At 42.0% G+C, this 280412-nt stretch overlaps 13 protein-coding genes and 2 long non-coding RNA genes across 22 annotated transcripts in view; 10 read left to right on the top strand and 5 right to left on the bottom strand.

Moving 5' to 3' along the window:
- Positions 1-5013: 5013 nt before the first annotated feature.
- axin2 (axin 2 (conductin, axil)) lies at positions 5014-20935 on the top strand. 2 transcript variants are annotated; one of them, XM_038700106.1, is made up of 11 exons: positions 5014-5487; positions 6862-7788; positions 9608-9736; positions 11821-11923; positions 13761-13901; positions 13997-14520; positions 14610-14786; positions 14931-15146; positions 15338-15469; positions 16213-16380; positions 19261-19387. In XM_038700106.1, the coding sequence occupies exons 2-11, from the start codon at positions 6980-6982 to the stop codon at positions 19385-19387; spliced, it is 2526 nt and encodes an 841-aa protein (XP_038556034.1). In that variant the 5' UTR covers positions 5014-5487; positions 6862-6979. The 2 variants fall into 2 exon arrangements, with proteins under 2 accessions (XP_038556034.1, XP_038556026.1); XM_038700098.1 differs by lacking the exon at positions 5014-5487 and having other exon boundaries at positions 6980-7788; positions 19261-20935.
- A 37304-nt stretch (positions 20936-58239) lies between these two features.
- Positions 58240-89341, top strand: tex2 (testis expressed 2). 3 transcript variants are annotated; one of them, XM_038700048.1, is made up of 14 exons: positions 58240-59017; positions 59926-60011; positions 73190-74972; positions 76621-76821; positions 78006-78369; positions 79820-80109; positions 81499-81642; positions 81836-81935; positions 84577-84697; positions 85082-85087; positions 85311-85433; positions 85723-85932; positions 86627-86747; positions 87521-89341. In XM_038700048.1, the coding sequence occupies exons 3-14, from the start codon at positions 73215-73217 to the stop codon at positions 87668-87670; spliced, it is 3588 nt and encodes a 1195-aa protein (XP_038555976.1). In that variant the 5' UTR covers positions 58240-59017; positions 59926-60011; positions 73190-73214; the 3' UTR covers positions 87671-89341. The 3 variants fall into 3 exon arrangements, with proteins under 3 accessions (XP_038555976.1, XP_038555982.1, XP_038555991.1); XM_038700054.1 differs by lacking the exons at positions 58240-59017; positions 59926-60011 and adding an exon at positions 63833-63901; XM_038700063.1 differs by lacking the exons at positions 58240-59017; positions 59926-60011; positions 85082-85087 and having other exon boundaries at positions 73215-74972; positions 87521-87670.
- A 380-nt stretch (positions 89342-89721) lies between these two features.
- Positions 89722-90792, bottom strand: LOC119889179. The gene is made up of 4 exons (XR_005442023.1): positions 90561-90792; positions 90375-90490; positions 90127-90179; positions 89722-89982 (listed from the first exon to the last, which is right to left on the bottom strand). It is a non-coding gene; the product is annotated as an uncharacterized LOC119889179 (long non-coding RNA).
- Positions 90793-90902: 110 nt separating this feature from the next.
- On the top strand, positions 90903-118167 carry ern1 (endoplasmic reticulum to nucleus signaling 1). Its single transcript, XM_038700078.1, is given in 23 exon segments — positions 90903-91161; positions 97203-97323; positions 99013-99046; positions 99222-99294; positions 99522-99594; positions 100236-100358; positions 102336-102437; positions 102527-102693; positions 102695-102789; positions 103386-103464; positions 105533-105692; positions 110548-110663; positions 110804-110998; positions 111175-111439; positions 111540-111630; positions 111735-111924; positions 113705-113804; positions 113943-114142; positions 114439-114586; positions 114818-114945; positions 115407-115530; positions 116599-116666; positions 116748-118167. Coding segments are annotated over 23 exon segments (3309 nt in total). The 5' UTR covers positions 90903-91083; the 3' UTR covers positions 117327-118167.
- Positions 118168-119982: 1815 nt separating this feature from the next.
- Positions 119983-133605, top strand: samd9l (sterile alpha motif domain containing 9 like). The gene is made up of 3 exons (XM_038700014.1): positions 119983-120118; positions 124527-124591; positions 127248-133605. The coding sequence occupies exons 2-3, from the start codon at positions 124588-124590 to the stop codon at positions 131879-131881; spliced, it is 4638 nt and encodes a 1545-aa protein (XP_038555942.1). The 5' UTR covers positions 119983-120118; positions 124527-124587; the 3' UTR covers positions 131882-133605.
- A 5450-nt stretch (positions 133606-139055) lies between these two features.
- LOC119889157 lies at positions 139056-139726 on the bottom strand. The gene is made up of 2 exons (XR_005442018.1): positions 139328-139726; positions 139056-139114 (listed from the first exon to the last, which is right to left on the bottom strand). It is a non-coding gene; the product is annotated as an uncharacterized LOC119889157 (long non-coding RNA).
- Positions 139727-139734: 8 nt separating this feature from the next.
- gaa (alpha glucosidase) lies at positions 139735-148282 on the top strand. Its single transcript, XM_038700026.1, is given in 20 exon segments — positions 139735-140996; positions 140998-141120; positions 141741-141892; positions 142439-142604; positions 143026-143122; positions 143259-143378; positions 143576-143694; positions 143905-144036; positions 144173-144283; positions 144367-144480; positions 144657-144741; positions 144954-145071; positions 145483-145616; positions 145802-145953; positions 146110-146258; positions 146372-146513; positions 146672-146770; positions 147391-147555; positions 147696-147848; positions 148071-148282. Coding segments are annotated over 20 exon segments (2826 nt in total). The 5' UTR covers positions 139735-140567; the 3' UTR covers positions 148137-148282.
- Positions 148283-149333: 1051 nt separating this feature from the next.
- On the top strand, positions 149334-174304 carry tbc1d16 (TBC1 domain family, member 16). 2 transcript variants are annotated; one of them, XM_038699993.1, is made up of 13 exons: positions 149334-149531; positions 154009-154221; positions 154952-155114; positions 156741-157049; positions 164291-164485; positions 164680-164827; positions 164917-165081; positions 165676-165824; positions 167966-168100; positions 169056-169242; positions 169469-169648; positions 171010-171156; positions 171818-174304. In XM_038699993.1, the coding sequence occupies exons 2-13, from the start codon at positions 154041-154043 to the stop codon at positions 172115-172117; spliced, it is 2259 nt and encodes a 752-aa protein (XP_038555921.1). In that variant the 5' UTR covers positions 149334-149531; positions 154009-154040; the 3' UTR covers positions 172118-174304. The 2 variants fall into 2 exon arrangements, with proteins under 2 accessions (XP_038555921.1, XP_038555929.1); XM_038700001.1 differs by having other exon boundaries at positions 149334-149636.
- Positions 174305-204317: 30013 nt separating this feature from the next.
- Positions 204318-211978, top strand: cbx4 (chromobox homolog 4 (Pc class homolog, Drosophila)). Its single transcript, XM_038699695.1, has 5 exons — positions 204318-204633; positions 204737-204780; positions 205423-205488; positions 207570-207636; positions 208994-211978. The coding sequence occupies exons 1-5, from the start codon at positions 204370-204372 to the stop codon at positions 210395-210397; spliced, it is 1845 nt and encodes a 614-aa protein (XP_038555623.1). The 5' UTR covers positions 204318-204369; the 3' UTR covers positions 210398-211978.
- A 5510-nt stretch (positions 211979-217488) lies between these two features.
- On the top strand, positions 217489-220855 carry cbx8a (chromobox homolog 8a (Pc class homolog, Drosophila)). The gene is made up of 5 exons (XM_038699861.1): positions 217489-217709; positions 217828-217871; positions 218253-218318; positions 218757-218823; positions 219290-220855. Exons 1-5 carry the CDS (start codon positions 217641-217643, stop codon positions 220127-220129), a joined length of 1086 nt encoding a protein of 361 aa, XP_038555789.1. The 5' UTR covers positions 217489-217640; the 3' UTR covers positions 220130-220855.
- A 1817-nt stretch (positions 220856-222672) lies between these two features.
- On the top strand, positions 222673-227174 carry LOC119889031 (meteorin-like protein). The gene is made up of 4 exons (XM_038699881.1): positions 222673-223091; positions 223636-224042; positions 225239-225298; positions 225948-227174. Exons 1-4 carry the CDS (start codon positions 223006-223008, stop codon positions 226280-226282), a joined length of 888 nt encoding a protein of 295 aa, XP_038555809.1. The 5' UTR covers positions 222673-223005; the 3' UTR covers positions 226283-227174.
- Positions 227175-229212: 2038 nt separating this feature from the next.
- aqp8b (aquaporin 8b) lies at positions 229213-231239 on the bottom strand. Its single transcript, XM_038699916.1, has 5 exons — positions 230777-231239; positions 230362-230488; positions 230043-230257; positions 229683-229817; positions 229213-229551 (listed from the first exon to the last, which is right to left on the bottom strand). Exons 1-5 carry the CDS (start codon positions 231034-231036, stop codon positions 229509-229511), a joined length of 780 nt encoding a protein of 259 aa, XP_038555844.1. The 5' UTR covers positions 231037-231239; the 3' UTR covers positions 229213-229508.
- A 1615-nt stretch (positions 231240-232854) lies between these two features.
- arhgap17b (Rho GTPase activating protein 17b) lies at positions 232855-255627 on the top strand. Of its 4 annotated transcripts, none has more exons than XM_038699650.1 (21): positions 232855-233211; positions 237279-237318; positions 242659-242763; positions 243265-243341; positions 243593-243704; positions 244011-244087; positions 244298-244400; positions 244826-244894; positions 245025-245106; positions 246580-246707; positions 247242-247353; positions 247437-247518; positions 247679-247759; positions 248218-248331; positions 248418-248509; positions 249430-249568; positions 250391-250690; positions 251331-251446; positions 251528-251941; positions 253623-253673; positions 254220-254359. In XM_038699650.1, exons 1-20 carry the CDS (start codon positions 233159-233161, stop codon positions 253628-253630), a joined length of 2304 nt encoding a protein of 767 aa, XP_038555578.1. In that variant the 5' UTR covers positions 232855-233158; the 3' UTR covers positions 253631-253673; positions 254220-254359. The 4 variants fall into 4 exon arrangements, with proteins under 4 accessions (XP_038555578.1, XP_038555583.1, XP_038555570.1 ...); XM_038699655.1 differs by having other exon boundaries at positions 253623-253667; positions 254220-254355; XM_038699642.1 differs by lacking the exon at positions 253623-253673 and having other exon boundaries at positions 254220-255627.
- On the bottom strand, positions 255506-263880 carry slc5a11 (solute carrier family 5 member 11). The gene is made up of 16 exons (XM_038699682.1): positions 263575-263880; positions 262456-262605; positions 261598-261669; positions 261398-261502; positions 261219-261278; positions 261025-261129; positions 260734-260839; positions 260534-260614; positions 260241-260446; positions 259432-259567; positions 259199-259306; positions 258954-259104; positions 258295-258463; positions 257057-257272; positions 256327-256501; positions 255506-256217 (listed from the first exon to the last, which is right to left on the bottom strand). Exons 2-16 carry the CDS (start codon positions 262594-262596, stop codon positions 255991-255993), a joined length of 2058 nt encoding a protein of 685 aa, XP_038555610.1. The 5' UTR covers positions 262597-262605; positions 263575-263880; the 3' UTR covers positions 255506-255990.
- A 341-nt stretch (positions 263881-264221) lies between these two features.
- Positions 264222-280412, bottom strand: part of grid2ipa (glutamate receptor, ionotropic, delta 2 (Grid2) interacting protein, a) — a 27562-nt gene continuing 11371 nt past the window's right edge. The window contains exons 5-23 of the mRNA XM_038699572.1: positions 278870-279145; positions 277656-277741; positions 277379-277448; positions 276582-276878; positions 276176-276327; positions 275778-275939; positions 275139-275245; positions 274875-275022; positions 273410-273741; positions 270045-272450; positions 269832-269919; positions 269285-269374; positions 268531-268727; positions 268228-268383; positions 267880-267966; positions 267652-267781; positions 267364-267482; positions 267066-267230; positions 264222-265702 (exon numbers count right to left, since the gene is read on the bottom strand). Coding sequence (XP_038555500.1) covers positions 265622-265702; positions 267066-267230; positions 267364-267482; positions 267652-267781; positions 267880-267966; positions 268228-268383; positions 268531-268727; positions 269285-269374; positions 269832-269919; positions 270045-272450; positions 273410-273741; positions 274875-275022; positions 275139-275245; positions 275778-275939; positions 276176-276327; positions 276582-276878; positions 277379-277448; positions 277656-277741; positions 278870-279145 — 5149 coding nt within the window. The 3' untranslated portion in view covers positions 264222-265621. The remainder of the gene's footprint in view (positions 265703-267065; positions 267231-267363; positions 267483-267651; positions 267782-267879; positions 267967-268227; positions 268384-268530; positions 268728-269284; positions 269375-269831; positions 269920-270044; positions 272451-273409; positions 273742-274874; positions 275023-275138; positions 275246-275777; positions 275940-276175; positions 276328-276581; positions 276879-277378; positions 277449-277655; positions 277742-278869; positions 279146-280412) is intronic.

The following is a 280412-nucleotide window of genomic DNA, read 5'->3' as shown; positions in this document are numbered from 1 at the left end:
GGATATGCAGCTGTGTGATTTGAGAGCAAGTGGGTTAGAAGTTATACAGCCTTAGTGAAGAAGGCACAGCAGGTTGTTGTTTGTGGCATGAGTTTGCCGTCTGGGCTGATAGTGTGGGCTGAGCAGAGGGACAGAAGACCATGCACTCAAGACAGTGTGGGAGGTTTGTCTGTATCGCTTGCCCTATGTCTCAGTCTGGTATCTCTGTCTTGCTCTTTCCATTTATGTCTCTCTGCCTCTTTTATTATTATACACAAATTCTTGCACCAGAAGCAGTAATGGGTAAGTAGACTGTGGCCAGATACAGATGCACTGTGGTGCAGATAAAGTTAGAAATGCATCTTCTTTTTCTCTCCTTTTGATCTCCCATTCATTAACTTACACTAAGCTATTCTTTTCGTATTTCACATTTTATCCGCACTCAACTTTTCAGATTCTTTTTTTTAATTTTATCGCACACAAAATTATGGTTTAAATGCTGTTTGAAAGCCTTCTCCACACCTATGCATTTGTGGTGGAGAACACTAAATCCCCTTTGTTTAATCCATCTGCCAGTGGTGGAGAACACTAAAACAGTCATCTTAAGATATTTAGTCCCAACCTTAAAAGCCCTCCGGTTTGATCACAGAATGTAGATTCCTCCTGAGTTCATGAAACTCCCCAATTCCCAGAAATATTACTGAGCAATAGTAGCTACTGCCCGGAAAAGCTGACTTACATTGTGTGTCATGTAATTTCAAGGACCTGATTGTCACATTATCTATTTTGGAGAATCTTTATCAGCTGGCATACACAAACACAAAATGGCGTGAAGCTGACGGCTCAAATTGCATCAGTGTTTAATCCCAAGCATCTGACATGTAAATGGCAGTTTCATATTTGTCTATATTTGTTTGGACATGGCGCATGTTAGGATGTGATGTTGAAAATCTTCTTGTCAAACAAGACGTTGTGTGAGCTGTCTGCCCTCATCAGAGTATATATCTGTTGCCATGATACTCGCCCTGTTGAAGCGTCACACCCCTCCAATGGAGGAACAGGAAGCGGTAGGAAAGAGATAAAAATCTGGCATCTGTTGAATGGACGAGCAAGTTAATCACCTTGCCAGTGTGGGGGGAAACCGTGGGCTCCGAGTCGAGAAAGAGGAACATGTGGTTAAATTGTTGGATTAAGGATGAGTGAGGGAGCCCAGGGTTCAGGTTAAGACTGATTCGGAAGACGGATTGCTGTCCTGTCAAGCATGGCAGAACAGTGGCGTCCGGCCTGTGAAGTGTCTGCATGGTGCTTCAGTGCGAGCGGCAGAGGAAATGAAAGTCATTACTGTCAGTGTGGAGTGAGCTTCATGGCCCAAACGGGATTAGACAGTGCATCCGACATTGTTTCTATACATTGGTAGACTTAAAAGTCAAGCGCAAAATGGGATTAAAACAAGGGGAAAAAACTCAATAAATAACCTTCAACAGCCCCCCTTCTCTTTTTGCCTCTCTTTTCTTTCCTCTCTGCCTTCCTTCACTACCAATTCCCTATCTATTTCATGTCTCATTCTTTCTTCATAGTCTTTTTTTTTCTCCTTTCACCTGTCTCGCTCCCTATTCCACTCTCTCTAACACATCTCTCTTTCCCTTCTTCCATCTTTCACACACTCATCCCCATCATCAAAATGCACAGGTAGGCGCCGACTCCCACTCGCACTTTGCATTCTCTATTTTGAACAAAAAAACAAAAAAAAACAACACATCCTTCTGGGGCCAATTGGCGCTTGAAATCCAACTTCATTCCCCTCAAACTGAACCCTTTCAAAAACAAACCCTCCCACCACTCGCACTCTTTTTTTCCCTCCTTTTCCTCCTCTTTCAAAACAGCCCCATAACAAACTGGTGAATTGTTGCCCTTCCTTAACTTTTAAGGGTATTATGCACCATGTCCAACTTCAAAGCCTGTCTTAACTCCACACTTTAATTGTATCTTCCCCAGCTCGCTGCGTGCCATTTGATTCTGCTGACAACAGCACTTCTCCCTCCATTCTCCTCCATCCTTCTCCTCCCGTCCTCTTCTGCCACTCTTTGGACATCGCTTATGTTGTGTTTTGACCCCCTGCAACCCCACCACCACCACAGCAGCTCCTCTCATCAGCTCCTTGCTGCCTTCAGAGGCCATTGTCCCCCTGTTGTCACCTACTTTAAAGAGGTAGCCTCTATTTCCTCTCTCGGCAGTCGGTTGTTGCCCGGGGTGTGTACACACCAAACAAACTTGAAACAGTAACCCCCTGTCCTACATTGGCTGTCTCCTGCTCTCTTTATCTGCTCTCTCCCTCTCTCTGTGTGTCTGTGTGAGCTGACTTCCTCCTCATGGCCCTGGTTGATAATTGCCATAAGCTTCCCTCTTGGTTTCATTTTCCATTGTCCTCCCCCAAATTCTTGGCTCTGGCTTGAGATAAAGGGATGAGTACTTCAAAGGGGTCTACAAAGAGTTTAACCCCAAGCCGAAAGGAACAGCACACAATACTGTAATTGAGAGCAGTTACTGATCACAGAGCTGCAGCACAGAGACGACAGCACCGGTAGACGCACACACACTCTTGAGTGTTTATGACTCCAACTGAGGTGGTCAGTAGCAGTTACGACAGGCCAAGGCTGCTCAGGAGACCATATAACACAGTAGTAAAAACCTCCCTACTCCTCTTAAAGTTGATAGACAGGAGGGTGTTGTTCATCAAATATGACTTTAGATACCATAGAGAACTCAGCTGCTTTGTTTATTTTGTGGAAATGCAAGAAAAGAAGCAGTCAACAATTAAAGAATTGATTGGGTCCACAAGTGATTTCTGCCATTCCATGTCTATTTATAGGCCTCTTTGTAGTCGGGCTGAATTTGACCTGTCCCTGTAATAATATCTTCCCAAACAGAGAGACAGTTACACCCCATAACCTCTCCCCCTGGCACCCTCTTTCAAGGGTCTTTTTATAGGGCCAGGAGCCAAGGACACCCCTGGTCTCAGGCCAGTCACAGACCTGGGGTCAGCTCCTGAGGGGCAGCACGGAAGACCCGACCTCTGGGGACCTCCCATGAACCGTATAGGGGGGGTTGACAAGGCAGGACACGAGGGGTCCAACTGGCCCCTAATACTGGCAGGGGGTCCACACCATCGCCATGGTGATGGTGTGGACCCTGGTGTGTTTACTGTCAGAGGTCAGTCTCAGCCCTCTAAAGTTAACAAAGGCTGACATTGTTGGGGTAGCACTCTGTATATTATCCAGATGACCTGTACACCTACAGAAAGAGCTTGACTGTGTATATAAGCTTTTTTGAGATGAGAAATTGTGTTTGTTCAGACTAGTTTAACTCTGATGTCATGTGTCACATCTGGCATGGTTCCAGATGTCAGATATACTGTACATCAGTGGTTCCCAACCTTTTTTATGTCAGATCTACCGACACACTGTTTAACCTCTAATCTATTTCAACCATTTATCCATCACTTTTAGCTAACTGTTTGAACTTCTCTGCTTGCTTGCAATCGAGTGTTCTGCTGTTACAGTTAACTCAGTAAGTGGATACTTTTTTAATTCAGATTTTAATTTAAATTTTTTACGTCATAGTTGGGCTATGACACAAGCCCTCCACATTAACCCCAAGCAACAGAAGTATCCCCTGGGGTACAAGTACCCCTCATTGGCAATCACTGCCATTCATCTTTTGCTGGGACGGTGAGTTTGATATTGACACATTGGGATTTTTTTTTTTTTGCAGGATGTGAGCGTGCAGAATTTGTAGGCGATAAAAAGTGGCCTTTGGATGATGAGTAATCCCATAGTCATCATTGCCTCTTCAAGAGCACTTTCCTCTTTTATTAACCTTGATGGGAAGCGAGGCATGAAGGGAGAAAGTTTCACTGCACCCTTAGCAAACAGGCCGATCAAAGTGTTTGCCATCTTTGTACTGTACTTTTTGAATCTCTTGTCCACTGAGACAACAAGGACATGCAGACACCTACCGTCTCCATTTCAAGAATATAGCCATATAGTCATCTTGTACAGAGGGTCTCCTGCAGTGGCTCATTTGAACACTAAAGACCCATCAAAAACACTATTGGCTCTGTTCTATAAACACTGTTAACATCACTGCCTGTATTTAGTTTGAGACAAATAAAGAAAATGTAGTGTACAAAATGTCCACTGCTGTCTGTATCCAAACAACTCCTCTCGGTCACGCTAATGAATGGATGTATATTGAATGTCTGATCTGTCAATGGGCTTTTCACTCCTATTAATGTTATCTATGCTGTTAGGGGCATACACAAAGCAGAGAGAGCCATACTGTCAGGGCTGCGTAGAGGAATAATTCTTCTGTTGCTTAAATGGTATAACTTCCTTCAGGGAACTTATCCTCAGTGAACAGATGTTTTAAACTGGTGTGTATACATGGACCATGTACCCGTATTGCCACTGGTAGGAGCTGTAGAGTGATAACAGCGCTATGATTTGTGTTCCTATTGCAACATGTATCTAAATGACGTCTGTGAATAGTGACTTTTATTTAAAATGCCTGGGTTTAAGCCTCCTGCAGAAAACTTTCCCCCTGTGCTGAAGTTTTATTCAAGAAGTCTATGAATCAGGCAGGAGGGGAAACGTCTGCCTATACTTTCCAAATAGGGCTTTAAAGAGATTTTAAAAAATCATGTTTTTTTCACTGGGCCTATTGTCTTCTTGTTATGTGACCAAACATTCATGAGGATATGAACGTGCTATCCGATAGGCCTGCACGCCGGTGCATGCATTGTGCATCCCTGGGACACCAACGGATTAATCTCAAGAACTATGCGGGTCGTGAAAAGAAAATATTCCTGCTCCTTTAAAGTGTATGTAGCGACAGAGGGATTGTAGCGATAATGCTATTGGGGCGGCAGATCAGTTACTTCTGACGCTCCAAAGCCTCGGGGAGTTGGCTCAAAGATTGCTTGTCTTTGATAAGGTCCTCATTATGTAGCTGCAACTTCGTGATCTGGGAAAAGATTGGTAAAACGAGCTCGCAGGTCATGAAATAAACCGAGCAACCTTTTAAATAGTTTTCATCCAGAGGGTTTGCAACGTATCTGGGAAGCTCCTCCACTTGTTTTGCTTCTTTTTTTTCTGTCGGAGGCGTCAGCCTGCAATTGTTTTTTATGCAGCTGTCGGGACCCGGCAGTCGGCTCCTCACTTTGAAGTGCGCTGCTCCAGCCTGTCGGCTCAGTTGGTGTTGAAGTCGCCTGCAGGAGAGACCTACCGTGCGGCATGGCAGCCTGAAACCATAGGGAGGAGAAAAGGAGGAGGGAGAAAAGCGGTATTTTTTTCCTCTCGAGTGCATTTTTCTCTCCGTAAACTGACTCAAACCTGAACGGACTGTATGTGGACGCGTCTTGGAGACGAGTGCTGTGGATTATACGCGCTTTTTGTGGATAAATAAAAGAAAAACTGGAGTTAATTTGAGCAAAGAACTCGTGAATCGATGGTAAGTTACAAGCGTGTGTGCCTCCTCAAACTGGCCCCCATTGGAGTTCCCTTTGATGTGCTGTTGACTCGCCTTTGAAGTGCTGTTCTGCGGGAAATGAACCGCTTTTTTTACGTTTAAATACCAAACAACGCGTCGAATCGTTTCTATATCGCTCATCTTGTTTCCTTTTCGACATTTGTTTGATTTTATATTTAAAGGTAAAGTCGAAAATAGTAAGAGGTTCTCGTTTCTTTTCGTGGAATTCCTCCCCCACAAGATCTGAGACTTGGGTGTACTTGGGATTGGACGTTGAAGAGGGTAGCTTTCTTGCCTCAAGTGTAACATTAAAGAAACTTTAAAAGACATTTGTGACAGTGTTAATGTGAGCGAGGTTGTAATGCCTAAACGGTCTCGTCTTAAAGACTTATTTTTAGGACGAGTTGTATTGGTGCAGGAAGATTTTTAGTGTCCGGAGCTGGGTTTCTACACTCTCACAAGTTCAACACTTGATGCAACAGTGTGTCAGTGATACAAAGTGACATATGCCATGTTGCACATCAGCCGCTTCATTGTATCATTGCTGCTTTGATGTGGAGAAGCGATCATCTGTAACAAACTGCTCATAATCTCTGAGATAATGTAACAACAGATAGCTGGATGTGTTGAACAGTGGAGTATGTTAAAGCTCTGCGGGTAGTTCACCAAACGGCAGCAGCCCGATCCATTAACTATTTTGGTCACGTTTTTCGATCTATTCGAGTTTGTCCCACATCAGTGGTCCTACAGGTACTCGCGGGGAGGCTCAATTTGACGTGATTTAGCAGCTTGTGATGAGATGTAGAGACAGGAATGAGAAAGTGGCAGGGATGATAGATATACATGTGCTTGCGTTCTGCAGCAGGCAGTCAGGCGATTATTACCCTGACATCAGGCATGATGGATCCGGAAGCGCTAATAAAGCCGTGTCCGTGCATAATGCGCTGGCATTTTGAAGGATTAATGACTTATTAATGGTGCTCAGGTCGTAGTCCCGCTTGATATACGTCAGATTACTACTTATTATGTTCTTTTTGAAAAGGAAAATGATGTATAGATTCAGTTAAGACATCGCTCAGGTGATTTTGCACTCGACAGTGCATGTGCGAGATCCCTTTTAAATTCTTGGTAATTAGAGTCTTATCGCGCTTCGGTAGAAATCACATTCCAGGTTGAGATATGAAGAAATGCTGTTTATGTAATGCTGCTTTGCAGCGTTTTTTAAAATTTTCCCGAGAACAAGCCTGTCTTCTTCTGTGAAAGTCAGCGAGGGTCTGAAAAGACTCTTACTGCGTCTCTCCGCCTTTGAAGTTGGGGCGGATCTGGTTTTGATTAGATCAATACTTTGTGTTTCAGAGAGAAGACGGGCAGCCAGAGAGAAGCTCCCCGCTGACATAAGAGAGTGAGGAGATTACAGTAGAAACTCAGAGGAGAGGCGCACAACACACCGGCTCTCTCCGCTGCCTGCAGAGCCATGAGTCGGGCGCTTATGGACCATATCGCCAGTAGTTTCCGAGAAGATGCTCCTCGACCCCCGGTGCCGGGGGAGGAGGGCGAGGCGCCCTGCTACCCCGGCAAACAAGCAATGATGAAACCCCTGGAACCCCCCAAATCGTTTTTGCTCGGTTCTCCGTGCTCCACGGCGAGGAGGAACCAGGATGGTCTTGGGGAGCCAGAGGGGAGTGCCTCCCCGGATTCATCGCTTTCCCGGTGGACAAAGTCTTTGCACTCTCTCCTCGGGGACCAGGACGGTGCTCTTCTTTTTAGGACATTCCTGGAGCGAGAGAAATGTGTCGATACTTTAGACTTTTGGTTTGCCTGCAATGGCTTCAGGCAAATGGACCTCAAGGATACCAAAACGCAGAGAGTCGCCAAAGCAATTTACAAGCGCTACATCGAGAACAACAGCATTGTCGCGAAACAACTCAAGCCCGCAACTAAAACCTTCATACGGGATAATATCAAGAAGCAACACATAGACTCTGCGATGTTCGACCAAGCGCAGACCGAGATCCAGACCAACATGGAGGAGAACGCGTACCAGATGTTTCTGACCTCTGACATTTACCTCGAGTATGTGAGGACTGGGGGGGAGAACCCGAATCACGTCAACTCTACCGGATTGGGCGACCTGAAAGTTGTATGTGGATACCTGCCCACGCTCAATGAAGAGGAGGAGTGGAGTTGTGATTTCAAAGCCAAAGCACTGGTTGAACTGTCAGCGAAGGCGCAGAGGGCCACCATGTCCATGAGAGCAGTGGAGGTGATGAAAAGAGAATACAGGTATGGCTGCAACACCTTTAAAACTGTATTAAGCTTTAGGCGCAGAATCCACGCTATACATGAGTAATAATCCACATTATAGACAGCTGGAAACATTTTTCTCTTGCATAAAAGTGGTAACACATTTTTTCCCCTCTCCAAATCACTGCATGGTTTCTTTTAAGTTTGTAGAAATCTCTGACTGCTTTTCACTCCTTGGCCCCGTGGCCCCTCTCGCCATCTCCAGAAGCAGCCTTCTGCTGGCGCTCGCCAGGATTTCCGGGGCTTTGAAATAGTTCAGCAGAATGAGGGATCGTCTTCCACGGGAAAAGTTCACAGAGCACAGGGCTGGCTCTGGCCCCAGCCAGCAAATAATAGATGATGACATTGCTGTGCTATGCCTCCTCCTGTACCACACTGTCCTAAAGCCCTTTTGGCAGAGATTTAAATCTATAGCAGATCTATAGGTGTCACTTTGAAATGGATGTCCTGTAGCTTCATTTGGATACTAGAAACTACATCCCAAACAAATAAATGCTTTTCTTGAGCAGTTTAGAAGCCTGTAAAATGTTGTTGTATAGAAAGAGTCTGTCAAAGAGAAGTTTTACAATGAGTTTGGACAACATCGGTTGACAGCTTGTTTGTGTGTTGGTAGTTAGTGGTGGGACTTTCCTATAATGGGATGCTTGTTGCCCATAGTGAGAGTATGGTCCTCTCTTGCCCTGGTACCTTTCTCTCCCCTCCCATTGTCACCCCACAGACTCAAAACATGTGGAACCCATTTCTTACTTTTCCACTTCCCTCTACTCACCTCTTCTCATCTGACTTTTTAAAAAACAAACGCTGAACGGCAGCAGCTACGGTACAGAGTCAACGCCTCTCCACCTCAACCTTCTCACCCTCTTTTCTCGGTTGCGTCAGTTCTCCTCTTGATTCCCCTCCCCAGCCCCTCGCCTTCTCCACTTTTATCTTTTTTCTTTTTGAAATCTCAGGGAAGGGGGCTACGAGGCATGCTTTTGGAGCGAAAGGGAGGGTAAGGGAGCGGAAAGGAAGGATAGAGAGATGATGGGGGGCTGCACCTCATGAGAGAAAGGGAGGGAGGATAAAGGATAAATGAGGGGGTGAGAGAGAGGCAAGGAGGGAGGAATGCAAGGCCAGCTGTGTTAAATACCTGACTCTTTGCAAGCCCCTCTGAAGGTCAGCCTGGAGTTGGGGGCCTACAGCTTTAGTCCTGCTGGGTCTCTACCTCCTCATGAAGACCCCCCGCTTTTTTTTTCCTCTCCCCTTTCTTTCCTTCTCTGACACACACTCATGCTTCCGCTGTATACTTTTTTAGTCCCCCCCCTCCCCCCAAAATCTCTCCTCCTCCTGTACCATGGCAGGAATGCATGCCCAGCGGGAGATGAATGCTGAGGAAAGAGTGAGTGTGAGTGAGAGAAATGGAAAGAGAGAAATTGTGGGCTGTTTAAGAAGGCATTAAAAGGGCATAAGGAGAAAACCACAGCTTTCCCAGCGTAGATGAACTTCCATTTGAGGGCTGGAAGTTGCCTGGCCCAGAGTAGCCGTTCACATTCATTCATTCATTCATTTATTCCTTCATTCAATACAAGGTGTAGTTGTTATTGTTTGCAGGCAAGCTCTCTCACTAATTTAATCTCTCTTAGTGTCTTTAAAACCTTAGGAGAAACAAACCTGTCTTCATCTTAGGTCCTCAGCATAAGTGAAATATACTCAACTGATTTCTCACAAAGTAAAAATGAAATGTCACATTCCTGTTGGATACTGTTTCATAGTGTTGTATTGGCATTTAATCTGACTTCTGTTGTTGTAACCTTCCCAGATCATACAAGAGAGCAGACCCGCACACCTGCCATGTGGGCTCTTTTGCCCCCGTCAGCAGCACCAACGACAGCGAGGTGTCCAGTGACGCCTTGACAGACGATGCCATGTCTGTGACTGACAGCAGTGTGTAAGTGAATATTAACCAAACTTGTGTGTTTGTGTGTGTGTGAGAGAGAGAATGTTGGTGCACAAGGATGTTTCAAGAATGTGAAATAAGGTGCTGTGAAAAAAAAAAAAGATGATGTGACACCTTCCCTCAACTCCCAAAGGCCAGCTGTTGGGAGTCATAACCAAACTAGAAGATGGGTTTGCTGTGTGGGATTATTGGTGAATTGTGGCCCCTTGAAAATAATTAAAGATAAATATTTTACTGTGAATGCAGAGACTGTGAGTTGATACAAGGGAATGGATAGGGGCTTAACATTAAGTGCATCCGTTTACATTGGCACTGTTAATGAGATAGTTTCACAAAGTAGTGCAAGGTTGCAACTAATGTTGACTAATCTGCTTATGACTTTTTTTCAATTAACTAACTAATAATTGAGTCCATAAATTGTCAGAAAGTTGTGAAGATATTCCATTTACAGAGAAACGGAGAGCAAATATTCACATTTTAGTAACCTGTAATGAGCAAGTGTTTGGCTTTTTTGCCTTCTAAATGACACAAACGATTGGTCATCCAAACTGTTGACGATTAACTGCCTATGGATTGCCCAACCAAAGAATTGGCTAATCGTTTCAGTCCAAAAGTAGTACATAAGTGCTATCCCTCTGTCCACATGGGGTTTGCGCTTATCTGCGTACGTGCTTTGGGCCTCGTTCTTCTAAAGGATTACTTGTCGTAATCACGTGTCTCTCAAGTGACAAGGTACTATGAAGTCATTGAGTGGTGCACAGCTCAAGGCCAAGAGCGCTGGGGTCAGCTGTTTTTTGGAAGAAAAAAAATCTTGGTACAAGTCCTTCTTTACCTCATCTCACATGGGAGGCGTTGAGGCCTGCGTGATTTTTCTTTTTCTTTTTTTTTTTTTTACAACAGGGAGTCCTCTGCTCTGGCATATCTCTAGACAGTCCTGCTTCAAAGACACCGCAGCCCATATAGTCCTATTCTGCTGTACTTTGCCCAGTGCAGTGACACAGCCCTTGCCACAGGGACACGACAGTTCTTGCCTACTTTGGCCTTGATCCGAATATCTGCCTCCCTTTAGGTCAGTTGAAAGGACCTATAAACATTTGAATCTCATTTACAGATAAAGAAAGAATAGAAAAGGGAAAAGGCAACGGGGGAGGAGGTGGTTGGGTGGGAAGAGAAAGAGAGTGGTGGAGGGGGGGATTTTTGCTTATATCTTATTTATGGATTTGCTTGGACGCTGGGGAATGCAGCTGCACAGACTTCAAACATTACCTTATCTTACAAACCAGCCTTTTGATGTGCGGAGATCAGAGGCAGCGCTTGCCAAATGAAGATTGGAGGGGTGGGGGAGGGGGGGTGGGAGGGGTTGCTTATGCGCATGACTGTGGCATTTCAAAGCAAAAGTAGAAAAGTGCTCCTCAGTCAGGCTAGGTCACCAGGAAACTGCTGTTTAGCATGGAGAAAAGACACTGTTTACACTGTCAAGTGCTTCAGTTTGAAGCTTCAGCTTCATTTGTTGTTTGATTTCATGTTTTAAGTCAGTCAACCATTCATTCCCATAGACAGTTTTAACTGTCTGCTGTAACTCTTTAAATCAGCATAATAGTAGCTAATGCTAACAGTGTCCTCTGCTCAGTATGAGAGACAGTAGGGGAATGCTGATGCTGACACCAGTAGAGCAGAGTGCACTGTGACTGCAGAGTGTGTTTGTGTGCAAGTGTGTGTAGTTGGGAAAGGAAATGGCCAGTGGGGTTCCCAGTGCTGTGCTGGAACCAGAGCTGAATTTGAGTGTCATTTTTAGGGCAAGAAAACCACGTCACTCAGAGCCATGTAACCCAGTCTGCTCCGACACAAAAACAGGATTGGAAATGCTGTCTTGATTTACCTCTTGTGTATCTTTGTTCTCAAGATAAGTCTGAAAGATCAAAAACGAAATGGATGGGAGAATTAATAAATTAAATTTATTCTTACACAAACTGTGTTTGATCTATCCAGTTGACTAACAAGCCTCGATGGCTGTTTGGTTTTAAACGATGTATCTGATTGAGTAGTTGACCTGCGATCTGTCTGCCCCCCCCCAGAGATGGCATCCCTCCGTATAAACTGGGCTCCAAGAAACAGCTACAGAGAGAGATGCAGCGCAACATGAAGATGAACAGCCAAGCCTCTCTGCCTGCTTTTCCTGTAAGTACACAAACCAAACACACACACACTTGCAGACACACGCTCAGAAGTCTTTTTGAACCTGGGTCCCACAGTGTAATTTCCATACCACCCTCTGTTCCGGTCTCTCTTGGTTCTATGAATAGTACCACACAAACTGTATTCGGCATTCTCACTTCAACAACACCAGCAAAGATCTGAAGAGTAACGTCAACGATCCAGCCTCCCACACACACACACACACACACACACACAAGCGCACATACAAACACAAGCCCCCTCGCTACCTTTGGTGTCACCTACACCCCCATTAGGGTTCCTTGAAGTCTGTGGGAGACGGGGAGGTCTCTAAGCTGTTTAACGCCACAGCGCTCGGAACACACCAGGGTTTTTCTTCCCTACCGATGCTGTAAATATGTAGAATAGGGAAAGAGGAGGAAGATCTCTGCCGCTTTATCCCGAGGGCTCTGAAATCATCCCGGTTCCCAACAAAAACACAAAGATACTCAGACACATTTGCACACACACGCAGCGCTTTGATCCAAGGATGAATGGAGAAAACGCACAGGGAAGTGACAACTTCCAACAGAGCTGGCCCCCTTTTTTTTCCACCGCACCCCCACCATACACAAACGCGCACACACACACACACACACACACACACACACACACTCACTCAGCCAGCCCCCCTCCCCTAAAAGTGAGGGATCCTACGAAAGAGTTTGAGCATGTCATGTGAGCTCTCAGTTGGTCAGAGGGGAGTTGGTAGCTTAAGGCATAAGAGAGGCTAAGGGTGAGAGAAGAACAGGAAAGGAGGTCCGAAACAGAAGCAGGGGGACGTCTGTTAAAATATTACTTAATGTAACCACCCTCTTTTTTTTAACATTAAGAGACACGCAGCAAGTGTTACTTGCTTTTGGAAAAGATCCACTGATTGGTTCTCGCCACTCTTCTCTCCCCTTTTGCTTTCATTTTTGCTTTTATTCTTGTTTTTGTTTCCTGTCTGATTTTTGGCAATGGCTGCCATTCCCATGGTGCACCAGCCCTCGGCTCCATCAGACAGCGCCTCTTTTTCTCACTCTTTTCTCCTATTCATCCCTACTACAAAGGGATGGAAGAAACAAAAAATAAGAAGAACAATCAAGAAAGACCCAGTGTAAAAATGCAAATAATTTAAGATGGGTGTGCGCACACACGCATACTTACACTGTCACCATACTGTACCTCAAAGGTGCCCAGTGTGTGACAAGGGGGGAATAAATTACCTCAACCTGTCTGATCTTCTATCCTTTTTTGTCACCTTTATCTTTTTCTTCCAATCCTTCCCTCTCTTCAGTTTCTCTTTCTATCCCCTCCTGCGAGCACACATCTCTGCATCTCAACCTCCCATTTTTTTAATCCCTCATCTTTTCCACCCTGGAGTTCTGTTCCACCCCCTGTCGATATGTGGCTTTTATTCCAAGATGTAAAGCCACTGCTTCTCATCTATCTATCTATCCTTCCATCCCTCCTTCCACCATCCTATTCTCCCCCCACTGAGTGTTTGATATTTGGCGAGGAAGCCTTTGAAGTGAGCTGACTTTAAAGAGGCCTGCTGATGATGACAGAAGGAACCAGCCAAGGCCTAGCCCAGCATGACCGTACACCAGGCCTGCCACCCCTTGAAACAACCCTGTAGCCCATTACCACCAATGGTGGAGCTGGAGCTGGAGCTGGCGCTGGCGGAGAACAATGCACACACGTAGACGGATGAGGGAAGAGGAGTGTGGATGTCTTTGTATAAGTTGGGGAAGGCTGGGGTCTGGCTATAGAGGGATGACCATGATACAATGGCTAATTTATCTCCTTCTCCCCAAAGCGTACCCACCGTCCTCCCAAGGAGATGGTCCCAATGGAGCCTGCAGAGTTTGCAGCACAGCTCATCTCCCGCTTGGAGGGCCTGAAGAGAAAGCAGGACACCATTAACTCTCTGGAGGAGAGGCTGCAGCAGATTGAGGAGGTTTGTGTAAGATAGTTTTTCACTGGAAAAGTCAATTGTATGGTGTGGGGTTTTTTTAATTCCTCAGTTGATGACTTTGTATGTCTTGTTACCAGGAGGAAGAAAGAGAAGACGCGGAGATCATGGGAAGTGCTCCCCAACTCTCTCCCCACCCCTTGACCCTCCTTCCTGGCTCCTCTGACGAGGACCCCCAGGCGATCCTGGACGAACACCTCTCGCGTGTCCTGAAGACCCCCGGCTGCCAGTCACCAGCTGTCATCCGCCACTCGCCCCGCTCCAGCTCGCCAGAGCACAAGCCCTTCACGCGGGTCGGCTTTGGGATTAAGGCACTGGTAAGGACAGGGCCCTCCAGTTCTTCTGTCTCTAGTCCTGAACAAGGGGCCATCACTCTGGCCTTGGGACCCAGCAGGACCCTCGTAAGCAGGCAGAGCACAAAACACATCCACCACCATTACATCCACCATCATGCCAGTCCCAAGACCAAGGAGCAGATTGAAAGGGAGGCAGCCCTCAGGGTGCATGGCCTGTGCTCCAGCAGTGGCGAGTGCCAGCCTTACCAGCGCAGCCGCAGCCTGGGCAGAGAGATGTGCGGGGCCGTCTCAGCAGACAACAGTATTGGGTCAGTTCCAAGCACAGAATTCATGTCGCCTTTATGTAATAATTATATAAAAAAATGAACACTGCTAATTCTCTCTCTCTCCCTCCCAGGCGTTCCAGCTCTCTGTCCAGGCGTGTGTGTCGTTCAGGGGCTGAGGAGGGAGTAGCAGAGAGGTGCATGGAGGACTGTGGGCTCTTACAGCTGCCCAGCGACACAACAGACCCCACCCAGAATGTGTTGCAGTGGATCCTGGAAAGTAAACGGCAAGGCAGGCACAAGTCTCACAGGTGAGCAGTTGCTGGTACCTGAAGTGCTTCTTAGTTGTTGTTTTTTTCTTGAGTTTTATTTATTTTAATCTACAATGTTCAAATGTACGTCACACCACTGCATGTTGTTCATACATGTAGTCTTATTTATTTTCTCTCCTGCAGTAACCAGAGCACTAAGAAGTCTTTTGGAGGCTCCACTACCCAGACGCACACATGGGGTGGTGGCGGAAGCTGTGGCCACCTACGTAACCACCAGCCAGCCCAGCCATTCATCCAGGACCCAGCCATGCCTCCCCTGCCCCCTCCCAACACTTTGGCCCAGCTGGAGGAGGCCTGCCGCAGACTGGAGGAGGTCTCCACCAAGACCACCAAGCAAAGGTATACAGAAACTAGAGAGCTGTTATTGAATATTGCTCTTAGCTGTGGTCAGCTTTCTTTCTTCTGATTTCCAGCCATCTCAGATTTGTTTTTTGTTTTTTTTATATTGATGTCTTGCACTTGTCACTAAAGGAAATATCAGTGTGTGTTATTGATCCTAATAATAGCATTTCTGCCACATCTCTTCCCAGGCATTCAACGTCCAGTCTCCAGCAAGAGAAGAGCCACCCAGTGCCTGTGCAGGTTGAGGGGTCCGTCCTTCTGTCTCTAGCCAATCCAAGCCCTGCTGGCTTCACGACCAGCCACGGTCTCCAATCAGAAGAGTACGATGCCTCTAGCGTCCTGCCCTCCCTCTCCTCTCCTCCTCTCTGCTCCTCTTCCTCCTCCTCCTCTCAGCCATAGCCTTCACCTTGCAGTGTACTTCTACCCTTTAAACTCTTCCTGTGTGACACCTGCACTGCTCACTGCACATGTAGGGAGACAGATGCGCAAAACCCACATATCACACACATGCACACACCCACATACAGTCACCCAAAAGAGATGGTGACCCTCTTTTTGAAAAGCTTATTTTAAGCTTTGTACACAGAAGCCTGGCTCTGCCTCTGTTTGCATGAACCTCATGTATTTGTGCTGTGTGTGTGTGTGTGTGTGTGTGTGTGTGTATATGTAGGGGGAGTGTGTAGTAACTGCACCACCTGACTGAGACATCCCTTTCATATATATGTATCATTTTTATTGGCTGTCCTTCAGTGAGCTGGCAGTCGGCTGGGGCGAGCAGAGCTTAGCAAAGAGAGAAAGCTCCTCTGAAGTGGGCCTACAAAGCCTTGGACATAGCTGAAGGGGAATTGATAATACTGTGCCCCCTTACTGATGGCACTGGGTCACACTCTCACTAGTGTTATTCTTACTGTATTTCTAGTCTAGTACTGTCTTCTGCGCACACTCGATGAATGAAGTAGAGCTTTGCTCTGTTTCTGATTCCTCTTTTGATCATTATCTTGTTAATGTCACGAGGGTGTCCACTCCTAACACGCCCTTTCTTTCCCTCTTTGTCTGCTTTCAGGATGAAGGAGTGTAAAAAGGGTTTAGGAGGCCACGGAGTGTGCAGTGGCGAGACAGTGGTGACATATTTCTTCTGTGGGGAGGAAATCCCCTACCGGAGGACCATGAAGAGCCACAATCTCACCCTGGGCCACTTCAAGGAGCAGCTCCGCAAGAAGGGCAACTACAGGTGTGTGTAGATGGAGATTCTAAAGCTCAGAGATGTCTGTTGAAGTTTTACAAAAGTGAGTTCAGCGGTCGGTGCCTTTGTGATATTGGGATTGCCGGCAATAAAACGCTATCAGTTCATTGGCCTTGATGTAAAACGGTGTTTGAGGACAGAAGACAAATTTGTTGACTGCTGATCTTTGGTATATAAACACAAACCCTCTTGCAGTGAAACTTTAGAAAGGGGTAGCTTTATAAGGTGTTGTCTGTTTTTTAAAGTGGCACACGGACGGGAAGTGGAGGAATTGGCAGAGGAGTCATTTCCAGTGTCCTCAGCGTCTGCAGTCTGTGATCATTCATGTCATCTCAGGAAACTCTAAGGCACTACTGGTGACATTTTATAACATTATGAGCAGTCGAAATAGCCACAGTCTGACAGGGCAGGGTGAAAAGGAAACTCCGAACTGAAGCAAGAACTTCTAACGTTTGCATGCCGAATGGCTAGATGCTAAATTTATATCTTTGAATTGTGTTCAGTTCCTGTGTGACCTGATATATGTTCTCCACATGTATTAGTGCTTTGTCCATGTCTGTGTGGGGCGCTCTTATCAGTGTTTGTTTCTGTGTGTGTGCAGTCAGAGTAAGGCTTCTGCGGTTTTTGTGTGTTGAGGGGGGTGCAAATGAAAAGGAAAGGACAAGAGCGCGGGAGGGTGGGTGATGCGGGGGTTAGTGGAAGAGTTTGAACTGCGGCGATTTGGGTCCCATCTGGTATTGATTTCCATGCTAAGGCACACTTAATACACATGGCTTTGAAGCCCCGGCCCCTTTCATTTCAACCAACAAAGACTCACACAAATGGCCAGCGTGCAAATTCTTCACTGATGTTATCAGGGCCTCTTTTTTTTCTTCTTCTCCTTCTTCTTCTTCTTCTCTGCCATGGTGTGTGTACACATGTGTGCACGCATGAATGTGCTTGCGTTAAACACGTACAATGTTTACACATGTTGTAATCATTTTGTGGATATATTTGAAAGGCATGTTGTTAAATGCCAGATTGGCTTGTTTGCTGTACTTCAATGCCCTGACTGAGGCCGCACAGCTTTCGATGTGTTTGTAGAGAGATTTTACTTTGATTGTTCCTTTCCAGTGGGCATTAAAGGGGGAAAAGACCAAACATTTATTATTTAGGCTGACATGGTCTCCAGGATAAGCATAGGCTGAGTGTTGTGTTAATAATTGCAGGTATCAAACTAATTCTGAAGGAGGGGAAAAAAGAAAAAGAACTTCCTTAAGAATCTTCTTCCTGTCCAGATGTGTGCAGCTTTTTTTTGTTTGTTTGTTTTTTTGTGAATCAACAAATGTGACAAGCACTTAGCTCCGAGTCCTCCACATCTGTCTGTTTGCCCCCCCACCCTCCACCTCCCCTTTTTTTTCTCTGTGGCCCGCTGTCTCAGTTCCTGTGACATACCATCCACATATCTTTTTTTTAATTTTTTTTTTTTGGAAAGAGAGCTGCGCGGCGCTTTAATAGCAGCCAGAGAATGTGTGGAGTTGGGTCATTTCAACATGGCAGCGGTTCAACAAAGAACAGTACTGCTGGGCCCTGCCAGACGATATTGGTGCCAGATGTCAGTGTAAACGGAGAGAGAAGTGGAGAAGTGGGGAAAAAACAGATCTAGCCACATAAAACATGTTCCAGTGGAAATTCAGGCTCTCTCTGTCTCTTTCAGCAAAAAAAAAAAACATCACTGCTCTTTGAAGATTTTTACTTTTAAGAGTGGGATGGTCTGAGTTTTTATTTTTTGTCCCATTTCTCCTCCAGATACAAGGAGGATACAGTTAATAGGCGTGTCTTGTGCTCTTCCATCTACTTTTGTTTTAGTTGCTCACTTTGTGTTCCCGAGAGAGACCTCCTGTACTCAGTTTAGTTGAAGCCTTCCTGTATTTCAAATGCTTTTTATTAGTGACCACCCTCGTGCTGATCGGCGCACGGGCACTCGGACACCTTTTGCAAGGCTATAGCTCTCGTTTAGATTGCATGTTTGACTTTGTCAGCCTCCCATCTCATTAAAAACAAAATGCTCACAAACATAACCACATTCCAGTCACCCGACACATGGAGCAAACCGAGGCATTTTTCCATTACATAGTTAATGAGTGAATTCTTGGAGCCCCCCCTCGCCCACCAACCAACCCACCCCTGCTGATTTCTCTTCCTCTAAAATGAGGATGGGGGGGTTGCATCATTAATGGCCCAGTGAAGTCATGGCTGATGAGAAGCCCCTCCTTTTTAGATTTTAGTTTTTTTTCTTTAATACACACACACAGAAAGTTGTCAGGCAACTGCCCTTCCTATAGCACTCAGCGAGAGCTCATGCCATCAACGGGGTAAGGAAGGACACAGTGTACCGCTCGCTCTTTCTCGTCCTCCACTTTGTCTCTGTTCTTTTCTTTGTCCCTGTAATAATGAAAGGAGAATGAAGAGCGAGTGAAAGCCCGTGCATGTGTGTCGTCGAACGTGTGCGCAAGCGGGGTGTGTGTGTGTGTGGGGGGGGGTAATGACAGGCAGACTTGCAGGCACCCAAAATTTCAGCCTTTGTCAAAGGACCCCTTCATTTGCACACTGGCCTAATTGGCCCCTGTTAGTGGGGGCGACACTCACATCAACATGATTGAGGAAAAAGGGAAGGGAGAAGTAAAAGAGAGAAGGGACCGAGGAAGCCTCTTATTTTAGACCGTTTTAGCAGCAGGTTCCATCCCAGTCTGTAGGCACAGGTGCCAACAAGCGGTTTGACTTTTCTGGCCTTTTTTTTTTTTTACTTTTTGTTTATAAGCTTGAATTATGCCTGTTGTGTATGAAAAATACTCTGAGTGTTAACTCTCTCTTGTCTCTGTGTCGCAGGTACTACTTCAAGAAAGCCAGCGATGAGTTCAAGTGCGGCGCGGTGTTCGAGGAGGTGTCAGACGACATGTCGTTGCTGCCCACCTACGAGGGGAAGATCCTGGGCAAGGTAGAGAGGATGGAATGAGTGAGATCTGCCCGTGTTGTGGATTACACTCTTACGGACGCATAACACCTCCATGGATTTACTCCTTCATATGCTCACACACACAAAGTATGTGTCTTTAAAGCTAAGACTGCAGGACTGGAGAAGCCATTGAAGGAACGGAATTTGAGTAGATGGACCGGATAAAAGATGGAGAGGGAAAAGGAAGCAGGAAGTTAACACTATTACAGGACTATCACATGGACACCCGCCTTGAAGTGAAGAAAATAAAGGATTCTGTGTTGCGGGATTGAAACATCTCCGTGTTTCCAGATGAGAAAACTCTAGAGACTCTAGGTGAATGACCACTCCTCAAAGAAGCGGGGCGGTGGGTTCAAATCTGAGACTGACAGCCTACCTGACCCTGCTTGTGCTAGCATCTGCCCATGGGGCACTCATCTAGCACACCGCTAATATGTATATGCAGATATACATGTACATTGCATTGTATTGTGATGCTCGTATTGCTGTGTTAAGAGTTCTATTGCTATTTATTGGAATTATCCCTAACCCTAACCCTATTCTTCCATGGACAAGCTGCTTGGAGTTGGAGAAACTTCTCCAATTTTCCACATCCGTGATTTTTTTTTCTTCTTCTCCCTTCTGAGCATCAGTTCTCAAGCAAAGGAAATGGGTTTTATTCATTTTCTGCCCCTCATATTGAACTGTAAACTTCAAAAAATACCTCTTCAAAATCTCCACTTCTGTTCCTGCAGATTTAGTGGGACATCTTTGATCTCTTGGCTGGAGAGCTTACTGCTGATGCTTTGAGAATGGCTCTCTATCAAACTCAAGTTTGATAATATATTTACTACTGCAGTGCTATTTGTGGTTGTGTCCCCATCTGCTCTGAAGGGCCCTGAGTGTACTATGAAAAAGGAACAAAAATACTATTAATGTTTAATTCCCTACTCTGGGACTCTGCCCAGCTAGCCTTGATCTGTCGCGTCTTAGTGCCTTTGTTTCAGTGGCGCAGGCATCGCACAAATAGCCTACGTATTTACTAAGAGGAAACTACCCTGAACAGGTCCTTGAATCCCCAAAATGTGTTTACACCAATATTAATATTTACCAACAAAAAGCTCTATATTGTGCTCCCCAACGTGCTTATGTATGTGATTGTGTGACTGAGTTGCTTCTGAGTAGGGTTACTCTGTATGTATTTTAAGCCTGCACTATGAGCTGCAGATGATAATGATGGTGGTGATATACACTATGTCCATAGTGTTTTAATTGAGTACAGTAGCTGTGCCTACATGGATTCTCGCCGTGTTTTACCCAATTTTCAGGGTCCTATTATTCCCTTGGTTTTTACAAGGGGCCTTATGTTGAAAAGATATTTTTATGCCTTTTTAGTATCCGTTTCATCATGTTTATGTTTTATAATATTTTTCATGGCTTCATTGGCTCCACTTGTAAACTGTAAATTATGCGATCTATAGAGCTCAGTTGAAAAGATGCCTCGGTACTTTAATTATTGTAATTATGAAGAGATGTAGCCTTTATTAAAATGTTCTATTTTTCAAATTAGCAAATGGCTTCCTATGGTTTTGTGTGTGTGTGGTGGGCTTGATGGGGTGTTCTGTGGAACAAACTTTACACACACACACACACCCCGCTGTGAAGAGTGGAACTCGTTGGATCCAGTGAGAAATCTCCGGCCAGATTTGCATCCATTATCAGCTCTTAATTTACTCCCTGTTGGAAATTTAAACATGCAGCATTAATTTGGCCACCAGAGCCTCTGTGTGCTTTTAGTGTAAGAATGAGAGAGTATCCAAGTGTGTGTTAATGAGACATTTGGCAAATGGATAGTAATGGTAAGTACATTTCACCCAGATATTTACATGTTAACTCTGGTGCATACTGGCCCCCATCATAGTTTGTTTTTAATGTAAGTGTCTGACAGAACCCACAGTTCCCATTTTGTGCAAAAATGTAAGACAACTCAAGTGGGTATCTTTCAAAGTCAAAGACATTTTAGTGCAAAATCCTTATTTATTTTTTTGTTACTAACCTTCCAGTGCAGATGAACAGGGAATGAACTTTTATTCTAAAAAGATGTTTTGGATAATAACCACTTGATTTAAACTGCTGAAGCCTCGTATTAGTTTCAGATAGTTTTCTTTTTTTTTTTTGCACAAAATGAGGACTGTGGATTTTGACACCTCACCCACTTATATTCACAGCGCTTTAGGAAAGGTGTTTTTAATGACCGGTAAGAACACGAATGGTCACAGCAGAAAGAAAAGAATTTGTAGTGTTTGCCCAACACTATTTATAATGTTCGCTTTGAAACTGATACACACAAGGTCACACCTCTGGTACAAATCTCAGGTATGAACTGAGTTGTATGTATACTTTAACCTACAAAGTTCGTGTGACATTACCTCAAATTAAATCAGAGACAACAAAGCACCAAAACATGTAGCGATGTGGTCGAGTGTCTGGGTCATATTCATATTGTCAACAGATCCCTTGAAAAGACTTACAAAAATGTATCAGTCTATCTCTCAATACATTCTGACTTCTCTACCAAGCTCTCAGCCCCACACCTATTGGTTCCTACTGGAGACGTAAATCTTTAAAAACTGGTCCCAAATATTTTGTTTCCTTTTTAAAGGCTCAGTAATTTCCTAAAACAGCTGGGCACTGTAGTTTTAAGCAAATGTTGCTCAAACACGAGTAAATTGTGCATTTGTTGAGGGACTATTTGCAGCAGCTGATTAATACATATTTGGTGCACTAGTGAGTACGATGTGACTCATTGATGTGAGTAATCTGGACCAGGCTTTGGCTACAAAGACAGTACTTGTTATGGATCAGGGATCAGTTACTCTTCAGTGGATTTGTTGACAATAGAAAAATAGATAATACAATTAATTTTACCCAGCTTTGGTCAAGCTTTTCTTCAGTGCAGTATCAGCTGAGAGCCGTAGTTGTGTCAAAGTGTACACTAGGCTGCTTCACATTATACTTTAATTTAAACATGTAAGCGCTTATAGCTACACACATAGGCACGCTGTGTGATGTCTTCACACACATTTTGCACACCACGGCCCTCTGCCACCCTCTCTCCTTTTAACTTTCATTGGCTAAGAGTGTTGCTTATGCTGCCTTTCATACTGAAAGGGCATCATGATATTGTTAAAATACCATTTTCAGCGCTTTCATCAGCAAAGGTCAGTGCATACACTTGAAGGCCATCCTTTGGACTCTAGAACTAAGAGGCTCTCACTCAGCGGCGCTCCACTGTCAGGAGGCCTTGTGAACCCATCTTTGTATAGAGGGCTATTTTAGATGGGGTCATCTGCACTGGGTTAGGTAGACTCTAGACTGCTCTTCAAACACATAGTTGCTTTTTGGGTGGGTATTAAGATTTGGGGGCATGCTAAAAAAAGTGCTTTGACAAGGACAAGTTTATTTGTGTGACTTCAATCTTTTTATAGGGTTACAAAACATTATTTAGCCAGTTCTCTGCTCACTTTTGTGTTGACGATTATCAATGACTCTCCTCACACAAGCAGAAGCAGTGTATGCAAAGAAAAACATCTTCCCAAGTCTGGTTACAGACTTCTGATTTACTGCCTACATCTCTCTTTTTCTTGAAAAAGAAAAGGCAAAATTAGTTTGACAAAATTTTCTAGAGCTTTAAATCACATCTCACAGTCTTAATGAGCGCATTGAGTTTGCACAGTTGGCCACCTGTTATCATACGACGGAAGTTGAATACTTCTGTCACTTTATGCATGTCCAGATTAAGCTGTTTGGGGGCAGAAAAAGTTGCTGGACCCTTGTTGCCTCTGAGTTCCCATCAAGTACAGAGCACACAGCACGCTATCTTATATTATGCACAGAGGACCAGGAAGCCAATTAGTAACCAGTAAACCAGTCTCCAGGTTTTCTGTATGTAACTTAGTTTGAGGTTATTGAATATTATTTAGGAAGATGCACTATGTGAACACTAATAAATTGAAAGGTGCTAGAACTACATTTTTCACTTATTATGCAGGCCCCAGTTCATACTTTACTTCAGAGGTGCTAATTCCTAAACAAATTTGTAAGTAGTCTAATTACCCACTAACACACAGAAAACCTGCAGTTTGTTTAGCCCCCTGGAGGGCTGGGGCCAGAGGGGCACCTTGATGTAATGAGAAACGAATCAACTTAATGATGACTGAGCAAACTCCATATGCTGATAAAAAAAAAAAGTGAAAAAGTTCATAAATTGACCTTTAGTTGAGAGAAGAATTAACTTCCACTCTTAATTCAGTCTGATCTTCAGGCTTAGTCAGCACCCCAACATCAGTTATGAATTGGCACGACTTTGTGCCAGCCTGCCACCTCAGCCCCCTCATGTCCACATCTCTGCCTGCTATTGTTTCCCCCGATGATATCCAACGTCTGCTACCTATCCCGCCCACGCGAGGCAAGATCAAAGGCTCTGGCTGTGAACAATGGCACACTGGAACCTAAACAGGAAGTGGAACCAGGATCACACAGATGCGCTTTGATTGGTGGAGGCAAGGCTTTGACGTCTATATGCAGTCATTACTGTGCCAGTCACTTTCCAAAATGGGTTGTTATAGTACAAAAGACTTGACCATGACCCCCTTCAAAGAGAATCCATTACAAAGCAAAGGAGATGGCTTTTTCAGTAGGTACAAACAGTCTGACGTGAAGGATTTCATCACAAAAACGGTGTAATGTAGAGACCAAAACATCAAACCAGAGCACGGCTGAGCATAGAGGCCATGGGAAAAAAAACTCTGCTCACTGTGTGTCACCACGAACCTCAACTTCATTTAAATACACTCCAGTCATTCCACCATAAACTGATATGAGACCCCCAATTTTGGGTCCTGAACCCCTTCATTTGGAACCTGGATCAGCCATGCAAGTTGTTCCACACAGGCATCGACCCAGACAGACATGGGACTGTGGTCAACCAGGGGGCCTCGTCTGGAACATGGCCAGGCGCCACTGCGGTAGCTGATCCCCCTACCATGTAACCAATCATGTGACTTTATACTGCCTGATACTCCGCTCTAGCCAATGACAGACTCCCACGCCTTCAGTATCAACCAATGCCAAATTCACTGACATGCTTAGATGATAGCTACTTTGCCCAGAAGGACCAGAACCTATCCATCAAAAAGAAATTAACAGGGTTATTATTGTAGCTTATAGACTGTTCAGATTTAGTAATACTGAAATTGTGGAATCTGGGCATCACTTAGATATGCATTATAGGAGGGTGAGGTAATAAAGAATACCATTTGAGAAGATACCTTCCGTTTATAAACTCAGAACAATAGATTGGTTTGCTGCCATTTTTAGAAGACAAGTGCCTGGTAACTTAATGATCAACATATGTGACCAAATATATTTGGTCTTCCAATGTAGGCCCCCAACAAATTCTGACCCTAATCACATTGCAAAAATATGAAGAGATTATGTATCTCACGAATGCTTTGGAAAATGAAGAAGACAGGGGTTTGACGTTGAAGGCCAGAAACCCAATCTGCCACCAGTGTAGCCCAGTGGTATCGAATGCTACGCTGCTAAAAGGGTGCTGAGGATGTAAGGTATGATAGCCGGCTGCGCCGCGCTGGGGGATTCTGTGTGCATCCTCCCTGCAGCTGAAGGAAAAGCATCTTTTGTAAAGTGAGCGAGCACCATTGTCCTCCTTTGGTGTTTACATTTGTCTTGAATTTCAACTAGTGCACAGCGCAGCCCCACCAAGCCACAGGATAGGCATTGTTCTGGGCCCGTGCAGGAATGGTAGCCTGCAGTCACCTTCTTTCTGACAGTCGCCATTGTCCCACCACCAACCCCCCAAACTTCTTTGTTTTTGCTCTCAACCACAGACAGCTCAGATTGTTGCCTGATGTTGCTTCCTCTTGTCCCATTGTTTCCACATCTCCTCTTATGTATGACTTTTCTCCTCCTTGTAGGTCGATGTGTTTGTCGGTTGGCTGAGTGGTTGGAGGGAATGGGAGCGTTGGGTTGGGAGTTGGAGGGGGTTTAGGGGACACAGAGTGCATGTGAAGTTTTATGGCTTACCACATGTGTTTTTGAATCTTTGAGCTTCCACGTTTTTTCCCAGGGTGAGGGGTTGAGGAGAGTCTGTAGCATAAAGATGGGGCGGAGAGAGGGAAGTTGGGGTATGAGAGAGAGAGAATGAAAGAACCAGGACTGGGACATGTGGTTCTTGTTTGGGGCGCTGCATGCAGAGATGGTGGGTCTGGCTTCTCTGTGCTCCAACCTGCGTCTACAATCTAAACATCCCACAGATTATTAAACAATATGGATGCTCTCATGCCCCCCTTGATAAACACAGCGGGATCACAACAAATCAGCCTCTTTATTTTCAAACTAGAAAGTCAAAATGCCCTGAAGTACAGACAGAATTCAAAGACACACATTCTCATCTTACAAATCATACTTCCTCCATATGATGTCCTAGATCAGAATTTTTAGTTGGTTGTAACTGTGTGGGAGCATATTAGCATGATGCCTCCGGGCTATGTGAATTCACTTATGTAGTAAAGTTAGTCTGTGTGAACCACGTGAACACCAAACCACAGTCTGTTAGATACAAGCAACACCCACATAACTCCAAAGCCCACTGGGTAATGAGCTGTTTTACATGTACACACACCACCAAAAACAATAAAGGCCACAATGCAAGGGCAATGAATGGGTAGCCATAACAAAAAATACATTTAAAAGTATTTTATCAGGATAGATACAGAGATATATATTGTACAGACCTGTACAATAAAGCATTATCAGTTATTGTTACATAGGTTACCATGATATCCACAGAGACTATATTCCTCTCAGCTGCATTTTTCATTTAAGATATCATCTTTAATTGTTGTTTTTGAATTATTACTTGAGTGGTTTTGCCCAACATTTTACATTAATTACCGACTGGTTTAAGCATTTGGGAAATCTTTGTTCAGTATATGAACATTACCTGCTAATAATTAGAAAAAGAACAAGTTGGTGCTTCTTCCAGAGTTTTCAACCTCATCTCACAGTCTGGCTCAGTGGATGGAGTATAGTTTGCCATACCAGCTCATATACTAAATGACCACCACCATCACAATGGTCCATGCAAGCTCTGGCACAAAAACAACAAAATACCCAAAAAACAATAATACAGAAACAATACAAGATAAAAGCAAGAAGACATTGAAAAGACTAAAATACACGTTTAAGATAAATAAAAAAAAAAAAAAAGTCAAATAAGATCGGGAAAGGCTCTCCTATAAAAGTATGTTTTAAGAAGGGACTTAAAAGAGTTGCCGACCTGATTTCCTCGGGCAGGCTGTTCCAGAGCCTCGGGCCTTGACAGCAAACGCTCTGTCGCCTTTAGTTTTCAGTCGAGACTCTGGAACAGACAGCAGACCTCTGTCCGAGGATCTCAAGGTATGTGCTGGTGCGTATGGGACTAAAAGGTCAGAAATAATAATAATAATAATAATAAATTTTATTTATAATGCACTTTACATTTCAACGAAATCTCAAAGTGCTACAGTAGCAGGGGGTTAAAAACAGTTCCCAAAATATAATAAAATCATGAGTGTTGAAAGGCCTTTTGAAATAGGAATGTCTTTGGGCCCTTAACAAGGCGAGAGGCCATGAAGAGCTTTAAAAATGATCAATAAAATTTTAAAGTCAATTCTAAAACATACTGGGAGCCAGTCTAATGAAGCTAAAGTAGGAGTAATGTGGTCATATTTCTTAGTTCAGGTTAAAAGCCTGGCAGCTGAGTTCTGGACAGTCTGGAGTCGATCAATAGATTTTTGGGTTAAACAAGTGAAAAGGCTGTTGCAATAATCCAGGCGTGATGAGATCAAGGTGTGTAAAATGGTCTCGTTGTCCTTAAAAGTTAACATAGATCGAATTTTTGCTATATTTCTAAGTTGATAAAAACATGATTGAACAAGCTTTGTGGTGTTAATAAAATTACTATCAAACCAGACACCAAGGTTCTTTGCAACAGGCTTATTGTGATTTACTAGGGAACCAGCAGCTGGCAGTATTTGTTTTGCCATCTGCTGGGACCCGATGACCAGGATTTCTGTTTGTCTGAGTTCAGCTGGAGGAAATTATTTGACATCCATTTTTTAACTTTACAAAGGCAGTTGTTAAGTGAACTCAGCATTCCAGGGTCTGTGGATCTGAAGGGCAAGTACATTTGTGTGTCATCAGCATAAATATGAAAAGAAATGCCATGTTTATGGATAATATGTCCAAGGGGAAGCAGATACAAGGAAAACAAAATGGGTCCTAAGACCAACCCCTGAGGCACACCATATTTAACTGGACAGAACGAGGAGACATAGTTGTTTACAGACACGCAAAACTTCCTATTTGACAGGTAGGATGAAAACCATTCTAGGGCAGTACCAGAGATCCCCACCCAGTGCCAGCCCAGTATAATTTGTTATAATTAAGGCCGTTTTGAAATTGGTCTAAAATTTTGATGGAGGGAGGGATCTAAACCAGGTTTCTTTAAAAGTGGGTTCACGCAAGCCGTTTTAAAATAATCAGGGACACAACCAGTAGATAGGGAGCTGTTAAAAACTGAGATCAAACGGGGCCCAACAGAATCTATTACTTTCAGTAAAAACTTTGTAGGTATTACATCAAGGGGGCTGGAGGACACTCTCATTTGTGATACTGTTTTTAAAAGCTCAGACAAGTCGATGGGATAAAACTGGTTAAAACTCTCTTGTTGCTGGTGAGGAACCTCTGAGTAAGAGGCTTGGGGGGGTAATAGAGGCTCCGATTGACACCACCTTATTGGTAAAATAAGATACAAACAATTCACAGTCATCATTACTTCCAGCTGAGGCACAAGGAGGGGTTGGGTTTACCAGCTGATCGACAGTCTTAAACAGAAACCTGGGATTGTGTTTATGTGTAGTAATGAGTTCAGAAAAATAGTGTGTTCTCGCATCCTTAACCATGTTATTGTATTTAATTAATAAATCCTTCAGACTGAGGTAATGGACTTGGAGACTGGATTTTTTCCATCTGCGCTCTGCTTTCCTGCATTCCCTTTTTAGGCTGCGAATGCTGTCATTTATCCAGGGTTGCTTACTAGCTTCAGATGTAGGCCTAACCTTTAGAGGAGCAGTAATATTTAGTGACGACAAGCAGATATGATTGAAGTGATCGACCAGATTGTCGGTGTTGGAATCAGACAGGTGTTGGCTTTGGCTCTGAAAGAATGTGCAAAACTTTGAAACACTTTGTTCATTAAAGAAGCGAGAACACATGGAGCTTGGTGAGGCGGCGTGAGTAACAGGCGAATCGCAGCTAAAAACAATACATCTGTGGTCAGATATGGTCATGTCCACTAATTCCACCGAGGAAACGCTGACACCCAGGGTAAAAACCAAGTCCAGTGTATGACCACGGTTATGTGTTTGCCCTTTGTCATGTTGTTTGAAGTTAAAAGAAGTGGCCATATTTAAAAAGTCAGTTGCATTAACATTGGTGGGGTCATCAACATGAATATTAAAATCACCACAAAGAACAATTCTGTCATAATTTAAAACCAGAGAAGATAAAAATTCAGGAAGTTCTGATAAAAATCCTCCAGGCAGTTTTGGGGGGTGTCCAGGTGTGCTGCATGAATGATTAGTCATTCATGTAAGACATGTGTGGACCGCACCACATGCTGTATGTGAGAAGCTAACATTTCTGAGCCCCATTTGTTTGGGTGAAGTCCGTCTGTCTTAAAAAGAGACATCCTTTGCCAGAAAATATTAAAGTTATCGACATAACACACACCGTGAGCCCTGCCGGCAGACTGGAGCCAGTCGTGGAGGCCAAGGAGTCTACTGAAGCGGCCAGCACCGTGACCAACAGTGGGAATGGGACCAGTGATAAACTGACTTTCCACACTGCTTTAAAAAGTTAAAAAGACGGTTAAAATCTGATTTTGTCAGCTCAGACTGCTGAAGAGCTGTGTCATTTGTTCCCACATGGACTATCACTCTTGTGATGGAGGACGGGAGCGATGGCATTAGGTCCTGGAGTTTTATAAAAATGTCAGCCGTGGTGGCACCAGGGTAGCAGTGAGTGGTAGTTTTATAGAAATGGGTGTTTCTGGTTATGGAGTCACCAATTATTAGTGTGGTTGGGGAGAACAGGGGACGAGGAGATGCCGGTTGTGTGGTTCCAGAGCAGGACTGAGCAGAATCTGCTTTAACACTGTGTGCGGACTGAGGATGGAGTGTGTGAGCTGCCGAGTTTGTTGGAGTAGTAAAAGGGAAGAAACATGAACATAAAAAGAACAAAAGATACACAAGAAATATTATAAGGCCAAGTAACAACATATTTTAAACACTGAAACTTAAATATAATTGTGTTGATAATAGGTGAAGTCTCAAATAGCCAAAACCTCCTACTTAGTTACCAACCTGAGCTAGCTGAAACATTTTTGAAGTTTGATATGAAACACTGGGTAAGACAGGAGAGGTGTACAGGGAGTTACAATTCTCCCAATATCTTGAAGACAAAAGAAAAACCTCTCGCTGTCTCTTGAACTGTTGAAACGATAAGTAACAATAAAAAACCTGTCCTCATGATGTCATCCCTCCATCCTCTGACTTAAGAAAAGGAGGAAAGAATCAATGAATGAGCCATGGAAAGAGGTGAGCTGTGAGTTGGGGGGTCCTCACTCCTGCTGGTCTGCCTGGGAAAGGAACAGACCTGGCTTCACATCACACACAGCCTGCATCAGCATACGTGTGAGCATGCATGTGAGTGCATTTGCTTGCAAGGGAGTGTGTATACTTGTGCGTGACTGGGAGAGCACACAAAGACAGGAGAATTGTTTCAAAGCAGAGAATTAGAAAGGATAACGGGGAACGTGTGAGAAGGCAGGGAAAAAATCAAGGAGAGGGTGTGAGCAAAAGAAAAAGCACTTGAATGTGATGAAAGAGGTCATGAGGAGTGTGACTATGGGTGAAGGCTCTACAGGTGCGGGAGAGATGAAGCAAAAGGGGTAATTGATTGATTAAATTTAGATGTCTGCAGAACACTGAGACAAACAAAAACCTTGGATGCTGAACTAAACTTTTCAGGGGCAAAGAGGGCAGGGGGAGTCATCAGATGTAGGAATGAGAGTGGGGAGGAGAGGGCTGTGATCCAGATGAAAAGCAAAAAATGCCAAATGTGGAAAAAGAGCTGCAGTGCTTGCGCGTCCCTGGCTGGGCGTGGGTCAGAGCCGGAGTAAACAAACCCACAGCTTAGCAGCGCTTTTGATCTGTTCAACTGTGAAACACTGAGTGGAGTAAACAGAAAAATTAGCCTGGGTCAGCTACAGAGGAGGGCTGTGGAGGGGTGCATGAGTGTGAGTGTGAGTGTGTTTGGTGGTGGGGGGGGGGGTATATACACACACCAAAAACTTAGCTGTTCCAACCCAAAAGCAAATGGACATGGGTTCTCACCACAGTCTGTGATGACCGCTTCTCAGAACCTCAAACTCAGCCTGTCATGCCTTATTTTGAGTTTCAGTGAAACACGGCGCCTTCCAAAAAGGGGGCTTCTGAGTTAGACAAGGATGTTATTCTACCAGGGGAATGAGTCGAAGAGATTCCTGTAAAAGCATTATATAGGCGTCTTCCACAGTGTTTTTATGGGGGCTGTCCTCACCTGAAAAACAGCATTAGTCATTTGTTCAAACATCTTAACTTATACCTTTATATTAGTGTAGCAAAGCAGGAAGTGGTAGGACATTCTTATGCAACTGGAAAAAGCCTTAAGGTGGAGATCAAGATGGATGGGCATACTCAAACTCTGAATGGCAGTCCAACAGTGTCTGAAATCCCCTTTCCCCCACACCTTTCTGATGTCAGTATCTGGAGGGCTGTGGCTGACGATTTTCTCAACTTTCCGAAACACACAATGCAACAAGCATGCCCACCTGTCACAGCATCTAGCAAGGTGTGGGGAGGTAAGAAAGTAGCCCGGGTTTGAGCCTCTCTCTTTTTTTAAATTTTATTTTATTCTTTACACATTGAGTTGAGTTACTTTTAATATGTAAAAACATCTGCAATACCATGAACACCCTTGAAGAGACTGTCCGAAAGTGTGCGCCGTTCTCCCCCGTTTTAAAGTCATCTTGTCTCACCCCTCTCTATGACAGCCGGCTTTTCACCCCACCTTTGAGGGTGGCCATTTCGAAAAGCTATTAACATTTTGCCTTCAGACGTGGTCGGACATCATGTTGTATGAACATGTTAGTTTTGAGCTCCTCCTACAAACAGTCAATGTTGGGCTCTTTTGAGCTTGATGTTAAAATCCATTTTATACAGGTTTTAAGCCTCATTCATGATTTTCATTCACCTGCCCTCCCAATACAGACGTGTTTAGACATAGTGAGTGCTTGCGGGGCTAGCTAGCCATTGTCATTAACAGAGCAAAAGCACAGTTCATTTAAGAGATTAATATGTACTAACTGCTCTCTTAACAATGACTGCAATCCATGCTGCATCACTTCTGTGGATTATATTAAATTAGATGGAGCAACACAGCTAATTTGATTGCATATTCTATTTTGAAATCTTTAGATCTAAATCCCCCCAAAAGGTCAATAGCACAAGTAGCACATGTTAACGTTCACTAAAGCTGATCTTTATGCACAGACTTACTTAGCCTCTGCAAGCATATCCACTGATCATGACAAGACCATTGAAAAGAAATGATTCTTCTCTGAAATTGCTGCTTTGAAGGTGTGATTGGTCCTATAGTCAGCTTCCTACTTAATCGTCTTACCGATAGGGGTGCCAGATTCCCAACACGCTCAAATGTCTCATATGGGCACCGACACAGACAAACAACCTCCTCATCATTTTGGTTTGAAGACTTTTGGTTTTATGACTGCATTCATTTGAAACAACAGGAAACAACAAATCAACCAGATTTTGATTGTAAACTCATATCGGAATGATTAAGCATAATGAACGATGAAGATAAGGAACCTTCATTAACACATTTATCACATTCATTTGTTATACGTTCTGTGAGGATATTTCCTCCTCATGCTTTGGTATCACGATCATTTTCACAATCATTCAAACATGATACTCTCCAGATAAAAGCTGATGTGCAAAACCTGTCAAAGGCACAATGCTCCGTTTATCAGCCTGCTGACACTGAACATCAGAGGCACGGCTTAACTTTGGTGGACCTTGGCTACCTTTGAACACTCGTTACTTGGCTGAAAAAGAAGCACGTCAGGTGAAAGAATCTTAACGACATGCCTTTGCCTGTTTTTCCAGCCTTGAAGAAGTTAAAATTAGTCTTTTAAAAGGCAAAATTCAAAGCTGGGATCATGAAAGGGGGGGTAGAATGAAATGTCGGCACTAGTGTTAAAAGGGAGATGGGAGATGAGAGATCCTAGTGTCTGACTTTGGTGTGACTTCAAAAGACTGTGTTTAAAGCGGTAGGCCTTAATGCTGGCCTGATAGCAGAACTGTCATGTCTGTGTGACCTCCCACAGCTGGCCAGCCAGGAACACAGGACTCATGCCGTGTGTGTGTGTGTCGGTTGATGTCTTGATGTGTGCGTATGAGCTTGTTTGCTTTTTGTATATTTGTGTGTCAGCACTCTTGTGGCTCTTGCTGTGTCTTGATGTGATTGTCTGTGTGGCCTTTAATGTTTGTGTTTTGATGTCAGTGTGCTTGCCTGAGCCGTGACTTTGTGTGTGTGTATGTGTGCACACAGAGGTTGAAGATCTAAACCAGGCTCTGCCCTCTCTCCCTATGCACAGGGGCCTTTTTCCTTCTTGTTAAGATTCAAATGCTGATAGGCTTTGAAATGCAGCTGTAGACTCTGCAGTCATTTCACCACTTTAGCTCAACTAGCTAAAGTTGCCCTTGCTCCCTGTCACATCCCTATCGCTGCTGCCATTACAAACCATCACACCAGCCACATTAACTGCATAGCAGCGGGCGAAGGCGTGTGGCACAATTTATTAAAGCAGGGATTTGCCTTTGATGTGGCAAAACAGACAACTGGTCGCTCAGCTCAACTTTTTCGTTTGGAGAAAGACAGTTGATCTAATGTTTGGCATGTAGTAAACAACTTCCAAAATGGATTGAAGATTTAAAATTCAAACCCTGTTAGCTTTCTTCCATGATAGCAGCAAGTCTCCATGGATGGCAATGTTGGTCAGTCCACCACTTTGGTCCAGACTGAAATATCTCAACAACTATTGGATGGATTGCTATGAAATCTGGTACAGATATTCATGGTTCCCGGAGAATGAATCCCACCAAAAGTTTGGTAGGACTTCCAGTGAAGCATTTCACTAAAAACCACAACAACAACTATTGGATGATTTGGTGATTCATCAGGTCAAACCTCTAATGACTAAATACCTGCAAAACTATCAACATTCCCATTATCCTCAGCTATATTTTGTGCTTAGTGCTAAATAGCAAATTCCAGCATGCTAACACGCTAAACGCATTGTAAATATTCTACCTTCTTAGTGTACAGGTGTTAGCATTTAACCCCAAGCACCTCCGTGCCTAAGTACAGCCTCACAGAGCCACTAGCATGGCTGTAAATCTCTAAGCAGCATCTTCGATTTCTTACACTGATTGAACGCAAAGATTGCTGATAATTACCATCATGGATTCTTGCGAGATTAATGTATCAGGGCTTTTTATAACTGTTATCACCTTGCACAGGCTTGACAGTTTATTTTTCTCTCTCTTTCTGCCCCTCATGTTCCTTTTGGTGCGTCTCTGCTTATCTGTTGGAGCTAGCAGGCGAGAAAGGCTGAGCAGTCTCTTTCCTGCTCTTTAAAGTCCAACGGGCAGGATACTGCTGAGAGCTGCCTCTCTTCTCCTGCACTTGTTTGTTCTCATTTCATCTATCTTGTCTCATGAGAGAGTGCAGACCAGCAAAGGTGTTGTGAAAAGACCACTACATATGCATAGCTCTGACACACCTTCATGTACTTTTCCAGCTTTATGTTCCGCATACAGAGTGGAGCCCATCAGGGAACGTTTCTCTGCATATGCATCCTGCCACGTCCGTATCCTTGATTTCTGTTTTGAACTGAGCTGAAGAGAGGCCCTGTATGTGCAGTATCATTTGATCAAATAGAAAGTTTCCAGTGGTCACCTCCCGGCTCCTGACTGTGTGTCCGCTCGGCTGCCAGCGTGAGAGCGAGGGAAACATCGGGATACGCTCCTGTCGCACCCCAATCTCCGCTTTGATGAGTCACATCAAACGATGTCCATATCTAAACGCCATCATCAAAGGAAATACTGGGGGAGGTGTGTATGTGTGTGGAAGATAGACAAAAAAAGAAAGAAAGAAAAGATAAACAGCTCATAAAGACATATAAACACACTTCTTTGTTTTACAGGGCCAATCTGTTGATATGGTTTACTTGTGCCAGATGAGAGGATTGCGGTTCACTTTAAAGTTATGTGTGTTCTGGATTGTGTGTTTTTTGTCAAGATGCAAGTTGCCAGGCAGAGATAATAGACTTCTAAAGGGATATTAAGTCTTGGAAGTCGCTCGCCGGGCTATTCACAGGCGGAGATTTAGCTGCTATCCTCGCTATTGTGGCAAATTTGCATCTCAGGCACTGGGGCAACTGTTTCTGCATTTGAGGGTTTATTCCAAGCTGTCTTGTGCTTGCGCAGAGTCTGTGATGATAGCGCGCCACAGAGAGCAAAAAGGAAACATCAAAGACTGATAGACTGATGACGTTACCTAACTGGATTTGAATTTGATCTGCTATTCCTCTGATTCATATTCTACTTCCTGTTTCCATGTAGCTGCTTGTAGCTAGACTTTTTTTGATGAAATTTTACTTCTCTCTTTTCTTCTTCTCTTATATTCCTCCTTTGTTTCGTCCTCTTGGCATCGTGTTGAAAGTACAGCTGATTTCCTGTGATGAAGATTTAATGTGCTTGTCATATGGAGCAAATGGCATATGTTTGCCAATGTTGCTGCTTTCTCGATGTGCAGCCAGAGAGAAGGTAGGAGGCATGCATTTATTCATAATTTCCTAGAGGTTCTGGTGCTGGTGTCTTGAGCAAATGAACAAATACAGTTAGACAGCATGTTGGAAGTGTTTCATGGTTGTTATTGTGTGTGCGCCTCTCCACACAGGGCAATATGGCACTTCTATCTTTGTCTTTGATTTTCTTCTTTGCGGCTGAGTTTTCTCCCATTTTCCCATTTCCATGCTTATTTTGTCCAAAGAATGAAAAGGCATGTGTTTGTTTTAGACGGTTTCACCAATTAAAAATAAAGTGGGTTAAAGAGTTAAGTGTGCGCAGATCAGGCTGTCTTCCCCTCTGTCTTTTTATAAGAATTTTCTGAAGGCTAAGTCTCAGTTTAATTGAACATGGAGCTAGAAGACGCTATATATATGAGTGTTCATATATTTATATATACGTGTATGTCCATGTGTCTGGCTGCCTGCATGTATGTAGTTTCTTGCACTGGCCTCCATTTGTGCCACCCTCCTGTCTCCGCTCTGTGTTGTTCTTATGAAAGTGATCAGGCATCCTTCCCCAGCACGGGGCCCAGCCCGCTCATTAAAAATGCTAATGTCTCCCGCCGGGACTTTGATGTGGGACCCAGGCACACAAAGCCAGCCAAGGTTACCAAGGGCCTGTGTAATCCTTTATTCGGTGCCCGACGCAGGGAGAAGCCCAGCTGAGAGCCCTGACAGTCACAATCAATCATGTCAGGGATGCATCACACAGGTCTGCTGACCCCCTGCAGCACGCCTCTGCTTTAATTAGCTAACGTAGGAGATGCATACAAAATTGTACTGCACACACACACGAACAAATGTAAAAGTGCATGTATTATATCCTCCTACTTCTCTAGTGGCTTCAAATAGGCATCAAGCTGTGGATCTCTCAAGCTGTCTAATGTGTGTGACTTAATTACCGTAACAAACATGTTGTGTGTGATGAGATTTATATAGTGTGTATGTGCAAATGGATGTGAAAGTGTGTGTGTGTGTGTGTGTGTGTGTGAGAGAGAGAGCAGAAGTCTTTGCCATGATCTCTTCTTGCAAGCTTCTGATCACTCTTTTTTCTCACAAAAGAGCAGTGACACTTAAAAGAGAGAGCGAGAGCAAGAAAGATGGAAAGAGTGTGTGAGAGAAAAAGATTAAGACAGAGAGAGGAAGAAGTGTGTGTGTGTGTGTGTGTGTGTGTGTGTGTGTGTGTGTGTGCTTGGGACACATACTAAGGTCTCGTCGATTCGGAATAACAACATGGCAACACAAAGCAAAGGCTCCCCTCCAATGCATACCTCCACAAATATCTAGCTTCCATCACAGTATCACACTTTAATTCCTGATTGAAGAGAATAATGTTGGTGTAAAATAACTTATTATTTAAATAAATTATTTTTAGATTTCAGATTATTGCTCCATGTACACAAATGTCTAATAACATGGAGGACCTTCATGTCACGTCTTATTGTTTCTCGTATCTTGATGAGTATTTGTTCTACATTTACAGACAAACTACACATTGTGTTTTTAAGGCTGCTTCTGATATTCTCACTTTAAATGTTAAAGGAAAAATACTAAATTGGATTAAAAGGGATTTCACATTTTTACCAAAATTATTTTTCTGGCCATGTGGAGAATTCTTCAAAACACCATTTAGTCCTTAAAACTTGCCAACCCTATTTCCAGACAAAGTTGATATTAGGATCAATTAAATTATAGTTAATGACAATATTTTCCATAATTTCTTTCTGCAGTACTTATGATATGTTAACAGGATGGAAAAGCATAACACATGTTTCTGCTACACCAAATTGTGTTAGTTTTCTCAGTCTTTCCTCCAATCTTTGCTTTTTTTCTTGTAAAGTACTTTATCAATTACTTTTTCAGTCTTCTAAAAAGATTTCAAATGAAACAAAGAAAAAAATCACTTTTTGGTTGAAGTAGTGACAACTGATAGATACATGTATCTGGGACGAGGGGTACACATTCCTTTGTTTTAAGGAGTTTCTAGCCAAAAGATTGGGAAACATTGACAGAAAAGGATGCTGTACTTCCTGCACTGGTAGAGAAATTTGGTTAAGTTCAACTGGATATAAATCGTGTGCTGTGGAATCATCCAATATGAACATAATTCTTAGGGAATCTAGGATGAAATGAACAAACGTGAATGATATTAAAGGAGGTGGGGATGCCCTTTGGGAATTTGGACTAATGACCTCAGTGTTTCTAAAATTCTGGCTACGGCCCTGGTTATGCTGAACTAATTGAATAAATGTAAATGCTGTAAACAGGAAGGCTGATATTATTTCACATATCTGTGCACATCGGTGACATAGTATCTGCACAGTTTTACACAGCACACAGTTTGAATACTGTTTGCAGTTTTATGTAGTGTATTTACATACTTTAAGTGGCTGATATTAGAATGCAGTGCAGGCAGGCTGATGTAGATCTTCCCTCAGGAGCAGAGTTACTTTGCTCTTTGTAACAAACTTCTGAATCCACTGCGCACACACTAGGCTTGACTCCAAACAATACCTGAGCATACCTTCTTTTCCCGCTGTCAAGCTCTGCTTTTATTTTGTATATTCTTGGCTTCCCCAGCCCTGAGCGCTTGGCACAAAGCTTCTGTGTGGCCTCATCATCATCCACTGTACTCAAAAATAGAGTGTTGCTCTCGCTTCAGAGAGCAGACTCTTGTTTGCTCTGAGTCCTGACAGCGGAGCAGTGTGGTTGGAAGGTGGCTCAAAGGAGGCAGTACAGACCAAGTGTGTGTGCATGTGGCTGTGTGTTTTTTCAGCCATGATGAGAGCAGGTGCCTGCTGGAATGAATGTGATTCGTTTTCGGGGAGGGAGCACGGAGGCGATCAATTTGGCATGAAACAACCTGTTACATCTCTTCTTCTCTCCTCCTCCTCCTCCTCCTCCTCCTCCCCCCCTCCCTCCCCCCTTCACTTTTTGTGGTGCCACACGTCAAGGGGAGGCAGGAATGCAGGAGAGGGGAAACAACAACAGAGAATGTCCTTCTCCCTGGAGCTATCTGGCAGGGTTGGATTACAAAGTGAACACACACAAATGTGGGGATGCACACACACACACACACACACACACAAACACACACACACACACACACACACACACACACACACCTCTTTGTAGTGAATCTACCTCTTGTCTCACCTTTGCCCATTCCTGGTGGCTGAAATGTAAGAATACACTTGGCTTGGCTCAGGTTGGGGCTTGGCACAACCTCCACCTTTAAAAACTCGGCAAATTGTTAAGCCTTTAAGGAAGCACACAACTTGCTGATAGAAGTGAGATGGATGTATGTGAATAACAATGATCACAGTAATCAGCCAGACAGATACTCAGCAGATGCAGATAAACAGGCAGCTATATAGACAGACAGACAGACAGACACATCGACTCGCAAACATGGAATTGAAAAGACAAGCAAAACCAGGAGAGTGTCTGGTGGCGGCTCCAACTCTGAGATGCCCAAGGAAGCAACACTTTGTCACCCAACACTTTAATTACCTGTGTGTGTGTGTGCTGTGTGGGCCTAAACGTCTGTATTTGTGTACCTGCGTGTGTTGGTGTGTCTGCAGCAGTGCCAGACCTGTTTGGCCAGGTAGGATGACTCTTACTTCTCATCTTCTCAAATTATTCCCCATCTCCTCCCACCACCGCCACCTCCTGCTTCGGGCCCATACCAAGTTTCAGCAGCACACTTTTCAACACGTTTCGGTGTAGCTTACACAGAGATATTTGGCCCTGATTTTCTCTGCAGGATTGTAAACACATCCTCTTCATCTTTTCTTTAAAGCTTATCTTTTCCTGAAACCTGTTTTAATGGTTCGTGTCTCAGAGTGCATGCTTATGGTCCAGCAGTGTGTGGTCATGCATGAATTTACACAAAGCCATAATGTCTTGGTTTTGAAGAAAAGAGTCGTCCACCTTTTGTATTTGCACTCACTGCATTTTACACAATGTTTCAGCCGACACAAATTCAGCAGGTTTCAATCCTTCTTCGTCGGGAATTGGCAACATGTCACAATCACATTCAGAAAGGGACACATCACAATTGCATTCTAGAAGGCAACACATTACAAAAACATTCAACAAAGAACACATCACAATAGCTGTTTCCCAATCTGCATTCTTGTCTGTACTTGTGTTCTTGTGGACTTGTGTTAACATCACCAGTCGCAGCCCAAGTTCTGTTCCAATTCAAAGGTACAGTCAAATATTCTTGCTCTGTCCATTTTACCGAGCACGCATCGGGTGGTGACTTGTGTGGACTTTGGATACCAAAGTATCCCAGAATGCATTTCACACCAAAAAGGGGCAATGGCGTAGGAGAAGACCCACAACTGTAAATTATAATACTGCTGTACTTGTGTCATGGAATGCAGTTTTAAGAGTTTTTTTATGAATGTTTCGATTTCTGAAGACAGAGCTGATATGAAAATTTGCTCCGAGAGTTGAGGTCCCACCCACTAGCAGGACCTAGCGTCATCAAGTCCGCTGCTGTTCCAATTGCAGAATAGCGGACTATGTGCTCCAGGCCCTGGAAGTTTGTACTCCCGAGCCAAACTTGCCAAGTCCGAGCTTCCTAGTACAGAAGTCCGAACTTGGCATACTCAGTATTGAGGAATACCCATTCCAGAAAGGAACATATTATAATCACATTCTCTAGGGAACCCATCTAAATCACATTCTAGAAGGGAACCCATCCCAATCATGTTATAGAAGGAAACATCACAATCACATTCTAGAAGGGAATATATCACACTCTCATTCTAGAGGGGAACCCATCACAATCATGTACTAGAAGGGAATATATCATTCTCACATTCTAGAGGGGAACCCATTACAATCACATTCTAGAAAGAAATATATCACACTCACATTCTGGAGGGGAACCCATCAAAATCACATTCTAGAAAGAAATATATCACACTCACATTCTAGATCGGAACCCATTACAATCACATTCTAGAAGGGAATATATCACACTCTCATTCTAGAGGGGAACTCATCACAATCATGTACTAGAAGGGAATATATCACAATCACATTCTAGATCGGAACCCATTACAATCACATTCTAGAAAGAAATATATCACACTCACATTCTAGATCGGAACCCATTACAATCACATTCTAGAAAGAAATATATCACACTCACATTCTAGATCGGAACCCATTACAATCACATTCTAGAAGAAATATATCACACTCACATTCTAGAGGGGAACCCATCACAATCACATTCTGAAGGGAATATATCACACTCTCATTCTAGAGGAACTCATCACAATCATGTACTAGAAGGGAATATATCCCAATCACATTCTAGATCGGAACCCATTACAATCACATTCTAGAAAGAAATATATCACACACACATTCTAGAGGGGAACCCATTACAATCACATTCTAGAAAGAAATATATCACACTCACATTCTAGAGGGGAACCCATTACAATCACATTCTAGAAAGAAATATATCACACTCACATTCTAGATCGGAACCCATTACAATCACATTCTAGAAAGAAATATCACACTCACATTCTAGATCGGAACCCATTACAATCACATTCTAGAGAGAAATATATCACACTCACATTCTAGAGGGGAACCCATTACAATCACATTCTAGAAAGAAATATATCACACTCACATTCTAGAGGGGAACCCATCACAATCACATTCTAGAAAGAAATATATCACACTCACATTCTAGAGGGGAACCCATTACAATCACATTCTAGAAAGAAATATCACACTCACATTCTAGATCGGAACCCATTACAATCACATTCTAGAAAGAAATATATCACACTCACATTCTAGAGGGGAACCCATTACAATCACATTCTAGAAAGAAATATATCACACCCACATTCTAGATCGGAACCCATTACAATCACATTCTAGAAAGAAATATATCACACTCACATTCTAGAGGGGAACCCATTACAATCACATTCTAGAAAGAAATATATCACACTCACATTCTAGAGGGGAACCCATTACAATCACATTCTAGAAAGAAATATATCACACTCACATTCTAGAGGGGAACCCATCACAATCATGTACTAGAAGGGAATATCACAATCACATTCTAGATCGGAACCCATTACAATCACATTCTAGAAAGAAATATATCACACTCACATTCTAGATCGGAACCTATTACAATCACATTCTAGAGAGAAATATATCACACTCACATTCTAGAGGGGAACCCATCACAAACACATTCTGGAAGGGAATATATCACACTCACATTCTAGAGGGGAACTCATCACAATCATGTACTAGAAGGGAATATATCACAATCACATTCTAGATCGGAACCCATTACAATCACATTCTAGAAAGAAATATATCACACTCACATTCTAGATCGGAACCCATTACAATCACATTCTAGAAGAAATATATCACACTCACATTCTAGATCGGAACCCATTACAATCACATTCTAGAAAGAAATATATCACACTCACATTCTAGAGGGGAACCCATCACAATCACATTCTGGAAGGGAATATATCACACTCTCATTCTAGAGGAGAACTCATCACAATCATGTACTAGAAGGGAATATATCCCAATCACATTCTAGATCGGAACCCATTACAATCACATTCTAGAAAGAAATATATCACACACATTCTAGAGGGGAACCCATTACAATCACATTCTAGAAAGAAATATATCACACTCACATTCTAGAGGGAACCCATTACAATCACATTCTAGAAAGAATATATCACACTCACATTCTAGATCGGAACCCATTACAATCACATTCTAGAAAGAAATATATCACACTCACATTCTAGATCGGAACCCATTACAATCACATTCTAGAAGGGAATATATCACACTCACATTCTAGATCGGAACCCATTACAATCACATTCTAGAAAGAAATATATCACACTCACATTCTAGAGGGGAACCCATTACAATCACATTCTAGAAAGAAATATATCACACCCACATTCTAGATCGGAACCCATTACAATCACATTCTAGAAAGAAATATATCACACTCACATTCTAGAGGGAACCCATTACAATCACATTCTAGAAAGAAATATATCACACTCACATTCTAGAGGGGAACCCATTACAATCACATTCTAGAAAGAAATATATCACACTCACATTCTAGAGGGGAACCCATCACAATCATGTACTAGAAGGGAATATATCACAATCACATTCTAGATCGGAACCCATTACAATCACATTCTAGAAAGAAATATATCACACTCACATTCTAGATCGGAACCCATTACAATCACATTCTAGAAGGGAATATATCACACTCACATTCTAGATCGGAACCCATTACAATCACATTCTAGAAAGAAATATATCACACTCACATTCTAGAGGGGAACCCATTACAATCACATTCTAGAAAGAATATATCACACCCACATTCTAGATCGGAACCCATTACAATCACATTCTAGAAAGAAATATATCACACTCACATTCTAGAGGGGAACCCATTACAATCACATTCTAGAAAGAAATATATCACACTCACATTCTAGAGGGGAACCCATTACAATCACATTCTAGAAAGAAATATATCACACTCACATTCTAGAGGGGAACCCATCACAATCATGTACTAGAAGGGAATATATCACAATCACATTCTAGATCGGAACCCATTACAATCACATTCTAGAAAGAAATATATCACACTCACATTCTAGATCGGAACCTATTACAATCACATTCTAGAGAGAAATATATCACACTCACATTCTAGAGGGGAACCCATCACAAACACATTCTGGAAGGGAATATATCACACTCACATTCTAGAGGGGAACCCATCACAATCATGTACTAGAAGGGAATATATCACAATCACATTCTAGATCGGAACCCATTACAATCACATTCTAGAGAGAAATATATCACACTCACATTCTAGAGGGGAACCCATCACAATCACATTCTAGAAGGAAACATCACAGTCACATTCTAGAAGTGAATATATCACACTCATGATCCTGTAAGGAACTGGTAAAATAGTAAAATGAGTCTACTCCGCTGTAAGTTTGCAGTCTGACTTCCTGGTTCAACTTTGACCAACCAACCAACTACTTGCTATAGTTGTGCACACACAAATGATCACCAACGCTGTGGCTTACTTTTTACCTCAAAGTGTTTTAGATCAATTACCAAGTTGCATTTTGTTTTGTTCACAATGTTGCCACGTTCCCATATCTTCCGGGCAATGACTTTGGTTAGTGGTACAATGTTATAATAATTCTTAGAAACAATGCTCAAATCTACACAACCTATGCTACTTCCCTTTGGTTCTTGCTTAATATTCCACTGGTTTTTCATAACCTTCCGATTCTTAATGCTTGTTTAATTGCTAAATCCATCTTTACACATCAGCAATATGCTTGTTTGTAACTATCTTCTCTTCCCACCTCCAATTGTTCTCTGAAGGTTTTCTCCAACCAACCATCGCTTCCCTCCTAACCCCTCACCTGCACATGCTGACTCAAGGTGTTCACTTACCGTCCTCGCTTTGCTCCCTTCTCCTCTGCCAAGTACCACTGATATGCATAAACACACACCTGCAGCCAACAATAGAGGCTTTATTCAGGGTGGGCACACTACTGATCCTGCCGGCCCTCTATCAAGGACGGTTATCTGGACATGGGTGGCTGCCATGCAAAGGCCACAATGCTGGTAAGAGTTACTTAAAAATACTCCAGTCAGAGCAGCACATGAGGTTTTGCTTTTTCCTTAGGCTTGAACAGTGATCTCATCAGCCAAAACAAGGATATTAAGAGTGTCACAGCTTTGTCATGGTAACTGTAGAGATGGTTTTCCAGCACACTCAAGGGAAAAGAAGGGAAGAGATTGGGTGAAAAAAAGCTGAACTGAGCAGTTTATGATATAACCATCTACCATCATTATATTTTGGATGCTAAAGCCATATTTAACCACATCTAAATCCTGTGCTTTCTCCCTTTCTGTGCTGCACAGCCTCAGACATAACACAACATCTCCACAGCCATGACATCACTGTCAAAATAACATGCTTGTTATGAATATCCCTTGATGTATGTTGCTGCACAGAGGGATGAAAGTGAGCGAATGAAAGAGAGGGAAAAAGCCATCAGATGCGTCTTCACGGGCACCCTTTGGCTTCAAACGCAAACCTCAGGTGCGTGGACAGAAAACAACAGCTGATGACGTCACGGAGGGCACAGGACATTTAACCAAACCTCTTTAGTGACCCAAAGCAACTCTCATGGCACTAAAGGAGAGGAAAACCAACGATGCAGAAGAAGAATGAGGTTTATTGTGAAAGAGAGAGAAAAACAGAGAGACCCAGAGAGCAGGGTTCACGGGGGCCGGTGTGTACACACATCAGGGTGGCAGGCAAGATCAGATGGGATGATGTTTGGGATAGGAGGGAAAGATAAATAAGCCAGGATGGCTGCACAAAGAGAGGCAATGAGGAAATGGGAATGTGGAGATTCCAAAAGGAAAATCTGTGTCTCTCTCTCTCACACACACACACGAGTTCAGACAGAGTGAAGTGGTAAACAGACGTGTGTGTGTGACTGCATGTGTGTGTTTTGTAACCATGGAACATGAGTTTTAGAAGTTTGTTATGGATTTGTTTTTAAAATGACAGGCTTTCACAACAACTCCCTTCCAGTGCTGCATGCCAGTAGAATCTTAGTCTGCTGCATCGGAGTAAAACATATGGTAACAGCAACATAAATGGCCATACTGTATATTTCTTAGTAAGCTTTCTTTCACAGGAATGCATGGTTGAATCTTACAGTAAAGTCAACTATTAACAGAATCTGATGTTATCCCATGGCGTATATGTCGTTGAACTGTTTTTGTGATGGAGGACTGTATGCTTATGTTCTTTACCATTTTCCTCAACCATCATTAAGTTCATCCATTTACAATAAATCCCAGAATGTCTTGTTACATGCCCTGAGATTGGGATGTTGAGTGTTTGCAGAGCAGTATTGGTAATGATAGCATGGCAAGAGAAAATGTCTGTGGAGATTTCTTATGTTCACTGAATGCAAAGTGATGGGTCTTCTAAAAAGTCCCTTTGCTTTCATTCAGAAGGGCTGACCAAACCAAACATTTACCATTGATGACGTTTACATTTTCATTGTAGCTTTGGAAATATCCCAATTTGACAACCAATGGACCAGTAATGTAAGATTTTTATATGATAAAATATGATGATTTGAAACATTCTAAACTCGAGGTTTATTTACTGGCCTTTGTACGCAGCTTGCAACCGTATCTCAAGAGGCCTTGTCGCGTGAATGGAACAAAATGTATTATTTAAGTTAAAACCTATTGTTAACCAGAAAGTAATTTAAAATAAGATAAAATAAGCTGCAATAATAAAGGATTTTAAAACTAGTTTTACTTTACCGCTCAACAATATGGTATTTCAAGATTATGTTATAATGCGGTTCAAACCCAATTTAAATTCTCACCAACCGGCGGAAGTGCAAAAACTGCAGTTTATTGAATGGTCACTTGAGGCTGGCTCCAAAAGTCAGGTTGCATAGGCCAACATGTTAAAATGACCAACTTTACAGCAAATGTGTTTACAGCCTTGTACAAAAAAATGCGTTTGGTCTCTAAAACTAATTTTCCCCTTCAAGACAACTGTGCAGGGGTGAATGTATAACTTTTCCTATGGCTTAAAGTAATGCATAGTTAAGGACGTGGCTGCTTTGAGTTACAGATGGTTACCCTCTCAGGTGGCTAGCAGCTAGGTGATTCAGCAACCAGGCTTCATTCGGCCCGCCTCAACTCCACCTCTTTGCTCATGTTCTGATTAGCCAGAATCAGGCACTGCCAAAGTGGTGACGCCTGCCACAGTGAGCTTCACAATGGCTCTTATTTTATACAGTGTAGTTTTCACCTGTGCACAGCTGGCCAGTCATGTGTTAATGTGGGATTGTTGCCGGTATCAGAAAGTCACAGAAATTGTCAAACACAGTGTCCCTTAAGTCACCATCAGAAAGTATGTGCCTGGATGGTCTTTGATGCCATGAGATATGGCTGAAAACTACTGAAAATTTAAAACTAAGGTTGACTTAGGAATATTTTATGTTATTTACTTTATTATTTATATATATATATATATATATATATATATATATTTATAATTTATTAGTTGATGTGTTCCCAATGTCAATAATGAACCATGCTCATCACCAATATGTTTTGTTATGTGTGAGTTTTCTTTATGATCTGATATCTTAGTTCCACACACAAACATCTTACTGATACGTTGTGATCAACATTACCCTGCAACCTACACCTTTGCATAACGGACATTTTGAAAATTAACATCACTGGCAATCTAAACCACATATTTATGCCCTTCTTTGTTTGGAAAAAATGTAAACTAGAACCTGCAGAAACCTTTTTCCTTAAGCTGGGAGCCAGAGAGTATAGAGAGGGCATTGGCACCACACAATGGCCGTAAAAATCCAAGGTATCCCAAACAAACTTCATCAATCATTCCCCTGCTGGCCTGTCCTCCCCTCTGATCTCTCTCCTCTTTCATCCTCCTCTGGTAAGGCCCCCTTTTCCTCTTTCTCTGTTGTCCCCATTCTTGCTCCTTTTCGTCTCTAGGCAACAAGGCAATGGAGGTCTGAGCAGAGAGAGAGAGAGACAGAGAGCGGCAGACAGAGAGATAGTGAGCTGCTTATGAAACTTTGGAGACAGCTATGCTAGGAATGCTGGTGCCTGCTGTGAGGACAACAAAGTGAGGAGGACCTCCATAGGAGCGCAGCGTGGGCAAGCAGCACGTCGGTGTGAGGGAACCAAGCCCACATTTCAACTCTGCCCGCCGGCTTCTCATGCAAAGCAGTTCAAAGTTGAATTTCAAAGGTACATGTTTGTCACTGTGCGAGGCTCCTTGAGATACTACGTGACAACAGGTCTGAAACTCCTGAGAAAAAAATGAAATGTGTACTGATTATCCAGCTTTATAAGAACGCACCTGACATATTTGTTTACCATCCAAATTCATGCAGTAAGATAAGCATATTTACTGCAGATAACGTGCTGCTTATAACTGAAACTTACCATGACCTCTTCTGACATAGTTTTTTTGTAACAAAGAATAGCCGGGTATGCAAAGAAAAGGTAGAGATTTTACTGCATAAAAAGAGAGACTGAAGAAGTCTTGGCTTTCTTTTTTCTTGTTCAGTTCTTTCACTGTACCTCTCTCACGGTCTCTCCTAGTCAGTGTTTTATTCAGCAGAAACAGAGATGCCACATCACAGGGAGACTGGAGAGAAGAAAAGAGAAGAGAAGAGAAGAGAAGAGTTTAAAAGTGTAGTGTAGGAGAGAGCTTGAGAGAGTGTGTGATGTGGCTGAGTAAAAGTACACAGATGACAGAGAATACTTTAGACACAGTTATATAAAAGAACATTATTTAGTGGTTATTTTGTGTGTGTGTGTGTGTGTGTGTGTGTGTGGGCAGCCCATCTGCCTGGTGGAGTGCAGGGGCCCTGTGGCCCTCACAGTCAAAGACCAATGTGATTTAGTTGTGCGGGTCAAAGGTCAAGAGCCCCAAGTCTCCATCTGCGCCTAAAGAAAAGGCCATCAGGAAGGGATTAGGCTGGAGTCAATGGTCCTGGTGACATGTCTGCCACCAGTTTACTTCACACACACACAAATAAATACAAAAATTGTACTTTTTTTATAAACCTTTCACAGATTAACCAAGAGAAAATCTGTGTTTACACTAGTGTTAGCATTAGCATTAGATTATTTTTAATATTTGTATTATTTTAAGCATTTGTTACTGGTGTTTTACTCTAAATTAGAAACCCAATTATTGTTAAAATTAGCTTTATAGTCTTCACATGATATAATATATGATATAGGATATAGGATATGAGTTTTATCTTTGGAGTTTGTGTCAGAATTAGTTTAATAAACTTTTTATAATGAAAGCAAAATAAAATGTTTAAGTCCTAATGAAATGTATTGATTTAACATCTTTAAAGAAAATAGTATTGTGAAATCTAACATTCAGCGGGGTCAACTGGCAGGGCATGCTAGAAAAGCCAGGTAGCGATGAAGCTTGCTCGGCTGCCCTCATTAGTCACCTGAAAGTCACCATGGCTTGCAGGTTGTAGCAGTATGTTAAGACACTTCCATAAACTGTAATTGGTGTTTACTGTGGATAGTTTGGGTTGTAATCTGACTGTTCACCTTTGTTTTCTTTTCCAAACAAATTTTACAAGCTTGGAGGTTTGTTTGAAACCTAAATGCTCGCCTGACTGCTCATGTTTGTTGCCCAAGACCTCAGCGATTACTTTAATGAGTACAATCTCACCATAACCAAGCCACAAAAAGAAAACCAATCTTATAAAAACACATAGTTTAGTTTTGTATGTACAGTATGAGTACTAACAGTAGTATTAGTGGTTCCATATTTGCATTAGCAGACTGTAAGTCATATTTCCCAGTTGTCTTTAGCTCTGAGTCCTGAGAATTCAACAGTAAATTCTTTTAACTTGTACAGAGCTCATTTAATTTCAGAAGACAGCAGTAGAAACCTGAGGAAAGTGCTATTTATGAAGAGCTGTTTGACTGACAGACAGGCCTGCGATGGCTGAAGACAAGTGTGTTTGATGAAACATGGCAAGAGCCAAATCCCAGTCAACCCTCCTATTCAACCTACTGAAGGACGACTGTGTTGTTGAAAAGTTCCCCAAAGTGGCTCAGAAGAAGAGCCTGTTTTTCCACAGGTGAAGGGAAAACTGGCGAGCCGGGGGAATAATGTTTATGTATTAGATTTCAAACACTTCCTTCCTGTGAGGAAATCCAGATGTAAAGGTGTGTTCTTCTGCCTCAAGGATCTGACAGATTTCTTCTTCCTTTTCTGCTTTTTTTCCTGTTCAGTCTTCTTCTTGGTGTCGCAATGGCGAAGTGATGGAGTTTGGGTCTCCATCATCTCAACAACACACAGAGGATGTTTGAGCTGAATATGCATACAGGTCGCTACCGAATGTGCTGCTTGGCATTCTTTAAAAATTTGTGTGTTTGCAAAGTGTGTTTGCTCACAGCCTCAGACACCTTTAAGTTTGTGCGGTGGAATATAAAAAAATACCTGCCATTAAAGGCAATATCAGTTAAAGGCTCTCCCTATAAACAAACCAATTTCTGGGCCATTTAAGTGCCTTTCAAGAAAATCGCCTGCTCTATGATGACGACAGAACTTTAATCTTCAAACAAACCTTATCCGGCTCTAGTGGGTTTTTCTCACTGCTCTTATCTTCCTGTGAGCGTTGTCGGCAGAGTGAATTTCTATATATTCTTACTTTCTTTGTCAGCATATATAAACAAACCCAAGGCCTTCACAAATACGCACCTCCCTGTCTCCAAAAGTTTGATAAAGTCCTTTTCTTCCTTTCTCTGCTACTCCGAGAACGGGTTGTTAGCTCTTTGAGCCGGCTATCAGAAAATCCGGGGAAATTACGCTGAGCGCAGCAGCCATACAGCAAAGGGTGATTACAAATTCAAATGGATGCTTTTACATCAATGGAAGGCTTTGAAGACTTCTTAATGAGGAGATAGCCAGAGTTAAACATTTGTGGAAGTGCCATCTTCGAAAGAGAAAAGAGGGGCGAGAGGAGAGAAAGAGGGGGAGACGGAAAAGGGTTTTTGATCCTGGCAGATATCTGCAGGGCAGTGGTGAGCAACTGTCTATCGCGGACTGGTGGTTGTCTTTTGAGAGCTCGCTGTTCAAGGCTCTGTTTGGAGATCCAGGGTTAGCTGGGGCTCTGTGAACAAACTTGCACCAGGACAGCAGCCCCGCTGCTGCGTGCAGATCAATGTCTGTCAGGTTTGAAAGACTGGCATGTGTGATGAAAGCAGGATTGAGATACAAAGAGGGAGAACGCAAGCACAAGAGGGCTGCAAAGAATCGAATATACCAAATACTGAAAATGAAATAAGAGAAGCAGACGGGGCAAGAGCAGAAGAAAAGGCAAAGAAAAAGACGTTGAAGAGAAGGAGTAGACACTAAAAAAAGTGAGGGGTCTTCTGCAAAAAAAAGGGGATGTTAAAAATAAAGGAGGGGGCAATGAAAGAGAGATCTAAGCAGGGAAAGAAAGGGTGGAAAAAGAGCAAAGCAAAGGATAAACAAACACAGGGAGGGAGAGGGAGACGGAAGTGCTGTTCCTCCATCTCAGCAAAGCAGCGGGAGTCTAGTAAAGCTTTGAACTTGGCCCCCATTAGAGGCCTGATGACGGTTTGAAGTGAACGGTTGAAACGAGCCGGAGCATTTTAGATGTTAATTTGTTTTTGTTGCGTGTGTGCGCGTGTGTGTGTGTATTTTCTCATCCTTTTCAGGGCCTCCGAATTGCTCATAGTCACACCCAATTTAACACAGCAGGATAAAATGCTTCCTTTAGCTTTATTGTTCTCTGCTCTTTTCCTTTTGTCTCATTTTCTCTTTTACCTTCTTTTTTTGTTTTGCGCAGAAAAAGGATTTGTAGTTGTTAAAGCAGAACTTCAAGTTGAATTCAGCTGTTTTATGGAAAGCAAAAAATGAATCTGTGGAGATGTTATCTTCACAAGGCACTGTCGTGATTTGATTTGATCTTTTTCTCTTGTTTTCTCAGTCATCACTTTTGTGATGCCCTGATGGAGAGATACATCTTTCATGTGTGAAAGTAGTTGACGGCGTTTTAATACTATAACTCATTGCACAAACATCATCACGTCATTGTGCTCACGTTCTTCTGTTAACCATCTATTGCCACTAGTTACTTGTGTGACGCTCTGAGAAGTTTGTAATTTGAAGATGGTAATGATATGAAAGTGTTTTGTGAAAGATGAATCTCTGGAATAATGATGCTTTTTGGTGGTGTGACTTTCACTCTCAGATTGAGCACAGTGACTATGTGTGTGTGTGTGTGTGTGTGTGTGTGTGTGTGGGTTGGGGAAAGGATGGCTGAGATGGAGCCAGGTCAGTTGACTTTTTTATGGCCTATTTGACCTCTGACCTCTGGCCGTATATCCCATCAGGTCTGCGGCGGTCGGTCAGATCAGAGAGCCAGTCTGGCACCACCACCTCCAGGTTGACTCCCAGCCTTTGTCCCCACGCTTACCCAGCCAGGATGACAGGTTCTGGGGGACACGGTGGGGGCAGGGTTTGGAGGGGGGGTCTGGTTGTGTGTCTGGATGGGTCTGGTGTGTAAACACTGAGCGTCTGTGATCTGGTGACACATGAAAGGGGTCTGGCTGTGGGGTTGCCGGCCCATCGTCTATATGTCGACATCCCCCACCCACCCACACACACACACACATGCATACACTGACACCAGATTTATGTATTTATGCATTGCAGCGGCACAACTCAAAGGGATATGGCTGGAGGGGGTTAGGGGAGAGTAGAAGGGGAGTGAGACTGGTCTGCAGACAGACTGATGGGGTGCTGGGGGGGGGGGGGGGGGTTGTAGGGTCTATAGGTGACAGGAGAGATTGAAGGGCAGGAGGGAGAGGAGGGTAAGGGGTGGGAGACATCTGGAGAGCGATGATGCTGATTCATAAGTTACTGAATGAATTCGTCCAGAAGTGAAGGGTTCCACACATAAAGCCTGAACTAAAACATTTCTTTCAAAAACGAGTCAGATTAAGTGAAATGTCCTCATCATAAAGTCATGAGGGTTTTTCATTTGGCACCGAAGCTGTTTTGCTCTCTTAAGCTAGACTTATGGTGCTTAACTCTTAATATGTGGAGCAGAGCAGATCATGAGCAAAATCACGGTGTGTGTATAACAGTGTATTAGATCATCATCTTGTATGTAGCAGCAGACAGCCCTTACCATTAGATGCGACCCATTATTTATTTCTGTACTTTTAATTACACATCACATCTTAAAATGTTTTAAATACAAAATGGTGTCTGAGTGGCTGTTTTAAAAGAAACCTTTGTTACTGTAGTTCAATTTAAACAACACTGTGTAGTACTCAGTGCTCAACACTAGAGGGTGGAGTTATGTGCCTCCACAAAAGACCTGATTCCACTGAATATACTGATTATACATTGTTTAAATGGGTAGAAAAAAACTAAACAAAAACTCATTCATTTTATTTATATTATAAACCTAAACTGTTTCTAGTTGTACCGGATTATTATTCGCTTGTCAATCCCCTGTAAAGGACATAAAATTGTACTAACCTGCATGAAATAAAGTATTATTGAATTGACTGTGTCAGCCACAAGGTGTGACTTTGCAGATGATCTGTATGATCGGTTAAATGAAAGAGATTTTTGGGGGGATGTGTCCTTTGTATTCTAGTGAGCTCACATAAACAGTTGTATTTTGATTATGAAGAGCTGATGTGCCAGACACGTTGCCATTTTTGAGTTTCTTTTTATTTTATGAGATCTCATATTAAGAAATTAGAGCAATAACAACAGCGAGGAGAGAGTTTCTTGAGAGGAGAAACCTCAGAGTGAATTGCATAGTAGTTCATTAAAGGCTTCTGTCAAGGTTGCTTCTGTTGGTGGTATTTTGACATTCACTTTGTTATTTCTTAATATATCGATAAAAACAAAAACAACACAAACAATGGGTCCAGATGTTGGTTCGATGTCTCCTTTAACACCGGAATGAAAACATAATAGGAGTTCAGTCTTGGTCTCCCAGTGTTCAAGATGATGTTCCAGAGGTACACACAGCACTATATCTAGTCCATTTCCTTTTTTCTAAATGCAGAGCTTTAGCACTCAAATTGAGTGAATTATGTCCCAAAAATGATCACGTAAAAAAGGCTCTTTTTTGGGGTTCATTTTCCCAGTGTGGATTTATAGTTTAAGTTCCTTCAATCTTTTTCAGCTTTCAAACATAGTCTTCACTCAGGTAACAGTGAAAAGATTATCTTAATATGATTTCAGCAATTATTCCCAGCTAAACTGATATAATTGAGTGATCTCCTTGTGGTCCACATAACCACGGCTTTAATGTCAGACACTGTGGTTTTAACTTAACTGAAGCTTCAGTCATATCATATTTTGTTTGCCCAAAATCACAGATGGTATTTTCATCATAAAAATACAAGAATCATTTCAGCCCCCAGAACAGTCTTTTACTCTTTTCTTGACAGGCGAGCAGCTAAGCCTTCAAGAGTAGAGAGAGAGGGAGAGAAAATGAGAGAAATAAAGGGGGGATGTCTGGGTAACTTCAATAGCCTCTCTGTGTCCATCTAATATGGAGGGCTAGCATGCTGGGAGTTGGCCCTTTCCATTCAGACAGACCCCAAACTCATAAAGACCTCTTCTGTGGCCCCCAACCTGAAACCCACCCACCAAAGCCCTCGCTGGTATAGGCCCCTTCCATGGGAACTTGCAATCTGCAACGTAATCCCACTTTGGCCCCTGGAGAAGCCTTTCCAAACAAACCATGTGAGTCCTAATACCCAGGGCTTCACAAGTGGCTCCTGGCTAGGCCTGAGCTCCACCACCACCAACAACTTGGCCCTCCTTCTTCTTTTTTTCTCATTCCCTCGCTTTTCTTCTTTCCACGGATAGACGACAAAAGAAAGGGATCTCCTTCTAATTGCTTCGGAGATTGAAAAGCTGAGAGGGGTGGTGGGCGGCTACAGGGGGAATTGAGGCCGAGGCTCTGGAGGCAGCGGGGTACTGTCAGTCTGGCTTTGCCCGCCCTGGGTGTGCAGGAGCTGGGATAAAGGAGCTGGCAGGACAGCCTCTGCTGCAGATCTGGGCTGAGTGGATCAGAGTGAAGGCGTGAGACTCCCAGGGCCCAGCTTTACAACTCCGGCCAAACGGCGGACTGTGAGAATGTGGAGGAGCTGAAGTAACTCTGCTGGAGGCCCTCTTCACTCATGGGAAAGGACGTCTGGTCTTCACAACTGGGATTCAGAAACCATAGGCTGCTGAGAACAACGTGTTCAAGCCAAGAAGGAGTATCTGACAGAGGGAAGGCAGAAACACAGTGTATTGGTAGCAATCCAAACCTTCTGCCCTGTATGAAAAGCCCAGCCACCACTGATCAGTGTGGTGGTAGATGATGAAGTGTGTGAACACACAGTTGGGGTGGTCCGTGACCTTTGGATCAGTTGCTGTGACATGCAGAGTTGCTGATAACACTCACACACACAGACAGAGACATACACACACAGACACACACCTTGACCTCTGCAGTAAGCCATGCCACAAGTCCACGCCTCTTTCTCTCGCTCTGCCATCACCCAGCAGCAGCAGCTCCTTTGAAGCTCAGTGGAGGAGTTTTGCTCAGCTGTTTATCATTGTGAAGCGTGAATGGGACAAAAAAGGGAAAAAGGAAAGAAGCTGCTTGGGTGATGATGAAAATCAAGATTACAGTATACAAATCTCTGCCTTTCAATAACAGCCACACACAAAAAAAAGATTTGAAAGCAAAATTTGAGTAAAAATAAGATTGAGGTCAGAGCACTTAACACGTCATGTTTGAGTTCAAAGACTGAATAGAAAAGGGCCCGCTCCTCTGTATGTGAAGTGACATGAGATCCAACGGATTTTGGACCTTACTAGCTCCCAAAAGTTCCCTCAGTCTCCCCTCCCTGACCTCCTTTCATCCCTCCATCCCTTACGCCTTTCTTCTTTTTAATACAAATCAGCCACTCAATGCCATGCACATGTTTTAGTGTTATTTGAACTCTGGCAGAGAACTTCAAACAGCTTTCAAAGTGAACAGAGTTTTTTCCCCTCTTGCTCTCTATCTTTTTCTATTTTTAAAAAAAAGAACACAGCCGCGCTTCCAAGTACACCTGATCAGAAGGTCGAGAGATGGGGATTATGATATGCAAATGAGGCTTTGTTATCAGCGTTGACATTCGTTATAAAGCTTAACAGAGGAGAGGTAAGATGAAGAGGTGGCAACACACCCCCCTCTACCCCTTTTAGCATAACCTCCCCTCTCAAACACATTGGCCTACCTAAGCCCCTTTTTTTCTCATTTAGATCAAAAGGTTACACACAACAAAGAAAGGCCTGTGTGGAAAAGAAAAAGCACCCTGTACACACTTCTGTGCACTTTTACACAGTCAAGACTATTGATTGGTCAGATGCCCCAAAGGTGTGTGCACATCTGTGAAGTATGTGTGTGTGTGTGTGTGTGTGTGTGTGTGTTGATGTCAGGATTCGACCATGTCCTGATGAGGTTGTCATCTCTTATGCTGTTTAAGCATAATGGAGGTCTATGCAATTACCAAACGCCGTTGAAAGGCTTTCATATCTCTCCCCCGCTGTGACACGATAAGGACAAGGACACACAAGTGCACACACACACACACACACACACACACACACACACACACACACACACACACACACACACACAGGGGATTGAGTCCTTTCAAATACAAAAGAAACATGAATATTGTTGCCCCCCCTGTTCAATCTGCATACTGTTCAGTTCAAAGGAGTCCAAGCGAGGTGGCGGCCTGTGCTACTTTTCCAGCTATTAGCCTGGCCCACCATCTGCAGTGATCTAGCGAGGAGTGGCTTTTATGAACTTCATAAATGCATGATTATTAGAGCGTCAGAGTGGAGATGAGCTGTCTGGCCTTTGAGTTTAGCAGCAGGGGTCCCGAGTGCTTTGATGTGAATCATACAGTTAAATAACTTTTGAGAGGTAGAGGGAGCTACTGAAACCTTACAAAAGGCCAAGCCCCAGTTTTTTTTTTCCTCTTTTTTTTGACACCATGTCAACGAAAACAACACTCATTATGTAGACATCCTCAGGTACATTGTGAAACTGCACTCCATATTCCTGCCAATAAGCAACATTTTGTCTTCATCAAATTGCAGACTGGCTGTCTTCTAAAAATTGTATCAAAACATCACTTTCTCTCTCATAGGAAAAAAAAGTCAACTTAGCAGGTGTCCTGGATGTTTCAGTCATATCACAACGCCTTCATCTGTGGATGGGATTTTCCCAATTGTCATAGAATTGTTAATAGTTCAGAGTCCTCTAAAGACTTCTCATCCGTGTCATCTTGAAAGCTGAGGTTCACTCTTGACCTTGGAGACAGCATTTACGAAAACAATCTCCCCACAAGATCCATTTAGTAGCTGTTCTGGAGTGTTTGATCATAGGACATGATCTTCATCAACAGATGGAGTTTGCCCAGTTGTCATAAAGTTGAAAGAAAAATCTCTGAGGTCAAGAATGACCTTTGAAACTCAATATAATAAGTTGCCTAAATAATGCATGGTTCAGTCTAATTTGCTCTTTGGTAATTCATTTTCTCCATCCATGCTGAAGGCACAGACTTCAGCTTTTTGTAATGTCACCCTCCTTGTAGTGGATGAAAGAAGGTTTTGATTACAGCCTTTTGAAATTTTGAGAACACACAGGGCACCCCAGTAGCTTTGGGGTTAAGACACTATCAATGAACTCTGACGACCCTAGTTTAAGTTTGTTTCATCTGTCCCTCCCTCATCTCTCTTCTACGGTCTGTAATAAAAGATAAAAATTTCCCCAAATGACTTTTAAAATGAGGACACAAAAAATGAAAGACAACTGTTTGTCAACATACCATGTTATACCCACCAGACATTTTTGCGTGTATGTGGCTATTTTGGCTTCATTAGTGAATACTGGGTAAGAATATGTGTGGCTAGTTTAATTTTGTTGGGATTGTGGCCTTTTCACCACAAGGTAAAGCAAGTGTGAAAGTCTTTGCTCACAGCAGGGACAGTGGTGGGAAGATGCGGGACTTCAGGAGAGCATCCTGCTTACATCCTGAAGCATCAGTGGATGATCAACACCCAGCTCAGACACAGGCAACAGATTGGGAAAGCTTCCTTTCTTTAGGGATTCAAGGGTTAATTGTCTTTTGACCCCCTTTATCCTTTAACTGCAGAAAAAGATATTCACTCTCCCTTTCTTTGGTTTATCAATCACATCTAAGACGTTAACAAAACAACTGACCTTAAGTGCTCACTGTGGCCTGAAGGTGGTGCTGCTAATCCACATATCAGTTACCAATGTTCTCCCCAAAATGAGCAGGACCCTCCAGTAGAAAACCACTGGGAAACTCCAGATTTAGTAAAATTACATTAGATATATTCAGGTGCGTTGCAGTGAATCATACTGCTTGTTTATATAGATTTGGATATGGTTCACTTTGCTGCTTTAAATGAGATACATTATTTAACAAACTACCATAAACACAACTTTGATGCATCTAAAATGACACATAATTTATGAATGGAATAGTTGTATTTTAATTCCTTTAAAACTTTAAAGGTGTGTGTATACCTGTCTTGTATTAATGACATCTAGTATTTTGTAAACAGCGGTAATACTGCTCAAATGAAGGGTTTTCATAGGTTTAACACCTTCACTGGAAGAAGAAACTGATGATTTAAGGAGAAATGTACCTTTTGTGATAACATAAAAGCTTTATAATAGCACATTGTATACCACGGAAGATTAAGAAAAAAGAAAGAAAGAAAGAAAAGGTTATTATTAAGCATTATTCCTGTCTGCAAATATATGAGATTTACTGTGGGCCCATCTGTTGCTGATGCATCAGTGTCCACTAGATGGATCCCTACACCGCTTCGACGGGAGCTCTGCTCTCACGTTGCTGCTGAGAATCATCTCAGATGCGTCGATCAACATTTGTGGATCGAACAGAAGATCTGTAGGCCTAAATATTTTTACAGGTGATGTCAGGTGAGAGAGGAAGGGCTGCCCAGACTGACACCTCTCTGTGCTCTCAGTGGAGACTCACGTGGACACTTTCCCCTGACGTAATTGCCTCAGCCCGGTAGGTGGCGACCTGCCCAAGCGAATATAATCAGATTAAACCAGCCGATATTCGGATGGACCTGCCGGCTACCAGACATACTGTGCACCTGGTGGATCTAATCCATGTGTAGGTTGTGTCTGCAGCTTTTATTGTATAGTTCTATCTAGACAAAGATAAGAATTAGTCATTATTTTTGAGCTATTGTGTTTTCACCTGCTGATCACTTGTCTTGATGTAGCCTTTATTAAAGGCAGACAGGGTGCCGATCGTGGAGGAGAATCCGCGTCTTGCATACTGCAACGCCGTGACGCAACTCTCACTTTCCTGCTGCAACACAATAAAATATGAATCGCCGAAGCGGCGACGATGGGACGCTTCTTCTTTGTGAGTAAATATCGTTTAAATGGTGAGAGGTGGGGGTGTGGCGCTGACCATCTCCCATTCACCAAAACAATACACGCCCAGAGAGCTCGCACATTTGTGGCGTAAAAAAGGAAAGAAGCCGCGCCGGGTTCCAGGTTTGATCACTGTGGAGCTATCTGCTGTGAACTGCCTGGGTGCACAGGCCAGCCAGCAAGCCCCTCGCCTGCTCCGTCCCTCCGCAGGCTCCAAATAAAAAGCGATCCACGCAGGGATCCTCATCGCATTACACAGATTCAAAGCGCTGGATGCAGAGCGAGACCAAGTGGCCTGCACATTAAGATGCGATAACTACGGTAAGATTAAAGATGCCTTAGCTTTTTTGTGTGTCGGTGTGCTTTGGCAATCAGCTGTTGGGTCCATGGATGTGTTACAGCCCTCAGACATAAACCGGCGCAGAGCTAGAGACAAGATGTGAGGAGGACAAAGGGGCGGATGGAGCCAGAGGAGACGTAGCTATATGTTTTTTGTTTTAGATTATTAGTGTTAATGGAAAAGAAAAGCACCACCAGCAGAAATGTTCCTTTCCCTTTATAGCAAATAAAGCTGCCAGGACAGTACAGCCCAGGATATTGTGGTGTACCTCCCTGTTAAAGCACATTTGGATCGTGTTGTCTATTACAGCTGTGTAGGCTGATGATTTATTCTAGGAAGTGGCAGTGTCTGATGCATCTGTGGCTCATTATCCATGTAGCCTGGTGTGAACTGTACATCAGCTACTGGATTCTCTCCTCTCTTCTTGGTTCTCCTTATAGCAGGCCACAGCATAGATTACTCAGACTTTCATCTCCTTGTCACCTAATTACACCAAAATCCCCTTTTTATTCCAGGGATAGATCACTGTGTGCCTGTGTGACATTGCTTATCAGATCATTTAGAGGGGGTTTCTGCTCTGTGTCCTCATGTGAACTGGTTCCTTAACGGAGCTGTAACGCAGCTTTTAATACAGAGTGTGAAAAAAGTGATTATTCTGTAGAGGTAACTGTAAGATGTTGCATGACAGCGTTAAGCTTTTATCACTGTTAAAAACCTTACCACTCGCCCACCCTTATGCCCCACTCACACCTGAAGTTGTGGCTGTGAAAAACATCAAGTTTCATGCATGACACAAGTTCACAACATCAGTATAAGATGTTGTATATGAAGGATATTAGCTGTGCGTTACCCATTAAACAAATGCATCTCCCTGTCTTTGGGTTTCTAGGCATGTTAGCATTATGATCCATGGCTGTCAGTGTGTCAGTGCAAGATGTGTTCCAAGAGGAGATTGAATGCCTCTAAAATTTCAAGGTAAGATTTTTTATCTCCTCCTTTGACCTTGTACTGTATGTATGTGTGTGTGTGTGTGTGTGTGTATGTGTGTGAGACAGGGTAGCGCTGCATGGAACGGCTGCTCCCTGCTTCGCTTTCCTCCCCTTCATTGTGTCTCCTTCATCTTGATTTCTCTTCACTCAATCCCGAACCTCATTCACAACTTGAACATTTTTACACATGCCCGTGGCTCCTGTCTGAATGCAAACACATGTGTTAGTATATTTTTTGTATTACATATTCACATGCTGCATTTATCACCTTTGTTTTTGTACACTGACAGCTGTGTCCCACACAGAGGTGTGTTTGAAGATGAAGGGGGGTTTGTGTCAGCAAGTCTAAAGGGAATAAGCTTAATTAGGCAAATTGCTGTGAGGGTAAAAGCAAACAGTGGCAGCTGAACCATCTGAATAAGCTGTTGTTTGAGGAATAAAAAAGGAGGTTGTCACAAGGCCTTCATTCTCTAACAGTGGTGATTCACAGAAAAGTTTAAAATATAACATTTACTAAGAAAACATCGGTGTGTGTGTGTGTTTGTGTGTGTGTGTGTGTGTGTGTGTGTGTAAAGCTGAAGAAGTGTGTTGTGCTGCAGTCTGCGCACTCTCAAGTTAAACTGTAGTTGACATTTTGAACAAAGTTAAAATAATTCAGCTTGAGGGCATCTTGCAAGCTGATTCTTCATGGTATGACCCAGTGTGTCAGAGTTTTAACTTTAAGCTCACATGGATCCACACTATGCTGATCAAGGTCATGACCATGTACATGTTTGTATGTGTCTCTGTGTCCTAATTGACAAATTTAAGACGTTAATTTAGTAATAAAATAAACTAATTGTATAGTGATGACCTTAGATGCTGAAATTCAAAGTCATATACGTTGACTACAGCAGGAGAAATTGGTGACAAGTATCTTTTAACTGCTCTGACTGGGCTGGAGATACATCCCCAAAAGTATGCAGGCACATACATTTCTATACCTTTGTGCTGGGGGAATTTTTGTTTGTTTACCTTTGTTCAAATTTAGTTTCCAATCTTTATGCTACAACAAACTGATATTTAAGACAATAGTGTGCTTCCAACTTTGTGCAACAGAAACAAACGCCCTTTCCTGTTTCAACATGACAATGCCCCCCATGCACAAAGCAAGGTTCATAAAGTAATGGTGGAAGAACTTGACTGACCCGCACAAAGCCCTGACCCCATCCAACACCTTTGAGATGGGTTGCACCACATGCAAGCCAGGCCTTACTGCCCAACATCAGAGGATGACCTCATTGACGCTGTTGTGGCTAAGTGGGAGCAAATTTATGCAGACAGGTTTCAAAATCTTGTGGTAAACCTTCCCAGAAGAGTGCAGTTATTATGGCAGACAAATGCCCACTGACTTGGAATGAGATGTTCAACCATCACAAATGGACGTCCACACACTTTTGCCCATGTAATGTATCTGTGGTTAGAGTTCTGGAGAAGAAAATGCAAATGTGATCTGAAAAAGCCACACTGATGATGGATGTGATACTGATGCTAAGTGCTGAGGAAAGAGTGACTTTGCTTATGGATTGGTTTGCAAGATAACACACACACACATGCAGCACTATTCTGATGTGACAGGACACACACATGCATGAGTGCATTCACACATGAACTGTACATGCACATTATCCTACATTGTTTAAATGGAAAAGCCGGTGGAGCAGCCGTCAGCGCTTGTCACTGGGACAGGCAGCCACAAGTGTCACAGGTAATGGCTTGTGACGCTGCTGTGTATGTGTGTGTATGCACTCTCTAACCAGCTATTTACCAGGATGTGAATTTAATAAAAGCACACTGACAAAGCACATACTTCGCAGCTGACCTATCCTATAAGCAGTGATTTACTGCTCCTGGAAAAAGAAGTTATTCTGCTAAAGCTACATCTGTTTGTGCTTACACTAAAGAGAGAAACCAAGAGTAATGGGTGGTGCTTTCCTCTTCTTATGGCAAACAGGAAGTTAACATTAGAGAGAAAGGAGGAAGTCTGTTGACTAGATCACATACAGAGTTTTGACCTGCACACTGATTACACACTTTCTATGCACACACTGCACTGCACTCAGCAGGCAGGCTAGCCGGTTATATGTAGAGGTGAATGCAGTGCGGTTTAAGTGGAGGTTAACTGGCACACGCCTGCACTTCAAAACACATCATTGTGTTTATTTTGAATCCCACACTGTCCTGCTGCTGTAAACACTCACTATGGCACCACATGTATTAATCCAAAGCTGAAAATGGTCCCCCCATTTTCTCCTGTTTGAGTAACATTTGCTAAAGGCTACAGTGCCCAGCTATTTTAGGAATTTTGTAGCCTTTAAAAAAAAAGATGTTTATGCACCCTGTTCTAAACATTTACTTCTTCAGTGGGTTTGTTGGATTTGGTCTTTTTGTAGAATTTGTTGACAAAACAAAAAATATAGACTTACACTAGCCTCATCCTTTGGCTATGGCATTCGTGTGAGCCATACTGTGTCTCCATCAGCCTGTTATTACCACAGAGGATTTACATATGATCTATGCTTCCTTAGATTATGTATTTATCTTATTACATGGACACACACAGTACACACTTGACACTTGAGGTTTGAAGAGTGACACTGACAAGGTGCAAGGTACCATGTTAGGTTCTCCAGTCAGTGCCATTGACCAGACACCGATAGAGATCTGGAGTTGGTCCCTGGGCGCTGCACAGCGGCTGCCCACTGCTCCCTTGAGGGATGGGTTAAATGCAGAGAATGAATTTCGCAACATGTATGTGTATATGACAATAGTATCTTCTTCTTCTTTATTATTTTACAAATCACAGTTGTATAATGAGATTAAGTTGTAGTTCTATTTATGCAACTCACAAAAAGTTATACAAAACTCATTTTTTATACAAAAATTATATACACTAGATCGGTGGATAAATAACAAGTGCAGTGCTGAGGATGACTTAAGTCGTCTCACGGCCTGTGGAAAAAAGCTGCTCTGAAGTTTGGATTCTTCTGTATTTCTTGCCAGACACTAGCAGGGTGAACAGGCTGTGGCTGGGGTGGGTCCTGTCTTTTAGTATCCTTTGGGCTCTTTGCAGGCACCTCACCTCACTGATATAACTGATGCTCGGTAGATGGGTACCAATAATCTTCTGAAATCCGGTCAATGGTGGTGGTGTCGTCCAACTTCACAACAGTGTACTCTCCATGTCGGGATGCAGTCGTGTGTACAGCATGAACAGGAAGGAGCTGAGCACACAGCCCAGGGGGCCTCCGGTGTTAAACACAAGAGTGGAGGAGGTGTGTCTGCCGATCCGAACTGTCTGGGGTCTGTTTGTGATGAAGTCCAATGTGTGACGATGTACAGTATTGGCCTTCTGGGCACTACTTACCTGGTTTACTACCATTCAGCTAAAGCGTATGCTATTAACGCAATGCTGTTACTTCTATATGTTATGTACAAGGTAAGTGGGACTTATTACAGTTAGGTTTCTATGAGATTCTGTGGGTACAGCCTTATCTTAAATCACCTAAGATTCTACTATCTGATAACTGTTTCATGTTTGTTCTATTTAAGATGGAGAAAATGAGCTTTTCTGTAACTGACAATTCAGAAAAGTGTCGACTGGTTCTCACTTACCACCACTGCTGCTGACTTTGTGTGACTGTGTTACCAATATGCTAATTATGCTCAGTCTCAGTGCTGATGCCTCTATTGTGTGGCACATCACTGTCAAAATGGGGGGGGGGGATATATAAGTGGATTGGATATTTTGAGCTGCTTTCAGTGGCCTAGAATCTTGTAATGATGTCGGTCTGTCTGGCAGGGCTGCCTCTCGAAGTCTAGGAGCAGGAACTTGGGGTAAATACCGTGTACAAATTTTATGTAAATGGTTTCTTTTTGTTATCACCCTGAGAGTGTGCGACAACCCTACACAGTGATCCATGTATACTAATTTCAAATGTTAGGATTCTTTTTTCTTCTTCTCTTATTAGTCACAGGCTGTTATCTTCCCGTCCTCATTTTCACAGTCTTCCTTTTATGGCTTTCCATCACTAATCAGACTTACTGTATTTCCTGCACAATTCTGCAAAACAGCACTGAAAAAACACGGGCCACTTCTTCCTTGTGGTCATACAGGATAATAGCATAACAACATTTCTAATATTAATCTTTGTCTGCAAACACTCTCACAGATGATGTTTGTCTCTCTCTGTCTCTGCACCCCCACGTCTCCCTCCATTCATCATGCAATTGGGTGGATTATGACTAATACCAAACCCTACGGATGTTTGCTGGGCTGTCAAGCAGCTTTTCACAGATTATAAATTGTTTAATATATTTGGATGCTTGCGTGTTTATGTGTGCGTTCAGTCAGGACTGCGCGTTCATCCACTTTTTGACCTCAAAACTGTCAAAATCGGGTTAGGCGGCACCAGACTCACACGCGAATGTGTAGGCTATTGATGTTGACAGCCATAATTAGAGGTAATTAATTGATCAGACACTCTTTAATAATTGAGACAATGTTCCCCAATACAGCTAAATGATGCCTACAAACACACAGATTTCTCTTCGTCATTCACCTTTCTCAAATAGTTAGATCCAAGCCTTTTCCATTCTTTTGTGTGCTTTTATTTAGTGCCCACGCATACCACACACACATACACAGTCCAGAGACCACGGTTATACAATGAGGAAGAGCTGCCCTGTCAAACAAAAGGATGCAAGTGCCGAGCAAGATGAAAGCTTCACTGTTGGCATGGCAACCACCAGATGATCTGTACGGCAAGGTTTGATGTTTGACATGTTGATGGTGGATTCTGGGTTAGAGAGAGAGAGAGAGAGGTGAAGAAAACCGGTTTGATCCAGCGCAGCAGCTGCGTGAGTGCTCTTTATCTCCCTGGCTGTTGTTTTATTGTTGTTTTATTCTCCTTTTCATTAAGAGAGGGCTATGTGATTCAGAGCAGTGATGCTCACCGTTCGAAACCTCTGCCCAGTGTTTCCTCTGATGCTACCGGAGCTCATAATGCTGCCAGTGGATCTGCTCAGACCCCCGTGCAGCTCTGTGCACAGTTTGTGTGTTCATACGTGCAGGTTTGAGTGCACGTCTGTTGCTGTTTGCTGCTGCAAATGTATTGTCTAACTGCCGCATTGACACATCACACATTAATGTTGCTCACTGTCAATATGATGGAACAACTACATCAAAACAGTTTGTAAAACCGGCTGAGAATTTATATTTTCTTTGCCATTAATATGAAAATAGTTTGGTCAGATACAACTTGGCCTCTAATTTGTGACATTTTATAGAATAATAAATTAAGTGAATAATGGAAAACTATTGTCACTAAGTAATAGCTAGTTGCAGCCCTAATATTGAAAACTGGCATAAAAAATTATGTCGCATGCAGCTTAGTTAAAAAAAAGTTTATACAGTTTTAGTTAAACCTTAATGAGCACTGGCTTGTGTACGGCAGATACCGCTGTGGAGAGACCAGTCATGCTTCAGAACAGCTATGCTTATGTCACTTTTTCGCCTTGTCCTGGAAAGCAAGTCATCTCTCTTGAGGCTCCGTCCTCTTCTTTTCCTCCGCGTCCGCCCCTTTATTCCTCCGCCCATCTGTCCTCCAGCGAGCGCTTTAAGTGGCCAGCCCCGGTGTTATGGGACTAACACCTCAACAGCTATTTTAAGAACTGCTTCTTGTGTTGCTTCCTGACTGTCAAGAGTCAGGTCAGGAGTTTCCCTCTATGGTAAGCGAAAGAGGGTGTAGTTCGGCCTGCGTGTCGCCTTGTAAAGACGATGTGATGATGAACCGGCCATCCTTTTCGTCCATGTTAAGCTCATCTTCCTGCCCCTTGTCTATTTTCCTGTCTTAATTCATTGTTTTTTTTTCAGAAGAAACAATGGAAACATCTAGTGAATATTACTTTCTTGTCATTTCTCCCTTTATTCCCTTGCTGCATTCCTTTATATACTGTAAGTGGACAGCACATTTACATATACTGTATGTGAGAGCGCAGTACTGTATATGAGTGTAGTGTAACTAGGGTGCTAGTGATGACTGGGACCAGTGTTCCCTGGAGAGAGCAGTGGAGCATGAAAAAAAAAGCTTGTGGTGTGTTTACCCGCTCTGCTGCAGAATCTCAGTCAGTGGCCCCTTGTGTGCTGGAGGACAAGGGGCCCTCTTCAGCCTTTCTGTTGAGCTCTCTGCTCAGTACCTGACTCCCTCAGTCCACAGTCCCTTTGTTTTGTAGCTTTTGTTTACATTCGTACATGTCCAGGCAACTGCATTAGTGTCAATCGACTGCCCCATCAGCCCCTCTCTCTCTCTGTGCATCCCGTGTTCATCTCCCATCTCTCCGTCTCACCCAATCTATCTTCCCGCCGTCACCCTCCCTTTTGAATGCCTCACCGACTTGCTTCTTCCTTGTCTCGCTCTCCATTTTCCTCCTGCCCCATTTTTCAGTCATCTGCTTAGTATGCTCCTGACGCCCATCTTCATTTCTTTTCCTTGCTTTACTTTTCCATTTGATCTCCCCTCTGTGGAAGTCTGGCATGCTAAACTTAATATCCTTCAGCAGAGGTCATGTCAGTGTGTCCTCGACACCTGCTGACGCATCCAATCACATCAGCACACTGTTACTTGTCAAGTCAAGTCAATTTTATTTATATAGCCCAATATCACACGTCACAATTGCTTAAGTGGCTTTAATATTTAAAGAGAAGTATTCCGTAGTTCAGGGATTTTTCAAATGCAACCAAGGGACTAAACTGACTTGTTTCTGGCATAAATTAGGGTGGCCTGATAAAGACAGAATTGGGAAGTTCTCAGCTGAAAAATTTAACAGAAAATACAACAGAAATACCCACAAAATATATCATGATGCAAATTATCCCACTTTGACCGTGGTTTGTTCAGCCCACATCCTCCTCGTCATTGTAAGGCTGTGGATGTGTTCTTTCCAAATCAGAGCACAGGCTTGAAAGTGGGTTTTTTAAAAGCCAAAAATCTCAGCACCTGCGGAAGTAACTGATGAGTCATTGATATTGATCCATGACTAACTCCATAACTCCCACAAATACAGATATGTTGTCGCCATTTTGTGCTTAGAGACTGTAAAAGTCTTAAAGGGTAAATCTACTTATTAAAGTCTGTTTACAGGGGTCAGGGAGTACTACTGCAAATGTCATGTATTTTATCATTCACTGGGGCATTTTATTTCATCTTTCTCTCTGTGTCTCTGTGACGCACTTCGTACTTTGTTTTGATAAGTGGTCTTTAAATAAAGTGTAATAATTTAATGATACGAGAAAGAAGCTGTATAAAGCCTTTTGTGGCTTCAGAGGGAGCTGCATGCAAGTCAGATAAACTGACTCAAGTGATGTCATGCTGAGCGTGGGTTGGTGCTGGAGACTACAAGTTTTAAAATGAAAGAAACCTGGGGTGTGGAGTTAGAGAGAAATAAGCTCACCAGACCTCTGTAGCTTACTCCTCATCTTTGCTTGTGGTTAGCACATCGAAGCTACATTAGCTGCTACTAGCATAACACACCCAAATTCTCAGACCAACCTGTTGGCTGTTGAGTTGCATTGTGGGTAATGTAGGCGCTGGATTTTGATAAGGAAGAATAATGTATCCGTATTTTTACTGTCTATTTCCTGTGCTATAAAACATGTTTTATATGGGGGGGCACTCTTGTATAAGGACAGTGGGTCCTCAGGGCGTGAAAGAACACACGCACACACTCGCCCCCCTCCCACAGGCTTACCCTTTTACCCTGCTGCTTTTAACTTGCCTCCCCTCCTCTCTTGTCTTCTGGGGTGCTGGCTTTAGCTGATTAGAGTGGCCATGCTTACTTTGTTTAATTGGATGAGTTTTGTCTCTGTGCCAGACTCACCTCGACTCACCTCGACTCCTGTCCTCCTCCTCCTCCTCCCCCTCATCCATCCATCTAAAACAAACACAGGCAGTGGTGCATTAATGAGAGGAAATAACTACAACTGTGGGTGTGTCAGCAAACATTGTGCAGTTTGCGCTTTATTCTACCTGAAAGGCACTAGATGTGTTTCCTACATGTCATCCATGTTTTAGCTCTCATGTAGCATAAGATCTTTTGAGCTATGCATGAGTTTAATTCATAGTAATACTTTCTTTTATGTATGTTAAAACTATGCAAAAAAATGGCTGTAACTTTTTTATATACAGTCTATTAACTGTCCAAATACAAATATGCACCAGAGAAATTGAAATGTACAAGTAAATAACATAGAAGATGCCGGTATCTACAAATTTATGTAGGCTATATTTTAATCACTAAGTAGCTCCATACAAGCATAGAGAGGTGCAACTAAGAATTATTTTCATTATCAATTAGGCTTCCATCTATTTTCTTGATTAATTAATTATTAATATGTATTATTATTATCTTTTAGTCTATTAAAAGGTCAAAAGGTTGTTAATACCTTCCAACAGCCCAAAATTACATCTTTAAATAGCTTGTTTTGTCTTACAAACAGTCCAAATGTCAGTTGCTATCCCTTATCACAAAGATAAAGCAGCTATGCCCATTTAACAAACTAAAACCAACAAATGTTTGGCAGTTGTGCTTGAAAATTAGTAATTCATCAAAAAATTTGCAGATACATTATCTCTCGGAAATCTGTGTAAAATTGTTCCATTCAACTCTATATGCGTTGTGTTTGAATCTTATGTGTTTTTTCAGTTGTGTGTGTGCATGTGGTAGTACACATGTGGCGTGTACTTTTTGTGGTGGTACACAAGCTACACATTTAACATGACAGACGCCTTCCTAAAACCCGACTCCTGAAAAAACAGACCTGAACTCAGGCATTCTTCTCTGCTCACCCTGTCAGCCTCCACAGTGCTGTAGTCCGTCCTTCAGGCTTTAATGACAACAACAACCACTTCCATCTCTATGGCTCTCTCTCCCACTCAATTATCCCCTCCCCATCACTTTCTCTTGTCTGTGTCATCCTCCCCATTTTCTCTCTCAATCTTTGCCTTTCTGCTGTCTTTAAGTGAATTCCTCTTCAAAAGCTTGTTTCTGAAAGGTTGTATGCAGCCTTTACAGACCCCCCCGAGGGTCTTCATCTTCCTCCTTTTTGTTGCTCTTCTTTCTGTCTCTCTCTTTCCTCGTTTTTTATTCAATCTCCTGTGCCCCTAGCACAGCCACGACAGAAGCAACACACACACATACCCAAAATGACACACACACAACCCACTGTATCAGAGGCAAGTGAATGGCTCGCTGGGAAAGTCAAATGTGATGTTATCCCAGCAAATACAATCTCTGGAGATGTGGTGCCAACCAGAGAGCCTAAAAGGGCACCGGGGCTTCTCAGAAACGCAGACAATCACACAAGCTAACTGCTCTGCTGATCACCTCGATCCCTCATTCCAACATATTTTTTTATCAACTGGCAGAAAGCCAGAGTGACTTTGTGTGTGTGCAAATTGCATGTTTGTGCGTATCATTCTGTGCATGGGTGTGCGGTGTCTCAGAAAAGTGAGTACACACCTCACATTTTTGTAAATAATTGATTATATCTCTTCATGTGACAACACTGAAGAAATGAGACTTTGCTGCAATGTAAAGCAGTGAGTGTACAGCTTGTATAAAAGTGTAATATTGCTGTCCCCTCAAAATAACACATCACACAGCCATTAATGTCTAAACCGCTGGCAACAAAAGTAATTACACCCCTAAGTGAAAATGTCCAAATTGTCTGTCCCCTGTCTGGCCCGGTGACAAATAAATTTAAATAAATAATAAAACAGACAAAGGAGTATATTAATACTCTCTTGTTAAAGTAAAATCTGTCTGGCACAATATGGTATCCAGCCCCTCATACTCTATACCAGGCTGCAGGGCAGGACAAGTTTTTTAAAAATCAAACAAAAAAAACTAACAAATTGGGGCCAAAGTGTCAATATTTTGTGGCCACCATTATTTTCCAGCACTGCCTTAACCCTCTTGGGCATGGAGTTCACCAGAGCTTCACAGGTTGCCACTGGAGTCCCCTTCCACTCCTCTATGACGACATCACTGAGCTGGTGGATGTTAGAGACCTTGCGCTCCTCCAACTTCTGTTTGAGGATTCCCCACAGATGTTCAATAGGGTTTAGGTCATGCTTGGCCAGTCCATCACCTTTACCCTCAGCATTTTTAGCAAGGCAGTGGTTGTCTTGAAGGTGTGTTTGGGGTCGTTATCATGTTGGAATACTGCCCTGCGGCCCAGTCTCCAGAGGGCGGGGATCATGCTCTGCTTCAATATGTCACAGTACATGTTGGCATTCTTGGCTCCCCAGTGCCGGCAGCACTGATGCAGCCCCAGACCATGACACTCCCACCACCATGCTTGCCTGTAGGCCACACATGCTTGGCACCATCTGAACCAAATAAGTTTATCTTGGTCTCATCAGACCACAGGACAGGGTTCCAGTAATCCATGTCCTTAGTCTGCTTGTCTTCAGCAAACTGTTGGCTTTCTTGTGCATCATCTTTAGGGTGCCATGTTGAACTTCCCGTGATTAGTATGAGGGAGTATGAGAGCGATGACACCAAATTGAACACACCTGCTCCCCATTCACACCTGAGACCTTGTAACACTAACGGGAAAATGGCTAATTGGGAACAATTTGGACATTTTCACTTAGAAGTTTTCTCACTTTTATTGCTAGCGGTTTAGACATTAATGTCTGTGTGATGTGTTATTTTGAGGGGACAGCAAATTTACACTGTTATAGAAGCTGTACACTCACTACTTTACATTGTAGCAAAGTGCCATTTCTTCAGTGTTGTCACATGAAAAGATATAATCAAATATTTACAAAAATGCGAGGGATGTACTAACTTTTGTGAGATACTGTATATGTGTGTACATGCTTGTCTTGCGCTGCCTGTTTGATAATGCTAACCAGGCATGATGGACTCTATGCAATGTGGAGGAATGAACGGGCACAATAACTCAATAACAACTTGAGGCCTCATTCAGTGAAATCACTTGAATGATTTTGTTTCCGCTGTGTTGAGACTGTACAATAGAAGCCTTGTTCCTGTGATCACTGGAGCCTAATAGTTCAATTATATTCTGCATATATTTGTGCTTGGGTTGGGGAAAGAGCTTTTTTTTATATTTATGTTTATGTTTTTAGAGCCCCATAAAGCACAAAAATAATGCAATACATGACAGTCATAGCCTGGTAAAAGACACAATTTAAGGACTAAAAGACAGAAAAAACAAATGAAATGAGCTGTATCAGAACAATATTGGGCTATAAATATAAATGAGCAAAATACTGATATTGATTGCATTTTTGTTGATTGAAATCTCTGCATTTTGAGGTTGATCATTTTAAATGAGTTTGGACACACAATATCTCCACCCTCAGTTTTAATCTTTTTACATCAACAATGGGTTAAATGACTTTGTGCAATGTGAAGGATGTTGCTCTTAATGTCAAACCCTCAGAGAATTATCACCTGACTCTGCAGTTGCCCTCAGTTATAAAGAGCATCTTTCCGGTCATTGTTGTTTAATGGCCCTCAACTGTACTGTTTTGGTTCAGTCTCAACGCTTTCATTGTCACCATTTTTACAGCAGCAGCACTCAATTAAAAGCTTTCAATAAACAGACAAATGGCAGACAGACAGACAAACATAACATTTAGCCTTTAAAGATCCAGATATTTCCCTTTGGAGTAGGTGTTGACCAGAACACAGGTAAAATGAAAATACTTGACTTCACCAGTGTTTGAAGAGGAAAACACTAAGTCCCAGAACTCCCCTTATTTGCATGTTGCCGTGTACCCCCACCCAAACACATACAACTTGTACAAATGAGTGTATTAGTACAATGCAGCAGTTTAAATACACAACCAACATTTATATTGTTAATTACTGTGTTTTGTTCTTTATTAAATCCATGTGCAAGGAAATGGGCTGGTAGTTAGTCCCTAATATGTTCAACATTTGAAAGTTTGCTGTAGCTGGTCAACATTTACCCCATCCAGGCTGTAATTGGTCGGTTCACAAAAAGTGACAATGACCAGAAACAAAAGTTGAAAATGTTTCAACAAAAGGTACCCAATAAGGTTGCCCTTAATTCCTTTAAGTGTGTGACACAAATGATCTGTTGACTTTGTGCCCTTGTAGAGCCAGGCTTTGTAAAGTTTATATAATTTTACTTAGACTAGCCGCCGACAGAGAAAGGCAGGCAGACAACAATGGGAATAAGTGAGAGTAATGTAGTGCACCATGGGTAATGCAGTTTATTTAGGGCTATTTTGAATCGCCTAGGGAACCTGATATGGAGTGGGCAGAAAAGAGTGCCAGCAGCTTCACGGAGTAAAAGGTAGAAGTGCCGGTAGTGCGTACCGGTGAATACCAGACCATTTCAAGCACTTGACTTCAACAGGTAGCCAGAAATAAGTCCACTAATGAATGTTGTTGTCGCTTTGTATGTGATAGATGTGTGAAAAAAATCCGTAATGCCATATCATCTTTTTAAGGTGATAATATGTCAGCATTATTTTCAACTCATAGCACTGCCCCCAACTGGACAAAACTAAATCAGTTTTAAGTTATAATAATCATAATTTCATCCATCCACTAGTCAGAGTAGCAGCCTTCCCTTTGTTTGTCCTTTTTCATCCTCACCACCTTACAGCATTTAGTCAGCTGAGGTCTGCCCCCCATGGAGGGTGGAGTTAAATACAGCCTTGCTCCTCAAGGCTCATGTGTTCTGAAGTAACCCATTAATCATGTTGCCATAGCGGGGGTGAGTGAATGAGTAGGATGCTTGTAAGACACAGAGGCCAGGCCTGAGAGCGAGTCTGTCAGCTACAGCCTTGCATAATGAGGGCTAATGATCGAGAAGCATGGACATACCTGTCCGGTCTACTCACATTAGAATGAATGAAGAGCTGTGAGGCTGATCTCTTGTATGCTATGTCCTGTGTGTGTGTGTGTGTGTGTGTATGTGGGGATCTCTGAAGTTATTTAATCACATTAGTGATTTGCACTGCATTTTCTCAACCTCCTTCCTTACACACAAATGTTTCTTACCAACGTTTCTGTGGCTATTAACAGTGGATTGCTTATGTCTCTGTCTGTCGCTCCCAGGCTGTGAGCCCTGTGCAGGGTGGTGATGAGCACTCAGGGCAGCAGCAGCAGGGGAAGTGGCCAGCATGCTGACACTCCTCCCCCTCGTCACGCCCCTGGACCTAAGCTGCAGGTGCAGCGCTCCCTCTCTCGTGACACTATCACCATCCACTTCTCTGCTCTGGGGAAGGAGGAAGATGATGAGGACGAGGAGCTCTACGGGGTACCTGTTGCATCTGTTGGGGATAAATCTGGGCTTGGTAGTGCAGGGGGACTTCAAGGTTTAGAAGCTTCAGGGGCTGATGACCAGTCTATCACTACGGGCTTGGAGGCAAAAGAAGAACTGCTGTTTGAATCTGCTGGTGTGGAGACCTCAGGAGTTGCGGTGCTTCCTGTTTCATCCACCACCCTATCTTTGCAGCCCTCAGACCCTGATCCACACACACCCTCTCTCGCCATGACTATTATCCCCACCTCCACCCACTCCCACCTGAGCTCCAACCCTCCTGCGAGCTCCTCCTGGCCCTCTGACCGACCCTCAGCCAATCCGCCGTCCACAAGCTCCAGCTCCTCCCCTTGCAAGTCTGCAGCGCTGACCTCCTCCAAACCTTTCCTCAGCCTGGTCAGGTCCTTGTCCAATGATGTTGAGTCTCGAGAAACCACTCCTGCGCCTACCACTGTTGCACCATCACACGCACGCCACCGTCACTTAATGAAATCTTTTGTTAAGTCTCTTTCCACGGACACTTCAAAGGCTGAACATCAAGAAGGGCCTCTTCATCACTATCTTCATCATCCCCCTCAACAGCAACAGCAAGGACAGCCATCCCATCGGCCTCCACCTCGCAACATGCAGCTCTTCAAACAGTTCTCTCAGCCTCGCTTATCCTCCTGCCCCGTCATCGTCACTCAAGCAGGTGGAGACTCCAAAACAGCCCCCTCTTCCCCCATAATGTCCCCAGATGGTAGGTCTTTCTTCAAGGTCCAAGAAGTGGAGGCCAGAATAGAAGATACCAGGCGGCGGCTGTCAGAGGTGATGTCAGACCCCCTGCAGCTTTTTAGTAAGATCATGGGGGACGAGTCTGGCATGGGAGCTGGTGGAAGTGCTACTCATCGGGCCAAATCGCTGTCCTCCAGTGCATCAGAGCTCAGTGGGGTGACAGCAGTAAATGGACATGCAGAAGGTAACAGCAACTATAGCATCAAGGAGGAGGAAGGGGCAGAAGGGGAAGAAGAGGAAGAAACCCCCACGGGTAAGGGCCCTGACTCTGTTTTTTTCTCCTTACCATCACAAGCACCAGCCCCACCCCTCATCCAGGCCTCCTCATCCACGTTCCCAAAGTCTCCTTCTCTAACCCTGGGCCGCTGCTCTATGTCGGCCCTGGTAGCGAGACAGGAAGACGAGGACTTCTGTGAACTGTACAGTGAAGACTTTGAGTTGTGTACCGATACAGAAACACCAGATGGGGATCGCCCTGGGTACCAGCAACCTCATACTGGCAGCGCTGGGTTGTGTAGTGAACTTGACACAGAGGAGGAGGAGAAAGAGGAGGAGGAGTTGGAGACTCTGCCTGTGACTGGCCTCATCTTACTGACACAGTTGGTGTACTGGTATTTAGTCCTCCCAGTGCCACCATATGTGTGTGCAGTAGTGCATGGGATTGTAGCTGGGTTCATGTTGGCCTTGCTGGTACTTTGGCTGTCCTCTCCTCGATGCTCCTCATCAGGGACAAGAAGAGGGAGGCGAAGGATAGAGCCCTGGAATGTGGCTCAGCTGGATATCAAAGAACCAGGAATCTTCAAGGTAAGACAAAGCATGGCATGGATCGCCAAGTTTGGGCATGTTGCTAGATGACTTCAAAATGTAAACTTGTTTTCTTTAACTCTGTGTAAGCTTTTGGATATTGTTTTCTAGCATGTGTTCTTACTTCACTGGCTCTAGGACTACCATTAAGGTCTTGCTCTGCTGCACTATTATCAATTACTTACAAACTCAATTTCACTCTGTAACCTGTAGTGACAAAATAAATCTACCTACCTGCCTAATTTCACATTTAAGCTGCACACTTTTTACTTTTTACACTTTTTCCTCACAGATTTTAATGACAAAACAAACAAACAAACAAAAACACCATGTTCCATTTAGCCAAGGGTCAAACTATAGAGATAAAATATATATGATTTAGCCTCACAGGTTTTACACATGCATTTGTTAGCATTTGTACGATATATGGCTGTGGTACTCCATTTATTTTACGCATTTATGGAGAAATTATCCAAAGTGAGAATGCCATACAGTGCACAAAATGCAACACTTCTGTGTTTGTTTACTATCAAGCTAAATTGTAATAGGCAGGATTGTTGTCCCCAGGAGGTTTGTTTTGTATCTTTTAGACAAATATAAAATAGCCAAGCACTGAAATTTCCCCTGTTGTTTCTATTGATTTGGCTTTGCTCACAGAGCCTCCTTTGAGGCTGATACGGTGGGAGTTTGGATGAGAATTAAACTCTATTCAGCCTCATGGGAACTGGCAGCAACATATAGGGTTTATATTGCACTTTTTCTCCTGTGACAGCTACAGTTTAGCTTTGAACCACACATTTGAATGAGAGCGCCACCACATTTGCCCCCTGCTCTCAGTTAACTGCACCTAGTGCTGTAGAAACTACTCTAGAAGAGAACTGTTTAGTAGTTTGAGGTATTTATGTAAGCATGTGTACTTGTGTGTGTGCCTTAGTGTGTACCAAGCTGTTGCACAGGAGAGCCTCATAACTAGAGGGCACAGCTGTTCCAAAAGAGTAGCTCTGCACTTGTGCAGAACATGATACACTCATATAATAGACCCTGGAGCACCCAAGTGCAGAGGAACTGCAGTGGGGACAAACTTTCCTCTTTCTCTTCATCTTTCTCTTCCTCTAAGGATCAACAAAGGGCCTGTGTTTCAGATGCCCCACTTTATCTTTTGTTGTTTTATATGAAATCTGTGGAAATAATATCATTTGATTATGATTCTAGGGATGTTTACTGATGACAACAATTGGTGGACAGAAATGTTGTATCCCTACAGATTAGAGTAGAGACCAACACTAAATTGTGTTATTAGGTCATCATTTATATATTGGTTATCGGCTTCAATGTTGGCCAATATGCTGTAGGCTACAGAGAATGCCAAAAACAAACAAATAAATCCACCACCAAAGAGACAGACATAGATAGTCATACTATCATGCTATCTCCTGTCATCCCTCAATGAACATATGCACAATAAACATTGAACAGAGGAGATTTCAGACACCATGGTACATGGGAACACATGCTAGCTATAAAAATAACAATAAAAACATCCTTGGTGTTTGACTGGGAGTCTGGTGTATGTATATGTCCTGTGGGAGTACATTTTGAGTCATTGTGAAGTAAAACTCTTCCCCTCTCCACCCCCTCAAACTCTCAGGGCTGGATGAATGAGATCCACAACTACGACCCGGAGATGTACCATGCCACGCTGACCCACTCCATTTACATCCGTCTAGAGGGCTCCGTACTGCGTCTGTCTAAGCCCAACCGGAACATCTCCCGCCGTGCCACACACAACGAGCCTAAACCTGACGTCACCTACGTCAGCCAGAAGATCTATGACCTGACCGACAGCAAGGTGTGTTGTTTGTGGCTGTATGCAGGAAATGACAATTATAAGAGAGATGCTGTAGTTATATCTTTCGGTGTGTGCTTGTGAAATATTCAGCGTGTGATGAAAGGTCAAAATGAGTGGGATATTAATGTGTTAAGTGCGTGCCTCTGCCAGCTCCCCAGTATATTTGTGTGCTTGATGATAAGATTAACAGATAGTGACATCAAGCACACGTCCTCTCAAATTTGCCCTTGCCTGAGTGCATGCTTGCTAATAGGTCATGTTCAGTGACAAAGCTACTCAGAGTCACATACTGTATGTAAACACGGAGTGAATATCACAGGTCATTGACCCTGTACACACAACTTTGTGTCGTGTGAATAAGTGTGCTGACTCGAAGGTTTTGTATATCTGAAGGCTGGACAGTAAGAAGACATTTCTCCTGTCATTGTATCATGGAGCAAAAGGGTCATTAGTGTTGTCTTCATATGCTAGATTCTCTCTTCTGGAACTGACGGCTCCGTAAATTTTCATTTCACCATCATTATTGTGGCTGTGTAGTCTGTCTTGAATGTTACCTGCATTTAGAGAAGCTAGATTACACATAATAATGTCATATAACGACGTATTTTTTCTACTCACACAGTCAAGGTCTGATTGTTTTGACTATTCGGAGATGCATTACCTCCCCCACACCATAATACCACATGGCTACACCCCCAGATAACAACCCTGCAATGCCAATATTTTAGCAATTTTAATATCAAAGTTGTGTTAAGCTGGAGCAAAAATGTGTGCGTGAAAGAATGAATGTAAACTAAATTGCATGAACCATTACGACATGCTGTACAACATGGAATAATAGCAAGTGCTAGCTACATTCATCATTAACAAAAAATGATGCTGGTCTAATACAAATTAAGCTTTGAGTTAGATAAATATAAGTACATACTAGATGAGTCACTTTTACTCCTGCCTGCATTGTTATCTTTGGTTTCTATTTTCAAAAATTTCAAGCCCCCAATTGCTGCCACTCACACCCTGGGGCAAGTCTGCCACATACTATTTGTAATCTCAATGTGCCCTACAGTTGATCTCGGATACTTTTGTTTTTGTTTTTCTCCTGCCACCAAAACAATAACAACAACAAAACACTCTTATACCATCATCTTCATGCGTTTGATTATATGGTCCATATGCCCCCATAGATCCAGCTGGTGCCCCAAAGCTTGGCTAGAAAGAGAGTTTGGAACAAGAAGTATCCAATTTGCATTGAGCTGGCCAAGCAAGAGGACTTCATGTCCAAGGCCCAAGGAGAGAAGCCCGAAGCTGGGGAAGACAAATTGACAGGGCTGGGTGAGAAGCTAGAACGATCAGACAAATGCGAGAAAGTTGAAGTATCAGGATCAGCAGAGGAACCCAAAAGGCCGTCCTCTGGTGGTGGGGATCTAACAATCTACCTGTTTGGGAGGACGGGTCGGGAAAAGGAAGAGTGGTTCCGGAGATTTCTTCTAGCGTCCCGAATGAAATCAGAAGGGAGAGGTGGCAGTCTGCCTAGCATCTGCAAGAGTGGTGAGTTTGAGACTCTGTAGAGTGTATCAGACACCAAGATGCACACAGTCATGCATGCACTAAATTTATTACCTGTCTCTCTCACCCTTTCCACACACTTACTGTATCTGCACAGACACACATCACTTCCCAGAGTCAGAATAACCATTCTCTTGAGTATGTAACTGCACAGCCATCAGATCTGTGCATAAGCCTCAGCTTAGGGACCGGCAATCCCCTCAACTGAGCGAACAGATGAGTGTGAATGGGTCAGCAGGATTACATGCACAGAGAAGTAGCATATTAAAGCATTGTACTCCACTGTGGGATATAAGCCTGCAAGGAGAAGGCCCAATTCAAAGGAAAACACCAGCATTGTGAGGGTCCAGTGATAAAGGTAGCGCAGGATGAACAGGATTACTGGAAAGATTATTTAAGGAGGTGGTATTTTCAGGTTCAAAATCTTATTTAGGGGTTGTACCAGAACAGGTTTACATGGTTTAATTTTCATACTGCACATTGCTGTAGCTCCTGTTTTCACCCTGTGTTGAAGGCTTCGTTTTAGCTGTGGAGTGATACATGATCTTTGTTGAGAGTTGTACATGTGCAGTTCCTAGTTAAGGACTACTAGCCAATCAGAAGCAGAGAAGGGCAGGTCAGTGAGAAGCAAGTAAACACGGCTTTGGTTCAGCTGTACATGTTGCGGACCAGATTAGCAACATGGACTGGAGCAAGAGTTTCTCAGTGGTGAGTTATTAATCTGTAACAAAAGTATCTTTCATCCATAAAGTTTTAACTGAGCTCTTTCTCTATATCACAGTAACAACTTTATGTCCACTGAGTGTCTGGAGGTTGCCTAGTGTTTGGAAGGGAGAGGAGAGGTGTGTGCTGCAGCTCAGTGTTTCTCCACCGGTGTTTTTGAGGGCGTGTCGGAGTAGCCGCTTAGCGAGCATTATATGACGCGCATTTTGCTTTTATTCCTGTGACGTCACAGGGATGAAAGGCAAGCGGCTGGACTACAAATGAGCTGTTTTCAGGCAGTTCAGAGCAGAGTTTTCTGTGGGAGATGGGAACTCCCTTTGGGCTGGACTTTGGGCTTCTTCACCCTGCAAACCTATTACATGCATAAAAAAGATATAAACTCAATAAAGGAGAGGGAAAAAGGCAAAAAGCATAATACCACCTCTTTAAATATCAAGCTGTTTTGTGGATATACATAGCAATTACATATGACTATTTCAGTTCTAATGTGAGTCAGAGAGAAGATGAAGTGTGTCATCCTGTGTAAAGCATGCTGATGTTGCGGTACATTGCGAGAAATGAATAAAAAAAAGATGCTTGAGCATGCATTATTTATGTGAAATATGAAGCATTGATTGGAATCAGTAAAAAAATGTTGTTGATGCATAATTGTGTCACATTAATCTCCCGTTACTCTTTACATCCTGCATTCCCCCTTCTCCACTTTCAGCCTTCCTGCCCTCCCACAGCCGCAGTAGCAGCACCCAATCTGGTGGAGGCCTGGAGGCTGACAGCAGGAGCAGCAGCCGGGGAAGCCTGGAGGAGCTGTCTCAGTCTCGCCACAGAGAGGCCTCTTCTGCTCTCTCCTGTGGCTCTACTGGAGGGATGAAGCAAAAGATGCTGTTGGACTATAATGTCTACATGGCCAAATATGTAAACGCCCAGGCACCACAGAGAAGCCCAACTGCCACCGACAGCCCTGGGCACAGCCCTGAGAGCAGCCCCAAAACTACCAAAAAGGTAGGAGATAGAGAGTCACATGAAAGGCTAGAAAGAAATGCACAACCAATCAGGCAAAGTGGGCATCTGCCCAGAAGCACTTGGCTGTCTTTTGGAACCACTGGTTGTGCCTATGTAGTGCTATGGAGCAATGTTCAGTCCCCTCCAGGATTTTGCAGGCCTTTTTTGTAATTGTTGTGGCCTAAAATGTCTGATTTTGCGGCAGCTTTTCAAAAAAATTGCGATGAAAATTGGGATGTTTTGGGGCCTTTTTTGCGATGAAATTGTGGAAATAAGTGAAAACTGCAAAGATATGTGATTATTTTTAACATTAGAATTATAGTGGAATCATTAAACAGTCTCTCCAGGATTTTAACCACGCATATTTAAACCAACTTTCACAGCACACGTCTGCTCCGTCTTGTAAAGAAGGAAGTGACAAGCTGATGTATGTCAACATTTTGCGGGAAACGGCTATGATAGGTCAAATATGTGGAGAAGTTGCGTCAATTGGTCAAAATAGCAAGATGCACTGAATTCACAAGGATTTGTTGAATTTGTGTCAATACTTACAATTGTGAAATCCTGGAGGGACTGAATGTTTTTCTGAACGTGCCCCCGTTTTGTTTGTATTGTTATTCTGCTGATTTAGTGGTATTAACACAGAAAAGAAAACAAAGGGAAGAAAGGCAAAGCACTGAACATCTTGTTTTAACACGTGATTTGTCTTGATAATGACACCCTATCCACAGGCCTTTGTATTTATACCTGGTTTTGATAGGCATTCTTGTTATCTTCATGCTGCCCGCATTGTGACTGGATTGTCAACAGACGTCCCAGGTCAAGGAAAGCAATACCATGGACGGGCGTCATTCACTTTTTTTTGCAGTGTGAGACATATAGATACTGTTTTTACTTGTAGCTTTTCCTGGACTTGCTTAAGCTAGCAGGAGGAGGCAGAGTTAGGTGGCCTTTCAACTTGCTGGGATATTTTATTTCTTAAGAATGTGTTCACGCTGTGGGCCTATAGATTGCAAATACACTTTACCTTAACATGCATTTTTTTCTTATCCAAGGAAGATGTCCAAATACTATATGTAATATACAAACAGAACTTTTGTCTGTTTACAAGAAACTCCACAGAGTACCTTTAATCTTGTGGAAATGTCATGTGTAGAGGCCCTGGCTCAAAATCGAGTTTTTATATTAGGAATTTCAACAGGGGAGGTTAAAAGGGGCACAACAGCAAGCATGTGCCCTGTGTCTACCTAACAGGTTATTTCGGCCTTGAAAGTAGATGGAGCCTGGCTCAAACCCAGGCTTGAAATAGACTGTTATTATACGTGACCAGAACCTATTTGCTTCATTTTATGTCAAGAATATTAAAGCTACAGTATGTGTGTCCTTCAGATACGCAGGATTTCAGAGGAGACTGTGGAGCCTGAGGCCTGGCTCAATGCTTTTCTGGGAAGGACATTCTGGGACTTCCTGGGAGAAAAGTACTGGGCCAATGTGGTCTCCAAAAAGATCCAAATGAAGCTCAGTAAGATCAGGGTGGGTACTGGTACTAGCTTTCACAAATATACATCTACCATATAAGTAACAAATCATAAAAAAATCTCTGTGTTTTAACTGCATCATTTTAAGAGACACTTTTGTGTCGTTGATTTCTGTATTTCATGTGTTTTTTGGTGTCAGCTGTAGCTAAGTCTGAATGTCTTTGTTTTAACTGTTTTCTGTGTTTCAGCTGCCGTATGTTATGAATGAGCTGACTTTGACAGAGCTAGACATGGGCTTTTCCATTCCTAAAATCCTCCATGCCTCCAAACCATCTGTGGACCACCAAGGTAGGAAGAGAAGCTAAACTAAGTATGTCATGTTTTTCACACAGTGTCCTGGATGGTCTGATACAATAGACATTTATTATCTTTCTGCCATCAGTCTTCTTCCCCTTCCTGTGAGAGTTATCCCTCTTGCTTTTCTGACAGAATAGTGAGACATGCTCTCACTCTGCTTTCATCTTCAATCTATCCATCTCCTTCATCTCCCTTTCCTACCATTCCTTAATTTTCCCTTAAACTTTGCTCTTCTTCTCTCTGGATAAAGACATTTCCTCCCCTTCTCTCTCTCTCTCCTATGGAGTCCAGCCCCTCTGCAAGCCTCGCTCTATTAAGCCACAATAATTAAACTTCACGTCTTGGGTCCCCCTCATCCATTACTGAGACACTGACTCGCCCTGCCTGCATTGAGCTCCAGCAAAGGAACTGGGACACACAGAGACAATACAGAGATTTGAGGTGTATTAACGTCTACTGAGGTGGCTGTAAATTTAGAAAAGAGTAGCTTAAGAAGGGGGAAGAGAGGAACAGTTTGTGGGAGGTGTGTTTCAATCATTAGTGATGCTTTTAAGCAGAGAGCAAAGCGAGGGATGAGTAGATTGCCACATTTAAAATTTTCTGTCCTCGTTTTTGAGGTATTCAGGGTTTGTCCAATGATGGTTTAGTCTAAATTGATCTTGATCTGAGCATTGACAATGTATTACATTTTGCTATTCAGCTGAAGGAGCCAGCCATGAGTCATTCTCCTGTCAGACACATTTCCACGGCTGAGTCTGCAGTGCTCATTAATGGTGTTCTTTCTTCACCTATACACCCACAGAAATATACTCGCATGTCATCATTAGTTGATCCCAGCACATAATTAGTCCCGGGGGAATGGCATCTCTACAAGTGCTGCACTGTAAATCTGCATGAACTGAACAGGTTGCATTTCCTTCAATAGTAACACAACTAATTTCATCCCATGCAGATTTCTTTTATCATGCGCTGGCAATACTAAAGATAGTGAGAGTGCTTCCTGACTCCTTAATGTTGGGAAGACATGATTTGATTTACAGTGTTTATACTGTACTCCAAGAACTACTGAAGGCACACAAGCAGAGTGCAGAGCTCACATATATGATATAATATATTTTATTTTTATTCAGTATTTAGACATAGATTATGTAACCATGTTTAGTACGTAGACTGTAGAGTTTAGTATGACTATCAAATCTACTACACTATCGATAAGATTAGACATAAAATATGATTGGGTGATATTAGTGGTTGAGGGAAAATCAGACAGTGTGTGGCTCTATGAGACTGTAACACTCATTGTAATGAAAACCAGAGCGTTACATAGATAAATTTTAATGGTGCAAAATGTGTTTTGGATCTAGCAGTCATGCTGAAGTAAATGTTATTTATATGGCCAGAGGGTGGTGTCAGAACAAAGATATCTGGCACCTTATATCAGAAGAGCGTATCTTGTTATGAGCATGGAAATGTTAAGACACTTGTGACAGGATTCTAGTTTATTTGTGTGAGGATGATGTAAGCTGAAGGGTCATCATGGAAAGTGCAGTGTTGGGTGATCAAAGATGGGAATTATGAGCCAGAGAGATATAAGAAATAGTCTTTTTTTCATGTTTAGGCATGAAGTGTGTAATATGAATAGTAATGATTGTGTCACCTCTGTACAATCTCTGTTAGTATGCTAACATTTTCTAATTAGCACAAAGTACAGCTGAGGCTGATGGGAATGTCATTAAGATTCATCATTTGGGCTCCATAAATACTTGCACCTAAGGTTATGGCAATCCATCCAATAGTTGTTGAAAAGGGTTGAAACTGAGCGACCAACACATCAACATTACTGTCCATAGAGCATAAGCAGAAATCATTAATGTGGATATGATGCCCAAGCATCAGTTCCACAAATTAATTTCTCTATGCTTCAAAAAAAAGACAACATATAAGGTTTATATTACAATAAGCTAGATTCAGTATCTTGTCTCATATAATATTGCTGTTATAGTGATATATTTCCCAGGTCTATGTAGAAACATGTATTATGTCAGCGGTGCAGATATGTTGACTCCTCCAAAATTAATCAGGCACTCCATACTTTCTCTCCATCCCGTGTGTCTTGGTCCAGACAGAGACAACAAGACACTGTCTTACATGGTCTAACTTAATGCTGTCATTTAGCTTCTCTCTGATAACACTGCCGCACACATACAAATCAATGAGCACTTACAGAGAGGAGAAGGAGCGAGGCAGAGGATTAATAAGCAATACTTACCAGTTGTGGAAGTTAGGCTTCATTGAGCAAACAGCAGGGGGGTCAAAATCCAAATTGTTCTACCGTCGCCTCCTGAGAAGTGTGTTGTGTTAACAGGAAGTAGCCTGATGAAGTCAGCCAGTAAGGAGGCCGCTGCACTAGAGCTGACCTTTTCAGTGTTTTCTAGAGGATAGGTCTTCCTCCTGGCAGCTCTGCAGGGGACCTCACAGCAATTAGACACCAGGCAGGAGGTTCTTGTTTATTCATAGAAATAACATTCGGAGTTGGTCGCTTTTGATGCTGCCGTGGTGCTGTTAGGGATGTAGAGTGATTTTAATATTGAAACATAATATGCTGGTGTCTTTCGCTCACTGTCCTTTCCAGGTCTGTGGTTTGACCTGGAGATCTCCTACGCGGGCTCCTTCCTCATGACACTAGAGACCAAGATGAATCTGGCCCGTCTGGGGAAGGAGGGCGAGGGGCTAAGGGAGCACGGAAAAGAGTGGTAAGGCATTCGATTGCATTTAGTAATCTCCTCTTATAAAGTTTTTAATGAAGCTAAGTCTGATTTTAAATGCTCACAGATTTTTGAGAGTGATCCTTACCAGCTTGTCCTCAATTCTCTGTTTGTTCTTGTCTTTTGTCATGTAATACTTCCTCAGTGATTAGGCCAAAATAGGATGTTTGAAGGATTAGCTTCTTTTTTTTTTACTAAACAAACAGCTCTGAGCTGGGTGTTAATTTGGTAGATTTGCATTTAGAAACATGTTCGTTGTTACATCTGTTTGTTTTTTTTTCACAATTCCTACCCTTTGTCTGTTGGCTCTTCCTCACTTCTCTTAATATACTAATCCTCTCTCTGGACGCTTACCACTGTGGATTTGTCCAGTGACTGGTGAGTTGGGAATAGATGCCCATAGATGCCTGTCACTGAAACAATAAATTATGTTCTGAATTACACTTTCTTTTCTTGAGGGAATCATTGGAGTTTAATTTCCTGTGATTTATATCCGTAGGGGATGCATTTAATGGGAATTAGTTTTAATTGTTAATGGCTCTGCCCAAAGCCATTAGAGCCTGACTTTGCAACAATGATTGTGTGTTTGTGTGTGTGACAGGCCCAGGCCACGGACATACTGTCTGGCAGACAGCGATGAAGAATCGTCTAGTGCTGGCTCATCAGATGAGGAGGATCCCCCAGAACTCCTGAGTGACAAAGCCATTCTTCCTGGAGGCGAGGGGTGAGCAAATGTCTCTTTACAACAACATCATCACGCCTCTGAACTGAAAATGGGCAGAAACAGATTCACACTGATGTGTTGAAGCAGAATGTTCTGCCCTTTCAGTCCACCTGTCAACCCACTTATTCCCACATGTTTGAAAGCCTGCTGCTGATTTAATGAAGCACCCAGTCACTCCCCTCTATCGTGGGTGCTGAGTAGCAAGAGATGCCGTTATGAATAAATGATGAACCTGACTCAGTCCTTGCCCCCCTCCCCCCTCCTCCGTTTCCATCCTCTGCTCACGTAGCTATGTGGGAGGCCACAGGCCCAGCAAGATCATGCGGTTTGTGGACAAGATAGCCAAGTCGAAGTACTTCCAGAAAGCTACGGAGACAGAGTTCATTAAGAAGAAGATGGAGGAGGTGTCCAACACGCCGCTGCTGCTCACCGTGGAGGTGCAAGAGTGCCGTGGGACGCTGGCTGTCAACATCCCACCTCCTCCCACGGACAGGATATGGTACGTTCATTTCCATGGAGGAGTGCATAGAAGGCTGTGGGATGTAGTCAGTGACTGTATGGGAATTCTGGCTATAACTCAGCGCCCTCTGCTGGGCAAATACAGACATGTATAGTGTCTGTATTTGCCCAATCATAAGTTTTAACTAAATTTAAGAAAATGAGAGCACAAAGGTATGTATTTTCATTAAAGACAAGTAAAGTACACACTGTACTTTATAAATATAACTTAAATATGTTAAATATCTAATAATAATGACCTTCATCAGCATCTACAGCAGTTATTCCCAACAACATGTGACTTGTGACCTCTGAAGGGGTACCAAGAAAAATCTGATTTGATTAGACCAGATGATTGAAAGAACAAGAAAACAAATATTTCTGTTACACAAAATTGTGTATATTTTTCACATTGTTGCCCAATCGTTTTCTTGGCAAATACTGGATACTTTTACCTCTTTGGCTGAACTACTCATGTCCACACTGAGGCTATGATCTGTGATGAGGGGCTTTGAAGTAGACTCAGTTCAAGGGTTAAGCATCATGGTGTTCTCTTGTTTTATTGAATTTAGTAGAATAAAAAGAAACAAAAAAGCCTGTTTTCATGAAGCCTGTCTAGGAACTCTAACTGCCATTCAGCTTGTATGAGATTAGGGTTATACTTTTTACCCTCATTGTTTTCTGTTGGCTGTCAGGTATGGTTTCCGGAGTCCGCCTCACATAGAGCTGAAAGCGCGGCCTAAACTGGGTGAGAGGGAGGTCACTTTAGTTCATGTGACAGACTGGATTGAGAAGAAACTGGACCAGGAGTTCCAGGTATACACTGAGGAAATACTGCAAACTGTGCATGCAAATGTTTAGTCATAACTACAATTTATTTACATTGTCAAATAGTGTATTTCAACTTATGTGTGGGCTAAAAACTTCAGTCGGCCTGAGAGGCTGAAGGTTTACGCAAGGACAAAGAAAGTACCCCCCCCCCCAGATGTTTTAGGGTGAGAATTTAGGTTATAAGAGTGGATTAATTTATGGCTGCCCACCTACTCGTGCTTCAAAGCAGTGTGGCTGTGGCTTTCCCACCCCTCATATATATCCAAAGTAATGCCTGCTGCAAGACAAGCACCCTGAGGCACACCTGCAAACTACTGTGTCCCTGTCAGGTCTAACACATCTATATTTATCCCTGCCTGACTCCACTGGGGGTTATTATTATGTGCAACCCCCCCCAAACCATGCCTCCAGTTAAATACAGTGCTGCAGTTGACAATTGTGACTGAGTGTATACATCTGGCTTTCAGCAAATGCTAAAGTGAGGCCTCATTGGTTTCCAGACAGAACAGTGTGTGGTTGGATGCACCAATGATGTATTCACGTCTCTTTTTCTGCAATTCTCAGATTGATATAATCTCATGCCACTGTCTTTATTTGGTATATTTCAGTTTCAAAAACATAATGATCAGTAGTTTCTGCTCGGTTCCCTTCACTAGACACTCGCAAAAGCTTCTAATTAGGCATATATCAGTGTCCTCCTCCTCTTTTATTGTTGAAATTATGATGACTGCTTGTTTTCTGTACTTGTCCTCCCGCAGAAAATATTTGTGATGCCAAACATGGATGATATATGGCTACCCATAATGCACTCTGCCATGGACACGCGTTCAAATGCCAACTTGGTTACTGTGACAGACGATGCCTTGAAGGACCCAGAACCCGAGGAGTCTGAGGTCTCCGACATGTGAAGAAGTGTTTGGCCTCAGACACCTCACAGGTGCAGCCAGGGGCCGGGGCCAACGGTTCAATATTTTTACCTGTCCCCCCAGTCCCACTTTTGCACCAGTCTGTGGCCACTCATAAGTGCACTCACAAAACTGAAAGTGCTGGCGAGCTTGTAATCATCTGTGGCAACTCCAGGCAGGACGACGGAAGAGAATCGTGACTCATAGACAGTTTTGTTTGTGTGACATCAAATACGGTTAATTCTCTGAAGAAACGCAATACATGGGACATGTCAAGACTTTTTTACAAATGTGCGTGGCGGTGGATGGACAAATAGCCATCAGATTCAACCAGAACCATAATACCTGTGATGTACAGCTGCACAAAACACAGTAGTGGTACAGTGTAAACCTTTTGTGCAACCTTTCTATTCGAGTGGTTTATTGTCGCTATAACTCTGCGAGAACTTTGAGGCCTACCAATGAAGAGTGTGTATGTTTTGAGTGAGGAAACATTTGAGGGAATAATCCTAAAAATTTGGAGATGACTTTGCTGAAAGCCCCTGCGTCCATTAATACACATTTCACAGGGATAGCAACTCTTTTACCCCCCATCCACACTGCTGCCTGTGTCAGCCGCCTGGCACTTTTATGCAAACAGATCAATGGCACTGTGTCCATTGAAGAAACTGGGGTCATTTTAAATCCAACATGGGCACTAACATAACATACAGTCTGTGTGCTTTTAACTGTGTTAGGGGATAGAACTAAAACTGGCTTCAGAAGGGTGAATTAAAACATATCTGCAAACACAGCAGCTGAACAATGCCTAGGTTTGATGAATGTATAAATGAGAACGCAGCAGAATAGCTCATTCACTGACAAAGTGCTGCTAAGCAACATGCTTCAAGACTTCTTTTCATGTTATATTCAGAGTTGAGCAAAAGTAATAACTTTCTGTTTTTATTGCCAAAGCAATCTTTCAGTCTTGTGTTAAGGCTACTATATGAGGTAAACAGTGACAAATAAGCAATCCAGTGATGTACAGCCTAAGTTTGGAAAATTGTAGCTAGATATATTATCAGGAGGGAGTGATGGGGGGGCAGCAGGCAACTGAAACCCTTCTCTGAACACGTAACGTGTCTTTATAGGTGAAAAGAGGGGGAAACAAACCCACTCTTCCTGTTTTATTTGAATAAATACCATACTGGATGTTAGCCATATTATTTAATGTCATCAGCCAACCAGCTAATGAATGCTCAATATTTTTGTTGTTGAAGTATTTATTGATTTGCTGTTCTTTCTGTACTGAACACATTTAAGAGTAACACCAATAAACTAGAACAGTAACTTTGTAATCTGCCAAGACACCTGTGCTGCTTTACAGGCGACTATTATTTTACATGTTTTACGTTCCAGTGTGTATAGGCAATGTGTATGAGGCAGAAAGTGCCTTTAAAATAATCAAAACATTCCTCCATAGTGAGCCGCCACATTTGTTCGATCAGTTGAAGGTAGAGAGAAAACATCTTTGTGCCATTACTGCTTCTGTCAAGACATGCCCTTTGTTTCCACAGGTTTTGGTGTTGTTTATTTGCAGTGATGAAAATATGAAACATTGTTGTGTTCAGTGATGTCACAGAATGTTATGGTTCTGATCGTTGTGGATCAATAAAACCGTTTGCTTGGAAAGAATGTGCAGCTTTGCCATTTTTAAATGTTCCTAAACAGTGTGCCTGTTTAGGGCTGCAACGATTTTCATTATTGACTAATCTGCAGGTTACTTGTTAACCTAGTCGATTAAAGATATCATTCATTTAAGTTCTTCTGCCTCCAAATATCTTGCATCCCATATGTAGAAGTAATTGCTCTGAGCTGCATTTTGATTGTGTCTTGCTTTAAAAGAGAGACTTGGTGAGAATTGCCAAGAAACTCCAGTTATGACAAGACATGCTATGATCTTGCACTACTCTTGACCCGTGTGAAGGGCCATGGAAAAGGCCCTTCAGGTTGAAAGTATAGTGCCTAAAAATCAATTTACCAGAATATGACAAGTGGAATGAAATGAGCAACAATACTGTGTTAACAAATGTTTTATTCACACAGGAGATTTGTTACATAATACAGTTAAAAAGAATCCATACATTTGTAAATCTTTCTGGTTTCAAACAATATACAGGAATGGATGTGATTGCATGTTAATTTATGAGAACTTTATGAACTGAACCCAGGGTCTCTGACACCAAAGGCATGCGTCTTTTCCATTGTGCCATTACCACCACTCACCTTGTAATTCACTGTGTCATGTCCATTTCTTGAGCATTGCAGTCAGATTGCTGCGGAAGAACAACTTTAAGTAAGCTTGGTTATTGAGACGCCACCAATTAAAGATATTGTCTTCAATGTTAAATCAGGAGTCTAACTCATCATGATCATTCATAACTGTTACAAGCCACTTTCTGCCCACTCTGGATACTTACTATAGTATACGGATATTCCAAGGATACATCCACACAGCCCATTTTCTGCATTCCTGTAAATAAATAGAAAGGTGTCCTGAGTGAATTTGATTGATGAACCACACAAAAGGCAGAGTGGTTGGTGTTTGTGGGTCAAGTCAGATTGAATATGTTGACTTCATTTTCACATCAGAAGTCTAACGCACAAAAATCATCATTCATGAAGCAGAAATTGAAGGATTACAATGATTTGTCTAATAAATACTCACCATCATAAAGTCATGGAGGCCTTAGCCGGCCTTCTGCCCACGTGTGGATGTGCAATCATCAAGAAACACTGCAACCGACCCGAGTTTATCCCCTGCTCTGTGGACAGCACATCATACTGTAGGTAAGAAGAGAATTAGTGATTGCATTGGTTTTTGATTTTATTTGAAAAACAAAAGTCATCTTACCTCCACATTTCCACGACGAGTGCGGCCTAGTAACGCTGCTACAATTTGCACCTTCATACTTTATCAAATTGGGATTAAATTCCATGTAAACCCAAATCATGTATCAAAATACTGCCTCAAAAACATGCAGCCAACAAGCTTTTTCACAGGTATGTTAAACGCAAACACGTCGAGTCCTGCGCGTAACAGCATGCACACACAGGATGGACTGGACAGAAAATGTCCCCCGGATGTATTTTATACCACATCCGGTGTCTGTGGGCCTTTTCTCATTGGCTCATACTGACTCTTCACTTCCCCTCCTCCACATCGTGTGGACATCTATCCCAAAGTCCAACCCCCAAGGTTTTCATTTCAGGAAGAAGCGGATCTAACGTTGTACCCACTGCTGCTGGCTCAAAGCTACAACGTTGAAATAAATAAAAAAACATTCGTAGCATCTGGTTGTTGGCCAAATCACGTTTTCTATGTAGTCAACGGCCATTCCGGACCAGCTGTCTATCCCGGTTTGAGACCAGAAAATATGGACTGGACAGTGAGCAGTCGGACCCGGTTGTGGTGCATTTTAGCGTTGCTTTGCTGCGCTTGTCTCCCACAAAAGGTAAGAGGGGCTAACTGGATAAGCTAGCTTAAGGTAGTTGACATTAGCTCGGAGTTATCCGCTTAACTACACTTCTCACTCCACGTTTCGCTTTTAGTCCCACAAATAGAACAAGTCCAAACTTAAATATGTGTAATTCAATGAACCTTTAGTTCTGCCTGCATGCTGCGTGTAGTCTTGACCTGACAGAAGTAAGCTAGCGTTAACGTTAGCTTGTTGGCTAAAAGCACCCGTTTTTAAGTAATGTGTGCTTTAGAAACCCTGTAATCAACTTTGCCAACATTTCATTATCAGTCCAGTGTCACAAATCAAGGAAAGCTAGGCTGTCTTTTCAATAACTCCCCCATTAGTAGCTCAGAATCGCATCAGGAAACTGGTGAGTTTAAGAAAAGCTAACTTACTTTAGTATTACCACTGTGGAAACCTAACGTTAGTCTTGTACCTCATACTAAGGTCAGTGTGTTGATGTTGAGGCTTGGTGATATGGTAATATTTCTACTGCTTGCATGTTATCTCAACACCTCCTTATCTTTTCACAAGACTGAACACAGGTCCTCTGCTTACTCACCAGCAGCACCTAATCATTCAGTATTAGCATATTACTTAGTTCGTACATACATGGTGCGAAGGTGGCAAACCAGAAGCAGTGATGGGTTGATGTGTTTGTGAAAGTTTGGTCTGTGATATTGTGCTCACCAGTATGTCTGAAGACATAAATACTTAAATAGACAAACAGGAGACACATTTAGATCAAACAGTAAAAACAGAAGCTTTACCTGTCTCTGTACTGAGGCTAAGTTTGAAGGATGACTCTTACCAGTGTCTACCATCCACACTTGCGCTAGACTTTATGAAAGCCTTCTGATGTTAGCGGGACAGAGACTGTGTGAGTGTGTAGCATCTGTAGCCTCTAATTTCAAAGGTTCCACGCCAAAGCACGGCATTATTATGCATGATGAAGCTTTGTGGTGAGGTTGATTTAAATTATGCTCAGCTTTATTCAGGCCAGTACAAAATAACCACATAAACATCCATGCCACCTAAACATACAAAATGATGTGATACACAAGCATTATGACTGTACAGTACCAATGAAGGGCGAAGTGCGACCCTAATAAATGTCCGTGTAAAACAGTATGCTATATAGTTGGATTAAACAAGCATCGATGCTTTTTAGTAATCGAATTAATTTATTTAATTGATGAATCATTTCAGCCCTAATCCTATTTAATTTTCACTAAAGGTAATTGTAAACAGAGAATGGATTACATAGTATAAGTGTGTGTCACAAAAGGAAGCTAGCCAACTTGCTGAAACTGAGCCAGATCCCTGGAAAGACTCCAGGTAGATACATTAGCTACCAAACTAGTAAACCCCTATAGCTAAGCAGCAGATTAAACCAGCTGTATAATCCCTTATCAAGTCTCAGGTTCTTCTCTTAGCCTGTTAAACAGTCTGCTGGTGTAGTGGGAGTGACAAATGATAGGCTATCTATAGATTTTCACACAAGGCTGGATAAGTGTGTGTGTGTGTGTGTGTGTGTGTGTGTGTGTGAGAGAGAGAGAGAGAGACGTACAAGTCAAAGAGCAACACAGGAAAGACTTGTATGTCTCTCTTTTCACCGTCTCTTGTTTACAGTTGAGTTATTTTTAAGGCCAGCTGATTTTCCATATTAAGGAGGATGTGTCGGTGACTAAAATCTAGCTAGATGATTCAGCTGCTATTACAGTCTGTTTTTAAAAATACTATTTCTCACATTATTCTCATGTCTCACTTCACACGTCTGCTGGCCCTTTATAACAACGCTACTGCTCCTTAAAAGACTGATAACTGACTTTAGATTACAATATGTCCCTCAGCCCAAGTTTGTTCCATTGCTTGGCCACTGTGACCATATTTTGTTTCTTAATTTTGTTGCCTATTTGTAGAACTAAATTAGGCTGATTCGAGCTGTCTCACTATCTTATCACACGAGCAGATTTGCTGTGTTTTGACTAAGTGTGCCTGAACGACTGCCGGCACGTGACATCCTCCCCACTGAAGCAACACCATGCAGAGAGCAGCTGATAGACTGTGTTCACCAGAAAGGTTGCTAAAATGCCTCAAGTGATCTCCACTAATAGTTATGCCCTCAAGGCAATGGTCCTTACCATAATCTGTTGTGTCTGAGACTGTGAAGGAAATCAAACACCCCCATCATCTTTATACAGCCATGAAGGGAAACCTCTACTTTCATCTAGGACTTTAAGACTGATGGATCATCAGGCTGTTCTTAATGAAGTGTTGCTCACATTCTCATGTACATGAAGGGATTTATTAATTGACTTTCAAAACATATTTATTTTTGATGACTTTGCACCACACCTCCCATGCCAACCAGATGTGAGATAAGTAGGCTATATCTTGGTTCCTGTGTTAGGTTTTGTCTGCAAGCTGCAAACAAGTTGGTGGTAAGAGAGTTTTCAACAGAAATGAGGTAACTGTAGTTTAGGCCCAATTAAAACACTGAGGATATCTTTTAGTTATAGTCTCACCTACATATGAGTTTTTGTCTCTTAACAGACACATGGTAGGGGGGCCTTTTAGGGACCACATTATGAGTCATTCACTCAGTCATTAGAATTTCCGATACCAATCACCCCTTCATTGTTTTCTGTTTTTAAACACTTTCACAGAAACCTCCTACATAAGTGACCCTGCTAAAGCCACCACTTTATCTGTACCATGTTATCTGTAGTCAAACTCGCACATCAGACGCTTAATACATTTTTCTTGCTACTACTAATTTCAAAAGTGATTCATTTATTAGTCATATGTCATTACATTTGGCAACCAAGTCCATATCTTCCCTCTTCGCTCGCCTATATCTCCAAATGACCACATAACAGCCATACAGGTCATACAGTAAATGGAAACCATTGCGTCCATTTCACACACCCAGTAAGACAGCCAAACAGAATGCATCAGTGTTTCAGGTCACACAACCAATTAATCTGGCCGTATGTAATTCATCCACACACTTGTTGCTCATGGAGTCCCACCATTAATATTGTCTGTCTGGTGTGTGTATGTGTGTGTGCTGTGCAGCAGTAAGCGGCTGCCCAAAGTCTGTTTCTGGCATGTTACACTGTCACATAATGTGGATCCATCCTAAAAGTAACACTCAAAAAGGTTTCTTCCAGGATGCAGAGCAGCAATGGCTGTGATACTTTTACGAACACTAATTATCTCCTTTGTAATGAATGTCAGCTACAGATTGGACCATCTCTCCATCTTTACCGTTCTTTGCTCACAGAGTCACCCCCTCCCTCTGGGTCTCGTGTATGTCTCCAGTCTTTCTTCTATAAAGAGACAGCCTGTCTCTTAGTCTTTGCCCTGGCAGTTCTTTCTTCAAGACAAGTGATTACATGTATCAGCTTTTGCCGAGGTGCCCTGGTTTAAACACCTCTAACTATTGGTTGGTGAGGTAATACTTCACCGTCTTGAAAGAGCCGAGTGTCTGACAAAGGGGTTATAATGTAGGTGTACTACTAAAGTGGGAGAACTGCCAATTGCAGCTTGTCCTGTGTTTCGGGTTTGGTCTGCCATGCAAGAGGCTGTGAAGCGCAGTGACACTCCAGCCTGCTAACAGTAATATCAAGAGCGTTGTAATCCGTGTCCCTTTTTTATAGTCGTGTCTGGCCTCATTGCAGAAGAGAAAGTGGAGACCTCAGAACTTGCCAAAACCTTGGTTTTGCCCATTTCTGTAGTATTGTGTAACTTGCTTACGCAACAACGTAACAGTTCTGTTATACACAGAATGGGGAAATGAGAGGGAAGGCCCCGATGTTTAAGCCTTCTAAACAAGCTTTATAACTCACCTCCCTGGTCACTCTGAGCAGCCAGACTTTGTAAACCAGATGTCTCTGAAGCCTAAAACTGTGGACTATTCAGCAGTCCAAAACTACGAGGCTAACAGATGTTAAGAAAGTAATTTGCTTGCGAAACCAAACATCCTCTGGTAGAGGTCGGGGGGGGGGTTAGTTATGATTCTCTCAGTACAGTTTTGTGATGCTTGTGAGTGTGCAGCCCAGTGGGAACAGTCGCAGGTGCCCAATATTGACACAAATGCACATATAGGATATGAGACTACAGCAGGGGGATTGGTAAGCAAACTGTGAAACTTTTCTGTGTATGGGGTTGTTTTGCCCTTGGTTTCTGTTTGGCTAGCTATAACAGGCTTGTATTTTCCCATTTTTAAGTTTCAGCTAAAGAACACACATGAGAGTGGTGTAAAAAACAGCTTGCTGTTTGTCAGATTCTCATGCACTGGTCATTTTTTATGATATTGGTTTTGTAAGGAAATGCAAGCCTTGTGACTAAGAAAGCAACACGCTGTGACTTTGTGACTTGGTGATGGTGGTTGCATTTGCTCTCCATTCCACATGCCCAGGCATCTAGCCCTGGTGCTGATTTAAGAGCACTTCAACTCCCACTTTCCTTATTTCCTCAAAAGTGGTTAAATGCCCAGAAGGGTGTGTTAGTAATTAAAGATTGGTAATCTGCATTATATGTATGGGCTATTTGCACCCCCTCCCCCCACCAGGGACCATTTGAGGAGGATTAGTCAGGGATGTCGATCAATACCTCTGGGTTTCAGCAGGAGAATGAGGTCTGAAAAACACTGATGAGCTATGTCATAATAGGTTGGTAAGAAATCAATTAAAGTTCTTCCAGCCTCCTTAACTCTTTTTAGTTGACAAAGCTAATGTGGAACAGTTACATATAATCTTGAAGAAGAACATCTTATATCAAAGTACACCGACTGGTCAGGCTGAGTTCACTGTCTGCTTGGGTTTGGTGGGCAGTCAGAGCTCTCTCACTGGACCTCTTCCTGCACATTGGTGCCAAAAACCATAAGAAGCCCACGGCTTGGTTATCTAGAGCAGCGTTTTCTGAATTCCATAGTGGGTGAGTGGAGCGCACATCACCCCACAGTGTTGTTAATTCTGGCATAAGCCAAATCATGAGGCTGGGTCGTTTAGCTGCCGCTGTGGTTTTGGGTTCAGTGGTTTTCACTGGATATGCTGCATCTTCGTCTGGCAATTAACTCTGGTGACTTTTCTCATTGTGTAACTCAGACTGTTTGTGCATGTAACAAAGAAGCAATACACTATCTGCATCTATCATATAACGAACCAGTCCATGTATTCCCATGTCTGTTCGTGTCCCTGATACGTCTGAGTGGGAGTTAAAGGTTCTGGAAGGAAGGGTTCCCATATGGCCTATCTTCCCACTGTTCATCTGTGCAAAGAGAAGTTGAAGCACTTTCTTCACTCCGTTCATTGTGAAATCCATTCAGAAAGCCAAACTAACCTTAAAAGGTGTGCTCGGTGGCAGCACAAGTGCAGTGCTGCTGATAAGAACGTACACACGTGCTCAGCCCCATGCCCAGTTTGTTTACCTTCCTCCATGCTGCAACCCTCTGCTCCGGCTGTTACTTTGAACCCTCTGAGTGCTCATCCAGCTGCCTGCCCTCTGTTACCTAGCTAGTCACTCCCTCCCCCTGCTTTGTTCTTTAGCTGACGTTTTAAGGTATTGATTTGAAGTTCATTGATTTTTAATGCAGGCCAAGGTGGCATACATCCTGGGGAAACTCACCACCCCATCCCCCCCTTCCAGCAAAAAAGGCTCACTATACCGGGAGGATGATGAAAACAGGGCTCTTCTTTTTTTGGTCAGACAATGATTCAGCTTCTACTAGATTTGTTCATATCAGTGTGTGAATAAGTAATAGTGTTTGGGCCAGGTGTGTGTGAGGAAAAAGTAATGTGTGAGAAAAGCTGAAGTCTTTATTCTCAACCTCAATGCAGGAACACACATTTTGACCTAACCCGTGGACTTAAGTTGGAGCATGCATGCTCTCACATGCCTGCTTGCTAATGCCTGAGTTTAACATGTTATCACTCTGATTTATGTGCATTATAAAAACGCTTCTTTGATATTTCATTGTGGAGTAGAGATGTGGTTGACTATATAAGTTTTGTGTTGTGTTTCTGTAGGGGTTGTGCAGTGCCAGTACAGTGTCCCTTCCTGAAAGCCTGCTCTTCGTGTCAACCCTGGATGGAAACCTGCACGCTGTTAGCAAGAAGTCAGGCTCTATTAAATGGACTCTGAAAGAAGGTAAAAGGAGAAGACTTGAGCCGAGTGCAACTCTTTGCCAGGTTTTTGTTTGTGTGCCTTTTTCATAAGGAACAGTTCCCTATTTGGGTTACATCTGTAAAAACAAGTTATTGTGTGTTGCCACAGGGAAATCCCACTGCTGTTCTTTGACTGTCATTTTCAGTACAATACAACAATACAGCTTTAATTAACTTAAGAATTTAACAAATTGGGGGCCACATATGAAACGTTTATGCCATGTCCATTTTGTTACCTGATTTCGGGTGTTGAATGGTGTCCCCACCACCAATATTTTAACCAAAGGATTTCAATGCTTTGCCACTCCTGATTTTAGACAAGATTTACACCGTAGTCCTTAATACTTTCTAATGCTGTTTAAGGTTTGTTTGCCCCAGTAATATTTGTGTAAACATGGGACTAAAACAGTTCTATGTTCACATTATGACCTCTGATTATTTAAAAATGTAATTGTAATTAATTAGGTGAAAGAATACTGATACGAACTTGATTTATAGGCAGTGTTTTCTGGGATTAACCTGAGGAAAATGTTGTGAGATGTTCTGTTAGGCATGGAAACTGGGTAATGATTAACTGAGAGAGGGGCAAATATAGCCTGTAATCAAGGTCAGAGTGGGCAAGGGTTGCAACTTTTCTGTAGTCTCACCTACACACACAGCATGTACTATGTATTACTATATTAATATGGGCGCACGTTGTTTCGGGACGTTTATCTTTCTTAGAATAAGCGACATAGTATGAAAACTGAAGACATTTCCTCTTCTAAACTCACATTTTCTCACATTTCCCTCACATTTTTAAGGCTCGCAAGACTTTATGATATGTTAAAACTACTGTTGTTTTGAACCTACGAGTCCTGGTTATTCCTACTAATACCCAAGTCATAAATAATCAGAGCCAGAGGCTGCTTCCTCCGCATCATCTGTTTTTCTGGAAGAGCTATTGAATATAAATGTGACCAGTTCTGTACCAGGCTCTGCACACACCTGTTGTTGTGCTGTCAGGCAACCGTACACCCACATAATGAGGGGGAAGCAGACCTCTTTTCCCTGGGCCAAGACGGTACAACTCAGCCCACGTGCGTGTCCTCTCGCTGTTTGCTAGTCACTCTCTGTTGACTTTGCGAACATGTATATGCTGTTGCTTCTTCAGCACTAGACATTGACCACCTTCAGGTAATCCTACGCCCTACCCTGCCCCCACTGTTGTTGACCCCTTCGGGCACCTTAGATCAGCACCATCTGGTCCACGCCCTGTATGTTCACACTGTAGGGAGGTGTGTGTGTTTGTCTAGTACCAGTGGCAGTTGGCTCTTGGCTTAAAGAGCTATTGTTGTGTGGTAACCTTCTACATTATTGGTGGCAGTGTTTCAAATACTTTAAATGCATTCCCTCTCCTTCTATGCAGCTATTAGTTGCCAGTCATGTCACATGGTATGAAAATAAACTTGTAGTGACTTTAAACATGGATGGACTGATTGATGCATCATATACTTTATCCCAAGTGAGTTTCCAGTCAACTCAGTCATTTTCAACCAAATTAATTTTCATTCTTCACTTAATGGAAGCTAATAGCTGCCCAGTGGGGGAGGGCAAATGAGTGTACTGCACTGTACTGTGTGCACTGGTTCTTGTCAATCCTGACTTGTCCTGTAATTTTTGCTCTTCACAGATCCAGTTCTTCAGGTCCCCACACATGTGGCAGAGTAAGTACCTTTGGACTTATTTTCCACACAGGTGTATGTGCGTATATTCTTGTGTACTGCGCCTGTCTGTACCAAAACATGGTGAATGGATTTGGTAACCTGTTGAGCTTGTTCTGTCTGTCACTTCCTTTACTGAACTGGAGATGTGATGCATATTCTTAAATCTTTTCTTTAGACCAGCCTTCCTGCCTGACCCCAATGATGGCAGCCTGTACTCTATGGGAGGAAAGAACAACGAAGGCCTCACAGTAAGAGGAAATCATTTTATCGCAAACTATAATCTCCCCTCTTTTGTAAGAAACACAGTGTTCAGTTCCCTGTTCTGTAGAAACACCTCTCACATATGTGTTTATAAGTCATGCTGAAAGTTATGCAGCCTCACTCTGAAGTTGTAGCAGATGTTTCCCTTGTCATATGACATACAGCATGTTATGGTCATCTATCTAATGCTCATTTATCCATTTTGCTCAAACAGAAATTGCCGTTCACTATCCCTGAGTTAGTCCAAGCTTCTCCTTGTCGAAGCTCTGATGGAGTCCTTTACATGGGTAAGGCTCATTCTCAAATGGGTATTATCATATTATGCCTTTTGCTTAAAAACACGTTTTGTAGATTCCTTATCGATAAACTTGTGCAGTCTATGTCCCAGTGTGTCTCCTCACCTGAATGAGCTGGTGTTATCTGGCTTTAACTGAATATTTTACAGTACCTTTTTCAATTCCACTCCACCTGCGGTTGTAGCCTGTGCTCTTTTGAATTTACAACAGTTAACAGAGGAAAGGTAATCTACCATAGTGACTGCTAGTCTTTGTTTAAAGAGAAGCGGGTGACATTTGCCTCCCAACAGTCATTATCCGTGACTCTTTTGTTTCCATTCAACTGAAGCTGCTGCTGTCACCAAGCACACTGGAGATGCAAAGGTTTGAAAGTGCTAAAGGTTCAAATTCTCACTCTTTGGTTTTGACATTCCTCTGATAATAATCTGTGATCCGGTTTATTACTGCCTCTCCCTGTATTGACAAAATAACTGACATACTAGTACAAAGAGGCTGTGATTGATCTCTCTGTCAGGGTTAAGAGGTTTCATTAACAGATACGATTATGAAACTGAAATATATGTTGTGCTTTTGCCAAGAGAAATATGTATTTAGAGGTAAATCATTTTGTTTGATTATGTGCTCATGTACAGGTAAGAAGCAGGACCTGTGGTATGTGGTGGACTTGCTGACTGGTGAGAAACAGCAGACCCTGACTTCCTCCTTTGCTGAGATGCTGTGTCCCTCTTCATCTCTTCTCTATCTGGGACGCACAGGTAAAAATAAACACAAACGCCGCCATTTCTCAGCACGATCATCATTTCAGAATCACCTTTATTGCAAAGTGGGTTTACACATACAAGGAATTTTCTTTGGTATTCAGGTGTATAAAAATGGTACATAGAAAATGTAAAGAAAGATAAAGCAAACACTGCAGGTCAAGAATCATAAATATAAAATAAAAAATTCACGATAAGATGTGCAACACTAGTGGACCGGGACGTGTCAGTGGGGGTCCTGGGCCTTGTTGATTAGGCCTGCGGCAGACTGAAACAATAGGACTGAAAACACCATAATGTGTTCAGTGTCCCAGTGCAGCTTTGGGGGACGGTGTGACAGGCAGTGCTAACTGTGGTGTAAAGTGATCCAAAATATTCTCCTCTCTGGTGAGACATTTGATAAACTTTCCGCTGCCGTAGTTTACCTGCTGTTCATGGGCTCTTCTCTAGTTAGAGAGCTCAGGGTATCGGAGCAGAAAACAAAACAACGCACTCCAGAACACAGAGGCAGCCATCCTCAAGACAATCCCATTCAATTGTTGATTTAATCTGGCTAATTAACAAGCCTATTTGTCTTGCATGCTATAATCCCGTAGTGTTGCCAAACCCTGATTTACCTCCTGCTCATCTCTAAAGCTATCCACACCTTTGCCTCAACAAGACCAGCCCCCAGTCTGTCCCCAGTGCTTAATGCTTGGGCAGCTGGGGTGGTAATAGTAGGTAAGGACTTAGGCCCCATCCACACTACTGCGTTTTTCCTCTGCCGTTGTTGCTGCAGCTGTCTGTGTGACGGTGGGACCAGAGGGCTCTATGAGCGGGCGGCTGGCCGGCCTCGGGAGCTCCTCCCGCGGGTTGGCGCAGGCTTTCCCCGCTGTCACTTGCGGAGCTTCTCAGTTCCGAAAACTTTCAAGCACATTTTTGTTCTGCCATCACTTTTCGTAAAACTGTCAATATTCGAAATCTATACAGATGATTTCTCACCTCCAAAACTTTTCAGAAGTAGATTTAGTGATGAAATTATATATGAAAATTGTAAAATATAAAACTTTCTGTTGCTGCCCTCTGTCAGGCGCCCGCAATGATAATGCAGTGAAAAGTGACGATTCTCTCTGACCAATCAGTAGTCTGCTGTGTTTTCACGTCACAGTTTAGTATCACCTCAGCTCGCTTGGAACCTCAACGGAGGTGATACGAAAAAAAGTATCTGTTAGCAGGTACAACTTTTCCACAATGGGAAACCAAACAAAGGCGAGTCGAGCTGGTACTATGCAGTGGAAAAGGGGCTAAAGATGTAAAACGGAGAAGTTTAAAAATGCTGCTGACCCTGTTTTTCGTTTTAAAACTCCGGAGAATGTTGTGCGTACTGGCAAAAATGGACTTCAGAAACGATGACGCAGACACTCACGTTTGACTCTCTGATTGGGTCTTATAAGTCATGCAAAGCAGAAACACAATGCTGACAGATTTTTGATTTGGTATTTTTATTAATATATTTTGTACCGTGCAAATAACACCTATAGCCTACATTTGTACTACTGTGTATGGCTCCGTAATTACTTTGGGACGACTTCCAGTCTGTTTTCCACCACCACAGTCGCTTTTAACTCCAGATTTACATTCAGAAACATACACAACAAGAGATCATATTTGTTTTAAAGCTCTGTTTTTAAACAAAAACGGAGTAGTGTGGATAGGGCCATAGAGCAGATTGAATTCCTGATAGAAATCCTTGGTGTCAACTCAAAGCTCAATTTGTCACCCAACAGCATAGATGCTGGATTTTGTTTCACAGCGTCTCCACATTTTCCATTCTAAGAATCCCATTTTTGAATTGAAGGAAATGAAACACCACTTTGCACTTTCACACAGAAATGGAGACTGAAAGCCTTTTGTGTATGTTTTTAAGGAAAGCAAAGCAATACAAATATTTTTTTCCCTGTGTGAATATTGTCTTGTTATTCATCTCCCTGTCAGAGTACACCATCACCATGTATGACACCAAGAGCAGAGAGTTGCGCTGGAATGCCACCTATTCTGACTACGCTTCCACCCTTCCTGACGATGACACCAAATACAGTAAGACTCTTCGACACTGTAGCTCCTTTGTTTTGTCGAGTTTCTAACCGACAGTGCCCATCACCTGCTTGCTCTTTGGTTCCCCACAGAGATGGCTCATTTTGTGTCCAATGGTGACGGCCTCGTGGTGACCGTTGACAGCGAATCGGGAGACGTACAGTGGGTGCAGAACTATAACTCTCCTGTGGTGGCCATGTATATCTGGCAGCGCGAGGGCCTCCGCAAAGTTGCCCACACTAATGTGGCTGTGGAAACCCCTGCGTTACCTCACTTTCATGTCTGGAGAGGTTGGCCGCATCACCCAGTGGAAATACCCATTTCCCAAAGAGAAGAAGCCCAAGAACAAGTTCATGTAAGCAGTCTAATGACCTTTTGTCAAAGTCTGTTTGTTTTCCTATTTTCCTACTTTGACATTCCTCATTTTGGGGGCGAAAAAAAGATTAATTTGGTTTGAAACACACGACAACATCAGACCATAACACTCTTTCAAACATGTTGGAACCTTTTGTCTATTAATCAGAAGAACCTAAATGACTGAAAGGCTGAAATCATGATGTACTTTTGTAAGCTGTGAGATTGCTTAATGTTGGGATGGAGTCTAGACATGTAATAACTTACAAGTGGGTGCCGACAGGCCGGGTTTCTGCTCTAGTTTCACACTGCAGTACTGTTATTTATTTTTATATATTATGTTCACACCTGCTTCTGCAACAAAAAACAAACGGGACTTTCAGTGGTCGATTCTCTGTGAAAGTTTCGCATATTTAGGTAGATGATGAAGAACTCTCAAAGTTCCTCTTGATTTTGAATCTGTAATGGTACATAAACTCCAGGTGTGTTCTCAGGATTGTATTCTGTTACAAATATATTTAGAATGAAATGTAAACGGTGTACTGTATTTTCAAAAGTAAGCAGGCAATTGTTTGACTGCTTTTTATCCTTTTTCAGGGCCACTTTGTATGTGGGTAAATACTCTACCAGTCTGTATGCTTCTCCCTCCCTGGTGCACGATGGAGTCACTGTGGTGGTGAGTGACAGTTACATGTACATCTTCATTTAGGCAAATCATGTCTTCCTTATCAGTAAGACATGAACATAAAACGCGTATGTTTATCGTAAAAATAGGTGTTGAATTGAGTCAAACTTTCCCAGCAGTTTATCTGCTTGTTTCATGGTTTCTTTATCAGTCTTCATTTTTGGTTAGTGGTTACCAGGTTTTCCAGTTTGAACGAATACATCCTGTTCCAGTTGTGTCTTAGCTTGCCCCAGCTCAAGTTGTTTTGCGTCACAGGCCTCGCTCCATGCAAAATGAGTTACAGCGTTGTTAAAGCATGTTGATTTTGGCGGCCCCTTTGGATTCAAGCGCTAGTGTTTCCACCATCTCCTGTCGTAAGGTTTTGATGGGGTTACTGCGTGCATTTGCTTTGGAAGCATGTGAAAAAAACCACAAAACTTATTTACTTTATTTATTTTACATACTATAGTTCTTTTTTAAACACATCTGTTTGCAGGATACACAGATTGTAAGATTAAAGAGGTCATATTATACTTTTTTGCTTTTTCCTTCTCCTTCATTCGTTATAGTTATATACCTTTTTGTGCATGTACTAGGTTTGCAAAGTGAAAAAGCCCAAGGTCCACCCCAAAGGGAGTTCCCATCTCCCACAGAAAACACTGCTTTGAACTGCCTGAAAGCGGCTCGTTTGTAGTCCAGCCGTTTGCCTTTCATCCATGTGACGACACAGCAAAATGCATGTCATAATGCTCGTCTGGCGGTTAGTGCGACATGCCCTCTTAAAAACACCGGTGGAAAAACACTGAGCTACATCACACAGTAACAAGATATCCGCCTGCTGCCTTTCCTCTCCTTTCCAAACACTAGCTACCCTCCAGGCAGTTAATGGACATAAAGTTGTTACATTTACTCATTTGGCAGACGCTTTTATCCAAAGCAACATACATTTGAGAAACAACATACAAGCATCAACAAAGCATGAAATGTAGCACAAGATTTACAACTGACAATACATACTAGTAAGAGCAGCAAAAATACTAGTAAATGCAATAAATACTAGTAAGAGTTAAAAGCACATATCGCATAAATGGGGTAAATACCTAGGGAAAGAAGTGCAATCAATACAAGATAATTGTAGGGGATAGAAGAAGAAGAGCACAGGAAGTGCATGTTAGAGGTTAGCAGTTAGAGGTGTTATAAGAGGAAGTGTTCTCGGAAGAGCTGAGTTTTCAAGAGCTTTTTGAAGTTAGAGTGGGACGCCCCTGCTCTGATGGCGTGACCTCTTGTTGCTGTGATGTAGAGACAGAACTCAGTTAAAACTTTATTGATGAAAGATACATTTGTTACAAAATAATAACTCGCCACTCTGAAACTCTTGCTTCAGTCTATGTTGCTAAGCTGGTAATGGGGATATACAGCTGAACCGAAGCAGCGTGTACCGGCTTCTCACGACCCGCCCCTACTCTGCTTCTGATTGGCTAGTAGACCTTAACTACGAACTGCACGTGCAACTCCCAACGAAGATCTTGTAGAGGAAAGATGTATCACTCCTTAGCTAAAACGAAGCCTTCAACACACAGGGGTGAAAAGAGGAGCTGCAGCAATATATCACATATATGGTGTTTTTTGAAAATGAAAGCATGTATACCTGTTCTGGTACAACCCCTAAATAAGATTATGAACCTGAAAATGAGCAATATGACCTCTTTAATAACTGTATTATGATGATGGTGAAACAAAGTAAACTATTTTAGTACTGTTTATAACGTAGGTTACAGGTAAGCCTACAACTAACAGATTCAGTTGCTCTGTAATATTAATTTTGTTGAGAAAACTAAAGTTATCAACATTACTTAGTAATGTTATGTCTTCATAATACACAAACAGCAAGATATAGCTCGGTAGCAAGGCCAACATAAAATGTTATGTTATGAGTTTTATCACAATAATGTCCACTGTGACCTATACTTCCATGGACTGTACACAGCCAAATAAAATAGGCATACTACATACCTGTCTAGGAGGAAGAAGGCCAATTCAAGGTGTGTGTGTGTGTGTGTGTGTGTGTGTGTACGCACAGCCTCGGGGGAGCACCTTCCCCATGCTGGAGGGTCCTGACAGCCAGGAGACCGAAAAGGACAAGGAGTGTGTCATCACACCCAGCACCAGTGTCAAGTTCAACGCTGCGCTCCGGGAGCGAAACCGTATCAACTTCATGAGGAACTACCTGCTCCTCATAGGTACTACATCAGTACATACATCACAAAGTAATATCTGAACTACCTACTCTGATTAATGTGACCTCTCCTGGTACAGGGTGAGGGTTTCAGGACCACCACCTAAAAAGGAAGAAGTCTAAGTTTCACTAACAGTTCATGTGCTAGGGCACTCTCAGTGCTGTTCACCAAGAAGGCCTTGAATGGTCCGCTGAACTTTGAGTGACTGTGTTGTACTGACACTGCCCTCTGCTGGATGATGAAATGAATCAGGTTGATGTAAGATTGACAACATTGTGTTTTGGGGCAGAGCCACGATGGCGACCTGTGCAGACGCTTTCTTCTGAGCTAAGAGTCTCTATCCAAGTACCAGCGGTTAAAATAAGTCAATGAGACCATTTGAATCCTGAGTGAAGAAGCTGTAAGTTGCTTTTGTATTTAAGTTTGTATGTAGAACGCCTACACTGCTAAACAAAGCCGGAACAAAGACTTTAATCAGCCAAAGTGAATGAACTAGCCTATGAACGGTTTGCTATTATTAGCCAAAGTTTTGCTAATAACCGGGGCACGTGTGCCAAGATGTCCAAGAGAGACGCCAAGAATGTGAAAAAAGGAGGCTTGATAATGGATGTGTCTCCTGAAAAATCATTCTCTGGTTTATGTACACCTCTACCTGTCACACCCACGGACAGCCCAAACCCCAAGAAAGTATGCACCAAAGAACATGAGACGGTCTCCAATGCTGACATTCTAAAAGCCATTAACGGCCTAAATGATCGCTTTTCAAAGTTTGAAGAAATGGTAATCAAAAATACAGCTGAGATTGCAAGAGTGCAAGAAGATATGAAAGGGCTAGAAATCCAATGGAAAGGAACAGATGACACAGTGAAGAAAACGAAAGAACAGATGGCAGCCCTGAGGGAGAAACAAGAAGACTCAGAGCGTTATAGCAGGAGATGGAACCTCCGTCTTCTGAATCTACCAGAAAGCAACAATGAGGATGTGAGAAAGGAGGTGATGGAGATCATTGCTGAAATCATCCCAGTTTACCATGCGCACCTTCAGATTCAAGGTATGGAGAGCTTCTCTGAACGCCGTCATGAAGGAAAAGAATCTGCGGCTGACCGAGGATCTCACTCAGCTGGAAAGACAGAAACAAACTCTGACCTCTAGTGAAGCAAGCGCATGCTGATGGAAAGAAGACCAAATGGCAGGGACCTGCTGTCATTATCGATGGTGTGAGACACACTGCATAGAATGTTAAACGACTTTTAATGTGAGTTCAGCAGTTCAATTTTAACTCTAGGCTTATTAGGTCACCCCGTCTCAATGGGTTAATTTGCCTTTTCCCTGTTTACAATTTAATAGAGCAACATGTTCATCCCACTAAATATTTTAGGTACTCGTGTTCAGAGTATTCAACTTGGTGGTAAGCTAATTTACCTGATATTTTCTATCTTAAGAATTAGTTTTTTCCTTAACTAGTTCCTACAACCTTTAACAGACTTCCAGTTAATAATTTCATTTTTTTATTTCGTTGTTAGACTTCTATTTTAGTTCTTTAAAAATAATATCTCAATGTCAGAGGTATCCGTGACAGCACCAAAAGAAAATCTATTTTTATGTTCAGTAGACGAAAAAATGCAGACTTGATATTTTTCAGGGACACACTCAGTAGACTGTGATGTGACGTTTTGGAAAGCACAATGGGGTGACCAATGTTATTTCTGCCATTCCTCTCAACAATCAGCAGGTGTCGCCATTCTCCTTAACAAGTTTAAAGGAGACATAGTTGAATCCTTGATGTCAGAAGAGGGTAGATGGATAATCTTAGTTTTCAAATTAGACAATACCTTTTTTTATAGTTTGCAATTTATAAAACTAACAATACAGGTCAAGCAAAAGCAATGCTCATAACAGTTTGCACACATCTGAAAGCCCTTATAAAGAAATATAAGGAAGCACACTTGATCATTGGGTGAGATTATAATGATGCTCCAGATGATCTTGTAGATAGAATACCTGCAAGATTAATTTCACATTCAAGATTCAAAATTACTTCATTTATTTGTCAACAGCTGTCTATTATAGATGTGTGGTGCTTTTTAAACCCAGACATTAATGAGTTTACTTGGCGTAATGCCAATAGATCCCTACAATCTAGAATTGATTTATGGCTTATATCTCCCTCTTGTCTACAGTTTGTTTCAGAATCAGCTCATAGTTATGCCCCACTTTCTGATCACAAAGTAATCTCAATCCATTTAGCAGGAACAAAACAGTAATTTACGTGGTTATCGGAAACTAAATAATAAATTATTAAATGATGAGGGATTCTGTGATCTGGTGAAAAAAAACTGCAAAAAACATTTGATAACAATGAAAGGAATCACATACAAAAATGGGAATATTACAAGTACAAAATCAGAGTAATAGCAATAAAACGAAGTAAAGAAATTTAAAAAAAATAACATAGCCAAAGAAATATGTATTATGGATGAATTAAATGCTTTGATTAAAGATAAACTTTCAGAAAATGAAGAAATAAGAATCAAGAAACTAAAGGAGGAAGTAGACAACATGTATATTGACATGACTAAAGGGGCCTTTATAAGGTCCCGAGCAAAATGGCTAGAAAAAGGGGAAAGAAACTCTAGTTACTACTTCGCTTTAGAGAAGAGAAACCGCAAAAGAAATAAATACCCTTAAAATTAATGATAACATCACCTCTGATCCTTTGGACATCTCTAGACATGTTAGCTCATTTTATAGCAATATATATAAGTCAAATACTCAAGTCGATGATTGTGATAAATTTATTGAGTCAGTTAAAGAATTCACTCCAACTATATCTAAACACTTTAAACTGGAATGTGAACAGGCCATTACAAAAATAGAAATTTCTGAAGCTGTTTTGTCAATGAAAAAAGGGAAATCGCCAGGTAATGATGGTCTTTCTGTCAATTTTTATTTACATTTTTGGGACATCATTGAAAGTCCTCGACTTGAATTATTATAAGAATGTATTGCTAAAAAAGAGAGGTCCACAAGTATGAAGCAAGGCTTAATATGCCTTCTCCCCAAACCTGATAAAGATAATTTACTTATCGAAAACTGGAGACCTATAACTCTTTTAAACATTAATTACAAAATATTGTCATTAATTTTTGCTAAGCGGTTAAAAAAAGGCCTTCTAATAAATGAAACAAACAGGTTTCATGTCTAAACGTCACATAAGTTCAAATATAAGACAATATAAAGTGTATAAGTTCTTGACTTGCTGGACTATTCTGACAAAATTAATACAGATGCTCTGCTTGTATTTCTCGATTTCTATAAAGCATTTGATACTGTAGACCACTACTTCCTGTTCAAAGCACTCCAAACTTTTGATTTTGGACCAAAATTTATATCCACTGTAGAAATGTTTTATAAAAATATTGACAGTTGTGTTATATTATACCCAGTTGTGTTATATTATATATTATGTTATAAAAGCGGTGCTCTCTGGCTCTAAGGAGGAAGAGGCTCTGAACTTTTGGACTTTTGTGACTTGAATTACACCTTCAAGGTGAAATGGTTAAAAGAATGCTTAAATGCACCAGACTCATTATGGTACTTTATCCCACATAACATTTTCAAAGAAGTTGGAGGTCTCCAATTCTTGTTGAAGTGTCACTATAATATCACAAAGTTACCGTTAAAACTGTCCCGATTTTATCAACAAGCTCTTTTAGCTTGGAAGTTGTGCTATTCTCATAACTTCTCTCCACACAAGTCTATTATATGGAATAATGAATGCATCACCAAAAGGAACAAGTCACTTTATTTACAAAACTGGATTGATAGAAATATCATCTTCTTAAGGGACTTATTTGATTGTAACGGTCAATTAATTAAGTATGAGTCCTTTCTTAGAGAGAAGGCATTCCCAATAACATTCAGAGAATATAGCTCAGTCTTTAAATCTATACCTAATGGTTTATTGGAACTAATGAAAAGCTATAAGAAACAGCAAGAAGTGTTTCACATATACTCTTTATATAAATAATATTGATATTTTGAGCAGCAAACGCATTAGAAAATGCTTTTTAAATTTAAAGAAAATAACGTGGAAAATTTCTCGAATTCTCAGTTTCCCAATATTAACTGGTGTAAGGCATGGCTTGTTCCTTTTAGTTTCTGTATTACAAACAAAGTTAGAGAATTACATTTGAAAAATTTCCATAAAATATATCCAACCAACATGCTTATCTCAAAATTCATGCTTGTTGATAACAATTGCACCTTTTGTAGAACAGAACAAGAAACTTTAAATCATCTTTTCTATGACTGTTCATTCTGTAGCACATTCTGGAGGGACTTTAAGAATTACATATATTCTAAAACAACACATGCACAGTTGAAAGGAAAAATGTCATTACCTACTTTGAATCTAAAGATAAGAACTTATGTACCATTGTGAATCTCTTTATTTTGTTGGGGAAATTTCATATTCACAAAGCTAAATGCTCTAAGTCTACCCCATGTTCTCAAACTTGTATCAAACAAGAAAAGCATTTCGATAAGTAATATCTACTCAGAGCTATTCATCTAAAAAAATATCTTATGTCACCACCTGTTAAGATAGTCTGTCACTTACTCATCTCTTTTGTCTGTCCTGTTTTGTATTTCCTTTCGTTTTTGTTAATGTATTTATTTAAGTTTATTATTAATTTATATATATGTTGCACTATTATATTAAGTCTTATTGTGCTTATAAGCTGGAATGTCTTAATAAATAAAATGTTTATAAAAAAACATTGTGTTTCCTTGCCATTTAAACAGGAAGCTATAAATGCTAAGTATGATAATTAAAAAGATTACTCTTGCATTTCAGGTCATCATGAGACACCCCCTGAAGCTCACACCAAGATCCTGGAGACGTTCCCTGACAGTTTCCCTCGCAGTCATGGCAATGTCATCCCACCCACTACTGACAAGAAAGTTGAGGAGGTGTGTGTGTCTGTCACTGTGTGACCCATGACATAATTTGTTTATAAGATTTTTCAGATATCAAAACATCTGTGCTAATTTTCTCACACTCTTCCTCCCTGTCCTCACTTGTTCGACCCCACCCTCCCCCCGTGTTGTAGAAGGTGAATGATAGTGGGATGGATGATGGCCCCCCTTCTCCTGTGCCTGAAACATCTATCCAAGAACCTGGGATTAGTGGTCGCACTGCACGTCCAGAGGCCCCTGTGGACACTATGCTCAAAGACATGGCCACCATCATCTTCTCCACTTTCCTCCTTGCTGGCTGGGTAGCCTTTGTGATTACCTACCCCAAAGTAAGTCAGACGGCACCATCTAGTGGACTGCAACTACCTAGAGATGGAAAACATTCCATATCTCTCAAATCTCTGCATTATCAAAGTGTTGGATGGATCAAACCACACACTGACAACTTCATAAAACAGTTTTGTTATTATTAGAGGCTTAAACATGGTCTGCCCTCTCACCACAGAGTGTTCACAGGCAACAGCAGCTGCAGCACCAGGAGTTCCAGAGGCAGATGGAGGAGAGGTTGGAGCTGCTCCAGAGACAGCAGCCGTTTCCCACTGCAGATGTGGGCCTGGGCTTGGTCCCAGACAACGACTATCTAGAGGTGGCCCACACTCGCTCTGAATGCTCAGACCACAGCAGCCCCAATGTCACCCCCCGCGCCTCCAACCACTCCAACCTGTCTGTGTCTGAGCTGGGAAGCTCTGCCAACGAGCACGAAGACGGAGGTACGGATTGAGAAATTGAGATTACATTCAAGATTGGTCAACACTTGAGTTCATTTTAATGCAGTTTTCACTTTGCAAAATGATGTATTTGTCTTATCAGAGGAGGACTCAAATATTGTCAGAGTGGGAAACATAACTTTCCGTCCCAAAGAGGTCTTGGGTCATGGTGCTGAAGGCACCATTGTGTACAAGTAAGTCTGAACAACCTCTCAATAAGTATTCATGATAGCTTTTGTTTAATTTGTACACTACTGAAGAAATATCAAAACGCTATATTCTATTGTTTCTCCACAAGGGGTCAGTTTGACAACCGTCCAGTGGCAGTGAAGAGAATTCTCCCAGAGTGCTTCAGCTTTGCAGACCGGGAAGTTCAGCTGCTGAGGGAGTCCGACGAGCACCCAAATGTCATCCGCTACTTCTGCACAGAGAGGGACCGTCAGTTCCAGTACATTGCCATTGAGCTGTGTGCTGCCTCACTTCAGGAGGTATTGAATGGCTTTCGGAGTATGGGAAATGTTGTTAATTGTGTCTTATTCTTCAGCAGAACTCAAGTATGTTGCTAATAGCAGCACAGTTTTAATGTATGATTCCTTAATAATGCATTACTTGCTTGCAGTTCTCCTGTGAGTGTACTATGTGATTTTTAATGTTTGTTAAAGAGGTGTTATGTTTATGTATTATGACTTATATTGAGTTATATCTTTTTTTGTGCATGTAACAGGTTGGCAAAGTGAAAAAGCCCAAAGTCCAGCACAAAGGGAGTTCCCATCTCCCACAGAAAGCTCTGCTCTGAACTGCTTGAAAACGGCTCGTTTGTAGTCCAGCCCTAGTACAGCCCTCCTTTACTTGTGACGTCACAATGAAAACGCGTCATAAAGCTTGCCAAGTGGCTGGCGGGGTCAGGCACGCCCTCAAACCAAGCTAGTCTGAGCGGAGGCCCTTTGGCTCGACTCGCCTATGTTTGGTTTTCCATTGTAGAAATGTTGTACCTGTACCTGCTTCCAGGTACTTTTTTTCGTATCACCTCACCTCCATGAGGTTCCAAGCGAGCTGAGGGATACTAAAATGTGACGTGAAAACTCGACAGACTGCTGATTGGTCAGAGAGAATATTCACTATTCACTGCATCATCATTGCTGCGCCAGACAGAGGCCAGCAACAGAAAGTTTTACAGTTTTCGTATGGAATTTCATCACTAAATCCACTTCTGAGAAGTTTTGAGGTGAGAAATCTGCTGTGTAGATTTCGAATATTGACAGTTTTATGAGAAGTGATGATGGAACAAAAATGTGCTTGAATATTTTGGAGTTGAGGAGCTCTGCAAGTGGCTGCGGGAGAAGCCTGTGCCAACTCTTGGGAGGAGCGTGTGAGGCCGGCCAGCCGCCCGCTCACAGAGCCCTCTGCTCCCGCCGTCACACAGATCGCTGCAGCAACAACGGCTTGGTTTTGATACCGCTTATCTGTCTTTACATTCTGAGTAATATTAAAACGTTTTAACCGTAGATATATTTTAAGAGCTGGTGTGTGTGTCGCATTGAACATTACGTTGCGGCTGTTGTGTGTGGCGTTGCTATGATGACAAGCTACGTACTATCTCTGGGTACTATCTGCAATGGAAAACGGAGCAGGACGAGTAGAGTCGAGTCTATTGATTTGCGCTATGGTAGCATTTTTCGGCAAGGTAGCATAGATCGTCAGAACACCGGCAACAGTTCAATGTTTAGTCCTGATGGAAAGATGTGGAACAATGATGTTGTGGACTAGTGAGTAACTTTTACCATCTGCTAGGTTATGGTCGCAGTCTGAAGCGGCTTTGGTTTGGATCACACTACCTTGTTTCTTACGACCCACCCTTCTCTGCTTCTGATTGGCTAGTAGTCCTTACTGGGAACTGTGCATGTGCAATTCCCAACAAAGATTTTGTACAAGTAAGATGCATCACTCTGTATCTCATGAGCGGAGCGTACAACACATAGGGTGAAAAGAGGAGCTGCAGCAATGTGCAGTATGAGAAAAATATGGTGTTTTTTGAAAATGAAACCATGTAAACCTGTTCTGGGTACAACCCCTAATTAAGATTTTGAACCTGAAAATGAGCATAATACCACCTCTTTAATAAGTGGAGGAAATGGCAAGGATTCTTTGTCATTGAGTCATAAGTCATGGAGCATGAAAACTATAAGAAAACACCCCCTATGCTAAAATGAATGAGAGACACCATTATAGTTATTGGACTATACTGACTGTGAGCTTTCCTCTTTCTAGTATGTGGAGAAGAAGGATTTCAACCGTTACGGATTAGAGCCAGTCATGCTTCTCCAGCAGGCCATGTCAGGACTGGCCCATCTGCACTCTCTTAACATAGGTATCCATCACTGAATACAAAATAACTGATTCTCATTATGTTATGTTATCGGCAGTACTGTATTTCCAAACAATATCTGCACCACTAAAGAAACAGACAGCTTGTATTTCTCATTTCACCATCATACTTTTCCTTCAGTCCACAGAGATCTGAAACCCCACAACATCCTGGTGTCCATGCCCAATGCCCACGGCCGGGTGCGGGCCATGATCTCAGACTTTGGCTTATGTAAGAAGCTGGCAGTGGGCCGCCACAGTTTTAGTAGAAGGTCTGGGGTGCCAGGCACTGAAGGCTGGATTGCCCCCGAGGTTCTGAGCGAGGACTGCAAAGACAACCCGGTGAGTCAGTGGTAGAGGAACAGCTGTCTCGTGATGGTTAGAAGTATTGTTGGTTGTCAGAATTCACAACAGAAACACAAAATGATACCCTTTTTAAAAGGCTACGCAAGAAGTCTGATAAAACTATAAACAACACAGAAACACAATGGAGTGGGTTTATTTCAGGTTGGCAAACAACTTAACTAAATACACCAAGAGTAGTATTTAAAACTCGATACTGTATACAAATATTGTTTTGTAGTAAATGTGTGTTTCATTACATGCCTCCATCCTTTGCTCTCTCTTGTCCCTTGTAGACCTGCGCTGTTGACATCTTCTCTGCTGGTTGTGTGTTCTACTACGTGGTGTCTGAGGGAAGCCACCCTTTTGGCAAGTCTCTGCAGAGGCAAGCAAACATCCTACTGGGCACATACAGCCTCGACTATCTGCAGACTGACAAACATGGTGAGGACCGTGTTCCAGAGGTGTACAACAACAGTAATGTTATCCGTGGTTAACTTAGATTAGGAAGTTGCAGAACAGGGTGCTGTGGATGATTGTGTGATTGGTTGTTATAAGCTGTGGGGATTCTTTTTTTAATGACAACAACTCATGAATCTTTATAAAAGAGTGATGTGTTTTGATTATACCTTGTGAGCGCAATGTCAAAACCTGCATGTGTGTGTCATTTATCAGGGGACATTGTAGCCAGAGATCTAATAGAGCAGATGTTGAGCATGGAGCCCCAAAGGAGGCCTTCTGCTGAGAGCGTTCTCAAACACCCTTTCTTCTGGAGCCTGGAGAAGGAGCTGCAGTTCTTTCAGGTCAGCCTTTTTACTTATCTGACAAGTTCACTGCTTTATCATAAAGATCATATGTTTCAGGCTGCCCCCAATGTGGTTTAAACCTCTGCTAACTCTAACCACATCTTGGTGCAGTACAGACTGCAAGTGTACTGTGCTATTACAGACGGGCGCGCACGCACACACACACACACACACACTTCACTTCACTTCACGTCTACATAAATGCAGGTAAATAACGGCAAACGGCACATGCAGACTACATAAACAGCAATTCCTTGCAATATTTACAATATGAAAAGCACCATATCAGTTTACTAAGTCCTAACAGTAGCATATGACTGAATGAATAATGAATGTACTTTATAATTAATGTAATAATCATGTACAGTAAGTCATGTAATGTAAAGCCATTTTCAAATACTATATCACCATGAACTGTGGACATTTGTGGAAATGGAACTTTGTTTGTTTGCTCGCAGGATGTGAGCGACAGAATAGAAAAGGAACCGCTGGACGGACCAATCGTGAGACAGCTGGAGAGAGGAGGGAGGGCTGTTGTCAAGGGTGACTGGAGAGAGCATATCACGGTGCCACTGCAAACAGGTGTGAGACTGGCTAATGTTTACACAACATATCAAATACAAGATCCTGGTGGCCCCTGTTCCCTTGTTGCTTTTTTAAACTTAAGGTTATAGTATAGAACTCCACAGATGGACTGTGGTAGTATTTCACTTTAGAGCTAGTTGGAGAAATGCTTTGACTTGTATGATTTACATTCATAGTTGCACTGCATGCCATATCCTGTCACCTCAATATACTGCAGTGGGGAGGCCTGCTGCTTCCTGTCAGCATTACTACCACTGAGTGGCATTAAGGTAGTCATGAATTGACTGATAAATGTGAGATTATGTGGGTATATTACATGGCATGTTGTAACAGCAGAATATGAAAGTATACTCATTTTTCTACACTTACAAAACAACTACCCTTTATAAAATATAGCTAATTTTTTTTATTCTTTGCATACTTTTTTGACCGTTTGTCATTCTCTTGAATGAAGACACCTGGGGCCAGATGCATGTAAATTCAAACAATGATCAAATTCATAACTCAAAAATAATTTAAATGAATTTTATAAATCAGCCTGTGATTGACATTTTACAGAATATTGTATAGACTACAAAAATAACACTATACTAAAAATAACAGATCAGTGAAACTGGCAAACAACCAAAACAAACAATGTTTTACCACAAGGTTAAACCTTTTATTTCCACCTTATCATATCACCTACAGCTAGTATCTATAAAACAGTGTGTACGCCTTGTCTGAAATATGTGAGGTGCACATATTCTCACTGCATAATCGTCTTTGTCGTCTCAGTTTGTGTGGGAGATGGCCTACACGTGGTTTTTGTGCGTATTGTTTATGCATCTGGCTCCAGATGTTGTCTTGATGAAACATGGAAAAGTTATGCACTCGCCTCTCTATTCTTATTTCCGAAATTCCACTGATCAGTCAAGTTTGGGAACTTCATTAACAGGATAAAATAAAAAGACAGCTGTGTCATTTCAGGATTTCCTGTTTACCGGTTCCTTGTTGGATAATGATCAGGGATTCATTCTGTGGTTGATGCATGGGCTTATGTCTTTTTCTGTATTTCTTTGGCAGATCTGCGGAAATTTCGCTCTTATAAGGGCGGGTCAGTCAGAGACCTGCTGCGTGCAATGAGAAACAAGGTAGGGATGTATTCTGAAGTCTTGTTTTTAAAAGAAACTGATCTCTGCTTTTAGACCTAACGCTTGACCCTCCTTCAACAGAAACACCATTACCGAGAGTTGCCTGCTGAGGTGCAGGAGACTCTGGGCTCCATCCCTGATGACTTTGTCTCCTACTTCACCTCCCGCTTCCCCCACTTGCTGATGCACACCTACCTTGCCATGAGGGCCTGTGCACCTGAGAGGTCCTTCCTGCCTTACTACTCCTCTGCAGAGCGGCTTGCAAACACACAGGCCCGCTACACAAACCTCGGGCCACAAAATGAACCCCAGAGACAAAATGAACCATGTACTCAACACCTGCCAACACACACATCATTACCCTCCTCACAACCCCAGGAAGCTACACATTCTCCACAGCCTGTGGAGGTCTGTCACACAACACCTGTTGAATCAGTGCCCTCTGCATCACCATATGAGCCTGTATCCTCACATTTGCCAGCTGAGACAGTGCAGCCAGCAGCGCCAGCACTGTCCACACAGACTGACTTGCACAGTCAAACAGTGAACCCTACATTTGCCTCAGAATCACCTGTAGTTCCTCTCAGGCAAAGAGAATCCAGTCAGTCTGAGATGCACACACTGCCAGATCCGCATACACTAGACAGTCAACCAGTGTGAACTGGACCAGAGTCAGGTGGACCCGTCATGGGAGCATTGCCTTCAAGAGTGGACACCAAGTGGGACTTGGTTGCTGCACCGTGAGCTGGTGAGGACCGGGCCTGCAGTGCCTGGGATTCACTGCCAGGCGCAGCATCTGCGCCCTTAGTTAAGTGCCTTCTGCTCACCTTGGTTAAAATGTTCCTGAACAGAGCCGTCCAAAAGTCTGTCTCTGCTTTGAGGAAGTCAATAACCAAACGGGGTGGTTTTGGACATTATCTTGTAGCTGGGCTGAGCAAAGCAAAATTTTTTTTTTTACTTTATGGCATGTCAAAAAAAAAAAGTGTTCGTCCAAAAAATATCCGGCCTCTATCGTGGGAAACATGTCTGGATGTTGTTGAACACTTGCGTAGTTTTATTGTGCAATGTTGTATTTCTCAGTGAGCCTGTTCACTGCGCAGATACTGTATGTATATTTTTGTATAGACTGATTCAGAATTTGGATCATTAATGCTAAATCATTTAATGTGGCTGATGTGCCTTTTTTTAAATATCACTGTGCTATATGGGTACAGATCTTTAAAGTTGACTATGCTAAATGTGCTTGATTCCAGTTAATGCTGCTAGACTGCTTCTCTTTTGTCAATCAAGACTATTGTTCTGACTCGGTAAGAGTGGACTGTTCCAAAGGGTTTTCAGGGTGGCCTCTGAATACAGTAGGTAATTTTATCCTCATGCGATTATGTAGTCAAATGTGAGTTTAGAGTTCAGGCTGCAGAACTCCTGTATAATAACTTTTCAAGGGTGTCAAAGTGAAGTTAATGACTTGCACATTAAATTCTATTTTTTTTTTATACTAAGATTTTGCTTGTTGGTTGATTGCTACATCTCAAGATGGGGATTGGGAAATATGGAACTATGGTTAGTGCATAAAAGAAACTTAAAGTATACTAAACTGTCCTAAATACTTTAATTTATATGTGCTCCAAGCTGCAGATATATATTGAATTGCCTTGGTTAGCTATTGCCACAGTTGACATTGGTTAGAGTAGAATGTGGTATATCCTCTCTGTCAGATGTTAAAAGTTTTGGAGCATTGGCCAGCAAAAGCAGGAATTTTACTTCAAACAAAAAGACACAGTAACACAGAGCCTGTGTGAATCATTGCGCCCTCTCAAAGTCAAACACTGACATACATGGGTAATGTATCTAAAACCGGACTCTCATATCAGGATGTAAACCTATGAATAGGTATGAACTCAAATGCAATTTAACCAGAAAGTAACAATTAAAGTAACATTCAGTTATGTCTTTGTGCATTCAGTACAGAGAGGTTTGGGATGTGTCAACATAGAGCCAGTATAAGTTCAGGTGCATGGTAAGGATGCCCCATGACTCCCTACATGTGCTGTCTATAACAGGTTTATAAAACACTTATGTATAATTAAAACGGACAATGACAGAACCTCCCGGGGCTGTTCTGTGCATACTGGTACTATATCTGGTAAACAGTCATTCCATGATTAACGCTGGGGTGTGTCCCAACAAAAGGTACTGTACTGCTCAGGTTAACAGGTGATCCCTCCTTTTTTCTATCAGTTCAACAGCAGTAACTTTCTGTCTTCCAGGAGAAATGGTAAGTCCCTGGTTTAACTACATATTGTGCAATATACAGCTATCAGACTGCAGTTTTCATCATACAGACTTAAAATAGCATTCATTCATATCTCTGCCATTATTCAACACATCTGTGGAAGAACCATCATTTCATAACACCTGTATAACATTTGCCCTTTCATCTGTTGCTCTGTTCTGAAATCTGAATTCTTTGCAAATTAAAGATAAACGAAAAAAGCACATGTACACAGTATTCAGCCTTTGCATACATACTTTAAATACTTTCTGGATGCACTTAAAATAGCCACTGAATGTGAACAAGAACAATTAGATTATTACTATAAAACAAGTTGCTTTTTTTCCCCTTCTGCCGACCACATCCTTTATTTCACTTTAAAAGCTCTGTAGTTGTCCCACCCTTTTTTTTGTTTTGTTTTTATATATAGTCTATGGTCCCTAACTATTACATGACTGATTTCATGCTCAGTTAATGTGATTTTCTTTAATAATGCCTCAACCATAAATGGGCCATGTGTACGTTTTTGGTCTGGGTGTATCTCAAGATAATCTGTAATTCAGAGATACGCAGACCGTTTTTATTCAAGCACTGTACTTATAAGTAGGCCTAAACAGTATTAGGCTATAGTAGTGAGACATTTTGGTGCTTCAAATTTTGAAAGCATCGCTTTTTAATTTAACATCAGGGATTAAACCCCAAAGGGACCGAGCAAGAGACATGAAATTACTAGGCTGGACATTTTTCCCCCACTGTGATTTGTCTGTTTCTTTCTTAGACAAAACTGAAGTTACTTTGCTGAGCTTTATGGAGCCTGAAACCGCCTGCTGCTGCTGCTTGCGGCTATAACATTGTAGTTGTATTTTTACATTTAAGTAAATTTGAAAAGCCTGCGTTTGATTTCATCACGCATAAAACATTCTGCTCTATGAGTCGTGTACGGCTGTATGTGTTCTTTCTATACAGTCTAGTTTCCTGTGGCATTTCCTCAAAAACGAAACTTGCATATCTACGCAGGCGCAGTGGGTGCCGTCAGCCAGCACAGCAGACAGCAACAGACGATATAAGAGAGAGATTGAGGGAAGTCACAGTAGTCATGCCTGCGTTTAACGTTGCTAGGTTTGACTTCTGAAAAAAAATCCAGACCAGGAAAGGGACAAGGCTGATTTCTTTATCCAAGGTAAGAACAATGATCACATTTTTAATTGTTTAGTGTAATGATTTTTACCTTACTCATCATAGTAGACCTGTGCTGCTGACGCACAAAAATAAATTACTCCCATGGTATGTAGCTCGGACGTTCCAGTGCTTCCAGAAGCACAGTCCAAACGGAATCTTTGAACTGCTATGCTAAATAACTGCATCAACGATGGACAATTGAACAATAATTAATACAATTAAATTACATTATTCCAGAAGACAATTAGGGGAACAACAATTACAATTTGGGAAAATAACAACAAAATCACATAATGTGGCTATAATGGTCCTGTACTGCTCAGGTTAACAGGTGATTCCTGCCTTTTTGTTTGGACTGCCTGAACTCTGTCTTCCAGCACAAATGGTCTTTTTAGGCTATCTAATAACACAATTCTTAAAAAAACAAATACATTTAAAGACTTCCTTATAAAAACATTTGTGTATCTTATGTTAATGTTTAAAAAATTAATATAAGCTGATATATTTCAAAACTAATAAATGTTGGTATCTGTATTGGCCTTAAAAATCCAGTATTGGTGCTGCTATGAGTAATTTCGATGAGGAGTGTAAGATTTGAGATGATAGTTAAAAAAATCCAGTGAGGTAAAGCTAACTGTAATTCCAGGTTGAAAGTTTCACCACAAGGTTAGATGCAATAAATCTGCCTGTGAGCCAGTTTCATTACCACATATTCAAGATGACAATGGACTGAATGTAACTGTATCAGGGCTGTCCCCGACTAAGGATTTACTTAGTGGAATCAGAATCGTCAAGTCCTGCCTATAGTCGACTGATAGTCGAATCATATGTGTTTTTTGCATGGCGATTGCGAGTGGGGGAGGTGGGTTTACGATTTACACAGGGTAGCTCCGCTTTAATCTTGAGAAGCTGCAGCGCTGCAGTCTCTATTCATTCAACTTGCACTGTAAATTTGAAGACCTTTCTCTGTCTCGGTCTCAATCTCTCGCCTGTCATTCACCGGTTTTGTGAAAGTTTTGCATGCATGCCGTGCTGCCGACAACTACATGCACATCGCGGTTCCTCGCGGGTCTATTTCAGTTAGCCGGCTATTTAAAAATTATAAAATATTATTTGTTTGGTTAATCAATGGTGATAAATTATCCGAAAGTAGTTAACACACACGCGCCCTACACATGCGCACTGACGACCCAGGGTTACAATTTTGGATTTATTCACGCACTTTAAAAACATTTGTTGGAAGTTTTATTCTTTTTACATGCTTATTTACAGAATTAAACATTGAATTGTATATTGTTACAGGCTGTATATTTACTTAGTGGGAGAAAACTGGTAGTTCTGTGTAATATCAGATGTTGAGCACTCCCATATAGCCAAAATGGCGTGATCCGTGTTTCGCTGCGAAGCTTTGACTGTGACTGACAGTCAAATCAGGTGTCGTGCCGAAAAGTGATGTTTGGTAGGCCTATGTGTAATATCTTTGTTTATATTTGTAGCCTACTTAACATGACTTCCTGCCAACTTAGATATAAAATGAAGACAATTTTGCAATTATCCTTATGACTGCATTATTTTACTTGCTTTGTAGGCTTACCAACCAATCCACTCTTTACCTGTTAAAATACTTTTAAATGGCCAATACAACTCATAAAATGCAGCATTTCACCTGCCAGAAAATGATTAAAGCCTTTTATTATTGACTGAAAGGTTATCTCTGCCCTGAAATTAGTTGATTTCATTCAGAAGAGTTATATTTGACAGATTATAACTCACCTAGTACTTTTTACCTCTTAAAATAAGTCTACCTTTAAATGGCCAATACAACCCATAAAATGCAGTAGGCTATTTCACTTGCCAGAAAATGATTGAAGAGACTGGGCAATACAGCTCCAGCAGACTGCAATCAGTTTTTGGCAGACGATCACTTTTCAGCACGACACCGGCTGTCGAAGCATCGGAGCGCCTGTCGAAGCATCGAATCTTCGACTATCTGCCTTATTTTCGAACGCGGAAGTAAACATGGGTCCAACTTCCGTTTTTTGTGCGGCACTTCCGTTTCATCGCTTCCCTGGGCTAACTAACATTAGCTTAACTAAATTGGTGAATTATGGGAACCGTGGGAACATTTCCAAAAATCGCTGATCAATTGAAATGGCAGGTCAGTGCCACACTCTCAAACTATTCACGGGTGGGAGGATGATATGAAGAAGTGGCCTAATATAACCTACGACAACATTTTTAACTATATCGTGTTGGCACTTGGTGCGGATGGGTCTACAATGTGCAATTACAAAAGAGCCTAAGTCACTCACTTCTGCTTCCGGCTCATGGGACCTAATTTCGGAAAAAATATGTACGGTTTATCCCATTAGAATTGAACCCTGAATTACACATATGATGTTGGTCAATTTAAAATATAATTTTGCAAGTCAAGAAAGTCGCAGTTTGTCGCAAACAGTAAAGTTACATGTCTTTTTGTGTGAAACTGCTCAACGAACTACATTTCTCGTCTCGCACAATATACGTCACCAACATATTAGCGCGGTAATGCTAGCTAACGTTCGTTACTTGGTTGCTACTAGCTGTATTACTTAGCTGTGTTCCATGCAGAAACATAGCTCACCTGATGTGTTTAATCCAACGACTCTCAGTCCTTTTATCACATCGTCCTCTCATGTAGGTTTTTTGACGTTAGCTTTAGAAACGTTAGCTCCAGTCATTGAGAGAGATAGTTACAACGTCACGTATGTGACTTTTGGGTTTGTGGTCTTTGTAATTATGTATTTTCAAAGCCTTATACCTCAACACTTTTACATCAAACTGCGACTTTCCTGATTTTAAAATGTATCTTTTAAATTGACAAACTTATGTGTGATTCGGGCATAATTCAAACGGGATCAAAATATTTGTTGTCTCCTGCCATTGACTACCGTACAATATTTTTCCGAAATAGAGAGCCTAAGTCCCTCCTCTTCCGTTAGACCACCATGGGACCTTATTTCGTAAAAATATTGTACGGTTGTCAATGCCCATTTGAATTGTGCCCTGAATTAGTGATGTGCAATACCACTTAATTCCTAACCGATCCAATACCAAGTGATACCCAGGCTGGTATTGCCGATACCAATACTTTTTACATATTTTATTTCTAGTTTAATGTGACCTCCCTCTCTCGTTTCTGTATTTATGAGACAAATAATGAGTAGACTGTAGCCTTACCAATTCAAAATAATAGCTGCATAATGACAAGACATCAAATTACATATATAATCATACATCATATTCTTTAATTATAATGAAAATCTCCTACTCAGAACTGCTGCTTCATAACATCATCATATTATTTTGACTTAATCTCAGATGTTTAGCAAAGTTTGCAGTGTTGCCAAAGTATTTCATAGTCTTTGCTCACACAACACACACAGCGTCATTATTACCATCACAGCTAAAATACAGCCAGACGTGACGTGTTTTTAAAGTCGGACTGAGTCAGTATTCAATCGCGGGAAATGTAAAGGGCTGTGGCGGCTCACTTCAAAGAAGCTCTGTCACAGAGCTGTAGCACAAGCATGACTTTGACAGGTGGAAGGAAAAGTAGTCCCTATCAACAGAGTATAATTAGACCATCCTGGTGACAGATGCTTATGATAAAACACACACTCACTCCAAATGACTGAGCTTAGATATCGATCCTTTTATATGCGTATCGATCCTAGAGCAGGAAACGTTGGTATCAGAAATAGATACTTTCGGATCGATCTGCACATCACTACCCTGAATTACACATATGATCTTTGTCGATTTAAAAGATACATTTTAAATTAAAGAAGGTCATAGTTTGATGTAAAACTGTTGAGATATAAGACTGTGAAAATCGTAATTACAAAGACCACAAACCCAAAAGTTGCATATGTGACGTAACTTTCTCTGTCAATGACTGAAGCTAACATCAAAACACTTACATGAGAGGATGGTGTGATAAAAGAGCCACAAGTTGTTGGATTAAACACATCAGGTGAGATATATTTCTGCGTGGAACATTATCTAGCTAGTAGCAAGAAAGCAATGACCGTTAGCTAGCTTTACCATGCTAACATGTTGGTGACGTATATTGTGCATTCGAGAGATGTAGTTCATTGAGCGGTTTCACACAAAACGACATGCAGCTTTACTGAACAAAATGTGACTTTTAAAATTTTAATTTGACCAACATCATATGTGTAATTCAGGGTTCAATTCTAATGGGATAAAAAGATGTCTCTCGCCATTGACTACCGTACAAACTTTTTCCAAAAATAAGGTCCCACGAGCCGGAAGCGGAAGTGAGAGACTTAGGCTCTCTATAAGGTCCCATGGTGGTCCACCGGAAGGGGAGGGAGCCCTAAACTGTGTAATGTTTTCTTTTGCAGATGGAAGGTGATAACAAGTGAACACCAGAGTTGATAATGTGACAAAAGGAGAAAGAAAATCATGGGTGAGTAGAGGTTGGTTTTTATGAAATGCCCCTTATAATACTTCATCCATCCATCCATCCATCGTCAACCGCTTATCCTGTGTACAGGGTCGCAGGGCTTTTATAATACTTACCTACTTCAAATGTATCTTGTAATTTTTCTTCTCTGCTTTTGAAAATATCAAAAATATTCCCTTGTGTGCCACAGGTTTGGCTATATGCAATAAAGCAAACAACAATAATAGACTTAATTAGTTTTCCCTTTTTAATGAAACTTTATATTTGTGATCTGTTTATATAGCTTCACCAATCAGTATTTAAAACAATCAGTCGGATGATTATGTGTATTGTGAAGGGGAGCACTCATGGTGTAGAATCCGCATTCATCACCTCTCTGCAGTTCCCTTCAACTATATCAGCATTTTAGTGTCTTTCAGCTAATTGTTTTTGTTTTTACAGTTCACAGATTTACTGTTTTTGGTTCATTCTCATTAATCTTATTTCCAGCCACAGTGAGCCACCAAAAAAGCAAAAAGAAAACAAATAAACACTTTGATACTATAGTATATAACTGTAATCCTTTGTTGACACCAGTAGAGCTGATCAAACAAGACCTAAGGTGTACCTTACTATCACACCGGGCTACTATATTATAAGTGTGTTAAACAGGATCCTGGGTTCTTAGCTGTTGATGGCGAGCTGGCTAAATATTCCCTGTTTACTAATATTCGGTACAGTGACTTCAGGCAGGATAAGTAGGCATAGACAACAACAATGTGTGTAAGAAAAATAATAGCGCGGTGCCTCCACTGTGGAACTACTAAGCTCACCTTAAGAACTGTACTGAAGTTCCCCAGAATAATGGTAATTATTTATAAGAAAGTCAAATATGAACAACAACAATATATAGCATGAAAAAAGCAAAAAACATTATTTATACTCTCCTGGTACTCTCAAACCCAAGGGTTTCCTTTGAAACACCTTCTTTTTTTTTATCAACCCAAACCACTGAAGTTGTAAGTTCAAAGTACCTTACAATGAACCCTTAATAAATTGACTTTCTTTAAAATAACACTTTCCTCTTTAGTTTCTCTTAGGATGGAATAGAAAAAATATTAAGCCGTGTGTGTGTGTGTGAGAACTGAATGAAAATAAATGTAACCTGTACAGGTATTAATAACAAAAGGGTGGTACCTTTTCTAGTATAATAGAGTCCAAGTACACACATCTGTACCATTACAGTTCGACTTTAAAATGTTCAAATTATTACCAAGCGCTTGGATTTGTAGACGTTGGGGCCCATACGGTGGTGCACATATAAAAGGGTAATCCTTTAACTCCCTGGTAGTACAGTTCAATGTTCAGAAAAGTCTCCCCTTACTCACGTGGCTCCGTCACCCCAACGCTCCGACAGTTCAAAGAATCCACAGGCTGGTAGACGATGCAGCAGAATGGCGAGGTGTAGTAGGTAGATGTCCGCGTGGCGTTGCAATTCCCGTAGTCGGGGTCCCTCCTCACAGCAGTGCTACTCAGCAGGCTAGCTCCCACGGCTCCACTTTCTCTCTAGTTCTCCGGTAAAAAAACTGCGCTCGTTGGTTGTCTACGCTGGTTGTCTCTCACGACAGTTCAAGCTAATGTCCCTCTAGTTTAAAAGTCCGACAGTTTGCACTTTTACACTGTTCTCTGTTATTACAAACACGAGTGGGGACTGACCAAGCTACACTTATCACTTTCACTGGAAAAAAAAACTAACGACTAAGCCTGCTACGACACATAAATTACCTGCAAGGTAATATTTGTGCCCATACATGTGTACTTAAGTCTACAAATATTAATTCTCTCCGAGTTCAACTGAAAGTTTTACCACACATCGATACACAGCCGCTTGTCTCTCGAACCTGCGTCTTCTCTCGTTCTTTTGCTTCCGACTATCTTTTTCTACCCTCCCCTCAAGTGATCTCTAATTGGCTCAGTTTACAGCAATCAAAACAAACTGAAATTACATTGGTTAAGTTATCATGACACTGGAATTCACGAAGAGCAAAGCATCATGGAAGGTGTAATTTTCCCATTAAAGATCCCACATGTAAAGAAACAGTCCTTTCATTTAACTGTATTTAGTAGGCCCCTACCTATCTATATACTACCTGCCCAGCATCAAACACTAGACAGACAAAGTTAGTGACTGGTGAACCTGGTTGAGCATTTAGCAGTTAAAGAGCCTGATATTTCCATCAGGACCAGACCAAAGCTAACAGAGTAGACAGAAACATGAATCCCATTGAAGGCTACCATCGCTCTGTGTCCTTCTGTATGTGTACGTAGGTAATTGTTTGCTAAAATGGTCACCATATCAATTTCATAAGGTGATAAAATGTCATGGTTGTTTTTACAGCTTGTTCTGCTGTCCCCAAGAGGCCAATTCATTAGTCCATTAAAGATGAAAGATTTAAGTCTTCAATAGGAATAATTGGTCTTGGGGCCATATTCCACAGACAGCATAGGGGAGTTGGAAAGTATTGAGATACTGACTAACACATTGTTGACTTTGGACTTTGTAGAGTTTGTTGACAAAAGGCAAATATGCATTAAGTGTGGAAGAGAACTATAGTGTTTCTCTGATTCTGTTATTTATAATCAAACGTATTGCTTTTTTCTGTCTGTTCCCACTATACAGCTGACAAACTTGGGCAATCACTCCAGAATTGGACTGAATCTCAAGTAAGCACCTGGCTAAGATCCATTGGAGTTAAGGAGCAGTATGTTGAAAAGCTCTTTGATGAAGAAGTAGATGGACAAATCCTTCTTGCACTGAACGAGGACTTTTTAAAGACAAATATTTGCATGAAATCAGGGCCTGCTCATTTGATTATTCAAAAGAGAGATGAGCTTATCAACTCCCAACCAAAGTCGCAAGAGAAGAAAAAGCTCACCAGTGGCAACAAAACTGAGTTGGAACAGAAAAAGATTGATCAGAAGTCGGTTCTATGTCTTTCTACAACAAGTGAAGGTTCTCTGGCACAGAGTTCAGAGAGAGATCAAGATATCTTAAAGGAGAGACCAACTAGTCAGGAACAATGTGTGTTGACTTCAAAGGAAGACTGCAGACCACGACCATTTGATCAAGAAGGAATTGATTTCATATATGTAAAGCACAGAGTTCTGCAGCCTGAATCAGGTGCTTTTAATCTGACATCTCCATGCCATGAATTTAAGTCTTTTTCTGTAGCTGCTACACTGGATCGCACAAGACTCCAAGCCAAGTTTGCCAAAGAGGTTCTTAAATTTGCAACGGGCTGTATGAATATCAGATCAAATGGCACAATACACGTTGGAGTGATGGACAGCAAGGAGGATGCAGGGTATGTGCATGGTGAGATAATTGGTATACCTGTAAAAGAGAAAGACATTTATGTAGATGCTTTGGACTACATTGAAAGGAGTTTCTCCTCTGACAAAGAGCATGTACGACAGTGTGTGCGGCCACCAAGGTTCATTGAGGTTATGGATCGAGAAAGTACAGAAAAGAAGTATGTGGTAGAAGTTGACATTGTGCCTTCCATAAGTATCGTTAAGAGCAAGGTGTATGCAGTTCGTCTGCCAAACTTCAAAGAGTCAACTAACAAAGTAGAATTTGAGAAAGAAGCGATTCTACGGAGGGTGGGCTCAAAAACTGAGCCAGTGAACGACAAAGACCTCAGTGATTTTTACCAACGAGTCAAAGATCGGGATGCTCAAAGAGAAGAAGCAGAGAAAAATCAGTTCCTCAGTGCTCCAGACTTCTGCAAAGACCTTGGAAGGAAACTCACAATGCTAATGACTAGTGGGAAGAAATTCATTGAAAAGGAGAAATGGTTCATACTTGTCACAAACAAATTCATACCTGATGACCTTTGCAACATTGACTGGCTGCTTAACATGAACATGTTCTGTGTGTTTGACTTTGACCCAGACTCAAAGACATCGGGTCTTTGCAGTAGATATCTTCAGCATCACGCTGCAAACATGCATTCTCTGCAGAGCTACAGGATATCTGGTGACATGAGCATCAACGAATTCACAAGCCACCTGCATCTTTTTGAACAAACTAGCTGGATCTTTTGTAATGGCCGTACTGACTTCAAAGGAAATGAAACTCCATGTGATGAAATGACTTGGATCAAGACAAAAATGACTTTCCTGCGGGAATCTGTGTCTTTGATCTGTAAACAAATTTTGCCAAAAGGGACGTTCCAGGTCATTTTTCTCCTTACATCATCAGTTGAGAAGCCACTCTTGCACACTTTTTATGAGTTTTTCACAGACATGGAAGGCCATGAAGACATCATCTGCATCTGTGAATCACAGGGAAACTTCCAGAAGTGGCAAAGCTTTGCAGAGGGGTCATGTGGAACAGAAACTGTGAATAATTCCAGTGTTGTTGGGATGAAAATGAGCCACATTAATGCAACTCTGCAGCAGATACAACCTGTTAAAGCATGTGCCAGCAAACACTTGCCTGTGTTTGTGAAAGGGACATGTCTACTTGAAACACATCAAGAGGAACAGATGTATTCTCTGGAAATTCTGACAGTCGATCATTGTGATGAAACAAGCAAAGACTTCATCGATGAGGAAAAAGCAAACATTGAACAGCAGTTCTACCGTGGTGGGAGAGTGAACTGGTTGCATTTCTGGCTTGCTGAGCACAAGTATGTTGGAGAAGTAATTGAAAGAGATGCTCATCATGATGTTTCCAAACTTCTCAATGATGCCTTGAAACGGAATGCAGATCAAACTCCGGTGAACAGTATAAACATCTACCATCATCCAGGAAGTGGTGGAAGCACTGTGGCAAGACAAGTGCTGTGGAACAACAGGAAAGATCTAAGATGTGCAGTTGTGAAGCCTTCATACTCAGCTGCTCTTGTTGCACAACATACAGTTGAACTAAGAGAATATGAAGAAAAAGATCCACAGAGGTGTCTTCCTGTGCTACTCCTCATTGAAGACTCTGACAAAGAATATCTAGATGATCTCAGGAATGAACTAGAAGTTGCCATTAACATCAAAAGAATCCAGTATGGAACTCTCTGTTTCATTTTGTTGAGCTGCAGACGGTCCCATGATCCAGAGAGGAGATGCAAGGAGTCTCCATTACAGAATGTGTCTGTCACTCACAAACTGTCTGATCAAGAGAAGAGAAAGTTTTCTGGAAAACGACAGGCACTTGAAGAACAATATGAGCCTGAATTCATTCTGACATTTGTTTTGATGAGTGAAGGATTCAATGTGGATTACGTTCAACAGTTTGTGAAACATTTGCTCCAAGGTATTGACCGTCAATCTGTTGTCACTCAACTCATTCACTATGTGGCACTGCTGAACACTTATGTTCAAAACTCTTTCATCTCTCAGTCCCATTGTGAAGCTTTGCTTGCCTTAACCATTCACATGGAAAGGTTTCGCCATCATGACTTTGAGAGATCACTCAGTGATCAGGCTAAATTAGTCTTTTTGCACCTTAGAGATGACAAGACGCACATTGAATCAATCAGAATCATCCACCCACTCGTTGCAAAGGAAATTCTCCAGCAACTTTTGGGGAACCAGCAGACCCAAAGCAGTTTGGCAATGAATTTGCTCTGTGAGACTGTGCTTTTTGAGCACAGATTTGGAAGGGACGAGTATCTATCATTTTTGAGAGCACTTTTTATTAGGCGAGCCAGAATAAGCAAAGGGGACAAATATGATAGTTTTTTCTCTCCTCTGATTGAGCATGTTTGTGAAAATGAGAAAAGCCCAGACACAGCAATTGAGTTACTCAAGGAAGCATTCCAGCGTTTCCATAAAGATCCATTCTTTGCACAACAACTTGCTCGTCTTCATTATACTTATGAGAAGTTTGAAGAGGCAAAACACTGGGCAGAGACTGCAGCTAAACAGCTGCCCAACAACTCTTACATACTTGACACAAAAGGGCAGGTGTACAGGAAATGGTTCCAAGCAAAATGCAAAGCTATTGACAACGACAATGTACCAAAGACAGCTGAAAATATAGCAGATGCTGTGGAGACGGCACTGAAAGCCCTGGAGTGTTTTAAAGAATGTGAGAAAGCAGCTGATGCAGATATGGAAAACCTTAACAGTTCAGGGTTTTTTTCTGAAGTTGAGGTTGGATGCAGCCTGCTCAAACTGATCTCTTCATCGCAAGTGTTTGCAAACAGAGCAAATGGCCATTCAGAGTGTATGAAGTACCTGTTAACAGATTACATTCCTGAGGAAGTTGAAGATGCCTGGGAACCATTTCATGGCCGTTTGAAAAAACTTAACAAAACAATGCAAGATGCATTGGAATGGATTTCAGAAGACCTCAGTTACTTCCAGACTGATGTTGGTGCAGATGAGGAAGAGACCCCTGAAAGTCCTGAGGAGAAGATAAGCCATCCACTCACATGGTTGGCAAAAAAATCTTCAGAGTATGGAAAGTACTTCAGTGAATCTCATCCCACAGCAGTTCATGGTCACTTAAACCCAGCCAATCTAACTCCTTTCCAGAAACGCATGATCATCTATCATCTTGGCGGGGGGAACATAACATCCATCCTCTCGAAGTTAACTGACCAGAGAAATGCGGTACCTCTTCTGGAGAGCATCCTTTCTCTCTATCCCAGCAATCCAATAAAGGCCAAATTTGGTCAAAGGGATATTGTCAATTACATAGTGGCCCACATTTCTCTAAACTGCCTGTCACCACAGACTCGAATGGTAGCTCCTCTGAAAGATCTACAGGCACTTTGTCGTCAGTTCCCATCTGATAAAAGGAAATGTTTACCAAGTGCCCTGTTCTTGCTTACTTTGCTATTCTGGCCAGAGGATCATGACACTGACCTTGAGAAAGAAAACAAATATGAAATTGTGCAATCGGCTGTTGAACACCTGGAAAAGGGCTACTGGACCAAGATGAAGGACATTCCTCAGCGTAAGAGAAGGCTTTACACCCATTTTTTTCTGGGTAGTGCGAATGGATTGGATAAATTTGTCCACAAAAGAAAGTTTGAAAGAGTCACAAAGCTGTTCTCAGTCTCTGAGAAACGCATGAAGTGGTTTAGGGGAGAGGCATGGAAAAAGCCTGAGCTCGCCATGATGCTGAAACGTGTGTCTGGATGGACTGAAGATGGAGTGGTGTACCTTGAGGGCCCTCGGAAAAAGAAGTTCAACATTCTGCCTCTTCATGTACCTTCAGTGCCTCATAGTAATGAAAACATCACATTCTACCTGGGGTTCACCTTTAGAGGTCCTGTTGCCTGCAACATCATTGTGAAAAATTAGTTTATCATGGAACAATGATCGTTTGACATATGGCTGGATGTCAGCTTGCTGAAGAGTGGGACTAGAATCCACCACACTACCAAGAGCAACAACAGATAATGAAAAGATCAACTCAAAATACTGAAGCCTGCTTATTACATTTTATCAAATAGGCAATATTTGTAAATTATGAAACTGAAATGTTGTGGCACATGGTGTGGCATGAGCACTGTATTGTCTTGTAAGATAGTTATTTTTGCATGAACATGGACTATGACAGAATTGACTCTGGATTCCCAGAGTTATAATAATGTAAACTGAATTTGCTACTCTATAGCTCGAAAATAGAAACTTTAAATCCCAGTTTAGACATATACCTAGTATCCTCTTATTTTTAGATTGTAGATCCAGTTCAGATAGACCAAGCAATGGAATTAAATGCAACTATTTTGGGAATGGGAATTTATTAGTCTTTGACAATAAAGAGCTAAATGGCAACACTTTGTATGGTTAGAGAAGAATGTGTATACATGTTGATATGCGATGGAGAAATAACAAGTGTGTTAAGTGGTTTGTATAGTCAATGAATATACTTGGATGAAAACCTGCTTGTTCTTAACACGAAAGTACAAATGAAACCAGTCAGGCTACAGTGCATACCTATGATTTTATTGTTATACTTTTTATATTTTTATATACTTTTAAATGGGATGTATTTTTGATAGTAATATGAAGATGTCTGTAAATGTTAGTGTCCTTAAATATATATAAAACGTAATAGAATACAATAAACCCTTTTCTTTTTCAGTTTTAGTTTTATGTTGTCATTCCTTAAAACAAACTACACTGGTGTTTCAGGTTAAACTGGTGTGCTCTATTTAGAAGATATGAATTTATATGCAGACTTTAATGGCAGACTTTTTAAGGCAGACTAGGTAGGCCTCTACGTTTTTTAACACTGTCCTAAGAACTTGAATATTTTCAAAAAACCCTGATTGCAACTTTGTAGTGGAAGTAAAATTATGATTATTATTAGGGTTTTTTTCCCAGTAATTTGTTTCAAAGGTGAAGGGCAAGTGCCTGATTATCTTTTTTTATTTTACACATGGGAACACTCAAAAGAGCTTTTTCTTTTCACCTTTTCAACATGATACCTACTAGATATGTTGGGGCTACACCATGTAGCTTTAGAAATTATTAAATGACCTGAAAACCAGTGTAATTGTGCAAAACCTAATTTGGAGACATTTCATCAACAAAATATGTGCAAACAACTTTTTGTTGTTAAGAGTAAAAAAAATCGTCCATGTTAATGGTTGTGGTTTTGATATTGGTTCAACACATGAGGGAATTTTCTGTGTCAGTGTATGTACCCCAATTTATTTAGCGTTTGGTCATCAGATTTACAGGTGTCCATATTAAGTGTGTTTGACTTATAGTTTTAATTAGACTAGCTAATGGGACATTAATATTTCTGCAGCATACTGTGTTCAAAATGGTTTTTGATTTAGAACTCGATCATCAGTACAGTTAATTAAGGGATTTTGGAGGTCAATTCAACAACAAAGTATTTAAATCTGAAATGGTGAAAAGCTACATTCTAAGTAATTGTGATGTTGTGTTATTAGTCTATCAGGAAATCAAGCATCACGTTAAGGATCTTGATTTAAATAAATTTGAAAGCATTTGTTGATCTAGCCTATACATTTTGTTTTCTTGAATTAAACTTTTTATGTTTATCATGACTGAGATGACATTGTTATTGTATTTGCTCATTCACAAAATTTAGGAAAAAGGTGCTGTGACTAGAGAGGGGAGATTATAAAGACTCAGGTGCACAGTCACAGAGACAGAATATATTACAAAACTCCACTGACTTCCTACCATAAAAAACATTGAACAGCTGCTAGTTAATGTAGCTAGTCACAGTACAAATGTATTTAGTTATCCTAATGTTACACTTGTGAGCTGTCTGTTATTTCCTGTGTCTCACTTGGCCCTGACTCTTCCTACAACAAATGTTTGTAAACACAGAACTGTCTTCAGTGCAAACTCTGATGACATGCCATTGGACTAACCAAGTCTTTTTACTACGTGAGTTTTAGAATACACTGTCTATACATCCATACAACTTACAGTGAGGGAAAAAACTTATTTGATCCCCTGCTGATTTTGTACATTTGCCCATTGACAAAGAAATGATCAGTCTATAATTTTAATGGTAGGTTTATTTGAACAGTGAGAGACAGAATAACAACAAAAAAAATCTGAAAAACGGATGTCAAAAATGTTATAAATTGGTTAGCATTTTAATGAGTTAAAGAAGTATTTGTCCCCTCTGCAAAACACGACTTAGTACTTGGTGGCAAAATCATTGTTGGCAATCACAGAGGTCAGATGTTTTTTGTAGTTGGCCACCAGGTTTGCACACATCTCAGGAGGGATGTTGTTCCACTCCTCTTTGCAGATCTTCTCCAAATCAGTAAGGTTTTGAGGCTGACGTTTGGCAACTAGAACCTGTAGCTCACTCCACAGATTTTCTATGGGATTAAGGTCTGGAGACTGGCTAGGCCACTCCAGGACCTTAATGTGCTTCTTTTTGAGCCATTCCTTCGTTGTGTGTTTTGGATCATTATCATGCTGGAATACCTATCCACGACCCATTTTCAATGCCCTTGCTGAGGGAAGGAGGTTCTCACCCAAGATTTGACGGTATATGGCTCCGTCCATCGTCCCTTTGATGTGGCAAAGTTGTCCTGTCCCCTTAGCAGAAAAACACCCCAAAAGCATCATGTTTCCACCTCCATGTTTGACGGTGGGGATGGTGTTTTTGGGGACATAGGCAGCATTCCTCCTTCTCGATACACGGCGAGTTGAGTTGATACCAAAAAGCTCGACAATGGTCTCATCCGACCACAACACTTTCACCCAGTTCTCTGAATCATTCAGATGTTCATTGGCAAACTTCAGACGGGCCTGTACATGTGCTTTCTTGAGCAGGGGGTCCTTGCGGGCGCTGCAGGATTTCAGTCCTTTACAGCGTATTGTGTTACTGTTTTCTTTGGGACTACAGTCCCAGCTAGTTTGAGATCATTGACAAGATCCTCCTGTGTAATTCTGGGCTGATTCCTCACTGTTCTCATGATCATTGCATGGAGCCCCAGACCAAGGGAGACTGACAGTTTGTTTTGTTGCTTTGTGTTTCTTCCATTTGTGACAACCGCACCAACTGTTGTCACCTTCTCACCAAGCTGCTTGGCGATGGTCTTGTAGCCCATTCCAGCCTTGTGTAGGTCTACAATCTTGTCCTTGACATCCTTGGACAGCTCTTTGGTCTTGGCCATGGTGGAGAGTTTGGAATCAACAAATATGATTAGGAGCACTCCCTGTAAGAGTGTGCTCCTAATCTCAGCTCGTTACCTGTATAAAAGATACCTGGGGGCCAGAAATTGGGTCAAATACTTATTTCACTCGGTCTTCTTCCTCTTAAAATACGGTGTGAACATTTTAACTACTATTAAATTGTTTATGGACACATAGCAGTGACACATACACATCAGGACCCAAGTTTTTAAGGCCAAGAATGGTCACAGACAGGGGCAAACAAATGGCCCAGGAGAATTTTATGCAAGTAGAGTACATAACTAAATGAGCCTTTAAAATAATTTTAAAAACTAGAAACTCCTATCCTTGTCCTTGAGTACAATAAATGAAAAATAAATAAGCCATATCATCATCAATCTTACCATAAACTGGTGCTTTGGGCTGTTCTTTGCCTGTTTTGCTATTGCCCTCATCTTGCCCTATTGCTGTCTGTCTCATGTTCACCATGTCAGCGCTAGTACTGGTGCTGCTGGCCAGTGGCGGGTAGAGTATAACCTACTCAAAATTACAAAATTTACTCAAGAAAAAGTACAATTACTCTATCTATAGGCTTATATATTTAAATATATATTTCATATGCTGTGCAACAGGTCATTTCCAGGGAATGCAATTGGCTTTGTTTGTTGATTATCTGCAATTTAGCTGTTTCTGCAGTTATTTTCCTTTTTCCTTATCAATTATCAATCAATATTGATAAGGAACCTTATCACTTTAAAATATCACACTTGCTGCCCAGCCTACTGTTGCTGCTTGTCTCTTTAATTGTGAACATGTACCCAACCAAACCACTTTCTTTGCAATAACACAGGTAGACAATACAATCTCATTATTCCAAAAGCATCTATGAACATAATCTTTAAAACGCAAAGAAGTATTGAGGCAGTAACACGGGAGCAGCTCCTTGTTGAATCATTTATGTGCCACCACATCGGGGTGTGTGGTCTGCATTAAACAGGAAGTTGATCCCAAAAAACAGGAGTTAATAGAAATGAAATAGGCTTCAGCTTGATTTCAATATAAGGGTAAAACATTTGATGACTAATATACTGTAGATTTAAATGATATGCAAAACATGTATGATGTGATAGTGTACCAAAATACAAATATTTTGTTTGGAAATTATGTTTACATTTTTTAAATTATGACATTTATTTGCTGCCTCAAATTACCCAACGTGTTGTGGTAATTTGGGACAGCATGTTTCAGATATATTGGGACAGTGTTAAAAGGCTATTAAAATGAAATTTTTCACTAGTGTGGATTCATAAAACCAGATATACAGAGGGACCACTCATGTATGTCAACATAGAACCACAGAGATGTAACCTACAGGCAACTTTTAAGTAGATAGAGTAAGATGCTATTGCTAATGATGCTAATCCCCCACATTGTCTCTAGAAGGCCCTTGGTCAAATTAGCTTATTCCAACAATCTTCTGACAATGGTAAACAATAAAGCAAATGTTTAGTATGTTTAATGTGTTAGTGCTGTAACATACAGTATACAGTAATTAAGTCTAATCAAGAAGCAATGCTGATGCATGCAGGCGTTTGCTACTCACTTTGTTTAATATGTGGATTTATTCTTATGATAAATTTAAGGTCTGTTGCAGAATAGAACAACAAGAAACAGACATAAATAAAATAAATGTTTGACAACATATTGGAATCTTTAATGATTTTAACATCTTAATCAAAAGTCTAGCCTGTTGACATTTGCTGATTTAATAATGAATTAAGCTATCACAAACAACTATAACAAATGATAGGCTAGATATCATGTAACTTTAGACATATGTGTTTAAATTTATTTTATTTTAGTTATGGTTAAGAAATAAGTTTAAAATCCTTTTTGAAATATGTCAATAGGTTTAATTGCACTAATAAAACTGTGTCCCAAATTACCAAACATGTTCGTGAAAATGAGTTTTGTGTCACTGAGACATGACTACTGGCAATGTAGACATCAGGAACTATGAGGGACGGCCCTGGTAGACGTCAGTTGCCAGATCTCGCGATAAACAAATTGGCCACTTTTACACGAGGGATACGTTACGGCCTTTCAGTGAGCAACTGACCTGTCTTCATTATTTATCTACATTATTTGTTAACATGTGTAGGAACCGTGACATTTCAGCGGGTAACAGTAGCCTATAGAATGAGGCACGTTGTGGTTAGCTTAACATACAAGTGTAACTTAACATTACTGTAACTCCATGATAACGTTACCCACGTGTTTCCTTGTGCCCTCAAAAACCCTTACATTGTATTATCTGAATTCAGAGGGGGTGAACATGAAACATGTGCAACCTTACCGATTATAATTTGTTATGAAAGCCACACATATATTTTACTCACTAGATCATTATGATATGAAAATATAAGTTTTTTTACTTTTGACTTTTGACTTTTTATTTATTGCAAATTATCCAGCATACAGTCACAACAATAAATATTCAGAACACTTACATTCACAGCACATAGCTCTGTCAAAAGAATAAAAGCAGCTTTCCCAATTGTCTATTTGGTTGTTCTAATGCAACATGATGGTTAAAACAAGGGTCAGTAATAAGGGCTTTTAAATTAAAAAGATTTTTTTTTTTTTTTTACCTTCATTAGAATGATAATTAGAAATATATGTATGTTTTCATTTAAAATCATTTGTTGATAGTAGTCATGTCTTAACAAAATAGAGACCCATCTGTTGATCTTGCTGCATCAAGCAGCTTAGATGAAAATCTAGTTTTGGATGTAGCCAACCCATTTATTTTGTCATTATTTATGTTTTTATTACTGCATGTTGTTAAAATAGTTTGTATTTTCATATAAACTGTTTTGTATTTACAATATGTTATCAATAATTCCTTTATATTTTCATCATGTTGTATTATCTTAAGTTGTCTATGTTGTAATCCTTTTTCTTAATGAAATCTTTATATTTAATTTGTTTGTACAGATTACCATTCATGAGAATGTTTGAGTAAAAATCCTTTAGCCACTATTCTGTTGTCTATTAGAGGTAGACATGTAGTCATTCAAAAGCTGTGTACTTGGTCTATTCTTGGGCTATGGTTAGAAATCTATTAACTTTTCACTGACAGCCCAAATTCAACCTTGCTAACCTAGACCCATTTTCCACATCTAATACACGTCTGTATGTACCCGTTCAATGGTGGTCTGATTGATGACTAGACTACTTTTGGGCCGTGGTTAGACGTCTACCAAACTTTCACTGACAGCCCAAATTCAGCCCTGTTTTAGCCAAGACGTCTGGGCTCTGTGTAGACGTCTATTAGACGTCTTTTAACCGTGAACTTGCTTGCTGGGTTATGTCTGATGCGGAGTGTGTGACTGACAACTCAGTCGTAGTAAACCGCCTCGGCTATGAGCCAACTCCGAAATCGCGGGAGAAAAGTGAGGGAAACAACATAGATTTTAAAATGTGGGGGGGGACATGAGGCGAGAAGACTTACAAGATTCCCTCATGGAGAAACGGAGTAAAGTAACTGTGTGTGTTTGACTTTTGAGGGAGATTTGCCCTAGAGGGTAGGCTATATTAAGATTATATAACCTATGTCAAGTGGTGAGTCTTTATTAAAGAGTTCCATTAAGGTGCGTCAGTTGTCAGGATTGTAGAGGAGTCAGAAGTTGTAGGAGGAATGTGAGGAGTGTGTCGTGAAGAGGAGCAGGAACAAGTAAAGTGCATTCACTGTGCGGGAAATCACCATGCGGGGTCAGCATGTCTGGAAAAATAAAACAAATAGCCTGTAGCTATACTGGTCCCAAGAAATAATGGCCACGCATCATACAGATGTCTTCTGAAGATTTATTTTATCGTAACTCTCTCCTTCGTCAGCAGACACCGTGAAAACTACAAGAAAATAAAAGACATACAGCTTAAAACATTCACCTCACATTCACTTTAAGGCCTTTCAAGCTAGTGTCCATTGATAAACAGGCCCAAACACATTAACACAAGCGAAATGCAATGAAATCATACAATATAACCAAACAAAAATATTGTCCACCGTAAAGTACACCAACAAGTACCATACACCAAGGTAAACAAATGAAAGGCAATTACCGTGTGCGCCTCTTGAACCAAGTGCAGAATACGGTCATTTTGGAGCTTTATTTCGTTCCTCTGCATGCTCTGCTCTGCCTCCACATTGTCTCTTACCCATAATGCCATGGTTATGCCCTTATCTTAACTATGTTCATGTGACCCATTTCCCATTACTCTCTGTTGTTCGTTGAAATAAACCTTACATAAAAGCACAACATTTTTAACAGTATTTAAATTAAAGACATTTTTGTGAATTTTACCCCTTTTAATGTTACCCCTTTTAACATCTTCACATGTTTTTCCTATTTTTAAATGGCTGTATGAACTCAAATATTCATGAACTTCCACATACAAATATACAAAATAGACATTTCAATTAAAACATGTCTTTGAGACAGTTACATAGCCTAAAAGTGAATGAAATCAGATCATCAGAAGAGGGTTTGTCATGCCGAAGCTATCGAGAGACTGCAAAGAAATGATGAACGGCCAGCAGTGCAAAAGGAGCAGGAATGGGGATGAGCAGAACATGGTATGCATGGACAAGAAGCAATTTCTGGCATAATTTCTATGGTGTTTTGATTGTGCTGTGGAAATTAAGAGCAAGTCAGAGAGGATGAAGACGGTGTGTGATGCTGACACTGCAGACATAGCATATCAGGAGAAGAAACTCTGAGGGAAGGAGTTACACCATCTCAGACCATTGAGTCTGAGTCATAAAACGGACAATGCATTGAATGGGAGTATTTTGGGTGAGCACTGTAAATTTATTGCACTGGGAAAACTAAATCATCCAGAAGGTGACGGTAATGCAACATTTTGGATGGCAACCGCCGTAAAACCACAAAGAAGAAGAAGCACTTTTGTCCCAGTGTGCTTGCCCTAGTTTCATGTTCGACCGTTTGCCTTGTCTTAAGAAAGACGTTATGCAGCCTTCACTCAAATTCAGCTTATTCTGCTGCTTTGCAACACAACTATTTTCCTGTCACTGCTTGCACGTAATTTGTGTTGAGGGAAATGCTAAGAAATACCTCCGACCCCTGAATAGCTTGATAGCTAACTGCTAACTAATTCAGCTGTCAATGACACTTGGGCAGTGAAACACGGTTCAGCGTGCACAAAATGAACAAAACTGTGAGTGGCTATTGAATCTCCGTTAGCTATTTATTCACTACTGCGCTCTGTGAAACGTACAACGCACTCTGCTATTGAATATTTACACCATAAGAAGCACAAGGCGTGTGTAACTTTATCTCTGATGAGGGTAATGGGGCTGCTGTCTAACCTTACTGGAGCTGTGCTCCTCCTCGCCTCTGCTTTGACAGTATGTTTGTACATCGACCACTTTTTCATGAACCATGAAAACAGACTTGTTAGATCAGTCTATGCTAAGCAACACAAAAATACAGCACACGAAAGACTTGTTAATAATAATCCAGCAAAACCACAGAACAATTCAGTGGAGACCAAAGGAGGCCACCCAGAAAGCTCCCATGAGACTGACATTTCCAGAGACAGTAAATGTATCATGGCCCCAGACAGCCGGTTTGACTGTGGCAGGGACAGGGTTCTCAGCCAGACAGAGTGTGAAGAGAGGGGATGCTGCTACGTCCCTCTGCCTGACTCTGCAGGACCACCTTGGTGCTTCTACCCCAGTTTGTACCCTGGCTATAAAAATGGGTCCCTTCACACCCACCACGCGAGGCCAGGCTGCCACCCTGACTCGTGCCACCCCCTCCTATCTCCCCAGAGATATCTCTATGCTACACATAGAAGTCATAGAAGAGACTGCCGGCTGCTTACACCTCACTGTGAGTACGCAATACTCATACTCAAAATTTTTTCCCTCTGCAACCATTTAAAAAGACACAATGAAAGAAATATACAGGGTCCTTTTAAGCTCCCTGTTGATTTGCATGGTAAGTATAGATTACTGTAATGTAGTTGTGGAATAAATTATACCATGCCCATCAAGATTTCAAAACATTCAGGAGGAAAACCGATTGTGTGATTGTGTTATATTGCACATACTCATTTACACTGAAATATTAAGGTGTACAGATGATCAAACATTGGAATGGTTGTTTATTTTTGTTCAGTTTACTTTGATTCAAAAGCCTGTGAAACAAAAAGTAGACACATTTCTTCAGTATTACGTAGTAAATGTCTTTTTCAGTGATTTATAATTTTGTTGTAGACAATTAGATTTGAAGATCTGATTGTGAAAGTTTCTCGAGTTGATTTTTGGTATTTTCTGCCTCTTTTTGTAGTATTGTTTGAAAATATAGGCGACACTCCGAATCTGGTTTATAGGAATTTGTGGTGTGTTTGAAGCCCATGTGGGCTGAGCATTTTGTGTGACTGACTAAAAAAACTTCATTAATTCGTTCATATGTATGAATCTGTAAACAGATATGTGTTTTCTCTCTAGTTAAAGGACCCAACATCTCAGCGGTATGAAGTTGAGCTCCCAGCTGGTGTTCATCAGAGCAGAGCTGATACCCAAGATGCCTTCTACACCACCGAATACCGGTCTGACCCGTTTGGCTTCATAGTGCGGCGAAAATCCAATGGCAGGGTGATGTGAGTGGTTGTGTTCAGTTTAAATCTGTGTACATATATAGATGACATCATAGTAACGTTTGTATAGCCTTACCTGCTACGTCCATTATGATCAGTGACTTACTTACTCATACTCAGTCAGCTTGTTGCCTGTTCCCACTGTTATAGTCCCATTTTCTGCAGTTCCACAGTTAAGTCATTAATTTATTTTTTCTCCTTATATTTATTCATGTGTATATTTTATTGGGTTTGTGGTATTTATGTATTTATTTATATGCAGTACATTTTTACAATAACATAATGTAATCCAACACAACAGCTCAGTTATAAATTCTACCTTTACAAAGGTATATAATATTCAGTTTGATTTACACTGTCAAGGAGATATTTATCCAACTAAATGTTTTATATTTAGGTTGTTGCATAATTAACACTTCCCTGAAAGGCCATAAGAAGCTTCATAAAGGAAGAATATTATCTCTTAAGTCTGTGTGAAATGACCGATTTGCTTAATCATGATCCTCATGTAATGCATGTTTGTTTGTTTCCTGTGTCCTGCCTGTCCAGTATGAATACCACCGTTGCTCCTCTGCTGTTTGCTGACCAGTACCTGCAGCTGTCCACCACACTGGCCTCTTCCCTTGTGTCTGGGCTTGGGGAGCATTACACCTCCCTCCTTCTGGACCTTAACTGGACAACACTGACTCTCTGGAACAGAGACATGGCGCCTCATGTGAGTCTGTTGCTTTGGCTCTCAACCTGAGGGAAGGGACCCCTCAAGAGGTCACAAGAAAAATCTGAAGGGTCAAGATATAATATATTCCTCCTGCGCACATTGTTTTAACAAATCTTTTTCTAATATCTGTGAGTGGATAGTTTAACCCCTTGTAGTTACAAAAACCTGAATGAAACAAAACTTAGAAGAAACTTAAAATCAGACAAGAAATATCAAACTCAAAGACATATAATCTTTGACAAGGGGTTGCAAGCTGTCATTTCATCGCTCTAAAGGGCCAAAAGCCTTGTTCTATGGAACATGTCAGTGATAGCCATTATGCAAAACACAACCATCCCCTCCTTTTAATTTATAGCATCAAGCTGCCGTCTGCAGAACAGTCCTTGTTAAGCGGGGAATGTTGACTCTGTTTCTACAGGCTGATGCTAACCTCTATGGCTCCCACCCATTCTACATAATACAGGAGGAGGACGGCTTGGCACACGGAGTTTTCCTTCTCAACAGCAATGCAATCGGTACCGAGCTATCTCTTCAAATAAAACACACGCAACAGGCCGCTACCATTTCTTTTGCCTTCACTTTCTATGCAGAATTATTGTTTGTAGCACATGAGAATGTTATTGCTAAATATCTTTCCAAATGTCTCTGTAGAGGTGATGTTGCAGCCGACCCCCGCTCTCACCTGGGTGGCTATCGGTGGAATCCTGGACCTGTACGTTTTCTTAGGTCCTGACCCTCAAAGTGTTACACGACAGTACCTCCAGGTCATTGGTACGTCTCTTCAGTGTTGGCGCTCAGTAACACATCTCCAGGTAGAGGGAGCAACAAGCGTACAGTTTATACATGCCAGCAAGTGAAAGGTGTAGTTTCTAAGTGGAATAACTGTTACAGAATGTCACTATGTATACTGTAAATTTAAGTAGTGGATGTGTTTATGTGATTCCCCGTTGTCATTTATCTGTCCCCAGGCTATCCTATGATGCCTCCCTATTGGTCACTGGGCTTTCATCTGTGTCGCTGGGGTTACACAACCTCAAATACAACCCGGCATGTGGCACAACGCATGCACAATGCAAAATTTCCCATGGTAAATTAAGTATTCACAAAGCTCTTCACAGGATATTTTTCCTATGTATGTGCTATGAATGTTCACATTTTACCATAATCAGAAAAGAGAGAATTTACACTTAGGAACAAATGATCATTAGCTCTGGACAATGCTGACTTCCATTCAGACTTCTCTTTAAATCACTTTGTTTTCTGAGATCATTTTGTGTTTTGTGTTTTTCATCACCAGGATGTGCAGTGGAATGATCTGGACTATGCAAATAAGCGCAGGGTATTCACCTTTGACCCCTGGCGATTCGGGGACCTCCCAGTTCTGGTGGAGGAGTTCCATAAGACAGGCATGAAGTACATCCTTATCCTGGTGTGACATCTTTCAGTTTAAAATACCTCAAAATTGGTTAGAGTTGTGTGTTCTCTAGATGAGCAGAAGTAGTTTTCCAGTAGACTGCAGCAAAACTTTCCTAAATTGTGACTGTCATATTCTCCTGGTTTCAAAGGACCCAGGGATTAGCAGCACCAGCCCTCCTGGAACTTACTCTCCCTTTGATGATGGACTGAAACGAGATGTCTTCATTAAAAATGCTACAGGACACATCCTGATAGGGCAGGTAAGACTTTTTCTTGGGATGTATTATTTTTTGTCCCATTGTGAAGTGTGTATGGCATGCATATTCCCATACTGTGTGTGTAGGTTTGGCCTGGCCCAACAGCCTTCCCCGACTTCACCAACCCAGAGACCAGACGCTGGTGGGAGGACTGCATCAGAGATTTTCATTCTAAAGTTCCTGTGGATGGTCTGTGGATTGTGAGTATCTACACACGCAGATAGCACAGGTTATTTAGCCTCGTATGACTTGTCAGGTATGTCAGGTTTTCAGTTCTGAAACATGTCCGTGGTTTTGAGGTTGTGTGTTTTGTTTGCTGACATCTTAAAATCACATCAATAATTTATCCTGTTGTTTTCTCCCATGCTCCACCAAGGATATGAATGAACCAGCCAGTTTTGTGCAGGGCTCAGTGGAGGGCTGTCCTGACAGTGATCTTGAGAACCCGCCTTACACACCCAGTAAGTGTACTTCACATCAGTGTTGCACGTTATCAGAATCTAAAGGCATACAAACATTACTGGTGTTACATTTATAGTCAGTTCATATATTAAAGTATATAAATGGATATTGTATAAGATGCCATGTAAACTACTATAAATACACAACTAATCTGTTCATGGCTACATTATGTTGTAGTAAGTAGTAGCTTGTGTGTCTCTCTTACAAACAGGGGTGGTTGGAGGCCAGCTGAACTCAGGAACTCTTTGTATGTCAGCTCAGCAGAAGCTGTCCACTCACTACAACCTGCACAACATGTACGGACTGACAGAAGCCTATGCGACACACAGGTCAGCAATAAGCAATAAGTGGCCGTTGTATGCAAGCTGTCAGCTTTATGGGATAGTGATAATAAGACACCACTGTAACAAAAAACAACGTCTGATCTTTTGACATCAGTTGATGTCATAAATGTTTTTACAACCTTAAAACCTTATCTTAGCTCAAAAGTAGGTCAACAGTGTGTCACATAAACAGCTCTTGTGTGGTTACAAGTGTATGATTATTTTAATATTCCAAAAAATAGACTTTCTCAAACAATTTTTTGTTGAACATAGTAACAAGTTATTATAACAATCATAATACCTTTTACTTATATTGTGCCTTAAAAGGTACTCAAATTCTTTGTTGTTGTTCTTTGGCTTTTGTTAATTGTTATGTATGTACACTGTATTCATCCTGGGGTTGGCCACCATCCTTAGCGCTCTTATGAAGGTGCGAGGAAAGAGACCCTTCGTCCTCTCTCGCTCCTCCTACCCTGGCATCGGCCGATTCTCTGGAGTTTGGACAGGAGACGTCAGGAGCACCTGGGAGCAGCTACGATACTCCATCCCTGGTGAGGAGATGTACTCTCTGAAAGGCCATGATACTGTGTTGTTGTTATGTTCATTTTCACAGATATTTGACGGCATGTGATTCTGTACGTGATAGAATAAAGGTTCAACCAAACCATGAGAAAGTTTTTTGTAAAATCTTTTTTTGAAGATTTTGACTGACCTTCTGCACCCTCCACCCCTTCAGCGGTACTGCAGTTCAGCCTGTTCGGGGTGCCCCTTGTGGGGGCGGACATCTGTGGCTTTGGAGGCAACACCACCGAGGAGTTGTGTGTGCGATGGATGCAGCTCGGGGCCTTCTACCCATTTATGAGAAACCACAATGACAAGCCGAATGCTGTGAGACACTGTATTTTTTTTTTTTTAGGGCGTAGGTGGTCTACTCTACCGTATGGTTTTTCCACTGCGTCTAGAGCAGTCCATCTGTTTCATGCATTATGAATAGAGGTAACTCTATATCTTCTCATTGTCTGTGTGTTTCTATGTGTCCCGCAGCCTCAGGAGCCCTATATCTTTGGGCAGAAGGCCCAGGCAGCCATGCGGAGTGCACTGAACCTTCGTTACTCCCTTCTCCCGTTCCTCTACACACTCTTCCATCATGCACACACTTCAGCTGACACTGTGGCCAGGCCTCTCTTCATGGAGTATGTGTCCTGTCCTCTGCATCATTTATTGTCCTACATAAATTAAATGATTAAGACCACATGCTACACTTTCCATAACATCATATTTTCTGCTCCCTATGCATTCCTCTTAGGTTTCCCACTGACCCTAACTCACAGTCCATAGACCGACAGTTCCTGTGGGGGAGTTCACTTCTTATTAGCCCAGTCTTAGAGCAAGGGGCAGTAGAGCTGGCCGCTTACCTGCCCCCTGGCACATGGTATAGCCTGCATAATGTGAGTCACTCAGCCCTATCCAGCTTTCTGTCTCTCACAATACCACCACTAAGGCTCAGTCCATTTGTGTTTGTCTACTATTAAAAGCCAACATGTTCGAGGCGTTCTGTGGTAACACATGACTGAAGTGTTCACCTGTTTCCCTTTGGGGTCTCTAGGGTCAGCCTTTCTACAGTAAGGGTCAGTACCTGCTCCTGCCAGCCCCTCTGGACACCATCAACGTACACGTGCGAGAGGGACACATTATCCCCCGGCAGGTGGGTGTCCACTCTGGAAAAAACTGCCAATATGCAACTCATCTGCTGAGCTGAGTACTTTATGAATAATGTTTGGTTTAGTTGGTGACAAAATGTGTTTGATCAATTATTAATAAAATATTTGAGGATAGAAAATCCCACAATACATAATTGAGATAGCTACAACACTTCTACTTCTGTTTAGCTGAATTATGTTTGAGGCTGGTATAAAATAAACAAGCAGTGACTTTTAACTTTTAACTTAAATAATAGTCACTTCACATTGTTAGGCTTTGTTTGATAATTGATACAGTTCCTTGGCAGAAGATTAAAATTTTGTTAATATATATTATTGATTAATTTCTAAGGGGCTTAACTTAACAATCATTTATTTTAGCCACTGTTCATTAATTGTTTTGTTCAGTGGAAGAAAATCGTTTTCCAATGGACATTTGCAATTTTGTAAACACACTTAGTTCAGTAATATGGCTATGACATGGACATTGCATCAGGTTGTGTTGAGCTAGAACTATCATGACATCCTGACTGATGTCTTAAAAGCTTAAAACTAGCTGAAAGTCAGAAAAGTGTGTTTTGTATCGTTTCATGGTGTTTTCTTTGATCTGCCTTTTCTTGTGAAGGAGCCCGCTTTGACAACCACAGCCTCACGCAGAAACCCTTTGTTCTTGACGGTGGCACTGTCAGCAGGAGGCTGGGCCCGGGGCCACTTGTTCTGGGATGACGGGGACAGTCTTGACACCTTTGAAATGGGAAATTACTGTTACATTATCTTCATTGCTGGACAGGTAGAGTAAGAGACTGGTGATATTTGCATTGGGAAAGCTGATGAGGCAGTGTTTTGCATTGAACGCACCACTACTTAAAGTTTCTTGATCTCAATTATTTTTAAATGCTTAAAAACCTTCTACTCTAACTCCCACTTCAGTCTCAGGTGGTGAGTGATCCTCTCAGGCTGAATGGGGCCCTGGACGGTCTGGTACTGGGAGGGCTGCAAGTGTTCGGGGTGCCGTCACCACCTCTATATGTATTAGCCAATGGGGACAAAGTCAGGGATTTCACATACCGCACTGACACCAAGGTGAGTTCTGTGTTACTCAGCACTATTTTCTTTGGTGTTTGATAATGTCATTCTGCAGGTAAGTGTCTGTATGTTTCATCCTGTTCATGTATTTATTTTCCATGTTTGTCCTACTTTTTTCCTTGTTATGTCTACTGTTTCCACCTCTACTATATCAGGTCTTTGTGCAGAAATTAAGCCATTCTGTCAGTCGAAACTCTCTGTGTCTTTCTCTTGCCCCAGGTTTTGACAGTGACCAGCCTGGCCTTGCCCATGTCAGAGGTGTTTACAGTGCAGTGGGCTTTCTGATGCACTGAACACTGAATCCCAGAAACCCTTGCATTTTTCACTGCTGCCAAAAACACCAGCTGATTTCCTTGAGCCGTCCCAACAATCCCTCGTGATGCACCTCACGCTTGCTCTGCCCTTTTTGTCGAAATTGGAAATTAGTACCTTATAGGAGCAGGTTTTTTAAAATGGGATGAGATCAAACAAAGGGAGCCATCATTTTGATGTGTCAGGTTTTCTTGCTAATTGTTGCTGCTACTGCTACACTGAATCAAGACACCTGTTTATATTTCTTTGTATTTTTTAAACATGTTTATATATTTGTTACTGAAGAGCATTACAAATAAAATGAGATTGATGAGAAGATGCATTTGTCTGCAGCACTGCATTTAAAGCAATTGTCAGAAGGTTTAACTTGCTTATTGGTGAGTCACCTATAATGTTTTATGCTGTCTTTATTTACTTTAATCTAAAATGAAGTTTTATTATTCAAATGTATGCCATTACTTTTTATCAAAATAATAGTTTTACAACATTAAGGTGTTACAAGGCAACAAACTCCTAGCCAATCCATCACATATTGGGTAATCAGGATACTGCTGCTATATGAGCTTCAGTTATATGGCTTTTAGTGGGTGAACTTATAAACTTTTACATTTACCTGTACCACCATCATTGTACAGTATATAATGAATAAATACGTGAATGATTAATCATATCCCCAAATTTACAACTAATGTAAAATTCTGAAGTATACGCTGTAGGCAGTTAATTGCGTGTTATTTATGCTGTGTGAGGAGATGCTCTGGTCCTGATGATGGACCAACTGCTTTTGCCAGTGACCTTTAAAACGTCACTTATGATGTAAAAGGGTAAAACCGTTAAGGTAGGCTGGGTCGGATGATGACTTTGATTACTGTAAAATATATTTGTCTATATTTTAAAGTGCAGTCGCGCCCTAATGATCCTCCGCGTTTTCAATCAGAAATCTAACATTCCCGGTTTGCATGTTTGTATGGAATAAAAAGCATTTGACATTCCGGAAGCAGCGAAATCTGGGGGATTGGTCTAGGGCTGTTACGTCAAGTTAGACACCCATGATGCATAATTATAGGAAAGAAGATAAGTTTAGCGTACAAATTAAAGCGCCAGCACCGTATCCTTCAAATTTAGGTTTTACTTTGAAAATTGCAACCGGAAGTGTAGTTTTATTGCCTTAGAAATAGCAGCAGTCAAACGTGTGGTGTCACTGTCGGAAAACACAGGGATACAAACAAGACTTACAAGCCCGTAACAGCTGAGCTAAATCTGGGAGAAAGGCGGTGAAAACGACGCCGGTACATGCTGCTCGGTCCTCGTCTGCCCGCTGAGATGGATGTCCGACATGGCCTGTAGACTTCTGCGGCGGGACTGAAGGTGAGCCGCTTGGCCCCCGTTTCTCTCTACATGCTGCTTGCTATTCATTCATTACTGCTGCTGGAACAGGTGTATGCCAACAGCCAAGAAGGACACATTCCCCCGGTACGTGCGAATAATGTGACATTGTGTCTTTTGTAGCGTACTGCCGCTGTCGGATACAACAAACTTTAAAGTTGCCTGGAAATGTAGACGCCGTGAAATGTAACCAGCAAAAGGATTTCGGCCATGGTCTCGGAAGCTAAACTAAAATATTTATACCCTAGATGGTAAAGAGAGTTGCTGCTCGGGCAGAAACACACACACAAACCCGTATATTAGCATGTGGAAATAGTGCTGTGGTGGCAAAAGCCGTGTCCCATCCTCCCCTCTCCTCCTGTCAGGCGGATGCAGACTGAGTGTGAGAGCCGATGGAGCCCCCGACATTGTGACACGCCTCTGCTACACTGTCTGCTATGTTACTATACTGACATATTTCCAGGACTGGGAAAGACCTTAAATTAGTCTTTTTTTTTCTAAATTAAAGCTGGATAATATTTTAGCCACTGAATGGGGCTCTCACAAACGCCAAAAGTCACATGACCACACACACACACACACACACACACACACACACACACACACACACACACACACACTCTTTACCCTGACCCTATAATACAGTTCAGTACACCATTTCTTTCAAAAACAGACTGTGTGAAACTTAAATTTTCCATTCATGGTGGCACCGTTAAGAGAGGAGGTGATCCAACTCTATGGGGATGTGTTTAAAACACAGATCTACCTGGCTGAAGCAGGATTCTTTAGGTGAATACAGATATTTGAGGGTTTAAAAAATGTGGTCAATCATATATTGGGTGATCTATATGTACAGGTACCATAAACAACCAGTTTTAACAAGGATCCCTTACACTTCGTTATTAAAGAACTCCATATGTAGCCTATGAGAAAGAAAAAAATAATTGTAAAAGTTAGAGCACTCATACGTGTGTGTGTGTGTGTGTGTGTGTGTGTGTGTGTGTGTGTGTGTGTGTGTGTTATTTTTAACCTCCTGTTCAGATATGTGTAGGTTAAATTTTAGGGCACACAGTGTATTACTTTATAACACTTTCTGTGAACGATAAATATGTGATGTGTGTTTATGTATCTCCAGGTGTAGCAAATCCTTAAATGTGTACACACACTCCCACTGAGTCACCCATAATGGGTCCTTATAACTTACCCAGCCTTTGCAGTCCACAAGAACCTTGCTTTTCAGGCTTCTTTGTGGCTTTTCAGCTGCCCCAGGCATGTTAGTATACAGCGCAGACACGGTTTCACTATTTGCTCCTCTATGTGTCAGACTGACAACTTAATTAGCAATGTGGCCCAGAGGTGAGAAGCTGAGCTCCTGGAAGTTTGTGGCTTCTATAGTCGCAGCTAAATGTCCATGGTGTACAGGTGTTGGTCATATAATTAGAATATCATAATGTATACATTCATTCCACACAGACTGATATATTTCAAGTATTCATTCCTTTTAATTTTGATGATTATAACTGACAACTAAGGAAAACCCCAAAATCAGTATCTCAGAAAATTAGATTACTACTTAAGACCAATACAAAAAAAGGATTTTTAGAAATGTTGGCCAACTGAAAAGTATGAACATGAAAAGTATGAGCATGTACAGCACTCAATACTTAGTTGGGGCTCCTTTTGCCTGAATTACTGCAGCAATGCGGCGTGGCATGGAGTCCATCAGTCTGTGGCACTGCTCAGGTGTTATGAGAGCCCAGGTTGCTCTGATAGTGGCCTTCAGCTCTTCTGCATTGTTGGGTCTGGCGTATCGCATCTTCCTCTTCACAATACCCCATAGATTTTCTATAGGGTTAAGGTCAGGCGAGTTTGCTGGCCAATTGACCAACTGGTAGCTTTGGCACTGTGTGCAGGTGCCAAGTCCTGTTGGAAAATGAAATCTGCATCGCCATAAAGTTGGTCAGCAGCAGGAAGCATGAAGTGCTCTAAAACTTCCTGGTCCACTCTCCCCCACATTTTTGAATGGGTTTTGTTTCACAATCCTCTCCAGGGTGCGGTTATCCCTATTGCTTGTACACTTTTTTTCTACCACATCTTTTCCTTCCCTTCGCCTCTCTATTAATGTGCTTGGACACAGAGCTCTGTGAACAGCCAGCCTCTTTAGCAATGACCTTCTGTGTCTTGCCCTCCTTGTGCAAGGTGTCAATGGTTGTCTTTAAGACAGCTGTCAAGTCAGCAGTCTTCCCCATGATCGTGTAGCCTACAGAACTAGACTGAGAGACCATTTAAAGGCCTTTGCAGGTGTTTTGAGTTAATTAGCTGATATTAGAGTGTGGCACCAGGTGTCTTTTCACAATATTCTAATTTTCTGAGATACTGATTTTGGGGTTTTCATTAGTTCTAGTCACTAGTAGTCAGTTATAATCATCAAAATTAAAAGGAATGAACACTTGAAATATATCAGTCTGTGTGGAATGAATGTATACATTTATACATGTTTCACTTTTTGAATGGAATTAGTGAAATAAATCAACTTTTTGATGATATTCTAATTATATGACCAGCACCTGTATGTTTCAAGTTTTTATTAAAAGATCTGTTTTTGGCAGGCAATCTGTTAAAAGTTTGTTTGTTTTTTAAGTATTCTGCAGGTCACAGCGAAAGGTCAGCGAGGAGAGGCAGTGTGTGAGCACGCCAAGGTGTTGACAGCATAAAATGAAGAGAGCAGTGCGAGGAGTCTGTCCTTTGACAGCCAGCCTAAAGGAACCTATCAAACTGACCCAAGTGGCTCTGTAATCACATACAGCCCAAAATAACCACCGGATAGTAGCACAGCAGCAAATATGTTATTGCTGTTATGAGGCTACTGGAAACAGCTGTGTGTAACTTTTAAGATCCCAGCCTACTATTAAGCGCGTTACATTCAGATAGCATGTTTTTCAGAGTTTGTGTCTCGCAGGAGTGCGGAGTCAGAGTGCGCTGGTCTTATTTACAAGTGGATTTAGTCACGTGCTATTTGAGGCAGTTATCATACAAATGGGCCAATTTTATGGCTTGTGGATAGAAGAGCGATGACTTGGCAAAGAAATACTTTGACCTCCTGCTTTAGATTATCTTCAGACCTCCCACCACACACACACACAAGTCTGAAAACATATAAAATTACTTCTGTCTACCTTATGAGTAACTTGTGATTATTTTAGAGATGAAATAATTTGTTTACAGAAATGTAACGGTAACTATTTTGTTTGAATTTATCAAGTTTACTTAAATGCAATGTGTGTCTGATTTTGGTTTATATAATTTTAAATGGAACAGCTTTGGATTTTAGACTGTTGAAAATGTCCCCTTTGGCCCTCAGACTTCTTAGATGAGACCTTTTTTGACATCTGATAGAGTAAATGATTTACCCGTTCATTGAGAAAAGATCATTAAATACCTTTAGTTGTAGCCCAAGGTTAATGGGATCTACAAGAAACAGCAGCCCGTTTTCACAAGCTGTACGGCATGAATGGTGAAACTGAAAAACTCCCACATTTTTAAACGTAAGCCAAATGATGGCCAACAGTCAGTCCCCTCATCGAGGTCATGCCTGGATTTCGTGCCAGGAAACTTCCTGTCTGGGGCCTGGCATCAGGAAGTGGGGTTCCTGCTTAATCAGGCAGAGGTAAACATACCCCCTGAGGAGAAAGGAGGGAACATTCCTCAGATGGAGTGGGAGTATGTGTCAGTGTTCAGCCAGCAAGAAAACAAGGTTAGCATAGACAGTAAAGGGTTACATACATGAAGTGTGTCCACGCATACAGACGCCCACGAAAAAGAGAAATGAATCAATGAGATCTATGTGAAGTGATCAAACAGGAGCTCAGAAAAAAATAAAAGGTTGATTTTGCTTTTAGTGTTTGTCTTTGAGCCTGAAAAGCCTGAAAAGCCGCCTTCTTGAAGCAGACAAGCTAAACACTGGTGGTGCTGACCCCAGTTGATCACATCTGTTGGCTGTTTGGAATTTCACACAGATGAAGTGGTGTGTGTGTGTGTGTGTGTGTGTGTGTTGTTTACTGAAGGTGGGACAGGTTCAGTTACACAAAAGTACAGTATCCACAGCTCCTGTGAGTGTGTTTGCGTTAGTAGGCGCAGGTGTCTGTAAAGAAAACGTGGCACAGGGAAATGCTGAACAAGTACAGAGGGGAGAGGGGATTCTGGGTTGAGCGCTGCAGTAAGGACACTGCAGTAAATACAGGCACACATGTGACAGAGGAGGTGAAGTGTAGGTGAGGATCTGTGCAGTCCTATGTTGGCAAGCTTTGTCACACTATTCTTAAGATATTTACCTAACTGACGGTTATATTTCCTTTTTCCTCTTATGTTCCCCGCCCTTGTCTTTTCCTGCTCTTACCCCCCCCCCCCCCCCCCCCCCATCTCTGCTCTAAAACTCCCCTTTTTACTCCCAAATATTCAGAGGATGGGCCCAGTGTCCCAGTGCCTGAGGAGATGTCTCTGGGTCGGCTCCTGCGGCGTGCCTCCTCCAAGGCCTCCGACCTCCTGACCTTTAACCCTGGGGCGGGGGGCTCATCCTTGCGCTCGGGCCTGGATGGCGAGATCATCTTCTCCAAAAATAATGTTTGTGTGCACCCTGCTGAGCCCCTGCCTGGCCTGGCAGAGCACCACCCAGGTTAGTCTGGACTGATCTTATTAGGGTCTTTCCTGCTGTATTGCCTTGCGGTGTGAATGGAGATGCGGAGTGAAGCGCTCAGGCCAGGCCAGCTTTCCTTTCAGCTTAGTTGTTAATGAGACAAGAAGCAAGTTGAGAAATCCACAAAGACGTTTTTTGTTTTTATATACAGAATGACGAGTACACATTACACAAATATACAGAAGTCAAGCTTTCTAAACAAGAAGAGTAAAAATGAGACTAGAAAACATATTCACAGCTGTCAGGATTTTATAGCACTCTCACTTTTGCTACTGTCTAACTGTAAACATGCAAAATTCCTCCTTTTACTAAAGCTGCTGCAGTACAGAGTAAAATTACTTTACCTTGCTCTACTTGCCTTATTTATGTGAAGGATGTGTGATTCTGGCCTTGTGGTTTTAAAAATGTAAGTGCTTGTAGCCTGTATTGCTGGTTTTAATCTTGCCCTGGTAGGAACATCAACAGCATTTCCTTAATTTCTCCACCTCTCCTCACCTGCAATCCTCCATTTTTATTTATTTTTTTGTGTGAGAGTGTTGCAAGGTTGTTACTCACCTCTCATGTTTCCCTCTGTGTCGTCATCCCATTGTGTGTTTATCTCTGTTTGCCTTTGGGTTGCAGCTGCTTACCATGTCTAAAGAGTAATTTCCTCTGTTACTTCTGACATAATTATTCCTATCTGCACTGTGGTTTATGTCGCCCCCTGCAGGCTACCTGTGCGTGCACACGGAGAAGGATGAGAGCCTGGGCACCACCCTTATTCTAACCTGGGTGCCCAACTCCCGCATCCAGAGGCAGGATGAGGAGGCGCTGCGCTACATCACGCCAGAGAGCTCCCCAGTGCGCAGGAACACACGCCGCCGAGGCCGACGGTAGGAAAGTCATTACTTTAAAATTTGTATACTCAAGGTCTTTAAAATGTCTTGGAAGTTATAAAACATTCAGTTGGAAAGTTAAGTTGCAGACAATTAGGATATAATGGAGACGTCTCCCTTACTGAAATCATGTTTATTAAATATAAAGCAGTAATATTCTGTTTCTGTAGCTTTCTGTATGAATATAAAATAGTGTCATTACAAACATACTTTACATAAACATAGAGTGCAGAGAGGTTTCCCACAGACTAACTGGCAGTCAAACGTTAAGTTTTTATAGGTCCAAGCAAGTTATTATAATAATGATAAATCTCTTAAAGAACACTCCTCATTCTATATTAGCTAAAGCATGCAGTTAGGTCTGCAGCTAACGATTATTTTCATTGTCGATTAATCTGTCGAGTATTTTTTCGATTAATCGATTTAGTTGTTTGGTCTAAAGAAAATGTCGATCAATGTTTCCCCAAAGCTAGAGGTGCCGTCCTTGAATGTCTTGTTTTGTTCATAAGCCAGAGATATTCAGTTTACTGTCATAGAGTAGGGAAGAAAACCAAAATCAGATAATTTCAACTTTTTTACCTAAAAAATTACTTACAGATTAATCGGTTATAGAAATAGTTGGCAGCTGATTTTAATAATTGACAAATTGTTGCAGCTCTATATGCAATCACAGTATGAAAACCATAGTTACACTGACATTAGAAACATTTTTGATAGAGTGCGCAGCCACATGCAGAAATACTCAGACGATACTGTGATAGTTGGCTGTATCAAGGATGGACAGGAGGAGGAGTACAGGAGCCTGGTAGAGGACTTCGTGAGGTGGTGCAGGACCAACCATCTGCAGCTGAACACCTCCAAGACCAAGGAGATGGTGGTGGACTTCAGAAGGAAGAAACCACATCTCCAACCTTTGTCCATCGAGGGGTTCAGGACTTATCTGGGGCTGCAGCTGATGACAAGCTGGACTGGACAGAAAATATGGACACTCTCCACGGGAAAGGGCAGAGCACACTGTACTTCCTGAAAAGACTGCTGTAGATGTTTTACCAGTCTGTGGTGGCCAGCGTCCTCTTTTATGCTGTAGTTTGCTGGGGAGGAAGCAGCAAGAAGAGAGACGCCGGTCGACTGGACAGACTGGTGAGGAGAGCTGGCTCAGTGGTGGGCTCAGAACTGGACTCTCTAGTGACAGTGGCAGAAAGAAGGAACTGCTGTCCATACTGGACGACGCCCACCACCGTCTGCACAACACCTTCATCGGACAGAAGAGTGTGTTTAGTGGCAGACTGCTGTCCTAGCCCAGCTCCACCAACAGACTTAAAAACTCTTTCGTCCCCCAGGCCCTCAGACTGTACAACAGCTCCTATGGCAGGGAGGACAATAGACAAAAGAACAATTTCTACCTCCATCTGCACTCCATTTTGCACTGTTTACTGTTTTTGCACTGTTTTACTGTGTTATAAGTTATTTTAATTCTATTTTAATATAGGTTTAATGTATGTATGTTTCGTATGCTGCTGGATACTTGAATTTCCCTCGGGATAAATAAAGTATATATCTATCAGCCGTATATCAGTATTTTACATGATACCGATGTTGTTTTAAACCAACCGTCCCCTGCAGACCCCACTCGCGTCACCCAGCAGCCCAGGAGGAAGATGAGGATGAGGAGAGGAACATTACCAGCAGCACCTCTGCAGAGAGCCACAGCCTGGTGGGAGAGGCAGGAGCGGATCCCTCCTCACACCAGCAGCAGCTGCCCTCGGCGGGGGAGGAGGGCGACGAGGGCTCCTGCGAGCTGTCGGACGAAGTGAGTCGAGACAGCACCATGGGCTCAGACTCGGACACTTTCTCCTCCCCCTTCTGCCTGTCCCCTGTCAGCGAGGCCCTCTGTGAAAGCAGCGGCTCTGTCTTCCTGGACAGTGAGAGCAGGTCAGTTAAGGGGGGTTAAAATGGGATTCTTCACGATCTTTCTACTTATTTTTTATGCAGCAGAGTCAAGTTTATTTTTTGTTTTGTCATTCACTGCTTGGGAAAATAAGCCAACAAAAAATATTGTTATACATCTATAAAATTATGACTAGTCCCTTGTCCACCCACTCAATTCACTGCTGTCCCACATATCATCAAAGATTGGGATGTTTTGGGCACCCCAGTAGCCCAATAATTAATTTTCTTACTGTATAACTGCAGGGACATTTGTTGCATGCCCTAGCTGAGAGTACCTTTAATAAGTCTGTCTTTTCAACTATTTTTTTATCTTGTAGTTAGTGTTATTGTTTAGCAGTCGGTGACTCTGCACCACTGCAGTTTTTGCACCACTTTTTTCATATAAGAATTCCTATGACAACATCTCCTAATTCTGCATTATTGATTGAGTGATATATCAGCAATTCATCCACCACCTATCTGGTGTCACTGAAGTTGCTTTGTGTTGCCTTGGAAATGCATTGAAGTACCTCGTTAGTTCTGGTGGAGCTCTAAAGGCATGCTGTCAGCTGTTCCCGTTTTGTACTTTGTGATGGCATCTTCTTGCCTTGTAGATTATGTGTATTTAATATCCCGGTCATTTCTCCGCTGGGTTCTGGTCTGTATAGCACTTTGGGGTGTAATTGTGCTGAATGAGTTACTGCAGCTTCGATTCAGTTAGTAGCACCCTCAAGAGCAGAGCCTGTTCTGTCAAATATAAAAGCATTTGTTGCACTTCATTCTTTATTTGGGTCGCCAGTCTACCTGGGGTCCACACAAAACCACAGCAATAAAAATGACAATTTACAATCACAGAGTATCAGTAAGACAAGAAAATGCATTGTAAGCCAAATATAAACAATAAGCATCACAAACACATGGGCCCAAAAGTAAAAAAAAAAAAAATGAACAAAAAGGTTCCGAAACAGCAATAACAAAATAACATGTATGTGAGATTCATCAGTCTTTATTTCAGTGACTTCTTGAAAGAATATCTGTTCTGTCTGATGTTGGTGGGAAGTATAGTCCCAGTACGCACATGTTATATACCCATATTAAAATCGTGTGTGTGTGTGTGTGTGACTACGTGTGGTGTATTTTTTCCAGATGACAATTTGCATGAATAACAGAAGACTAGATTTAAATTTAATCTCTGCAGTTAGCCAAGATAATCGTTTATACATCTCAGACACATTAGCACGGAAAGAACAATGGGGTACTAATCTGGCTGCTCAGTTCTGTGCAACTTGAAGGTTTTTTTGGGCAGTACTCCCAGGTGTGACAGAACAGGTGACGGAACAACGTCATTCGTAACGGAAGGTAGAAACTTGTCCATCATGGAGACAGTTGTAAGCAGCATCTGGTCAGACAAAGTAAATTATGTTATTCAATACCCAGTAATTTGGTTTTAGTGACCTGCTCAACTGATATGCCATCTATAGAAAAGACTCATGCTGCTGATTGCTGTTCAACTTAATATGGCTTCTTTGTGTGCCTGCTTTCTCCAGTCTAATGGAGATGGACGAGATAACAGAAACGGAACGTGAAAAATTATGTCAACTTCAAAGGAACTTAATCTGCAAAAAGAAGTTATGCAAATTAGTTATTTTCAGATTTTGAGTGAAGATATAAGGACAAATGGGAAAAGTACATCCGCAAACAGCGCGGTAGCCAGAGTTTTAAAATGGGTCCAAGCCCATCCAATACATGTCCCTCCACCTGAGCAATTTTAAACAAACATCAAAGGATTTTTTTAGAATTATTTGGATTTTTTATATTTAATATTTTAAGAGGTCCGGCAAATATTACATCTGAAGTTTGAATTGCAATTATTTTCTTCAAATTAATCTCCAGGCCTGTACGGGAGAATTGCATGGGATTAAATAAAATGCATTGTAACTAAGCACAATTAGTGCTTAGTTACAATGCATTTTACAAATAAAACAAACAAACAAAAAAAAAATTAATGATGATCCACTTGTGTATTTTTAAGGTCCTCCCCAGGTCCGTCTTTTCAAACCAGTAAGTCGGAAAACTGTCATATTATAAGTAAACTTAACTTATTTTCTATACAGGAAAAATACTAATTTAGGTCACACTCAGTAAGATTTGATGTTCAAAAGTGGCATTATAGTTTCTTTTGTTGCCCTAAATGCAGTCAAATTTTGGGTGAAATATGTACAGTCAGCCTACAAAATATTCATTGCATGTAAGTTCTGTAACCTCCGCTCTTGAGCCCTGATGCCCCCTGTACCGGGGGCAGCACGCGATTTTCATGCAAAATGAGAAATTCATGTCTGAAATGAGTATTGCATCACCAGATGCATGCTACTCACCTCTGTGAAGCCAGGAGGCTCAGCTAGAAGCTCAAATGAGTTATGTATGTAGCTACGGTTCTATGAATTCTGGATGCGCTTGCTCTAGCTGTCAGGAAGAATGAAATAGAACCAACCATTTTTTATCCACACCAAACTCCAAGCATCTAAATGAGCTTATATCAAAACATAAATCGCTCTGTAATCACTGTACATGGCTGCAGTTATAAGCATCCAGTTATCTCTAATCACAACCTCTCAAACCAAAGCTAATCTCCCCCTGAGATCAGCTGTATAGCTCAAATCACTCAAATCCCCAAAATTACAGACTAATTAGCTGGATGAAAGTAACAAGTAACGCGCCAATATACAGTTACAACAGCTCACTTACTTTTGCCGTTGTCGCTGTTTTCAGTCCAAAAATCAGCTGATTTGTTTCTAAAAATATCACCAGGCGCCATCTTGATTTGCTCAATCCGGAATAATTGATGCCACTCATCACTGTGGGATATTCTCTAGTTATAAGCCTGTAAAGCATGGGAGTGCTTTTGATCACAGGAATATTGATCAGTATTCACTGTTTTTATCAATATTTCAATGTTTTGGAAACTTGTTATTTGGAACGTGGTTGTATGGAAATAGTTTTATAGATAACTCCCAATAAAAGTCAACATTTAAACAGTAAATATCGCCAAAATAAAATTGTAAAATGTTGTATTTTAGTTTATTTTCATCAAATTTACAGTTACAATTGCATTCCATTTGTATTAAAAGATATTCAGTTGCATTCTAATCTATTTGATGATGGTTTATAGTATTAAAAATATAGCTTTTTATAGTATTAAAAATATAGCTTTTTCACCAGGTGAGGATATCATATGTTTCTTTATTGCATCTCCGTTTAGTCTGTAATGGTAAAATAAATGTTAATTTACAATGGATTTATATTCCTTAGCTTTTGCACTTTCAAAAGAGACCATAATTTTACATCTAGGCCAAATGGTTGAGGAGTTATTCCTGATTCATTTTAGGTATGTTATTTTAGGTGTTTTTCCAGGAAAAAGGTGGCAGTTACCAACACATGGCCTCAGCACATATACAGTAAGTGGTCTGGCTGATGTTATGAATATACAGTTCCTACATTCCTGCTGTTAAGTTACAAATGTACTCAAACACTACAAGAACACATTTCACAGTTGATATGCTTCTTATTTTTTATTCTATCTGGATTTCACCATTCTGTCACACTGTCGCGCAAGATGGTATTCACATCTGACCTAAGCTGCATCACTCAGGATATTTTATTGCTTCCAATTTTCAGACTGCTGACATCTGAGAAACTCTGCATGACAAGCCATAATATTTATTGTAGCACAGTAACCCAGATGGTGTTTTCTGCATTCATAATTAAGGTGGTTCTTCAGTTACCCTCATCTACCACAAGGTGGAGCCAAAAAGAAAAGAATTGATGGCATGAGGGATAGTTTACACTCTACAGCCACATGGTGGCTTACTGCACTGCAACTGAATGTCTCTTGGGAGTGGAAGCAGGTAGATGTCTTCAGTAAGAGGCATGAAACTGAGTTCAAAATGGGTCCTCTTCCTTAAAAGCAGCCCTCACTCTAAGTGTTTTTACAATGTCACAGATGGGCCAAAATAAGTCCCCAAATCCCACAAACCCTAAACCTCAGTGCTTCCAGAAACTGTTCTCTAATCAAACAAGCCATCTGGACAGTGATTGTGTTGCTGTTCGGACCTCACAGCCGTTTTGACTTTATGATTCCCTCCGTGGTCGTTTCCTCACGCAGCTATTTGGCCTGAACGTGTTGCCCAGAATGTGCTATCCTGTGTGTGTGTGTGTGTGTGTGTGTGTGTTAAGCCTTTTTAACCACTCTCAGACCCCAGCTTGCTGTAAGTGCAGTCAGTGTGTGACTTGGCAGTGCTCTCGGCTTCACAGCGTCTAACCTTTTACTCTGTCCCTCTCTTTCTCCGTTCCTCTGGGCTCCACTCGCTGTTAGTGTCTCTCTTCAGCCCTCTGGCACTCGCATCCATCCTCTCCTTTGCCTGGTTTCCCCTTCCCCTAGATTCTCCTCTATCCCCCTAGCCATCCATTCCTTCCACTTTATATTTTGCATCTTTTTGCATTTTCTCTCTCTCTGTTTTCCTCAATATTGTTTCCCACCTCTCAAATATCTTGCCCCCCCCTCCCCTTCTTCCCCTTCCCTCACTAAAGTCTGTGTGAAGCCCTTTGATTCCCAGTGCTCCCGGGGTTGTTGTGCTGGGCTGAATGTCAGCTCTCCGGATTAGAGGACTGAAGAGAGTGGAGCAGCAGCCAAAACCCTGGAACCCACTCAATCTCTCTTTCTCTCTCTCTTGCTTTAATTGACACTGTTAAGGGGCCAGGAACTGGAAACATGTCACTTGGAATCATTCAAAGAGAAAGAACCTCGTATGGATGTGGATGAAAAGGGGGGAGAAAGAGGAGAGTGGTGGGAGAGGGTGAAGAAGAGAAATCCACTGCAATCTCTGTCAAGTTTCTTTCAAGTTTAACAGTAGTTTATGAATCCACTGTCTATGTGTGATGCCTTCTCGAGCCTTTACTTGCAGAATATTAACGTGATTATATGTCAGGCATGTGGTTGCCGACGTTTTTGCCTGAAAACAAAGCAATTTCTACTTTGTTGCTTACTGTTGTGACCACAGTTTTGTCCTTACTGTATTTAAATATTGTTTAGAGAGTCCCGAAAAGGTAAAACTATCCTGTAAGAAGAAAAAGAAATCATTAAAAATAACTTTATGGAGCAGAAACAGTTTTTATAACATAACCGAACATAAAGAAGTTTTAAAGTAGTTTTTTTTTTTTTTTGACAGAAAAAGACCCTTTTCAATGTCAAAGTCAAAACGGATCTCTACAAAGTGATTTTAAATGAATTGCAAATATAAAAAACATGTTTTTAGAATATAGAAAACCTATGTGTAATAATGGAGTGAATACTTTTTAAATGCACTTTTTTATAATCTCAACAATCTGATTCTGACCTGGAAAAGAATAAGTCTGAGTTTAGAATACCACATGATTAATAAATAGAAATAAGGACACGTTTTTCACCTTTCTCCAAACTTTATACTGACCGCTTCCCAGTGTGTGCCTGCAGAGCCCACACCAACCCCTTCACCCGATCCCTCCCTTGTCACTCTGTTCCCTCCAGGGATTAACTGAAGGGCCTCGGGAGTCCCTGGAGACCTGTAGCACTTGGTCCTGGTTCTCAAGGTGACCTGGCAGCACCTTCCCCCAGGGTAAAGCCTCATGCATGTGGAGAGAGGTGTTATGATGGGGCCTCGGGGCAGTTTTATCTCAGCCTGGCCTGGTGGGACATGCCGCTTACAGCAGCCTGACTCCATCAAAACAGCTTGTTTACAAAACATACTCTCTGTACAGTTTATTTCTTGGCCGCTGCCCACAGGACATGAACAGAATCAGGCTGTTGACACTGACAGACATTGTTAATCACTCGTTGGGTTTCTGCTTGGATGCAGCACAGCAGACGATCTGTGCTATAATGCCAAGAATCATGTGCTGTCTCAGCACATATTCCATGGTTTTTGCACTTGTATTGCCATGCGGAAAAATATGCAAAAACGTTTTTGCACATGTACTTTGGGCATGCACAAAAAATGAAGGAAATGTCTGCTGTAAATGGGCTCAAAGGCCTTGTTAACACCCCAAGCTTGACAGTCATTGGAGTTATGAAAAAGTGAGTACAGTAGTCCCTTTTAAAAGGATCTCCTCCATATTTCAGATTGCTTAACTCCCTTACCAGAGCTCCCTGCTCCTCTCTCCCAGTCTCCTTATATTTCACAGTCTGGTTTGTGGCCTGATACATGAGACAAAGAGCAGTAAATCACTAGATAGCAGAGGAAACTGTGCAGCTTGGATTGATCAGCCTTGTTATTTTCTCATCTGCTAACGGGGAAATGATTAGCTAGACATGATTGATTCAGGGTGTGATAGATTAGACTTGGCCTGCCTCCCTCGTCTTTTCAAAGGACCAACATGCCACTTGTCTTCACCTGTAAAATTTACTGTAAATAGTGTTCTGGGTGAAAGGGTGTGTGTGTGTGTGTGTGTGTGTGTATATAACACTTTTCTAAATAGTGCATTTGATAGTAAGAACACTTCATTAGACGTCTACTTCTCAAATGTCAGCGGGTTTAAGCGCATTTCTGTGTTGGTCTGTTTCTCAGCATTAGCGTGTTTTGAGACGTGTTTGAGAGTGTATTATGGTCATTAGCTATGGTCTGTTCGCCTGTGTGTGTGTGAGAGAGAGACAGCCAGAAGAGACATTGAACATGCCAGCCTGTGATTCTTATAATTGGAAAAACTTGTGTGTTTGCTGTGGTGTGAGTGCTGATGCATTGGTCACATATGTAGTTTTGGCTGTTTTGTGTGTGTGTGTGTGTGTGTGTGTGTGTGTCTCCTCCTGCAGCAGAGGAACCATCGGCTCAGGTTTCAGTGCCGGGAACAACATGCTGGCCATGGGGGAAATGACAGGGGAAATTGGACGGCAGACAGTGTGATTTGTGTGTGTACAGATTTCTTTATGTGGGTGTGTGTCCTCAGAAGCCTCCATGCATTCCTCCCATTGTCAGCCTTTATGCTGAACTGTATTGAGACACAAAACAACAGGACAGAAGTGAGCTCGGAATAAGCCTATATGTCTGCCACCATCTACATGATGTTTATGGTTAATGAATGGCTGTGGATCTGAATGTGAGACACAAAAAAAGGGCTAAAACGTGTTAAAACAATTCTTATTCCTTTAATTCTATGGACAACATGACTCAGTTCCCTTTAGCAAAATCAAACTCCAATTTATTTATTTTTTTCAGGGAGCTGTGCGAGGAGTCCATGACTCACTCCGCAAGCTCCGCCTCCAGCCTGGACAGCCACGCCCCCTCCGAGAACAGCGGCCTGTCCCAGGGCGTGCGGTGGGAGGAGCAGCAGAAGGTGCTGGCTCTGGAGCAGTTGTGCGGCGTTTTCCGGGTGGACCTGGGTCACATGCGGTCGCTGAGACTCTTCTACAGGTCAGCCGGGGGTCACGAGGGGGTCACCTTGTCACGCAACTGTGCAATGTCGCCCGCTGTGCTGTAGTTTTAAGGATAGTGACAGATAGTTTGCTTTATGATAATTAGTGGAAAATAAGTTTAGTAAGGAGTAAAAACAAATGGTGGGAAAAGAGTTTTTGGTTAATTTCATGTCTTCATCGTGCTTGTTGCAGTGATGAGGCGTGCACCAGTGGCCAGCTGGTGATAGCCAGCAGAGAGAGCCAATATAAGATCCTGCACTTCCATCATGCTGGCCTGGACAAGCTGGCTGAAGTCTTCCAACAGTGGAAGTGCTGCAGGGAAACTCAGCTTAAAGACCAGGTCAGGTTACAATCCCAAAATCCTGTTTTGGCATCTAGTTCTTCAGCTTTTTCATTGTGAGTTCAATTTTTTTTTTCTTGTTCCATCAGGTGTCAGATGAGAAATCCTGCATGCAGTTTTCCATCCAGAGGCCCACCCTGCCATCGGCTGAGTCCCACCCAGAGGAGAGGCTTTATCGGCGGCTGGATGTCACCACCTGGTTACGTCACCTCAACCACAATGGGCAAGTGGAAGAGGAGTATAAGCTACGCAAGGTATGTTGGAGTGTGTGTGCACCTGCAAGTTTTACAATCCTGTTTCACCTGCTGCTGTGTGCGTACAGTCGAGCTTTACATTTTGATGCATTTTTTTGGCTCTGCATCACGCATTCTGAAAGTCATTAAGTAACTACAGTCATTTCAAAAGCATCTCCACTTTCAGTTTGACTCAGCACCCCCATTCTGTAAATAATGAGAGGGTTGGTCTTGGCCAATGTCCCTCCTGTGAGTCATTTGGGTTCTCTGGGTTTGACTCAGTTGAGGGCATACCATCTTACTGAAATGACTCAGTGGCAGTTAGACTGTGACCAAGACATTTTCTCTGTAAACTCTCAAATGCTGGAACAGAAGAGCAGTGTTTTCGCTGGACACGAACATGCACAGTGTTTATTTTTAGGAGTTTCGGTTTTGCAGCATTTTACAACGCTCGTGAAATAATAGACCTACTGTTTTTCAGTGAGATGATAGCTAGGGAGTGTAGTCTTTGTCATCTACACCACTCCCCCTTTTGATATGTTCTCACAGTTAGCCATTAGAAGTGACCCTTGTATGCCCTTTGTGTGCTCACTGTGTTTGTTAACCCTTCGCCAGGCCATCTTCTTCGGTGGTATCGACCCATCCATCCGTGGCGAGGTGTGGCCCTTCCTGCTGCACTACTACAACTATGACTCCAGCTCCCAGGAGAGGGAGGCCTGGAGACTGCAAAAACGCACCCACTATCATGACATTCAGCAGAGGAGGTAGGGAACAGGGAAAAGGAAATGGATATTTGTGTGAGTGTGTGTTTGTTATATGGAAATATGATGATTTCCTGGCTGGGATAACATCTGCTCCACGAAAAAGTTATTTGACGTTATGGAAATCACGTAATTTTTGAAAAAAGTCTGACAAAGACACAGCAAGTGTTCTTGATGCCGTGAACCGGCAAATAAACTTGGCTGCTGTACCTGCTGCCAAATGCCCGTTGAGTCAAACATTAAACCATATGTGAGTCTGTTGACGCTTCTCATCGCAGGCGTTGAGCAATCAATAGGCGCAATCGGGGAAGTGTTAAGGGGAGGTGCTGGGTGTAAAGTAAAAGGTCTCTGGGGAAAAAACATGTCAGCGCTTATCAGATAATAGTCTCTCGTCAGAAGGAGCAAAGAACACACACGCATACACATAAGCACATCCCTGAGTCTTTAGTTGTCTTCATCCTACAACCAAAAGGTTGAGTGTGCACATATTCTCACACGTTGTGCCTCTCTGTCTGTGATTAGTATGATAATTGGACAGGTTTCATCTGTATGGCCTATAAGTACATCAGAAGGTCTTATCGGAGTCAGGTAATTAGAGCGTCCGTCTTCTGACTCTGATGTGGATTCCTTTTATAGAGCCTTTGACTAGCACAGCCTCCAGGGCCACTAGTTGATCATTAGGAGCCAGGATACATATCTGTGGTTTTGTTCCTCCTGTGCTAACCATGTGTCCTTCCCTTAGCTGGGATTACTAAGTAGCTACAAATGGACGCACTGCAGCTGTAACAATTAAATAGACTTTTGACTGAGCAAATATAAATACTGCAGATATATGTAATGTATGCAAACAGTGAATGTTTAAGATGTTAGACATAGGAATTTTTTTCTTTAGTTTAATGTTTGTAGCAGGCCTTAAGATAATCTTTCTTGCACTGAAACCCTTCTTACTATACTCAGGGTTTGTTGGTTGTCAAGTTTTTGTTGGTAATACATTTCGAATTTGTCATGTAACACACTGCATGCTGGCTGGCTTGAAGAGGAAGTGCTTATATTTATTTATTTTTGTTGAGTATAATTCACAGGCGCTCTGTTTTTGGTTCAGATTTGTGGAAGAGAAGAGGAAGTTCACTTGTCTCTGCCAGTAATGTTCACTTTGTCAATGAAGGCACCCTCCCATTATATTCAGACCAGAGCTGCGACAAAATATTTTTTTCATTAACAATGATTTTTTTTTTTTTGAATATTCAAGGAATCATTTGTGCTGTTGTTGAAAAAAGTGGCCATCACAATTTCCAGAGAGCGGTGACCTCTTCAGATGTCTTGTTTTCTCCATTTAACAGTCCAAAATCCATTCAGTAACCAGTTATATGGAACATACAAAAAGCAGCAAATTCTCACATTGGGGAAGCCTGTGTGATGTTTTTGCTATAAAAAATGCTTTAAACGATGAATTATCAACTCAAAAGTGACAGAGTTCCTATGTAAACGCCGCTTATGTTTCCTTATTAACCATACGAGCCCCTGAAATATAAAGTGATGAAAACATGTACTGAACTCCTGAGCAGCATCCTCCAGAGACAGAGACAGAGAAATAGAAGAAGGTGGCTCGGGAGGGTCCAACGACACAAACACACGTCGCTGAAACTAAACAGTTGCGTGGCGTTGCATCAGGTGTGCGCTTATTATTCCTGGTGGGCCTACATGGAAAACAAACAGTGTTAATTAAATCCCCTTTGCTTGTTAGGACTTGACTACATAAGTGCATTACACAGAGTACATTTCTAATATAGTCCCTAACATTTAGAGGACTAGATGGCGGTTTTATGGTTGTGGTATTATCCTCAATGGTGCGCTTTACTGGTGAAATACCCCTTCAGTCCACTGCTTGCCCTCCCCCACATTTTTTTAGTTCATTTGCAACTAACCATTAGTGTTTTACACCAGAGTAACATTTGAGGTAAAGATCTTATAAGGCCTTTGAGATTGTGCAGTAAAAACCTTCTTCACAACTGAGCTGGCTAACTTTGGACACTGTTAAAGAAAGTTTCTTTTTTTTACCCTTTTTTGCTGTGTGTGTGTGTGTGTGTGTGTGTGTGTGTGTGTGTGTGTGTGTGTGTGTGTGTGTGTGTGTGCGCGCGCTTCAGATTGTCCATGAGCCCGGAGGAGCACAGTGAGTTCTGGAGAAAGGTCCAGTTCACAGTGGATAAAGACGTGGTGCGAACAGACCGCAGCAACCACTTCTTCAGAGGCGAGAATAACCCCAATGTGGAGATCATGAGGTGAGAACACTACTCTTCACCCCCCCCACCCCCCAATCTCTATCTCTGTCTCCTTTGCCCTCTCCTCCTGTCACCTTCTCTCAATCCATCCTTATCATTCCCATTCCTCAGCCCAACACACAGGCGTACCTATTCATTTCATATTCTGAACCCTGGGGGAGCCGCAAATGAGTTTCACGCTTTATTGACTCTGACTAAGCCGTTTGAGCACTTTTGAAGCATACTCCGAGCTAATGGCTTTCTAAATGAGGAGCAGGAGGATTTAAATAGCATATTAGTTTAGTGACTCTCATCGAGGCTCCTGGTATTTGTATAGGTATTATGTCTTATGCTGTGTCTGGGGCAGGGTGATGCCAGCGCTGCACATGTCCAGATACATGCTTCAGTTATCTATTGAACAGATTTCACACAGAAACCTTTCTGTGGTTCATTCAATATCTCACTCAAGAGCTTTTTAATTTTCCAAAAACAAAACCACTGCACTATTTTTACTGTTAATATTGCACTACTAACAATAAAAAAAAAAATGTCCTCAAGGTTTTCCCTTTGTTTATATAATCCTTACTAATGCATGAGGACTACCAGGGAAGTTAACTTCAAAGTGGTATCCATATACCCAAAACAAAAAAAGGGGGGGGGGGGATCATTAATTAGCTCCCTGGTTACCAGAGTAGTTGGCATAGCAACTGCTAAAGGAAGGCTTGTCATGTTTTTCTGGGCATTTCCAGCAACGCTGAAACACATTTTGGATCATTCAAAGTGTTTGGGTGGGACCATACATTTCAGCGGTTTGGCTGGGCTGCAGAGTCGTGAACATTTCCATATTAGAGACTCTCAAAAACAGCTAAATATTTAAATGTTTATGAGACTCTATTGCTAATTTGGATTAGATATTCTGTTTTCTGCTGGGATGTTACAACTGCACTAAGATGTCCATGGCATGTTTTTGCCCCAGGCGGATTCTGCTCAACTATGCAGTGTTTAACCCAGACATGGGCTACTGCCAGGGCATGTCTGACCTGGTGGCCCCCCTGCTCACCGAGGTCCAGGATGAAAGCGACACCTTCTGGTGCTTTGTTGGCCTCATGGAGAACACCATCTTCATTAGCTCCCCGCGTGATGAAGACATGGAGAGGCAGCTGGTAGGGTGTTTCTCTGTGTGTCTTGGAGTTAGGCAAATGTCAGATCATATCATAGAAGTAGGAAAAAAGCTGGTATTATGCTTCTGTGGAGATGCACAAAAAGGCGGCATTATGCTCCAACAGAAGCGCTTATCGAATGGTTGAATAGCTTCAAAGCCTAAAAATACCTAAAAATATTTAATTGTATTTTGTAAGACGGCGTGTGCCCTCTCTGACTTGCCTCCAGATGTACCTGCGGGAGCTGCTGCGTCTCATGCTGCCCCACTTCCACCAGCACCTGACCAGGCTGGGGGAGGACGGCCTCCAGCTGCTCTTCTGCCACCGCTGGATCCTGCTCTGCTTCAAGCGAGAATTCCCTGACACGGAGGCTCTGCGCATGTGGGAGGCCTGCTGGGCACACTACCAGGTCGGGGCAAAGTCTGAATGGCACATTTGCATACACAAGTTTGTGAGAAAACTTTGCATAGATGAGCGCAGAGAGGCGTTTGACAGTATTCTGTTTCACTACAGCACCACATTTTGGAGGATTTTTCAGGAAGCATGCAGAAAGTGTCTACAATAAAAATGAGTCCATGTTATTCCTTTTAAAGCCTGTCACCACAGACTGCTGTAATCCTCCTAAATACTTAAAATGCCTATGTATAAAATGTCATATTTCTTCTTGGTTTTAAAAGGGTTTAATGGTTTAATTCAACAGTTAAGATTTAACATTTTATTATATCCCACATTATGATTTAGTTCTCTTTAAATTGATTACATTTCAATAACGGCTCTATAAATGGATATTGTAAAAAGTAAGAACTGTTGTCAGTAATTAGCCACTTGTTCAAAGAATTACCTTTATTTTCAAGATAAATCTGCAGCCTCAAACAACCACAGCGCAGTGTGTTGCATGAGTGGACGGAAGCTGCAAAGAGTGAACTGTAGTCAAATGTTCAAGTCAATACAATTGGCTTTCCAACCTTGTGGTTTTTTTCCCCACCCCCCCTCTCTTGTATCAGGGTCCATTAAACCTGTGTCTGTGTCATGCTCACTGCCATGACACAGAGCTTAACACCTCTTCTCGCAGAGGCAGAGTCAAATGTCAGTCCTTCTGATTCATGCCATCTGTTCACACTCCCTGCGAGATGTTCTGATCTTCAGCAGATCTGCAGGTGGTGATCGAGGAGATAGCAGTAGAGTGAAACCTCAGTTTAGACAGTTGAACATCACAGACCTGATGGACCAGAAGCTTTCAATTTCTAAATGATATCTGATTTTTCTCTGAAAAGGAGGCATCAAATAAGAGTGTGTCACAGTGGATTCTTCTTCACTGCTCTTGTTATTGTGTCACTTTTCTTGGTGAAATTCGTACCTCTATGATAAAAAGAGAGGTAAAATAGAAGTCTGAGCCAGGTAGGCGGTACATATAAATAATACACACAGAATATATTCAAAATATAAACATTACCTACTAATCCAAGTTTTTAATTTTCTTTTTCAAACTAAGCCCTTAATTCACTTTCTGCTTTTTAAGCTTACATTTTCAAATACTATACCTTCATAATTTGCATTTTCCTTCCTCTCAGTGTACATTTGCATTTTGTTCACATCTGTGTTTGAATTTCCTTGTTGTGGCTGTGGTAACTTTCACATTACCCTGCAGCAAGGTCATGACTAAATGCAGAGATCGGAGCCCACGTTGTCATTGACTGATAATTTGCAGGTATTCCTGCATTTGTCTTCCAGTATCAGCCTCCTCACTAACCTCTCCCACTCTCTCCATAGACGGACTACTTCCACCTGTTCCTGTGTGTGGCCATCATTGTTCTCTATGGGGAGGATGTGACAGAACAGCAGCTCGCCACTGACCAAATGTTGCTCCACTTCAGCAACCTCTCCATGCACATGAATGGAGAATTGGTGCTGCGCAAGGTATCATAGTAAATGCTCTGGGCTTTCTTGCTTTTATGACATTTAGGCCTTTTCATTTTGTCACGCTGCACCTCTGTAAACGCGAAGTACATGGCTTATATTTGATTAGTGTGATTTATGATCATGCTCATAACAATTCCTCTGCAGACTACTGCATTACATTTAATTCAAACTGGTACTGTGTTTGTGCTGCCCAATGCTGCAGCAAATCAGCACTCGTATACTGTAACCTGGCCACAGAGGCCTTGAGGTGCTAAATGGGATGCTGCCATGCCATGGAGAGGATTTATGATCTGCATCCCTGCTACTGAGCCTGTGCCTGCGTCCTCATGTTTATGGATGTTCTGTTAGTGCTGCTGCAACCACAGGCAGTGAGTTCATGTTAGCATGCAGCTGGCGTAACTCTTTTTGTTGTTGCCTGAGATTTTGCATCCAATATTCTCAGAGCTGGCACGGCGGCTTTGTAGCTTTTGGTAACACACAGCAATGCTGACCTTGACATTGTTATCTCTTAGCTGTGAGTCCAGGGATTTATTTTAATGTTTTATATCCGCAGCTAACTGTTTTGCATTCACTGACTTTGTTTCTTGTCATTCCAAAGCTCCTTTCACTCATTTACATATTTTAGTTCATCTTGACACTTTTCGTCCTGCTCTTTCAGGCCCGCAGCCTCCTCTACCAGTTCCGCCTCCTACCCAGAATCCCCTGTAGCCTACATGACCTTTGTAAACTGTGCGGCCCGGGGATGTGGGACAGCCGCTACATCCCCACTGTGGAGTGTTCGGGTGAACACGCAGACTCACAGAGCTGCCCCTATGGAGGCACCTCTACCCCCCGGCCCTCCTCACCCTCCCCTTCATCCACTCCCTCGCCCTCACCAAACCCCACCCCCACGCCTCCACTGGAGGGCAAGAAAGGCTCTAAAACCCGGGACATTTTCACCTTCCGGAAACAATCCTGAGACGGAAGCTATGGGGAGCTTTGCTGGTCTTGGCTCATGTTGGTGCAGCAAAGGTTTGGATCCATCTCTTGGATTCCTGAACTGTTTGCTGCCCCCTCTCTCCACAGCCCCTGCTTCAAGCTTCCATCTTACTGAGGATTTTTTTCACTTGAGGTGCAAAGTGGTAACACTGCCTTCCCAGAATGTTACTTGCAAGGGTCAGTATCACATGAATCTGCTACGAGGACGGCTTGCTGCTGGATGTGCCGGAAGTCAAGAGGCTTTCCTCTTAGAGCCGAATGGACAATCACCAGGCGCTTTGTTGGTCTGGAGCTACTTCAGGTTCGAGGTCTGCTACTGGCTTGGCATATTTCCATGGGCTTTGTGGGCAGGGGGTCACATCAGGGTCTGAAGCCAACTGTCCTGAATCCTTGCAGACTCTGACCGAGGGTCAAATGAAATTGGAGATTCATTCACTGGACTTAAACTTGAACTTTTAAAAATGTTCCCATGTTCTCACAACGGAACATTTTTGTGAATATCAAATTACATGGGCATAGCTCAAGTCTGAGCAGGAAGTTTGCAACATGAAATCCAAACCCTTGGTGTTAACAAAGAAGGGGTTAACATACAAATAGGATTATAACAAATTACTGGTACTTTAAATTTATGTTTCATTTTCAAACAAGTGAATGTTTGCGTTTATATCAGCAAATATTTAGCAATATTCTATCCTTGCATGAGCGATTTTCGACATATAGAGGGCAGACACTCGAGTCCAAAACAGAGGTAAGAATGTGTTTACATTACAAACACTGACATGATGGTAGGGCTCCACATATTTCTTTCAGATTGTGGGGGGGTTACATCATTTACACATTAACATCATAAGATATAGTACAGTTTTCCTGTCTGAGGTATTTGATAGATACGGCAGCAGTGTCTGCCACAGAGAGCATAGATCATGTTGTTATCCTGACAGAGAAATTGATGGCCTTGTGTTCAACTTGAAAGTTTTGTCCTGTGTTTATCCATGTTTAGACATGGTTGTGAAAAATTATCAGCACAATGTTATTGGTTGTTTTTTTTCCCCACTCCAGTGTGTTCTTCACTTTCACTGTTTTTAAATGAATGACAACACACTATCAACACTAAGAATCAGTCCACATGAATGTATCTGTTTTTTGGGGGGGTTTTGCACTCAACAACAGTGTGAATGTCTTCAGTGTACAAGTGGGTGTGTGATTGTGTGTATAAACTAGAGTAACCTCTAAACATCTGGTAATGAGCTGGAGAACAGCCATAGAAGCCCCCCCCCCCCCCCCCCGACCAGTCTTTAATTATAGCAGTCATCATAGCGAGAACCTGGGAGAGAAAAGGCAAACGTAAAGCTTGGACTCTTCAGAGACACAACAAAGATGGACAGAAAAGGGATGATTTAGGCTTTATACAGGGATATGTAGTGATCTGCATCTTGCCTCTGGGATTTGCACCTCCCAGATGGTAAAGATGGTCTCCACTCTGAGGCTTTTCCCTGAGAGCTTTTGAGTGACACTCCTGGGGGTGATAACATCTTCAAATTGCTGTTAAAATGCAACATTAAGACCACCCCCCCTCCCTTTTTCTGTCTCTCTTGTGGTCTCTCGCTCTCTCTCAGCAAGCAGTTCCTCCAACTGACATTCATCTGCAATGCTCCTTTTCCCTTTTTTGTTTTGTGCAGCTGCTTGCAGTAAATGCATGCGGAGTTTTAAAGATTGGGTGGCTGCATTGAAATGAGCAAAGTCAGGGATGTAGGATGGGGAAGTAATCAAACTCTGTGTGTGTGTTTGTGCGCCTCTACGAACTCATGAATTTTATTAAAATACTCAATGAAATCACACTATCTGCACAGGCGCACTGTAAGTCACGAGCCTAATTAATGACTACTCCTTTTTAAAAGGGGTTTAGATCAATCATCACTGAATGTACAATGTTGCTGTTGAGCTCCATGATATGCGGATGTATTACTGTACACATCTCAGAAAAAAATGCCTATTCTTATTCTTGGTATTAATAAAAACACAGTCATGCTTTCATGAACCATCTCTAGAAAAATGTTTTACTGAACACCAAAATGTACCAAGCATACGATTCATAAATGCCTTTCTGACTATAAAGGACTTGTGATTGTGATCTGATACCAAGTAAACAATGTTGGGAACACCACCACCAGTACTTTTCATCATTGAACACTGCTCAAGTAATGGCGTAAAATCGTGTATTGTTTTGTAATTTACTATGTAAATGTGGATATCAGGATTTGTATAGAAAGATGCTTATAATCAAAATAATTTATGAAATGTTTATAGATGGTCATAAATCACAAATTAAAATAAAATGCATTCAAAATGCACCAACCAATGTACCAATAACTTAGTCATGTTAAAATTAACAAGTTGTAGTGGTATATGGATTGGTAATTTTATTAAATCCAAAAAATATATATTTTACTTTAAGTAGTAAATAATTGGAGATATCCAATCCAATTATTTTGAGCATTTTGCCTTTTTGGACGGTGACAGCTGCAGATAGGTAAGGTATGATGAGGTATGGTATGCGCTCTACCAGGTGATTTACCATGTTTTTCTCCTACTATTACTGTTATAGGGTCGACAGTTTTTCTCGTGTGACCAAGAGGTTTTGCAGATATCAGTTTGATGCATCTGTTTAAAAATAAACAAAAATAACCTTAATAATCCACCTTAAAAACAGAATTTGCGTTGGGTCATTCCAGTGTCTTAAGATCGTGAAACCACTAACAATAACTATCTCCATTAACTGGAAATCAGGTTTAGGTGTCACTTTATAGAATTGGTCCAAAAGTTCTATTTGAGATACTCTCCTGTCTTTGCTGTCTCCATCTGCAGCCATCACCGTTCAAAATCTGAAACATCTCAAACATCTTAGACCAGGAAGTTCTTCTATAATTATTAGGATGGATGGATGTATGTATGTATGTATGTATGTATGTAAATTAAGTTCTAGGGTGGATTTTCCCTTCAAGCAAAGACATCAACAACATCATGCTTAATAATATTCCCTCCTCTATTATATTACATAATTATCTGCTCTGTGAACCTGTTTTACTTGGAGGTAAGCTGTAAGACAGAATTCCCTACTTCCCGAAACTGTTTACTTGGTAACCAGCAGAAAACTGGAGGCAGGAGAGCAGAAAAGCACTGCTGTGTTAGCACAAAGCTAACTAACTTACCTGCACTGGCCGCACCACAATTAGGTTGATCAAAAAATGAACAAACATTTTCAACAAAAAACCATGAGTTACCATGCACAATGCAAAATGTCACATTTTTGTCAAGGGCATTTTCAGTCTGTAACTGCCTTTACCTCTGCTTGTGGATATAAACCGGTTTCACTTACAATGTAGCTTTTGGATTTTTTTTCACTGAAAACATTTATCTTTAAAAGTTATGCTACCTTTAATAAGATTGTTTTAATACAGTTGTGGTTACATGTAATACTCTACTACACACATCCACAAAATAAATCCACAACGCCTGACCAGCTTTGCTACCTCCTATCCAAAACACTGACACTCCCATAAACAGCTAGTATAAGATAAGATGTTTTGTAGTGTGTGCAACTCTGTAACTCTGCAAAGATGAAAAGGATGAGGTGTGAATTCTGCCTCACAGGGGAATTCCCATTCCAGTTTCCTGACAAACAAAATGTATACGGCCTCCCATGAGAAAAGGCAGCAAACCAGACAACGTGTTTCCTAGAGTTTAAACCTAAACGATTGAGCACAGTCTTATCAGCCTCCGCTGTTTGTTGTGGCTATGTGTGTGTGTGTGTGTGTGTTGGCTCAGGCATTTGACAGCAATCAACTGACTGTCACGTACAGCTGTGGAGATAGCATCATCGTCGGGTGACTGTGGCTGACAGAGTCGTCTTTGGGGATTGGCTGCGCAGGTTCCAGGAAAACAAAATGTGAAGCATTTTCTCTGGAAATCCCATGTGAGAGTATTTTCCCTTTCTTTCATTCCAAGTAACATCTGAAACTCTTTCATTCCTTTCTTGTCTTTCTGTTTAATCCTTTACTATATTAACCTTGTTGATCAATGATGTCACTGGGATGAGTAGTAAGGGTTTCAAAGGGAAAATTAGTTGGAAATTACCTTAACCTATACTGCGGGACCACACAGGGACCTAATGCATTGGAAGCAATTCTCTACTGTACGTGTGATTATTTTGCTATCCAGAGACCCCCTTTGCCACTGATGTGGGGACCTGCCTGCCTGCCTGCAATTACAACCCATTAGCCCCTGATTGATAGCTTCTCTGAGGGCTAATGCTTTGCTATAGCAGAAAACAAGATAGAGAGAAAATGACAATAAATACATAAATGAAATAAACGCCACTTCTCATTACTCAAATGTTAGGCTCTTTGCGTTATTTCCATGTCTAATGCAGTTATTAGCCATAAGAAAAAACTAAATGACTGTATATTTGGATGATGGAAGAGCACATGGATACACTGAACACTATAAAAACTATCACCCTGTTGTAAAGTCTGCAGTGCTCGTTGGAGGCACTTTGCTTATTTCTACACAGCGCTTAGATTAGAGAAATGGTTGATAAGATCCGTGGTTTAACAGTAAGGCAATAAATATCTGAGTATGGAATGACATGCCCAACCTGCTGTCCCCGGTGTGCTACAACCTCATACTGCAACCTAAGGTATCACAAGCACCACAGTCACCATCAGTAACCTTACGCAAAGTACTCGAGCTCTGTGGAGGCTCTTTGTGTTTGGAGTTGTACTCAGGTACTATCAGCCTTCATATGTGCGTCACACACCAGCACCTGCGTGTACATGTGTTATTGCGTCCAAGAAACCATTTATTTTCTTCCTCAACCCCCTACCACCCACCAACAGCCCCCGTTGTTGAATTACAGCCCTCCCCTCCTCCTCAGTTCTCTGGCTTCCACTGCCTCTGACTGAGGGACAGCATGGGGCCTGGCTACTCTCCTGTCGTGAGGCCCGCATTGAACACTGGGTTATTGCCCCCTAATTATCAATTACAGGGCTCTGCTTCCACACCTGGAGCAGGCCAGGCTGGGAATGAGCTTAGCCCATTAGGATGGACCCCCGGCTGGGCTGTTTATGGAGGGGGCTGGGCTCTGCCCTCTGGAGGTGTTAATGGACCTTCCAGGGCTACAGTCAGCAGGCTGATCCATCATTGTCTGATAGCAGAACGAGCTTTATGCTGCGCTGCTATTGAGACTTAGTATAGATAGCATATAGATATATATTTAACTGTCCCTATTTGTCAGGTGAATGACTGAATTGTATACATACATATATACATATCATAAAATATATGTATATATAACGTGTATATACATATATATATGTATGTATATATATACATGTGTATATATATGTATGTGTGTGTAAGTATATATGTATGTGTGTGTTAAGTTATTGAAACAGATTGCAATGAAAGGGCAATGATGCTGATATTTTAGAGCTACCTTAACGGTGCATGGCACCAATTTTACACATTAAAGTCAATGTAATAGTCATGATGAGTAGTGCACGGCCTGTCAAAATTGTTCTACAGTGTATTCTGTGACTCTGGAAGTGCTTTCTAAACCTTGAGGAAATTACATCAGCGACATCATGGGTATCTTGCCATAGATCTTGGTGAAATTTGTTAAAGAGAAAGGTTGTGTTACAAACTTCTGAATGATGTGGTGCAGATTTCAGTGCTTCTGGAGTGTGGCCCATACTACAGACTAAAGGATTAAAAATGGTTGACAGTTTATTGCGATTTAAACATAGCTGAAAGGAATTTGCTTCGGGTGACCTCACACAAAATCCTCTGAACATCACATAACCACACTGAAGACATAAAACAAGTGATAAAAGCGTTAAATTACCATATTCACACATTGAATCAATGAATAATAAAACGTGTTTCCCACACAGATGCTATCAGCACCATAAACCCAGCATGTTGTGTACTACTGTGCAGTGTCCTATGGATGAGAATAATAACACCAGTCATGTTTTAGAAATTAAAGAGGGGAAGAGGCTTTACATCTGTGTTGTCCTTTTTGTATAATTCCAGAGGAAATTGAAAAGCGGCAGTTGATTTTGAAAATAGGAATTCAAGATGGGTGGAGCAGGTTTGCGGATGGGAAATGCGGTGTCATCACCTATTGAATTTACTAGGAGAGAACCATGTCCCTCCACAGCCAGGCTTTGTGACGGCATTAAGAAAAAATCTGCTTTCCCAATTACTGCTTCATCACTCTCTTGATGCTCTCTCCCATTGGCTTTAATTTGGTCTTACCTTCTAATATACAATACAGTCTTTTCAGAAAAGGTGCAGCATTGAAAGGAAACTACTGGAGTGTGCTGATACAAATTCTGCTCTTCATGTAGCATGTCATTTGCTTGTAGGTACTGCTATCTTAAGATCTTCTAAGTGATGATGGCAGATTAATGCATAGATCACTGCTCTCATTTTGCCACAGCCACCTCCACCCTCTTCTTTTCTATGCATGTAAGAAGAGACAAAAATAGATGCCTTTCACCCTTGAATGCAAATAGATTGACTTGGCCTCTTATCATTACAATAGTCGCTCTTTTGTGCCTGTCTCGTCTGTTCAACTGTTGGTGGCGTCAGCTAATGGCAGCCGTGCTCTATATCATACAGAAGATTGAAATGAAAATGAGGCATTTCTCAAAATAGCTGCAGGCAGACTGAGGGAAGCTGGTAGTCGGGGGGATTGAGGGTGACAGGGGTGAAGATATATGCTGTGACTTTCTGTGTATTTTAGAGCTCACAGGTTTTTTTTGAGTCTTTGCCATGCTGAATGCTTCTGAGATATGTCACAGGTGTTATGATGGATTGGAGAATGCGGTATGTGCTGCATTCACTTTGCAATAGGTTTACATCATGTGAGTGCGAGAGAGAGAGACAGAGAAAGAGAGTGTGCTTGTTAATGCAAACACACATCTGTATTATTGTGTGTGTTTCAGATCCCCTCCTTCGCCCCATTGGCCTTCCTCCTCGTGTGTGTGTGTGTGTGTGTGTGTGTGTGTGCATATTTTGGAGGAGGCAAAACAAGAGAGGAAATGAATGACTAAGACACAACCTTGCATTCGTGCTCTTATCATTAAAGCTCAATGATTCATAGCACACCGAAAATGTGCTTTTTGCATTATAAACTTGTGAAAGATGTTTTCCTTTTCATGTTCATGACCTTTTTCTATTGCTGCCAAAAAAAATTCATTATCCCAAACAATGACTTGTCATATGTGAGCATATTTTAACGGTATGAAATCAAAGGCCACCAGCACAGCACACCAATCAAAGTCTGGCAGTGTTCTGTACTTCTCTAATGATCAACAAATTCCTTTAAAAGACCACAACCAACAATTAATCAATCTTACTAACAAGTATTGTCTGTTTATCCAAAGCTTGTTGTACCTTATTCCTCTGTGCCATTGAGCTCCATTGTTGTCCAAAAACAATAAAAAAAACACATCAGTGAACCACACGGTTGCAATGTGTGAAATGCTTCTTCATTACCATGAACACACAGGCTGTAGTTTAGCTTGATTTTATCACACACACACACCGTCCTGCTGCTGAAGACACTCACTAGAGCACCAAATGTGTATTAATGCAGTTGAAAATAATCTCCCCAAAATGCACCATTTACTCCTGTTAAAGTAACATTTGCTAAAAACTACAGTGACCAGCGGTGTGAGGAAATGATTAATCATGTTCTTAAAATGACACTGGATATTCATGAACTGTTAAAGATTCTTCAGTAGGAACAAATAGGCTTGAGGTTATGTGCTACAGATATGGTAGAAAAGTCAGAGTGTATTGAGAGATGGACTATTGAATTGTTGGTTTTGGTCCTTTCATGAGATTTGTTGATATGACCAAAAATATAGAATAACGTCAGCCTCATCCTCTGATAGCAGGACAAGTAGAGCAATTCAGCAGTGTGGGAGAAGATGCTGAACATTTCTACAATCTGCTTTTTGTTGCTACTTAAGCTTTGTCCACAAAAAAATGAACAATTTGATCCTGCTTACCTCACATTAGAAACTACAGTGACCAGCTCTTTTAAGGAATTTCTGAGACTTTTTAAAGAATAAAATTTGTATTAATCCGCAGCTGAAAATAATTCCCAACACTGCGCTGTTTACTCTTGTTAAAGTAATAATTTCTAAAAAACTACGGCGACCAGCTGTTTTAGGAAATGATTAATCCTTTTTTAAAATGACACTGTGCATTGATGAACTGTATTTCCGCAGAAACAAATGGGCTTGGGGCTGGGAACCATAGACAAGACTGGGAATTTAGAAAGAATTGAGAGATGGATTACTACATTGTTGGTTTTTGGGGGATTTGGTGACAATAAGAAACACATAGAATAACACCAGTCATGTCCTTTATCTCTAACATATGGCCACAATAAGAGATAATTAAGCTAGTGACAACAAAATCACCTGTTACTTGATCTAAGCTTTACAATGTCCACTGTAGCAAGAAAAATGGACAGACTTTTTCACATAATTACAATCAACCTTTGATGAGGAAATTCAAGTTTGGAGCTAAAACTCATCTTGACAACCATTAGTGATGTTGCCATGATGTGTCCACACACACTTGGTGCATTAGGCCTCCCTACCGTGCCCTGTTGTTCTTCACTGTGGGCTGTGGGATATGTGCAGTGACGCAAGCTCCAGTCTCTCTTGGGCAGCCATGCAGGTAAATAAACTGGTGATTGTGTGCTGAGCGAGTACGTCACACGCACAGAGGGAGTTGCCTGTTGATTACTGATTGTCTAACTGCGCTAATGATGCTTTACGTCCTGACTCGCAGCCTCAAGATATGAGATCTGGATCAATCTTTAATACGGAGGCTGAAATACAAATGCGTGGAAATTCTCTGAATGGTATCATTCATTTGTATTTAATCGCATCCACACGTGTGCGTGGCAGCCAGTCGTTGATTTTACTATCGTAGATGATGAAAATAGTCTTTCACCTTAATTACAGATTAATTTAAAGAAATTTAAACTCTCCTGTTATTTAATATGTAACAACATCTCTACTCTCTGCCTGTGCTGTGGATGACTTAGTGGTGCTTCATGCCATCAAGCGAGTCTGTGGCTCTGACCCATCTTATGTTGGTCGGGGGATCATGAGACTTCTGTTGTTTTGGATCAACCTCAGCGTGACATGAATCATTCTTCACCCCTTATTAATGTCTGGAGAATCTTTGTGGCTTCTCAGTGGATATTTTGGTCGTTTTGTAGTCGCCCCAAACTGTGAACAACTCAGCTTTATGTGTCCTGATACCTCGTTTATTTGTGAAACAGCCAAGATGGTGTTTTATTTGACTCAGGGCTGAGACATGTTGACATGTGTGTAAATAAGCTATGTGTCATCGGCATGTCTGAGTTATGAGTTCTTTCAGGTCCTTTTGATCCAGTTAGAGGGTTCAACCTTTCTTTTTAGCTTTTCACATTCATTCCGAGTGTCTTTGCTTCACATAGGTGGCTGTGGTAACACTCCTTCTCTGCTGAGATCACTTGTGTTAAGGAAGGTTAAGGCGGGAACACACACACGTCAGGGTTCTCAGTAAGACAATAGCTGTCATTTCCAACAATGGGCCAATTAGAGTGTATCCCGTGCTAACAAATTGCTTCGTTGGGGGCTCAGTTTCTCATTTTCTTGAATCCAAATCTTTGTCACCTCAAATTAAAAGCACTTGTAACATCACAAGGCCTATTCTCTATTATCCCTCTTTACTATTATTCATCTCCACTAAGCACTGCAGCTACCCTCAGGGTGACAAGAAGAGAGGTTTGATGCAATTCAATCCTAATCAGACACTGTGTGCCTGTTTTTGGATTGGCTGTTATGTTGTCAATGTGAAAGGCGCGGGCGCCTCAGGCACAGCTGACTGTGATGGGGCCCCCACAAGGGACCCTATGGTCGCTCCATGGGGAGGGGTTCCTAATCCAGGATTATTCTCCCAGACCCGCAGCCAGCTGGATTAGGAGATAGTCGGTGGAAAAGGGCACCGTCAGCACTCTTTCCTTAGCAGCTCAGTGGATTAGAGCTGTGCAGACGCCGAGCTGCCTGCGAGGTGTGGAGACCAAGAGGAACAGAGAGCCTCGCCGGTCCCCTCGCAGCTACACAACAGCACCATACATGGAGATGGAAAAAAGGGGATGGTTGAGTGCACACTCATACACGGTGAAGAGTTGATTTTTCCGTTCTTGACTTGGGGTGTTCAAATATGGTGTCAGGAGATAATGGTTGGCTTAACGGCTGGATGGTGTTAAACTAAATTGAGGAAAAAGGAAATTTAAAAAAAAAACAGTTTGAAAAACTGCATTCACACATTAGTAGCTATTCCTGCAATGAATGTCCATATCTCACGGCCCCATGGGCAAGGCCGCACAGTCCGACACATGAGAGCTTCCATACAGCTGCAACCTGCCATCCCTCATTAGAGAGATTATCTACATTACAGTCTGTGTGGGTGTTCATCGGTACATACAGTGTGTGTCAGCTGGTGAGAGAGAAAGGGCCGTCGGAGAGCAGCGACTGGTTGCATTTGTTGATCTTGTGTGCATTGTGGTCTGTGTGTGAAACCGATTGCACAATTGCAGCAAATACCAGTGACAGACACTCCAGCCAGTTTCTACAGCCAATAATCAGCTACTATTGATTGTGAAGTAGTCAATGAGAGTTGAGACTCAATGTGCCCTCAAAGCTGCCTCGGACGGATCGATCATGGCCTGTTGCTGAGCCTTTGTGTGACCAGCATAATGGAATGTGCACAGCAGTGTTTGCTTTCCTTATAAGAACAAAAGAACATCTCTTCTTTTCTCTTTTTTTTAAATTGTCTCGATTGTTGGTCATTTTTCTGCAAGGTGTTTGCAGGGTTAGGAAATTGTTTCTCTTGTCATTCATGCATTCAAAAGCAATTTGTTTGTCACTGTGCAAACAAATGTATAAGATCATCCACGGAATGGAGATGCATCCACATTACCTCCCCATGAAAACCACATCCTATCAACTTAATGCAGAGGAAGAGGCCATATTGAAATTGCCAGGTGCCTAATTTGGTCTTTGTCGCACATAATTGAAACCACTCATCCCTCCCCCACTGAAGGAGAGAGAGAGAGAGAGAGAGAGAGAGAGAGAGATATAATTGCCTTATAAGGCAGTAGGCTGTTATGAATGTGACGTCTCATTCCCAGCAGTGTGCTGGCAGATGATACGGTAAAGCCCACATCTCAAATCCATCTGAAGAAAGCTGGCTCTCACAGGCTTTGGTTTGATAGCTCCAGCTGTCTCGTTTAGGACTGCATGTGTGTGCTTGTGTGTACATTTTATATGTGTATATGTGTGTGCTTGGAGGGGGGGATGGTGCATGTATGTGTGTCTGTTTTCGGGGGGCATGCGTACCATGTTATTGACTCCTGAATTACTTCTCTGCAGGGGGATTTATGTTGGAATTGTGTGCGTGTGTGGCGGGCAGGAGAACATGGATGATGAATAGAGAGGTGTGTGAGTCTGAATGTGTGTGTGATGCTGAGTCAGGTGGGTGATTTACAGTGCAAGCATTGCAGCGCAGGTGGAGGCGCGCACACACACACACAAACACACAGACACACACACCATGTGTAACGGATTTTTTCTTCCTCTTTTGTTTTTCTGCTGGCATTCCACCTTCTCTCTTCTCCGCTCATTCTGTTTCTTTTCTTTTCCAATCCTGTCTTTCTTTCCCTCCAAACCCTTCCCTTCCTCCCCTCCTTGTTGCATCCTTCTCTGTTGCTTTTCTCTTCCCCCTCTCCATCACAATCCCTTGCCTTTCCTTGCATCTCAGTGTACCCCTCCCCCAATCAGACAGCCCGGGTGTGTGTGTGTGTGTGTGTGTGTGTGTGTGCGTGCGTGCACTCCCAGCTGGGGGGAACAGCAGTAGGGAGGGATGTTCTTTGGGGAAATGGAGGACAGTATGCAGTCTGCTCCTCTTGAAAAACCATCAGCGTAGCATCTCTCCTTCTCTTTCTCCTTTGTCAGCTGTGAATTTCTTCTTCTTCTCTTTTTTAAACATATCCCTGTTGTATCTGATTTTCCAACCTGCTAAAAATTATTTCACTCTCTACCTGTCACCCCACCACACACCCCCAGTCCCACTCTCTATCTTCCCTCTCCTGGTCTGTTTTCTCCGTCTCTCTCTCCACATTGATGTGCCAGGATTTTTTTTCTCCACTGTTGCTGGTGCCCTCTCAGCATGCACTGCCGTCCCCCACAGAGAGGGTTTTCTCCTGTCACTACACACTCCTCACAGGGTATCCTCTCACTACCAACAGTCTCCTTAAAGCCCAGCCCTCCATTTATCTCAGCTCTCCTTTTCTTTTTATCTCCCCTTCTCCCTTTTTTTAGAAGTGCCGCAAGCTCCTTTCAATTATCTTCCCCTACCTCTCGGCGGTCGCTGGGAGACAGCTTTTCTGTGCAAATATTTGCTCTTCATGAATATGCCATCATTAAGCACCCTGCATAGGTGTGGGTGCAGCACCGACGAAATGTTAATTGTGGCTCGGCGAGGCCCTCTCGCACATTCCTCCCCTTGCAGGAATCTGGCAGGAGCTCAGACAGGGAACAGACGTCTGGGTCAGGGCAGGCTCAGGCAGAGAGAGAGTAGGAGAGACTCAGAGGGAGAGGAAGAGAGAAGGAGGGAGAGCCAGGAGAAGGGAAGGAAAAGGGAAACAAGAGGGAAATTTAGCTAGACAGACGAAGAAAGGAAATAACTTTTAAAACCTCCATTTAGCACCGTCAGGTTCAGGCCTCCAGATCTAATATGAACCATAGGTGGTTTTGCCTTCAAGAGGAGCTGTTTGTACCTCTTGAACGCACTTCCTGACAACCTGTGAGCACATCAGACATTGGACACATTTAAATAAAACCTGAAACATTTCTTTATAAATGATCACAGTACTTCTAAGTTATTAAAAATCCAACCACAAATTCTAATCCCACGGCTTTAGATTTAGCCTTTCCCTTGTTGTTTTACCTGCTTTTGATTACGGTGTGGCTCTACCCTACTATCTCCCCTTTAATGAAACATGTGTTATTTATAAAAATGCATTATCGCTATTGTTGTTAAGGCCAGAAAAAAAAAAGAGAGTGTTTATGCCCGGGGGAGTTCAATTGTCAATTGTAGTACAACTGGATGAGGACCAAGAGGCCAGCATGAAAAGAGGGATTAGAGTCCGTTTCAACATAGAGCTGGTATCTGTTGCAAGATCGCCTTAATATGGTGAACAGCAACGGCTTTGTTTTAGGCAAGGAATGCAGCCGGTTCAGCTAAATTAGAGGCAGCCATTTCCGTTGGCATGAAGGCTTGGCTACGTTGGCAGAGCTCCTCGTTGAGGAGACCATGGACACTGTGATATGGAGCAAAGCAGTTAAGGGAGCCAAGAAAACATTTGGTGAGTTCATTGATTGAGGAGATACTTGCCAGCAAACTGAGTAGAGCAAAAGTCTCTAACATGGGTTTCCAGACTTCCTGACTACAGGTGAGACAGCATAAATGATGATGACTCCTGCTGGATCTGGGAAAAGCACTCAGGTGATTTACCTAAGTAAAAGTACCAATACAACCAAGTAAAATACTCAAATACTCAAACCGACCAGCAGGAAGGAGGACGGCTTGGCTTGGAGGTGCAGGTCAGACTGGGATGTAGCTTGTGTGAAAGGGAAAGACCTGGTTCTGTGTTTCTTGTTTCTTTTTTCCATAATTTCTCCAAGATCAGAGCGTGAGAATTATATGTGAAATTGCAGCTGCAGACAGACCGTGTATAGTCACAGGGCTCACGGATGACATGACTGTAATTAGTCACACCAGGCCAACCTGAATGCTGCCACTCTGGGGCCGACTTGATACGTTGCAAGCCCTCGCTGTCGTCTCATTTGACGCGTTTATTTTCATTCCTTACGGAGAGATGGAGCAGGGTAAAGATGCTCCTCCACATTTTTCCTCCAGGCCTACACTGAAACGCGACTGACATGTGCGATGTTTGTTTGGGTGGAAGCTGTTCATTGTTTTCTTTGCCACTCACTCCCTCTTATTCGCCCCTTTTTGAGGGAAATTCCTCTTTTCTCCGTCGACAATCAGACCTGAAGCTGTCGTGTGCTGGCAGCGTAGGTGTGGGCGGATGCTGCTTCTTCCTCATCATCCTCTGTTTCTATTTCACCCTTCAACACTAACACATCTCTTCCTCAGCTCTGTTCAGTTTATTTCCACAGGTGAATTATCCTGCACCCTCCCTCCTTTGTCTTGCATCTACCCCCCACTCCCCTCCCTGCCTTGCTGCTTTCCCTGAAAAGTCAACCTGTTATCGGTAGGGTCTATGAATAGCATAGGGCTGGAGCTGCGACCCACTCACCTCCCAGACATAGCTCATGTCTTATGCATTGCTCCTGCATGTTGAAGCTTCCAGGCTCTGTTTCTACTGCTACTCAGCTGTGGTTCTGCTATGACAACCAGTTTTCAAAAAATACTACACAATACCGGAATGTTTTTGAGATTTACATACAATATAATGGTATTTTAATAGTGCTGTGAATGTGCATGTTCAGGGCACTGCATCACAGTTCTTGAATAATGTAAACTTTAACACTCCTAGTTATTTAACAGCAGGCAGCTGATCTCACGTGACGTGCATCTTTCTGCTGCTCTTGTGCTGAAAAAGATAAGCATATGCGCTAAACGGCTAATAAACAATTTCACTCATTTTTATCCTGCACACATTTCCTCCCTCTTTCCCTGCGCCAGACACCAGCATATACTGTACATTCATCTAATGATTGCAGCTCAGCAGTCAAAGCTGCATATGTGCGCAGATGCAGGACAGAGATAAGTGTCCACTGCCATCGATGCCATCATTCTTCCTACGTTGCACCTGGAAATTCGGTTATGGCAAGATGCTTATTTCCCAAACATTGAAACCTGTTTACAATGCAGTGAGTGGCGGCATCATCCTCCCAGTGTTTCTCCTCTATGCCACAGCTCCAATAATACACCCGGGACAAGGAGCTTAGCAGTGACAGCCCCAAATCCCTCTTTCCACAGCACTGATTTCTGGATTAAGGAGGGGAGATTTCCACACCTCTGAATTGTATTGTGTTACGGGGCTCACACATCTTTTCATGCATCTTTTCTTCTGCAGTGTGCGTCGAAATGGGAGCATTTCCATATTTACACAGATTCAGAGCGATTCTGGATGGGGCATGGGAGGCTATAACATGGATGAGGTTTGAGGCAAGGAGAAGGTGGAGAATAAGAGTGGTTATTGTAGTAAACCACCTTTATGGAGGGATTTCGGAGCTTCATAAGAAACAGAACACCTAAACAGAGTGCGTATGCATATTTTGGTTCCTGAAAAGCATGTTCACTCTAGACGGTGTCTAAATTCCACCTATGCCTCAAATCTGGACTCATAGCTCTCCCATCACTTTAACAGATTTGGTTGCCACAAAAAGGTTGGAGGAATATTTTTATTCCAGCTTGATAAAAACCATTGCATTACTCCTTTTCCTCTTCCTCCTCCAATTCTTGGCCACTCCTCTTTTCCTCTCCCCGCTCCCATCCTCCAGGACCCTCTACACGTCATTTTCCCCTCATTCCCTTACCAGACATTGTTTTGACTTTTCCAGGTTCCACATTCCTCCACACGGCCTGCCGGACCGCCGGAAGAATTTCTGGCCTGTGATTATCCACTCATATTTCATTTACACACACACACAGGCAGCGGGGGCAATAAATTAATGGAATGGGTTGTACTCTTTTATTACCTCTGAAGAAAGGTTTATTGTTTCTTGTTGCGGGGGGTTGAATTGATTTACTGACACATTCCAAAATGTCCAAACGCCATTGATTTGCTTTTGAGCGATCAATCTGGGGAGATTTGTGTTCTTTTTAACAGATGCTGCATGACATGCGGAGCATGTTTGTGTGTGTGTGTGTGTGTGTGTGTGTGTGTGTGTGTGTGTGTGTGTAGCTATAATAGTCTTCTTTGTGTGCCAAATTAAACACAGCTTTATTGCATGTTTATTTTACATTTACCGAGAAATTAACTTCTGAAGAGCAATTACTTAAGAGCCGGAAATTATGAAAAACTGAATCAATCAAACTGAAATGTCCCTCATGATGCAGCTGCAGATACAGTATGTATGTGCATACGTAATTATGGCAAAACACACATTTTGTCGGGGAAAACTGTAATTTTTGCCTGAATGAATAAACTAATTAAACCAGCTTATGTATCTAGAGCAGACACATCAATGCATGTACACACACACACACACACATAACTTACCACTCGGCAGTGGGTGTTAATTGTGTTGGGCCTCAGGGCAAAAATAACATTGCACCAAAGACAGACAGTCAGAGTGTGTTCTGTCTTTCAGCAGCCTACGCCTTTCTGTCAAGACAACACAGTATGTTACAGTTCTACAAGGTGCTACGACGCCTTTATTAATATTACAATGATTTCTCATTATATATTATGCATTCTGGAAAAGATACTTATACACTTCTTTTGTCGAATGTTCTTTCTTGTCTTTATTTACAACCTATACCCCCAGTGAATCCCAGCAGACAGTGTTTTCATGGCTATATGACATGTTGATTGCTAATTAGGCTGGTGTAGCAACAGACCCCTGTGTGAGGTGATGGCACTGTGTCGGTGTACACAGAATAATTACAATGAAAGGTGCTGTAGCAGCATGTTAGCATCTGCACCCTGTGTTTCTGTAGGAAAAGAAAGAGGGGCTCTCACAATTTTGACAGGTTGTGCTTATTGGCGCAGTAGAATTTGTTCACGGGTCACTTGCTGCAGTATAGTTGATGCAGGGATTTTAGAGCAAGAACTGAGAGGATATTTCATTGTATGAACCTTTTACAGGTTTCTTCTTTTACACTGAAACCTGCACAATAACTACCTGTATTATTTAATGTGAACTACATAATTTGCAAATGCACTCTTTTAGATTTAGATTTTTCAGTAGCACAGTTTTCTTTAACTTTCAGGTCTTTGAAGGTTGCAATTGAACAAACAAACAAGCAAATGTAAATGAAATTTTGTGGGAGGAATCCCTGAACTAATGCAATGTTTGGGGAAAAACCCACGACCACACTTGTGTACACACACATCCTCCAGCATGTCAGCAGGGCATCAGCAATGCATTTTGAGCTCAAAAATGAATGGAAAGAGTTGAGCAATGAAAAGGCCAAAAAGTGTCAGTTGTGGTTTTGTCGCGTGTTCCCGGAACACAAATGAATCCCTGTGCTGCAATCATTGTCTCATACATTATATACTGTTTCTTACTCCAGAGACAGCTTTACTTTTATGTACTTTAAATATGTATGTGCATAAAGGCAACATGTGGAATTTTCCACAAGCAGCCAGTAAAACAGGAGTTAAAATTTAAGAACAATAAAGAACTTCTCACTTCTCGTGAAATAATTGCAATGCACTGCTGTTGTATTGTAGCTCTTACACAACACACACACGCACAGCCAGACATCCCCACACGTTCTTTACTTGCTGCCTGTATTAAGCGTCTGATATTGTGTCTGTGTGTTGCTGAGGTTAGGGTCTGCATCGAGCTGAAAAGCTTGTATGTGGGTAGAACTATTCTGAAAACACATGTTGGTCTAATGGATTTAATGTGGCTGTAAATTACAGTCAACAGAGTGCTGGAGCAACAGTACCACTCGCATGGAAATGAGCAACTCTTGAGTGCCTTTTAACTCTGTATTCAAAGCTCAGTGGCGTGTGTGTATGTGTATGTGTGTAGCATCTTCATTTCCATGCGTCTTTCAGCTGCGAAGTTGAGTGGGTTTGTGGTCAGTTTTGTGTTTGGTTTTTCTTTTTCTTTCATATTTTTAAGATGGTTTATCTTACATTGCTATCTTACATTTCATGCTTTGTTTCATACAGATGGCGTGGATTTCTTGTTTTCAATTTGAATGGATTGTCCATTTATTCAGACAACTGCTTCACTCAAATAGCTTGTAAATCAAAATTGGAATCAGGATAAGAAGACGTTTTATTGGCCAGGTACTGTATGTGTGCACATTGCGAGGAATTTTACTCTGGTCTTACATTGCTCTCAAAGTACACACACAGAACAAGCTCATCAAAAATATAAAAAGCATAAAAATACATAAAACATAAAAGCTCCCGCTTGATATTTGAACTGCAATTTTTCTGCATTGTCCTTAATTTCCCAATGAGCAACGGAAGTTTACCATGCACGGTACATGACAGGTCAATTTAAACAAAAAATCTCATGCATAAGTGAAATTTTTGTATGGATGCAAAGTTGTGTGTGCAGCCTACGAAAATTTGCACGTGTGCATTAGTGAGTGTGTGTGCATTTAAACTGTTGATCCAGGCAGATTTTAACCTGTGCCTCTTCCTCATTAGGCCTGCCTTCGTTGCCATGGCTGTCTATTAGACCAGTGGAGATTAAAGACTAATTTACATGTGAAAGAGGAGAGTGGTTAGAGAGAGAGAGAGAGAGAGAGAGAGAGAGAGAGAGAGAGACTACACTCTACTTCACTCTACTCACTGTAGTGTAAGAGGGTCAGATAGGGCGCAGGATAATGTTTGCATAAGCTTTGACCAACATTTACGTATGTCTTTATGTGTTATAGACTTGAGTTCTGCCTTGGAGTTTATCATATTATATGTAATTTTAATGCATCTTCTAGGCATAAGTGTGCCTAAAAACATTTATGATTGGGCGTCCTTGTTGCTTGTGGTTTGAAATCTCAACCATCTTGTTTCCTGCCTCATCTCTAGAGTCAAATAAGGGCAAAAGCCGTCCACCCCACCCCCACCCAACCTTTTAAAACAGCATTTAAAATAATTTATATTAACTGCATTCACAGGAATATACACTGACAAAAAATCATTTGCTTTATATTGAAAATTGTAGACCTTTCTGATATCAATATATATTGTTTGTGTGCTGAACATGTCAGTGTGAGACAGGTGGAAGTTTTGCATACTGTATGTAGGCCAACATCTGGCATCCCGTCACACCTGATCCTCTCAGAAAGAACTGAGGATGGAAATGTCTAGAAAGTATCTATATTTCACAAGACGTATTTTAACACTTCTGTGACCCATAGAGGAAGGGAAATTCTGAAATATGAAGTCATTGCAGAGCTTGTTGTTTGGAGATCTGCAAGGTGGACTTAATGACTTCAAGCATTAAATTACCGAGGCTGTTCATGGGAGGCATGAGTCACCTCCTTCTCTCTCTCTCTCTCTCTCTCTCTCTCTCTCTCTCTCTCTCTCTCTCTCTCTCTCTCTCTCTCTCTCTCTCTCTTAATGTTCATCATGAAACCAAAGCAGGAAAGGCAAACTGGAGCACTCTGTTTCACTCTGACTCACTCCCCCAAGGTGGCTTTGACCAAAACAAGCCACAAGATCAACCAGTTGGCCTGTGAACTCCTGCTACAGCACTGAACCGTGAACCTGCTATTGCTCAGCACAAGGCTACAAATTCACAACAGACCAATTAGCCGAATAAAGTCTGATATTTTAATAAAACAAAAGAGTCACAAAAAATGATAACACAGATAGTCTGGTGGAGTCCTGACATGATTCGTGCCGTGTATCACCTTAATATTATCAGTCCACACAGGCAGTCTATGAAAATCACAATAGCCTCTCCCGACAGAGAGTCTGCTTGCCATATTTTAGATTCATAATAAGCCAAGTCTGTGAGCTGCAGGCAGCAACAGACAGCAAGAAGAGAATCTTCTCTATGAATATTAATGTGTGGTACAGGGGGGAGGTTGAGGGCCAGGGAGGGTGGGGAACCAAAGCCTCTTCCAAATCCTTCGCAGATAAACTGAGAGGGCAAGAGAGATGATTACATGCATGGTTTTCCACAGGGCTCCCCCAAATCTCATTTATTGTACTGCATTTTAATGGGATCCTCGCGCACACCTCTCTGGATGCTGCCGTTAAAGAGGGGGCAGATAAATTCCCGGCTCCCGTGAATTTTTCATGCAGGCAAGCCGTGGCGTGGGTTTTGTCATGGTTCTTATGTGAGCAAAAAACTAGGCCTTGTCGACCTTTTGTCTTTTGTAATGGGCCGCATGTACCGCTGTCATTTAAATGCAGCCTCAGACAATGGAGAGCTGCGAGTGATGGATGAGACGAGGTGATGAAATGGGAATCAAAGTCATTCTCATGCTGCAGATGATGGAAGAGGTCAGGCTCACAGGCCCCAGAGGGAAAAAGACATATGGGTGACATGAAAACATGACGGAAAATGAGTTTATATGAAGAAGAATCTGACACGTTTGATGATGTAGTGCAGAGTTTGTAGGCTTTTTAGATTAATATCCCCATATTTGCAAAGTGTGCTCAAGTAAACACAGACACAAAAAAGGCATAATGGACCAATTTTTCCGTTTTGAAATCTGATACAGACATTGATCTCCGTCTCCTCTCTTTTTCCGTCTCGTGTTTATTGCTGATAGCCATCAGGGTGACCAGAGCACACACAAGGGACTGTTTAATTACACACTCTTTCTCCACGTGTCCGTCAATAATCCAACTGATGCAATCATTCATGTGGCCATTTCAATCAATACCTTCAAGAGAACTGCAGTTAAACTCCCGGTCATGTGACTGAAGCTTAACATCAGTTTTATGGCGTCGTTAGTCTGGTCATTTTACTATCTGGAGTTCACCAGCCATTTACTATCAATCTGTTGGTTAAATGGGCCATCAATTAGACTTTATGTAGCGACTGCACTTCCTGTTGGAGGGTGATTTAGTTATTTTTTTATTTAGTCGAAGATGGCAAAAAAACATTATGTGTTATCATAATGATTTGTAGAACAGATAGCAGTAGCAGACTGTATTCTATGATCTGACATTTTGACATGCTTTTCGGATCATTCAAGTTAAAGACTTCACTTGACTAGACTCGAATATCAATTTTGTAACATGCCAGTTGTCTTTGATTCTTCATGACAGTCGGCTTAAATTTACTGATGGCTGATTGGCAGTAACCAGTGAGGCATTTTTATATGACAAAGGTTATTCTCAAACATGCTACACAGAAATGTTGCATTTCACTGTGTTTGCTGTATATTTGCATCCACCCGTTCCAATCGCTATCTTTTCTTTTAGTTTCCTGCTTTCTTTAATCTCATTCCCAGAGGTGCAGCTTGCCTCTTGCTCTTAAAAGCATAATTTGTCTGAAGAAGGTCCTCTCCTAAAAAAGCAGCCACATTAAGAGACTTTAGGGAGACATCTACTGGGCCGTATTGTCTCGAGGAAACAGTTTGACTGAGAAATTGGAAATAATTATAATTCGAGCAGAATTATTACATTTTTCACAACTATGAAGCGTCCATTGGTTTTGTGATCGGAAGCTTTTGACTTTTCATATGGGGACTGTAGAAAATGAGCAGACTTGTGTATGTGGCACTAAATGGCCTTTTTCTTCTCTTCGACTTCAAAACATGTGCTCATGGCGTGTGTGTGTGTGCTGAGCTGGTATAAACAACACAATCTGTCAGTTCTGAAGAAATATGAGAGAGCAGATGACTATGATAAAGAGGGTGGTGTGTGTGTGTGTGTGTGTGAGAGTTTAGTGTCTGTGTTTGCACTTGCATGCACGATAACCAAGCACCGTGTGCCCCTCTAGGTTTGCCCCCACCTAGGGGTGCAACTAATCTTGGGGGTTCCCCATGCATGAAGCCTTGTCCATCCATGGGCTGCTTGGTTGTGTCTTTGAAGCAGCATCCATTGTTTGGCATGATGTGTGAGCAGTTCAGCGTGTTTTTGGAGTGTTGTTTTTGCTGTCCTCTTTCATCACCTCTATCCAATTAGTGAGCTGCATCCAGAGACGACATGAATTATTGAAAGCTTTCTGTAGTCTGTAGTGTAAGTCTTTGTGAGTAGTGACAGTGAGAGCGACAAACACGCTAAGAGTGGCCCTCTAAGCGCATTGGCCGCGCGCATGCATGTCTGCCTGCGTGTTCCTGTCTGTGTGACAAGCCAGATTCGGTTGGAAGATAGAAAGGTGTGAGAGTGAGCTCAGCTACTGTGCTCACCCTCAAGCTAAAATGTGTTAGATTAACATCACACATCCCAGCCCTCTTTCATCCACTGCTCTGATAGCCTCAACCCAAGCAATACAGCTTCTGCAGAAATGTGTGTGTGTGTGTGTGTGTCTGTGTGTGTGTGACAAGGAAAATCCCATGAAACTGTAATCTCCTCCATAATTCACCTTTTAGCCACAGCAACGGTGAGTATCTGTGTGTGTGTGTGTCTGTGTGTGTGTAAGTGTGAATGTGTGTGAGTGTGTGTGTGTGAATGTGGTGTGGATTAATTCATCCTTGCATACACACACACACACACACACATATTGTGTACATACATGTGTGCAGTTCTTGCAAAGGTGTGAAAAGTGACACAATACTGTCTATAAAATAACACTTCCGCCACTGTGGTGTGTGTGTGTGTGTGTGTGTGTGTGTGTGTGTGTGTGTAGGGGGTTTGGGAGTATGTGTATTTTCTTTAGGTTTTTGTTTTGTTTGTGTATATGCTTGGTGTAGGAGGAGGTTTGTTTTCAGTGTGGTGTCTGTGTGCAGAAATGCTTTGTCTCCGCCATTTCCACTCCCACAGATCAATGAAAACACAAATAAGAGGCTCATCAGGTTTGATCTGACTGTGTTCACACTGAGAAAACTGGATCCCACTGACGGCTTGTTAGTCATCCGGTCTTCTCAGGCTGCACGAACACAAAAGAGGCCCATTGAAAACCAGGCCCTGCCTCAACCCAAGGAGTTTGGCGAGAGCTTCGTCCTGATGAGGGCTCTCCAACTTGGGACACAAGGAAGACAACCTTCCCTTTGTCAGTGTGGGAGCGTGGGTGAAACTGATTAAAAACTGTTACTTCAGCTGTCACCATATCTGGATGTGAAGTGTTACTCCCTTATTTCCCACCCACAGCATCCATGTCCTATCATACCCAAAGGCTCTTGGCTGCTGTGGTGGCGGTGGCGGGAATGATTAAGCAGGATTTGCTGTCGATCCTCAACCCTCCCCACCTCTGCCGGCAAAGCCAGGTCTGCAGCACTTCAGAGAGTGGTGAGTCATTGAGGGATTGCTAGCTGTGTCAGAGATAAAGACGATGGAGGAGGCGCTGACTGACAGAATGAAAAGTGTAAACATAGAGGACCTCCGGGCGTCTTGTCTTTTGACATCTGTCTACTTTCTCCCTGTGGTTCTGTCTTTGTTGATGGTTGGTGGAGATTCATTTCCTTGTTTTCCTTGAATTCTCTCCTCTTGTCATCCTCTCATTCCTTCCTGCTAACCCCTCCGCTCTGAACAAAAAAAAAAAAAAAACAGCATTCCTTTGAGTAACCATTCCTGTCTTCTCTGCCCAGTAGGAAACTGCTGTCCAATCCATAAGTCATGATAACAACCGCCTTCCTCCTTCCCTCCCACACACACACACGCACACACACGCACACACACGCACACACACGCACACACACTGTAACACAGGCAGTGGAAAACCACCTCCTTGCTCAGAGCATGATGCCAGACGTCTGCTGGCTGACAGGTCTTGCCATGGGAAAAACACGGATAAGTGTGTTTAAGTGTGTGCGCACACACCACAGGGACCTTGCAGGCACATCAGTGTATTCGTCCTCATGCTCCACAGTTGTAATTGAACTGCATATACACCAAAGGAAGCCCATTCAGAAAAAAACTCAAATTTTTAAACGATGCAGTGGATTTATTCATTTCAGAAGGCAAATCTCATTGTGTGTAATCTAACAAGTGATATAATGATTATAAAACATTTTGCATGCACCTCCATAAATGACAAGAATGATTAAACATTTATTTATATAATGTAGTTTAAAAATCCATCAATTTTTTTTTTCCAGAACTCCAGTTCAATTTAGCCTCCCATCCTTTAGGCTGCTCTATGAAATGTCCACTCTCCCCCCATATGGCCGGCATTATTGATTTGCCATTATGTTGTTTGGGGGAGAAAATCCATGGCTCTCCCTTTAAATAACCATCACATGAGGACAAGAGAGATATATCATGGAGAAACCATATCGAATTGGAACACATGGGATGGGTGGTGTAAGCGAGGCAATCTTCTCTGTGCGTCTTATGTCTGACAAAGACGAAGCTGGTGAATTATCTTAAGCTTTGCTGAATCAGGCTCTTGGTAGAGACCCTGATCTGCGTGTGTCGTGGTTGTGAAGGATTCCTCTTCCGATAAATCTGCATGTATTCATATCACTCAGTAAGCATGATTTTGGCTTAATTCAAGCAGGAAAGTTCATTCCTGACCATTGAAATAGAAGTTTGACAAAATGACTCATGGTGCACTCATTGTCTTTTTAGGTCAGATGGAGTTGTGATCATATTGGTGGGCTAAACTGGGTAGAAAAGTTTCTCTAACAATGAGATAACTGACATATAACAGCATTTCAATCACTGTATTTCAACATGTAATTAGGATCTCACACTGAAATGGAATGCAACAATAGATTCACAGTTTTTCAAGTCTGTTTTAAAACAGTACTGACACGCCCATATTTACACTGAGAGAGATCTTGTTCACTGTAATTGTTCTGCCTTTCCATACTGTCCATGAAGAGATCTGTTCCTAATCTGATTTCAGTGAAAGAGACAGGGATCTACAGTCCTTGTTCCTTAAAAAAACGCATTTAGAAGTTCAGCCGAATCTAATAAAAGGCTTCAGCCGTCTGACTTAGTCAAATGAAATGGGTATCTTCCAAAATTACTGTGTTTTTAGAAAAATATTCTCTCTTTGTGTTACCATCCCTCTACTGGAGTTTAGCACTGTCTGGGGAAACACAAGAGGGACTTTTATACTAAAAGACTTCACTTCATTTGACTAAGTCAGACCGCTGAATCTCTGGTTAAACCTAAAAGTGAGGACTGTAGATTTTGTTAAGTAGGGATCTCTTTGGAGTCAGTATGGAGGGGAGGAACAATTACAGCAACTGACTACTCCTTCAGTGTACATAAGGGCACTTGAGTATTGTTTAAATACAGACCTGGGAAAATATGAACCCATCCTTTCATAAAATTCTGTTAAAACAGATGTTATGTGTGACCTAGACATCTAAAATCCTTTACCCAAATGTATCCCAGTTTTAAACTAGAAGCATAGATGTGTTTTTGACGTTGCAAATCACTAAACTCACTGCTCACTGGGTGTTGATGGGTAAAAGCCTGTATTTCTTCATTCTAAACTTTTTATAACAAAGAAAAAACAACCTAGGGTTAAGTCAGACGTTCATGCTTTTTTGAATTTGTGTAATTGGCTTTAAAAGTATTGGTTTCAAATCTTAAGTATGCTTCTATAGCAATAATTATTAATGACTAAATCAGGCACAAACAAATTTGCTTTTCCAGGACTGTGTGGGTGAAGTTTTTTCAGATGTGACTGAAAAATGTTGTGTATTGCTGTCTTATGAGCAATAACCAAAACTAACTTTGGCAGAAAACTGTGTGTTCATATAAGACCCCATAGCTAATAAGCCCATTGAGAAAATAGGGGCCTTTTAAAATCCTCCAACTCAAACAGACAATTTGCCAGAATTATGTGTTTAACCTGACAGACAACATACTGTGTGTAAGTATGCAAGTGAAACGTGCTGATGTGTAGAGAGAGGTTTGTTCACGTGTGAATCTACATGTGATGTTTTTTTTTTTTTCCATCATTCAGTAAATTAATTTTAAGTGTTTGTGGCATGTAAGCACATCACCGAATGCATGGCTGACACACGCGGTGCAGTGACAACAGCACAAGGGGACAATACAGGACATGCAGCAGACAAAGGGCTGTCTGTGCTGCTGTGTTCAAGAAGAGGCCTGTTTTCGCTTTGATGTGGCGAGCTGCAGTACCTGCGACACACACCGAGTTCCTGTGTTGAGTGTATGATGTCTGGTGCACGTGGCAGGGTGATGAGTGACACATGAAGACACACGCGCACTGCTAGCTCTGCCTACATGAGTCCTGACAGGCTTGCCGTAGGCCATAAGTGTGGGAGTAAGAGGCAATTATACAGTCATGTGGGTATTATGGCTTGTTGTCTAAAAAGTTTTCTATAATGAGGGATTTTTTAATTCACAAGTGAAAGCTTAGAAGATGGGCAAACAGCCCAAGTTACCAAGACAGTGAATTTTATTTTTGAATGCGCCGCATGAGAGAGAAAGAAACGACAAAGATGGACTAAGAACATGAGCTAGAAAACAATGGATAATATTGAGCTGCAAAGTCTATTTATGTTGTGATTTGAAACTGCAGTGGATGGCAGTTTCTGAGTGATTGTCACCTATTCTTTTGCTCCATGGGGACTTGATTATCTCTCTAAATTTAATACAAATCTTAAATCCCTGTTGTGCTCTTTTCTCAAGTAAAGAAAGCTTGCTTTATCTCCCAGCTCCTCCTCTGAAGCTCCTTCTCTATGCTCTTTTCCACACAGCCAATCAAAACCCTAAAGTGAATTATGAAAAAAAAAAAGAGAAGCAGTGGGGTGAACGCCTTCGTGGATGAATTTCCATATAGATAGACGAGCACATTAAACTTGTCTATCTGCAAGCTCACTGTCCGTTCTTCTTCTTATTACATTTTGATGGAAAGATGGCGATTTTATCTACATCATCAACTTCCAACACCCCCTTTACCCCTCCCAGCTCTCTCTGTGTGTCATGTTTCTATCTGCCCTGGACACTTGATTGGCTCTGAACCAGTGTTGACCCCATAAAGAGGAACCTGCGCCTGGTTTTCGTGCCACGGTTTGTTGTGTTCATTTGTAATCTCGAGGTTGTTATTGCTCAATTGGGCCCCTTCTTCCTTCTGTAAAAGCTGCAGTTCATGATTCCTCAGTGGTGAGAGAGAAAAAAAGGGGAAGAAGAAGGGAAAATAAAAAAAAGGAAGACAGCTCCTCATCACGCTGCTTCCAGGCTTACATGTAAATTAAAACGCAATTAAAAACAGGCAAATAAGCTGTTCCCGGGAGATGAGGAACAGAAGAGGGAGGGGAGAGGAGGAAAGCGAGGAAAGGGCTCTCAGGATAAGGGCCTGCGTCACTCATCATTACCATGGCATTAGAGTGAAGGGAGCTAAATCTGAACACTGGGTCACAGGCACATTTAGCAGGAGCCGTGTCTGCTACTTCGAAGGGCTCCACGCTGATGAGAATAACCACACCATCCCGTGCAGAGGGAGTCGTTTCTGCCTTAGATCGGAGAAAAATCCACACACTTATTCAGTGGATTATTCAGCTATTGTTCTCTGAGGCGCACCATTGTGTGCTTACTATTGTGCTTTGTGTACAAGCTCACTATTGTGATTTCCTGCACAAAGCTGCGGTGTATCAGTCATTGATTGCAGCGAGTAAATCATTTCAGTGTACAGTAGCGCTGTGCTGCATGCAAGAACTCAGCGGTCAAACATCCAGGCTATCCTACTCGCCTCCATGCCGCTGCAGCTCAATACTGTATTGACAAGTCGTGTATTCAGCCGCATTCTGCCAGAATTCCACTGCACCACCTCCTCCCCTGGCCTTGGCCCTTGCGCCCTACCACCCCCCTGTAAGCCTGGTGCTGTGCGTGTAGGCCCCCCTTCCTCCCCTTCCCTCTCTCACAGGCTCTCTGCACCCCCACCTCCTACTCAGGCTCCTGGATATTGGGGGGATCAATGAGGGAAGCGCATGGTGGTGGAGGCGGTGGGTGGGGGTGAACCCCACACGACGGCAGCCTTGCAGGCAAAGCAGGCGGTAGGGTGCAGAGGGGAGGAGGAGGGAGGGAGAGCCCACCCTGGCAGAGGAGCACCCCTCTTTGCAGACCTGTCGCCTTGGTGCAACAATGGCCGTGACAATGACACTGGAGGAGGAATTTCCGCTGGCCCCCCCTCAACACACACACACACAAACACACACACCACACACCTCCCCTCCCCATCTTCATAGTGCATTAAAATCTGCAGCGCCAAGATGAATGGTTTCCTAATAGCTTTCATTTGTTACAATTATCATAATTAAACATATGTCAGGAGCAGACAAAGGAAACGGGAGATTTCTGTGTTAGCACCTGAAGCACAAGGGGATGCAGGCACTGGAAAGGGATAGCTTCTGTTACAGTATAATTAAAGCCTGAATAGACTTGTAAATTGTAATCATACAGTATATTTACAATAGCTAATTAAGGAGCTTCTATTTCAGTAAATCAGTGAGTTTCCATCTCCTGTTTTCAGCAGCAGTGTGAACTTTGGTTCTTTTGTCTTCTGGCCATTTGTGTGCATGTTTCATCTGTATGTCCTTGCTACATCAGGCTATTTGATAGTGGAGCTTAATGACCGCCTGCTGAGCGCCGTGAGAATGGCTGTAGGGCCCTCTTAACATTTTTGTAATACCCCCTCCTTCTCCTCTTCTAAACCCCGTCCTTGCATTCTGTCCCTTAAACCAATCAACTCTTTTCTTCCTCGTCGCTGTGGAGGAATGAATTGGACGCTTGGCTCTGGCCAATGCAAACGTTTTTTACCCCTCTCTCTTTCCTTTCTCCTTGTCTCCTTTTTGTCCCTCTCATCCCTCTTTCCACCACACCTTTTTCTTTTCCCTTGCCCTCTGCATCAGTCACACTTCCCTCCTCCTTTCCCCTCATCTCTCCATTCCCTCAGTTGGCACTCCTGGCACCATGGGTGGCGGGTGCCAAGGAGGGGAGGCCTCCTGGCTTTCCCATGAGCCACCATTTTGTGGATCGCTACTCGAGCGAACCAGCTGTGTGCGTGCAGAGTGTGTGTGAAAGACAAAAAGAGGGGAGAGTGAAGAAAGAAAGTGGTGTTGCAATGAAAAACATAAGTCACAAGGCTGAGCTCGTCCTGCTTCCTGCTGAGACCGGACCAGAGATCAGGACTTAACCTGACCTGGACAAACATTCTTTCATGCACTCAAAATCATCCCGTTTTCACTCTTTGCCCATTGAGAAATCTATCAGACAAAATCCTTTAAACTCACAAAAGTTGCAATGTTAAAGTAACTATATTTCCTGCTTTTACTGTCTCAAAGAAATATATTTTCTCTTTCCAATGTGTAATTATATAAAGCACTGACAGGAAGGAAAACAGCCTCTTTGTTGAAATGAAATTACTCCATAGGTTTTTTGAAACAGTCCCTTCAAACAGAAGATAAAACACAGACTGGCTGACCCTGAGTTTATCCCCATGTTTTAGATAACAGCTCATTTGACCTTGACAAGTTGCAGCAAGGACAAAACAAACGTTGAAAGGTTTCTACAAAAGCACTCCTGGAGCATAAAAAAAAAGAAGTCTAGAAATATGAATTCCAGAAAGTAGCCTATAAGACAAGTGCCGTTTTGAAAGGGTATAGGAAAAACATTTACAAATTAGCCTGCATAATTCATTTAGGGGAATTTTCACATCACAGATAACCGCATAAAATGGGGAGAAACACGTCAGAAGTGACTCTCCGCTGTTAAATTTGAGATCGAGCAGTTTTCACAGCTATTTCATAACTAAAAGACCTGATCGCCACCGGTCGATTTTGATCAGCGTCCTTTTAAAAATGCGTTAATTTCATTTCTTTTTGTCTGTGTGTGTGTGTGTCCTTTTCATTTGCCTGCAGAGTTTGCATTTAGCTGTCGGCAATCGAAACTCTCAAGTAAAACCGGTTGATTTCCAGGCAGCGACTTTTATCTGCATCTTGAATGTAAAAGTCACAGGTGAACAAGCGCAAAAGGGACATGAACACATCTGAGCGCATTCTTGAGAGAGCGCACAGACCTGGGACCAACAAGACAGTAAATATTCACATTCATAAAGAGAGGTAATAAGATTGTAGTGAATAAAGTGCTTCAAATTATTTGGTCCGGATATGAAAACTTCCATGATTACCAAGGTGCTTCAGGGCAGTATGGATCTCGCGCACAGCTCCTCAGCAAACCAATTCAGAGAAAGACGCAAATAATTATTAAAGAGCCAACGAATGGTTTCGGATTCCTCAAACCTTCACACTTGATGTGCAACCTGAGAGCTGTTTAATTAAGAAACCACCCGTCATTCTGCGTGTTCGTGACGCTGTTTCACTTTAGAGGATTGCCACGTGATTGAAGCCCACTCTATTAAAGGCTATTGATTTTTGGAAGTATTAACAAATATATAAATATTGTATCGGGCTGTGATCAGATCCAAGACAGGCTGAGTCGGAGGGTTTTTCTAAATAATGATCTCTTGTCTTGACGCAGACTCCAGGCGTCATCCCGTCAGTACAAACACAAAATGATACATAATTAGTATTTTGGGTACCTGGTGCATAAACAGAGCTGACAGTGAACACCTACAAGTTTGGCTTTATAAAGCTCTCACACCTCTTTGCTTTTGAGTATGCATTTCGATTCGATAAGATCTAGCCTGTTCAAAGACAAAATTTAAGGAAACGACAGCTGCTTGGTGCTATTTTATCAAGAGCTTGTTTGTTTGCCACAAACTTAAATTCTCTCTCTCCTTCTCTCTCTGTTTCTCTCTCCGTCTCTCGATCTCTCTCTCTCCTTTCATGCTGTTGCTAGGGAAGCAGGGCGTATGCGCTCCCTGGCCGCTGCTGAAGGGCACAGGAAAAAACAGGAATAGGGCGAAAATACGCAGTTTTAATCGAGCGTGTTGGCGACAGACCGAGTCTTGACCTCCTCCTGCACCCATTTCAACACAAAAAATCGAGAATTAATGAGTGCAAACTGCAACATTTCGGCGCTTTTTGTCCATTGCCTTATATGGCAGGGCAGAGATATATCGTGCCTGTATTTAATAGGCTGCCCGCTGCCGCTCTGCTTGGAGGCTTCAATTTAACCCTTGTGGTGCTGAATTATTTTTAGAGCAAGAAAAGCATCGGTTTTGAGCTTGTTTTATTCTCTTTTGGTTCTATAAATGCGACATACCCAAACGAACGACGCCTTTTTGGTGACAATCATGTGCACAACTCGCAATTTACGCACAAAAACAGGTATTTGATGCGCGGAGGCGCGTTTGCTCTCATGTTTCTAATTAAGTCCACATAAATCCGGGCACTTAATGCGGATGACATTTACAGCACAGAGTGCACACTCACTGGTGATGTGGTTTATGCTTTTGGATTTAAATTGTCAAGATGCAGATAGACGTGCTCCAACCAATATTACAACCAATAAATAGGCTGTAACCTAATGCTAATTTTAAGGGGAAACAAGCTGAGCGCTCTGGCAGTGAAGGAGTTTGCCATTAGAAAGTTGCCACAGGTAGGCTGAAGGCTGCACAGCAACCCTCTGCTGTGTGTCAAATTAATGGCAGTTGAGCCTAGAGGACGTGGCGCTGGTTTGACGATCAGAATGTGTGTGTGTGTGTGTGTGACCTATATTTGCAGTGCAGTTAGCAGATCGAACTGTAAAGCCTCCCTCTGCACTCAAGGGGATCGGAAATAAAAAGGGAACTTGTCTTTCGTCAGTGCGCCCGCCTCAGTTATAGTGATAAACAAGCTTTGGTAACACAGTGCTGCCACTTTCAAGCCTAGAAGACTTTCTTTTGTTAGTGTATTTTCATACAGGTCTCCTATTAAATCGATTGGGTGGAGGATGAAGATATTTGAGCGCTGACTGGTCATTTCAGTTCTCTCGGGTGCAGTTTGGCAGCTTTAAAAATGCCTAAAGCAGTTATAACACATTGTCTAATTTCTATGTTTAGTTAATTTTAATAGCAGTTTAAGCATCTTATACTAATGCATCTATTAATTAACAACCAAACATGATAGCCTATGTAATAGGCTACAATTCAACCATCCAATGTATTTGTTTCTCATGAATAGTGCATCAACTGTTGGAGGAGGAGGAGATCCCACCAGCCTCTCTTTATAAATAAACAATATAACTGCACAAGTGGATTTTATGCGCTGTTACAGTAACGTAGATTTGAATTTCCAGACATCCCTCCTGCAGTCCAGTACGCACGGGATAAACCCCAACCTCTGTGCAAGGTCTCCACCTCCCCCCTCCCCTCCTGACGTCATGCACTGAGCTGAAGCTATTGCACGAAAAGAGCTTCTCGCAGCCGCACTACTGTGAATATCTCTATGCTCATAGCCAGGACTGTGGATTGTGCAAAGGAGGGATTGAGTGAGCGAGAGAGGAGGAGTGCTGGAGGGAATACAGTTGGATTTGGATACAACTGGAAAACTACCAAGCGCGCACCGAGCGGAAGGCACATCGACGGGTGCGTAGCCAACATTTCACCTACTCCCCGTCCCCTGCGTTCGGATTCAGGCGAGATGGAGCTCCCTGCCGCCGGAGAGCATGTCTTTGCGGTGGAGGGCATAGAAAAGAAGCGCATCCGCAAGGTAACAGAGAGAGAGCATGGTTGCAAAAGCAGCCCGGACCGTTGAAATATTGCGTTTGACATGAGCTTGAACAATTTTGTTTTCTCCTTCTCCACCATCACAGGGCAAGATAGAGTACCTGGTCAAGTGGCGAGGTTGGTCACCCAAGTAAGTCTTATTGCAACATTTACAACATTTACCACTGCGATGAAAAAAAATGCATAGCCTAATTTTGCAAGAAAATTTAAGTGTTGTTACTTAAAAATGGCATAATTATCAAGGGCGTGCGCGAACAGTGTATGTATGTATGTGTATGTGTGTGTGTGTGTGTGTGTAAACTGGGAGAGCGCGGTCGGTATGTGTTTCAGTGTATCCGTGGATGCCTTCACTAATTTATGCGAGGGAAGGGGGTAGGCACAGCCATGTAATCCCGTTTTAATTATTTCTGCTCTGCCAGCGAATTTACGAGACAGTGGTGCTAAAATGGCCGACTGTATGTTGGTGCTGGAGAACCGTTTGGAGGGAACATACTATTTATGTTTGACATGTTGCTGTGCAGTTGCATGTCTTCATGGTTGGTTTGCCGCAGCGGGAATGTGGCTAATCAATGTTATTCAAATTTATGTTGAAGGAAAACAAACAAAAAAACAAAATCTACAAAAACTCGTCTTTTGGCATAAAACTGGAGGTCTGCCATACCTGTGCACTCCACACTTAGTGCATAGTAATGGCGAAGACATGGGAATGTTGTGTGTCTGCTTGAAGTTTGCACATGACAGCAGCTTGACAGTTGTTTGCTCTTCTCTGCAGATACAACACATGGGAACCAGAAGAAAACATCCTTGACCCGCGTCTCCTCGTGGCGTTTCAACACAGGTGAGAGAAAGATGTGGACTTCGGACAAGGCCGCTACAGCCTCCAGTTCAGCCTCCAGTTCAACCATGACCATATATGGGCATGGGAGGAGGGGCGCGCCAGTAACTCTATCACTGCTTCCCCCCTCCCCCCTCCTCCCTGCAGGACTGTCTCCTGGGGAAAAGGCTGGGGATGTGGTAGTGAGAATTCCTAAATCATGCTAATGGAAGCATGCATGGATGTATGTTCTGGTTCTGAGACGTAAATTGTAACAAATAATCATCTTATTACCTGATTTTGTGTCATGAGTCAGAAGGCTCAACACTAGCCATGACCCAGTTTCACAAAGAAAACTGAAGTAGATGCCTTTTTTGCCAGAAGGTGCACAATGGACCAATGAAAATGGAAAAGCAATGCTCCCCTTGTGAATCAAATGACAATATTTGTTTGCCATCACATTTTTTAAGCAGTTCATTTGCTCTGCAACTGTAAAGCCTTAGCAGGACAGGTGCTGAATTAGCAGCTGAGCCTCACTGTTTTCGTTTAGGGTGCAGGACACAAGCACGGCATCTTATTGTCGTTTCATGTGAGGAGGCCAAACTGCTACCTGATGGGATTCTCGTCACTACCAGTATCAGGCTCCTTTACTTTTGTAGGCTGAATTCATGTTGTGTTTTCCATTATAGAGAGAAAGCTGTTTTGATTTTTATGTTTATCTTCCACCTTTGTTTTTTCTATTTAATGTTGTGGAAACAGAATATCTCAATCTCGGGTCAAGAGGACGCTTAATGGAGGCCTGTAAAATAATCAGAAACACATAAATGTCACTCTCAGAGGTTGAGATGTTAATGAATACAAATGCTGCTGTCATTTTAGCCCTGTGGCACGTGCACAACAACATCTTGTCTGGGTTGATGGACCCATGAGGCCTGTGAGATCTACTCTCTCTGTGGGCCATCAGGCCGCTCATGGGACTGGGTAAAGACGCCATGGCTGGGGAAAGGAATTCGCATTTCTGAAAAGGCTAATTGACACACACTGCTCTCCAGCATTTCCAGTGCACCACTCTCATATTCCCCAACAGCCTGCCTGCCTGCCTGCCTGCCTCTGTGTGTGTGTGTGTGTGTGTCCCTGGCTCTGTGCTGATGGTCATGGAGTGCTGCCTCTGCGCTGTGTGTGTGGATTCCTCTCTGCTCCCAGAGGATGGGGGAGGGGATCCGACAAGGGAGGCTGTAATTGCCAAATCTTCTGTGAATAGGGGTCACCCCGTTGGACGCTGTTTGAAATCGCACACATTATAGCATTAAAATGTAGTTTATTGTGGCAATCTTCTGGCAGCTCTGATAGTTTGAACATCTGTAGCAAGAACAGCCTGGGTTTACGCATGCCTGGTGAAGCCTGTGTGCAGCCGGCCTTCACCCACCGCTGTTTATTTATGAGGCAATGATGAGTCAAGGTTTATATCAGGGTGCTATATTTCACAGACAGCAGGCTGCTTGGTATAGTTGGTACAACTACAATAACACGATTGGCTCGCTCCTCCCTCACTAAAAACTGTTCCAAGACATGTTTGTTAATAGTCTGATATTTATCGCTTTACATTGTCAGAGTGTAGGCGTTTCGTTGCACAAGGCATGTTTTCAACAGCAGCATCTATCCCAGAAGTACTCCACAATGCTGTATTTATCCCATTTCATCCCTACCTCATGACCCTAATTAGAAATTTAATGTAAGAAGAGGAAGGGCATGCTGAAGGAGGGTGGATGTTTTGAAAGACAAGGAGAGAGTCTCCCTGCTGAAGCCTTAATTGAATTTCTCCAGGATAATGAGAATATGGAATGGGCCGATTACCATGGAGAGCTATGCAAATAAGGACCATAATGCTCTGCAGCTGGTCACATGTGGGCATTCATTAGTCCTCCAAGTCAAAATTCCACTTTTGACCTTGAATAGGTAGAAGAAAATGAACAAAAGCTCCAAATGTTTAACCTGTAATTTATGATATCATTAGATGTAGATGTAGAAGGGTGAAGCACTGAATGTCAAATGAGACAGAAGGTAAACACGGTGAAAGAAATTGTAATTATCTTTTGTTTTCACAGAGAGAGGCAGGAGCAGCTGATGGGATATCGCAAACGGGGGCCGAAACCAAAACATCTGTTACTGCAGGTAATTATCGTCTTCATGTTTGACGAGTCATCACTGACAGTTTCTGTGGAAATGTCCTCTATTTACAGAGCCTTCCTGTAAGTGTCACTCTGTGAGAGGCCAAAAGGGGAAGGGTCCTGGCAGGTGTTTTAAGGCTGCCGTCATTATGGTCGTGGTTATTTATAGAGAGAGAGGGGGGTAAAAGGCAAAGAGTTGATTGGGTTCTACAGCTGGATTTCTCTGCACACTCATCTTGAAACCGGCTTTGTTGCCTGAGGTTACGCAAGCCTTGCTTGAGTGCACTGGTTTATCTGCATGTTCATCATTTCTTTATGCTAAATAGCGTTATACGCAAAACACAGTTCCTTGCTCTTTAAAAAAGAGGGCTTATTATTGTAGGGTATGGTATTTTTGCGCAAAGTGAATCTGTATCAGGAGAATGTTTCCTTTCATTTCCCTGTTTGCAAATGTTTCCCCAAGACAAAAATAGATGACTGTAAGTAGCACAGGCCTTTACAGGACCGTATATTCTGAGCCAAATGTGATTATATATTTTGAGAGACTCGGAGCTGATTGCTATGCAGTGTCACTCCTTAAGAGGCATACCACTCTGCCAGAGTCACACGTGGCCAGCAATCAGGGATAAAGCGTGACATGTCTGGTGGCACTTCTCTGACCCGAGGTCACAGCCAAAGCGTCTTGAGCGTTCCGCTGCAGTGCCCTTCTGACGGCCCGAGGGGTCAGTCTGTACAGGAGGAGGGGGATGGCATGAGATGGTGGGAGGGAGGGAGGTCATAAGCTGAGCACGGATTGGATAGTTTCTTTCAATTTCTGATGGGCTTCAGCATCCTGTCAACTTTTTACAATTTTATCTGATTTTAAGCGTGCATAAAAGTCAGTTTACTGGCCATGCTCAGCCTGTAAAAATAGTTGTATAAATGACTCGTGTAGCTCTGGAAGAGATTTTTCAAGTCTGAGAAAATAACTGAGATGATGTCATGGTAATGTCACCAGGGTTATCTTAGCTTGGCTTTAGAGACTAAAAATTCATAACCTAAAACCCAGAGTTACAAAATGGGGGTATGGAGATTGATAGACATTGGCATTTTCCAGGCAGGGAGGTTAAAACACAATGATGCAAGTGTTTGCATTATGGGTAATGTAGGATCTGGTCTTTAAAGAACTTTATATGTACTCAGGACTTCTGGATATCTCACCCTGTGTTGCTTAGATTTAGACCTTTTTTTAATCTGTTGCTTGAGTACTCACGTTTTCTTTATTTATTATTATGTTTATTATTATATTCTTGAGTTGACAGTAAGATTTTAAGGTGAAACAGATGAAATGTTAAACTTTGTCTCTCGTCTATTTCTTTAAGGTACCCTCTTTTGCCAGAAGATCCAGTATTCCTGCAGGTTTCGAGGAATTATCTCAGGATGCAGAGGGTAGCCTCAAGTCCGATCCCATACAGGTCCAGCGCTCCCAGCCTCAACACTACCAGCTGAACAGCAAGAAGCACCATCAGTACCAGCCCAGCAGCCAGGAGGTCCCTGCTGACCTGTTAACCAACAGCAAGAAGAAGTTCATCTACCAGCTCAATAGCAAGAAGCACCACCACTATGAGCCTGACCCAAGTATGTACGACGCACAGGCTTCTAGGCTCAAAGAAGTGGTCAAAGTTCAGGAACAGGCCAGTAAACCAGCAAATCCTGGCTGGAACTTACCGCTGGCCCTGCAGCAGAAATGGGTTCGTGACAAAGACACAGGCTGCTTGAGCAAAGTGAAGGAGTTGGCAGTGGAGGTGAGGAAACCGGCTGTTAAAGACGCTGAGAGCGAGCATGCCCTTAAACCCAATCCTAAAGACGCAACCCTGCCTAGCGCTATTAGTAGCAAAATGAAGATAATCAAGAACAAAAACAAGAATGGGCGTATTGTTATTGTAATGAGCAAATATATGGACAGCAACAAGGTTCATGGAGCAAAGGGTAAACATGGGGAATCATCAAGTGAAGGGAAACCCCAAAACACCAAACCGTCCGAGAACAATCCAGCATGCACAACCAAAATGGTGGTGTACCCGGAGAACGGTATCCCCAAAGAGATCTGTAACGGCAGCTCCCTGCCTGCCGCAGAGCATCCTATAAAGTGTTCCCCGAAGGACAGACATTTCTCCAAACCTTCGCCAAGCACAGCAGAGGAATACAACACCGAAGTGGCCCGTGGTCAGGCTGATTTACCGGATGATCTACCCCTTCAGCTGACCGCTAGCTCACCCCTGACGTCCTGGGCTGTTGACACCAACATCCAAACCCTGACAGCCGTCGACCAGATCAGGATTCCTTCTTTTCCCAATGACCGCAAGCGAAAACTATCAGATCCCGTGGAGGACAGGAGCATTTCCAAAACCTACCTGACTTCCAGAAGCTTCAGTGTCCCCAGCACTGTGGTCACGCCACCTCAGGACAAACCTATGGACCTCCACTGTAGTGGCCCACGCCACAGCAGCACATGTACATATGAGGTTATGGACTCTGGCAGCCAAGAAGAGCCGATGGACCTCAGCTGCCCAAAGACTAAGAAGCAGGTGGAGCCGGAAGTACAGGCGGAGCCTGAGCCTGCTGTTAATAACTCACCTCCTGTGGTAGAAGACACACAGCAATCCACAGAGAAATCTAAGGAAGCACCTATCAAAAAACTCTCCCCTTTTATGGGAAATATCATAATCACTGACATCACAACAAACAGTCTCACTGTCACCTTCAAGGAATATGTTTCTTTTTAAGAAACTGCTTGTAAAATGGGACTGCTAGTGACATATTGGATGATCCTGTCAATATGTGCATATGTAAAAACATCAGAATTTTGTATATGTGGAAATTTATAATTTATCATTCAAATTCAATATGTTTCCTATAATGTTTTATACTGTAACTCCTCTGTGATGTTGTAGCCAAGAAAGTGCCCTCGAGGATTTGAGCGAATGCATTTAGGTGGATGTATTCCACTGAAAAAAATCAGTTTATTTGTCATATGGAGCTTAATGGGATACTTTTGCTGTTGTTTGATACCTGTACCAAACTTATAACCTGAGATGTATGAGGGTTTATACATATTTTGTATGAATAATATCACTTATTTTGGTCCTAATAGAAGGTAGAGAGGAAGTCGTTGCATATATGGTGATCAAAGATCAAATTGAAAGCACTTAATTACATTGTCATATGTTAGTTTGTTTCATTACGAGTAGAGAAACAGCTGTTCTCTTTAAGTCTTATTTCACTCCAGACAGATACCCTCAGACTGAATTGGCATATTTTATTACATGTTTTGTTTGTGGCTTGTATTACAAAATATATTTAGCCATGACGTGCAAATTTAAAAAGCAGGTGTGTCGGAGAACAGTGTAAACACAGTGAGAACTGTGGGACGCATTCGTCTGTGTCAACAACCTCTAAGAAATGTCTTTCCTTTTGTCAGGTTTTTGTTTCGCCATTGAGACGCAACAAAGCCCTGAGTGAATATGCCGTTGCAACCTGATCTGTTACTTTATTGCACATCTCACCTTTGGAAGGGAATAAAATGTGACACACACGTACGTTCTCAAGGCTCAGTAACCATTAAGACAATGGTGTCATTTATCACACATGTGACTTCCCGTTAAGAAGACGTATGGATTCTTACCATAATAAGGTTGTGATTTATTACCTTATTGTTGACCTCCCATATTGCTGGAGTTACTTTAAAAATACCTATGCTAGTCTTGTTAGGAGTCTCCTAATGTCTCACAGATAAGCAACATTCATCTCATTTTGCTATTGAAGCTCATTATATGATCTGATTAGAAAAAGCTACCAGGCTCATTAATGAGTATGTTACACAGATTAAATGTGAGTTACGAGGCTGGTTTTGTATACTGTTTCACGTGATCCAGTGAGTGCAAGCTGTTTTGATTATGCTGCTGAAAATTCAAATGTCTAAGCTATTGGATGTAACCTACATTTGAGTCTAAATTGCCTTCCATGCAAATCTAATGCTAAAATGCTATAATAATAACAATGAGAAGTGCATATTTATTGACCTTTTAATTTGTTGATCAAAAATAATTACAAGATGTTTGTCTGCATCAGAAGCTGCAAGTGATTCCATTGAACAGCTTGTCCTTTTGTTGAAAGATATTTTCTCTGTCTGCTTTTTTTGTTCTTGATCTTTTGCTTTGTTTTTGTTCATCCTTTCTTGCACTTGGTTGAGAGTAAAAAACGATTGTTCTGAAGTATGTTCTACCACGAGTTGGCTGACTTGTTGCTGTTGGCAAAGCTTATTGGATGGTATGTTTCACAATAAAGAAAGAGAAGAGACCTCTTGACATGTTGTTGCCTTGATATATGGTGGGTGCAATGGTGGACATGTTGTGTGTTGATATTTTGGACATACTTTTTACTTTTCTTAGCCTAATGGTAAAACCTTTTTCTCGCATTACAGCTAAAGATTTCTGTATCATTGTCCATGTTCTGTGGTTGTTTTGAAGCCTTTCTGCTCACAGAGAGAATGAATGGAACATTAAACACTAGAAACACTAACTTGGTTGTGAACCATGAATAGAAAAACAGATCATGTTGCATAATCACAAACTATCCTGCACAAAGGACCCTCTGTATTGCATAACTGCACCGGCCACTTGTATTATGAAAACTTTACCCATGCATTATTTTTCTATTGTAGCTTGACCCCAAGCAGGAATGTACACACAACATAACAGAAGGAGGGCAGGCAAGGCTATTATGTAATTCTTGGATTCTAGCAAGAAGAAAGGCTTCATAGAGGCTAAATATTTGACCACCACATGGCTTATAAGTGTGTGTGCAGTCCAGCACGGAAGAGCATCAATTATATGCCATTTAAATACAATGAGTGTAATAGGCTTCATGGCATTTCCAGGACATTGTGTACATTGTTATAAAGTGTTTTCTCATCAAAAGGCGTGCCACTGTGACACAGCAATTCTCCATTATTATCATACAGTTACATTTAGATTGGCAAGTTCAGACAAAGACACAAGCAAAGCTTCAGATACACATTTGTGCATCAGCTCTTATGAATTAACTTTCAATACTGACCTGCCAAAGATTTTGTGCCCCTGTCAGTGTTTGAGGATCATTAAAAGGCCTGTAGCGCTATCTGAAAATGCAGGCAGAAATTGTTGTTTTGTTACACTGGAATCTCTAGCTGCTTGAAAGATTAACTGTTGAATGTTTTGAATGACAGAAAGGCCCTGGAATGTGGTGTGTGTGTGTGTGTGTGTGTGTGTGTGTGTGTGTGTGTGTGTGTCTTCAGTTTAGTCTTGGGAGTTGCCTATCAAAGAATGCAGAAACAGAAAATATTTAAGAGGAAAGAAACAAGACAGAAGGAAACATGGAACATCTGTCTATATACACATGTTGCTGCCTGGTCTGCTTCTGGGTCACTACACTCTATAAATAATCAATGCTATTTCTGTGCCCATTCTAATCAGATGGATTGTGGTAAAACATAAGATGCTATAATTTGCACCTATTTTTAAAAGAACAAACCTCTGTGAACTCCCCTCTGAGCTTGATTTTATCATTTATGAGTAATTTCTCTTAGAAATTGCCTCTGCAGTTGTCTGGCTTAGAAGTGCATAAAATCAACATTAAGACCAAAGAAAATTATTTTAATATCTTTGAAGGCCAACAACGGGAAGAGCACTAAAGCTAACACCACCTCATACCTTTACAGACCTCAAGGGATCTCATGGATCAGAAGATTTGTCGGTATTGCACAAAAGAAATCACAAGAACTCAAACACCCGTATATTTGTCTCAATCTCTACCTATAAACTCATTTTGACCCATGAAAACAGACACGTTCTCTCCTCTCCTTCTCTGGGATCTGGCTGATTAGAATTACCCGCTTAAGTGGGAGAATTAAGAGTTAATGAACTTTAAATCCAAATGTGTCTGACAGGGCACTTAATACTCGTACTAAATCTATTAATGAATAGATAACGAATGTATTTTCGTTGGTGTTTAAGATTTGTAAGCTGTATAAGTCTAATAAAGGCAGAAATATGACAACCAATCAGTTGCTCCAAACAGGCCCAGAAGTCTGTCTAAAACTGCCAACCAAAGACACGCATGACAGCATATTTTGTCAATTGCGAAACTCAGTTGGTATCAGTTGATATGACCGGAATTCCACAAATCTTGAACACACACAGCTCCGCATGTCTCTCTGTGTATGTTTGAAGGCTATAGGCCTTTCATGGCTTTGCACCAACTATGTGAGTCATGCACCATAGGAACCTGAAACATCGTAGAGTAAGGGGAACATATTTATAGACCAAGTGTGATGTTTCACATTCCCCCTTTATCAACGTGCCCACGGGCAGCCTGCACAGTGTCGGTTTCATCTCTGTACACAGTGCAGCCTCACAACATCGGGGTCGTGTGGCTGATTTAAAGCCCTGTTTTGACCCGATGGAGGCCTGCTGCTCAGAAAATTTAAATTTAAATTATTTTAAAAAAATTAAAAAATGGAAGGGGCTTCTATTCATTATGGATTTGATTTGTTGATTTCCTGGATTTTCTTTCCAAACATTGCTGCATTAAACAATGGAAATAGCCTCAGTGGAGCTTTCTTTGTCGTGAGAATCCACCTTTATGCATACAGAATTCAGAGTCCAGAACCCAGAATAGTTATAGTATGAGACATGGGAGCTCGTGCTGCGGTCGGGTGTATCGGGCTGTTAAAAAGGATGCTTTCTAATTCAAAGCATGCGCTGAAATATGGCACATCTGCAGGTCAGAGCCGTGCGGCTTCACAGTTTCTCGCTAGAGGTTTTTCTTTCTGTGTGAGCCACCTTCAGCAGAAAATGTCGCCCGGTAAGTAGGACAGTGAACAGCGAGCTGTGTGCAGCAGTTGCCCAGAAACCAGAGAGCCAATAATGTTCTCACAGAGCCAGCACTGTTTATTCATGTACGGCTGTCGCCATTGCGGCTCCTGTAGATTCACTTCTCACCGACTCGCAGCCAAATATGGAGAACCGCAGCAGTCTGCGTGAGGCTGCCTCTTGTCCACAACGCGCACTAGGCTTCTTTCTCTCTGAGCACAAACATTGCAGGCTATAGCCATTATAGTACCGACAGGAAATGTCGGTCTTCAGGCTATGACTATCAAAATGGTGGTTCATATTTCGACGGCAGCCACAACGCATCTTTTGTCCTCGGCGCGCCCGCCTTTGTCTGCTCCACAGCAGGGAAATTTTAAACAGACAGATAGCAGCAAACGAGTCATTAAGTATCTTTTAGCCTACATGATTTAGAATGAAGACGGACAAAACGACAGACTGCCTCCCTGCGTGGGTTCCGATTCCACTTTCCACATCTGCAGTAGCCTAGCTGGCCCCGCATCCAATTAACCCCATAAACAATTAAGATTAATTAAAAACGTATTTTCTTTCATTTGTGTCATTTATGGTAAATATTAAGTCAGGCACTCATAGTTTACACGACCCAATGAAGAACGCAGATCAAGAAAAAAAAAGGGAGGGAATTGAATGTGTAGGCAACATTTTTCAAAAATACCAAGAATTTCTGGTAAATTCATGTCGATTGACTCTGAGGATTATAACTAAGAAATAATTAAGATGTGGTCTTTTAGCTGTATCAACCTGTGAAAGCTGCAACGTCTTTTAAAATCGCCACAGTGGCCAAAAGAAATTGCTGTTGGTCAACGGAAATTTCTGTCCTGCAGACAGTTTGTTCACAGCCTCAACAACCATTTCGGTGATGGATGACTGATGCGGAGACTTTCAACCTGCATTATTCATTTGGTGTATAAACTCTTACCAGCCAGCTCAGGCTGCATCTAAATGTTTGTGCTCATCTACATGTTTGTGCAATTAATAAATAGACACAGTGGGAAACAGGAAGAGTTAGAATCTGCACAAAAAAATAATATATTTCCAGTATTGAGCCCATGCTCTTTTGTGTTTAGAGGTTTTCTTTTTTTAAATAATAATTTAATTAACATTAACTGGCATCTATTTGACCTTCCGTTCAGCTCAGTTGAAAGGGTGATGTTGACAGGAATAAAGACTTTAAGATTAACATACACTGATGTTTCTATTGGCAAAATGTAAGATTGTGGCCAAATGTATTATTATTTTATTTTATTAAAATGTATCATTTAAAATGAATAGCTGATGAGTGTAGAAAATTGCACCTGAGGCCTGCAAAAAAAATTACAAGCACTGGAAGTTAACAGCTCCGCACTTCCCTCCTTTTTTCCTCTCCATGTGTTTGTTATTAATTTGTGTGATTAATATTTCGAGTGAATATTATCAACATTGCTTGGCAAAAAATAAAAAAATAAATCAACAATTTGCTGCTGGCTGCAGAAATACGCACATTTTAAATACAATTAAATCATTTAGTTATTACAAAAACAATAAATGAACATAACAACAATAATAGGTTATATTAGACTAATATTATCTCAACAGTTGTTGGTTAAAAAATGATTTCACCACTGCCAAAATCTTACAAACAACAGGTCTTTATGGTTATATTTATACAAGAAGAAATGAACATTAAATTCATTAAAATCTTTATTGTCTATAGATGCATAAAACATTCTTACAGAAATAGACTTGGATCTCAATATTTTGCCGATTGGTTTACACAAACCAGAGACAGTTCAGCAGGTTTGAACTATTAAACTTTTGCCAAACTTCATCCTCTGTTGGCAAAGCAGACTCTGTCCTGGTTGAAGTCCATTAAACCAAAAATGTTCCACCTTGGACCAATGCTTTCAGAAATTCAAAACTCAGCTTGAATAACGTCATGCAATCCCTCAAATATGAAATATTTTGGGTTTAAAGGCTTTGAATGTTGTGCTTGTTTTTGAGTGAAGACATCGACATAAAAGCGGTCGTTTTGGACCATATTTGCTTTTCATAATATTATGAAATATATAAATATAATGATTCTAAATAAACCGACTAGCCTTAAATGTTTGCGAGCAATAGAATGAGCTCGTGCGACAACAAAACTATACAGTCTCTGGAATAATCATTAAAATCCAACAGGATTTTTTTTGCTCTCAGTTTTTGTTATCAACACAATCTTTTTGCGCCACACACTGAATTATGTGCGCAGACATTGTGTGCTGACCCAGCGTGCGTAAAATGTCAAAGCGCAAAAGTCCAGTTACGCATGGTGCGGGCTCCTTTCTATTGATATTCAGCACCGTGAACCTGAAACGGGCCGAAAGTGTAAATAAAATTGTGTTGTCGCAGATTGTATTAAACTAGTTATTTAAAATAATCAATCAAGAATAAAGACTAATCCTAGTAAAGTTTGTCTGAGAGGAAAGTTTTTACCTCTGGCATCCTCAATATGACACACTGTATATCTGATCCTTTATGTTCCCATCTGGTATAGGCCTAGTTTTTATGCAGCGATTTGTATTTGTGAGAATATTCGTTTATTTTATTGTTTAATTATTCATGATTTTACAAGTATAGATAATATTATATAATATGTTTTGTGTCAAATTGGTTGTGCATGAGGATTAAACCTCTCATTCTCCTCTCTCATCGGGTTAATGTCTTTTTATTCTTTTTTTCTTATACAAAAATCAAACATTTTTTTCTTTTGGTTTGGACTCTATGGACCCCTCTCGGGAACCTCAGGGGGTCCGTGGGTCCGCTCCGGGAGCCTCTGACTCTGCTTGTCCCACTGTGCCAGACATTCCTGTACAGCAGCCAGAGCAGCGGGGCTCCTCCCCCTCACTCAGAAACCCGGAGCACGTAGCAACAACTGAGCCAATGTGCTCCACCGCGATCCGTCCTACCGACTGCGGTGCCTGGCAACAGAAAAAGACGTGATGACGTCCTCTCCAGATTGCGTATTATGGGATGTGCGGAATTAAACAACCCGAAGAGGACACGGTGAAGCCAAAAAAATAATAAAAGAGACAGAAATAAACGAGGCGCATGGTGAACCATGGAGCTCTCGGCTGTTGGTGAGAGCGTCTTCGCAGCCGAATCCATCATTAAACGTCGGATCAGACGGGTATTCGCTGTTTTTACCCACAGGCTGTGCCTGAACACCTATTACGCAACCATTTGTTTGTGCAGCGCCGACAGGCGATCCTCTGATAACCTGAATGTATTACGGGTCTGTTTTGCAGGGTCGCTGGGAATATCTCGTGAAATGGAAGGGTTGGTCTCAGAAGTGAGTATAATAGCCGAGGCTGTGAAGGACAGCGCTCCATCCTGGTCGCTCCGTACAACTGCACCACCTCAGACTCTTGTCGTTACTCAGCTTGTTGATGTTTTTATCATATCATCTGCTCCGTGTGCTATGGTGCAGTTTGCTGTGTGTATGGGGGCTTGTGTGCTCCAGTCAGGGGTTGTAAATGTCCGAGTCCCAGCCCGCTGGGATGAAGTCCACACTAGCTTTAGCAATGGCTGGGTTCACCACGCACCACTGCCCGCTACGTAGTCTGTAATTGCAGCGCACGCAGCAAGATTGCTTTGATAAAAGTGTTGCGTGACACTTGATCCGCTCAATGAATGGTAACAAACACCTCTCCTCTTGGCTGTGGCGATATAGGTACAGCACTTGGGAGCCGGAGGAAAACATCCTGGATGCACGTCTCTTCGCTGCCTTCGAGGAGAGGTGAGGCTTTGACAGCACAGCAGTAGGCCTCTCTGCACAAACGAGACGGCACGGCGCATTCCGTGCCACAAAATACATCCTTATAAACAAGACGTTTAGTGTAGATTTGATTCATAAAATGTTATTTTTCGTAATGGAAGCGATAATAAGCGTCGGTGGAGCGAGATGACTCCATTTCCAGTTCAAATAGTTGCAAGGTATGATGTCATTTTTTCCAACCTCAAACAGGTTGTCTGCTTAATTCTGACACATTTCCCATTTTAATTCCATTTATTTTTAATAAAAACTGTCTTAAAAACTGGGGAATCTCACTCCATTGGCAATGTTTGGACCTTAATTCGAAATGCAACTTTCCGAATTAATTATGGACTGAATAAAAAATATGTATTTGTAAATGCGTTATGATGAATCATTTGATGATTTTTTTTTATTCAACAGGGAGCGCGAAAGGGAGCTGTTTGGGCCGAAAAAGAGGGGTCCCAAACCCGAGACATTTCTCTTGAAGGTGGGTGAATCTTTGGAAGCACACTTCTCGTCGTTTCATTTAATCTTTTCTCACCTTTATGAGGCGGTAGGCTACAACTGATGAATCATTTCCGTGATATGACAGATAGGCCTACGGCCTTATTCATTTTGAAACGGTGTTGTCATTCAGACTTAGGCTACTTGACACACTTGTCATTCAAACTAGTGGAATGAAAATTGCAACCCAAAATAGAATCTTGAATTTACCCCCGTGAGCATGCGGTTAAGTTGGGTACATTATACTTTTAAGCATCCTCAATACACTTTATATGTTTTATGTCTGACATGCATTCCTTAAAAACAGACCAGCATCAGGACGAGGCCTTGAAAGTTCAGTGTAACCAAACAGACCTCCAGCTGCTTCTTAAACCTTTAAGTTTTCTCAGGAGACTTCCAATTTCCATCTCTGGGAAACTTCTCGTAAATCTTGTTTTCTCTGTACTCAGGCCAAAGCCAAGGAAAAGACATGTGATTTTAGAAGAGAGGCTCCCAGAGGGATCCAGGTTTCCTATCCAGTCCCGGAGCCTGTCATAACACCGAGGGCCCGGGAGGGTCTACGCGCCGTGGTTCCCACAATCTTCCCACCGAGCGCCGTCAACAGGGGCGAGAGTGTCCACATCCGACCACCGGAGCCAGAGAGGAGGCCCAGACCGACTCCACCAGCTGATCTGTCAGTCCAAGAATCCGCCCGGGTCCCCCAAAAAAGAGGGCGCAAACCGAAGCTGCATTTACATTATAATGAAGATGACAGAGGCAGCTCAGCGGAGCCGGACCCCAAACGGAGCAGGCTACTGGAGCAGCCGGGGTCTCACGGTTTGTCCAAAATGCCCCGACGCTTGCATCATCACGGAGAGACGTCAGATCACAGCCTTGTCCAGTTGACCAAGAGGTTTCAGGAGAAGACCACGATAACACCCAAATCCAGCAGCGAGCACAGACACGCTGGGTTGTCTTACAGCTGCGCATTCAGTCCAGATGTGCGTGATCAGGGGGCACATAGGACTAGTTGTGTGACCAGGATGTCTATTCCTCAGCCCAGAAAGACGAAGATGTCTGCAGAACACCAGCATCAGGCGAAGGAGTGCTTTCTGCCCCGGGGACAACCTGCTGTCATGTCGACACAGTCCGAGTCCATCCAAGATTCATCCACGCGACCATCCTCGTCCTGGACCCCCTGTTTCACCAACGTGGACTCTGTGACTGTGACAGACGTCACCATGAACTTCTTGACAGTCACCGTGAGAGAGAGCAGCACAGACAAAGGCTTTTTCCGAGAGAAAAGATGAGTAGATGCGCTTTGGCCAGACTAGGCTAATGTATGTTTAACAAGCTACTAACAGGCCTACTGTAATATTATATTTTTCTATGTAACATTCAAACGTGTACATACATATATTTAATACGCTGCTGAGAAAATTAAAAAAGGAAAGTGACTTTGTGAGTTTAAGGGGTGTTTTGTTGCGGTTGTTGCACCCAATGTGACTGCTTTCATCTTGTCAAGATTATCCACATCCATAAAGGTTAATTTTGTCTTTTGGTTTCACCAGAAACTGTTCAGCCACGTCAGTCATGTCTTCAGTCTTCAGGTGTTCAGTCATGTCTGTATATATATATATATATTGTGGAATGTATGGTAAAAAATATATGTATATATATTTCCCAAACTATAGTAGGCTATTAAGAATGTTTGTAGGCAGCAGGGTGTTGCCAAATAATCAAACTTCCACTTGCCATAGAGTTGATATTTGATTGCAGGATTGCAGGACTCATATTTAACATATTTAAAAGACCTAAAGAAATTATTCTTTCGTCCTAATCTAAAAATGTCTCATGATACGGCTGAGTATGGTATTTTGTGAAGACTTTACTGTCATGTGCACGGGTCATGCACATATCATGTAGCTGATAATTCCCACTGAGCAAATTTTTGTTTGTATGTATCATTCTAACAGCGATTTGTGGACAAACGCATGCAAAAAATTAAATAAAATTAATTTGTATTCATTTAAAAATAGGCTATTCTTGTCACACTACAACTGAAATACATAACGCATTGTTTCTTTGACCCCACCGGTTCAGACAAGGAGGGCCTGATCTCAAGTGGAAGAAATCCCGCAATTAATTTGCGTTTACGTTTATTTGGTCTGTCTTTTTTGGAAGTAGCAATTAAAAAGCATGTGAACCAAATCTCATGAGAGTGAGTATATATCTTAGAACTGTGGAGCTTTGGTGGGCATAAATACCAATTAAAACGTAAAATCATATTATTCCTGTCTCATCATTAATACCATTCTCTTCATTATCGCCATAATTTGTTGTACGTGGACACATTACAGACCGAAAGACTTCAGGGGGCAAGTTAGGCCTTAAAGCTGACAGCGAGTCAGAAGAGAGCAGTTTTAATTTCACTGTAAATGATTTAACAGGACAACTGAGTGGCATCAGGGAACCGTTTGACTGCTGCATGGACACAACATGGAGACTGCAGGGTGGCCCCGTGTCGAGTTGAGAGAACGGAGGTATATAATATATAATAATATATATTTTCCTTTTTTTAATGCGTTAAACTGTCATTTTTAAAGGTCGACTTTTGTATAAGATCGTGTAGATTTCTTTTCCCATCAGTGACATAGCCTAATTTTGACAGCACGCACTTTGTATCACCTTGATCCATTAGGCCTACAGTAGGCTATATATTGAAGGATCCAGTGCTGCACTGCGCCAATAAAGAGGCCACTTCTTTCAGGCACAAAGCCTCCATTCATTTGACTTTGCTTTGTCTCTCCGGGACACATGACCCAATCTGACCATCCGGTATTCCTGTGAAGAAACTCCGTCTGGTTTCTGGCTCATCAGTGATCGTTTTAAAAGTGAGACGGCTCAGACCACTGTAATGTCAAGCTGCGTACAGGCTAATTTGACTGACTTTGGCTGGGGTTGTAGTTTAATGGAAACTGAAGGTCAAGAAAAAATTTCTACAAATGCATTTTGAGCCAAACTCATTAAACTCATTGTTGCAATGCCTGAAATATATCATATTGTCAGTCATCACAGCCTCAAATCCTCAAATGTTTTGTGAATCTGCGTGTATTTTCAGATGTGCTGACATGAGATTAGATCCCAAACTTCAAGATTTAGTGACTTGAGCAGCAAAGGCTTTTCCTGCAGCTGAGACAACATCTGGCCAACTTCTCCACATGAGTGTAATTTACTCAACGACATGCTCATCAAAAACACTTTGATGTGATGCAGCCTGAGGGCCTACGTATATAAACCAAACCTGGAGAGAAGCTGCAGCCTTCAGCTCTTACGCTCCACGGAGTTTCACCTCCACAAGATGTCGCCACCAGCGAGACCTTGAAAGGGTGCCAAATAATTTTTTTTGCACAAAGACCCTGCAGGTTAAAACATAAAGTGAAACTGCTCATCCGTGGTGGATTAATCATTGGTGAAAGCTGGTTCCAATTTGAACTCGTGTTCAATATGAGCGGCTGGTGAGTTACAGCCTCTCCCTGATGTCTGTCTCTCTAAGCCGTGAAAGCCAGCGGGAAGACTGTAGTTTGTCCTCCAGATGTGGGGGGGTTTGTGCGGTGCATCATCCCGCCACTAGATGAAGCTCACGCACAGAAACACAGACTCTTCTGTAGCCTTTCCCCTTCATTTTTTTCAGTTTGCCTACTTTTGAAATGACCTTGGCGTAAAGATGATTTTATAACAGTCAGTGATATCAAGTTGGACTTGATGTGTGCACTTGTGGAGGAGATTTGGTCAAATTAGACTGAATTCTATTATTTTTACTTAATTTTTGTATGTCAGTTTTGCTATTTTCATGCAGAGGAAAATGTAGTCTATGATAGAACTAAAGTAGGCTATAACAAATCTCGGACAGCATCTGGAAGTGAAGGAATTGTTTTCGCAGATGGCTGAAGGCTTTTCAAACTGTTGAGGGCAAAACCTGCAGCCCCCAACAACTGGATCAGTCCTAACGAGAGAGAGAGAGAGAGAGAGAGAGAGAGAGAGAGAGAGAGAGAGAGAGAGTATTTTAGTGAAGCTCAATCAGCGCGGTGCAGCAGAGCGCTTTCACTCTCGAAAACTCACAGACAAACTTTAGCCATGCACCGCTGTCAACTTCTTTCTTTCTTTTTATCGTTGTGTGGGTGAAATGTTGCCAAATGTGATTATTTTATTGTACGTGTTGGGACTTCAGTCGCGACACTGCGCGGCTGATCTGTGCAACTGGACTGGAAGGTGAGGAACTTGATTTCTGCAGGATTGTTGCAATTTAAACAGGGACATTTATACAACAGTTTGAGGGGCAACCAGCCAAACTATTGTGATGGCTTGCCTAATGTTAAGAAATCATGTAACTAGCCTATTTATATCTCTGCTTACTAGGTGTTGTGAAAACTTAATTTGATTCGTTTGACCACTTATTTCAAGAAATGAGCTCTTGATGATAAAATTATTATTATTATTAACCTATTAACATTAAATACTGCAGGGTTGGTGCTGTTAACATATGAACATTTACTAATGAAATATTAACATTTAAAACTATTACCAACTGAAAAGGATAAACACCAGCTAATGGGGTCTTTTACAACCTGACAACCCAAAATGTGTGTGCCCTGCTCTATGAAGCACTAGTAAATGATTTATTAACCACTGGTAAACCCATTAAGTGTGTATGTACAATGTAATCCATCTCATACATATAGAGGCTACACATCGACACATGGAAACCTCTAACATGGTTGAATTATTAATGCCTCTGTTTTCTCACTGGATCCAGCGGTTTTGCAGCTGCTGTGGATTCCAGGATCGTAATCCAGGTGCGGCTGCGCTGTACAGAGGGCTCGGTGAGGTGGATATACCCAGGCCAAGCGCTCCGGGTGGTCCTGGAGCCCAACCTGTCCACCACACGGCACACCACCGTCTGCATCAAACCGTCTCCCTCTTTCCACGGAGCCAGCGTGTTCATTGAACGGGCCGGGGAGCTTGAGCTCCTGGTGACTGACGGCGGGCTGCACGAGCAGCAGGTGTTCTGTTTCCGGACAGATGGTCCGCACAGGCCCGCCATCTACCTCCAGTCCAGCCCGCAGAGTGATGGACCCTGGAACAGGCGCACGATGGGCTTCTTATATGAGCTGCTGGGCAACCGGAGTGCTGCACCCAACCTGGGCCACAGCGGGCTTCAGAGTGAGCAGATCCTCTCAAATTATAATGTCCTAAATAGATGCATCAATAGTCCTACATGTTGTACCACTCCGACAAAGCAAATTAGTAGACTATAAGCTGTAATAAATGGCATTATTAATAGTTCATAAATCATTAATTTAAGATTTATAAATCAGTTATTAGCCATTATTATTATTACGACAACTTTTGGGGTGCAAGGTTGTGAAAAATCCCTTTCAGTGATGGGACTGCATGACCACTTCTGGAGAAGGGCTGCAGAGGATGGCCAAAATCCATTTATTAATGACATATTAAGTATTAATTAATATATTATTAACAAATAGAGAGGATAGGCCTACACATCAACATAAGGGATTTTCACAACTTGGCAACCTAAAATACGCTCTTATTTATGGTTTATAACTGATTATACTATAAATTTAAAGCCATGCATTGCGGGCCAACCAGTCCTTTTGTCCTGGAAAAAACAGCAGTTACAGACCAATCATGACTTGAGCATGCAGCTGCTGGTCAGTCTTGTGTTTTGTCTGGCTGTCTGGTTTCCATCGGGGGGACAAAGCAGCGAGGATAGAGCAGACCACAGGGCGACTGAAGGGCACCAGGCCAAGGGACCTGAATTGAGACTGCAAATACTTTGCAGATTCCTGAAATGCCTTTTCATTGTGCATGTCTGTTTATTAGCATTTATCCATGTGTGCGGGCCTGTCCCAATGTGGTGATGTCACCCTGTGTCCATAATAGACAGCTACTGGTTTGATCTTTTCTGCATTGCCAGTCTGGCAGAAGCATTTGACTCCTGCAGTCTCCTGCATTGGCATGGAAGTCATTCAATTAGGTAGATACAATAGGAGTCAAAGATGGGGTCAGGCCTAGTAAGGGATTTTTTATCTGGAGGCAGTGTGGTGGGGCAGAAAGGAGCAGCATTCCTTCATCCAACCCCTGGTTTCTTCTCTCTGTGAAGTGAGGAGGGAGATGACTGGAGCCGGTATGTGTGTCAGATTTTAGGTCAGTGGAGTGGTAGGGAGGAGAAATGGCACCCATCTATCAATCAGTGTCACAGAGCTTTGTGTCATGCATGGCTTGGGAGAGGGGGGTTGCAGAGAAAAATGGGAAAATTAGAAAATTTCACTGGATGCAGGTTTTCATCATCTTAAATGTCATGTCTCATTTTCTGTACTGATTTCCTCTACTCACAGCTTCATGCCGACCCTGCAATGACACAGAACTCCTCATGGCCATTTGCAACAGTGACTTTGGTGGGTATTTATATGTAATATGTATTAGTTATATGGATCAGTTACTTACTGTACTATTTAAACACATTGACAGAGCACCAAGAAATTCCTCCTATGATATATCTGAGCCATAAAACAATGCAATGTCAGGTAGTAGATGAAGTGTAAAAAAAACTGCAGCAGAATATGAATGAGATTTGGTCTGAGCAACCATTGTGAGATAAATGGTGGATGTAAAAGGGCATAAAAGGCCCTGGACATAAATGTTTCCAAATGAGAGTGAAATGTGAAGCAATAGTTGCATCAAAACAGGCAGAAATGTGCAATAAATCGCAGTTGTTGAAAGAAATTTAGTACATTTAAGTATTGTACATAGGATAAAAATGGATGTACTTGTATTAAATTTTTTTTCATTGTATTGTATTAAATTTTTTTTCATTGTATCCAACTTTATACTCCTCTACATTTAGTTAACTAGTGTAAAGAATATTGCAGTTTTTACTATTTCACAGCTACACTTATTACAGTTCGTCTGGACATATTTACAAAACCTAAAATGATCATTATAAAATATGATTCAGTGTCGTAGGTCATAGCAAGAAATAAGCTCTATTTTGAATTGCCTAATGCATGTAGGGTAAAGACATGGTTCTGCTCTTTGTGTTTTCAGTGGTCCGAGGCTCCATCAGGAATGTCTCCCATGACTCTGAGCGTCAGACCTCGTTGGTGGAGGTGTCAGCAGTGAGGGTGTACTGGCAGCGCAGTGGGGTGTTTGAGCAAGTGGCTGTTACTGGGTCACCTCGGCCCTTCCCGTCTTGGCGTGGACGCATCCGCACACTCCTGCAGTGCCATGTGAAGCCTGGGGACGGAGAGTTTCTCTTCACGGGGTCAGAACACTTCGGGGAAGCTTGGTTAGGGTGTGCCCCACGATACAAAGACTTCCTGTCTGTCTACCAGGCCGCCTGGGCGGCACATCGGAATTCCTGTGACTTCCCGTTAGACTGAGGAAGTGTGTTGTGTTAGCACTTCTGAGCCCTACCAGCCTTTATCCACAGGCATCCTCACCCCTGCGCTGGCAAGCTGGCATCCAGCACCACCAGCAGGGACAAAGCTGTTGAATTGCTGGTAAAAAAAAAAGACACATTTGGAGGAGCAGAGCAGGGGCCAACAGCAGGGCCTCCTGAATTGAGGCTCAGAGAGGGCCTGCCTTTGTCTCTCTCCCATCACTGCCCTCCGTCCTGGGAGACGAAGAAGGGGTTGGATTGCTGATCTCTTTGTGCTTCTCTCCACATCAACCGTCGCTCACTTTGCTGGCTCTGTGTGACAATTGCCCTTTGAACTGAGGTGGGAGGGAAGACTGGAGCATGGCCATTTCTAATTAACAGCTAGTCCCAGGGAATAGACTTGTACATATATGATTGTTATTTTTATTCAGACTCCTCTGTGCTAAAGCTTCAAAACCTCTTTGCTTTGTCTGTTGTATGATCACCTTTGAATTAAATGTTTTTGCATCAGGATTGTTATGATGCAAAATAGATACCAAAAAAGATTAAATAAATAAATACTAGTACTGTACCAGTGATCACAACTTTTGCCATTTAATTAAATGATGATTTGCTACATTGTTTAATTCAGGGGATAAAAGGCTGTTTCTTCGGTTTTAAAATGAGGAAACTTATCAGTTTTCATGCCGATGCAATTACTTCTGCGAACATTTTCCAATTTTAAATCAGAGACTTCATGAAATCTTGAAACGTTTGTTAAAAGCTTAACTTGATTTAGAATGTTTTTCGTCAGCAAGACTGGATATTTAAATATTTTAATGTAAAACATTTGCATCAAACAAATGTTTTCCAATTTTGATTTACCCTTTCATCTTGAATATTTTAATAAACAGTACAAAAATGAACCTTTGATATGTGGATATGTGGCATACAGCACAGTGATCAGTATTTTTTTTTTTATTAGAGACAAATCTACAATTCATGTTGTGTTTGTGAAAATGTAATTTGCTGATTTTTTGAACAGAGAATCTACTCAGTTGATACAGCTGTGGGTCTGATGAAGTGAACACAGCTCATGAACAGTGCATAAAATTTCATGAGGTCCGCTAGTTCACAAGTACGCCCTGGCTCCTTAAGACTCTGTGCTAAAGGCTTAAATGAACTAACACCCCCATTTCCAATCATATGCTGTATAATTTATGCGTTTTCAGGAGAAATGGATTTAATTCTGAAGTGCCCTACAAGTTTATCTAGGCCCTTTTCCTTCTGCATCCCATTTTTCCCCCTGTAGTCAGATTCTTATTATAATAGGAAAGCCCTACCATAAAATGAAATAAAAATCTCCTTGTATGGCCAGAGCTCTGGGCAGACTGAATTGTACATTTCTTTTGAGTTGTGTGGCCCCTGCATCACAGCCCTAGAAGACAAATGGACAGATGTGAGGCCCCAAAGCCTGGGGTCCTCCCCCTCGGCCCCTCCCAGAAGAGGGGAACAATTAATTGACTTTTAAAGCAACTGCTTTCTTAGCCTATTCCACACTTCTCCTTGGCTGAGCAGCGCTCACAAATTGGTGTGTTGAACTTTTTATGAGGACTAAATAGCTGCCAATGAAAGTGTAAATGACTGTGTGTTGAATGGGGCCCACACAATAGCCCTGCAGTGACAAGGCTTCAGGCAGACATAATGACCATTGTCACGGCTGCTGTCATCTAGAAACCATCAGGGCTCATGAATCCAAGAAGCTGTGTCCCTGAATGCCTTTTACTCTCACTCAGTCCACATTTTTGTTGTCTCATGTATTTCTTCTCTATATTTTCGTTATATCTTTCATGTTTCTCTCTAATCCTCCTCTTTGTATGCAGTTCGTGTCTTTCAGTTTCAGTTAAAAGCACCCCATACATTTAAGATGTGTCCAATACTCTCAACATACTTTGAACTTTGAATTTATCTAGATTTAGGTAACTATTTTCTTAACAAAGTTGCAAAATGCTTTACAGACAAAAAAACTGATAAAATAAAAAACTAATTAAAACAACACAAAGCAAATAAAACACCGGGGGATAAAATACAGTTAAGAAATATAAAACGCAAAGTGTGGGGTGATAAAACCTGCAATATATTAAATATTCACAAATCAGCGGTAATATGAAAAACTTTTTCTGTGTGTAGCCAGAGGTGTATATGTATGTAAGACATGGTTAAAGGGAGCTAAACCAGCTTATTTTGATTAATGGTACCCAAAAATCATGCTTTCCACAAGCTTTTTCCATCCTACAGAAGCCCAGTTTGAAGTCTCCTCCCTCAGTATTGTCTCAGGGGGCCACCATGTCAAATTTCCAAGCAAAATATAGCCTCTCTGCAGGCTTTTGAGAACACACAATTCTCATCTCTGGGAATTCCAGCAGGCTCTCAAGGGAAACCAGCCCAGGAGGGCTCGGCCCAGAGCTGTTGCGTGGTGTGCCGGCAGGAGTCCACCCAGACTGGGGGGTAATTGGTTTATCCCACCGCCTGGCCTGCTTTCCCATGTGGGCCACTGCTGTGGGGAGGCCCAGGGGTACAATATGGAAACAGCACGACACCCTCCAGTGTCGAACAGGCATTCACTACTCGGGCTATAGAGACCAGGGACAGGGTACCAGGCGCACAAAGCTGAAGCAGAGATGTCTCTTGGCTTTGAAAAGATTGCCATTTGGTCTCTTTTAACAGTGGGCAGCATTTGTGGTTGAAAATGTGAAGTAATTGAATTTTGGCCCAAGCTTTTTTTTTTTTAAATGTTTGTCTTAATTCAAAAGGTAATGAGTTAGAGATTTTTTTCTATAAAGTTGTACATATAATTGTCTTGACTTACATACCTCTCATGCACCTGGCTGAAAACAAGATTTTCTTATGTCCTTGTGGTTGTAAATAAAGCAGAGCGTTGAGGCATTACAATGACAAAACCAGAATTTATTTCTCTGAACTAGAAAGACAAGTTAACTCAGTTTACTAATTATCTACAACTCTGTTTAACTTTACCCACAGCAGTGTGGCAGGACCAGTGTCATATTAAATCAACCATTTAGATAAGCATAATTACATCCTGCACAAGCTTACAGGCTTTTTCTCCAAACTCCAACATATTACACACACAAAAAACAAACAAACGTACATTTCAATTTGTAGTCAGTGGAACAAAATTAGGGGATTATCTCATGATTCATCCCACTTAAGTTCATGTACACAGGACCTCAAGTCATAATGACTCGAGTCTTCCTGTCTCCAAGCAGGAGTCTGCAAAAACAGGAAAACAATTAGTTCAGTCAGTGATAAATCTTTATTATCAATGCATCAATCAAAAATATGGATCCTTTACACTTAATGATCCTTTAAAGTATAAAGCGTACAATTTGTGTTGCACCTACCGAACCAGTGCAGCCGCTATTAGGCTTCCTGCGATGGGTCCCACCCAGTAGACCCAGTGATGGATCCAGTAGTTGCTCACTATGGCTGGACCGAAGGCTCTGGCTGGGTTCAGACAGGTGCCAGATATGTCTCCACTGACAAAACAAACAGGTACGAGATATTCAAATGAATCGCTGCTGTAAACATGAGATCCCATGGTCATATGTGAGATGTACTGTAGCTATATAAATGTAAAGAAGATGTCATATTTAAAAAAAATCTTTCACTTGGACAAGTCATACACATAAAGACTTCTACTACAAAATGGCACTCATTCTTCCAAAACAGAACGTTATTGTAAAAATGAACTTTTTACTCACCCGGCCAAGATACTGATGATAACAGCGCAGCTCACCGTAAATGGCACCAGGGGGCTTCTGGTCTTGGCATTGACAGCCCCCAACAGCACCACCATGGTGACCAGGCAGGTCATGGCGACCTCTCCAAACACAGCGCCTCCTATTTCACTGTCGGGCTGCAGCAGAGCAAACGCAGCCCCGTGGGCTTTGGCGAAGTTCTCTCTTGAGGTCATTGCCTGTTGGCATCAATTCAGACGTAATTAAGCTGGAAAGAGGTCTCATTTTTATGTACATAGAGGAGAGTGGATATTTTAATGACACAAAACTGAGACAGGTTCACCTTTGCCATAGCGGCTCCAAGCACCCCTCCAACCAACTGACATACAATGTATGGGGCCACCATCCTCAACTCCATCCCTCCACATAGATAGATGGCCAGAGTGAACGGGGGGTTGAAATGGGAACCACTGGAGAGGTGAGAAGAGGGAGAGAACTTTTATATAAAACATTTATATAAAATTAAGCAGTTTAACACAGATTAAATGAATAACGGTATGGGTAGTCAGGACTGATTTGTTCAGATGGCTCTTTGTCTAAAGCATGTGAAAGAATAATGAATTTTCAGTTGCACAGATGAGTAAAGTCACCAGAAAAAATTAGACGTATCGTGTGCTGCATTTTGTACAGCACAACAAATATGTACAATGTGTATAAACTATTTGTTTTATAAACAAAACACTGAAGTTGACCCTCACCTGATCTTATCCATGCAAGCCACCAGGGCAGCCACGGCCAGGCCGTGCACCAGAGCTGGCTGAAGCCTCCCGGCGGACTCCACATTCTCTATGACCGACACACACCCGATAAACACAAAGAACGTAGTTCCCAGCAGCTCGCCCAGACAGGGCTGAAATAAAATTTCAAATTTGTTCCGAGGTCTGGCTGGTGGCAGCTTGGGCTCTGAAGACACAAGAGACGTCCCAACTTCAGCCATCTCCATCTCCTCGCCAGCCATGAGTCTTCCTTGATGTCTGGTGGTCAAAGCCGAGGATGTAACACTGAGTGCGCTGCCCTAATGTGTGCATACACATATCTCTCTGCCTGTTAATCACACAGACTTTGGTGTGTAAGGTTAGAGTCTGGTGGACTTGCTCCACTCCCATGTCATAAACTCAATTACTCTTTTTCTTATTAATATAGATAATTTGGATAGTTTGTTAATTACATAACATTTTACCCAAGAACAAAGTCTTTGACTTAAGTTAAAATGTATAATTGTATGATGGTGAGAGATGAGATCCTGAAGATCCTTTGGGTCGATGAGCGCTGCCCTGATATTTTCCAATTTGGAGTCAGAATGTGACTTTAACATTCAAATGTAATAGAGCCATTGTTAAAGACAAGCAACAAATAAAACAAGCACACTGAATTGCCAGAGCTTTGGATCACACCAGGTGACAAGTGCTGGTATATAACCAAGCTCATGAGAATACAAAAGTGTGTATGCTTAATAGATGAATTGCCCGCACACTAACAGAAAAAGTAGAACATGCTCTTAAGATACAAAAGAATCAGTTTATTCTATGTGCAAAGACGACAATGTAAAAAAATCTCACAAAAACGTTTTGGTGAAGGTCAGCACGCCAGCATCACTTTTGCACGTGGACTAAATGGATTCTTTTTGCAATTTCAGAGGCCCTCCTGCTACTTCTGTCAGTGTGTGGGCAATTTGTAATATCAAATGTACTGCTGATTTTGGAAACATGCAGACCTCAAACACTTTCACAATTCTAAGCTGTATTTTGTGACAAGACGTCGAAAGCAGAGGTGTGCTAATGTCAAAGAGAAGTATGATAGTTTAACGAGGAGTAGATTCCCAGAAAAACAGGGACAAAAAGAGTTCATAGGTCCCCTGACATTGCTGCTGCTCAGATAGGAATGCCTTTGCAATCTACACATTGGCCCTAATAATAGGCTACATAGGACAGATAAGGCAGAGGTGTGCTCTTTGTTTGAAAAGGCATGATGGATTACAGCCATTATGAGCATGAATATCATGAACAACAACAACAACTCTGAGGTTCCTGCAATGTAGGAAGACCGAAAATTATATTCACCACCATTGTATTTGGGTGGCGGAACAAATCTCAGAGGTGGATATGATAAAATCTCAGCAGACAGAACCAAAAAGATCTGTATGTTCAGTTACTACTAGGGATAACTGAAAAAATAGGTTTGTTTTCTTCTGATATTAAGATTCATTATAGTGTTCTGTTAACATAAGACAGAAATGAACCAACGATTGATCTTCAGAGGGGGCCCTTGTCATGACAGAGCAGCAGCCACAAGGTGGCAGCAGATCACTCTGAACGCCAGAGTGCTGCTCCAGGGTTTAAAACACATTCCCTGGAGACATTTAACCAACTATGAATTCACTGAGACTGATCCTGGATCAGTGGAGTCAATTATCTGTTTTTGGCAGCCAGATTGACTTTTTTTAGTGTAGTCGGTATAATTTTAGTTTTTGTGAAGTTTCTCCAATTTGCCTTATAAGCTTAGCAGTTTCTTGACTTTTGCTGATTTTCTTTCCCTGACTGTGTTAATTGTGACCGTTATGCACCAAAATACCAATTCCTTGCACGTGAAAACCTACTTTAAATCACTGAACGCTATAGGCTAAAAGATTTTCTATAAATAAAACTACTTTCTATAGTCAACTACAGCATAGGCCTGTGTGACTGTGCCATGACCATGACAAGCCAATAGCTGAGTCAATGCTTTTTCTTTTTTTGCTTGCTTGCTAAGGTATCACATGTCACCAGTGGGCCGTGCAGCTACAGTAGGGAAGTAAAAGCACTTCCTTCTTCTTACCACACTGGTTGCACATAAAGCAGTCAGTTTGATCGGGAATCTGACATTCGTGGCAATGAGGATCCGGACCCTCGTCGGGGCCTGTTTCAACTGACATTTTGCTTTCTGACGTTTAACAGCGACGGCCAATGTCACCGAGTTTAATCTGCCACTATGGCTGCGACGTAGCGCAACTTTTTGATCCACGGTGGATGAACGAAAGCGCTCTGAGGCGCCGCTAACTTTTACAGACTCGCAGGAGACGCCGAGGAGGATAAAAAAAAAACATGAAGAAACAGTTTAATCGCATGAAACAACTCGCCAACCAGACTGTTGGGAGGTGAGTGTCTTAGCAACATGCAGTTAGTCTCTTCTGTCTCTGTTGTTGCTCTTCATAAATTTATCAATCCTCAGTGTTGCCCTCTCTTTCATTGTGATCTGTCGGAAGGGCTTGGCTGCGTCTGCGTAATAAATACCTGGGTAGTTTATGAAGTATTTGCAAAGCACTCACTTGCAGTTCTGTGATTTCAAGAAGACATTTAAGTTTTTTTAGAACAAGTTTTTGCAAAGGTAGTATAGCCTATGGCATTCTTTAAGAAAAAAACCGACATGACAGGTTGTGCCAGCCCAAATGACTTGTTTTGTCTGAACAGCAGTCTAAAACCCAAAGAGAGTCATTTTAAAATTATTTAAAACTGAGAAGATCCGCACATTCTCACGATTTCATCTTCTAGTACCAGCAAATATTTGGCATTTTCACTTGAGGGAATAACAAAAAAGACTAATTGACTATGAAAATAGTGGCCTAGTCATTTTCCAGTTGACTAATTGATTATTTGACTTATTGTTTGAGCTCTAATTAGATTTATTAATGTCTTGGTTTACCTGAAAGCATATTTCTGGGCACACAGAACCCCTTTCACGTCTGTCCTGCCTATTGTGCTTAGAGGTGGAAGATCATGTTTTCCATTTTATTTTCTGCAGTTGTAGGCCAGGAACTGTACACAAACATGTATTTCCTGATGTGTTGTGATACTAGCTGTTAGTTTATACACACACAGTATCTATACCATCTCCTCCCTCCTCTGCCTTCAACTCCATCCCCAGAGGGGTTTCCAGAGAACCAGCCCTCTTCTCTATCAGCAGCAACTCCAGGTTTTCTTGCAATAATAGTGTCTCCCATAATGTTTTCTCAATATGACTTTCCAACCAATAGACTGTGGCCACTGGATTCACATACTCGCATACATATCTCCATATGTTGTGTAAGAGCAGTAAAACTCAACTGGACAGAGTGACAGCTTGCTTATTTAGAGGCAGATGTGTTTGCAAGCACACGCCCACTGTGGATTCCTGCTGGACATAGTTTAACATGCCAGGAAATGCTTTGGTGCCATTTGTGCCACTGCATGACTGGAACAAAGTGGATTGTGATAGGGGTGGGAATCACCAGAGGCCCCACGATACGATATTATCACGATATTTATGTTGCGATTCGATTTTATTGCGATTTTAAATATATTGAGATATATTGCAATTATTACCTTTTTCCAACTTCCAATTAGGTCCCTAAAGTCAAACTTTGTCAACATCTGTTTATCTAAAAAGATACATTTCTCTGTTTGTTCATATCACTTTTTCAGTCCTCTGTATAGTCCTGTTAAGTTTTCTAGTGGACTAAAAAAGCAATAGATTTTATTATTCTAGTACCAAAAAGTTAAAACTCCCATCTGCAATTTATATAATAAAATATCGATACTTGGCGTCCGTGTATCGATACAGTATTGCCATGGCAAATATCACGATACTATGCTGTATCGATTTTATTTTTTTTCCCCCACCCCTAATGTTGAATATATGAATAAATAGTTGAGAGTAGCAGCATTGTGTTTAATGAAAAGTTGGCTTACTGTGCAGTCCGTAAACACTAAGGTCAAATCAGTGTATGTTAAATTAATCGGAGTATCAGTTTCCAATTTTATTGGATTTTTTTTTTTTATTCCAGAGCACCAAGTGACGTCTTTGAACGTCTTGTTTTGTCTGACCAAAAGTCCAAAACCCAAAGACAAGCAGCAAATCATCCCATCAGAAATAGTTTTTTTCACTACTTTTGCTTGATAAATGACTAAAACAATGAATCGCTTAACAAAATAGTTGCCAATTATGTTTTATCCGATCAGCTACTTAATTAATCAAGTAATCATTTCAGGACTACTTTAGTTTGATGAAACAAATTGAGGAAAGGTTATGAAGTTACATCATCATAAAGGTGCAGGTCCATCAATTGATCATAATCCCCCCCCCCAGTGACAGTTTGTGATGATGTCGTTCTTTGTTTGGCACAGGAAGGGCCGGGCATGGAGGGTTTTTGTGGCGTAAGCATTTCTGTGGTTGTTGTCGGGTACACAGTGGAGGGGGCTGGGGACGTTACGCAGCCACAAAGCAGTGTTTTTATAAAAGAGGAAGTTGGTTTGATTTGTATGTGATTATTAGGGAGGAAGAACAATTTGATTTTAGTGCATTGTGCGGTACAAGCTTGCAGGGTAGCAGTGTTCATGAATCTCAGTCACATAATACATTAATGCAAAATCTTACCGGCTTAGTGACCAAAAAACCCATTTACATAACACACAGTTACTCTTCTAGCCTTCTGTGTTGTTTTGCTTCAGGTTTTCTTTCAGGGTCTGGCCTCCATCATTGTGGGAGTCTATTCTTAGAACAAAAGCTGCTGCCCAGAGTCAAGCTGTACTCCAGTCAAATCAATGCTAATTCAATATTGATAGGAATCTAAAGATTTCTCATGTTGCTGTCTCCTTCAGAGGTGAGCCAGCGAAGCCTAATGTGTAATACGATCATGTGGACGAGTGTGTAGGTATTCTGGCTGTGGATTGTGAAACAGTACCTAAATTTTAGGTACCAATATCAAAATATAACATGTTTTTCCTCAAAATAGAAAGAAACCAAAGTTCACCCATGTTAAATGATGTCTGAGCACAAACAGTAGAACCTTCGCTGAACAAGTCTATCTATCTATCTATCGTTTTCTTCTTCAGATACTTATAACAGTAGATTTTTCCTAAACTTGCCTAAAAAACATCTTAATTGATCATCACAATAGTTCATGTTCTGTCTGTAATAGAGTACCAAACAGCAAATCATTGATCCCATATAAAGAAAAACTGTCTATTGAACTAAAGATTTCTACTCTATGGTACGAGCTGGAGTCAGCAGAGAGCAGCCAAAGGCGTTTTACGATAAACTGTGAGGATATTTCAGGCATTAGCGAGGTAAAGCCTGTGTCTGTAGGGTGTAACTTACAGCAGCATTAGGTAATAACTCTTGTGTGGAAGAGGGCTAATTGATCCCGGCGAGATTTGAATCTATAGTGTGGGCCTGCTCTGGTAGAGGAAGAGGTCTTCGGGGATTTGTGTGTGTGTGTGTGTGGATGTAGTATGTGCACGCGTTGGTGTATTTGTATCAGATATCGTCAGGGTGAGTGATGAGCTCGTTTGCTTGGCTCACTAGCTCAGCAAGATTCAAACCAAGAAGCAGATTAAGTCTCTGACACTGAAATGTGTAGAAACCTGCTATGAGAGCTTGAGGCCACGTGTAAAGAGGGGAATCTTCTTCCAGATTACGACTACAGGAGTGTGAATTTTGGGCATTTTATCAACATTTCCTAGAAGTTTCAGAGTGTCACTATCCTATTTTCTGCAGACTCTGCTACACCTTCCTCCACTCCACACAGATACACACACGCACACACCTCCTCCTCTCCGTGTTGCCATAACAAACAAGGTGGAGATGACACAACAGTATGTGTGTATTTGGACAGAGTGGAGGAATCCGAGAGGTCCATCGTCGAAAACAGTCACAGGGACGAGCGTTGATGGATGTTCATTTGAGCGTACATGTTGAGCACGTGTGTACAAGTGGTACCCAGTAACGTAGAAACATTTCATTGTGGTTTTAAACATGTTTAACACTTTGTAACTTTGCCTCAGGCACACACTGCCGACAGGTTGGGCTGGATAGACTCTTCTGCTTTAGTCTGATGGTCCTGTGTGGTTATCAGTTCAGCTGGGTTTTAAAAGCAGTTTAGGTCTTGTTTAGTTTCAAATACAATTGGTAGTCAGTAACAAAAGAGAGCACACCACATTGTGTCACTGTACTACATTTTCCCTACCAATAACAGAAGAGTGAGACATGTCCAAATACATATTTATTTATACATTTGATTCAAATTAGGTGGTTAAGGTGTGTCCCTTAACTCATATCCTCAGATCTCGTTATGTTGTGTCTTATCTCTGTATGTTGAAGGCGTGTTTTTCTATGTCTGTATTTTCATTTCTCCATTTGTTGTCAGTATTTAACCTTTTGGCTTCATATTTGTGTTTCCCACAACAGGGCTGAGAAAACAGAGGTGCTGAGTGATGACCTCCTAACGGTGAATATGACATCCTTCTTCTGTCTCTACTCCTACATCAGCTGTCAGGGGGGCTTCAGACACAAACTGTATCTCGTGTCACAGTATAGACCAGATTAAATGGTCATCCACTTACACTTGAGTGTAAATAAGCATCGTAGCCATAAAAACATGACGATATGCATTGTTTAGTGACTAATGATTCTCAGCAATTCTCATAAACCAGGCGTGAGCAGCATGGAGATGGGAGTGTACTGGCTTTGCATTCACATTGTAAAATGCAACTTTTATACAGGGTTTATACCCTTTATTGTTGGGAGGACGTTCTCATTTAGACAGTTATTTAATTAATAATCTTAGTAATTTTTCAAGCAAAATGGCAAACATTTGTTCAGAACTGAAAAAGCCTCTTTGATGACAGGTGAAACGTCTTCTAGTGTCTTCAGTCAAGTCCAGTTGCCCTTGATTTGACCCTTCCTGGATGCCAAACATTTCCTTATTCCAGCATCTCGGATATGAAGATTTGATGCTTTTCTGTGTGAAGTATGATAATAAACTGAATGTATTTAGGGTTTTGGACTGTTTAATTGTTAAACAGTCCTGTTTAACCATTTTCTTACATGTCATAGACGAAATGGTGAATCGAGAAAAAACAGATTACTTGATAATGAAAATAGTCCTACTTAAACCCTCATTTTGCGTTTTTAGTAAACATTTCTTTTTAAAAAAATAGCCTGCTTCATAAATTTTTTCATGTAAATGATTTATTGGAAATTTAAAGTTTCTAAGGGATATGGATTATACAAATACCAAGTTTAAAACACTGATTCCACATTTTATACCTAAGAGGAAGAATTAAGGATTTTTGTTGTCACACTGTAATTTGAAACCAGCATCTCAACCATGAGCTGACTGTAATGTTGCACCCCTAGCAGCCACAGTGTTTTGCCCACAGGCACTGGCACGAAATGTAACTGCAATTCCGCATCTGTCACCCATGAAGGGTGTTATGTCCTGTTCACAGTCTAGCCCACTTTAGTTTAAACCTCTGTATCTCAGAGTAAAAATGTTTTTGGGTAGAGTCAAATTCGTAAGTCATCGAGGGACTTACAAGTTCTCCTCAAAGGTTCTGTTAAAGCCATCATGCTTTAGCAGCTTGTTGATGCCAAGTCTCTCTGCAGTGCAGTCTCGGAGTACAACTGCTGGCATTAAAACCTTACTGGGGGAGTTTTTCATTCAGTAATGCCTCGCCAGCTCAGGGGTTTGGCACTGCGGGAAAAGTGCCTCATGGTTTTCCACTCAAGGCGAAACCTGGCAATGTTCTGTTATCTTGAAAGCATACTGGCTGAATGTTGTGCATCGTGTGTTGTGTGTTGGGGGATGGGAGTACTCCATCCTCTGAGTAGTGTAGCTGTGAGATCACTGCTAGGAAAAGAGTGTGAACAAATGCAAGAGAGACTGAATAAGGCCGAGCATGTTTACAGAAGAAAAGAGCTTTTGAGGAAGGAAAAGTAGTAGTGAAGTTTAAAGCATTCAGTCATGGAAGTCAGTGTTTTATGACATGCAGCTTTGAACTATGAACCCCATGTGGTTCGCATACATTATCACACAACATAAAAATACATATAGACCGTTGTTTTGCTGTAATCAAGACAAATCATGGAGGCTTTTGCTTTAACAGTGGTCATAGTTATTTAGTCATATACCATTGTCCCAAAAGCACAGAGCACAAACCGACCCAACCCTTTCAGAGAACGCTTTCTCTCGTCTTTGGTCCTCGTCCCGAACGACGGGAGCTTTGTGCTGCGTTAGACATTCCATTTAGCTCCAGCTCTCAGTGAGGAATGTGATTGTCAGGCAGTCAGCATAGTGGAAGTGGCTTGGGTGTCTTTTTAGCTTAACAACAACTTGAGCTCCAAGTTGCCTGTCAGAGTCTGTGGTTTACTATCAGGACACATGCTGCTCAGTCAGTTTTCAGATATGGCACCTGATTACGATCACCTCTAAAAAATGTGGAGCTCACAGTTAACTGATTCATAGGCCAGTGAGTCCGTTTCGGCCTTTTAATTAAGTAGCACTGGCTGGAGAGGTTTTCCCCTCTTTTTAAACATGAGCAGAGAAAGAATAGTTTTTCCTGTGACCCTCCCCCTCTCTGAAGCGTCCAACTTGAAATTTGACTCTGTTTTCCATGGTGTCGTTGTAGTCTTTTTCTTTTCCATTTTTCCATAGTCTTTGCATTGGCTAAGGCATTTATCTTGTTTGGACACGTCCTGCCTCAGTGGGAGAGTTGAGGAGGCTCTCAGACTTGCCTGGCCTCAAACAGGAGAGAGAGTCAGGCTGGAACTGGTCCCATATCTCAGTATTTGAATACGACTTAGGATACACAGTGCAATGTTACTGTTATGGTTACTGGCATACTCATATCTTACATGTAATGCAGCTATCTGTCAGCTAACCAGCTAATAAGCTAAACGATAACCCGGGCTGAGGAGCTTGTCATTTTGAGAAATATGCTTATTCGCTCTCTTGCCAAAAGTAAGAGGAGAAGATCGATACCACTCTCACAACACCATTGTCATGTCTGTATGCTATATGTAGCAAAAGCCAGCAGCTGCTAGAGGAGACAGAGCTGGGCTAGCTGTTTCCGGGTTTCCATTCAGGGTGCTAAGCTAACAGGCTGCTGGCTGTAGAGAGGCATGAGAGCAGTATCGATCGAACTCTAGACTGGAAAGAGAATTTGTGTATTTCCCAAAAGTGTCAAACTATTCCTTTAAAGAAACATGACTATTGTTCCATTTGAATCCTGTTTCTGCTCTGTCATCAGCTAACCAGACAGTTAGCCATCCTGCCAACAAGGTCAACCTGTCAGCCAAAGCAACTCTACGCCAGAAAACAAAACTGTATCCACCCGCCCGGTTCCTCTGTGACTCACCAAACATTCCACATTTTCTGCTGTGGCAGGTCAGAGGTCGTCAGCTCGCTCTTTTTTCATTGCTGTCTGGAAAAAAAAAGATGGCCAGTAAACCTTTGGACAGCTCCAAAACTGGAGAGGCAGGCGGGAGGGATTGCCTCTGTTCTGTTAATCGTGGAAGTGTGTGTGCTTGTCTTTGCCTATGATCAGGGAGTCCTCCTGCTTTTTCTCTGTTTCAACCCAATGACTTCATTTTGTGCAAAATATGACTAAACTGAGTTTCTCCCCCCGAGGACAGATCTCACTAAATGAGACGTGAGACTGGCTAATTGAAGGTTAAGATCATCAGGCAATGTTAAAAGGAGGTTATAGTAGTGATTTTCATTATTGAATCTATGCCAGTATGTCATAACGACATCTGCATCATAGCTCTAAGAAGCAGACAAGTTACAAAGAGGAAAGAAAGCTAAACTTTGAGACTTTTTGAATGTAGATCGTGCAAAACAGACAATTCAGTGGAGAGAGAGAGCGAGAGAGAGAGAGTGTGTGTGTGTGTGTGTCCTGAGGGTCTTTTGGTGTACACTCATGGAAAACACATTTTGGCAGAGACAATTCGATCTCCCAGTGTATCCAGTCTGCCGTACCGCCCACACTGCAGTCGCTCAAGTATCTTTCTTTCCTTCTTGGCAACACGTTTTTGTAGGTCTGGATCCAATTGAGCGGACAGCAGATAGAGCTAGACTTCCATGCATTAATCAGAGCTGGGGATCAACTGAATGGTGAACGAATCAATTGGATCCAGGCGAGGAGGCCAAGTTCAGCTGTAGTCTGGCATGGAGCAATAGCTGCAGGAAAGAGGGAGGAGGAAAGGCGTGTATGTATGTGAGTGAAAGAGCGAGAGCTTGACAGCCCGGAAAGAAAACAGCGAATTAGTGAGGATAAAAGTGAAGCAAATCAGTGGCAAATAGGGACACAGCGGGATATATACACTGAAACAGGAAGAGGAAATTAATATTTAAATGACTGACCGCTTTTTGGGTGCAACATCAGCATGTGAAAATTGCGAACTAACCTTTCCTACCCCGATTTATCCTGCTGGTGCGGGGATTGAACCGACCGTAAGCTCACTTCTCTAACCTTTAGGCTGCCACTGCCAAGAAGAGCTGCAAGAGACCTGAAACGTGAGACTTGTCAGACTTCTGTTACTCTACAATTCTGTAGTTTATCAGTGAATTGATTGAACTACACTGCAGACACATGTTAACGGTGACAGACAGATGCTCGTCTCCTCTATGAAACATCTGTATTCTCACTGCGCTGCATTATTATACACATGATGAACTGGTCCTGGGTCACATCCCTCTGTCATCTAGGTGCTGTCTCCCCCTTTTCATCTCCCTGCGTTGACATACAGTATGTTGGTGTTCACTTTTCTTGTCCGCTGCTGGCTTAACTGTCATCCACATCGCGTCTCTGTTTGTCATTTTTGAAAATAAACCTGTTAATTTATGCGCTATATTTTTGTTTGCTGCAATATTTAAAAGTTTTGAGCTCTTAGATACAGGGTTTTTCAGCAGTGATATCCCTTTTAATATCTCAAATCTCAAATCAATGAACAGGATATTGTTTATGGCATTATTGGACTTCATTGTTCATTGTTGAAGAACTTGATTTGTATTGTTTATATATTGATAGTTTGTCCAAAACAGACTCTCCTGTGTAGTTCTTTTGACCTTGATACATACTTTTTTATTAAAGGTCCAGTGTGTGATATTTAGGAGGATCTATTGACAGAAATCAATATAATATACACATCTATGTTTTCAGTGGTGTATAAAGGACCTTACATAATGAACCATTATGTTTAACTTTTTCTCTGTCTCTCTTACACCTTCTCTCGTCTCTTTTTTTAAGTTTAACTTAAACCGTGGGCTGCGTGGAGGGTAGAAAGTCAATCTGACAGTGTATATGTCAGATGAGCTGTGCTGAAGAAAAAAACACCATATGATACTTTAAAAAAACAGCCTAACGTATAACCAGTAGATCAGGTCACCCCAGGCCTGCAGTGAGACTACAACTGTTCTCCTTGATAATATCTCTGCATACTGTATGTCAAAACAAAGAGGTGTCCCTGCTCTTATTAAAAACCACATTCCATCCGCCTTGTTGATGTGTTGCTTATCTGCCGTGAGTCCTTCCATCAGGCCTGCCTGTTGTAACACTGCGGAGCTAGACAAACAGCATGGACATCCTCCATCATCTTTCAATAACAAGAGCAGTGCCTCGTGCCCCATATGTGTTTTGATTTGTGGCTCTCACCTAGGTTGTTTCTGTTTAACTTGAGAGTGTGCGTGTGTGCGTGCTGAGAAGGTGAAAATGTCATTGCACACCAAGACACAGGTTTGCTTGTCCTGATTTCTGAATTTGTGAACATTTTGTGTCCTACACAGATAGAGAGGCGGATGGAGGTGGTGCGTTTGGTGTCGCACAACACACACAAGAAGCTGGTGTCCTGTCTGCAGGGACAACTGGGCACAGACACAGAGAAGAGACATGTAAGAAGACTTGATTTTTCTGAATCACCCTCTGTCTTTACTGCTCTTTCGTTCAGCAGCTGTGCTTTGTTGAGCAACACGCTACAAAGCCAGGATCCTCTATGTAAAGAATTTCCATTTTGCTGTAGAGATGCTAGTGTAGCATGTAGCTCATACAGAAATTAAATCAGGGTGAATCACTGTGACACCATTGTTAGTATGAGCAAGGACCTGCTATCTTGTGCTATGACCACATGGCATCTCCTCTTATGTAACACATTGATATGAGTGAGACTGAGTGAGAAAAATATTCAGCACCAGACTCACTATAACTGCATAACAGACCCGCCTCAGCCAAACATACACAATATAACTGAGGAAATTCTGTTTTGTGTCTTTGTCTAACTTTTTATATCACTTTTATTTTTACAAGCCTGCAGCTAATCATCGGGTTGTCTTTTGGCCATTTGTTCTCCACACATTGTTAAGTAGTCTGAACTGCATATGCTGGTCTGCTTGCAGAAAAAGCTGCCCCTGACGACGCTGTCGCAGGCCATGCAGGAGGGAGGTAGTCAGCTGGGAGATGAGAGTCTGATCGGGTGAGATGCGGAAGTTAACTGGATGATTTTATTCCATGCATGACCAGTTTCAGCAGTATTTAAGAGCGCACAGCGTGTCACCAATAACCGAACATTAAAATTGATTATATGAGTAAAAGGAAAATGCCAAGTAAAACAAGGTGCCCCTTTGTGTGTCTGTGTGTTTGTTTTCTTTTACATTAACATTTTTCTCACTGTGAGAAAAATAGGCATAACAGTCTTTTTTTCTATATATTCTTGTGTGTGAGCAGCAAGATGATGGATGTGTGTGGGGAGGCAGAGAGCAAGTTAGCGACTGAACTGATGCAGCATGAAGTCCAGATTGAGAGAGAGATCCTGGATCCTCTCAACCAGCTGGCAGAGGTAAAAACACAGCATCTCTCTTTATACTGTAGTGATCACTTATGACCTTCATGTTTCTATAAAGAAGTTGTCAATTTGTATATTTGTGACTTAGGTTTTTTTTTTACTTATCACTTTTTAACCAAATTACTATTGACTGAAACGCCTGTTTAGTGTGCCAAATTCAGCATGGCCTTGGGCATTTTTTATGTTGCATTACGACTCTGCATGATTCACATTGACAAGATGTTCTCACGGGAAAGGTGTTGACTATAAAGTGCATGTGTACTCATGCTGTACTCATGATCCTCTCTGTTTCTCTCACAGGTGGAGATTCCCAATATACTAAAACAGAGGAAACAACTCGCCAAGCTGGTTCTGGACTATGACTCGGCCAAGACGAGGTACACTGGCTTATAATCTGAATCAGAAGGAAGGAATCAGAAGATTCCTTCAGAAGATCAGAAGGTCATTGCTTTGTCAATCAGAAGATTCCTTCCTTCTGGCTTATAATCTGAATTTAGCGGTCGATTAAAGTCTTTAATGATCCCTGTTATTTACATTTGCATACCTGTAGACATGCGTAAGAGTCTAAAGGATTTCTTGGCCTGCAGGTGGTACCAGGCAACAAAGTCCAACAACCAGGCCATGGCAGCTAAGGCCGATTCGCTCAAAGACGAGATGGACGAGGCTCTCAACAAAGTAGAAATATGCAAGGTTGAGTTTGTTTTAAATATCTCTTGCAAGGCATGTTTTTGTGATTTAGTACTCATCATACGATTGTATGGTGTTGTCACACAACAGTACAGTGCTTTACCAAGAACTGTGGTTTGTGTGTGCTGCCTATACAATATTTAAACAAGAAATGTTTAATCTAATGGCTGTATATTCCAGCCAGGGCCTTCTCATTAGGATAGGATCATGTCTTAGGAATTGACTGAACAAAGGAAGCCTTGTAACAGGAGTTGACCAGGAACCAACATGCTATGCACATTAGTAGGACCATGTAATTAAAGGTCATTGCTTTGTCATCTGGAGCTCATTTGCGCTTTAATGAAAGGTTTCTGTGTAAAGTAAAGTGGAAGGTCTAAGGTTGCCATAATAATTGCCATGTATGGAAATATATTTATTTTATCCTACAGGACCAGCTCTCTGCAGACCTGTACAACTTTGCTTCCAAAGAGGGAGATTATGCACGCTATTACGTCATGGTGGGTGCACCTCAGTTTAGCATAAATCACCCAGAACTAAAATGGAAATATGATGCAAATATGGTCCATTCCACTATTATAAGTGTTTGCTGATGCGGTAAGAATGCCTGTGTTTATGTTTGTGTACCAGTTATTAGAGGCCCAGGCAGACTACCACAGGAAGTCTCTGGCAGCTCTGGAGGCCGCTATACCAACGATCCAAATACAGCAAGGTGAATAGCAAGAAATTAAACAGACATTGATTAAATCTATCAAATCAATATTAAAACCCTAACCTTTGCATCACTCCTGTTTAGTTCCTCATCAAACCCAAATATAGTTTTGGAGCTGGCAGCCATGCTTGTTAAAATATTTTAATATTTTTGTCACACATTTCTTGTTTCCAAGTGTTCTTTCTTGCCACTGCAATGGGAAAGGAAATTGTATATTTCAGCCTTCATGATGAGAAGCAGTTATTTCCTTCATGAAAGCCAGCTCTATTGTGTCAAGCCACATCATCACTAATGCCACATCTGCTTTTTCTTTGGTCCAGATAAATGAATTACTGACAGCTTAGAGGTACACATGAAGCAATGATGCATAGCAATGAAGTCAGTTCATTTTCCCAAAAAACAAAATTACTATAATCATCTCACATCAGTTTCTCTCCTAAGCTGTCTTTCATACATGCACTTAAGTAACCAGGTTTAAGTAATCAGCTTTCTGCAGTTTAAAAAATTCTGTACATCTGATTTTCCATGGCTAGATTTCTCCTGGAGAAAGCCGATATATTGGGTTAGGTATTGTTTCAGTTTTATCGAATCTGGTTCGTCCCCTTCATGGCTAATGTGAAAGGAGTCTCTCTGGGGACTCGTATCTAAGAAAAAAATATATTGGAATAATATTTGTAGACATCATTTGTTTATCTTTAATATAAAAGGTGAATGTCAACTCATCTGTGTTTTGTACCTGAGCGGGGACATAGCTGGGAGACCGCAACCCACACTGAACACAGTGCATTCCTTCAGATCCGCACCGTGTTAAGTAAATTCTCTGTCACATCTGAGGTACTTCCTCTCCTGCATGAAATATACTTACTGCAGGGGTTGCATTTTTCTGTGTCGTTATCTTTTTTTTTTTTTTTTTGTGAAGCTAAGCCAAACCGCGTTTTCTGCAGTCCGTCATGGTCCAGGAATGTAAACAAAAGTTGTCTCTTCTCACAAGCTTTGTTGACGTACTGTATAACAAATGACGTGATGTTGGGTCAGCGTAGCAGGTCCTGGCAGATGAGTGCAACTTTTATGGCCTGTAAAATGCTCACTACAGTTCGGGATCGCGACTGAATTGTGCAAGAAGTTAGGAACTGATAAGCAGAATCGAAATGCACGTCATAGAAATGCAAGTGATCATACGTGTGACAGACTTCAGACAGGGAGAGAATCACTGTGGCAGCAAAGCATTGGGATGAAACACCTAGAATTAAATTTTTTTTTGTTCAAAATAATCCATCCAAGTCAAACTAGAACTTACAAAACGTAGCCTCTGTAATTTAAAAAAAGTTCTAAGGATAAATTCTAAGGATAAATCTTTTGAGTGTACATTGTTGATGGATATAGTAGATATAGACCGTGGGGTATTGTGGGAAACAGAAATGCTTCAAGCCATCGGATAAGCGTAAAGAGACTGATGGCGCTCATCTCTCTTAGACTCCTGGATGGAGAAGCCGGCGTTCGGCACAGCTCTGGAGGAGCACCTGAAGAGGAGTAACCGCGAGATCGCTCTGCCCATCGAGGCCTGCGTTATGATGCTGCTGGAAACCGGCATGAAGGAGGAGGTATGGATGGCAGAAGAGAAGGAGAAACTCTGGTAAAGTAAGGCAAAGTTAAAGCGTTAATTAACCAGAATTCACTGCTCCACTCTTGTCGCTGCTGGAAGGAGGTGTGGATCATGTGGACTGCTCTCTAGAAATTGTGGCATGTACAGTCTGGAAACATCTGTGGCCAACTTGTGGTCAGTTATTCTTGAGGCTGCGGGAATAAGTTTTGTGTGTGCGTGTGGGGGCACATCTGTTATCCATTAGCATGTTCACTTTTACACTCTTTAAATGTAACCATATCACTAGACTCCCCAAGGAGCACAATTTTAAGACATTTTTATTAACGGAAACAAAACAAACTGTACGTTTGTCTGCTACTCATTCTGAAAGTGCCACAGCTCCCTTGACTTTCTCAGTTGTTTAGTGGCCACTTCTCCTTTTCTGCTACCGACCCAGACGCACTCCTTTTAATTTAAGGATTGAAACCAGTCACCTGAACCTGTCCTAAAAAAAAGCACTGTTCAGTCCTGCTCCTCTACGTTTTCCTTGCAGGGTCTCTTCAGAATAGCAGCCGGAGCGTCAAAACTGAAGAAGCTCAAAGCAGCGCTGGACTGCTCCACCTCTCAGCTTGAAGAGTTCTACTCTGATCCCCATGCCGTCGCTGGTACAACATCTTCTACAAACCCCCAAAAAACTGACACCATCTGGTCTAGATCATATTCTCATAGATTTTCCCTTCATACACAGGAGCCCTGAAGTCCTACCTCAGGGAACTTCCTGAACCTCTAATGACTTTTGGCCTGTACAACGAGTGGACACAGGCCTCCAAGTAAGAAGACACACGGACATGGCTCTTTTAATATCCTGTAAAACACACTCGCTCTGGGCTAACAGGCATTAAACACACACCTGAAGCAAAGTGTGCTCACAGGTTGCATTAGATATTCTGGTACTAATTTATGTATGTAATATGTTGTGTGTGGTTTCAGTGTGTCTGACCCTGACAAGAGGCTTCAGGCCTTGTGGGTGACATGTGACCATTTGCCAAAGACCCATAAGGCAAACCTCAGGTAAGAGCGTCTTCAACTCACCATGTTGGTGCCACAGCAGAGGTGTTTCTAAAAATAAATCAGCACTGAATGTATAGAGTTCACTTTTGTTCCATTTTTCACTTTCGTAATTGATACATCAGATTTGAACTATTTTAGTTGAAAAGGCCGTCTTACTAGTTTTCTAGAAATCATTTCAATGCCTAATTAGACATCTCACTAGAACACTTACTTAGGCTTAGAACAAGGGTTCCCAACCTGGGGGTCATGTCCCCCCAAAAGAGGTTGTGAAATATTGGACACTTTTACAACTTCAGGCAACAAAAAAAAATCATTCTGAAAAGGAAAAGGCACTGTTGTTTTGGGATCATAATCTCAAAAGCTTGGGAACCACTGGCTCACAATATTAGTTGGCAAACTTGTCTGTAACGAAAAACAGTTGTGTAGCTTAGAGGTTTTTTAAAGCAACTCTGTTGCAGGTATCTGGTGAAGTTTCTGGCTAAACTGGCTCAGGACAGCGAGGTTAATAAGATGACTCCCAGCAACATCGCCATAGTCCTTGGGCCCAACTTGCTGTGGGCAAAGACTGAGGGGTAAGAACTGTTACCTCATATTTATGCTAACTTTATGAGTACAACGTGAATAATAAAACTTCCCGTCTGTCTGCGGGTGCATTCAGGTCGCTGGCAGAGATGGCAGCAGCTACATCTGTCCACGTGGTCGCCATCATTGAGCCCATTATCCAGCATGCTGATTGGTTCTTCCCTGAAGGTAAAACCTCTGTTGCATTTGCTACTTCTCTCTCTTACCTATAAGAGGTTAAATAGAAAAGAAAACACATCAACAAGGAGATTTGGGGAGAAATGTATCTGTTACCAACTATTAACAATGTCCCTTGAATATCATTTGGTGACAAATTTAGACTCTGTGGTGATTATATTACAAAGAGTACGTCTAGACCTGCTGAAAAGTGCAATGAGATAACTTTTGTTATGAATTGGCGCTATATAAATAAAATTTTATTGAATTATCTGAATATATAGAATGCAGCTACAGCAGTTTATTAGCAGATAATGTTTCAACCACCTTCATTTATTGTTTTTTTTAAGCTTTGGGTCTTGGGGATTCTTTCCAAATGTGCCTCTACCGTTTTAAGTGAGGGATGTATTGTGAGGAGGACTGAAAAAAGAAAACTCTTTTACTCTTTTTCTCCTTTTTTTTTTTGTATATTGTCTCTCCAACATGTGCAATTAACAAGCTCCATGCTTGTCTTTTAGCGGTTTGTTACCAGCACCAGACAATTAAATTATAGCTAAAAATAATTTAACAAAAGCCATCTAGCAGCTCTTTGAGGCTGTACTTTGGCAAAGTGGTGCCTTGAGCTAAATGCTACTGTCAGCCTGGGAACACGCTCACTGTGACAATATTAACATGCTGTTAGCAGGTATAATGTGTTAGCGTGCTAACATTTGCGACTTTGCACTAAACACAAACACACAATAATATAATTACAATTCATCATAAGGAAGACATGAATGTGTGTATCAAATTACTAGCTAGTGTGGCTAAAAAATAACTAGCAATTGAATTATTGATTATTCTTGATATGGTACAAGCATTAGGATATCATCTTTACCATGATTGTAATTTTCATCCTCTCGTCTATTTGCTTCCCACCTTCTTCCCTCCAGAGGTGGACTTCAATGTTTCAGGCATGTTTGCATTGCCCACCCACCCAGCCACGGCAGACCCCGAACCCGGCCTGGATAGGAAACGCCCCGGCAGCCTGGTGGGGCAGGACGGGGACAGTCACACCCCCCGTAAAGACAGGTACCTGTCTCGCCCCAACCTCAGCCTCAGCCTGCCCCTCACCCTCCCGTCCCGTCCCAAGACACTGAGCAGGCAGGAGTCGCGGGGCCCAGTCGTGTCGGCCCTCTATGTAGTGGCCAACGAGTCCATCACAGTCACTGAAACACCCACTGAAGATCTGCCCAGTCCAGACTTCAAAGCTGTGCCGTAGTCCAATGTAGCTCCCGTGAATCCAGTCACTAACGAGTAAAAGAAGGGAATGATGTTCTGTGTGATTTCTGCACCACATTTCTGTTATTTTTTGCTGATTTCAGCGCAATCTAATCATTTATGTTTTTCTCAAGGTTCGTACTGAACATGATGAAAAAGCAGTTCTCTTTCAGACATTTTTAATGAAACATTTTTCAGTATTATTGGGATACCATTTTGTCTAGAGCTATAATTCTCGTGTGTCACTCTTGTGTACTCTTGTGTTATCTCCTTTGTTTCCAATTAAAGCCTAGGTCACACTGTAGGTTGCTGGTTTTATGTTTTGTGTGGGCTTCCTCTGTTGCATTTTGTTTGTATGGTGTGGCATCTGTCACTTCTGTCCCTGCAGAGATGTCAAAGTTGTTCTATTTAAAAGGTCACTGCCATGTGGTTTTATGTCCTTTTTTTGGGTTCTTCTTTCTGAGCTGGTTTCATAAACTCAGGAAGTGGTGTCTCTTTCTGTCTCTCGCACTATCTCTCTCTGTCTGTCTCTGCTCTCACTGTTTTCTGTCTCCTGCTCTTTCATTCTGCCTGATGGCGTGTGGTTTGCCCTCCTGAATTCTCTCCCCTCTCCCCTCTCCCCCCCCTCCCTAGCACTGTTAACAAACATCCGGAGCCCGCTCCACGTAGAACCAGCACTGTAAATAGAAAGCAGCCACAGCTAACCTCACCCACCTTCCAACCCCCACTGCCTCCTCTGGAAGCCTGGGGTCCCACCCAGCCTGAGCCCCAGCCCCAGGTTCCGTCCCCGGCTACAGAGGCTGAGCAGCCTGGCCTGAGTGGTGCTGTTAGTGGTGGTGGTGGTGGTGGTGTTGTTGGTGGTCTGGGTGGTGGGGTCCAGGTAGCCACAATGCAACCTCAGATTGTAACCCAGCTCAGCGCAGAGGATAGCAGGTAAGGAGAAGCGAGCTGAGGTAGCAACAGTAGTCCACCGCCTGCTCGTAGCCAATCAGCCAATCTGGAGCTCACCCACGTTTTTGTGTATGTCATGTGTTTGATTGGTCCTTTTGAGTTTATAGTTCCCATATCCGAGGTGATATAGTGGAAAATCACAAGAATAACAATGTCTATTATGTCCACAGCTTTCAAATTTGCTTCATTTTAACATAATAAGAATGTAATGCAACAAAAATCATGTGATGCTTTGTTTACAGGCAACTTTTGTCCTCCCTCCTGCTTGTTGTAATGATTGACCAAACTCCGTCTAATTTTTAAAACATACTCCCCTTCCTCCTTGCCTGCCTGTCAGCGTGTCTGTCTGACTACTTTTTGCAGTGTCTGATTTTTGCATGTAACAGATTGCTGAACAAATTTTGCATCCCTGTTCTCTACACTTGTCTTTATAATATTGTTCTTTGAGTTACTCCTAGTGTGATAACCTTCACCTAATGTGATTAGTCTTTGAATGGAAGTACGTGTTTGTTTTAGAAATTATGTGCATGAGTTCTTGCCCCAATGCAGCACTTCCTTGTTAAATGTAATGCACAGATGACATGTTGATTGATTAACATTTGGATTCCTTGTATTTCCACAGCCCAGCCCGTGAGTCCACCCCCCCTCCCCAGAGGAATGGTTCACTCCATCTTACAGCAGGAACCCCCCACATTCAGGGTGGATCCAGGGGGCCTAGTCCACACATGGTTCGCAGAGGTGAGGGAATGTATATTCTGATTATTTAGTACCATTAATATTGTTAATATCATGTAATAATAATTCTGTTTTCTTCTGAAGGCACCAAGAAGCAGGCCCCAGCCCCACCCAAACAGGCCAGCCCCCTTGCCTCCCATCCCAGTAACACCCAGACAGCCGGCACACCTCATTACCCACCCGTCACCCCCAGACGCCACCCCAGCAAAGACAGCCCAATCCACGCCCCGAGCCACCCGCCCCCGCAGCCTCCTCCAGCCCAACATGCCCAGGGCGAGTCGGAGCCCTCCCCCCCCAGAACTCCCACCCCTCCTGGCACTCCGCCTCACGATGGACTGCACTCCCACCCACTGTCATTCTACCACTCTGGGTCTCTTCCTCGCCCCTCCAGGCCAGCTCCCAGGCCACGGGCCCGACCCAACATGCCGCCGCCCCCACAACCTACAGCAAATGACAATGATAATGACCTCTGCAGCTCCGCCTCCAAGATCATAACAGGTAAACAGTGCGTTCCCTGTTCCTCACAGATCATGTTTGTTTTTTGGTTTTTTTATAGTAATATATAAGAAATATTGTGCAGTCATGAAATATTGTGCATCATGATATTTAAATAGTACCAGCAATGCAAATAAAGCTGACTGTAGTTAAGAATCAGATTGGGGGGAGAAAAAAAAAGGTACACAGGCAGTAGAAATCAAAAAATGTTAAAAACATTTCAGAGTACTTATACTGTATCACAGATGCATCACCGTGTGAATGTGTGCACAACATGTGCACTGTATGTTTAAGTTTTTGCAAAGGAAACTCATCTAGCTCCAAATAGCTATAGCTAATCTTTGATCGGGCCACTTCTGTAGTGCTGTGGTGCACAGACCTAAGACGGAAGAAGGTCAGTAGTGGTTTACTTAACTAAAAGTAGCAATACCAAAATTTAAAAACACTTTTTTTACTAAAAGTAAAAGTCATGTATACAAATAAAATTTGTGTATTCAACCTCCTATTTAAGAAAAAGTACATTAGTGTTGTGTAAGAAAACAAAGTGAGCCAGGTGCCAGGTGTATGTGTGGAAAAGTTCTGACTAACTCAGCATTGTTTATTGAGCCCAGACGGGGAGAATGGTAAAAGAATACAGTGTAGCACCAACACCAATATGACGAAACTCCTGGTCCACAATATGTATCCCTGTGCTGTCCCATACTGTCCATGTGTGTCTTGCTACAAGGTTATTGGATAAATCTGTTACCTTTAGTCACGTTGAAGTCTAATGGTCTCATGTATTTTGCACTAATCCGTGGAGTTCTGTAAACCTGTGAGATTCTCAGAGGACACTGATATTTGCTAGACTGGTGCCTGAACTATATTGTCTCGCTCTCCGCCAGCTGTCGTCACCCTGACAGGGAGTGAGACAGAGGCAAAGAACTACGGCTGAAAAGGCAGAAATTAACCCGAGCGTGACCTGTACATAAGCCGACCTCACCTGTTCAATTACCTGTTGAATTAAGCCCACTAAGAAATTTCCCTGACAATTATTATTGTCAGCAAAATGTATTTTAATTATCAAAAGTAAAAGTACTCATTATGTGAAAGCATCCTGTCAGTGTTATTTATTATATTATTATTTTTTTAGTTAGTGGATTATTATTATTATTATTAGAGATGCATTCATGTTCAATTATTATTATCTTATCCTAACCTATAATACTACATTATTATTTATTTAGTGATTTATATTTTGTGTAATCAATTTGAATCTGCAAAGTAATGAAAGTTGTCAAGTTAGTGTGGAGTAAAAAGTACAATATTGCCTCTGAATCTTTATTGGAGTAGAAGTATAAAGGAGCAGAAGATGGAAATACTCAAATACCTCAAAATTATACTTAAGTACAGCACTTGAGAAAATGTACTTGGTGTTTACAGTTTGTGCCATCAGCAACTCTTGATGTGTTTTACTGAAAGACTTTTATGAAGCATAGTGCATGAAACATCAAAGCAACATCGCGCAGCGACTGAAATCACTTGCTGATCGTCTGCTGATACTTTAGTATAGAGTGATTTCAGCTTCCTCTCGGGGCCTTACTGTATGTAGATTTCTGGCTTTTGGTTTCACTGTATAGTGCCTCACACACTAAATATAACTGTGGTGATCTGATGCATGACAGGAAATGTGTAAACATTGCAGATGTCTGAACTGCTGGCCTGCCTGTAAGATGAGCTTTGCAAGCAGGTAATGGTAAGGATCTGATTGGCTGATGCCTTGGCCTTGCTTCTGTGTCCGGTGCATGCGTGTGTTTATGTGGGGGAAACAAACAATGTAGGCTTTTGCTCCTTTGTGTGTAATTGTTGGCTACACACTTACTGTATACATATTTATGTATATTAGTATGCGTATGTCCTGCACTTTAACCCCGCTGTCCAACAAAACTAACATGCTTGTGAGTCCCACACCACCCCTGGGGCGAACAGTTTTCTGTTGTTAACTAACATGACAGTTTGCTGATATTCTGTATGTGCACTTTATTGAACAGATCTATGTGGGAAATGCTTCACATTTAAAGATTAACACACCAAGGATACTCTTCAATACCTGCCTCCACCTCTAAAAATTTACATAACTGGTACCATATATGCAAAATGAACTAGATCTAACAGAAGGATCCATCCTTGGTGTCTTACAGAGTTTGTAAATGTGTGTGTGTGTGTGGCTGTTATAAGTATGGTTCAAGACGTGTCTAAACAAATGTACTTGCTGACCCGTCCCCCTAACTGTCCTATACAGATGGAGGCCTGGTCCTGAAGGGGATTGGACGAGCTTTCATCCCTGAGGTGATTGTGGACCAAAAAGGGGAGAGCTCTGCTGGTCAAGAGCCCGCTGCCGCCGCCACCACCATCCTAGCCCCACCCCTCGACCCTCAGATCCATACAGAGAGCACCGCTCTGTGAAAAAAGAGAGGGCTCATCTCCTTCAATCAGCTGGTCCACCTTACAGATTCAAATTTTTAGAATCAAATATCAGACAGGTAACTCAAGCAGTTTACTCCACCTCTTCACGCTCTACTCACATGATGCCAGACTGCTTTCTGGGGGAAAAATGGCTGCCTTTTATTCTGTTGCTGAGACTCGAACCAAAAACCTCACTTTACAGTGGTGGTATAAACCACAACACCCCTGTCCAGCTTTTAGACTTCATATCAAACTCCCTTTGTTCTCTATACTGCTGTGTATTTTAAGACTGGACTGCAGAGCCTTGCTAGAGTCGAGGCTAACAGGACTCAAGTATATAACCTGAACAAATAGCAGCAGAACTCAAAGAGTGATAAACTTTTACATGTCTCCTGCTTCTTTTTCAAAATGTTGCTGTCTGCTATAGGTTCAATGCTATGGGTGTTTTTTTTCGGAGACAGGAATCTGTGAATCTGGTTTTAGCATCAGGTTTTAACGCACAGTTGTTTTTTACTCGGCAGCACAGTTGTGTGGAGATATTTCAGTGTTAGCGAGCCACTGATGATCTATTCATCATTAAACAGAATCACATTCTGGCATTATCTTAACTGGCTAAATGTGATCTTCTGCTTAGGAGGGCAATAACTGTCACACACTTCAGCAGCACACTGTACACACTAGTGTAAAGGACCAAAACCAATGGATATGGGCTAAAGGAAATTTTATAAAAATTTAGAGCTGCTCGACTTCATTATGGTTGCAAATGACCAAATATTTTCTCTAGAGTGCAATATAAAATGCAGTTGTCTTCCAGCAGTGTCCTCTCCACAGCACATATGCTGTACTTTTTGGTATTTCAGGCAGTTTTCCTTCTAGTAATCCAGTGGGGTAGATTTTTTTGTTTTGTTTTCCATCTGAGTTTTGTTTGATTTCACTTGACCTGATTTACCAAAGATTGCCTTTCATCATTAAAAGGGATTTTTAACAAATTGTGATAAATGTATTTTCAATACATAGCTTGTGACTGATCACTCCCACTCAAGCTCAAAGCTATGAGCCAAATACAGCCAAAAAAATTACATTCTTTGTGTATAATTTTTACTCCAGCTGACAATCTTTACCTTGTTTTTCAGCTCTTTGATTATGTTTTTTATTTCTTCTCAGCATTTTTATGTTGGCTTTTCTGCACATAATGCATCATACAATGCATCATTACTCTTAATTAAAGATTTTTCAACATTTTACAGTGTTGTCAGCTTCTCAGTTATTTTGTCAAAAATACAAAGTGTGAAAAAGATTTCCTCCTCAGCAGTCATCTTCAGTCTATTTTTGTATGCGTTTCAGCTGTAATACTACTACTAAATACTGTAAATGGAACTTTTGTTAAAGAAAAATGACATTCCAGATATGTCACCAATATTACAAAAGACTCATTTCAGGCATCAGTTGCAAAATTATACTTCAACGTGGAATCCATTCCATCAACTGTGTGTATTAAAGGAAATGTATCACAGTATGGGCATCTCATTTTTAGGAGCAAAAAAGAAGAAAGGGGACGGAAAAGTAATAACTTTTATAACTCCATTGAGAATGTCACAACCTGCCTGTCAACCCCAATAGCCAATGATAAAGGCAGTTACAGAGATGCAAATGATGAGGTTGGTGTTAACAATGCGTCGTAAACATGGCTTTTCTTCCAGAGAGCAGATAGGCTGTTCGGGTGCAGGAGGTGTCACATTCTCTCCCTCCTTCCTTCTCTCCATCCCGCACAGCCAGTAGAGGGCAGACATCAGCCTGGACTGGCTCTGGACGCTGGACAGGGAGGACGAAGAGTCTGGAGAGTTCAAAAGGGAGAGAGGAAACACTGAGTGTGGAGAGGGTGTGTTCACCGGTGAGGCGGACAATTGGTCAAATGGAAAAGGGTACTCAGGACAGAGACGCACCTTTCCTGCAATGACATGTTTTTCCATTGCTGCCCTCCTCCTCTCTTCCTGTGACTCCCATCTCATTGGACTGACTAGTTATCACCTCTAAGGTCTTAGTACCCCGCTCCACTGAGAAGACCTGCTCTTTGGGGTCCACTGGGTCAAACCTTGTGAACCAGGTGAGGCGACTTATCTGTCCAAACAAACACACATGATGCAAAAAGTTAACTTCCAAAGAACTAAGAAAATCGCATTTATTCCCCTATAGACGTTTCAGAGGCTGTCAGTATTATTTTTTGCAAGATGCCAAAAACTGTTCTTTATGTCAGGTGTGAATTACAGCAGACATACTTTTGAAGGATCCAAATGATACGTTTGGTCACAGTTTTAAATCAGTGTACTGCAAACTGATATCAGTCTATTGACACGCAGTGGTGCTGTAGATTGATGTTATAATGAGCAGATACTTGGATTCTTTGCATCTTGTGTAGTGATGTTAATCGACCAAAACAGTGCCCTATTGAAAGAGAAAGACTGCAAACTGATATAAGCTATGCCTGTTTCAAAACATTTTTCTATGGTAGGAAATGCATTCATTTTATGTATTAAGTTGTGCACAAAATGTTTTTCGGTGAGACACTGAATCTAAAACAATTTTGCTTAAAATGAGAAGTCAAATTAAATTTCTCCATCTTAATCAGTGGCTCATAAAAAGCACTTCAATTTAGATCTGATGAAGTGGCTTCACCTGCTCCGGTTTGGGCTCCTCTGTACTTAGGCTGACTGCAACCACCACAACCAGGGTGATGAAGGACAGCAACATGGAGAAGTATAAGTAGTGCACATATTTCAACACCCCAGGCCTGTCATCCTCCTCATTGCACAGAGGCATAGGGTAAATGAAGTCCAGCAACATACGGATGCAGCCCACAAAGAGGCCGACAACCAGGCCCCAGAATGCACCCTGAAGGAGGGAGAGTCGATGAGCACAATCACACATGCATTTAGTTACACTTGTACACAAAACCGGTCTCACATTTTATCTCATGTTGCTTTGAGATTAGGTTCACATCTTGATCTGAACTCTATGCAGTCTTGTTGCTGTCACCCCACAGTGCACACACAAATGATGATGAAAGAGGTGGAGGGTGAGAAAGATGCAGGAAGAGGGGGGATACAAAGTAATTTGCTGTCATAAAGTCACAGTTTTACATTCAGAAAGTCTTGTAGAGACATAACACAAACATAAATCTGACCTAAAATATTTCTGATTACACATTTAATAAATAACATTTTGTACAGCCAGTCATTGGGAGTGATCTACAGTAAAAACCTTTTGTGTCTATGAAGCTTCTCAGTCAGTTATCCAAAGAAGACTAAAATCAAGGGCAACTGGACTTGGTTAAAGTTACTAGATGTTTCATCCCTTATCCAAGAGACTTCTTCAGTTGACTGACTGGTAGGGAAACCCAGCTATTTAATACCTTAAAGAATTGTCTTGGTAGAATATGACACACATCAAGGGACAGCCAAGGGTGGCCACGCCACCCTGATAAAATTACTGCGCCCCCCAGTGGCTCCCCTGGTGAGTATCCAATAAAATGCTATATACTATATATATTACATTAGGTACTATTTATTTAAATTAATAATGTAGGCTATATTTTTCACAGTAGTTCATGTGAAAGAAAATAAACAGCTATCACTGTGACACTCCAACCCCACACTCTGAAAACAGCTCTCAGATGTGAGTTGGCTTCCATCATTCATATAAAAGAGCCGGCTCATAGACCCAAAATTAAGTTATGGTTTTTGGCCCTCCAGTATTTCCAGTGGCCCCATCTGGTCACTCCTAGGAGAAGTTTCTGGGGGCGCCACTGGACACACATGCCCTAACACTGACATGACGCAGGATCTCTTTCTTCAATGTCTCAATGAATAAACCATATTCAGTCACAGACACAATCTGAGGCTATACCCCCTTACCTTCTCATTAGTCCTCTTCCAGAAGCAGCCCATGAGGAAGATGATGGAGACTGGGGGCTGGAGGTAGGTGCTGATGGACTGGATGTAGATAAAAAGCTGCCCACCCTGACTGGCCTGGACGACGGGAATCCACAGCACAGACACTGCCACCAGCACGAGCACAAACACCCTGCAGAACACATAAAACTTTAGATTCATTTCAAAATGATGCAGTTTAGCTCTGCACAGACATGAAGGGAATGGAAAACTGTATATCTGAACAGCACTGTACATTCGTTATGAGGGGGCCGTGTTGGCTAGAAAAGAAAATCTGGCAAAGTCATTATAGGAATATGTGGAAAGAGGGATTATGGTTTGGATGAGCATGACAGAAAAAAAATATAATTTTTGTTTGGTGGATGATTTCATCCAAAGTGCATTATAATGCCATAGGTGGTTAAATAGAATTAAAAAAAAATTTAGATAGTACAAGTGGGAACACAATACACAATACACGATTTATGACCTTTAACATAGACCCCAATGTAAAAAGCAGATGGCAGGGTGGCCGTCTGTATAGAGGCAGAGGATTTTTGAGACCAGTGCTGCAGTACAAATCACATACTACAACTAGGACCACATTTTGGGTCATGTCTGATTGCCCAAAGATGGTCACATACCTGCCCACAATCATAAGTTCCCACTCGGATGCACGAGATCTGAAAGTCTTCCACAGATCCATGGTGAAAATGGTGCTGGAGCTGTTAAAGATGGAGGTCAGAGAGGACATGAGGGCAGCAATCATTACTGCCATCATCAAACCTCGAAGCCCTGGGAGGACACACAGATTGACATGAAAGAGGCTGTGTTTGGCTACACAGAGAAAAGGGCAGGACAGGAGGTGTAACAAGAGAAAAAGTCTCACCTGCAGGCAGCAGCTCCATGACCAGTCTGGCGTAGGCGGTATCTGAACAACCCACTCGGTTGCCACAAATCTCTTCACACAACTCGGGGTCTGCACACGCCACATCATCTAAACAACATTATCAAAACACAAATCTCGAACAAAGTCATATACAGTTTCACAGTGAGTGTATATCAAGCACATTGCCCCAGCTGCTGGGATTGATGAATTAAAACATACATTTCAAACTGCACCTGTGTAAAGTATCCTGCTGATCATGCCAGGCAGCATGACAGCAAAGAAAGGGAGAATCTTTAGATAAGCAGCCAGTAGGGAGCCACCTTTTGCATGGGTCAGGTTCTTAGCTGCCAAGGATCGCTGCACAATCACCTGCAGAGAATCACATCCACAGCTGACTCTCAGTTAACATCCAGGGGCTGTTGGTTAATGAGCGATAACGCATGCAGCAGTATGTAAGTACTATTTACTGAGAATCAGAACGAATAAGGCAATCACATATCTCGCTGTTATCACTGAAGAGTCTAGCAGGTATCATGGGGTAAAGGTTTTATGTGTTTTAAGTGCTGAACTGAGAAGACAGGAAATGCTCATTAAAACAACTCGTCTTCTGTTGCCTCAGGTTTGGCAGGTTGGCAAACGATCACTTTGATATTGCATGAAAGGATTTCCAACCCCTCTGTAGAGCAAAACATTCCAAATTCTCAAGATGGGGATTTACAGACTCTTTCATGCTTAACTTAACAGGAATTTGTTAGAACAGCAAAAGCATTAAATTACACTTTTATCTTTTATGGAAGAACAACCCCCTAACATTTTATAAGTGAAATGCATTAAAATAAAAATGCTGTTTCCATGTTGGCAAGTCAGGGCCCCTATATTCTCCCTGTACAAAAAGGATTTTTTTTAGATTTGCTAATTTGTAATATCTGATTTTACTCTTTGGTGTTTATTATTATGTGGACATTTTTAATCATTGCATATCATCTGCAATATTAATTGTCTAGTATTTCATTTTCATGGTGCTCGTTTTTTATTGTAGTACCTGATCAGAACACCAGTACCACATGGAGGGGATGGACATGCCGATGATGACCCCAGGCCAAGGCAGGTCAGAGTTCACCGGGTCTCTGAATATGTGGAAGGCGTCAGCTCGGGGGATGCCACAGGTTGAGTTTGGCACGCGGATCGAAGGGATGGCGTTGCCGTATCCCTCCATCAGAGCATCCCAGCCCCCGACTTTCACAAAGCCTAAACGGGGGGACAGCAGGGTCAGACAAACTGGAGCATAAAGTGCTGGTGATGTGAGGGTGTCATGTGCAGTCAGATTGGACTTACTGAAGGCCATAAGGGTGAGAGATCCTGCCAGCATGATAGCAGTTTGAGCAGCGTCTGTGTAGATCACTGCAGCCAGACCACCTGGGACACAACGGCCAGTGACATACAGAACAAGCAGTAAGCAGCACTCTTTTTTGTCTAAGCTCTTATAATTTCTGAGCAAGAGGTTTTAGAAAGGGCGAGAGAAGGAGAAAGGTCACCTGCTACAGTATATAGAGCAGTGACTGACAGCAGCAGAACCACAGCCAGGTAGATGTTCCACTGCAAGGCGAGCTGAATGAACACTGCGCCTGCATACATGTCCACCTGGACACACACACACACACACACACACACGGTGTAGATACAAGACAGAAAATACAACACACACGCAAGGGGGTTTTGTGTAAAAACTGCGGTAGAGTTGAGATAAGCAGGCACAACACAAACATAATAATTTGTCTAAACACAGCATATGATCACTAGTGAATTACTGTTGATTTGAATCATACCGATATCTTTGTGAATATGTAGATAAATAAGGACAGGACAGCTATAAATAACTGTGTTCTTCTACCACCAAACCGTCTCTGTAAGTATTCTGGCATGGTGGTCACCTGGAGAAAGAAAGAAGTTCGAAGATGATTACGAAGGAATAAATGCATGTGTGCATGTGTGATATTTTATGTGTGTATACATATATTACCCCAGAGGCGATATAAATGGGTAGGAAGAGCCATCCCAACAGCAGCACCATCAGCATACCCTGTCGAAGACCAAGCAACAACTTTGAACACTTCAGACTTTAAAGGCAGCCGCTATGTTCAATATATCAAACTTGTTTTTACAGTAACATGTCTTTAGAGCATATATTCAGTCTCTTACATTCCACTCATATGCAATGGCTCCAATTCCGGCTGCAGCTCCTGACCCTGCCAGGCCAATGAAATGCCCACTGCCAATGTTACTGGCAAACAGCGAGGCACCCACCTGAATATAGATAAAGGAATCAGGATCAATCAGTACTTCACTTTTAAAGTGTTACCTTATTAGAAATACAGGCTCTGGTCAGGTGTTTGACTCACCGGCCACCAGGTCATGTTCTTCCCAGCCAGGAAGTATCCATCCACTGTGCTGCGCTTTGTCCTGCACATGGACTTGCAGAAAAATGAGAAACATCTTAAAGATACAATTACAGGAGAAACGCCTATTTATGACACCCAAAAAGAAAGTCACTGGCATCACAAACAGGATCCCCAACGACGTGATAGGACAGCTCCGTAGAGTGCTGTATCAAGTACCAACATCTGGCACCATACCTTGGTGATTTCATTCAGCTGAAGCCACTAAATGGTTGTTGGTGTGTTGACATTCAATGTGTTTTGCAAAACCAGCACAGCTGACAGGGTTGGAGGAAGATGGTATCTTGCAACAAGGTCACAGGTGAAAGAAACGCGGCAGGACATGTTCTCGCAGGACTCGCAGCTTGAAAACTTTCATGGTCACACTCTCATATTCATACTCATAACAAGATATTCTCTCTTCCAGAGAAAAGAAGAAAAACTGGACATTGCTACCCGAAATACTACATTGTACATATCTTCTACCTATGCTGAGAATACTGAGAGGCCAATTTTTTCCCACTTTTTTCACAGAGAATCAAACCCTTTTTGCAAGCAAATGATGAAAGAATGATGCTAAATCACAAGCAAAAGATCAGTAGATTTGAAGGCTGGTATGTGTGGTCATCAGAATAATAGCCACCTGCCTTCCAGCTGGACAGGTTGTTGTTTATACAGACTATTTCTGTATCTTGCTAGCTTCTGACTTTAAGCCATTAACTCTCAATTCATAACAACCTGGAACACTTTTCCATACACCACAAGAAATAGTATGTAAATGCAATGTATGTAAACATTCTTGGTGAAGGTATTGATCCTTACCCAGAAGCCAACAGCCAGAACCAGTAGAAAGTAGACTACCAGCACCACTATATCTACAGTAACCAGGGAACTTCTGCCCCCTGGAGGGGGCGATGGGGAAGGGGGCATGCTGGTTCCATGGGGGCCTTGTGTAAGGTCCATTGTCCCCTGCTGTGATAGTGAACAAAAATAAGTACGTGGACTAGTCTACTATCTTTCCACTACATTTATTTGACACAATTACTTTTCATGCACAGATTTGACAAAACATATTAATCTACCCAGCAGTATATCATGTAGGCAGACAAGTGTGCACATATAACACAGTTTGGGTCAACTTTGATATTAACATGCAGCATGACCATCAGTCGTTCAAAGTCTTTTGTGTATAAATTTCCTCTTTGTGGAGAAATGTTAAGACAAAGAGTACTAAAAAGACTTTAACTTGGGAGGATACTCACTTGATTTGTCTAACCCTGAAAACTGAAGTCTCATATTCATTTCAGCTACACTTTGGAAGCTTTTTAAAATTATTATTATACCTTTATATAACCAGGAAAAAAACATTTGAAGTTAAAAATCTCTTTTTCAAGAGTGTCCTGGCCAAGACAGGCAGCAGCACAATTACCATGGTTGCAGACATAAAGACATACAACATAAACATAAATGCGATGGGCATTTATGGGCAATGACACCATGTACTTCTGTACATACACTGAAGTAAAATGCAAGACTCTTCCATCACTGACCTGTTGAGACACACTACCATAATCTAACCTCAAAGCATGTTTATTATTTTTTATTATGATTTGTTAATTGCTGGAGACATGTTTATGAAACCTGCTGCACTGTTGTTATGCACAGTTAACTGTTGACGACACGGCTAAATATTTAAATCTAGACTTCCAAACTGCACTTCTATCAGCCTGTGAAACCATACAGATTTAGCACTTAAACGCTACAGTTGACTTGTGAAGCACTTTGCGACACCTATAAAAATAAACCTTCCTTTCCTTCCTAGTGATTTCCTTCCATCTTAAATGACAAATCTACTGAGATTTTACAGCACGTCACATATCAGTAAAAGCTACAACTTTTCAGGCTGCATATTTGATCATATTATCTGGTAAATAAACTCACCTTAGTAATCAGTAAGTTGTCACACTGTGAATCATTCCAGCCAGACTGCCTTGAGCGTTGTTGTCCGGCCCAAACAATACAGCATGTCACAAATTATATAAATCCGAGGAATCACATTTTTGTCTCGAAGCTTCCTCCACTCACCGAAAGATCAAACTCCACTTTCACCTCGTGCACTACAAGGGTTTAGTTAAAATGTAAGGGACTTATTACTCCTAACAGAGAGGTGTTTGCACAACACACAGCTAAATGATTGCTGAATGAGTTTTAAATTCATTCTAATTACAGAGAAGACATGGGCAGCGATATCATTATATTACAGCAAGATAAGGACACATACACATACAGACTTATCTCACATAAGCAAATGCTAATCTGAGATATTGCTGCAGCAGGGCAAATAAACCTGTTGCAGCAATAGCAGGTGTGTCAACAGCAGTTGTAAAGACATAATGTTATTTGTAGCATAAGAGTTACAGAATATGTAAAAACAAGTGTGTGTGTGTGAGGCCTTTGATTTGATTTCCTTTTTACTGTAAATAAAACACTCGTGCACACACAACTAAGTCTTTCCATGAGTACATCAGCAACCATGACAGAGCGTTTTTACATTAGAAGTCTTAAAAACAGACATCCAGGCAAAAATATATCATATACCACTCTTTATAGTCTTCACCATTGTTAGTACAACATTACAAAATACAGACTTAATACTTTATAGGCCTTAAATAGACAGCAGAGCTTTAGAGGTTTACATTCTGTAATTCAAGCAGAGAAAAACAACTTAAACCATTAGAAAACAATGTTTTTGCTAGCTGCACACATTATTCTTATAGTAATTTGCCTTACCATTTAAGAACACCACTTAAAGATTAAGCTTTATGTTTTACAGAGCATTGGCACATCAGAAGCTCATATGCTGCAGTATTAATTGTTTGGAAAGCATGTAAAATGCTGCATCTGCTACACGAAACTTAATGACATTGCTGTCCTCTCAGTGGTACAACTTTATGGTCAGTCCATTTGACACATCCATAAAATAAATATTTGGGCAACACATTATAGGGCTTCATACAGCATATTATGGCGTATTGTCTCATGAGTACAAACACAATATATCTCTGTTACAGTTTAAAGATCCAACGCTGAAACACAGCTAAACATTCACATATTGCACACTGCCCTCTGCAATCCCACTTCTATTCCCTTAAATTACTTTGTTCATGGGTTAAAAATTGTCCTTGGAACAGTTAAAATTGTCTTTTATAAAAACAAGTAGTAAGTGCCAACTTCCCACTGACATTGTCTCATATATACAAGTTATTAGAAGTATCAAACAAGAATGATACCATTTAGAAAAAAAAGAAATTATATGGCTATTATGGACATGGAAGGAATGTGGAAAATCCGCTGACAGTGGGGCACAATGCAGTAAATGATAAGTCATCATGACGGCTGATTTCAATGAGTATTTACTTGAGGAAATAAGCTACAGAACTTATATTACATTCAGTGTGGTGGGCAGCTTCCAAAAACAGAAAATGTACAGAAAATGTAAACTAACAGGAAAAGTGCTTTTGCAGTTTCTTTCAAACCACCGAATGAATGTGAATGTCTTTTTAATTAAATATCTATTTCAGGATCAGATTTATTTTTGTAAGTCTATGTCTTATTCATGTATATATAACAAAGATTTGACTGGAGAACAGTAATACCACACGTACAGAGGTGACCTGAACTCTGGCTGAGAGAAAGAAAACTTACACGGACGTTACTGAGTAACTATCTTTCATATAATAGAGATACCTTGACGGCCAAACAAAGTTCTTTTCTATGTAGTAGCCATTTAAGTTTTAGACTTCAACAGGAACTCTGTTTTGTTTTGAAAGGATATACAGTTTATACTATACCACTGGTATAAAGCTAACTTGTCCATCTTTGATGCAAAAGTTTCTCTCTCCCTTAAGTTTACCAAAAACACATTTATTCATAAAATCTTGTTTTGTGTGTGTGTGTGTGTGTGTGTGTGTGTGTGTGTGTGTGTGTGTTACCAGGCCAGTGGGGAGGCCATTCGTGGACTTCTGGGGCTCTTGAGGTTTTCTGCAGCTTGCCATTCACTGAGCGCTCTCTGTGGTGAAGAAGCAACAGGGTTTGTAAGCTCATATGAATGTTTTATTACTATGGTTTTTAATAGCGTGTATGGAATGTACAGTTATGTTGTGTGCATACTCATCAGAAATACTTTATTGATTCCCGAGGGGAAATTTGTTTCATTCCAGTAGCTCATGTAACAAGGCATTAAAGAAATAGAAATAATAGTAATATAAATAGAAAATTGGAAATTCAGGCATAGAAAATAAAATCAGAAGTGCGTGGAATTATGTACAGCATATTACAGTATGTGACAGAAGTGTAATGAATAGTTAGTGGTGGTAATAATAAATACTGATAATGTTGAGCACTGGAATTGATTTAAATCCTTAAAAATTGCAGTGTTGGGACAGAATAAACCAGAATATTTCACATTAATCAAGTACTGAGAAACATTCCAAGGTCCAGTTTAATGAATAAGAGTGACTGACACTCTGAGGGAGGAGTTAATGAAAGAAAGCTAAAAAGTTAGAAAAATACACAGTACAAGTACAAGTACAAGCAGGAGCATCTGCAACTGACTGCATGAGCACAAAGAATATATTATTTATTTTTTTGTGTTTTTTCTTATCTTTTGGGTATTTATATTTTATGTCATTTAATCAGTGTTTATAAATAAGGATTTGAGCCCTAAAATTTACGGTATTTTATGAATGCATAAATATAAAATATTAAATTTTAAAAGTGGCAGTAAAATGACTCATAGAAATGTATAATAATTACAACAGATTTCAAGGAGAATACTGTTGTCGTTTGAATTTCAGTCCATTCATAGAAAACAATTACATGTGAGTACATGAAAACTGAATGTGAATTCCGTAAATCTTACTGCTGAGCTGCTGAATAAATAAATTCTAATGACCACATTCAAACTTGTTTTTGAATATTTTTATTCATGATATGGCTTCCTGTGAAAAATATTCAGACATAAGGGCCCGTCAGGCTGCAACACCGGACTGAATACTCAGTGCCAACATAATGATCCTGCTACTGTAAGTAGATCATTATTAGTAGCAGACTTTCTCTCACCATCGTTGATGAATTGCAAGCTGTGCTCATTACTTAACACACTGCATGGGCCTTTCTAAAAACAAAACACTGGCAGAGTAGAAACTCTAGGAAGTAATGAGGTAATCATCTGACAGAGTGCGGGTGTTTTTCTGTAACCATTTAAACTTACTCATTAGCAACTCTTTGAAGAAAAATTAAGGTTTTTCAAAACAGTATGTTAAATAGTTTGGGGGATGGCTGAGAAGGAACTAAAGAGGAGAACGTGCATAATATAGTTTTGACTGTCACACTGTAGAGGTGGAGGAAACGAATGCCTGAATCTTGCTCACCTCAAACTTGTTCATGAACTCAGAAAAGATACCAAAGAAGGCCTCGGTGTTGGTGGCTTTGCCATCTTCTCCAAAGTAGGAGGCAGTTTTGCTGAATTCTTCCATAGCTCTCTGTTGTAAGGACTCCAGAGACTGGACTGCTGGATGACTGTTTTCCAGGAAGTTCTACACATACTGAAGTGAAGGGGAACAACATTTTCATCTTCTGTTCTACTTTATTAGTGTTTTTTTTTCTGTTATCTTTAGCCTACATATCTCAGCGCTCTACGCCTCTAGTTGGCAGCTTTGTGAAGGATACACTCATGACGACAGCAAAACGGTCCTCAGCAGTCGCAGGCATCTTCTGACAGGCTGAGCGAATGTCCTGGATGGTTGTATGAAGGTCATTCAGATCTGATGTGATAGTCCTCTGGTTTACTATAGATGTGTGGGTGTTGGGTGTGAAGCAGGGAAATAGAAGAAGGAAAGTACACTTAAAATCAGTGACAAACATGGAAAAACAAACAAATAAATCTTGATGAAGTGCTCGGGATATTTTTAAATGTTCTCAAGCTATGGAGTGGAGGTCAAAGGAAAATGTATCTACCTTTGGCTGCAAGAGGAACCATGGTTAAATCTTTGGCAAAGTCCAACACATCCGGAAAGTGCTGACATAATGACTTGACCAGAATATGTAGAAATGTCGACTTTCCATCCACTGTTTTAGTTGTGCTCAACTGCGGAGGACACAATGTGGTTATTAACTGTATAAGGAAAGAAAATGAGAAAGAAAACAGACTGCTTTGAAAAGCACAAGCATTAGTGTATGATGTACCTCTGTAAGGAAGTTGATCTTAAAGCCTGTAGTCTTGTTGGTTTTAGGCTGGCTGTTATTCAAGTAGTTCCCCATCGCCAACACAAACTAAAGAAAAAGAGAACGCAGCACGGATAACTGTAACTAACTGTATCTCTCGTATATACTCATGGATAACTTGGTTGTTCTTTAAAAATGGAGTAATACTGTATGTCTAGCTCCAGTTCAAGGAAAAAACTGAACATACTTCTGTGAACATATTTTACTATTTGTCACATCTGATAAGCAACCCCATCTCCCACGGTGAAGGTGGGAGGTTGTTGCAGAATAAGAAATACACATTTGTGAAAGAAATGAACAGTAGACCACCTCTAGTATCTTAGCCAACTTCTTGCTTGTCTTCAGCTCCAACGAAGCCTTGTAGAGACAGTCGTACGCTCCCCTCAACTCCTCCGTCTTCTCCTGTAGAGAACACTTGAAGAGGAGGCTCTGGAGACGGGTCTTGTATTCTGGTACTGATAACATCTGATGGTGAACACACATGACAAGCAAATGAGTGATGATAATAAACACATGGGCAGTGATACAGACACAGACTCAAGTTGATGCACACAACCACTGGTGTAAGCAACAAAGCCAAACTCCTCCGTCGACACCCTGCAAGGACTGTACCTGCAACACAAACTGGTCTGGCTCACTGAGTTTGCTGGGGTCCTGTCTGTATTCTTCGTATTTTTTGACCTCCTCTGCATCGGGGGCATACAGCAGCAGCTGTTTGATGTGGGCTGGCTCCAGCCTATCAGTGGTCATGTTCATCAGCACCTGACGCAGCTCCCCAGGTGACAGCTTCAGGTGAGCTATCAGGATGGCTAGAGGTTAAAAGGAAGAGAAAAGGAAGAGCATATAAATTCCTAATTATTATTATTTTTAAGTTTATTTATATAGGGACAGATACAAAAACATAGATAAACTTTGACAGACATCTGATGTGTCTATCATAGTGTTTTTAGCTAAAGCTAATTCACGACACTTGTCCCTAGTAGGGCTTTTTGATTAAAAAATACAGTTTAACAAAACAAAAAAATAAATAAATAAAAATGAAGTAAAATGGAAGAAAATAAAAAAGGATAAAATATATACAGATTGGGTAACGTCTAAAGACTAAATATGAGAGCAGTATTGTTCCTGAATTAACCACGATTTAGTGGTTTTTTTTAAAGGAGGCTAATGTCATAACCATAAATCCCGCGACCCTGTACACAGGATAAAGCGGTTGACGATGGATGGATGGATGGATGAATGGATGAACCATAAATGAACCCATAAATATGGGCTACTAAGGCAAAAGAGTAAGCATCATTGTCGGCACAAATTAAGTTTTTAAAATGGAAATAAATAATAGAATAATATGCCATTTTATACTTACAGGCATTGTAGGCCTTCTTATGGGACAGAATTTCGATCACATCTTTCTTCTTGAAGGTTTCTGGCTGGGTGGAGGGCTCTGGAGCAAGCACTAAAAATGAGACCAGTATTAGTAAAATGCCCAGAGAGATCAACTTTTAGGCTGGTTTATAATGAGCAAATTTTAAGGAGTGCAACTGCAGAATAAACCTAGATCCCACAATTACAGTCCAAAATATGGGAAATGCTAGAAGTAATTTTCAAAAAAGACCTGGGAATCATGTTTGAGTTATTTTTTATAGATCAGGTGGAAATACAGTTCTGCGGATTCAGTGGCTAAATAACATTCAAAGGATGCAGCGATCCATGAACCTGGATTATGACGCGCTAAGAAATAATGACACGTGTCATTCTGTCAAACTCACCTCTGATTAAATTATTTGCCATATCCTGTGCACATGAATGGGGCTTGCTGATTAATTCATTTACACTTTACATATTAGCTTATGATATTTAGCCGTGCTTCCATTTAAAGCACTGCATATATGCTTACAGCCACTTGTACTCACTGGAGCTCTTCTGTGTCCCAAAGTGCAGCTCCAGATCCAGATATTTCACCATGTCATGCAGTTTGTCATAGTCAGAATTTGCCCCCAGCTACCAAAGACATGCAAACATGGTGCTATGTGAATTACAACTTTAATTAGAAAACACAGAATTTGAAATCTCAATTGTGTTATAAGAGGCCTAAGCCCCCCTTGTCAAAACCCCACAAAGCTCACCTGTCCCCAGATAGTCCCCTCTGAGTTTTCCACCTGCTCCCAGCGCAACCTCTTCACACTCATATGGTTGGAGTCCATCCTGTGGAGCGAAGGCCTGGGCAAAGGTGGAGGGGAGCAGGGTGGGGGCAGGGGTGGAGGCGGAGGGGGCTCCAGGTGCTCTGAGGGGTCAGATAGGGAGTGGGGGAGGGACTGGGGCTGGCCATGGGATTGCTTATGGTGGGACTGAGTTTGGGTCTGGTGTGGCGACTGCAGCAGGTGATGTGAGGGCTGGGACTGTGGACGGGTGGCCTGGGTGGAGGACTGGCCTTGGTGGTGTTGGGGCAGAGGCTGGAAAGTGGAGAGAGTGGGCTGGTGCGGTTGGAGCGGCTGAAAGGTAGAGAGAAGGGGCTGAGGCCTGTGGGGCTGCTGGGGAGGGTGGATGACATGAATCTGGTGTTGGTAGTCCTGTGGAGGGGGCTGTGGGGTCATATGGTGGATGTGGTGGATCTGAGGTGTGCTGGAGTGGTGGTGGGTCTGCTGGATAGAGTGGGGTCTTTGAGGAGAGGGCTTCGTGGGCTGTGGGTGATGTGTTTGGTGGATGGGCTGCTCTGGGTGTCTCCCTTGTGGTGACGCTTGGGTCTGATGATGACCTTTAAGACTTCTCCGGCTCTGATGGGAGTCCCGGTTTAGCTGAACTGGGAGAGAGGCAGGCTCTTGCTGGGCTTGATGCAGAAGCTCTGTGGAGGAGTGATGGGGTTTAGTTTGGTGCATCTGATGGGCTTGATGGAGCAGCTCTGTAGAGGAGTGGTGGGCCTGGGGTTTGTGCATCTGCTGGAGCAGCTCAGTGGATGAATGGTGCGCTTGCCCCCGATGCATCTGGTGAGCTTGATGGAGAAGTTCGGTTGAAGAGTACTGGGGCTGCATTTGCTGCATCTGGTGAGCTTGTTGCAGAACCTCTGTTGAAGAATGATGGGCCTTGGTTTTGTGCATTTGGTTGAGCATTTCTGATGAAGAGTAGTTGGCATGGGCTTGTTGCATCTGCTGGAGCATCTCTGCAGATGAGTGGTGGGCCTGGGACTGTTGCAACTGATGGAGCACTTCAGCAGAGGAATGATGTGCTGGGGCTTGGTGCATCTGGTGGAGCATCTCAGCAGAAGAATGGTGGGGCTGGGGTCTCATGCTCTGGTGGCTTTGGTAGATGCCCTCAGCATACTGACCTTGTTGGCTGGAGTGAGCTGTTGGTTGGGGTGACGGCTGGTGTGGAGACGGGGCTGAACGGGACTGACGTCGGTGGTGATGACTCTGGTGGGCCTGTTGCTGCTGTGCTTGGCGCATCATATACAGAGGATGGTTAGGGTGGTGGGAGTCTGGAGAGGGGAGTGGGGGTAAGGACTGATGGAGCTGTTGGAGAGGCAGTGGTGAGTGGGATTTCTGCTGTGTTGGCTGGTTAGGCATTGAGTGGTGGCTCTGGTAAATCTGTTGCATCTGTTGCTCTTGATATGCTTGTTGCTCCTCGTAGGCTTGACGCTCCTCATATGCTTTTTGCTCCTCGTAAGCTTTACGCTCTTCATAAGCTTTTTTCTCCTGGTAGGCTTGAAGCTCCTCAAATGCCTTTTGCTCCTTGTAGGCTTGACGCTGTTCGTACGCTTTTTGTTCCTGGTAGGCTTGGCGCTGTTCATATGCTTGTCTTTCTTGGTAGGATTGTTGCTCTTGGTACATTTGTTGCTCTTCGAAAGCTTTTTGCTCCTCATACACCTTCTGCTCTTCATACGCCTGTCTCTCTTTGAAAATTTTCTCCTGATAGGCCTGCTGTTCCTGGTAAGCCCGCTGCTCTTGAAACAGTTGTTGTTCTTCATAGGCTTTTTGCTCCTCAAACGCCTGCCTCTCTTTATATGCTTGTTGCTCCTCATAGGCTTGTCTTTCCTGGTAGGCTTGTTGCTCTTGGAAGGCTTTTAACTCTTGTATGGTAGCATGAACCTGTAAGTCCTCTCTTGTGGGCAGCACTTTATGTAAGGAGTGGCGTTTAGGTGGTGGATTACTGCGGGGCGGAGGTGGGGGAGGTGGGCCAGATTTCCGGCGGATGGGCACATATGCTCTCGGGGAGTGTTCAGGGGTGTAGCTAAGATGTTGCTGCTGTTGCTGTTGTTGGTGCTGAGACGGAGCCTGCGCAGGTGCCGGAGGGGGAGGAGGCGGGTCATTAAACTGAACAGGTGGGGGTGGCGGAGGCGTCATTGGTGGAGGAGGGATGTGGTCAGAGGATGAAGAGTAGGTGAGGGAGGATGCATTCTCTTCTCCACTGCTGCTTTGAACATCACTCGGGCTGCTGAGCTCTGGGGCTACAAATCCTCCATTTTCATCTTCGTCCACCCCCAATTCCTCTTCATTATCCTCATCCTCCTCATCTGGGAAGCCCATCTGCACAACATCCTGGTTTTAACCAATTACACTTCATTAGCCCTTTAATGTCAAAGTGGAACTTTTGGTATTCTTTTGGTACACTTGTCAAGCTAAATGAGATGATCAAAATGTGTTTTTATTAGCTACAACAGGAGATTTTTTATTGTTATTCTAACACAAATGTTCACCCTTAATATAACATATGGGTGTCAACTGAAATTGGGCAGGTTCAACAGGATCTGCTGTCTATATTTCTTTTCAAAATGCAAAAGCTGTACAACATGGTTAAAATGTGAAATCCAGTATTACTTACTTATTGTGCAGGTTTAATGACAGCTTGTTTATGTTCTGTCCACATCCCGTTCTACTCTATAAAGGCTCATCACATCAAAAGTAGTGAGCCAGCCGTCTTTTGGCAAATCACTTTTTAAAACATTTTGTTTAATTCAGTTGTTGTATTAATGCGACAGACAGCAGGTTTTAATGGTGTGTTTAAATGTTAATGCTGTGGCTGCTCTTTTGTTCACATTTCCATCACATATTGTGTTTTTAATGACTCTTTGAGGTCAGAATGATAAGAGAAACAAGAAACAATACAATGAGCACTAACTTGTGACTTTTGAGTTTTGTATGTAAATAGAGCCTTCTGGGTAGTGGATGTTTTTTTTGTTTTTTTTCAGTAATGTTTGCAAAAAGTTAAGATACCATTTACCCTGATAAAAAAAAAACACATTTCCAAATATTATTATTAACTGATACATGACCCCATAGGCTTCCAGGATATTTATACTTTTTCCTTTCTACACAAAACAGAATGTCTCATTTTAACAGACTATCTGAAGCTAAACTCTTCTACAGTCTTGTTTTCTTTTGCTACTGAGTAGCAATAAATAATCGCTATGGTGCAGATTATTCTGATTATATGTACATGATAACTGAATGCTAATTCCGACATATGCATTCCTGGTTCGCTGCTGCTGTGACTTTACCTCCTCGTAGTCATTCTCCGGAGTCAGGAAGTCATCAACGATGGCTACCCTCTGTCCCAGCTGCTCACTCAGTGCATCCAGAAAGCGATCTGTGTCTTCTGAGCGTGGTGGTTTGGAGAAGGTGTAACGCCGCTTGGTGCTGCGGTGGGTGGGGGGACTAGATGGGTAGTCAGGGGGCTCTGGAGGTGATGGAGGGGGGCTGTCCAGGCTGATGTAGGGGTTGGACTCCCCACTGGTCTGGCTCGTCAGCCCTGATGGATAGAACTGGGCTGCAGGGGGACTGGGGAGAGGCTCCGGCCAGGATGTAGGCGGGTGGGGGCCTTTACGGCTACCTGAGTAGGAATAGAGACAATTATATAATGACGGGTAAATCTCTGAAGCATCATGTTAGTTGATGTGTCTCAACTGGCGAGAGGTTTGAATAGGAACAAATATAAAGACTAGTTGATTAATTCAGTAAAGTGTGGTCACGTCTTCTCATCCACATTTAAAGTCCATCCCAGAAGTACTCTGCTCTTTACAAACTGTTCATAAACAATGTCTTTAATGACCCACTGAAAATATCTACACACTTTCCCTCAATCCCTCACCACATCACTCAATCTCAAATAACAGTGGCAATATTGAACAATATTTCATAAAGTAATTGTAACAAATTGTAGTTGTGCGTAAGAAGAGTCGTTCCATCTACAATGGAAAAATGTGAAAAGTTCTGCCTTTGGAGAAACTAAAGGCAATCGGGACATGTCTCCCAGATGAACTAACCATTGCAGAAAACACATTTTAGATTGAAGGGGTCTTTAATTGTGTGTTTTCTAGTTCCACTTCCACCATCTCCACATCCTCCTTATGAGGTTCAGTGTTTTTGGACTACATTAGACTAACTTCCACGTAACATGCCCACAGCCTGAGAGCCTGGCAATGCCTGATGTGGACTGAACGTGAGGATGTTTTTCTCTTACCCTCGCGAATGCACTCTGCATCCCTATGTAGGGTGGGATAGCCATGGCCAGACCAAATCAAGTTAAAGATTGTTTAAAAATATATAATGCTCTTTATCAAGGTGTCAGTGTGCCCATTTGTGCTGCCAGCTCGGAACCTTCCTACACAGGTCCTAATCTAAGAGCTTAAACTAAAACTAATTATAACAGCCAGGCTGAAAACCAGATTGAAAGCAGTGGGTTGTTCTCTGCTATGCTGAATATTTATGTGCAGCATGAAATCACAATAATCCTGTCAAAGATATTCAGTTGAGTCAGAAATGGGTTGGCTACCTTGGGATTTATCATCCTTGCACTGCAGTACTTTTGAAACATGTTATTATCCTCCCTGTCTTCCACAGACACATTCACGCACACAGTAGATAGTGAAGTAGATACACACGAGGTAGTTATTTTATACAGTATATTAATTAAATGTAATTCCAGCTGTTATGAGTTTAGTGTAAATGTATACTTTGAGCTACCTGTGTTAGCATGTATTGTAGGGGAGGCTGTGCGTGAGGGAGGCTCCAGATCCAGCAAACTCTCAGGGGCAGGAGGAGGACGACTCTTCAGTGACTTGGACCTCTTGGATGAATACATGTTCTCCAGTTCAGCGTACACTGCTGACAGCTTGTATAGTGGAAACGTACAAAGAAACCAGAGTAAGACCTCTTGCCCGAATGACGATGAATCCTACGTTGAAATTTATTGCGCCTTTTTCCATGAGTGTGAGCCTCGGTACGTACATTGGTAAGATTGTTGGGAGTCTCAGGAAGGGAAGTACCGTCTCCTGACTGTCTCTCCCCTGGTGCCAACCTCATCCCTGTCTCCAGCACCGGCTCTGAACGGAGGCCTGTGACAATACACCCATTAGTATGAGTGAAACCAGGTAGCCGAGTTACTCAAGTGTTTGAGTGTCAGCGCATTCGACGACTAAAATGGAGCCAGCTCTGGTCAACATATGGTGGCCACATTTGGTTTAAGTTACAAGGTACAAGTTAAGGTACAAGTTTTTAGGACATGGGCTTGGGCCGATTTTTAAAGACAATTAGCTCCAGTTAGCAGAGATTAGGCTATCTTTGTGCCAGTAATGGAGGTGTCTGGCATTAGTATATACAATCTTGAAGAAAATGTACAGTATGAACTGAACTAGTATAACTTAAACTGGTCATATAAAAGAAGCTGAAAGCTGGAAATAAAAGCAAACAGATCCTAAGCGTTTCCAAAGAAATCTAACTAGGATTTAACAGCATTGTGTTTATGATCACAATGAGGATAATGTGAATGCTGAAAATAACATTAGTAATGATGGTGATAAGAATCAAGGGTGTCATGGTGGTGTTAATGTTGCTACTGATGATAATGAAGATAATGAAGTTCTGTACCCATGCCCAAGTGTGTGCCAATGACCAGGTCATCAGAGCTACGTCCCCTCACACTGCTCCTGTACGTGGTCCCTGTCACCCTCATGGAGCTGCTACGTCGATGGGGCTCGGGGGCAACCTCAGGCTCCGGAGGAGGGGGAGGAGGTGGTGGTGGTGGTGGAACTGGAACACACACACATATCGGCAATGCAGAGGAAGAGGCAAAGGTCGATGAAGGGCTGCAGCACCTGAGTTGATTGCACTTTACTGAACGAGTGAATTGATTAAGGGATCCCCCAGTGACCCCATCTCCAATGAGTCCATCTCACACACACAAACCCCTTTTCAGTCATACACATATAGACCTCAAAAGGCACATACACCAAAATAATTAAAAAAGGACAAATCTGTGCACACACCTGGCGCTTTGAATCCGAGAAAGCGTGAGATCTTGCTCTGGCAGTGTTCCTGCTCCTCATATGTCAGCAGCTGGTAAACAAATTGCCAGATCACCTGTTTGGCTGGAGTATCCAGCACCGGGAACACATCCACGATCAGAGTGTCAACATTCCTGTCGCCATGAAAACACAGGCAAGGTGACAGAGATCGCCCGGCTGTCCAGTCAAAGGTGTGACACTGATTTTAACGGATTTATACCTGCACAATTAACTGCAACGTTACATGCCAATTATGGTTTAGTATAAATGCACATAACAGCCTCAACAGTACAAAATATAAACAGTTATTCTTCGCAATAGATTTGTCCTTCAATGCCGTCCTCCCACTCCCTCTATTTCATCCCAATCCCCCTTCTCTTCTGCTCACCTGTGCTGGAAGAAGTTCTCCAGAGCCTTGCAGATGGTGTACCTCTCCTGGATGGTCAGCAGGTGCTCCAGCTGCTGGCCGAAGGTGCGGCCGTGAACCCGAATACTGGGGGGCAGAATCTCTGCCACCCACTGCAGGGAGCTGAGCACAGGCGAGCGGGCACATTCTGTGGGAACGCCGCCCCCAGCAAGGTCCTGCTCTGCCAGGGTGAAAGTGGGCGGACCATCCTCCACTACCAGAGTGGGCATGGCACCACTGCCCTGGAGCATGGACACCACCTTCTCATGGGAGGAGGTTCTACAGGAAGACACAAGGAAGGCTTGGAGACACATGCATGCACACACACACACACACACACACACACTGTGATACCCTTTGCAAATTATTTTTTAGAAAATAATTTCTACTATGTAGTATTAATTTCACTGAAAAACAAACAACTTATAAAACACTTTCTGTATTCTGCAGAGGGCATTACATATACTGGAGTTTAAAGATATTGTTACATTCCTCTGGGGAGCTTCTTTATCATTGTTTGTCTTTTTACTTGAGCTACTTTCAAAAAACTGTTGTTTTATAACAAAGCCATCTGAAAACAAGATTTCCACTCCCTTTAACAACTCTGTCAGCTCTGCAAACAATAAAACATCTTCAAAATGGGAACTGTACTACCATGTTAATGTAAATTCAATAATGTTCTATTGAATTAGATTTAGATTAAAACTGCATGGTTTTATGTACAGCTTGGGCACTAATTTGCAAAGAATTTGTAAAGTTAATGCGGGTGAAAGCTCAACCTCATGTCCAGTCCATTGAGAAACAGGATGCGATCTCCTGGTTTTAGACCTGCCTTGTCTGCTGGGCTTCCTGCAGAAGAAAAAAAGTCTGATTTGATCATTTCCTCACTAAACAGTACAATACAGTAGTAGAGTTTGGAGGCTTAAGGTCCTATTGCTCTGTTAAATGTACACTGTTCATATATAACAACAGCTTGATCATTTACACACACACACACACACACACACACACACACACACACACACATACATAAGTACACATACATGTTTAACTTACCGGGGATGACAGAGTCAATCCAAACTGGAGCATGTCCTCTAAGAGTGAAGCCAAAACTCATGTTGCCCTTACAAACTCTCACTGTCCTAATGGGACAAATTTGAGCTTTGATTAATAGCAGAACTGAGGAATGACTAGAAGCCTTATGAAGAATAAGAAAAGTAGATATTAAATTAAATTAGAAAAAATTAAATTAAATTATATAGCTATATCTCAAGTAATTGCTCATTTTGAGTGGTTAATGTATAATTAAAGTAACATTTAAAATTTTCTACTTAAATTACCTAAATTAAATAATGCATGGTTTGCCACAGGAACACTGTTAGAGTAAATATATATAGCATAGTGGATACAAACTGTTCTTAAATAAGGGTGTTAGATCATTAATTACTATAGCTCATTGAATACAGTGCTGTGGCAGATATCTGTTCAAAAACGTATATACAATCAGATATATAATGCAATTCAATTTAAGTTCCTTGGCTGAAAGAAATTTAATCCAACTGTGGACCTCCTGCAGATTTTCATATTCAGACTAATTTAAATTCACATCCTGCATGAACAACCCTACTTAAATATGGACAGTGTATCCCAAGGGAGCAGTATAATATCCTCATAAGCCAGCACCATAGAAGAGATCAGCAGTTACTTGAGGAACTTTATTCCTACACTTTCAAGAGATGATAATGGGATGTATGAAATCATGTTGTTTCTATGTTTTTTATAAATATCTTTTAATCCTGATAAACATGTTCAGGATTTTGTTATCCAAGCGGAGAACAAACTGTCATCAGTTCATGCAGACACGACATCAAACAACATCACAACAGATGATGAGAGCAAGAGAACAGGCATGACTAGATTTGACATTCTCATTGGTTTACCCACTGAAGGGTCTATTTTCCTCTCAACTCCCCCTCATCTTAATTCATATGAATTCCATGCTTACACCGGAACACTTGTCAAAGCATTTTTCATGTGGAGTGGTTATAAATTTGATCATACATAAGGAGAAAGAAGATATTATTTTAGAAAATGGGTTTTCTTTGAAAGCTAAAAATTGCTGCATGCACTGGTGTCACTGAGGGGAAATAAAAGATTTGACTCCTGCTGATAAATGGCCAAACCTCTCTGGAACTAAAAAGCCAGGATGAGCAAAGAAACCTCCTGTCAAATAAAATCTGTGATACCACCCCATGACACTTGATACACACCTGCAGTTGGTGGTGGAGCCACTGGAGTGCCCAGCTATGAGTGAGGTGGTCTTGCGCATGCCGCGGGCAGGGGGGACCACGCCTTCCTCTGCGTGGGTGCGTGGCACCGAACTGGCACGGGTGGAGACCAGAAGGCGTTCGGGGTGATCCTCACTCCGGCTGCGGCGAAGGTGGTTACGGCTAGGGTCACTGAAGCTCCGCCCTTTCAGCCGGCTCATCAGACTTTGGGAGACCACCTCGTCAAAACGCTCCCGGTGCTTCTTGGGAATGAAGATCCTGGCAAACATTGTGGGATCAGACACAATCTCAGACTGACAAGGAAAACACTGGTGGAAAGCAGAGGTGAAGAGGCAAAGTAGGCATCCAGTTCAGCTTTTCATGTGTGCTGTGACTGAAAAGACCGTCTCTACATTTCTGCATGAGAGCAATATCACAAATACTGAATGGCTTTACTGAAAATCACATGAAACAAGCATTTCAGCCCCACAAAAATCCAAAATTATTTATCCTGATCTGTCAAATCATCCATCGTCCAAACTATCCAAAAAAAACAGAGTTAATCTTGTTCTGATAATGTATTGTTCCAGCTGCAGGAGCCACTTAATTGGTTCAAAAATAGTTCAGTCCACATCGTCTCATGGGAGGGCCGAGGCAGGTAGAAGGGATTGGTTGAACAATAGTTTGTGTGCTATGTGAGCGTCTGCATGTGTGTGAGAGAGAATGAAAGTGATAAGAAAGGAGCTTTGTTTGTGTGGTCCTGTCACAGAAGCAGCTGCAGGTAAGAGTGTTCAGCATCAGTGACAACTCACAGCTAATATGTGAAAAATGGAGGAAGCGCAGAGCCAGAGCCACCTCTGGGAGAAAGCGTTCAACTCCTCCCTACTAGTGTTATTTTCTCCTCCCATAATCAACTCCCAATGCATTTTTCTTCTTAAAAAAACCCACCCTCAGATCCTCTCAGATATCCGTTTGTGATATTCAGTTTGTGTAAAGGGGTGGTTTTGTAGGCATGGTGTACCCACTTTCCTACAGTCTGTTTTACCCCTGACATGTAGATGAAAAGGAAGGGTCTTTTGGATTGGAGAGAGAGCACAATACGCTATAACTGCTTGTTCAAATTCTGCAACAAACTTACCAAAGAAAGCTTACATTCCAGATGCACAAGCGGTCTGTAAAAACTGGTATCGCTGCCTCTTCTTGACAGACTCTCCCTGTTCAACATCAGCACAAAACTAAAGAATGCAGCTTTTTTTCACTAACACTCAAACTTGACATTTACCACTGATGTTTTAGACTGCTTGAGATGTCTACTCCCATTAAACTGCCTTGTAGCTGTGCTGACTGCTGCCTGTAGTTTATATTTGGCCAATTATCTGTAAGAACAAGAAAAATGTGTAACAAAAAAACAGAAATGACCCAGAAATGGAAGAAACATTGCCAATAACTGTTTTTTAAAAAAAAAGAAATATAGGACATCTTCTCCCTTTTTCCTTTCTCTTTGGTCTGTGGTTTTGCACATACATACATAAGCAAACCTCCATCT

The sequence above is a fragment of the Micropterus salmoides genome, unplaced genomic scaffold, assembly GCF_014851395.1.
Source record: "Micropterus salmoides isolate LMB-PRFRI ecotype aquatic unplaced genomic scaffold, ASM1485139v1 Ms_hic_scaffold_10, whole genome shotgun sequence".
NCBI classification, from domain to species: domain Eukaryota; kingdom Metazoa; phylum Chordata; class Actinopteri; order Centrarchiformes; family Centrarchidae; genus Micropterus; species Micropterus salmoides.
The sequence above is the reverse complement of the archived record's forward strand: the minus strand, read 5'-3'. Positions and strand labels throughout refer to the sequence as shown.

Excerpts from the sequence above, each read along its gene's own strand:
- axin2 (XM_038700098.1), top strand. The coding sequence starts at position 6,980 with ATGAGTCGGGCGCTTATGGACCATATCGCCAGTAGTTTCCGAGAAGAT. Across the intron at positions 14,521-14,609 it reads TCAGCAGACAACAGTATTGG|GCGTTCCAGCTCTCTGTCCA; the intron begins GTCAGTTCCAAG and ends TCTCCCTCCCAG. Across the intron at positions 15,147-15,337 it reads ACCAAGACCACCAAGCAAAG|GCATTCAACGTCCAGTCTCC; the intron begins GTATACAGAAAC and ends ATCTCTTCCCAG.
- tex2 (XM_038700048.1), top strand. The coding sequence starts at position 73,215 with ATGAGCACTCAGGGCAGCAGCAGCAGGGGAAGTGGCCAGCATGCTGAC. Across the intron at positions 74,973-76,620 it reads AAGAACCAGGAATCTTCAAG|GGCTGGATGAATGAGATCCA; the intron begins GTAAGACAAAGC and ends TCAAACTCTCAG. Across the intron at positions 80,110-81,498 it reads GCCCCAAAACTACCAAAAAG|ATACGCAGGATTTCAGAGGA; the intron begins GTAGGAGATAGA and ends TGTGTCCTTCAG.
- tbc1d16 (XM_038699993.1), top strand. The coding sequence starts at position 154,041 with ATGTCTCTGGGTCGGCTCCTGCGGCGTGCCTCCTCCAAGGCCTCCGAC. Across the intron at positions 164,828-164,916 it reads AAACTCAGCTTAAAGACCAG|GTGTCAGATGAGAAATCCTG; the intron begins GTCAGGTTACAA and ends TTGTTCCATCAG. Across the intron at positions 165,082-165,675 it reads AGGAGTATAAGCTACGCAAG|GCCATCTTCTTCGGTGGTAT; the intron begins GTATGTTGGAGT and ends ACCCTTCGCCAG.
- cbx4 (XM_038699695.1), top strand. The coding sequence starts at position 204,370 with ATGCTCATAGCCAGGACTGTGGATTGTGCAAAGGAGGGATTGAGTGAG. Across the intron at positions 204,634-204,736 it reads AAAAGAAGCGCATCCGCAAG|GGCAAGATAGAGTACCTGGT; the intron begins GTAACAGAGAGA and ends CCACCATCACAG. Across the intron at positions 207,637-208,993 it reads CAAAACATCTGTTACTGCAG|GTACCCTCTTTTGCCAGAAG; the intron begins GTAATTATCGTC and ends TATTTCTTTAAG.
- cbx8a (XM_038699861.1), top strand. The coding sequence starts at position 217,641 with ATGGAGCTCTCGGCTGTTGGTGAGAGCGTCTTCGCAGCCGAATCCATC. Across the intron at positions 217,710-217,827 it reads TTAAACGTCGGATCAGACGG|GGTCGCTGGGAATATCTCGT; the intron begins GTATTCGCTGTT and ends TCTGTTTTGCAG. Across the intron at positions 217,872-218,252 it reads TGGAAGGGTTGGTCTCAGAA|GTACAGCACTTGGGAGCCGG; the intron begins GTGAGTATAATA and ends GTGGCGATATAG.
- LOC119889031 (XM_038699881.1), top strand. The coding sequence starts at position 223,006 with ATGTTGCCAAATGTGATTATTTTATTGTACGTGTTGGGACTTCAGTCG. Across the intron at positions 224,043-225,238 it reads GGGCCACAGCGGGCTTCAGA|CTTCATGCCGACCCTGCAAT; the intron begins GTGAGCAGATCC and ends CTCTACTCACAG. Across the intron at positions 225,299-225,947 it reads CATTTGCAACAGTGACTTTG|TGGTCCGAGGCTCCATCAGG; the intron begins GTGGGTATTTAT and ends TTGTGTTTTCAG.
- aqp8b (XM_038699916.1), bottom strand. The coding sequence starts at position 231,036 with ATGGCTGGCGAGGAGATGGAGATGGCTGAAGTTGGGACGTCTCTTGTG. Across the intron at positions 230,489-230,776 it reads GCTTGCATGGATAAGATCAG|TGGTTCCCATTTCAACCCCC; the intron begins GTGAGGGTCAAC and ends TCACCTCTCCAG. Across the intron at positions 229,818-230,042 it reads ATCATCAGTATCTTGGCCGG|TGGAGACATATCTGGCACCT; the intron begins GTGAGTAAAAAG and ends TTGTTTTGTCAG.
- arhgap17b (XM_038699642.1), top strand. The coding sequence starts at position 233,159 with ATGAAGAAACAGTTTAATCGCATGAAACAACTCGCCAACCAGACTGTT. Across the intron at positions 237,319-242,658 it reads TGAGTGATGACCTCCTAACG|ATAGAGAGGCGGATGGAGGT; the intron begins GTGAATATGACA and ends TGTCCTACACAG. Across the intron at positions 245,107-246,579 it reads AACGATCCAAATACAGCAAG|ACTCCTGGATGGAGAAGCCG; the intron begins GTGAATAGCAAG and ends CATCTCTCTTAG.
- slc5a11 (XM_038699682.1), bottom strand. The coding sequence starts at position 262,596 with ATGGACCTTACACAAGGCCCCCATGGAACCAGCATGCCCCCTTCCCCA. Across the intron at positions 261,670-262,455 it reads TTCTGGCTGTTGGCTTCTGG|TCCATGTGCAGGACAAAGCG; the intron begins GTAAGGATCAAT and ends TTTTTCTGCAAG. Across the intron at positions 260,840-261,024 it reads ACATATTCACAAAGATATCG|GTGGACATGTATGCAGGCGC; the intron begins GTATGATTCAAA and ends GTGTGTGTCCAG.